This window comes from Notechis scutatus, chromosome 9 (assembly GCF_049901735.1).
Source record: "Notechis scutatus isolate UNSWTSFEM ecotype Mainland chromosome 9, rNotScu1.2, whole genome shotgun sequence".
Lineage (NCBI taxonomy): Eukaryota > Metazoa > Chordata > Lepidosauria > Squamata > Elapidae > Notechis > Notechis scutatus.
The window spans coordinates 20,253,857-20,471,127 of NC_142017.1; the positions used below are offsets into that span (position 1 = coordinate 20,253,857).

The window sequence follows — 217,271 nt, forward strand, 5'->3', positions numbered from 1 at the left end:
ACAGCTGTCATGTCCCCACTAATCCTTCTACAGTAGGAGAGAGTAGAGTAGAGCAGGGGTGGGATTCTACCGGTTCAGACCGGTTCTATAGAACCGGTTGTTATGATTCTGCGCAATTCGGAGAACTGGCAAATCGTGCCCCTGGCTGGCCCCGCCCCTCTCTGCCCACCCCTCCCCTCCCCGCCCAGTCAGTCCTTATCACACATGCGCAACTTCATGCACATCACTGACTGGGTTCTTCCCTGCCCAGTCACTCCTTAAGGAATTTCTTTCTTTTCCCCCTCCCAACGATCAGCTGATCCAAGATCAGCTGTGCCGGGATTCCCCTGGCTTACTTACTGCTTCTCCCAGGAAGGCAAAAAATGGAGGGGGGGCACAGCTCCCCCCTCCCCGCTCCCCTTCCATTTTTGCCTTCCTGGGAGCAAAAACACCCCCAGGAGGCTCCCCTGAGGCCCAGGAGGCCCCACAACGGCCGGACGGGGGTGCTGCATGCCCCCCTGTGCTCCATTTTTTCCCTTCCTGAGCCCCAGAGGAGCCTTCTGGGAGCAAAAACGCCCCCCCCAGGAGGCTTTCTTGAGGCCCAGAAAGAAGCCATGCCTAGCCAGTCACATGGCCACACCCACCTAGTCACGCCCACAGAACCAGTTGTTACAAAATTTGAATCCCTCCCCTGGAGTAGAGTAGAATTAGAATAGAATAGAATAGAATAGAATATACAGTAGAGTAGGATAGGGTAGGGTAGGGTAGGGTAGGGTAAAGTAGAGTAGAGAGAGCAGAGCAGAGAGTAGAGTAGAGTAGAGTAGAGTAGAGTAGATATAGGTAGAGGGTAGGGTAGGGTAGGGTAAGTAGAGTAGAGTAGAGTAGAGTAGAATAGAGTAGAGGGGGTAGGGTAGGGTAAGGTAGGGTAGGGAGTAGGTGGAGTAGAGTAGAGTAGAGTAGAGAAGTATAGTAGGGTAGGGTAGAGTAGAGTAGAGTAGAGTAGAATAGAAGGGTAGGGTAGGGTAGGGTAGGGTAGGGTAGGGTAGGGTAGGTAGGGTAGAGTAGAGTAGAGTAGAATAGAATAGAATAGAATAGAATAGAATAGAATAGAATAGAATAGAATAGAATAGAGTAGAGTAGAATAGAATAGAATAGCAGAGTTGAAGGTACCTTGTAGGTCATCTAGTCCAGGGGTCTCCAACCTTAGCAACTTTAAGACTTGTGGACTTCAACTCCCAGAGTTCTTCAGCTTGCTGGCTAAGGAACTGTGGAAGTTGAAGTCCACAAGTCTTAAAGTTGCCAAGGTTGGAGACCCCTGATCTAGTCCAACCCCCTGCCCAAGCAGACTCTACACCATTTATGACGGAGGGCCGTCCAGTCTCTTCTTGAAAGCCTCCTGTGATGAAGCTCCCACAACTTCCGAAGGCAACTTCTGTTCCATGGGTTGATTGTTCTCACTGTCAGAAAATTTCTCTTGATTTCTAGGTGGAATCTGTCCTTGATCTCTCCTTGATCCTTCATCAGATCCTTCTCTTCAATAGGGTAAACATATCTAGTTGCCTCAACCGTTTGCCCTAGTTCTGGGTTGAACTGTGCAATCCTTAGCGCAGCCTTGAAGCTCAGAGGCCACCAAGGACACCCAAATCCTATTCATTTCTTTAAATGAATGCAATTTAAACTAAATGCCAGTTTTGCTTCCCCGATTCCTCTGCCAAGTTTCAGGAACGAAGAGCTCTTTAAAGGCCAGGCTTGGCCCTTGGCTTCCTCCGTCTCAAAGATGCTACAGTCTTTTGCAACTCTTCCAGGCTCCAACTTCAGGATAATTAAGGGTAGTTAAAAACCACACGGTACAATATCAAAGAGAAAAGGAGCCGTAATTAAAAAGGAGAAGAGGAAAAAGCCAACTGAGTGGATGGAAAAGGGACCAATTCCACCTTGAGTTTCCCAGCAGTTCAGGAAATAGGTACCATTTAAGTCCAACAGTGGCATGTTTTCAAACAACTTATATTTTTGACTTCTCAAAAAAAAAAAAAAGGAATAAAAATAAAATCCAAACTGTTCTAACTACCCCAGGAATAAATAAACAAAAACAAAAACAAAACAAAGACAAAGTTGGATTTCTGGGATTGCAATTTATTTGGGACACCAGAGAAAAGTTGACTTCCACTAAAACGTAGCTTAAAAAGCACCTTAAGCAAACAAACCCAACATTACAACAAAGCAGGGAGGGGCCAGTTTGTAATTCTAGCCGCATGACGCATAACAGAGTTTAGCATGCACCCGGGGTGGGGGAGGGGGGAAGAGGGCTTAAATCCCCCAAATTAACCGATAACAGATAGTCAGAGTTGGAAGGGACCTTGTAGGTCATTTAGTCCAACCCCATGCCCAAGTGGGAGACCCTACACCATTTCTGACAGATGGTCCAGTCTCTTCTTGAAAATCTCAAGTGATGAAGCTCCCACAACTTCTGAAGGCAACTTCTGTTCCATGGGTTGATTATTCTCACTGTCAGAAAATTCCTCCTTATTTCCATGATGAATCTCTCCTTGTTCAGTTTCCATCCATGATTCCCTTTCTGGCCTTTAGGTGCCTTGGAAAACAGCTTGACCCCTTCTTCCTCTCTGGGGCAGCCCCTCAAATATTGGAAGACTGTTTTCATGTCTCCCCTGGTCCTTCTCATGCCCAGTTCCTGCAACCGTTCATCGTATGTTTCAGCCTCCAGTCCCCTAATCATCCTGGTTGCTCTTCTCTGCACTCTTTCTGGAGCCTTAACATCTTTTTTGTTGTGTGGGGACAAAAACTGGATGTGGTACTCTAATTTCTGCCCCCATGCATTGGCCTGCATCACACAACCACAACCCCACATTAATAGCATCATTGTTTCGCATAATGTGGTGGCCTAGACTGCAGAACAATTAAAACCTGGATAGGTTCCTGTTGGTTCCCTTCTATTCAAACCATGTTTGTTTGCTTGTATAAACATGTTAGAGCCACCCGTCTTATGACAACATCATCCAGTAAGTGATCAGTTTAGCTTAATGGTCTGGTCTAGTGCAGCATTTCTGAACCTTGGTACAGGTAGTCCTTGACTTACGACCACAATTGAGACCAACATTTTGGTTGCTAAGCGAGACATTTGTCACACAAGTTTTGCCCCCTTTTACAGCCTTTCTTGCCACCGTTGTTAAGTGAATCACAGGTCACCAAAAAGATCATGTGACCCCGGGATACTGCAACCCGTCGTAAATATGAACCGGTTGCCAAGCATCTGAATTCAGATCAGGTGGCCATTAGGGATGCTGGAAGGGCCGTTAGGGTGAAAAAACGGTCGTAAGTCACTTTTTTCAGCCCCGCTGTAACTTTGAACGCTCACTAAACAAAGCGTTGTAAGCCAAGGACTACTATAGCTATGCTAGCCAGAGAATTCTGGGGAATTGAAGTCTACCCGTTTTCCAGCTGCCAAGGTGGAGGAACACTGGTCTAGTGGGTTGTGGGAATGCAAAGAGAGATGTTCTGCCTCAGCCTGTCCTCCTCCACAGGGTTGTTGTTGTGATCAAATAATTCCTTAGAGAAAGACAGCCTAAAGCAAAAATCTACAAACTTATTATATCTCCCGTGTGAACTTAGTAAGGCCACCCCTAGAGTGCTGCATCCAGCATGTTCCAGATGTTGAGACTTTAAAAAAAGTGCAGAAAAGAGTAACCAGAATTAGGGGACTGGAGGCTGAAACATACGATGGACGGTTGCAGGAAGTGGGCCTGGCTAGTCTAGGGAAGAGAAGGACCAGGGGAGACAGGAGAGCATCTTCCAATATTGGACAGGCTGCCCCAGAGAGGAGGAAGGGGTCAAGCTATTTTCCAAGGCACCTGAATAATGCCAGACAAGGAATAATGGATGGAAACTGAACAAGGAGAAGAGATTCAACCTGAAAATAAGGAAGAATTTTCTGACAGGGAGAACGATCAACCCATGGAACAGAAGTTGCCTTTGGAAGTTGTGGGAGCTTCATCACTGGAGGCTTTCAAGAAGAGACTGAACTGCCATCTGTCAAAAATGGGGCAGGGTCTCCTGCTTGGGTGGGGGGTTGGACTGGATGACCTACAAGGTCCCTTCCGACTCTGTTAATCTGTTAAGATTAGGGGACTGGAGACTAAAACATACAATGAACCATGAAGGTTGCAGGAACTGGGCCTGGCTAGTCTAGTGGAGAGAAGGACCAGGGGAGACAGGAGACCAGTCTTCCAATATTTGAGGGGCTGCCACAGAGAGGAGGAAGAAGGGGTCAAGCTATTTTCCAAGGCACCCGAAGGCCAGACAATGGATGGAAACTGAACAAGGAGAGATTCAACCTGGAAATAAGGAGGAATTTTCTGACAGTGAGAACAATCAACCCATGGAACAGAAGTTGCCTTTGGAAGTTGTGGGAGCTTCATCACTGGAGGCTTTCAAGAAGAGACTGGACTGCCATCTGTCAGAAGTGGTGTAGGTCTCCTGCTTGGGCAGGGGGTTGGACTAGATGACCTCCAAGGCCCCTTCCGACTCTGTTAATCTGTTAAGGATGGAGTGAAGCAGGGGATCTTGCAAGAGAGTCAGAAAAGGCCCATTTCGGAGTCCAGTACCCTCTCACTCCAATCTCTCCAAATCCTGTTGGCTCCCTCTCCCCCCACACACACCCTGCTGTTTGGGAGGAGGGAGTTTGCTGCAGAAGACTTAAGTTTTTTTTTAAAAAAACTTACATGCTTATTTTAAATCTAAGCGAGGGGACCCTGTTTTGGGACGTGCAGTTGTTCAGCCATCAAAGGCTGAAAAATGCTACAGGAAATTAATTAAACGCTTATTTTCCCCACCTGTTTAGGGGGGGGGGAATGAAGCGGAGCCCCCCTCCCCCTTCTGCAGGCGTCCCTGCATCCCCGGTGGAGGGGGGGCTTCAGCTACAAAAAGGAACCCCCCCCCTTCCACACGTAAAGGGGTTGAATTCAAACCCCACCTGGAAATCGGAACGTGGCTGCTTCCCCTTCGGGCAAGGATTGCAGCAAAGCCGGGGGAGGGGGGGGGAGGTCGATGCGGGTCTCTCCAGCCCCCCCTCCAAATAAGGGGTCCCACCTCGCCTCTTCCTCACACTCCCTTCGTCCCCCAAAAGCTGGGTCCCTGCGGAGCGGGGTGTCGCTTGCCCCAGCCATGCTCCAAACACCAACAAGCCCCGCCCCCCGCAAACACTTCACGGGATGGGCCGGTTCACATGACTCTTCGGGAGCCTTAAAGGTCCACAATTCGTTCCCCCAAGCTGAATCCCTTGGGGGAGGGGCGGGCTGAACGCCCGGTCCGCTTCCCCACCTGTATCTGCGCCACCTGCGAATCTCGCTCACCTGGGCAGACCAGGTGTCTTGCCCTCCCCGCCCCTGGCCGGGAGAGGGAGACTGCGCTTCCTCCTTCTCCTTCTCTCTTCCTCTTCCTCCTCTTCTTCCTCTTCCACCTCCTCCTCTCCTCCTTCCCTCCTCCTCCTCCTCTCCTCCTCCTCCTCCTCCTCCTCTCCTCCACCTCTTCATCCTTCTCTCCACCTCTTCCTCCTTCTCCTCCTCTTCCTCCTCCACCTCTTCTTCCTCTCCTCTCTCCTCCTCTCTTCCTCTCCTCCTTCCCTCTTCCTCCTTTCTTCCTCCTCTTCTCCTCCTCCTCCTCTCCTCCTCCACCTCTTCATCCTCCTCTTCCTCCTCCACCTCTTCTTCCTCCACTTCTCCTCCTCCTCTCCTCCTCCACCTCTTCATCCTCCTCTTCCTCCTCCACCTCTTCTTCCTCCACCTCTCCTCCTCCTCCTCCTCCTCCTCTGCTCCTCCACCTCTTCATCCTTCTCTCCACCTCTTCCTCCTTCTCCTCCTCTCCTCCTCTTCCTCCCCCACCTCTTCTTCCTCCTCCTCTCTTCCTCCTCTTCCTCTCCCCTTCTCCTCCTCTCTTCCTCCTCCTCTCTTCCTCTCCTCCTTCTCCTCTCCTCCTCCCCTCCTCCTCCCCCTCCTCCTTTCTTCCTCCTCTTCCTCCTCCCACCTCTTCTTCCTCCTCCTCTCCTCCTCCACCTCTTCATCCTTCTCCTCTTCTTCCTCCTTTTCTTCTTCTTCCTCCTCCTCCTCCCTCCTCCACCTCTTCCTCCTCCCTCCTCCACCTCTTCCTCCTCCTCCTCCTCTTCTCTCCATCCTTGCCCAACCCCCCATTAGCAAAGGCCGCCGCAGCCCCGAGACGGGGCGAGGCCGGGCTGGCCCGCCCTCCGCTTGCAAGGGGCGGGTTCCGACGTGCCTGGGCTGGGGCAGCGAGCGAGCTAGCGAGCGAGCAGGGCGAGGAACAGCGAGCGCCGCCAACGCTGGGTCACTCGGCGCCCGCCCTGGCGCCAGGCTCGGCTGGCTGCAGCCCCGAAGCCAAGCAAGCAAACCCCCGGCGCCCGCTGGGCAGCAGCAGCCGGGCGGATCCTGAGCAGCCGGCGAGCCTCCCGGACGCAGGCAGGTAAGCCCGGGCGCTTGGCACGGGGCACAAGGAGGGCGCCCCTCTCTCCCTCCCCTTCCATGCAGCCCGGTCTTGCCCAAGATGGAGCCAACCCAGAAGGGGAGCTTGGCTGGCACAGCCGGGTCCCACCTCACTTGTTCCTCCTCCCCAAAAGCTGGGTGCCTGGGCAGGTGAGGCGACTTCGGCTGCCTGCAATTGGGCAGTTCAAATCCCACCAGGCTCCAGGTTGGCTCAGCCTTCCATCCTTCCGAGGTGGGGCAAATGAGGACCCAGATTGTTGGGGGGAAAGAGGCTGACTCTGTAAACTGCTTCGAGAGGACTGGGAAGCACTGGGAAGTGGTATATAAGTCTAAGGGCTGTTGCTATCTATCTCTATGCCTGCCTGACTGACTGCCTGCCTGACTCTCCATCCATCCAATCTATCTCGATATGTATAAGAGCCATGGTGGCGCAGTGGTTAGTAGTATTGCAGGCTAACTCTGCAACCACCAGCAGTTCGATCCTGACCGGTGGACTCAGCCCTCCATCCTCCGAGGCTGGTAAAATGAGGACCCAGATTGTTGTGGGCAAGAGGCTAACTCTGCAAACCGCTTAGAGAGGGCTGGAAAGCACTGTGAAGCGGTATATAAGTCTATGTGCCATTGCTCTCTCTCTCTCTCTCTCTCTCTTCTTTCTCTGTTTCCCTCCCTCCCCCCCCTCCCTTTCTCTCTCTCTTCATCCATCCATCCATCCAATCTATGTCTATATATATCTAAGAGCCATAGTGGCATAGTGGTTAAGAATGCAGTATTGCAGGCTAACTCTGCCCACTGCCAGGAGTTCAATCCTGACCAGCTCCAGGTTGACTCAGCCTTCCGTCCTTCCAAGGTGGGCAAAAGGAGGACCCAGATGGTTGGGGACAAGAGGCTGATTCTGTAATCCCCTTAGAGAGGGCTGTAAAAGCACTCTGAAGCAGTATATAAGTCTAAGGGCTACTGCTAGTGTCCTTTGCACAAGCAACATTTTTAAACACACACACACACACACACACACACACACACGTGTGAAGGTTCACACGTGTTGAACTTCAAGAGCCTTTAAAGGTCCATCATCAGAGGACAATTTCTCACAGAAGACTCGTCTCATTTGGGGGCCCAATTGGGGTTGTACGTTGCATTTGTGAGGGTTGCAGTGATCCCCTTTTGCAACTTTCTGACCAACAAAGTCAACGGGGGAAGAGCAGAGGAATAGAATTGGAATTGGAATTAGAATAGAGCTGGAAGGGATCTTGGAGATCCTGCTCAAACAGGAGACCCCTATACAATTTATTTATTTATTTTAATTTTTATTTATTTGTCAAGCCTGTATTAGATAACAGATATAATTAGAATAGGATTAGGATTACATGAAATGGATACAAATCAATGGGGACGGTAGGACAGGGACGGTAGGCACGCTGGTGCGCTTATGCATGCCCCCTTACCGACCTCTTAGGAATGGGGTGAGGTCCATGGAAGACAGTCTAAGGTTAAAGTTTTGGGGTTTGGGACAAGTGGCCGACCAGTCTTTTCTTGAAAAACTCCAGTGATGAATCACCCACAACTTCTGAAGTTAACTTCCCTTCCACTGGTTAATTGTCTTCCCTGTGAGGGAGTTTCTCTTTAATTCCAGGTTGCTTCTCTCCTTGATTAGTTTCCATCTGTTGTTTCTTGTCCTGCCCTCTGGGGCTTTGGAAAATAAGCTGACCCCCCTCCTCTCTGTGGCAGCCCCTCAAATACTCAAATACTGCTATTCTGTTCCCTCTAGTCCTTCTTTTCTCTAGACTAGCCAAACCCAAATCTTGCACGGTGGCAAGAAAGTTGTAAAATGAAGGGGGTAAATCTCATTTAACAACCGCCTTGCGTAGCAACAGAAATTTTGGGCTCCGTTGTGGTTGTAAGTCAAGGATCCCTTGTATCTTTGGGCTCTGAAATCTGCCTTCCTCCAGGAAGGAAGCAGAGCTGTAGCAAGTCAATGGCCGTGTGGCTGTAACCCATTATAGGAAAGTCCATAAAATACGCCCAATGCATAATAGAGCATTTACATCAAATGGTAAAGTTACATTGCTGATGAAGGGGAAAAAAGAAGTGGAGATGCAGGAAATTAGCCAGCAGGAGAGAGCAGTTTGTTTGCGTGACTTATTTTCCGACTGAGAAGTTGGGAGTTTTCCATCTTTAGTCTTGAAGGTCCATAATTGGAGGACAATTTCACCACTGAAGACTCATCCCAGATTAGTGTAATTTTTCTCTGGATTCAAGGGCCTGTTGTTGTCAGGGTAAGAATAGAGTGGAGTGGGGTGGGGTGGGGTGGAGAACAACAGAAAATATGGACTGGAATAGAATGGAATAGAATAGAACAGAACTGTAACAGAACAGAACAGAATAGAACAGAACAGAACAGAAAATATGGACTGGAATGGAAATGGGATGGAATAGAATAGATCTGTAACAGAATAGAACATATGCACTGGACTGGACTGGCTGGACTGGAATAGAATGGAATAGAGTGGAATGGAATGGAATGGAATAGGACAGAACTGTAACAGAACAGAACAGAAAATATGGACTGGAATGGAATAGAATAGAAAAGAACTGTAACAGAACAGAATAGAAAATCTGGACTGGACTGGACTGGACTGGACTGGACTAGACTAGACTAGACTAGACTAGACTAGACTAGACTAGAATAGAATAGAATAGAATAGAATAGAATAGAATAGAATAGAATAGAAAAGAAAATATGGAATGGAAGAGAAGGGAAGAGAAATAGAAATAAAAGCTGGAAAGGACCTTGGAGGTCTTCTAGTCCACTTTGACAGGAGTCCCTAAACCAGGGCTCTTCAAACTAGAATTCCTCAACTTTAAGACTTGTGGCCTTCAATTCCCAGAATTCCTCAACTTTAAGACTTGTGGCCTTCAACTCCCAGAATTCCTCAACTTTTTGACTTGTGGCCTTCAACTCCCAGAATTCCTCAACTTTAAAACTTGTGGCCTTCAGTTCCCAGAATTCCTCAACTTTAAGACTTGTGGCCTTCAATTCCCAGAATTCCTCAACTTTAAGACTTGTGGCCTTCAATTCCCAGAATTCCTCAACTTTTAGACTTGTGGACTTCAACTCCCAGAATTCCTCCTCCAGTAATGTTAACTCAGGAATTTTGGGAGTTGAAGTCTGCAAGTCTTAAACTTGCCAAGTTTGAAGACCCCTCCCCTAAACCATTTCAGACAAATGGCTGACCAATCGTCTTCTTCAGAACCTCTAGTGGTATGAAGCACCCACAACTTCTGGAGGCAAGCTGTTCCACCGGTTAATTGTCTTTGCTATCAGGAAGTTTCTCTTTAGTTCTAGGTTGAATCTCTCTTTGATGCGCTTCCATCCATTACTTTTTGTCTTGCCTTCTGTGCTTTGGAGTTTACCTCCCTCTTCCTTGTGGCAGCCCCTCAAATGCTAGACTACTGCTATCATGCCCCTCCCTAATTCTTCAAGAGGACCACTTAAAAGTCCCGTGTAAAGAGGAAACATAGGAGAAAATATTTTGATACAGGTGGTCCTCAATGTACGATCAGAATTGAGCCCACCATTTCTGTTGCTAGGTGGGATTGAGAGTTGCCTCGCTTTATGACTTTTCTTGCCACCGATGTTAAGTGAAGCACTGCAGTCGTTAAGTTGGTAACGTGGCTGCTCAGTGCGTCAGACTTCCCTGTTGACTTTGTTCATCAGAAGATTTCATAAGGGGATCATGTGATCCCGGGACATTGCAATCGTCATAAATATGCACCAGTTGCCAAGCATCCGAATTTTGATCAGGTGACCATGGGGAAATCTACAATGATTGTGACAATCCTAAGTCACTTTTTTTCAGGGCTGTTGTAAGTTTGAACGATCACTTAGCAAGCCATTTGTAAGTCTGCTCATATTCTCACTTCATTTTATGGGGTCTTGATCCCTGGAGAACTGATTCCCAGATCAGGTGTCAGGATTCCGGCGGTTACCCCCCCATTTAAACCATGAGTCTCGAGCCAAACTTCCAAAACTTCAAAAGGATTTATTGGGAGTTAAAATGTCCGGCACTGCCTGGGTGTAGCCGACTCTGAGACATATCATTCATTGTCACCCTTGACCCTGGTTTTTCCCCACCCCCTGGGTGTATCGTAATTCATATTCTCCAATGGGACACATCCATAGTCAAGAGTCATCAATCATGCTCTCCAGTTAGATGTTTGCAAGGCAGAAACTTCGGTTACCTAGTTACTATCTTTGAAAACATTTATGGAACGCACTTTCGGTTTTGCAAGCTTCTGCATTGCTCCCCTCTCACTTTCTGTTGGCAACTCTAAAAAGACCAGAGAAATATTTTATGAGTTGACATCAGGAGGTCTTTGAGAATGAAACAGCTCTTCAGAGCAGTCAAGTAATACGAATTGGGACCCCAGCATCCCAAGGTTGGAGGGTTGGCTAGAAGGAGATTTCTCCTCTTGGTGCTTTTCTCTTGTCTTGTCCAGCAGATTTGGGGTTTTGTTGTGAATTTCTCAGCCGCATCCAGCAACGATGACCTATAAGAGCTTAACATTTTCACCTCCCTCTCTGTCTTCTGTACAGATAGTCCTCAACTTAGGACCACAATTTGCCCCAAAATTTATGTGGTTAAGTGAGACGTTGGTTAAGTGAGTTTTGCCCCATTTTGTGAGTTTTGCCCCTTTCTTGCTTCCGTTGTTAAGTGAATCACTGCAGTGGATAAGTTAGCAACCCCGTTGTTAAGTGAATCTGGCTTCCCCATTGACTTTGCTTGTCAGACGGTCGCAAAAAGGGATCATGTGACTGTCATAAATATGAACCAGTTGCCAAGCATCTAAAAAAAATATTTTTTTTAGAAATACTTTATTGGATTTTTTTCTTACACATCTCAACCACTTAATAAACAGAACTATGAGATTTTTTTATACATTTACATATCATGTCCAATGCAATCTATATTTTCTATTTCTATACTTTCTACATTTATTGTATGCACTTTGTTTGATTGTTTCTATTATCTATCCAATGGTACCATTTCCCCCATATTGCATAGTATTCAGAGTCTACTTTTCCTTTTAATTCAATGGTCAATTTATCCATTTCCGCACACTCATAAATTTTTTTAATTACTAAGCCTTCGGATGGTACGCAATCTTTCTTCCAACACTGCAGCACTGGCTATCCTTGCTGCTGTTAATACATGTAACACCAAATACTTTATCTTTCTGCTGTATTTCCTTTTCATTATCCCTAAAAGATATAATTCCGGGATCTAAATTTTGATTGCGTTGGAATGCTGCAAAGGTCATAACTGTGAAAAAACGGTCATAAGTCACTTTTTTTCAGGGCCGTTGTAACATTTGAATGGTCCCTAAATGAACTGTTGTAAGTTGAGGACTTCCTTTCGAGGCTGTGCCCAATAGCGATGGGAGGGACAACAGACCTGGGTTGTATCTCAGAATAATGTTCGGGGAGTCCGAGCTTTGGACGTCTTGTCTTGCAAGTCTCCCAAATCTGCATCAGGATTTGTGCAACATGATGTATTATTGCAAACGACGTGGAGTTTAGTGTGAGCAGCGGAAGTGGCCCCGTTTGCCTGTGGCAGCACATTATTCAGGATGGTAAAATCAAAACAGGGTTGCGGAGAACTGGAGAATGATTTCTGCAAGCTAGGGAGATGGGCTTTTGAAGTGACAAATGTAGGTCAAGCCAGCATCGGAGGAAGCAATCGCCAGATACACGAATGGTGCCTGGGCTGGCAGTTGCTGGATGAACTTCTCACATCCGACAATGAATAACATGAATAAGCAGGGAACTGAACACATTTGACAACTCGGGTGGAGAGAAAAGATCTGCCCCATTGCTCAGGAGCTATGGAAAAAAAAAAACATTCCCTGCTAAGAAAATCAATAGGTAAAGGTAAAGGTAAAGATTCCCCTCCCACAGACATGCTAATCGTTTCCGGCTCTAGGGGGCGGTGCTCATCTCCGTTATAAAGCCGAAGAGCCAGCGCTGTCCAAAGACGTCTCCATGGTCACATGGCTGGCAGGACTAAATGCTGAAGGCGCACGGAACGCTGTTCCCTTCCCACCAAAGGGGTTCCTGTTTTTCTACTTGCATTTTTTACGTGCTTTCGAACTGCTAGGTTGGCAGAAGCTGGGACAAGGAACGGGAACTCACTCCATTACGCGGCGCTAGGGATTTGAACCGCCGAACTGCCGACATTTCTGATCAATAAGCTCAGCGTCTTAGCCACTGAGCCACCGCGTCCCCTAGGGAAATTGATAAAAAGGCTCAAAACATGAAACTCTTCAGAGAGAGAGGGGGAAGTTTTGATGTGTTGGGACCTGGGGACTTCCGGTTTGCAGGGCTTCGGCGGCAGGCAGGAATCCGCGATCGTGCATGGTTTCTGCCTGGGCTCGCCGCTGGAGTGCCCCGAGCCAGTTGGCTTCAGGGCTAAGCCACCCCGTAGAGGTGGTGAAGACAGGGGAGATCCGGCAGGGTTCGAGGGGAGCTGCACCTCTCCTCCTCAGCTGGCTAAACTCCCTTTTCCAAAGGCGGTAAGAGCGGCGGTCAGAAATGGCTGCCTCAAAGAAGCACTCATCCGGAAAAGAAAGTGCAGGAGGAAGTTAAGAAGTGAAAGTTTTGGCTGACCGGGATAAGAAGCAACAACTAAGATATCCTGGAATTTAAATTTTAAAAAAGATACATCGCTCCCAAAGAAGAATCGGAAGCAGCGAATGAAAGTGAAAAGGGAAAGGTTTTTTTTTCTTTCTTCACTCTCCTTCCTTACGTTGACAGCAGATGAATGAGAAATCGGGACCTGGAACACTGTCCATAATATTAAAAACTTAAAAACTATGCCAGGGAACAACCAAATAAGGGAAGGGATCCCCAACCCCTGGGGCCACAGCAGAACTGGGGCGCAGAAACAATGGGCACATTAAATAATCCCCCCCACCAGGGGTGGGATTCAAAAATCCCAGCAACTGGTTCATTGCCCGGTTGCTGGGTAGGCATGGCCACGGGGAGTGTGGCCTACCGGAACTTCCTGTTTCCAGCTTCCAGTGGGTCTCCAAAGCCTCGGGGAGGCCATTTTCGCCTTCCCAAGGATCCAGAGGCCTCTAGGAGGGTGAAAACAGCCTCCCCTGGGCTCTGGAGGTCCACCGGAAGCCGGAAACAGGCCCCTTTCCAGACTTCTGGTACTTTCAGGAGGGCTGTTTTTCATCCTCCCAAGGGTCTGGAGGTCGATCAGAAAGGCCGGCAGTTTGGCGGTTCGAATCCCTAGTGCCGCATAACGGAGTGAGTTCCTGTTACTTGTCCCAGCTTCTGCCAACCTAGCAGTTCGAAAGCATGTAAAAAATGCAAGTAGAAAAATAGGGACCCCTTTGGTGGGAAGGCAACAGTGCTCCGTGGGCCTTTGAAGGCATTTAGTCATGCCAGCCATATGACCACGGAGACGTCTTTGGACAGCGCTGGCTCTTCGGCTTTGTAACGGAGATGAGCAGCGCCCCCTAGAGCCGGAAACGACGAGCACGTATGTGCGAGGGGAACCTTTACCTTTACCTATCTATTTCTTTGGGAGTCAATTTCAGGTTGCCAAGGGCAAAGTTATCTAGGTAGCCTTGGCTGAGCTTGGCTGAGCTCAGCAAGATCACACCTGGGTTATGCTTGGAGGGGAGACTACCAGAATAACCCCAGGCTGGAGGCTGGATTGGAAAATTGGAAAACATCCCAGAATGTTTGACAATGTATTCCCTTTTCGTATTATTGTCCAGGAAACAGCATGCATGTGTCTGGAGAACGTCCAACAAGCAGGCTGCGCTTGCAGGAGAATTGATCTTTATTTTATTGTGTATTTATCATTTATTTACTTGTTAAACTTTTTCACCGCCCATCTCTCTGCCATCTGTTTCCATGTCTGTCTGTCCTCTATCTACAGTATCTATCATCCATCCATCATCTATTTATACCTATCTTCTATCTCTATCTATCTATCTATGCCTAGCTAGCTGTCTCTATCTCTATCTATCATCTATCATCTGTCTATCATCTATTTATATCTATCATCTATCTATATCTATCTATCATCCATATCTATCATCAATCTCTATCTATCTATCTATCTATCTATCTATCTATCTATCTATCTACCTACCTACCTACCTATCTACCTACCTACCTACCTACCTATCTATCTATCTATCTATCTATCTATCTATCTATCTATCTATCTATCTATCTATCTATCTATCTATCTATCTATCTATCTATCTTATCTATCATCTAATATACCCATCTCACAAGCAAGTGACTCCGGCCATACTAGGTTGCTTTCTTATTCTCTTAATGGTGTGTATCCACTTTTATCGGTGCCCAGGTCTTAGCCAGCCTTTGCCAAGTTGGTGTCTCTTCTGGTCTGTGCCACCTGAGAATTTATATAACTTATATTCCAGGCTCTCGAGGTAGCATCAGGTTGGTGAGGGCTACTTAGAGCGGAATTGGCTATAACCTCTGGAAATCCTAGCCAGAAGGTACATGTTTGTTTTAGCACTGTTTTTCCAGCGTGCTGAGATGCTACCTTTGTTCTGAAAAGCTCCATTTCCTGGAGGCGGAACGTGGCTTATGATTTCCCCTTTCTTATGTATCAGTTTGGGGGATGGAGAACAAGCCTGGAAGAGGTCTGTTTGCCCTACACACACAGCAGACAATTTGGCAACAAACACACACCCCTCCAGTGTCTCAAAAACTGGTCCTCCCTCCCTCCCTCTTGGAAATAGCTCCCAAATGGTGATGTGTCTGGTGCCAGCCGTGTTTGTACAGCAAAGACTTAATTACCATGGAGTGGCTCCGTAAAGCTAACTTTTCAGCGCCGGTTGTGATAGTAACTCTGGAGTTAGAGCCGGCAGTGACAGACTGTGGCTGAAATAGAAAAATTGCTGAGCGAGGATTGTGCAAAATTAACAGGGCGAGAGAAGCAGCAGTGAAGAATTGATTTTCTTGCATTTTAAATTGATAAGATTTCGCTGCTGGGAAAACGCATGTCTAGAGCTTGTGTGGTTTTTTTGGGGGGAGCCTTATGCAAATGTTTTATGAATATCAAAAAAAAAAAATAGCATTGGCATGGGTATGCATTTCTTTTTCAGCTAGGACTCTGGGTTGTTGAGAAATTGTCTTTTCAATTGGTCCTTGGAAGCTGCCGCTATAACCCTCATGATAGGAGATGGAAGAATTTTCTCCACGATTTTTATCTGCTTCCTTCTTCCTTCTCGGACTTGTGTTTGATTGCAAGGGAGGAGCGGGGAGTGTCGAATATAAAGGAGCAGGAAATCGTTTTTCAAGATAAGCTGCTGCTTTGGGGAGCACTGCCAAGATTCATTTATAATATTAGTGTAGAAAGCACAACCGCAGGAGCTGAAAAGACCAAACCATTAAGAATTTGGAGATAAAGTGGCCCTCGTTTTTAAAATCACTGATGAAGAGGCAGCTGCTCATGTGCTGATAGAAAGCAGGAGGGTGGTGGCTATTATTCCTGGTAATAATTTGATTTGTCTCCTGCTTTTTTGTTCATTCCATCCATCTTGCATTCTCCCATTATTTCCTCAAACAATTACTCTGTGACCTGTTGTAAGAGGAGAGCTGTGTTAGACTGGGATGGCAAAAAAAAAAATTATATCAAGAGATGGGTGGTACCTTTTCCAGTTATTGTAATTTTTCTTAAAAGGCAGAGCTTCTGTCTTCTAATAACATTTATTAGTCAGAAAAGGTGCTACTAGACACCTAATGGACTTTAATACCACCCTCCAATAGAAAATACAAATTAAAAGACGTCAAATAACAGACATTGGGTAGAGTGGCAGGTTCTAAAGCAAAGGAAATCTTTTCAGCAGGCACCTCGATAATAATACTGGCCTAACTTTATTCTCAAGAATGAACCCCAAACTCTTTGGCTTGGTGCCATGTGAATGGGAGCCAAGCAGCTGGGTTTCCAACCACAGATTTCAAGGCTCCAGCAGTTCTTACTGGATGGGATTCCAAAAAAAAAAATACTACCTATTTATTTCTTTGTTTGTTTGTTTGATTTGTCAATCGCTTACAAGATAATAGGTATAAGTATAAACATGAGTAAGAATACAGGAAATAGGTACGAATAAATGGAGACAATAGGACAGGAGCGGTAGGCACAATTGTGCACTTATGCACACCCCTTACTACGGTTCTGTGGGCGTGGCTTGGTGGGTGTGGCAGGGGAAGGATACTGTAAAATCCCCCTTCCCTTCCCATCCCCGTAACCTGCTTTCCAGCTCCGTTCTCCTGTCAAGGGCAACAAAAGAACCTGCTTTCCAGCTCCATTCTCCTGTGCAGGGCAACCAAAGAAGACCCAGCCAATCATCTGGGACTGAACAGGAGGCAGAGAAGAGATGGGGGAGGGGCCAGTTGGAGGTGGGATTTGCCGGTTCTCCGAACTACTCAAAATTTCCGCTACCAGTTCTCCAGAACCAGTCAAAACCGGCTGAATACCACCTCTGAATCAGACGTGGGTTCAAGTAGTCTTTGCCTTACAACCATTTGTCGAAGTTACAATGGCACTGAAAAAGTGACATGACCATTTTTCACACTTGCAACGTCCCCATGCTCATGTGATTAAAATTCAGATACTTGGTGACCGACTCATATTTACGATGGTTGCAGTGGGATTACCTTTAGGGACCTCCTGACCAAGCAAAGTCAGTGGGGAAACCAGATTGATTTAACAACCGCGTGACTAGCTGAACAACTGCAGTGGTTCACTTAACAACTGTGGCAAGAACGGTCATAAAAGGGAGCAAAAACTCACTTCACCACTGCCTTGCTTAGCAACAGAAATTGTGGGTTCAATTGGGGTGGTAAATGGAGGACTGCCTGTACGTATACAGTTTGTATCTACGTGCACAATAGGTGCACACGCACGTATTGCTTTGATCTCCTTCGTGTTGCTCAGCCCGGTGACAAATTGATTGGGGGCAGAGGTCTTTTGACGATAATGCCACGGAGCCACATTGTGAGCAGCCTTGTCGCTGCTGCATTTTGCAAGAGCAGCAAATTTTGTGCATAAACAGAGTGCGTTGCAGGAATTGTGTAGCCCAGGGGGCTCGCCACGGCAAAATCTTTTCCTGACCCTGAGCGGCCATCAGGGGTTTTCTTTGGCTGGGAAAATAACCCTTCCATCTGCCCACCTTCTAGATTTTGGCTTGCTGAGGATCCGATCTCGGTTTATTGGCCCTGCCTGTCTCCCACCCGGTGACAGGGCAGAATCTTTTCCGGATGAGACACCAAAACCTGTAAATGTTCGCTTTGCATAATTTATCTAACTGGAAGATAATTTCCAAGCTCTAGAGCCATGATGGCGAACTCAGGGGTGGGATTTTACCGGTTCGCACCTATTCGCTAGAACCGGTTGTTAACATTCTAAGCAGTCCGGAGAACCGGTTGTTAGAAGAAATTACTGGGCTAATCCTGTCAGGAAGGCAGGAAGGAAACATTCTGGTGTTGCTTACAGAAACTGCCTCTCCGTTAACCCTTATTACATTCTTGGCAGGACTAGACTTCCTGTCTCTGGAACTTCTCTGGAGTTTTTTCCCCCCTCCTTTGCTGGTACTTTGCTTGTGTGGAGTGACCATTCAAAGTTACAATGGCACTGAAAAAAGTGACTTATGACCATTTTTCCCACTTACGACTGTTGCAGCATCCCCACAGTCATGAGAGGCCAGGCGAGGAGATGCGTGCCTCGATGTGAGTGATATTGAGTTGGCCACGCCCAGCCAATAACATGAGCACCAAGCCATGTCCACCCAGTCACATGACCACCAAGCCACGCCCACCACCTAAGCCACGCCCACAGAACCAGTTGTTAAAAAAATTGAATCCCACCCCTGCCCGGAAGAGCCACACTGTGCATCTGTGCGCACTGCCTGCCCACCAGCTGATTGTCGGGTATCTGCCGCGCATGCGCAGCAGAAGACGTGCGCGTGGGAGATGTGTACGCATGCACAGAGGTGTGCAGTGCGCACGCAGGGGGTCGTGCGCTCATGTGCAGGGGGAGTCACACGCGCACTGCATCATGGGTGCCGGCATGCGAGCAGTGCCTGTGAGCGCGCTTTTGGCACGCAATGTGGAAGAAGTCAGCCATCCCTGCTCTAGAGGCTTCGACTTCAAACGTTCGGAAGGGGTGGGAGAAAACCCAGAATTCTGCTCAGATGTCAATCTCAGAAGGGATATATATCTTGGGATATATCCGCCTTTCCGTGTCTTCAGTTGATGTGTTTGTAGGTGGGGTGTGTTTGTGTATGTTTACAGAGAGGCTGAAACAAACCCACAAGAGGAAGAAGATTTCCGCCCAAGGGCACAGAATAAATTCCTTTCCATTTGGTGAGGTGAGGGCTGGCTGTAGGGTGGGGGGGTCTCCTTCCTCCACCCGGGAGCTGTCTCCCCCTTCCCACCCAAGAAATGCAGATAAGGTCGGCTATTGCCTTACAAGGGGGTATGCCTGCCCCACCAATAAGGACTTAGCTGGATGAGGATCCCGAGAAAGCTGTTTTTCCGACACCAAGAAAGTGGGACCAGATAAGATCATCAGAGAGAGAGAGAGAGACAAGGGGAATGTTTATGCTTTCTCTCAGGCCAGTGGTGGGGTGCAGATAAGATAGCCTTCATCTGTCTTTGCTTGGTCTGGCAGAGTTATTTCTTAACCCTGCGGGGCACTTTTGAAAGAGCTTGTCCTGCAAACAATGTAAGAATGTGAACCCACACACAAGCACACAAGCACACAGGCGCACAAACACACACACACACGGCTGCTTTAAGCTGCAGGTGAAAAGGCACTTACTGCTTCTAACAACACACCATGTCTATTTTGTTTTCCCTCTTCTTTTTTTAATACGCCGTTCATCATCGATTTGCAGCTAGTTGCTTGGGATGAAGGTTTTAATTTTTTTATTTTTTTTGCGGGCTGGCGAAACTTAATGAGTGGGGCTATAAAGCTACACCGGATTATGAATGTTGTAATTTTTGTAAGCTGGCGAAATGTAATGAGCTAGGCGGGAAAGCCAGACTCGAAGAGGAGCCGTGAGAAAATGGCAAAATAATATTTGGAGCGATGGTGGACAGTTGTAAAAGAGAAACAAATATAAGCTTGTGAAGAACCAGACCTGGCGGGGAGGGGATTGGAACTGTGGCTTTCCCGAATCGGTTGGAAAATGTTTTTTGGAGCCGTTCAAATGATTGGCCCTTCTCATGTCTTCCCTGCAGAATTTGCTGGGCAAGGCTTGAACTGAAGACCCTACAAAGAGAAGGGTTTTTAAAACCTTAACCCAAACCACGATGGGCAACCTGAAATCATCTGTATCCATTTTGGGATGGATTAAGTGTGCTACTCTTGATATGGTTTCTTGCCACTTGGAGACAGGAAGCACAAAACATAAAGTAAGCAAAGAAAACCCCATGGCACCAAACTCAAGGAGAAAAAAATTAAGAGAATGTGGCTTCTGGCATGATCTGTCATCCACTGCGGCCCTGGCCACCCACAGAATCGGAAGCCCAGCCCAGCAGCCTTCAGAAAGTTCCCTATCCCATCCTGAACCATTTATGTCAACGTTTCTGAAAAGCAGGACACCCTAAAACGGGTCTCCAACCTTGGCAACTTTAAGACTTGTGGCCTTCAACTCCCAGAATTCCTCAGGTAGCAAAGCTGGCTGAGGAATTCCTGGAGTTGAAGGCCACAAGTCTTAAAGTTGAGGAATTCCGGGAGTTGAAGGCCATAAGTCTTAAAGTTGAGGAATTCCAGGAGTTGAAGGCTACAAGTCTTAAAGTTGAGGAATTCGGGAGTTGAGGTCCACAAGTCTTAAAGTTGAGGAATTCTGGGAGTTGAAGGCCACAAGTCTTAAAGTTGAGGAATTCTGGGAGTTGAAGGCCACAAGTCTTAAAGTTGAGGAATTCTGGGAGTTGAAGGCCACAAGTCTTAAAGTTGAGGAATTCTGGGAGTTGAAGGCCACAAGTCTTAAAGTTGAGGAATTCCAGGAGTTGAAGGCCACAAGTCTTAAAGTTGCTAAGTTTGGAGACCCCTGCCCTAAAACATTCTTGTTTTCACTGTGATAAGAATGCTTTTGTGCAGGAAGGCTAACAGAGGTTTGTGTCTCCTGACTGGAGATTCAAAGGGAGACCTAGATGTCTTTTCTTAATGCTTTATCGCAATTCTCACTGTCAAAATTCAATAGGAAAGGGAGAAAAAAAACCTTGCAATTTCACCAAGATGTTTTATGCAGTAGACAGCTCTAATAAATCTAAATCACCACAATCATAATTCATCAACCCTTGGACTGTGCTATAAATTCTTTTTTCATTTAATATGAATCACCTCCAGCTTTTCAGTTGTTTTTTTTTTATTCATTTGCAAGAGACAGGGATGTGCAGTCAAAAAAGTGTTCAAAGGAAGTCCTACCTGTCATGTGAACCAAATAAAAAAGGGGGATGGGTTCAGATTAACAGAGTTGGAAGGGACCAGGGGTGGGATTCTACAGGTTCGCACCTATTCGCCCGAACTGGTTGTTAACATTCTAAGCAGTTCGGAGAACAGGTTGTTAGAAGAAATTACTGGCCTAATCCTGTAAGGAAGGCAGGAAGGAAACATTCTGGTGTTGCTTACAAAAACTTCCTCTCCGTTAACCCTTATTACATTCTTGGCAGGACTGGACTTCATGTCTCTGGAACGTCTCTGGAGTTTTTTTTCCCCTCCTTTGCTGGTACTTTGCTTGTGTGGAGGGACCATTCAAAGTTACAATGGCACTGAAAAAAGTGACTTATGACCATTTTTCACACTTACGACTGTTGCAGCATCCCCACAGTCGTGAGAGGCCAGGAGAGGAGATGCGTGCCTCGATGTGAGTGATGTTGAGTTGGCCACGCCCAGCCAGTCACATGACCACCAAGCCACGCCCACCACCTAAGCCACACCCACATAACCGGTTGTTTAAAAAAATTGAATCCCACCCCTGGAAGGGACCTTGTAGTTCATCTGATCCAACCCCATGCCCAAGCAGGAGACCTTGTACAATTTCTGACAAATGACAGTCCAGTGTCTTCTTGGAAGCCTCCAGGGATAAAGCTCCCACAACTTCCAAAGGCAACTTCTGTTGATCGTTCTCACTGTCAGAAAGTTTCTCCTTATTTCCAGGTTAAATCTCTCCTTGTTCAGTTTCCATCCATTGTTCCTTGTCCGGCCTTCAACCCTCCTCTCTGTGGCAGCCCCTCAAATATTGGAAGACCTCTATCATGTCTCCCCTGGTCCTTCTCTTCCCTAGACTAGCCAGGCCCAGTTCCTGCAACCGTATGTTTTAGCCTCCAGTCCGCTGTGGGTCAAATGATGGGAGAACAGAGAAGGAAGAGAACAGCTCCAATATGGACTTCCTTGCTCCAGTAGGTCCTCTAGATAAAGAATAGAAGCTCATTATTTTGCTGGATTTAATGGGGAGTCATATAATACATTGAACAGGTGTTACACTATAAGCAGGGGTGGGATTCTACCGGTTCGGGTGAACTGGATGTTAAAGTTACAGCTGGTTTGCCCAACCAGTATTTCAAACGACCAGCTGGCCCTCCTCCCTGCCCATCCCAGAAGTCTCCATGTGGCCCATTTTGGATGGAGGCCAGTGTGGGGTCTGCGTGGAGGCTCTGGGAGGGGGGAAAAAATGAGCCTTCCGGAAGTCTGAAAACAAGCCTGTTTCTCGCTTCCAGAGCATCTCCAGAGTCTGGGGGAGACTGTTTTCGCCCTCACAGAAGCCCGGGAGAGGCCTCTGGACACTTGGGAGGGTGAAAACGGCCTCCCCCAGCCCCCACAGCAGGGGTGGGATTCTACCAGTTCGCACCTATTCGCCCGAACTGGTTGTTAACATTCTAAGCAGTTTGGAGAACCGGTTGTTAGAAGAAATTACAGGGCTAATCCTGTAAGGAAGGCAGGAAGGAAACATTCTGGTGTTGCTTACAGAAACTGCCTCTCTGTTTACCCTTATTACCTTCTTGGCAGGACTAGACTTTCTGTCTCTGGAACTTCTCTGGAGTTTTTTTCCCTCCTTTGCTGGTACTTTGCTTGTGTGGAGTGACCATTTAAAGTTACAATGGCACTGAAAAAAGTGACTTATGACCATTTTTCATACTTACGACTGTTGCAGCATCCCCACAGTCATGAGAGGCCAGGCGAGGAGATGCGTGCCTTGATGTGAATGATGTTGAGTTGGCCACGCCCAGCCAGTCAAATGACCACCAAACCACGTCCACCCAGTCACATGACCACCAAGCCACTCCCACCAAGCCACGCCCACCAACTAAGCCACGCCCACAGAACTGGTTGTTTAAAAAATTGAATCCCACCCCTGCTCTGGAGGCCCACCGGAAGCCAGAAACAAGAAGTTCCAGTAGGCCACGCCCACCATGGCCACGCCTACCCAGCAACCAGACAGCAAGCGGGGTTTTTTTAATCCCACCCTTGACTATAAGTAGCATTTCTTAGGCTCAGCAACATTAAAATGGGTGGACTTCAACTCACAGAATTCCGAGCACTGGGACTATGAAAATATATGAAAGTATGTTTCTAGGATATTTCTGGTATTCCTATTTCTAGGATTTTTTTGCTTTTAATGTCACTTGCATGAAATTTCCAGTGCTGGCTTTGTGGAGACCATTAACCTTTCTTGCTTTAGTGTTGCTTGTTTAATTGTAAGCTGCTCCTGAGCATTTCTGGCTTTTAACATAATCTAGAAATAGTCCAGGTGGCCCTCGACTTACGGCCACAATTGAGCCACAAAATTTATGTTCTTAAGCGAGACATTTGTTACGCGAGATTTGCCCCATTTTACGATATTTCTTGCCACAGTTGTTAAGCGAGTCACTGCAATGCTTAACTTAGTGACCTGGTTGTTAAGTAAATCGGAGTTCCCCGTTGACTTTGCTTGTCAGAAGGTCGCAAAAGGGGATTGACGGACACTGCAACTGTCATAAATGTGAGTCAGTTGCCAAGTATCTCAATTTTGGTCACGTGACCCTAGGGATGCTGCAAAGGTCGTCACTGTGAAAAACGGTCCTGTCACTTTTTTCACTGCCATAGTAACTTTGAACAGTCCCTAAATGAACTGTTGTAAGTAGAGGACTACCTGTATAAATAAGTGAAACAAATAAATAAAAGTAACAGCCAGGGAGGTGGGTGGTTAATCTACCTCCTGTACATCAAACAGCGGCAACCGCAAGGCAAACATCAAGAAAAGAAACGCCAGAGGAATGGGGCTTGTGCAAGGCTTGTGTAAAGCATTTCACCAAAGCTTGTGTGTAAGGTGTGGCTCTGATGAATATTGTGCAGCTGGGTACCGAAGGGAGAGCTAGGATACGTTTGTGAGCATCCTGCTTCCTCATAGAGCAGTGATCCCCAACCTTTTTGGCCGCGGCCCGGTACCGGCATCAGCTGGGCGCCACGGCCCAGTACCGGCATCAACTGGGCGCCGCCATCTTTTTGACGAAAAAGTGCTTCCGGTGACCTCACGGAAGCACTTTTCGTCAAAAGATGGCGGCGCCAGCGCTCGGTGAGCTTTTGGGTAGAAATGGCTTTCTGCCGGAAAAGCTCACCAAGCTGCGCCGCCATCTTTTGATGAAAAAGTGCTTCCGGTGAGCTTTCTACCCAGAAAAGCTCACCGGAAGCACTTACAAAAAGATGGCGCCGCCACAACCAAGCGGCCGGTAAGACTTGTTCAGCGGACCGGTACCGGTCCGCGTGCAGCGTTGGGGACCCCTGTCATAGAGCATTAACGGACCTCGGTTAAACTGTGAGAAAGCTAACTAGAGTTGGACATGGATGGGACACCGTGAGGAGATCCCAGATCTAAAGGTCAGAATGGCTGTGGCCACGCCCAATTTGTTCTTCATCATCATCATTCCCCCTTCCTTCCTGTTCCTCTTCAGGGCAGGTTTTTAACCACAAGTGTCTTAGCCACGGTGTGGGCCTTGGCTATATACATACATACATACATACATACATACATACATACATACATACATACATACACACATATACATACATATACATATACATACATATACACATATATGTATGCATATACACACAAACACACACACACTAGCTGTCAGCTTTGGAAGCCGTATAAGCACCGGAAGCTTCCACGCTACCACATTCTTGAGCCTGAGAAGATGGGAGGGGGGAATTGCATGGAGCGTATGTGGTTAGACATAATAGCATTCTTCTTTAGAATCAAGGTCATGTTGTTCCTGCACCTGGCTGAGGAGGAGTAGAGGGGATGTCTCAAGTTGGGACAGATGGTGATCGGGGAATGTGACGGAATGATGGGGGCAGGGGTGGATTTGTCCTATTTTACTTATTGGAGGGAAACCCGGAACTTTCAGATTCGGGATTTCCCAGATGTGCCAGTTTACTACTCTAAGAACATGTCTGGTTCAGAGTTCTGGTTACTACTTGAGAACATGTCTGGTTCAGAGCTATTTGTTGGAGTCAAGTTTTTCTGGAATGCTGACACTAGCTGGATACCCGTGCTTCACAACAAAACTTTGTGATCGGGCTATGCAGGAGAAATCCGGTTCACAATCCGTTGGCTCAGTGGTGGTCGGTGATTGAAACACATAAGGGAATATCGCTCCTGCTGTCTTGAGTCCGAAAGCAGTCCCATAGGTGGAAAGCGTAGACATTTTGGTGAAGTACCGCCATTTAGTACTGTAAGGAGCTCCAGGCCGCTCCGGAGTGAGGGAGTGGAACATCTGCCGGTTTGAACTGAGGTAACGGAATGTGAGGCAAATGGCAGTTGGAAGAGATTTCTTTTCAGGTTGGAAGGGGGAGTAGAACTCCTTAGCATCAGAGCGTGTTAATTGCTGTATTAAGAAATAGTAATGCTCTGATGGTCATTTGGAAAAATCCTTTCTTAGTCAGCACCTAGAAGCCAAGAGAAACATACATGCCAAATTTCAGGTTTGTAGGCTTTACAGTTCTGGAGATTTTGTGATGATGCGTGAGGGGTACTTGGCTTTTTATACTGTACATACACACACACACACATACATACATACATACATACATACATACATACATACAACATATAGTTCAGCAGCTCTGCTCTGGAATCCTTATAAAAAGATGCTCCTTTCCCCATCTGAAGAACAATATCTGCAGCCCCTTCCTCCTCAGGGTTTTCCTGTCCTCTGATCAGCCCAGATGGATCTAGACAGTTGTGACATGACCCAGAGAATCCTGACGTAGAAGGCCCCGGGGGCCAACCTTTTACTTGGTGCCAAAATCCCAATTAGAGCATCCTCAACAGATGGCTGTTTAATCTCTGCTTCGACAGGAAAGAAGAAGAAGGCCGCATCGGCCCTGGTTTCACTAAGGAGCTGCTCTTCCTGTTAGGATGTTTTTCTTAAGATTCAGTTCCTGTAAACTGAAATCCATTCTTCCATGTCCTGAATTTTGGGACAATAGAAAACAGATCCGGACCTTGAAGAGCTACGGATCCTCCCACTGTCTTTTCTCCACACCCAGCTCAGTTTCTCCACATAAGGCTTTTTTTTTCATCCCTGGTCATCTTCATTCCTCCTTTTAATCTGTCTAAATACTGATTAAAATGCAGAGCTCTAAGTGGGTATTGATGGTGGGATCTGATCAACGGAGAATTGGTGGAATAATTATTTTCCATAGTTTGGGATCTACATTCCTTGTACAGCCCCAACTTTACCTTCTTAGCAATCTTGTCCTGCTATGGGTTCCTTATCTATTTGTGATCAGAGAAACTGAATACATAATACAGAATTATAGGGCCTTGGATATGTTTTAGTCCAACTCCCCACCTCTACCCCCCCGCCACTGCCACCACCCATGGCAACAGACCCTATAATATTCTGGACAAACCAATTAAATATGCAACAACAATGTGCAGCGGCAGCCAAAAAAGCCAACACAACTGTAAGTTGTATTAACGGAGACCTTCAAGATCAAGGGAGGTACTAATACCGTTCTATAAAGCCTTAGTAAGACCACACTTAGAATACTGCTTCCAGTTTTGGTCACCACACTATAAAAAAGATGTTGAGACTCTAGAAAGAGTGCAGAGAAGAGCAACCCGGATGATTAGTGGGCTGGAGGCTAAAACATATGAAGAATGGTTGCAGGAACTGGGCCTGGCTGGTCTAGGGAGGAGAAGGACCAGGGGGGACATGCAGTCTTCCAATATTTGAGGGGCTGCCACAGAGAGGAAGAAGGGGTCAAGCTATTTTCCAAGGCACCTGAAGGCCAGAGAAGGAATAATGGATGGAAACTGAACAAGGAGAGATTCAACCTAGAAATAAGGAGGAATTTTCTGTCAGTGAGAATAATCAACCAATGGAACAGAAGTTGCCTTCAGAAGTTGTGGGAGCTTCATCATCACTGGAGGCTTTCAAGAAGAGACTGGGCTGCCATCTGTCAGAAATGGTGTAGGGTCTCCCTCTTGGGTGGGGGATTGGGCTAGAATCAGGGGTCTCCAACCTTGGCAACTTTAAGCCTGGGGGACTTCAACTTGCTGGCTGGGGAATTCTGGGAGTTGAAGTCCCCCAGGCTTAAAGTTGCCAAGGTTGGAGACCCCTGCACTAGATGATCTACAAGGTCCCTTCCAACTCTGTTAATCTGTATATTTCTTCTTGAAAACCTCCAATGATGGACTGCCCACAAGTTCTGGCAGTCATTCATTCCACTGATTAATTGCTGTCACCCCAGAAAATTTCTCCCTACTCCTGGTTGCATCTCTCTTTAATGATCTTCCACCTGTTACTTCTTGTCCTGCCCTCAGATGCTTTGGAGAATAGCCTCTTCTTTGTGTCAGCCCCTTACATATTGGAAGGCTGCCATCATGTGACCCCCTAGGCCTTCTCTTCATTAAACCAGACATACCCAGTTCTCTCAGATGTTCATCGTATGGTTTAATCTCCAGACCCCTAATCATCTTCGTTGCTCTTCTCTGCACTCTTTCTGGGGACTAAGCATCTTTTTTTGTGTCATGGTGACCAGAACTGGACACATTATTCTTAGTGTGGTCCAGTGTTGAGATCACTAAACGAATGGTTGTAAGTCAAGGACTAACTGTACTGTTGTTCTCTCTTCTGCACTGAGCAGGCCACCTCTGGAATATTGTAGCTGTTTCTGGGATTGTGTTTGAATAAGACCTATCAAACAGGAACATGTCCAGAGAAGCACAACTCAAAAATAAGAGAAGAATGTGGGGAGAACCAGGGGTGGGCTGCTACCGGTTTGCACCGGTTCGAGGGAACGGGATGCTAATTTTACATCAGGTTCACCGAACCGGTAGTTGCAATGACTGTGTGACCATTCCCCTCCCAGGAATCTCCACGTGGCCCGTTTTGGATCCCAGAGAAGTGCAGGGCCAGCACGGAAGGTTGGAGAGGGTGAAAAATGAGCCTCTTGGAGACTCCAAAATGCCAGAAACGAGTCCGTTTCTGTCCTCCACAGAGCCTCCGGAGCCTGGAGGGGCCATTTTCGCCTTCCTGGAGGCTCGAGGAAAACCTCTAGAGCAGGGGTGTCCAACCTTGGCAACTTTAAGACTTGTGGACTTCAACTCCCAGAATTCCTCAGCCAGAAAAGCTGGCTGAGGAATTCTGGGAGTGAAGTCCACAAGTCTTAAAGTTGCCAAGGTTGGACACCCTGCTCTAGAGCCTGGAGACATTGAAAACAGCCCCCAACTGTGGTGCAGGAGGCCAAATAGGGCACGCCCACCATGGCCACGCCCACCCCTAGGGAAGACCTAGTAGCTCTTCAAGTTTGGCTGAAGAGTTGGCATGGAGAAGACCAGCCAGAACTATTTGACACACTTCCAGAGGAGAAGATCAGTAATGATGGTTTTAAACCAGGGCTCTCCAATCTTGTCCATTTTAAGACTTGTGGATTTCCACTTCCAGAATTCCTCAGCCAGCCATGCTGGGAGTTGAAGTCCACAAGTCTTAAGGTTGCCAAATTTGGAGGGCCCTGGTTCAAACATTTGGTGGGACATCCAGAAGAATATAATGGGGCAGACTTTCATGGATGCTCTATCTTCCCTTAAGTTGTTTTAAACGGAGTCCGCTTAAAACTGCCTTTTGGCAGATAGCAATCTCTGTAGTAGGAGATTTCTGCACGGATGAAAGGTTAGATTAAATGATTGAAAACTTTCCCTCCTCCAGTGATTCTCAGATTTACTGCTTTGGAGGTTTTGCCAAGTTAATTGAATCTTCTTTTTTAATTGGAGAGAAAGCAAGCAAATATCAGCTGATTGCAGGAGATACAGATGCTTCTGTTCAGATTCCTACTTTCCTAGGTAGAAAAACTGGTTTTACCTGCCCCTAAACAGCCAATCAGGATCATCGGGAATGACCTGGACCATTTAATGCTATCAGCACTTGTCAAATACGTGTGTGATCACCTTGAGTGACTGTCAGGAAGACCAAAGGAGCCTGTGAAATTGCTATCAGTATGGGACCAACCTGCCTTCATTTCTTCCCCATTTAGCTGTAAATTTACTTTTTATTGGAGACTAGCTGGATGCCCATGCTTCGCTACGAAACTATGTGGTCGGGCTTAGTTTTTGGGGAGGAAAATAAGGGGAGGGGAATTCTGCCTCTGCCTAGCAGTATCCATCGGTATTCATCTGGCTAGTGTCCTGTCAGTGTGTGAGAGAATGAGGGCTTTTTGGAAACTGAAAGAATATTTGCTGTGTGAGCAAGAAGGAGACAGCAAGGAGCCTGGGCGTGGCTTAGCTCAACGGTTCTGTACTAAAGCTGCTTGGTGCTGTGAAACTAAAACTGAAACTCCTCTCCTCTGCTTGTGTTTTGCATTTGGAACATATTTCTTTTCAGGTGGGTGGGGGGAGTAGAACTCCTTAGCATCAGAGTGTGTTAATAATAATATGGTCATTTTGATGATGATGTGTGAGTGGTATTTTGCTTATATATATATATCTTGGAAAGTGAGGATTGGGACTTGAAGTGCTGTGTTCGACATCTTCTTCCTCGCCTGGGGATGGTAGGTGCTGTGTCCAGAAAGGCTTTGGCATCAACTGAAATCCCCCAATGCATCCAACCTTTGGACTGAACATACCTTCCCCTTGCCATGACCGTACATGTAAGTCCTTGACTTACAACAGTTTGCTTAGTGACTGTTTGAAGTTAAAACGGCACTTGTGACCATTTCCCACACTGAAGCATCCCTGTCATCAAATGGTCAAAATTCAGCCGCTTGGCAACTGACTCGTACTTACAATGGTTGCAGTGTCCCAAAGTCACGTGGTCCCCTTTTTGCGACCTTCTGACAAACAAAGCCAATGGGGAAGCCAGATTCACTTAACAACCATAACCTATCAATTGCAGTGATTCACTTAACAACTCTGGCAAAAAAGGTCATAAAGTGGGGCAAAACCAGGGGTGGGATTCTACTGGTTTGGACTGGTTCAGGCAAACCGGATGTTAAATTTTCACCTGGTTCGCCGATCCGGTATTTCACCCGACTGTCTGGCCCCGCCCACCCTGCCCCTCCCCTCCCAGGAATCTCCACGTAGCACATTTTCGATGCAGGTAAGTGCAGTGTCCATGCGAAGGCTCTGGGAGGAGGGAAAACAGGCCTGTTTCCGGCTTCTGGAGGGGGCTCCAGAGCCCAGGGGAGGCCATTTTTACCCTCCCAGAGGCCCGAGGGAAGCCTCCGGACCCTTGGGAAGGCAAAAAAATGGCCCTCCCAGAAGTTCCGGTAGGCCACACCCACCATGGCCACGCCCACCCAGCAACCAGGCAGCAAACCGGTTGCTGGGATTTTTGAATCCCGCCCCTGGGCAAAACTCAACAAATATCTCACCTAGCGATAGAAACTTTGGGCTCAATTGAGGTCATAAGTTGAGGACTACCTGTATTTGAGTTTTCACTGACATGCCTCTGCTTGACAACTTTAACTTTTTATCATTTGGTTTTCACCTGAAAGAACTGTGCACAAACTAAGTTAGGAAAGCTTTTCTGAAATATGTTTTTAAGACCAGAGCGATTGAATAGAATTAATTGGCTATGAGTAGATAGAGATGGGAGAAAGAAATTGGAGTGTTTGGGTGGGATATAGAATCAAAAGCAGAGTACAGGTAGTCCTTAACTTGCAACCGTTCGTTTAGTGACTGTTTGAAATTAAAGTGGCACTGGAAAAAAAAAGTGAACGTTTTTGACACGTGCGGTGTCCCAATGGCCACATCTATTATATGCCTAAAGACGGAATCTTGCCAGACTAAAGCGGCTATTTGAATAACTATAAATACAAGTAGTCCCCAGCTTACAATCATCTGTTTAATGATTGTTCAAAGTTACAGCAGCATTGGAAAAAGTGATATATGACCGGGTTTCATGCTTATGTTGCAGCATCCCCAATGGTCACATGATCGAAACTCAGACACTTGCAACCAAGCCGACAATTTATTTGTAATTCAGCACACAGAGTTTTTTTTTTGCTGCAAGTTGTGAATAGCAAGAATCTTTTTCTATACAGATTTAGAGTCAATCGTTTCTCGGTAAAAAGAGACAATTTTAACCACTTGGATCCTTGTCGGAATGGACAACTCGCCACAGCCAACTAACCACGACCAACTCGCTGCAGGACAATTGAACAATTCAGTTTAATTATTGAAAATACATTTTCAAAATGATTTTAATTTTTGTCATTCTATCCCCCCCATGAAGTCAAACACAACCCTGATGCTGCTCTCAATGAAATCGAGTTGGACAGCCCTGTTGTAGAGTCCCCGGCACGGATTTTCTATTTCATTCTCCATGCTTGAAGCGCTAACTGTGGAGGGAATGCTGCCGCCGTATGATGCTGAGCGTTTGTGCAGAGTGTGAGGTGTGAAGAATTGCCAGGCGAGGTTGCAAATCTTTCTCACATTTTGGTGTGCCTTCCCAGGGTAAGGAAGCTTAGTGTGAACAAACGATGTTGACACCGATTGGGAGCGTTCTCGGGGGCGAAGTGAAGAAATTGTCTGTACAGGGAGGGAGTTCAAACATCGCCCTGGAGACTGGGGTTGCTGTGAAGGCTCTTCCCCAAGGGAATAAACTTCACTGTTTCATAATTTGCATTGTTTTCCGCTCAGCGATTCTGATGTTAAGAGTCCTTTATCTTCAGCCCTGCTGGCTTTTCTCTGCATCCCACTTTGTCAGCTGGAAAAGTCAAGATTGACCCAGTGAAAGCCAGCGCTGAACGCTCAGCCCTGAACGTAACAGATTCTGCAGGATCCAATCTGGGTCAGTCACCGGGATCAGAGGCCTAAATCAGTGGTGGGATTCAAAAAAATTTACTACCTGTTCTTTGGGCGTGGCTTGGTGGGCGTGGCAGGGGAAGGATACTATAAATCCCGGTTCCTTCCCCACCTCACTAACCTGCTTTCCAGCTCTGTTCTCCTGGACAGGGCAACCAAAGGAGACCCAGCCGATCAGCTGGGACTCAATGGGAGGCAGAGAAGAGATGGGGTTGGCGGGGCCAGTCAGAGGTGGGATTGGCCGGTTCTCTGAACAACTCAAAATTTCCACTATCGGTTCTCCAGAACTGGTCAGAATTGGCTGAATGCCACCTCTGGTTCCATTCCAATCCAATCAAGGAGAAAAGCAACCTGGAATTGAGGAGAAACTTCCTGAGGACAATTAACCAGTGGAACAGCTTGCCACCAGAAATCGTAGCCGCTCCATCACTGGAGGTTTTTTAAGAAGAGACCGGGCAGGCACTCGTCTTGAAATGGGATAGGTTCTCCTGCTCGAGCAGGGGGGGGGGGCTGGACTAGAAGACCTCTGAGGTCCCTTCCAGATCATTCTATTCTAAATTATAGAAAGAAAAAGTGGTCTCAAAGGCTTGGAAGGAACGGAGAGTGCTGTGATGCAAAGAGCATGAGGCCAGCGGTGGGAGGAACACATTTAATCTGCCCGCCAGTCAGCCTTCAGGATGAGGCCGGTCCAGAGTCAGCAGTAACATTCAGACAAACATCCCAGAGCTTAACAATGCAAAGCAGCTATTATGGGATGCCTTGCGCAAGGGCTTCCTTTTTGCAATGCTTTCGCTGACATCAGTGGGTTAGTGTGGCGCTCGGAGGGGGTGCAGACACAGCAAGGTGGGGAGGGGAGGGTGGCGGGTGCTTCCTGCCCCCCCCCCCCTCCCCAGGGGCAGCTCCTCATGTCAGGCTTAGCTGCCGATTCAGCTGCAACCCAGGCGGGGCCAAGCCGGAATCGTCCTTTCTTCCTTTCATGTCAAACTTACAACTGGGGTTTATTTTTAGTAGCAGGAAAAAAAGAAAAAAAGAGAGATAACAGGAGCCAGGGAACGGTTGTGACTAAAAATAGAAAAAGGCAGTCCCTGTTGGAGTTTGGGAAATATGAGCAGCGGGCTGGACTAGAAGACCTCCAAGGTCCCTTCCAGCTCATTCTGTTCTAAATTCTAAATTATGGATTGTGGAACAGTGGGGAGGCTGGCATTGCCACCCAGCTCGGTGGTCCCCCCTCCCTCCCTGAAAAGTCAGTACGGGTATTTGTGCACAATACTGGAAAAATGAAGATATACCGCGAGATGAAGAGATAGTCAGGAAGAGGAGTGGGCTGCTGGGGGTCCGCAAGGGTTCAGGAGAGCCCCTATCTAAGATTCTGTGCAGTTCAGAGAACCCCCAAATCCCACTCTTGGCTGGCCCACCTACCCCTCCCCTCCCAGGAGTCTCCACATGCCCGTTTTGGATGCAGGTAAGTGCAGGGTGCGAGCAGAGACTCAGGGAGGGCAAAAAAATGGGCCTCCCAGAAGTTCGGGAAGGCCAGAAATGGGCCCGTTTCTGGCCTCCAGAGATTCTCCAGAGCCCACGGAGGCCATTTTCGGCTTCCCGGGGGCTCGAGAAAAGCCTCCGGAGCCCGGGAAGGGCCAAAACGTCCCCCCTCCCACCATGGTGCAGGAGGCCGACTAGGCCACTCCCACCCTGGCCACGCCCACCCAGCATCCGGGCAGAGAACTCTTTGCGGAAATTTTTTGAAGCCCAACCCTGGTCAGGAAAGATATTAGATTGTGCAGAAATGGATAGATTGACCTTGAAAATTAAACTGAAAGAAGATGTAGACTATTATCAAACATGGGATTTATTTTACCAATGGTTTGGAAAAAGAGGTGGTGGAGATTAAGAATGCAAATTTGTATTGTTAAGCAAACTAAATACCCAGACAACACAATGTTTATGAAGCGCCAAGAAATGTATTTAATAGAAAATCATTTATGACGGTTGCAGGATCTCGGGATCATGCGATCCCCTTTTGCGACCTTCTGCCAAGGAAAGTCGAGGGGAGAGGCCGGATTCGCTTAACAACGGCGCTACTCAATGAAGCGCTGCAGTGATTCGCTGAACAATTTTCTTTTTATTAATAAAATTATTATTAATAAAATAATTTTTAATAAAAGATACAATGGTTTCTCTTATTTTTTCTTATATGTATCCATGTATTCATAACTATGTTTTTACTTATACCTATTATCTTGTAAGCAATTGACAAACCAAATAAATAAAAATAAAATAAACAATTGTGGCAGGGAAGGTTGTAACATGGGGCAAAACTCCCTTCATACTTGTCTCACTTAGCGACGTAAATTTTGGGTTCGATTGTAGTCGTACGTTGAGGACTACCTGTACAGCTGGAGATTATTTTTAGCAGCAAAAAAAGAGAGAGAAGGTAACAGGAGCCAGGAAACGGTTGTGGATAAAAAGGCAGTCGCCGCTGGAGTTTGGGAAATTGCAGCGGTTCCCTTGCTGAACTCCTCAGTTCGTTTGTCCCCACACATATGCTGATGCTCCCCTTGATAACATATGGTGTATTTTCTGTGCATTTGTATTTATATTCAATGTGTCCATAAACGTTTTGTACACTTGTATATGTTCATGTATGTGCAGCCACACTTATCTTTGTGTGTTCGTGTACGTACATTTTGTTGTGTTTTCCATTGACATATTCATAGATGCCTTGCATATTTGCATACATATATTTATATTTTATTGTTGTTATGCACTTCTGGTTGGATGCTAACTGCATTTCGTTGCCTGTATCCATGGCAATGACAATAAAGTTGAATCTAATCTAATCTAATCTAATCTAAATTACAGATTGTGAGACAGTGGGGAGGCTGGCATTGCAACCCTGCCCAGGCCCTCCATTGCCAGGTCAGAGATATGGTGGGAAGATATTTTGGCCAGCAGGAATGACCCACCTTCAGGGGTGGGATGCTACCAGTTCAGACCGGTTCTATAGAACCGGTAGCTCTGAGGAGCAGCAGATACCGGACCGGTTTGGTGCAACGACCTTTTGGTTTGTTTGTTTGGCCCAGCTTGCCTGCCCGGGCTCTTGGCTGTTTTTTTTTCCCCTATTTTTTACTACTTTTACTATTTTTACTATTTATTTTTAAATGCTGGAGGTTGGGTGGATATGATATGAAAAGCAGGTTGAGTAGCACGAGTGAGTCCCTCTAGATGTGGCAAAAATAGACTTAACTGGGCATCCAGCACCCTGTAAGCTTCCGCTTCCTCTATACTCTTGATGTGCCTGAATGCATTCCCAGTAATACTATTAGTAATAATACTATGGCTAAATTTGCAGATGATACAACAGTGGTGGGACTCATCTCCGAGTGGGATGAGTCTGCCTACTGAGATGAGGTGGATCAATGGTTGCTTTTGTGGTGTGGAGACAATAACTTGGTCCTCAACACCAATAAGACCAAGGAGCTTATAGTGGACTAGAGAAGGAACAGACCAAACATCCAGCCCTTGCTTATCAATGGAGACGGAGTGGAGCAAGTGGCCGGTTTTAAGTTTCTGGGTGTTACCCTAAAAGAGGACCTGACCTGGGGGGCCCACATTGCAGCCCTGGTCAAAAGGGCCCAGCAGAGATTATACGACCTGAGACTTCTCAGAAAACAACAACTGAATGAAAAACTGCTGGTGACCTTCTCCCGCTGCACCATAGAGAGTATCTTAACTTACTGCACCTCTGTAGGGTTTGCCACTTGCACAGGGGCAGATAGGACAGCACTCCAGAGAGTTAATGTCATTGCCCAGAAGATCATGGGTTGCCCTCTCCTCTCTTTGGAAGAGCTTTGTAGCTCCCGCTGCCTTAAGAAAGTTCAAAACAGCCTCAAAGATCCATCTCATCTTGGGCACCCTTTTTTTTTGAACTATTACCATCTGGCAGACGGTACAGGACAATAAAAACAAGGACAAATAGGCTGAAAAACAGCTTCTATCCCAGGACAGTAGCTCTGTTGAATTCTACTGTATATAGTGCAATATGAATGCAATATCAGGGGTTTTCAATTTAATGTATAAAATGTGAAGGATGTGTGTTTGTGTTTATTTTCATAGTCATGACGTGCGCTGAAGATGGTGTTTGATTTCGTTGTACGAGATGCAGTGACAATAAAGTAAACTAAACTAAACTCAGGGCAGGCACAGTAAAAAGATGCATGCTTTCATTTGTTCCATATACCGATATGTTGGGTAGGGGCAGGGAAATATATTCCCTCCCCTGCAGTACTGCATTCAGCAGCAAAAAAATTGTCTTTTCACATTTGACCTGTCTGCATTCTCTTTATTTGCACCGATTGCAATTCAAAAAAAAAAAAAAAAAATCCAGGATAATCAAACTGGAATGGCTGAACCAGGTAATTAGGCAGGGATGTCAACATGAGGAAACTTGTCGTTCGTGTAGGCTTCTGAGCATGCCAGCTCTTGGGGTTTAATTAACCAGCCGAGTCAAATTAGTAGGCATGTAAGTTCTCCTTCGTTCACCAAGGAGCCGAGATCCCCACTTCTTATTGGCAAGTGCCTAACTTTGATGCACAAACGTTTTGGGCTTCTCTGAGGTGGTGCGAGGAGAGAGAGCGAGGAGCTGGGAGAAGCCAACGGGGAGGAGAGAATTCAACAAAGTCTTTTAAAGCTTTGCTCCTCGGAACCGGTGTCTTCGGAGGCTCCTGAATTCCTGCTTTGCGTTGTTGGCAGAGCGAGGAAAAGAATCGAGAAGGTCCTTCTAAGTTATTCTGGTCAGGTAGAATAAGTTAGAGGCTGGCTTGAATGGTAGGTGTGCAAGTCTTTTTCTCTTCTTTCAAAAAGCAAAAAAAAAACCCCAACAACACCCTTCCGTCTTCTCTTTTGTTCTTGGATTTAGCCGTGGGAGCTTCTCTCTTATGAATTACAGGGCTGAGTTAAACGCTAGACTGTTCCATTCCTCCACACTCGTCCCCGCCACCAATGATTCTCCTGAATGGTTGAGTCGGGAGGGGAGCGCGGGAGGGGGGGGTGAGGGATGGAAGAGGAGGGAGGGGAGGAAGAGAGGGGAGGGGTGGAGGGTGTGTGTGTGGGGGGGCACCCAGACGAGCACGAGAGAGATGTCACCCTCTCTAATCTCTTATCTGTCCTTTTTATATTTCAGCGCCCAGGCAGAAAAAAAAGCCGCTTCTGACTAGAACAATGCTGGAGGGCAGGCGAGGTGGCATGGCAGCCCAAGTCTGAGAACAGGTGAACAGCGGCGAAGCGGAGGGCAGGGCAGAGAAGGTTGGCGCTGCCCTAGACGCTGCCCTAGAGGAAGCCAGCTTTGGGGAGGGAGAGAAGGAAAAGAAAAAAAAAAAGAGGCGTGGAAGAGGCGAACCCTTGGCAGCTTCGGGCGGCTGAGCCATGGCTACCAATTTCAGTGACATCGTCAAGCAAGGCTATGTGAAGATGAAGAGCAGGAAACTTGGGGTAAGTAGCAGCCGGTCTGGCAGCCGGTCTTCTCTCTCTCTCCAGGGGCAGGTCGGAGGGGGTCTCGGGGAGATGCTGGCGAAGGGCAAGGGGAGGGAGGGGGAGAGAGGGAGCCACTGCTTTTGTGCAGAAGAATTTGCACGGGGGGGAAGGAAGGGGGCTGGGAGCAGCCCTTGATTCTCAGAGCCTCCTTCCTAGACAGACCCTCATCTCCCCCGCCCAGTCTGCCAGATGTTGGGGTGGGGGGAGGTGGCTGGAATTGGAGGGGGGAGAGAATCCCTCCTGGCATTGCTGCATAAAAGGCTGAGCATCTCTCCAGGCACACTAGCATCTCTATGGGGGAGAGATGCAGACGGCTGATTGGCACAGCTCCGTTTTTCTTTTCTTTTTTTTCTTTTGTAACGCTTTTAAATGGAGGATCTCTCTGCGTGTGGTTGTATCTGTGTGTCCCTCTGTGTGTGTGTGTGTGTGTGTGTGTATTTTGCCTAGCCTGAATAAATCCACTTGGGCTCTAGGGAATGGTTTTGAATGGCCTGGCGTTGTAGCAATTGCTTTCCTCCCCCCCCCCCCCCCCAAAAATGCTTGACCAGAACAGCTGATGCCAGTGTAGGCAAATCTTTTCGATTGTGTGGCTCAGAGGAAATGGGTAGCAGGCTAATTATTTTATTATCTGTGGCTGTGGGAGGGGTGTCCGTCCCCTCCCCCCCAGATATTTTTGATAAAAGAAATGCCTTTGGGGGGGGGGGGTCTCCGGTTCTAAACTGCTTTCCTGTGCTTTTGAAAAGGGTGGAGCGAGGTTTGTGCAGAAATGCAAAAGATTTAAATAGAAATAGAATAGCGGCTTGTCTCCCTTCCCTGAAGGGAGCAGCATTCTTGAGTTACAGATGTTGCCTTTCTATAAAACCAGAAAAGGTGTCCCTTTGGGTTTGTGGCCACCATTGACTAACACCAGCTGTCCTCTTACAGCAGCTGCCTCTGGGCAAATCCTTCAGGATGCCTGTCCAAAAGCCCAGCAGGATTGCTTCCCCATCTGGGTTCTTGCTAAATGACTCTAGACCCGGACTTGGGAGCCCCTTAGCTGCCCCCGTTCTTAACCATTATTTTCTCCGCCATGAAAAAAAAAAAAAAAGCAATCCACATTTTTTTCCTTTGCAATAAATATTTCATACTGCCTTCAATCTGTTCCCCAGTGTTCAAAATGGTCCAAGGTTTCAAAAAGATAACAGAACCGATAAACCACCTTTGTAAAGGATGCCAAAAACCTGGAGGGTGCAGACGGATTGGGCAACAATAGTTGGGTCGATTAGCATCGTGGGAACTTCTCTTTTTCTGTCCTTGGTTGGGTGCTTTCGAAAGGATCCTTCAGCACTGACTCCAGATCCTGCAGGATTCCCATCCGTTGCATTCACGATCCTTAGCAAACCAGCTCTCTTCCACCTGATTCCTTACAATGCTTGGGATCGTAGGTCCGAGAAGTTCCAGTTGGCATGGTCAAAAGGAATTCTGGGAAATGTAGCCCCAAGCAGTTGGAGGGAACCAGTTTGGGGAAAGTTGACTTAAGTTTCTGGCTTTGATGAAAGGATCCAGAATGAAGGGCCATTTGGAACTGTTTTGTTGGTTGCAGGAAATCTCAAAGCCACAGAAGGCCATAATGGATGGCCTTTCTCTTCCCATCTTACCTCTCTGCTGCAAGACATCCCTGCTCCTGATCTGTATTAAGAAATATAAATTAAATAAATTGGGATTTGTACCTAGAGGCATTGAAGTATGGGATGGATGCGTGTCATTTTGACTGTTTGAAAAATATCTTTCCCAGTTAGAGGGAAGTAAGATTGGGTGTTGTTGGTGGATGGTCATCTTTGGATAGCAAGATGGGCAACATCTTGTGAGGCCCAGATGACGGTCTCAGTTGCTCTCCTGGTTGTTACCTCTTTTGTGGATGGTTGAAAGCCATTGAGATCTGTTCTTCAGGGAGATATCAATATGCTCAGGGTCTCTTTGATTAGGAAGACAGGAAGGTTGCCATCTTCTCAAGGTAGATGAAGGTTGCCATCATCGCAAGATAGATGGCAACCAAAGCTGCTTCCACCAAAGACCACACGTTGGACAAAATGTTTCCTGCATAGATGATGCCGTATCTCTCAAGATACTGAACTCTTGGTGTGTCACCAGAATCACTAAGGTCAGAGGCTCCACAACTCTTTGGAGCCAATTTGGGATTCTGAGAGTATCCTGTGAGCACTCTCACAAAATGGCTGTTTCGGCGAGTGTGACCAAACCCCAAACCTCCCATTTCCCTGAAGACAACCAAAATTATATTTTTACTTTCTAAGAATGCCTCCAAGGTCTGTGAGGAGTTTAGAGACAAGGTGGATATTCATGAAGCTTAGGAGTGCTCATTTTAATTAAAAGAATTGAAACAATCAAATTACATAAGTTACATAAGTTAGAGAGCTTGGTGAGTGTCAAGGACCATGCCAATAATCCCCAGGTACCCTGGTGAGGACCATACAGATGTACCCTTGTTACCCATAATAGCAATCAGTGATTACTTCTGTGCATACCAGGATGTGATCTTAAATTTGGTATCAGGCACTGGGGAAATCAGGAGATTCAGGCTGTTCCAAATGGGTATAAAGATTTATTGCAACTTTAAGGTCTCTACAAGAATCTGAACTCCCAACAGGCCCAAGCAAATTGGTGGGAGATCAGAGTCAATGGCAATTCAAGGTGGGCTGGACTAAGAACTTTTGTGGGTTTGAAGGGACTCGAGACTGATGACGTGTTTGAAGCCTCCCTCGGGCTCAGCTGGTCATTTCCTACAGTTTGTCTCCTATTGTGGGAAGATGGATAGATCTGCCTCTTTCCCTTTCTGCAAAATTTCAAACACAAAATTGTGGATTTTCTACAGCGGTTCATTTGTTCATTCATTCATTCAGCAAATGTATACGGCTGCCCAACTCACACCCAGTGCCATCAAATCGAGTCATTTGGGCAGAAATTTGAGTGGATGTTTGTAGGCATCAAAGCTTGCCTTTGTGAACAATTTTTTTTTTTTTTTTTTGCTGTTGTTGTGATGGTGGTTAAATGCCTTTTTGTATATAATGTATGTACGAATTGTGGTGATCACTTTCATCTGAGGCATGGTTTTTGATACATGCATTTTATCATTGGAAAATTCAGATCAGATATGTGTCATATGTCAGGGTTTTACAAGTTGACATCATGAATGAAAGATCCTTTAATCTAGTTTCTGATTAGTTCAAGTGCAAATATATACCGGTATATTTATTTAGGCTCATAGGCCACTTCCATCATGGATGATTCTAAGCGGCATACAGTAAACCAGAAAAATTAAATTAAGCTGAATTGTATAAATGTGTGCGTGTGTGTGTGTGGGGGGGGCATATGTATATGAATGTACATGTATGAGTATGGGTATATACATACACATGTATGTATGCATGCATGTATATATGTATGTGTCTGTGTGTTTTCTTTTGAGAGCGGGCATTAGAATTTCATTTTTTAACATGTGCTCGCTGTGTTCACACAAAAAAGGTGACAATAAAGGTTATCTTATCTCAAACAATCACTGATTACAGGCTACCCCAAAGAGGAATGTCAGTTTAAAAAAAAACCACAAGATGCCAACAACATCCTTTAAAAGGCTTTTTCACAGAGACAAAGCAGCTCTTCAGAGTGTTAATCTGAACGATGGAAATAGACCACCCTTATGTTGCTTAAAATTGGGATCCAAAGGGTAGGTGCCATGCTAGATTTTATCAAATGTGTAGAGTCTACTTGGAGAAGTTGGCCCTGAAGATAACCAGGTTCAGAGACATGTTAGGGTTTCAAAGAGGATAATCCACATCTTGAACTGTACATTGAAGTCAACTTGGAACAGGCCAGCCCTTAAGAGTGTGGAAAAACGGTCATAAGTCACTTTTTTCAGTGCCGTTGCAACTTTGAATGGTCACTAAATGAATTGTTGTAAGTGGAGGATCACCTGTACTTTCTCATTCTGGTAGATTATAGATACTTTGTAGTATATCCTTTTTTTTTACTTGGGCAACCTAGGTTGAGAACTAATGTGTGAACTGTGCTATTACCATCATCAAGGACCAAGGAATGACAAAATGTAGGCTGGGAACAAAGCAATACTGAAAAGAAGAGAAGGAATGGACCCTCCTTTATTGCTGAGGCCACAAGAAATCTTCTCCATCAGCCAACGTTTCTCCATCTTGAGAACTTCAGGATGTGTGGACTTCAACTCCTAGAATTCTCCAGCCAATAGAGCTTTTGAATTGAAGCCCAAACATTAACAGATTAACAAAGTTGAAAGAGATCTTGTAGGTCATCTAGTCCAATCCCCCGCCCAAGCAGGAGACCCTACACCATTTCTGACAGATGGCAGCCCAGTCTCTTCTTGAAAGCCTCCAGTGATGATGAAGCTCCCACAACTTCTGAAGGCAACTTCTGTTCCATGGGTTGATTCTTCTCACTGTCAGAAAATGTCTCCTTGTTTCCAGGTTAAATCTCTCCTTGATCAGTTTCCATCCATTATTCCTTGTCTGGCCTTCAGGTGCTTTAGAAAATAGATTGACCCCTTCTTCCTCTCTGGGGCAGCCCCTCAAATATTGGAAGACTGCATGTCCCCTCTGGTCCTTCTTTTCACTAGACTAGCCATGTCCAGTTCCTGCAACCGTTCATTGTATGTTTTTGCCTTTCTTCTTAAGGTTAATCTTAAAGTTCTCAAGGTTGAGTAACACTACAGTAAGCCATTGTTGAGGTAAAGCCATACACCTTAATAGCAATCGCACTTAGACTTATATACTACTTCACAGTGCTTTACAGCCCTCTCTAGGTGGTTTATAGAGTCAGCCTATCACCCCCAACAATCTGGGTCCTCATTTTACCAACCTCGGAAGGATGGAAGACTGAGTCAACCTGGAGCCACTCAGAATTGAACTCCTGAAGTGAGCAGTAAGTTAGCTTGTAATAACTGCATTCTAATCACAGTGCCACCATGGCTCTTCCGTGGTCTCCTTGCTGAGGCCAGAGACTGCTTAGATTCTGCAGGCAACCAGTTGATCAGACAGCAGTCCGGCTGGAAGCGCTCGGTCCCACGTGAAGTCAGCAACAATTTCTCCCGTTGTAAGAGTGTGTTGCTGTGGTTGCAAAAATTGCCACCAGCTGCTTTCACAATCTGCCAGTTCCTGCATTCGTGTTTCTGCTTGTGGCCATGGACTGGAAGACAACTGATGGAGAAGAGATTGTCTTACATCTGGTGTGTGCATATGGGGGGGAGGATGAAAATACAACGCAAAGTGGCCTTGAACCAGTTTAAAGATCCCATTTTCAGAAATTTTGGTTATATGCATCATTGTCAGGAGCAAAAAAGATCAGGAGCACATATTAAAGTTCCAGTCAAGCTAATTTATTACTCCTGCCTATACAAGAATCTAGTCAACTGGCGGTCCCCACTAAATTGGCACTAGATTAGAATTAATGGCACTCAAGAGGGTCTGGACTTGGAGCATTTGTGAACATGTGATGATTTTAGGCTGATTCCTCTCTTGACTCCACCTGCAACTATGCCTGTTCTTTTCCCCTAAGTCTCTCCCCAACCCACATCTTATCAAATTCAGGATATTGCTTTCATTATCCTGAATTGAGTCAATAATTTGAGTGGTTGGAAGAGATTTTCGGGACCAGACTTCTTCCTTCAAACAAAGCCAAGGACTCTCTCTCTATATATATATAAAAGCGAAATACCCCTCATGCATCATCACAAAATCTCCAGATTTCAAGCCTACAAGCTTGAAATTTGGCACGTATGTTCCTCTTGGCTTCTAGGGACTCACTAAGAAAGGATTTTTCAAAATGATCATCAGATCATGAGTATTTCCTATATTATTATTATTATTAACACGCTCTGATGCTAAGGAGTTCTACTCCCCCTCCCCACCTGGAAATAAATCTGTTCCAAATGCAAAACACAAGCAGAGGAGAGGAGTTTCAGTTTTAGTTTCAGAGCAGCAACCAGCTTTAATACAGAGCAGTTGAGCTAAGCCACGCCCAGGCTCCTTGCTGTCTCCTTGCTCACACAGCAAATACTGTTTCACTTTCCAAACAGCCCTCAACCCTCTCACATACTGACAGGATGCTAGCTAGATGAATATCGATGGATGCTGGTAGGCAGAGGAAGAATTTCCCCCCTTATTTTCCTCCCCAAAAACTAAGCCCAACCACATAATTTCGTACCGAAGCAGGGCTATAGAGCTAGTGGGTACATAATTTTCCTCTAATGCTTTAATGAAAGTGACTCATAATCCAATAAAACTGACCAGTGGGAGAAAATTTACTGCAAAGGAGAGGAACAGCGTCTTCAGACAGGAGACGGGGAATTCACTGCCACAAGATCACTCTTAGTTCATGATTTATGACCGTAACTGAGAATGCAAGTCATGACAGCCATAAAGCAGGACATCACATGACTGATCAGATTTTAAAAATCTTTTTTTGTTTTTGTTTTTGGCTGCTGAGTGAACCCATTGGCTGCTCTGAGCAGTTTTTGTCAGAAACTGGAAGTAACGGCAATTTTTCCGCCAAAATATAAATGGTACTCACATGACTGCAAGACACTGCAAATAACGGTAAATGCGAGCTGGTTGCCAAATGTCCAAAATGCAGTCATGTGACTAGGGGCACGATCATAAGTACCTTTGTAGGAGGGGGTTCATAGTAACTTTGGAGAGCCACTAAGGCACCAGTCATATAAGGACTACCTTACAGTTATTGGCTACTAGCTAAGATGGTTTTAAAGCAATCACGGAGCTGAAAACTTGATGTTTTCACTAATCATAAAAACAATGTGCTATCCACCAGGTAGGAGACAAACTACATGTTCTGGGAAATAGCAGTTACTGTGAGAGGAATCTTGGAGTCTTCGTGGACAACCAGCTAAATAGGAGCCAGCCGTGTGCAGCTGCAGCCAAAGAAGCCAATGCAATCCTAAGTTGCATTAACAGAGGGATACAATCGAGATCAAGTGAGGTACTATAAAGCCTTAGTAAGACCACACCTATAGTACTGCATCCAGTTTGGGTCACCACATTATAAAAAACAGGTTGAGACTCTAGAAAAAGTGCAGAGAAGAGCAACCAGGATGATGAGGGCACTGGAGGCTAAACCGTATGATGAACGGTTGCAGGAACTGGGCATGGCTAGTCCAGGGAAGAGAAGGACCAGGGGAGACATGATAGCTGTCTTCCAATATGCCACAGAGAGGAGGAGGGGGGTCAAGCTATTTTCCAAAGCACCCGAAGGCCAGACAAGGAACAATGGATGGAAACTGAACAAGGGGAGATTCAACCTAGAAATGAGGAGGAATTTTCTGACAGTGAGAGCAATCAACCGAAGGAACAGAAATTGCCTTCAGAAATTGTGGGAGCTTCATCACTTGAGACTTTCAAGAAGATATTGGACTCCCATCTGCAGAAATGGTGTAGGGCCTCCTGCTTGGGCAGGGTGGACTACATGACCTACAAAGACCCTTCCAAGTCTGATTATCTGTTATCTGCGGAGCAAGAGTGGGCCTTGTGTATGTGTGTCCTCGTCCACACAGTTGTTTGGTGTGGGAAATCAGAAATGAGACAATAGTTGTGCAGGTTAGCTTGGTGCCTCCGTTCTCTGGTGATGGCAGAGATAATTGGGTGACTCGAGAGAGGCTGCTTTGGAGGGACATCCTCTGTGTGCACCTGAATTAAACCAATTGCTGCAGGTCGGTTGATCCACCTGCTCCCCAATCTGCATCCAGCAAGCAAGTTTCCATTACAGCCTCGTTCATGTTCTCTCTCCGGAAACATCCGCTCAAGCACAGCCTAGGGTGCTTTTGTCAAAACACGCAATCCTCTGTGGCTCTAGCTTTAGATTAGAATAACAGAGTTGGAAGGGACCTTGTAGGTCATCTAGTGGTCCAACCTCCTGCCCAAGCAGGAGACCCATCTTCATTCAGGAGAAGGTTCAGACCACAAAGAGGTCTCTTCCAACTCTGGGGTTCTCTAGGTCACTTGATTACTGTACATATCATCTTTTAACAGATTAACAGAGTTGGAAGAGTTGAATTCAGTCCCTGTCATTTTTGTTTCTACGAACCACCAATATGACTTATGACCACATTTGAGCTCAAAATTTGTTAAGAGAGTTGTTAAGTGAATGTTGCCCCATTTTATGACCTTCTTGCCACAATTTCTGACAGATGGCAGTCCAGTCTCTTCTTGAAAGCCTCCAGTGATGAAGCTCCCACAACCTCTGAAGGCAACTTCTGTTCCATCGATCAGTTGTTCTCACTGTCAGAAAATTTCTCCTTATTTCCAGGTTGAATGTCTCCTTGATCAGTTTCCATCCATTATTCCTTGTCTGGCCTTTGGATACTTTGGAAAATAGCTGGACCCCTTCTTCCTCTCTGTGGCAGCCCCTCAAGTATTGGAAGACTGCTCTTCTGTCTCCCCTGGTCCTTCTCTTCCCTAGACTAGCCCTGCCCAGTTCCTGCAACCATTCATCATACGGTTTAGCCTCCAGTCCCCTAATCATGCTGCTTGCTCTTCTCTGCACTCTTTCTAGAGTCTCAGCATCTTTTTTGTAGTGTGGTGACCCAAACTGGATGCAGTACTCGAGGTGTGGCCTTACTAAGGCTTTATAGAGTGGTATTAGTACCTCCCTTGATCTTGATTGTATCCCTCTTTTAATGCAACATCTGCTCCATCAGCCTTTAGGCCCCCAGGGGTCCTTCTCCAGATCCAAGGCAGTGTTCCAGTTTCGGGAGGCTCGGCGTTTGGCTGCACAGTCAGGAAGGAAGGCCCATCTGTCTTCGTTGCAATGCTTCCTCTTACGTGCATTTTCTTGCTTTCCAACATGGAAAAAGGAAAGCGTGTGCAAAGCTCCATGCGCGTGGTTATTTTTCCAAAGGGCAGCCTTAGCCAGACCGGCATACAACTCTAGGATTCCCAGCCAGCTGCATCAGGGGTTACACTGAATGATGTTGCCCTAGGAAATGACTCGCTGATGCTTTTAAAACAAGGATGCAAAATTTATGGGAGGCCACGCTTGGCAATGTTCCTAAAACTCTATCTGTGATGTTACAAATAATGAGGAGGAGAACGTTTTAACCACAGGGGGAATGCCAGTACAGTTTAGAAGAGGCTTCTGTCCCTTCCCGAGTGGTTTTCAAAGAACGTGCAATTTCCAAAGCCAGCAAACGTGTATCTAGGTTTAACCCTGTCAGCAAAAACCACAGGATGAAAATATCAGAATATTTGCTACTGTCTGCCTTCTATGGGGAGCGGAGAGGATCAATGTGAAATGTTTGGCATTTTGCTGATTATTTCTTCTTGGGGGAAGGCCATGTTTAGAGCATTTCAAGGCTTAAATGGATGAAGGGGAAGTGTACCTTCCCTTGAATATGTTTCTCTCAGATATCATGAGTTAGATATCTAGAAAAAGGGCAGAGAAGAACAGCCAAGATGATTAGGGGACTGGAGGCTAAAACGTACAATGAACGGTTGCAGGAACTGGGCCTGGCTAGTCTAGGCAAGAGAAGGACCAGGGGAGACAGGAGAGCAGTGATCCAATATTTGAGGGGCTGCCCCAGAGAGGAGGAAGGGGTCAAGCTATTTTCTAAAGCACCTATAGACCAGACAAGGAATACTAACGGATGGAAACTGATCAAGGAGAGATTCAACCTAGAAATAAGGAGAAACTATCTGACAGGGAGAACAATCAACCCATGGAACAGAAGCTGCCTTCGGAAGTTGTGGGAGCTTCATCACTGGAGGCTTTCAAGAAGAGACTGGACTGCCATCTGTCAGAAATTGTGGCAAGAAGGCCATAAAATGGGGCAACATTCACTTAACAACTCTCTTAACTAATGTCGAGCTCAATTGTGGTCATAAGTCATATTGGTGGTTTGTAGAAACAAAAATGACAGGGACTGAATTCAACAATCATGGGAACCAGAAGCGAGAAACCCTCAAGGCTCCATGGAATCTCCAGAACCTTATCTGTGTCCCAAAGGTGCTTTTTTCAAGAGGCAACTGGACTTTCTGTCTTTTTCTTTGAAGACATTTCACTTCTCATCCAAGAAGCTTCTTCAACTCTGACGGGATGATGGTGGGGAATGGAAGGATTTAGATTCCTTGCAGATAGCTGGTCATTTGCATCCTTTTAGAGGGTTGTTGAGGCCACCTGGAAGTTTATCTGTGCCCTCAGGGTTACCTTCAATTCCATTATCCGTGGTTCACCTCACCACTCTTGAGATGCGGACAGTGGGATTTTGCCTGGTTTTTTGTGAGTTTAAAGGGTAGGAAAGGCACTGATTTTTGCCAGACTGATGCAAGACATGAAACTAAACCAAAGAAAAGTCCATTGTGGTTTAGCCCAAAGTGTCAGCCAAGTTGCTAGAATGCAGCTGCCCACAGTTGCTATTTGGATTTTGTTAGAGTAGAGAGTGACCTGTGCTGCAGAAATATGGTGTACGTTTATTAAGGTATGGTGGTGCCACATGTCCACTATAACAGTGTTTCTCAATCTTGGCAACTTTAAGGTGGATTTCAACTCTCAGAATTCCGCACCCCATCAAGTCTGATGTCAGAACATTACAAGCCCCTTTGGCTTGGCAAGCTGCAGTCAGTCAGTGTTTGTCAGTGAGTTCTATGATAGAGAGGCTATCTTTTGCGGCCCTTCTTTCCTTCCGGCTCTATACCTTACCGAAGTATAGAACGAAAGAATTGGATGGGACCTTGGAGGTCTTCTAGTCCAACCCCCCTGTCCAAGCAGGAGACCTTATATTACTCTGGACAAATGGTTGTCCGTTCTTTTCTTGAAAGCCTCCAAATGATGCAGCACCCACAACTTCCGGTGGCGAGCTGTTCCAATGATGAATTGTTCTCCCTGTCGGGAAATTTCTCCTTAATTCTAGACTGGATCTTTCTTTGATAAGCTTCCATCCATTACATCTTACCTTGCCTTCAAGATGCTTTGCAGAAGGTGGAGGGCTCAGTGGACAAATGAACCAGTTAAGGTGGGCTTCGATGCTCCTACTTAACTGGGTGTAGTTATTCTGTGCGAGATGGGGTTTGTTTAGGATTGCATCTAATCCACTTGTTTAGGATTGCATCTAATCCACTGTGATCGGTTGTCTCTGTTAACCGACTGCTTTTTAACCTTCCCACTGACCTAGTTAGGTGCCTTGAGGGGAACAAGGGCACTTAAAAAAATATTGATTTTTAACAGGAAAGCACAAAGCATAGGACCAACCTTTATTCTTTGTTGAATTGATTTCCTTGGCCAAAATGGTACCCTTAGATTTTTATCTGTTTTTCATCCAATGCAGCAAGTTCAGCATTTATCTCTTTTACAGACTTGCATAAAACACAGTTTAAAGCTGACATATATAGAAATTAACAAGATGTGCCAGTGGTAGAGGTTGAGTCATGCAATTGATGGCATTTTATTCCTCTTCATATCTTTATGGCGTGGATTCTGCTTAGATTAGGGTGTTGGGAAGGAACGGGGCAATTAACATTTCACCTCCGCTATGCTTAATGCCACTCTTTCCATATTTTAAGGGATTCTGAGAGGCACTTCAGTCTTGGGTAAAGGTATGCCCATGATTACAGTAAAAGAGTGGGATTGCAAAACCAACATAAAATAGGAAATCAGTGGCCCTCTTCTTCCCGGTATGGCAGATGCCCAGAGGAAAATATTGCTGGCATTAGTGAGATAGGTTAAAAAAAAAAAAAAGATTAGGGCAGATTCATTTGTGGCGTAGAATTGGTAACAGGTGTGGGAGCTTGGTTATTCACTTTTAATTCACATTGAATTCAGGTTCTCAAAAGTATTTTGCATTGTCCTGAGGAGGAATCAGTGGTGGGATTCAGCCAGTTCGCACCAGTTCGAGAGAACTGGTACTTAACTTTCTGAGCAGTTTGGTGAACTGGTTGTTGGAAGAAATTATTAGGGCAGAGTTGTTAAATTATTTGAATTGCATCACTGCCTGGAGGAATCCCAGCAACAGATGGATAGTGACTCACTTTTTTTTGTTTGCAAATTACAGGCTGGGAGACCTGAGTGGGTGGGAACTGCACAGTTGTAGAAAATCATGAGTAAATTCAGGATGAGTGAGAGTGGGACCTTGGGCAAACCAAGCCACTGTTTTTATTTTTGTATCCCACAATTGGGGGCACAGCAGCAGGGCTCCTCCTGGAGAGCCCCCTGCATCTGCCCCCCCCCCCCCTGCATTTTTGGCAATGCCATACGAAAATCACCAGATTGAGCCTCCAAAATCCAAGCTACGTTTTGATGGCAGTGTTGGGAGAAATATCCATCTGGTTCAGTTCCAAGCCGGGAGAAGAACACTGGAAACATGGAGGCTGGAAGCTAAAACATACAATGAACGGTTGCAGGAACTGGGCCTGGCTAGTCTAGGGAAGAGAAGGACCAGGGGAGACAGGAGAGCCGTCTTCCAATACTTGAGGGGCTGCCACAGAGAGGAGGAGGGAGTCAAGGTATTTTCTAAAGCACCTGAAGGCCAGACAAGGAATAATGAAAACTGAACAAGGAGAGATTCAACCTGGAAACAAGGAGAAATTCTCTGGCAGTCAGAACAATCAACCCATGGAACAGAATTTGCCTTCGGAAGTTGTGGGAGCTTTATCACTTGAGACCTTCAAGAAGAGATTAGACTGCCATTTGTCAGAAATGGTGTAGAGTCTCCTGCTTAGGCGGGGGGTTGGACTAGATGACCTACAAGGTCCGTTCCAACTCTATTAATCTTAATCTGTAAATCTGTTTAATGTTGAAGCAGAACCACATGTGGCTCTGGACAGCTGGCCACATGGAGTTGAGAGTGGTTTGTTTTTTTTATACCTTCTCTGAGATTTGTACTTGAACTGCCTGTTCCTGTGCAAGAACATGTATCCCATTGGCTGTTGTAGGAGTTATGTAGGGATCATAGCTGGCTCTATAGCTTGTCTAAGCTCCCAGGTTTGGCTGAAGTTTGCTGGGGTGGCGGTGCAACTGAGATGATGCAATGAAGGGGCTTGTGTTCTGAAAGGGTGTTGGGCAATTCCTATTATGGCTTAATGGCTTTGTCCTGGTTTGGATCTTGAGTGAGGGTATTTGCTTATGAATAGAGCTATCTATTTCTTAATCTCTTAAGTGCTGATATCTGCTGTGGGTTATTAAGGAAGGTGGGGGCTGCTTTCAGCCTCTTAAGAGCATGTTTCTCCATTTCTCATCCAGGGAAATATAATTTTCTGCCTTTTTAATATTTTTCAAAATATATCATTCTTCTAGGAGAGAGGAATGGATGCTAACGTTCTACAGCAGTGAAGCGAAACAGTTTGTTTCCACAAGTATTGCTTGAGCATACAAAAAAACAGGACAAAAGAAACCTCAGAGGGAAATGAAAGCAAAAACAAAACAAGAAGACTTCACCTTGGGGGAAAAGGCAGCTCTGTTTTTAAACACAGCTTTAGAACTTAGAGAGGGGCCGCAGTGGCTAAGACGCTGAGCTTGTCGATCAGAAAGGTCGGCAGTTCGGTGGTTCAAATCCCCAGTGCTGTGTAATGGAGTGAGCTCTCTCGTCCCAGCTTCTGCCAACCTAGCAGTTCAAAAGCACATAAAAAAATTCAAAGTAGAAAAATAGGGACCCCCTTTGGGGGAAAGGTAACAGCGTTCCTCTGTGTGCCTTCAGCGTTTAGTCCTGCCGGCCACATGAGCATGGAGACATCTTCGGACAAGCGCTCGTTCTTCGGCTTTGAAACGGAGGTGAGCACCACCCGCTAGAGCCGTAAATGACTAGCACGGATGTGTGAGGGGAACCTTTACCTTTTAGAACTTAGAATATTGATCAGTCTTTCCATTATGGTGATAGACAGTTCACGAGTAAAGATGGGGTGCAGATCATCCTTCTAAGATTACAGTGTTCCATCCAAACGGCATCTCCTTCCCTGATAAAATGAGATATTTTTTTTAATATGCGCTATGGTCCCTGTACTTTCTTAGATAAAGCAAGGATCCAACATTGTTGGCATAGAATTTAGAATTTCATCCTGAAATCATTTTATTCTTCTTGAATAAAACTATATGCAGGGGTCTTCAAACTTGACAGCTTTAAGACTTGTGGACTTCAGCTCCCAGAATTCCTCTTCCAGTCATGTTAGCTTAGGAATTCTGGGAATGGAAGTCCACAAGTCTTAAACTTGCCAAGTTTGAAGACCCTTGCTATAATAGTAACAAACTTCATGATAATAAACCCAAATGAGACGTACAGGGGCAAGCTCTACAGGGCCTGTTGTAAAACACAATCGCAACATCTTGATGCAAACCCAGGTCAATTGTGCAAGTAGTCCTGGACGTACACTCACAACAGGGAGCAGAATTTTTGTTGCTAAACAAGGAAATTGTTAAGTCAGTTGTGCCTGATTTTATGATATATATTTTTTTGCCATCGTCATTAAGCAAAGTCATTGCAGTTGTTAAGTGAATTGTGTTGTTGTTAAGCATATCCGGCATCTTCCATTGACTTTGTTTCTTGGAAGCCGGCTGGGAAAGGCTATAAATACCCATCATTCACTATGATTCTGCAACTGGTTGCAAAGCACCCGAATTTTGATCCCGTGACTTTGGGGTTGCTGCAACGATCATGTTCCAAGGACCAGTTGCAAGTCACTTTTTTCAGTGCCGTTATAATTTCAAACGATGGTTGTAAGTTGAGGAGTACCTGTATGAAGAAGGACCAGAACCATAGGTACCCCTGTGCTGTCCCCAGTGGTATCCTCCCAGAGGTCAGTATGCCTCTCATAATGTTCTGGAAAGCCTGCTTATTCTTTCCATGAAATAGGGTGATGGTTAGTCCTGCAAGCTTTTCTTTTTCTTTCCTTTTTCTCTCTCTTTTCTTTCTGGAGACATATCTCTTCCTTTGTTTTATTCTCCTAGCTTCTAATGTAAAGCTCCCTGCATTGCTGCAGTTGGGTATCTTTTAAATGTCTGTAAGACACAAGGATGACATTGCATTATGACAATGGTCAAGTGCCACTGAGGGTGGCCCTTTCACGACATCATTTGTCTTCTTTCGTGGTTCAGGCAACTAGTGGTCAGAATTATGAACCCCGGAAATCTTGGGGGGAAGCTGCTCAGTGGCTTAAACATATTGCTCTAGATAGCCCCATGAATTGACTTTAACAGAGTTGGAAGGGACCTTGGAGGTCATCTAGTCCAACCCCCCCCCCCCACCCAAGCAGGAGATCCTACACCATTTCCGACAGGTGGCAGTCCAATCTCATCTTGAAAGTCTCAAGGGATGAAGCTCCCACAACTTTTGAAGGCAAGCTGCTCTTGATATGATACGATACATTCCGAAGGCAAGAATGACTTGATATGCTACACTTTCTTGACCGCATTCCACAGAACGCAACGGGCAAAGATACTGAGTTGCAGCTTATCAGGATGGTCTTGGCTATTTAACAGGCTGTGACAACGATTTAGGGCCAGAAATATACTTTTGGCCTATCCAGCAATGATTGGGTCTGTTTACGGGAGTAAGGAAGCCCACAGCCGAGCACGATGGCTCAGATGCTTCCGAAGAGGCGTTGCAGACACCGGAGAGCTCCAGGAAGAAGATTTCGTGAAGCCAAATGTCAGCTACACAACATCAGTCGTCTCTGTTGACACCTCCATTTAAAAAAAAAAAGAGGGGGGCTAGAATCAAGATCATGTGAACTGTTAGTACTGCTTTATAAAGCTTTGGTCAGACCACACTTGGAATGATGTAAACCAGGGGTGTCCAACCTTGGCAACTTTAAGACTTGTGGACTTCAACTCCCAGAATTCCTCAGCCAGCTTTGCTGGCTGAGGAATTCTGGGAGTTGAAGTCCACAAGTCTTAAAGTTGCCAAGGTTGGACACCCCTGATGTAAACATTGAATGATGCTGAGTCTTTGGAAAGAGAGCCACAAAGATGGAGGCTAAACCATAGGAAGAATGGGAGCTGGAACTGGGTATGTCCAGTTTAATGAAAAGAAGGACAAGGGTGATACGATAGCCGTGTCCCAATGTATGAGGGGCTGCCAGAAAGAAGAGGGTGGGTCAACTTATTCTCCAAAGCACCCAAAGGCAGGGCAAGAAGCAATGGATGGAAACTAACCAAGGAGACAACCAATCTAAGAACTATGGAGAAACTTCCTGACAGTTAGAACTTAGAACAATTAATTAGTGGAAATGACTTGTGTTGCAGCTCTTCCATGACTGGAGGTTTGGACCAGTGGTGGGATTCCAAAAATTTTACTACCGGTTCTGTGGGTGTGGCTTGGGGGGGGTGTGGCTTAGTGGGCGTGGCAGGGGAAGGATATACTGCAAAATCCCCCTTCCCTCCCCACCCCACTAACCTGCTTTCCAGCTCCGTTCTCCTGGGCAGGGCAACCAAAGGAGACCCAGCCAATCAGCCCGGACGTGGGAGGCAGAAAATAGATGGGGTTGGTGGGGCCAGTCAGAGGTGGGATTGGCCAGTTCTCTGAATCACTCAAAATTTCCGCTACCGGTTCTCCAGAGCTGGTCAGAACCAGCTGAATACCACCTCTGGTTCTATGGCAGAATGAGTTACCTACCCATTTTTTACTACTGGTTCTGTGGGTGTGGCTTGGTGGGTGTGGTTTGGTGGCCGTGGCCATGGCAGGGGAAAGTTACTGCAAAATCCCATTCCCTCCCCCCACTAACCTGCTTTCCAGCTCCGTTCTCCTGGGCAGGGCAACCAAAGGAGACCTAGCCAATCAGCTGGGACTCAATGGGAGGCAGAGCATAGATGGGGTGGGTGGGGCAAGCCGGAGGTGGGATTTATGCTGGTTCTCCGAATCACTCACAATTTCCGCTACTGGTTCTCCAGAACTGGTCCGAACTGTCTGAATCCCACCTTTGGTTTGGACAACCATCTCTTTGAGATGGTATAGGGCCTCCTGCTTGAGCAGGGGATTGGACTAGAACAGGGGTCCCCAACCACTGGGCCCCGGACCGGTACTGGTCCGTGGATCATTTTGTACCGGGCCGCCTAGTTTGCTTGGGCGCCGCCATCTTGTTTCGACGGCGCTTGAGAAAGTGCTTCCGGGTGAGCTTGTCGGTCGTCGGTTGGAAAGCGGCGTTTGGGTGCTGAAGGAATCCTCGCGCCTTAGTTTCGTCGAGGGGGGGTGGCTTCGAACAAAGAGCCGTCCCGATGGCGGTGGAGTCTCACGTTACTCAGGAGGAGATTAAGAAAGAGCCCGAAAAGCCCATCGACCGCGAGAAGGTACAAAGGAGGAGTTGAAGGTGGCGGGGAGAAGCGGGGGACGGCTGGCTGGCCGGTCGCTCGGCTCGCCTTGCCTTGGTCGTGCGTGCTGATGCCGGTACCGGTCCGTGGATCATTTTGTACATTTTGTACCGGGCTTTGGGGTTCCTCCTGCCAAATCAGGGGACGGGACCCCTGCTTGAACAGGTTCCTGGGCCTTTCATGAAGGGAAATGAGATTCCTGAGAAGCAAGAGAGGCTCCCGAGGGAGTTGAGGGGGAGAGTGGAGCCACCCAGGGCAGCTTACCTAAGGCAAAAATGTCTCTCAGGTCCTCCCAGCTCACTCTTTATTCAGGCGGGGATGCAATATCCCGAGCCGGGAATGCTTTTTCCCAGACTCTGTTTGCTGAACCAGCACTCTCCGAAAGCTGAACCAGCCCCATGGCTAGCTCCTCGCGAGGGGGAAGGAAACCTCCTCCGTGGGGATGGACTGTGTTTGCTGCTTGATCCCACGGGAAGCATCTTCTGGGAAAGTTCCTCTGAGCCGGGCAAGTGACAGCTGGCCTGGCCTTTGAAGTCTCTGACTGAGGCTCGGCTTGCAGACGGACGGTTGAAGGGTGTTTCCTTTTAAGAAGGGGGGGTCCTTTCCAAGGACCGGAGGTGGCCAGGCCGGGGGAGGTGGATTTGCTGGAAACGGTGCTGCATGCAAGCGGATGTTGGTCTCCTCGGGGACTGGGTGGCTTCCTATTCAATCAGAATAGAGCTGGAAGGGACCTTGGAGGTCATCTAGTCCAGGGGTCGCCAATCTTTTGGACTTCAAGGACCACCAAACTCATAGTTTTAAATCCCATGGACCACTAATATGGATTTTGACTGATGGTGGCTTGCTGACGTTGATGGGAAAGTCGGTCCCGTATTCCAGAGCTGCAGTAGTCACTGGACTGGCCCTTTGGTCATCCTGGAGCAGCTGCTCCTCCACCTGGGTGCACTGGCCTGCCGTGGACTGGAGCAGCTGCTCCGGGATGACCAAAGGGCCAGTCCAGTGACTACTGCAGCTCTGGAATACAGGACCGACTTTCCCACCGTCAGCAACCCACCCCAGGGTGGATTTCCCTCCCCCACCAAGGTGGTCTTACATTCCAGTTCCACCTCACATGGTAAGGTAAGGTTTACTCAAGGTAAGGTTTGCACTCGGCTGAAGGGTAGGGGCCAGCAGGTGGGCGGGCCATGTGGGTGGCGCAGCCTTGTGTTCCTGCACAGCCTGGATTAATTGCTTTGGGGGGACATTTATCTGCGTACTACCAAAATTCTCTCGTGGACCACCAGTGGTCCCCGGCCCACCGGTTGGCGACCACTGCTCTAGTGCATCCCCTACTGAAGCAGGAGACCGTATACCATTTCAGACCAGTCACTGTCCAGTCTCCTCTTAAAAGCCTCCAGTGTTAGAGCATCTACAAATTCTGGAGGCAGGTTGTTCCACTGGTTAATTCTTCTAACTGCCAGGAAATTTCTCCTTAGTTCTAGGTTGCTTCTCTCCTTGATTAGTTTCCAACCGTTGTTTCTTGTCCTGCCCCCTGGTGCTTTTGGAAAATAGGTTGACCCCCCTCTTCTTCGTGGCAGCCCCTCAAATGTTAGCACACTTCTCTCATGTCCCCCCTAGTCCTACTTTTCACTAGACTGGCCATACCCAATTCTCTTGCAACTGTTCTTTGTATGTTTTAGTGTCCAGGCCTTTAATCATCTTAATTGCTCTTCTCTGCACTTTTTCCAAACACTCAAACATCTAATTCTGGGCAACCAACTCTAGTGTTTTATAGCCAGGCTTCCTTCTGCAGATATCTGCATGAAAATAGTAGTTTTCCCCCTCCCCAAGTGTGGTACCTTGAAGGTATGGAATCAGGCAGGGGTGGGATTCAACTGGTGTTACTACCGGTTTGGTGATTATGTTTTGCGCACCACTGCATGAAACGATCTGCTTTCTAGCTGACTATCTAGAGCAGAAGTGGCCAAGAGGTGGGACTTCAGTTGCAGTTTGCTGCCATCTTGATTTCTTTTTCCCCACGCCTCCTGTGGCAGCTGTGAGCCCAGCTGTGGAGTCTGAAGTCTCAGTTCCCTTAGAAAGAGGCAGTTCCTGCTGAGAAATCCAAGCAAGTAATGCAGGACCATCCGAGGGTTCTGTCAAAAACAAAGTAATAATTTATGTATGGAATTAATTGGCTTCGTATGTGGCTCCAGTCTCTAACTCAGGGTGGTTTCAGATATTAAAATTCTCAGGTCAGCGTTGCTGGAGAATCTCACAATTGTGTTCCTCTGTGGGTGAAGACATGTGCTTGCAGTAATGCTCACAAGGAATGCTATCAAGCTGGAACTTCCCTTCACTCTCCTAAGTCAGTGATGGCGAAGCTTTTTGTTGTGGTGCGCCGAAAGACATTGTTTAATGAACAGGACCTGCAGAATGACTCTTTGCCAGATGGTTAAAAAAAATCAAGGACAATCCTTGTATTCGGTGTCAAGCTCCCTCTGTGCAGAGGGAAGAGAGAATGGCTTTGGAGTACTGAAGGAAATGCAAGGATCGAGACAAGGATCAGATAAGAGGGGCTTGAGCTCGGGCCAAGAACGTAACAAGAAAATATTTGGTTCACAGGAAAATAAAGTAAAGTGTTGTGTTTGCTTGTGTGTGTTCAAGCACATTCAAACTTGCAAGATTCTTTTGCTGCACCCATGACACTAAAAGTAATCCTAATCCATACAGCCTTGTTTTTTTGTTTTATTTTTAGTCTGTCTATCATGTAGGGATGACATCAATCTTATTGGTCTCAGTGATTTTCTGCCTCTCTCACTTTATCTTGATGTGAACCAGAGGAGCTTTTAAAGATGTTTCCTCAAATTATCTTCTGAACCAAATGCTGGGCTTTTGCAGAACGAGGCCATGGAAAACAAGCCAGGGTTAAAATGAGCTTAACGTGTAGCCCAAATTCAATTTTAAGCATCTAACCAGGTTAAGTGTGCTGGTGTATTCCCCTGCTGGTGGGGAAGTGGGCTTAGCATATTTCTTTCTCTTGTGTATTGTTACTTCAGATAATGGATGATTTTCATTCAGTCCCATATTTGTCCAATCGGATCTATCAAGCTGGGTTTTTTTCCCCCTGCAAATAATTTATCTTCTTGGCTTGATATAAAGGGGAATATCTTGAATCTGCTTCGGTTATTTTGCAGAGCACTGTTTCTCAACCGTGGCAACTTTAAAGATAGGTGGACTTCAACTCCCAGAATGCATTTGGGGCAGGGGTGGGATTCAAAAATCCCAGCAACTGGTTCGCTGCCTGGTTGCTGGCTGGGTGTGGTTATGGTGGGTGTGGCCTACTGGAACTTCCGGGAGGGCCATTGTTCGTTTTCCCCGGGGTCCATAGGCTTCCCCTGGGCTTCTAGGGGGGCAAAAACGGCCTCCCCCGGGCTCTGGAGGCCCTCCGGAAGCCAGACTTCCAGAAGGCCCATTTTCTCCCCTCCCAGAAACTCCATGCGGACCCTGCACTTACCTGCATTGTGTGCAGATTCCTGGGAGGGGAGGGGCAGGGTGGGCGGGGCCAGCCGATTGGTTGAAATACCGGTTCGGCGAACCAGATGAAAACTTAACATCCAGTTTGCCCGAACCGGTCCGAACTGGTAGAATCCCACCCCTGATCTGGGGACGTCAGGATGGAGAAATCCAATGTAAGCCTAGTGGTTCAATGTTGCTGCCTTCTGACTGCAGCTAGTCCTCAACGTACCACCACAATGGAGCCCGACATTTCGGTTGTTAAGGGAGACATTTGTGAAGGGAGTTTTTCCCCGTTTTACGACCTTTCTGGCCACAGTTGTTAAGTGAATCGTTGCAGTTGAGAAGCTAGTAACCCGGTTGTTAAGGGAATCTGGCTTCCCCGTTGACTTGGCTTGTCAGTCCTGGGATCATGGGATCCTGGGACACAGCAACGGTCGTAAGTATGAACCGATTGCCAAGCGGCTGGATTTTGATCGCGTGATCATGGGGATGCTGCAACAGTTGGAACGCTGGAAAGTCACTTTTTTTCAGTGTCATTTTGAATGGTCCCTAAATGAACTGTTGTAAGTCGAGGACTACCTACGATGTGGGGATCAGGTGGCTTTCTGAACGCAGCCTGGATTTGCAATTTTGACTTTTCTTCTGGAAACCCCAAGCAGGTGAAAATCTTGAAGCTGCAGTCCCCACGTGCCCTGAAGCTTGGCAACCTCCACTTCTGCAGTACGCTAATTGCTTTCTTTCGTTAATGGGCTGAGCATCCTATGAATAAAACAGACTCAAGGCGATCTGCGAATGGAAAGCTTCAGCATCCGTGCAGCCCAAGTGGGTCTAGGACAGTGATGGCGAACCTCCTTACCTGCCCTGCACATGTGCAGGCCTCCTAGCTGATTTTCAGCCCATTTGAGGCCGTTTTCGCCTTCCCAGAGGCTCGAGGGAAGCCTCTGCAGCCCTGGCAGGCCGAAAAACAGGCCTTCCAGAAAGACCAGAATTGCCCGTTTTCAGCCTCCGGAGGGCCTCTGGAGCCTAGGGGAGGCCGTTTTCGCCCTCCCAGAGGCTCAAAGAAAGCCTCTGCCGCCTCGGGAGGTGGAAGTATTTCCGGAAGGCCCGTTTTTCAGCCTCCCGAGGCGGCAGAGGCTTCCTCGTGCCTCCGGGAGAGTGAAAACGGCCTCAAACAGGCCGAAAATCAGCTAGGAGGAGCACGCATGCACAGTGCAGGTACGTTTAGCTGGGGCTTGCATGCCCAGACAAATGGCTCTGCGTGCCACCTGTGGAACACATGCCATAGGTTCACCATCACAAGTCTAGGAAAAAAGAGAAGTCAACATAATGGAGGTTGGTGGCAGGTTTCTGGTTGGGTAAAAAAAATCACAACGCTGTATCTCACTCAGTTTGGCCCAGAGGTGGGTATTCAGCAGGGTCTGACCAGTTCTGGAGAACCGGTAGTGGAAATTTTGAGTAGTTCGGAGAACCAGCCAATGCCACCTCTGATTGGAGATTTTACAGCAGGGCTGTCCAACCTTGGCCCCTTGAAGCCTGGCGGACTTCCACTCCCAGAATTCCCCAGCCAGCTTTGCTGGCTGGGGAATTCTGGGAGTTGAAGTCCGCCAGGCTTCAAGGGGCCAAGGTTGGACAGCCCTGTTTTACAGTATCCTTCTCCAGCCACACCCACAGAACTGGTAGTAAAAAAAATTGAATCCCACCACTGGTTTGGAGAAAGCAGTTGTGCTTGGAAGAATTAGTGGTATAAGGAAACCAGGCCACCAAAGAACACAATGGCTTGGACACTATCAAAGCAGACACTGTAGAACAGGGGTCCCCAAACTTGGCAACTTTAAGACTTGTGAACTTCAACTCCCAGAATGCCTCCTCCAGTCATGTTAGCTCAGGAATTCTGGGAGTTGAAGTCCACAAGTCTTAAACTTGCCAAGTTTGGAGACCTATGCCTTAAACCATTCCAGACAAATGGCTGACCAATCTCTTCTTCGAAATCTCTAGCTGGTATGAAGCATCCACAGATTTCGAAAGGACAAATCTGGGCTCTGTTTAAAACAGAGGTCTCCAAACATGGCAACTTTAAGACTTCTGGACTTCAACTACCAGAATTCCAATTAAAGTTGGTCTTAAAGTTGCCACGGTTGGAGACCTCTGGTGTAGAAAAACTCAAAGAAGCAGTGCAAGATCAGAGAATTGGCAAGAGTCAGACACGACTGAATGGATAACAGCATCCTTCTGGTTGACAGTTGGCCAAAAACTTGAGTGGATGGTTGAGCCCACCCAAGACAACTTTGGCATTCCTCTGCCAAGGGCCTGCCACCAGCTGGGTAAAAGGGTTGGCTTTGGAGGTAGAAAACAAAGGCTCAATCCTGATTAATCTGTAACCTGCTGACGCAGCCGCTCGGTATTTGTTTCATGCCCTTTGGGGGTCTCTCCAAATCCCAATTATGCTCCCAGGACGCTGTCAGTCAGGAGATTCCTTCTGCTGCGCTCCAAGGAAAATGCCACAATTGCCTTCTGTGGTGGATCAATTCTCTACGAATGAAGGAAAACAAAGGCGGGCTACATGTTTCAGGCAGCATCTGCGCTGTGGTTGATGTTGGATCTGGGCCACAGGGGTCTTCACTCAAATCCCCAATTCAAACAGAGAGAGTGCTGGGGGGATTGGGGACAGCCGTGCTTTCTCACCAAGATGCTGCTGGAGAACAAAATTAGGAGACACCCTTCCCATAAAGGTGTCCATCAGCTCCTAGAGAAGGACAAGCAGAAGGTGGTCTTCAGCAAGTTCTGAGCAGTTTGGAGAACTGGGAGCGGAAATTTTGAGTAGTTTGGGGAACCGGCCAATCCCACCTCTGACTGCCCCCGCCCCCCTCTAGTCTCTGCCTCCCATTGAGTCCCAACTGATCGGCTGGGTCTCCTTTCGTGCCCTGCACAGGAGAACGGAGCTGGAAAGCAGGTTAGTGCGGTGGGGAGGGATTGGGGCTTTTGCAGTATCCTTCCCCTGCCATGCCCACCAAGCCACGCCCACCAAGCCACGCCCACAGAACCGGTAGTAAGAAAAATTGGAATCCCATCACTGAGGACAAAGGTATCAATGCAACATCCTTAAAAGCAAACGAAGAATCCACAAAGGGTGAACTTAGGACAACCACGAGGAGAAATTGTAACGGTAGAGCGGAGATTACCCTGGCACCATTTCCCAACATTTTGAGGTGAGCAACAAGTGCACGCCTTATACTGTTAACCGAACGGTAAACTATGTTTCATCTGAATTGATCTGGTGACTTAATGGATGCATCCCAATGGTTTTCTTGGGAGAGATACAGTTGTGGCACACCGTAACCTTTATCTGATGGAGCATTGTTGTTGTTAGTTGCAAAGTCATGTCCGACCCATCGTGACCCCATGGACAACGTTCCTCCAGGCAGTGGTGGGATTCAAATAATTTAACAACCAGTTCTCTGCCCTAATGATTTCTTCCAACAACCAGTTGGCCAAACTGCTCAGAAAGTTAGCAACCGGTTCTCCCGAAGTGGTGTGAACTGGCTGAATCCCACCACTGCCTCCAAGCTTTCCTGTCCTCTACCATCCCCAGGAGTCCATTTAAGCTCATGCCGACTGCTCCAGTGACTCCATCCATCCAGACACCTCATTCTCTGACGTCCCCTTCTTCTTCTTCTTTTACCCTCAGTCGTTCCCAGCATTAGGCTTTTATTCTCTAGCGAGTCCTTCCTTCTCATGAGGTGGCCAAATTAGGTGCAGCATTCATTCAGGGATTTTCTGGGAATCTCTCTTTCAAATACTAACCCAGGTCCAAACTCTGCTTACCTTCTGAGACCACCCAAGGTTGGAGAGATATTGCCCTCTACTGAAGTCAAACAGGCCTATGCATTTTTTTTTTTTAAAGTCACACAACCCATCCTCATGTGTGATGTGCTCGTACCCCCTAGGGTGGTTCTTCACTATCAAAAAGTTGCCCACTCCTGCTGTGGAACTTGATGTCCTTCACCTATTCTGGACTACAGGTAGACCTCGACTTACAACAGTTCACCTAAGTTACAACGGCATTGAAAAAAGTGACTTACGAAATGACCGTCGCAGCATCCTCAATGGCCATGTGATCAAAATTCAGACGCTTGGCAACTGGTTCATATTTATGATGGTTGCAGTGTCCTGGGGTCATGTGACCCCCCTGTTGCGACCTTCTGATTTGCAAAAACATCTTGCAGCAACTAGCTAGCAACCAGCAACTTGGTCCTCAACACCAATAAGACCAAGGAGCTGATAGTGGACTAGAGAAGGAATAGATCAGACCTCCAGCCCTTGCTTATCAAGGGAGACGGAGTGGAGCAGGTGGCCAGTTTTAAGTTTCTGGGTGTTACCCTAAAAGAGGACCTGACTTGGGGTGCCCACATTGCAGCCCTGGTCGAAAGGGCCCAGCAGAGATTATACAACCTGAGACTTCTCAGAAAACAACTGAATGAAAAACTGCTGGTGACCTTCTACCGCTGCACCATAGAGAGTATCTTAACTTACTGCACCTCTGTATGGTTTGCCAATTGCACAGGGGCAGATAGGACAGCACTCCAGAGGGTTAATGTCATTGCCCAGAGGATCATTGGTTGCCCTCTCCCCTCTTTGGAAGAGCTTTAGAGCTTCCGCTGCCTTAAGAAAGTTCAAAACATCCTCAAAGATCCATCTCATCTTGGGCACCCCTTTTTTTGAACTATTACCATCTGGCAGACGGTACAGGACAATAAAAACAAGGACAAATAGGCTGAAAAACAGCTTCTATCCCAGGGCAGGAGCTCTGTTGAATTCTACTGTATATAGTGCAATATGAATGCAATATCGGGTTTTCAATTCAATGCATAGAATGTGAAGGATGTGTGTTTGTGTTTGTTTTAATGGTCATGATGTGCACTGAAGATGGTGTTTGATTTTGTTGTACGAGGTGCAATGACAATAAAGTAAACTAAATCTAGGTGACAGGTTCTTTGCAGAGGTGGCATTTTGTGTCTGTTGCTATTTTCTCCATTCTAGTTTTGTTGTGTTTGTTCTTAAGACTTTGTTCTTAGTCTTTTGCAACCAGAATTAGTCCTTCTGTTTCTTTCCTCAATTCCCCCGCTGTTAGCCAGGCCATGTTATTATCTGCTTTGACTGGTTGTTTGTTTTTAATGTATTGACGCTGTATAGTTTGCCTTTCCATGTGTCTTTTCTATTCCTCATTTGATCTTTCTTGCAGGCCATTTTGGTCTCTCTAGTACTCAGTAAACCTTCATTACCTTCAATGCATCTTCTTCTTCACTGTCCTTCAGATATTCTTCAATGCCCTGTCTTTCTTCTTCAACAGTCTAGTGTACTTGCAAACATTCCACCCCCACTTATTTTCCTTGGTAGGTAGAGTCACCATGAGGATGTCACTGCGAGGATGAAGGATATGATTCACTGTCATTACTTTTCTGATCTTCCTATTCAGGGCCTTTAGTTCTACCTGAGTCCAACCCACTGTTCCAGCTGTGTATCTAATGTTTGGAATTGCCCAGGTTTTAATTGCCTTGATAGTTTCTCTGTTCCTGAGTTGGGACTTTAAGATCTTCTTCACTCTTCTGATGCATTTACTATTAACTTCCTTCTGGACTTCAGTATGCTACTGTAGATGTTGTCAGCTTGAAGGAGGCCCTTCAAACTGGGTATTTGTAGTGATCTTCAGACTTTTGGTGTTATTTCTATAGGGTATCTGATTCCTTTAATTTTCACTTATTTTCTCCTTGTTGTGGGTGAGGATGGCTTCTTTGTCCAATCCAAACTCCATTGCAATATCTTGCATGTGTGCGAGCACATGCACACACATATGGAAAATATACCATCTGAAATAGAATCACTGCTCAATGCTCGCTCTATCTATCTATCTATCTATCTATCTATCTATCTATCTATCTATCTATCTATCTATCTATCTATCTATCTATCATCTATCTATCTGTTGTCTGTCCATCCATCCATCCACCCATATCTATCTATCTATCTATCTATCTATCTATCTATCTATCTATCTATCTATCTATCTATCTATCTATCTATCTATCTATCCATCCATCCATCCATCCATCCATATCTATCTATCTATCTATCTATCTATCTATCTATCTATCTATCTATCTATCTATCTATCTATCTATCTATCTATCTATCTATCTATCTATGCATCCATCCATCCAACCAAGATATCTATATCTATCTATATATCATTTCTATTTCTTTTTTTCTTTCTTTCTTTCTATCTGTCTGTCTGTCTGTCCGTCCGTCCGTCCATCCATCCAAGATATCTATATCTACAGTCTGTCTATCTATCTATCTATCTGTCTGTCTGTCTGTCTGTCTGTCTGTCTGTCTGTAGTGGCTCAGCGGCTAAGACGCTGAGCTTGTCGATCAGAAAGGTTGGCAGTTCAGCAGTTCGAATCCTTAGCACCACGTAACGGAGTAAGCTCCCATTACTTGGTCCATCTTCTGCCAACCTAGCAGTTTGAAAGCACGTGAAAATGCAAGTAAAATATACCTTCCTTTGGTGAGAAGGTAACAGCATTCCATGTGCCTTCGGCGTTTAGTCCTGCTGGCCACATGACCACGGAGACGTCTTTGGACAGCGCTGGCTCTTCGGCTTTGTAACGGAGATGAGCACCGCCCCTTAGAGCCGGAAATGACTAGCACAGATGTGCGAGGGGAACCTTTACCTCTCTCTCTCTCTCTCTCTCTCTATCTATCTATCTATCTATCTATCTATCTCTATCTATCTATCTATCTATCTATCTATCTATCTATCTATCTATCGAGTGCATTGAGCAATAGTTCTATTTCAGGTGCTGTTTTTCCATATACCTTCAGATTATCCATGTAAAGGAGGGGGTAGTTTTGTATTTGATAGCCATGGCCTGACTTGCTCAGTATTGTTGACAGAGGATTCAGTGCAATGACAAACAGTAGCAATAGAGCGAGTCTCCTTGAAAGATTCCTCTCTTGATATTAACTTCCCTTAATCTATCACCATTCACCAGCAACCATGTCTTCTACTGCACCATTAATCTTTGCCCAAAGCTTCTGATGTTTCTACTGACTCCTGTTACTTCTAGGCACTTGATTATCCAACCATGTGGCAGGAATGGAATGCCTCCTTGTAATCAATCCAAGCTACGTTTAAGTTGGTCTTCCTTCTTTCCTTCTCTTGCAGTTTTTCAAAACTGTCTTGTCAACCAGGAGCTGATCTTTTGTTCCTCTGCTATTTGCAAGGTTTCCTTTCTGCTCAAGTGGAAAGAGCTTATTTTCAACTAGAAGCCGTTGCACTGCATCTTAGCCAGGTCATGTTGCAATTTGAAAGTTGTTGGTAAGCAAGTTAATTGACTTGCACTTTCTTAGAGATCTTCTAATCCAACCCTCTGCCCAAGGAAGGAGTCCTTATACCATCCCAGACAAATGGATGTCCCATCTTTTCTTGAAAACCTCCAGCGAGGTTCATTTTGTTCGATCTTTCATTATCAGGTATGTTTTGCCAGATGTTAATTGATCTTCAATTTCACCCCCCTTGCTGTATGTTGTTAATCTCACAGCCAATGAGGAGGTGCAAGACCAATCAGGTGTTCCAACCAAAAACCATGCAATCCATTTTACCAGGCATAGATTTTGGCCTTCCATGCCCTTTTCGCCACCTTTTCTGATGTTAACCACAAGTTCTTTCCGTTCAAGTTATTTTTTATTCTCATCCATCGCCTTTATCCAAGCTGCAGTCTTGGTGTATTTCTTTGGGCTGTTGCATAGCTGGGCCCAGGACTCTACTGTTTCTTCTTTGTCAGGGGTTGACTGGTTCACTGGAGATTCTGCCTGTAGCGTGCAGTTGGAATTTGTGATGGTTGTTACTGTTGTTGTTATTGGGTTAATTTTCAGTTCGATTCACAATCTCAGACTGGTAAAAACGTATCAGTTCAAGTCCTAACCAAGGACCTAAGAGCCGTCTAAATATATAGGCGGTTCTGAGCAGAGTGTTTTTTTGCAACCTCAGAATATTCTAATAAGTTCAAAATTTCCATCTATCTTGGCAACACTTTGGGAATTGCTCCAGGGCTTCCTATTACTATTGGTACAATCATTGATTTCTTCCTCCACAATCACCCAACTTCCATTTGCAAGCCACATTATTTCCTTATTTTTCCTAGCTGTTTTTCTTCATGGTTATTATTGTTATTGTTTAAGATTTAATCTTCAATTTGATTCACAGTCTGGGACTAGTAAAAGCTTAACAGTTCAAATCCTAACCAAGGACCTAAGAGCTGTTAAGGTAACTTCTGAGTATATAGGCGTTATTATTGTTGTTCTTGCTGTTCACAATCTGTAATTGTTAACGGTTACAAGTTGTAACCTTCAACCTCAAATAATAACCTTCAAGTTGTGTGTGTGTGTGTGTATCTTTAGACAGGCATCATTTTGCTGCTTCTCTATCTAGTAGTTTTCCATAAAGGTCACCTTTTTGCTGATTCATTTTATCTTGTATTCTGTTATCGTGAGAAATGTAATGAGCTCCAGTCCACCATACCATTCAGTTAGGTGGGGAGAAAAGAGGGATATCGGAATGGCAGGGGCCATTTCCTGGTGCACCTAACTCTCTGCCTCCAGAAAATATCCTTTCTGAGATGTAGAACTTCTGAGCTACATGACTCATACCATTGGCCTGCATATAATCCATCCTGTGTATCAACCTATAGGAGGAGGAGTGGCAGAATCTGGGATCAGTGTTAAAAGAGGGACCAGCCTACAATCCCTATGTAGCCACAAGCGTAGTATGTCCAAACTTCCTTTAGTGCTGTTGACCCTCATCTAATTCCAAGTAGATGCTAATCGTTAGTTGAGGAGATTCTTGTTTGTGCATAGACTTTTAGCAATAAATCAGTTTAATTGGGCCTTATAGTGTGGACCTGGTCTTTTGCGCCTGACACAACCTTAAGTGTCCATCATCTGATACTCTAGCTTGGAGGGAGGCATTTCTAAATATTAACCATGGAGCCATTGACATCCTCGGGTAGCCAGTCTCTTGTCCTCTAATGACTAGTCTACTATCTCATTTCATGCTATATCAAAATAAATAGCATTGGGATTTCTAAGTCTGGCCAAACTCATCATGAGGTTATTGCAACGGGCAATTTGCATCAGTTGGATAATGATATTTGATGCAAGTATGTAAGTTCCATTGATTGGAAGTTGATGCCATGAAGTGCATATCTGGCCTCATCTGTGCCATCCTTTAGCAGAAGCAATACCACTTAGGCTTATATACCGCTTCCCAGTGTTTTGCAGCCCTCTCTAAGCAGTTTACAGAGTCAACACATTGCCCCCAACAACCTGGGTCCTCATTTTACCCGCCTTGGAAGGATGGAAGGCTGAGTCAACCTTGAGCAGGTCAGGATCGAACTGCTGGCGGTCAGCAGAATTAGCCTGCAGTGCTGCATTCTAACCACTGGGCCACTAGGGTCCATCTTTCCTCCCTCCTTCCTTCCCTCTCTCCCTTCCTTTGCACTTAGACTTATATACTGCTTCACAGTGTTTGAACAGTCCTCTCTAAGTGGTTTACAGAGCCAGCCTCTTGCCCCCAACAATCTGAGTCCTCTTTTACTGACCTAGGAAGGATGGAAGGCTGAGTCAACCTTCAGCCTGGTGAGATTTGAACTGCCAAACTGCAGGCAGGCAGCAGAAGTCGCCTGCAGTATTGCACTGCACCACTAGGGCTCATTTAGGTTCCTTTGTGCTTTTGGAGACTCGGCCCTGACTTAGAGATCCCAATGCTGTTTATTCGGATGTACTTTGAAATGAGATAATGGGCTGGGCACTAGAGTGCAAGAGTCTGGTGGCCAAGGGCAGTTCAGTGAATTGGTTAGCATTTAGAAATGCCTTCCTTCCTCCGAGCTAGAGTATCAGATGATGGGCATCGTGATCCAACATTTCTGGGGTGACTACATTGCTAGAAAGTCTTTCTCAACCATGGCAACTTTAAGACGAGTGGGCTTCACTTCCCAGAATTCCCCAGGCAACAGTGTCTCCAGACTCTGTGAAAGTGAATTGGAAAATGAAAAAAGTGTAAAAAAAAATAATCTGTGAAATTAATGACTTTGGATTCTCAACTCTGGAGCTACGCATTCACGTGCATAAAAGCACATTTAATATTTAGGGCACGTGAAGACGTTGGAACACTCAACCTGTGGCAGCTTCAGAATCCCTGTGACTGTGAGTAATGCAAATATATTCCTGAAGGTGCATTTCATAAATGTCATTATGTCCAATTTTGCAAGATGGCGGGAGAGGTATTGCTTTCTTGAGTTTTACCTTGCTCATATAAACACATCTTTCTCCTCCTCCCTCCCCTTTCTCTCTTTGACTCAGATTTACCGGCGTTGCTGGCTGGTGTTTCGGAAATCTTCCAGCAAAGGTCCGCAGAGGTTGGAGAAATACCCAGATGAGAAGTCGGTGTGTTTACGAGGATGCCCAAAGGTGAGCAATCTCTCCAACTTGCTTGACTCCTCTTCAGAGCCAATTTGCAATTTGCCTGCTCCAATTCAGCATCATTGCTTCATTCGGTGACATTCTCATTACCATTCAATGCTTCCCTGGGGCACCATTGTGGTTCATGTGACGGTGCCGGCTGGAAAAACAGACTTGCCCAAGGGAAGCATTGTGGCAAAAATAACTTTGTTTATGTGTTACAAGGAGTGGTCCTTTCCTAATATCCCTTCTCCCTGCCAGTGTATTCTGGCTTCTTCCAAAGCTCTTGTTCCCTTGTCTTGACCACCTGCCTTTGACCCAAACTCCCTTCTGGTGTCCTCAGCCTCCTAGAAAACAGAGACAAGTCCCTAGTCCTTGCCCCATGAGCTTGAAGGTTTGTCTCCAGACTAACCTAGGGTCCTTCTGGCCAAATTGGCACCAGGTTCATTTGACTTAAAAGAGATCCTATAAGGGGTAAGGTTATAAGGGAGAAATATCAATAACCTCAGATACGCAGATGATACCACTCTCGTGGCAGAAAGTGAAGAGGAACTAAAGAGCCTCTTGATGCAGGTGAAGAAGGAGAGTGCAAATGTTGGCTTGAAACTCAACATTAAGAAACCTAAGATCATGGCATCCGGCTCTCTCAATTCCTGGCAAATAGATGGGGAAGAAATTGAGGTAGTGGCAGCTTTTATTTTCCTGGGCTCCAAGATCACCGCAGATGGGGACTGTAGCCAAGAAATTAAAAGACGCTTGCTCCTTGGGAGGAAAGCTATGGCAAATCTAGACAGCATACCAAAAAGCAGAGGCATCTCCCTGCCAACAAAAGGGCGGAGAGCCAGGGCTATGGATTTCCCAGTTGCAACGTACGGCTGTGGAAATTGGACCATAAAGAAGGCTGAGTGCCAAAGAATGGCGGCCATAAAACTCTGGTGCTGGAAAAGATTCCTGCGAGTCCCTTGGACTGCAAGGCAATCCAACCGGTCAGTCCTAGAGGAGATCAACTCTGACTGCTCTTGAGAAGGCCAGATCCTGAAGAGGAAACTCAAAGACTTTGGCCACCCCATGAGAAGGAAGGACTCCCTGGAGAAGAGCCTAATGCTGGGAACAATTGAGGGCAATTGAAGAAGAAGGGGACAGCAGAGAAGGAGGAGGCTGGATGGAGTCGCTGAAGCCGTCGGCCTGAGCTTAAATGGACTCTGGAGGATGGTAGAGGACAGGAAGGCCTGGAGGAACGTTGTCCATGGGGTTGCAATGGGTCGGACACGACTTCGCAACTAACAACAACAACAACAACAAAGTGGTAAAGTAAAATTGCTGCTGGTGGCTTTGAGAGCACAATACCAGGAAGTGAATTGGCACTGCTTTCTGGAACCCAGCCTGATTTCCCATCCAAGTATTAAGTGGATCCATCCATTGCCTGGCTTTTGAAAATCATCCAAGTTCAACTAGATATTCACTCCAAGCTGAGCCATGGCTGGTAACTCTGAAATAATTGATTGTTTTCAAACTCATTCAAATTCTAAAGCTGGAATAGCTGAAAAGGAGGACATCTGGTTCCAGTGGCTTATCCCAGCAAAGCTGTCTATTTCGTTCTGCATCTGTCATCCCTTCTACCCATGCCTTTTGGATGTCCTTGGACAATGGTCCAAGAAGCTAAGCAGAACTCAGGTGCTTATTCTTATCTTTGTGTTGGAACTGGACTAGATCAGGGGCCACCAACCTTTTGGACTTCAGGGACCACTAAATTCATAATTTTAAAGACCACTAATATGACCTGCCTGATGACCGGCTGGGTGGGTGTGGCTAAGTGGTCATGTGACTGGGTGGGCATGTGGCCAACTCGATGTCACTCATGTTGAGGGGTGCCTTGCTGGTCTCTACTCTCCCCTCCCCTCCCAGCCACTCCTCGCCTGCTCGCCCGGGCTCCTTAGGGCCTCAACAGGAAGCAGTTGTTGGAGCTAAGCAGCCCCCACGAGAGAGAAAGAGTTGGCAAAACAATTGGCTCGGTTCAAATTGGATCTGATCAAAAAGGAGATGCTCAGCAAAAGCATCTCACTGAGGACTAGGAGCAGAGGCTTTCCAAGCAGAGGGAAGACCTGTTTGGAGTGCAAGGCCAGGTACCGGCACCTGGAGGCTCAGCGGGCTGATATGGTCAAGCGCTCTGGCGCTTCGCCACCAGCGGCCCTTCCCTCCAGCCTTCGTCCAAAACCCCGGCCCAGGAGGCTGAAGCAGACCCCAATGTCAGAATTTCTGCCCCCCTCCAACCTAGCACAAAAGGACCCCGAAGGGGGAGGCTCTCTGTAGCAACACAAACGTTCATTGCACATATCTGGCCCAGGGGCCCGTAGGTTGAGGACCTCTGATTGAGTGCAAGATTAAAAAATGCAAATAATTTTGCTGCGGCCCACCAACATTTTCTCACAGACCACCAGTGGTCCACGGGCCACCAGTTGGTGACTGCTGGACTAGATGACCTACAAGGTCCCTTCCAACTCTATTAATCTGTAAATCTGAAGTCACGATGGCAGCCAGTCCTAATACATCTGGGGGGGCACCAAGTTAGGGCTGGCTGTGGTAGACTATGCTAGGGAAGGTACGGTACCTCAAAAAAAAAAAAAAAAAGAAGGAGCTTTCATACAGAATCTGGTTTCTCTTCCAGGTCACAGAGATCAGCAATGTGAAATGTATCACGAGGCTGCCCAAGGAGACCAAACGCCAAGCGGTGGCAATTATATTTATGGACGATTCAGCTCGGACGTTCACCTGTGAATCAGGTAGGAGGCTGCTGCTGGAGGGGCGGAATTTCTAGTGGCTTTGGAGCGACGGCTGACAATGCTGGACGGGATTGGGTGGGGTTGCGTTTGAATAACCATGAGCCTGGATGCTGCTTGTTTGCCTTGGCAGAACTGGAAGCCGAGGAATGGTACAAAACGCTGTCCGTGGAATGCCTGGGGGCCCGGCTCAACGACATCAGCCTCGGCGAGCCAGATCTGCTGGCGCCCGGAGTTCAGTGTGAGCAAACAGGTAAGGCAGGTGTCCTTCCCTTGGCCAGTCCACACCTGGGAATCAAGCCCCGAGGATTCGGGGCCAAGTGTACTTTTTGGCTTTCAATGCAGCCTTCAGGCCTTTTTTATCACCAAAGTGTAATTTTCAACCTGCTGTCTAGAAGGGGAAGGTTACAGAAGGAGTGGAGCCATCCTGTTCATTGCATTTAATATCATTGGGGTTGAAGTAAAACGAAATGTGAAGTTTGCTTTTGCCCACCTAAGAGTTTCTTGGGTGCCAGTCTTCCCTCCCCTCTCTCTTACCTGCCTACCTACTTTTGAAGGCCATCCATGGTGTTGCTTCCAGGAAGACCCAGGGTAGTTATTCATCCTAAAAGATTTCTGTCTCCCTGTCTTGGAAGGAGGAAGAGGAGTGGGGATGGAGGGATGGGCTTTGGAAATGACGGAGCTGACTGAAAATTGACAACTCTGGTAGAAGACAATAACAAATAAATTGCTCGTAACTTGGAGACCAATGTTAGGCTTCTTATGAGATAAAGAGAAAAATCAGATTTTGTTTTTGGAATTTGGAGATTAAATCTGATTTCATTAGAGAAATATTGGGGTTAGGGTTAAGGTCAGACTTTTTCAAATCTATCTCTATATAAAAGCGAAATACCCCTCACATATCATCACAAAATCTCCAGAACCGTAAAGCCTACACACATGCAATTTGGCACGTATGTTCCTCTTGGCTTCTAGGGGCTCAGTAAGAAAAGATTTTTCGAAATGACCATCGGAGCTATTAGTATTTCCTATATTATTATTAACTCGCTCTAATGCTAAGGAGTTCTACTCCCCCTCCCCACCTGAAAAGAAATCTCTTCCAAATGCAAAACACCAGCAGAGGAGAAGAGTTTCAGTTTCAGTTTCACAGCAGCAACCAGATTTAGTACTGAACAGTTGAGCTAAGCCACGCCCAGGCTCCTTGCTGTCTCCTTGCTCACACAGCAAATATTGTTTCACTTTCCAAACAGCCCTCAATTCTCTCACACGCTGACAGGACGCTAGCCAAATGAATACCGATGGATGCTGGTAGGCAGAGGCAGAATTTTTTCCCCTTATTTTCCTCCCCCAAAACTAAACCCGACCACATAGTTTCGTAGCAGAGCACGGGTATAGAGCTAGTAAATCAGGGGTGGGCAAACTTTTTGGCTCGGGGGCCTCATTGACTTTTAAAATTTGACAGACGGGCCGCCACCTGGTGTCGAAATGCCTGTCATTACAAGTCAAAATCAAATAAATGCAATCATTCAATCATTCACATCAAACCTTAATTCTGTACCAATCTTCGGCGGGCCGGATTAAAAAGACCAACGGGCCGGATGTGGCCCGCGGGCCGTAGTTTGCCCACCCCTGTAGTAAATGATACTTCATATTATATATTAGATTAAAATTGGGAAAAGAAATACAATTACTGGGTTTTTTTTAGTGTTGACTATTAGTTCTTTATGTTAATTTAACTATTAACTGTTCATTTAAACCAGAAAGAGGTTGTTGTACTGAAAAAAATCTGGAAGTCACATTTGTTTATTTGCTCAGTGTATTTTTTGGACATTTTTAAATCTGTCCTGTTATTTCCCCCTTTTCCCTTTTATGATAATTTGTATTTAAATTTTTGTTTATGAAATATAATAAAGATACTTGTTTAAAAAAGTAGAAAAGAGAAAAGGGGCAGGCAAACAGTAGAACCTACAAACTGCTTTTTAAAAGGTTGTTAGAAGAATTTTGGAAACTGTCCTGGGCAGCGAAGATTGACAAGTCATGGGCATAAATCAAGATATGGGCCTTAACTAAGATTTCCATTGTAGACAAACAAAAAACAAAAAAACCAGACAAAGTGAAAGGGATCAAAATTAAGGCACAACTAATAATGCTTTGGTAAGGCCACACCTGGAATACTGCATCCAGGTTTGGTCCCCATGATGGGAAAAAAGATGTTTAGGCTCTAGAAAGAGTGCAGAGAAGAACAGCAAAGATGATTAGGGGGCTGGAGGCTAAAACATATGAAGAACGGTTGCAGGAACTGGGTTTGTCTAGTTCAATGAAAAAAAGGACTAGAGGTGACATGATAGCACTGGTCCAATATTTGAGGGGCTGCCCCAAAGACGAAGGGGTCAAGCTATTCTCCAAAGCACCTGAAGGCAGGACAAGAAGCAAAGAATGGAAACTAACCAAGGAGAGAAGCAACTTAGAACTAAGGAGAAATTTTCTGGCAGTGAGAACAATTTAACCGGTGGAACATCTTGCCTCCAGAAGCTGTGAATGCTCCAACACTGGAAGTTTTTAAGAAGAGATTCGACAACCATTTGTCTGAAATGGTATAGGGTTTCCTGCTTAGGTGGTGGGTTGGACTAGAAGACCTCCAAGGTCCCTCCTAATTCTGTTATTCTGTTCTGTTCTGTTCTATATTTTCTTTTTTATTTTATTTTCTTTTATTCTATTCCTTATTATATCCCATCCCTATTCTATTCCTATTCTATTCTATTCTATTCTATTCTATTCTATTCTATTCTATTCCATTCCATTCCATTCCATTCCATCCCATCCCCTCCCCTCCCCTCCCCTCCCCTCCTCCCAGTCCAGTCCAGTCCAGTCCAGTCCAGTCTAGTCTAGTCTAGTCCAGTCTAGTCTAGTCTAGCAAGGGCTCCCTGATTGTGTGACTGTTTCTTAGTATGATTTGATTGCTTATTGTACCCTATGACTATTATTAAGTGTTGGACCTGATGATTCTTGACTCTTGATGAATGTACCTTATCTTTAATGTACACTGAGAGCATTTGCACCAAGACAAATTCCTTGTGTGTCTAATCACACTTGGCCAATAAAGAATTCTATTCTATTCTATTCTATTCTATTCTATTCTGTTCTATTCTGTTCTGTTCTATTCTATTCTATTCTATTCTATTTCTTCTGTATTCTATTCTATTTTCTATTCTATTCCTATTCTATTCTATTCTATTCTATTCTATTCTATTCCTATTCCTATTCCTATTCCTATTCCTATTCCTATTCCTATTCCTGTCCTGTCCTGTCCTGTCCTGTCCTGTTCTGTTCTGTTCTGTCCTGTTCTGTTCTGTTCCGTTCCGTTCCCTTCTGCTCTGCTCTGCTCTGCTCTGCTCTGTTCATTTGGGCCCCACACTTGGAACCTGGGAAACGAAAGGAGGGAGGATTTCGCTGTTGCCTAGGCCAAGTGTTGGGTGGAAGACAGATTGAGGAGCCTTGGAGGTCCTGAGTCATTTTTGCCTCTCCTTCTGCAGACCGGTTCAACGTCTTCCTCCTGCCCTGCCCCAACCTGGACATCTATGGCGAATGCAAGTTGCAGATCACCCATGAAAACATTTACCTCTGGGACATGCACAATCCCCGGATCAAGCTCGTTTCCTGGCCTTTGTGTTCCCTGCGCCGCTACGGACGAGATGCCACGCGGTTCACCTTTGAAGCTGGCCGGTATGTCTGCAGATGGATCCTCTGAGGATGGGGGAGGGGGATTGGCCCCTGTGTGGCAGTTCTTCCTTTGGCCCAGAAGGCAGGTCGTCTTGAGGGTGTTGGCATGCAGGGTGAAGTAAAGTACTTCCAGGGTGTATGAAAGTATGGATTTCCAAGTCCTACACAGAAGATCTGTAGATGATTTTGAAGCAATCCCTCTTGTGGCTCAAGCCTATTTTACAAGGCTATAAACCAGGGGTCTTCAAACTTGACAGCCTTAAGACTTGTGGACTTCAACTTCCAGAATTCCTCCTCCAGTCATGCTAGCTCAGGAGTTTTGGGAGTTGAAGTCCACAAGTCTGAAACGTGCCAAGTTTGAAGACCCTTGCTATAAAGGAACTGTGGAAAATCCCATGCCTAGGTTGGGACTAGAATTCACAGCCTCCTGGTGATTGGTCCAAAGTCACCTAGGCAGCTTTCCTGGCTAAGGCGGGACTAGACTAGAACTCACTGTCTCCTGGTGATTGGCCAAAAGTCACCCAGCCAGCTTTCATGGCTAAGGCAGGACTAGAATTCACTGTCTCCTGGTGATTGGCCTAAAGTCACTTAGCCAGCTTGTTGAAGTAATTCCCCGTTAGCAGAATGAGCGCATACAGGGAGACGTATTTGAGAGTAGTGTTTGAATAATACACATACAGCGCACAGATACACTGTACAGTAAATGTAGGTTTTTACTTCCAGACAGTTTAAGCAAAGTTCAAGATAAGCAGTCCAAAAGTCATTCACAGGTAAATCAGTCAGTTTTTCAATCCAGGGATAATTCAATAACAAAGTCCAGTGTCAAAAAACAGTTCAGTATCAGACTTACATTAAATCCAGAAATAGCAGTCAATTAGGAAAAATGGAGGAACGGCAACACTTTCCAACAGAAGGAAACAGAGATACTCACTCAGACCCACTCTCTTCTGAGACTAAGACTGAAACAACCCAGGTTTCTGGCTCCATCTTATGGCCGTTTGAGAAAACACACCTAATTACAGTTTTGCATTTTCTTAAAGATACAGTTTTAAAATGTTTATCCTGGTTTATATATTTCTAACCCAAATACCTGTTAGGTGACTTATATTCCTAACACAGCTTTCATTCCTAAAGCAGGACTAGAATTCACTGTCTCCTGCTGATTGGTCCAAAGTCACCAAGCTGCCTTCCATAGCTAAGGTGGACTTGAGCTCACCGTCTCTTGCCTTCTAACCTGGTGCCTTAACCACTAGGCCAAATTCTTCACAGTGTGTTGTAAAGCACATTTCATTTTTTGCCCTCTGCATTCTCCCTTGCTCTCTACCGATATCCATGGACTGGGGGCAGGATGGAACCCTGGATACAGCAGAAACCATGGCCAGGATAGGTTGCTTGTGGTTACGGGCAACCTACCTTTGAGCAAAAGTTAGATACGAAAACATCTCGCTACGCAAAAGAGAGAATGTACAGGCAATCCTCAGCTTGCATCAGAGCCCAAAATTTCTGTTGCTAAGTGAGACATTTGTTAAGTGAGTTTTGCTCCCATTTTACAACCTTTCTTGCCATTGTTGTCAAGTGAATCGCTGCAGTTGTTAAAGTAGTCAAACCGTTGTTAAGTGAATCCAGCTTCCCCATAGATTTGATTGTCAAGTCATAAAAGGTGTGTCAGGATTCCAGCAATCGCCCTAATGAAATCGTGATTCTTGAGCCAAACTTCAACCAACTTCAAAGGATTTATTAGAGGCAACATACTGGCACTGCCCTCTGTGAAGCCAACTCTGGCATACGTAATTTACAGTCCCCTGTGACCCTGTTTCCCCCCTCCCCCCTGGGTGTCTCATAAACCGGATTCTCCAATTGAGCACATTCACGGGCTGGATGTCATCAATCACGTTCTCCAATTAAGGATTTTCCTGGGCAGAAGATTCAGTAGCTTAGTTACAATCTTTGTAAGATAAGTGCGGAATGTACTTTTGCTTCCAAACTGCTGCACTGCTCTTCCAGATTTCCTTCCTCTCCCCACCTTTTCTTTTAGGGCAACTACTAAAACAGGCATAGGAATGTTTTATGAGTCGACAAGGGGAATCATGTGACCCCATGACACTGCAACCATCATAAATACGAGTCAATGGCCCAGTGGCTGAATTTTGATCACGTGACCATGGCGCTATACTACAACAGTCAGTGTGAAAAACTGGCCGTTTTTTTTTTTTCAGTGCTGTTGTCATTTTGAATGGTCTCTAAATGAAATTTTGTAACATTGGGTTTAATTTTTAAGGCTTTCAGTCTCATCCCTGTGAAGCCAGAACCCAGTTTCCAGGACCTTTCAGCTTCCTCCTTTTATAGGCCACTCGTGTTATTATTATTATTTTTTGCAAGTTTTTGGACCAGTATTTCTCAACCTTGGCAACTTTAAGATGTGTGGATTTCAACTCCCAGGATTCTGGGAGTTGAAACCTGGGAGTTGAGGTCCCCATATCTTAAAATTTACAAGGTTAAGAAACACCAGTTTAGACTTCCCCTCTCTGCACCTAGGAGGTAATTACCATCTACAAAGGCAAGAAATAGGATCTTCCCCTTTTATTCCAGACCTTCCCTGACTGCCTGGCTTTTTTAATACCATGATTAGAGGGTTTTTCCAGCGTCACCACGCCCTGCTCTGAGGCAGTGGGACTCTGTTCTAACAATAAAACTGTTTTGCTGGCAGAGAAAGCAAAGGAATAATCCCACCCCCACCCCACCCACCCCTGCCAGAGGCAAAAAGAAAAACCCTCCAAGAAAAGGCAGGTTCCATTCCTCTCCTCTTTTGCTCTTGTGGGAGGGTTTCAGATTTGGAAAGGATGCATCTGGGCTCTGTTTAACACAGAGGTCTCCAAATGGCAACTTTAAGACTTGTGGACTTCAGCTCCCAGAATTCTAATTCTGGGAGTTGAAGCCCACAAGTCTTAAAGTTGCCAAGTTTGGGGACAGACGAACACTGTACAGCCTGATGATGGCAGATGAGATTCTGCCGAAACATTGCTACAACTTTCTGTCTGTCTGTCTGTCTGTCTTTCTGTCTGTCTGTCTGTCTGTCTGTCTGTCTGTCTATCTATCTATCTATCTATCTATCTATCTATCTATCTATCTATCTATCTATCTATCTATCTATCTATCTATCTATCTATCTATCTATCTATCTATCCTCTTATCTATCCATCCATCCATCTCTCTCTGTCTCTCTCCGTTTCTTATCTGTCTATATCTCTATCTACCTACCTACCTACCTATCTATCTATCTATCTATCTATTTATCACACCTTGGGACCAATTAATGATGTTAGATCAGTTTCTTGAGTATCTCAAACTTGGGAGCTTTAAACTATGCGGGATTCAACATCCAGAATTCCCCAGCCAGCAATTCTGGGAGTTGAGGTCCACCACGGTGGTGGGAATCACCAAAATCACCAATCAGCCAATCAGCTAAGAGGATCCTGCACTTTTCTCTTCTTTCTTCATTCAGCTGATCGTCAGAACTTATAGATTTCTTATATGTATCCATGTATTCATAACTATGTTTTTACTTATGCCTATTATCTTGTAAGCAATTGACAAATAAAAAATAAAATAAAAAAATAAGTAAAAACATAGTTATGAATACATGGATACATATAAAAAAAATAAAAGAAAATAAAAGAAACAATAGGACAGGGACGGTAGGCACGTTGGTGCGCTTATGCACGCCCCCTACAGACCTCTTAGGAAAGGGGTGAGGTCAATAGTAGAAAGTCTAAGATCTAACAGAGCTGCAGAGCTTAATATAGAGCTACGCCTAGGCTACTTCTAGTTTCAGTTTCTAAACTGTCCTCATTGGCTGATTTAGTTGCTATGCCTATTCATTGGCTGACCTTGTTACCATGCTCTGTTCCAGTTCATGAATATACCCTGACAAGCTGCACATGAGTCCATGTCTCCAGAGGGAGAAGAACGGGCCCCTTTTGCTGCAATCTCCGTCTTGACCTCTGGATATTTCTTGTTGCTTAGCAGGATGTGTGATGCAGGGGAAGGGCTGTACACCTTCCAGACCCAGGAGGGCGAAGAGATCTATCAGAGAGTGCACAGCGCCACCTTAGCCATTGCCGAGCAGCACAAGCGCGTCCTGATGGAGATGGAGAAGAACGTGAGAGTGAGTGTCCATTCCTGCCGGTGGAGGGGAAGGCTGATATTTTTGGGCTTCTGAGCCATCTGTTTGTTGGGCATCTTCCAAAAACACCTTGGGATCAATTAATGATGTTTAGATCAGTTTCTTGAGTTTCTCAAACTTGGGAGCTTTAAACTATGTGGACTTCAGCTCCCTAGCAATTTTAAACTATGTGGGATTCAACATCCAGAATTCCCCAGCCAGCAATTCTGGGAGTTGAGGTCCACCACGGTGGTGGGATTCTACCAGTTTCCCTACCGGTTTGGTGATCATGCGCTTCGCGTGTATGCGCACCTAACGCAGGCCCATGCAGCTTTCCAAACACTAGCTGAGGCTCTGCCAATCAGCTAAGAGGATCCTGCACTTTTCTTTCTTCATTCAGCTGATCGTTGGAGCTTTATTTTTTACTACCGGTTCAGGTGAACCAGGCCAAACCGGTAGCATTTCACCACCAGCTTAAGAAACACTGAGTTTTTTCTCTTCCCTGCTGGTTTTGGGAATTCGGAAAGTGGTAGAAGGTTGTTCTTTAGAGATGGGAAGTCATCCATCTCTTGCAAAACCGAGCTGTATAAATCCTGCCTACAGCTCACAGGAGGAGTGGAAAAGGGAGGTAGGGAGTCTGAGCCGGCAGGAAGTTGATTCTTGAGACCTCACGCAAAAAGGTATTTAAAGGCCAGTGTCTCTGACAGACGAACACAACTCAGAACACACTGACGATGTCTCCTCGAATGGTGACAAAACATTTTGCAACCAAATTGCCAAACTCAGCCCAACAGCCCAGCTACCAACCCAAGCTACTACTATTCAAACATATTTCAACCTCTTTAAAGCATCGGAGAGACGCGAAGGGTCATTTGTCTCACTCTATTATTTTGTAACCTTAGAAAATTTAAACTGGTGGACTTCAACTTCCAGAACTCCCCAGCCAGCCATGCTGAAGAGTTGAAGTCCACACATCTTAAAATTGCCAAGGTTGAAAAACTGGTCTAACATCATTAATTGATATAACTATCTTAACTCACCTGTCGTGCCAAACATCAGCAATTAGAATCAATGGTGGGATTCAAAAATTTTTACTACCAGTTATGTGGGCGTGGCTTGGTGGGCGTGACAGGGGAAGGATACTGTAAAATCCCCCTTCCCTCCCCACCCCGCTAACCTGCTTTCCAGCTCTGTTCTCCTGTGCGGGGCAACCAAAGGAGACCCAGCCGTTCAGCTGGGACTCGATGGGAGGCAGAGAAGAGATGGGGTTGGCGGGGCCAGTCAGAGGTGGGATTTGCCGGTTCTCCAAACTACTCAAAATTTCCGCTACCGGTTCTCCAGAACCGGTCAGAACCTGCTGAATACCACCTCTGAATTAGATGGTCATATGGAATGGAGAAATTGAGTAACTACATTAGATTGACTTTGTTTAGGGTTTATTTTTTTATCAAGTGGTTTTGGACCCTGTTTGTGGACTCCAAGGAGTGAGGTTGTGGTTATGATGTCACTACAGTGGGTAAAGGACGTGTTTGGCCTTGAGTGTTACGGGGAGTTAAAGGGGGAGGTAAGTGTCTCAGCTCCACCCCAGAGCAAAAAAAAAAAAAAAAAAAAACAGAATTATTTTGGAGTTGTACACAGCCCTTGAGCCTAGATTAAGGCACTATAAAAACCAAACACTGCCATTATCTGAAACCCTGCCTTTTATCAGGATTGTCCACATTAGTGGTGCCTTTATCTCTTTATAGCCACACTGTTTGGGGGTAACATTCCTTGAAAAGGTTTCCAAAACACCGATTGTAGCAAGCAAGAAGACCATCAAAGAAGGATTTTGTCAATGAAGATTGTTCTGGCTCTTTGGGTGGATTGCCAACCTACTGTCCACCAACCTGGTCTGATCTCCCCTTGTCTCTCACAGCTTGGGGGGGTTGTTGATCCAAAGTGAGATGGTATTATGCTTGCTTTTGTTTTTTAGACCGATGCTTTCCCAAGGGGAATATGAAAACCAAAAACCCATGCAGTTATTGAGAAAGGGGGACGTTTCATGAGATTACATGGGATGGCATCAATGCAGCTTCTGTAGACTTTTTTTTTTTAAATACATTTTATTAAGTTTTCAAATGTTAAAAACATAAAACTTTTGTTGTTCAGCAACTTTAAGATGAGCTCCTACCTTGCTAGGGGATTCTGGGAGTTGGCGTCCATCCATCTCAAAGGTGCCAACAGAGCATGCAGGAGAGCAATGCCTTTTGGCTGCTGGTTGGGGAATGAAGGAAAAACAGCTGTTTTGACCACTTTTTAATTCAATTAAATTAGTTTTCTAAAGGAAAAACCTCCTGCGACGTGCCAGCTTCCCAAAGCCAGCAGGGACCAGAAGAAACTGAATGTTTCTTAACCATAACAGCTTTAAACAATGTGGACTTCAACTCCCAGAACTCTCCAGCCAATTCTGGGAGTTGAACTCCACGTAGTTTGAAGTTTCCAAATTTGAGAAGCTTGAGAAACTGGACTCATGTCATTAAGGTTGACTCAGTCTTCCATCCTTTGGTAAAACGAGGACCCAGATTGTTGGGGGCAATAATGCTGACTCTGTAAACCACTTAGAGATGGCTCTAAAGCACTGTGAAATGGTATATAAGTCTAGGTGCTATTACGATTGCTACTAATAAAGTGGCCCCTTTGTGGCAGACCAACAGAAATAGGCAAGACTCCTTCAAGAGAACTCTGAAGTATTTTAACATGGATTCTTTGCCCCATTGTACAGAGCCCTTTTGTTGAATGCTGCAGATTCATTCATTCATTCATTTTCATTCATTCATTCATTTTCATTCATCCATCCATCCATCCATTCATTCATTCATTCAATTTCTATGGCCGTCCATCTCAGTCAATGACTCAGGGCATCTTACAGCTCAGAAAATCTATTCCAATAAAAAATTTAAAGACCCATTTAAAAAAATAAAACCAGTTTAAAAAAACAACAACCCTTAAAACAATTCAGATTTTGGAAGCTCACCTCCTGCTCTTTCTACTTTTCCAGTTGTTGAACAAGGGGACAGAGCATTATTCCTATCCTTGCACACCTACCACCATGCTGCCACGCAGTGCTTACTGGCATCATATCACCGGCTCACAGAACATCGCCGAGTCTTCCAGCTATGGGGGTGAGTGCGCATCTTCTTCCATTCAACGGGGATAGTTTCAAGATCATGTGAAGTGATAGTAATACTTTGTGATGACCCAGGGTGGGATACAAAAGCAACAAAGTCACAAAAACAGGTGAAGTCCCTTTAATTCCTTCAACTTGGCTTCAAAGGTCCAATTATCATTGACTGGAGAAAAAACTCCCCCACAAACAGTTGCGAAAAGGAAGAAATGCCATTCAAACTCAAAATACATATAAATTATAAATAGAAAAAACAACACAAACCACACTGAAGCAATTACTGAGACAAGGCAGGATAAGAGCTTGAATATGTCCACAGATATCAAAATACACACACTGGGAAGGACACCAAACTCAGATAAGAACTGAAAGACTAGAATTATTTCATGCTTTGTTTCCAGCACTGGGCCATGCGCAGTTTGTCCTTTTAAACAGTCCTCACAGCTGCAGCCCATGAAGGGGATCAGGTCCCTTTCCTCCCCCATAGACCACACCATTCACGTTTCTCCCTTATCCACTCCTCCTCTCATGCCCTAGGATAAAGAAGGGATGGGTTTGGGTCTTCCTCTGAATGCCCAGCCGGCCTGTGCCCTTCCCCAGTTTCCTCCACAACCTCTGGAGCCACACTTCCAGTGGTTGGATTCTACCGGTTCTGTCCGGCTCTGTAGAACCGGTAGCTCTGAAGAGCAGGAGACATAGAACCAGTTCTATGTATGCTGCTGTTTCGGCCCACACACCCACCCGGGCTCTTACTTGACCTTTATTTCCTGCGTTTTCAACCTCAGCTGCTTTGCGCGGCACAGCTGCGGTTGAAAAAGCAGGGAAAAAGTGCTTTTACAACCGCTGTTCACCCGCGCACAGTGCTGCTCAGCTCTCCAGGCAGCAAGCTGATGATGATTCACACGCATGCACAGCGCGCGTCAGGTGCACATGCGCATGCAAATTGTAAATCACCGAACCAGTAGTTAAACCAGTCGGATCCCACCCCTGCACACTTCCACTCCCTGTCGGCTGTTCCTCCTCTCCCTCGGAGTCAGACTCCCACAGTGGCATGACACACTTTCTACTGCACTGGTGAGGCCCCACTTGGAGTATTGGATTCAGTTCTGGTCACTGCGATACAAAATAGGTATTGAGAATCTACAGAAAGAGTGCAGAGAAGAGCAACAAAGATGATTAGGGTCCTGGAGGCTAAAACATATGAAGAACCGTTGCAGGAATTGGGTATGTCTAGTCTAGTGAAAAGAAGGACTAGGGGTAACATGTGAGCAGTCTTCCAATATTTGAGGGGCTGCCACAAAGGAGGGGGTCAAATTATGCTCCAAAACACAAGAAGGCAAGAAAAGAAACAATGGATGGAAACTAATCAAGGAGAGAAGCAACCTAGAACTAAGGAGAAACTGCCTAACAGTGAGGACAATTAACCAGTGGAACAGCTTGCCACCAGAAATCATGGGCGCTTCATTGCTGGAGGTTTATAAGAAGAGACTGGACAGCCACTTGACTGAAAATGTATAGAGCCTCCTGCTCATGTAGCGTGTTGGACTAGAAGATCTCCAAAATCCCTTCCATCTCTGGTGTTCTGTTCTTTGACTGCTCTTGCATCCTTTTGAACGTGAAACGCTTTTTCTGGATTGTACACTGCTAAATATAAGCAAGCTGACAGGACAGCTCTAATTTAAAGCAACATTGAGATGATATTCTGAAGTCAATCATTCAGCAGGCTGTGTTCCATCCGCATATTGATGTACCGGGGCTCAGTCCAAATAGAGTTAGGCACTTTTAAACACTATTGATTTCCAGAGAGCATCTTTCCATTTTGTCTCTGGAGCTAGGAAAGCAAAGCTCCATTGTGTCTGGATCCTGTCCAGTGAATTCATTTATTTGAAATGCTCCTTCATTCAGAGTCGTTCTCTATCTTGGCGATCGATTCCTCTGTTGTAAGAATTTGTGAAGTTCTTTCTGATGGCTTCACTAAAGCTCCCAAGGGGAATGATGTAGATATTTATAATATTCAAATGTAAGAGCAAAGAATCCAAGGTTGCCGATATAGGACAATAGTTAATAGTGGCCATAATAAAGCAGTTATAAAAGAATTCGCAACAGCAGTAGGAACAATCAGTTTTACGTATAATTTAAACTATTAAATTGGATTATTCAATTACATTAAATTAGGGGGCGTAAGCTGCCTTGAGTTGCCACGGGTGAGGAGATGGCAATATAAATTTTCCAAAATAAATGAACAAATAACCTTAAACTTAAGGAGAGAAGTTCAAAAGTAATGATAGAAAGTATTACTTCACAGAAAGAGGTAGCTTGGAACCAACTTCCAACAGAGGCAGTGGGTCAGTCATCAATCACCAAGTTTAAAGTTGCTTGGGTTACATGTCCTGCCCTCTGACAGAAATGAAAAGTGAAATAAAATAAAAAAAATCAATAAAATATAAAACTAATAATTAAAAATAATAAATTAAGTAATTAAAAAAAACAAGTAAACTCAAAGGGCAGACTTAATGGACTACTGGTTTTTTTCCTCCCCTGCTATTAGTTTTCTATGTTTCTATATTTCTAAACTCTGAAGCTTCCTTGAATTTGAGCTGCTTGGTGACTTCATGGACATCCAGATATTCTTCTTGGCTACAGTGCAGAAGCCATTTGCCTTTAGCCTCTTCTGGGACTTCTTTCAAGTCTCCAGTCTCACTTCCACTTCTGAGATGTCCCATGTTCACCTTGAGTAGGACTAATCCTACCTAGCTTTCCAATTCAGGGAAAGCTGAGCAGGTGTTTTCATCTGCTGAGACCTAATATAAACGCCTAATTTATTTCTACTTAAAAGAGTTCTGAAAGGTGGGATATATTCTTATGCATATTTAGATCCGGGAGAGATAGGTTTGCCTAGAAACTTCCAAAGGATTTCATGGTGCTTCATTAACCTCACTGCCCTAGTTAAACCTGCCTTTTAACCTTTCAACCTGGATCTAGTCAAACCTGCCCATTAATCTTTGAACCTGAACCGGTCGCCGCAAACATGTCAAAACAATCCACAAGAGGAAGATCTGGAGAACTTGGCACATTCTGCTTGTTGAGCCTTGTTTGCCACAGGGATCGAAAGGTGATCTTCCAAAGACTTTAAAAAAAAAATTGTAAAGCAAAGCTGCAGCTTCTGAATCTGAAAAGGAAACCAGTACAGTATTGTAGAAGTCCATAGTCTAACAACAGCTCGCCAGAATCGGAGTGAGGAACCAAAAGGCTCACTAATGTTAAACAGCATTGTTTAAGCAGTGGTCTGATGCAAACCAAAGGCTTAGTTAGGTGCTCTATCCAGAATGGTTCCATCCAGGATCGGCTCCAATTCTAAAACAGAAGTAGACAATCCATTTCTTTTAAGAACTGGAATAACCTTTTGGAGATTTCTTGGCAGGGGTGAGGCTGAAGCCACTGGCCTCATGGCAGAAGCAGATAACTCTTATCAAGACCCGAAGAGCTTCCTTGCAAGGGGCATTTGAGATTCTCTTGGAGAAGAGAGGTAGCTGTGTGTTTGTGAGCTCTGAAAAAAATTAACAAAACAGGAAAAAATGCAAGGACACTTTTGAGTTGAGTTTCCAGTCTTGTTGACGTGATCCTTCTCCGTATTATTTTCCTGATGGCTCTACATAGTTGGCATCTTCTTGGTGGATGTTTTTTCTACTTCTCCACCAGCTGTGGGGCTATTTATTTGCCATTCTAACTGGTCCCAATCCTGCTTCGGAGCTCAAATAAAGTCAATCAAGTACTGGAATTGCTAACGTGGCAGTTCAGAAGACCTGCTTTTAAGCAGATGTCATGAACAGACAAAGTTCTTTTGGGTTCTTCCTTGGAATCTCTCTTCTCTCTATTTAGTTCCATGCCACTCCACTCCATTCTATTTTATGCTATGCTATTCTGTTCTTTCTGCATTTCAGCTCTCTCCTTTTGCATCATTAAGCCTTTGTGCTTCTGGAGGCTGAGTGATGTTGGAGTTCTCTGCTCACCCCCACATTCTTCAAGAATTATTTGAGTCCCCTTCCCTTGCTAGAGATGGACTGATGGTCCCTGGAGTTCTTGATTCCTCTGCAGGGGACAGCTTATCCCTAGGACTCAATTTCCTCTCTTCCAATATTGGCAGAGTGGGATAAATCTGCTTGCAAGAGAGCCACCGGTGACATCCTTCCCGCGCCTTCAAGAACAGAAGCGATTGCTGAAATCTGTTCAATGATTTGTCTATTCCAGCATTCAACTTTCCAGAAACAGATAGGCAGATGAATAATGGGAAGCTTCTAAACAGCACCTGGAGAGAAAAATCTTCTCCCCATCTTCAGTTTCCCAAACCTGATTGTAAGCAGTAGAACATTCTGGATTTGGGTCAAATGTGTCTGCAGGGTTTAATAAAAAAAACCTCAAGATGGCAGCCACATTCATGCAATCAGAATCCCACCCTTTTTAATGTGTGCCGCACGTGCAATTCACACACCCAAAAGGCAATATATCTTAACTTTCTAGCTTCTTTATAGACTCATATTGATTACATCATCACGGCCGCCATTTGTTATGACCTCACACTGGACACCTGGGTTGGAGACTCCATTTAGTTCTCATTGCTATCAGCCGCTTTGGGTGCAATCTTTTTTTTTTCTTTCAGAAAGAGGTACAGATAGTCTTCACCTTGTGGCCACAATTGGAACCAGAATTTCTGCTGCTAAGCAAGGCAGCTGCTAAGTGAATCATGCCCAAATTTTATAACTTGTTTTTGTCACAGGGAAGTGAATTGTGCTGCTGAATCTGGCTTTCCCCATTGACTATCCTGGAAGCCTGTCTCAAAAGGTCACAAATGGCAATCCCATGACCCTGGCACGCTACAGCAATCATCCATACGCAGAGCACAGAATCATGGGGTTGGAAGGGACCTCGAAGGTCTTCTAGTCCCACTCCTTGCCCAAAACAAAAGGCCTTATTCCATCCCAGACAAATGGCTGCCCAGTCTCTTCTTGAAGACCTCCGGGGATGGAGGGCCCTCACAACTTCTATTTTTCAAATTTTATTCCTTTTATTATATAAAATACAAAGAACAGAAAATAAAATAGGAAATGAAGGGAAGGAAAAGCAGTGGGGAAAAGGGGGTGCGAGCTACAAGCACCCACAACTTCTGAAGGAACTCATTCCACTGATTAATAGTTCTCACTGTGAGGAAATTTCTCCTTCGTTTCCTCCAAGAAGGACTTCTTTTTAACAACGTATCCAAGTGCCCAAATTTTCATCACTTGACTATGGGGATTCTGCAATGGTCATAAGTGTGAGAACCAGTCATAAGTCATTTTTCAGTCCTGATATAACTATGAATGGTCATTAAACAAATGGTTTTAAGTCGAGGACTGTATAGACTGGGAGCAACTTCTTCGTAGTTACTTTAAGATCAAAGGACCATCTAAGAAAAGGCGACTTCCCTATAGAAGATTCTCGGAGTGGATGTGGAGAACAATCCATCTCACGTATACTGCAGTGCATACGATGTCAGAATGTTAGAACAGAATAGACCTGGATGGGACTTTAGAGGTCTTCTAGTCCAGCCCCCTGCTCAAGCAGAAGAACCTCTACCATCTCAGACAAGTGACCGTCCAGTCTCTTCTTAAAAACCTCCAGGGATGGAGTGCCCACAGAAGGTCCTTCAATATGCATGGAGGCAGACCTCATGGTGGCCAGGGGAAATGAGCTGACATGGCCAAATCCTGGGCAAATGTCATATGCAGGTCGTCCTTGACAACCTTACAACCACAATTGAACCTAACATTTCTGCTCTTAAGTGAGACATTTGTTAAGTGAATTTTTCCCCATTTTATGACCTTTCTTGCCTCAGTTGTTAAGCGAATCACTGCAGGGATAAGTTAGTAACCCAGTTATTAAGTGAACCTGGCTTTCGCCATTGACTTTGCTTGTCAGAAGGTCACGAGACCCCAGGACACTGCAACGGTCATAAATATGAGCCACTTGCCAAGCATCTGAATTTTGACCATGTGACCATGGGGATGTTACAGAGGTCGTAAATGTAAAAAATGGACATAAGTCACTTTGTTTAGTGCCATTGTAACTTTGAACGGTCACTACATGAACTGTGGTAAGCCAAAGACTTCCTGTCATTTTAATGATCCTATTTTATCTGCATCCTTTTTACCCTTGCTGTATTTTTATGAGCTGTTTTATACCTACTTTGTTTGCTCAGTGTTGAATGTTATAGGTCCATAATTGGTAGGTGCCTCTGATACGAAAGAACTCGGCTCTTGAACCAGACAAAATCTCTAGTCTAATGAAAAAGTTTAGTGAAGAGAAGGACCAGGGTGAGACATGATAGCATCTTCCAGTATTTGAGGGGCTGCCCCAGAGAGGAGGAAGGGGGTCAAGCTATTTTCCAAGTCACCCAAAGGCCAGACAATGGATGGAAACTGAACAAGGAGAGATTCAACCTGGAAATAAGGAGGAATTTTCTGACAGTGAGAACAATCAACCCATGGAACAGAAGTTGCCTTTGGAAGTTGTGGGAGCTTCATCACTGGAGGCTTTCAAGAAGAGACTGGACTGCCATCTGTCAGAAATGGTGTAGGGTGTCCTGCTTGGGTGGGGGGTTGGACTGGATGACCTACAAGGTCCCTTCAAATTCTGTTAATTTGTTAAAAATATGTTGTGGGAAAGTGTCCCCAAAGCAAGTTTATTTCCCCCCCTTTGAGCTGGGAGCTGACTCAAAACCTACCCAGAGAAGAAACCAACCTTTGTAAATAGATGTTGGGGTTATAGAGGCAACATTTCTATATAACTTAAGTCACAGTCATCCGTAGGGCCCCTATATTATTTTTTCATCATAAGATTGCAACTTCAGCTTTCAAACAGGAACCATTCCAGTGACAGAGGCTTGACTTTTCAACCAAAGCGAAAAACAAAAAGTAGAATAGGGTCAACACACCTCAAGGACGTAAGCAATTGGATACAGTCCTTAGTATATTCCATATTAGTATATTTAGCTTGCCTTCAGAAGTTGTGGGAGCTTCATCCCTGGAAGCTTTCAAGAAGAGAGTGGACTACCCTCTGTCAGAAATGGCGTAGGGTCTCCGGCTTGGGCAGGGGGTTGGACTAGATGACCTACAAGATCCCTTCCAACTCTGATTACCTGTAATCTCTTCTTTCTGCCCACAGGTGACACCTACTCTGGTCCCCAGGCCAGCTCAGAGACTGACCTCCTGAACCGCCTAATCTTACTGAAGCCAAACTCTTCCAAGAGTGGGAAAAGCGACGGCAAAGACCCCACCTCGGCTACCCAATGAGGCCACTCAATACCGAGCGAGGAAAACTGTTGGGGTGCCAAGAAACCGAGGAAATTTTTTTTTTCCCCACCTGCTCCTGCTCTTCCACGAAAGGCCCAAGGGATGACATTTTGCTGCAGGGAAAGAGTTCGAGGCCCAGGAGCTGTGGACAATGAGCCTGGCTTGGCCCCGGATTGTCAGCAGGCATCCAGATCTTCTGCAAAGGACGAGCTATATATTATTACAACTATTTTCAATATATCGTATTGTTTATGCATATCCTATATATCCAAGAGAGAGTTGAGGGGGGGTGGTCTCCCCTGAAGGCACATCTCTTGGCCATCAAGGCCAGAATATTTTAGACCGTCGGAGGGAGGGCTCGGCCCCAGGGAGGGGGTGTGTGTGTGTTTGTCTTCCTTTCTCACGTGGGGGGGGACAGCACCTTGGACAGGGCCTGGGCTGACGTCTTCTTCCCACGTCACTTGGGAGCCGAAGGAGGTCCCCCCCCGAAGGGTTATGGGGCTGGAAGAGGGGCGGCCAGCCCAGGTTTTCCTAAACAGCCTCATTCCTTCTGCCGATCCATGCTGCAGACCCCAACCAGGTCTTTGGGAGGCCCCCCAAAGAAACCTGTTTTTTTTTTCGGCACAGCGACCCTGCAGGGGAGAGCGGAGCAACAAAAGACACCTCCAATCCTTGGGGACTTCTGCCTGCCCTCCTCGGAAACGCAGCTTGCTCCCCAGTGCTTCCCCAACACCGAGGCTTCGGCCTTGCCTGGAGAAGCCAGCTTTCTCTCCCCCTCAGTAACAGTAGCACAAGTTCCTTTCTGGCTGTGCTCTCTCCGTGGGGCTGCCAGCTCAGGACAAGAGTGGGATGCGGGGGGGGGCTTGAGGCCTTGGTTCTGTTTGCTGTGCCCAGAAGCTGGCTCTACTTGGGGCTATTTGGGGACAGATCGTGAGCTGCGAGGGGTGGGCTGGATGGCCTTCCTTTTCGAACACGGGTGCTCTATTGGAGGTCTGTTCGCACAAGGGCACAGACCCCGGCTGTTCCCGAAGGGAAGAGATATTGACTGGGTTTCGCCACAGGCCTCCTTTGATTGGGGCTCGGCGTGTGGGGCGAACCCAGCCACTGTGGTTTGCCAAGCGGGGTTTATAGCTTAGCAGGTACACTCAGTCCCATGTGGCTTACTCAACCAACTGTGGCTCATGCCAACCATTGCCTCAGCACAATGCAGACGCCGGTGATGGCAAAAGGGGAAGCAGCTTGAGGTGGCTTCATTGGGTTGTTGGAAGATTTCTTTTACATTCCAGTTGGAAAGTTTTGCCCCTCCTCAAGTCTATCTCCTACCTCTACTCCCCCCCAACAAACAACCCCAAGGCCTGGCCAAGCTTCTGGCAGGGGTCAGTGGCTGACCACTTCCTCCTTTCTCTGTCCTCGAAGCCGAACAAGCTGTGGGACCACTGGTCAGTCCCAACCTTCTTTTGATTGGCAGGAGACAATCAGTTGCTTGCTTCCAGAAGGTTCCCCCCTATTCCAATTCCCAGCTTCTTCTCCTCTTCTTGGACAGTTGAAAAGGTTGTCCACTTTTAGCCTGGCACCTTGACCATGGCTTGGCCTTCAGGCAGAAGCACAGTGGAGGAAGGGTCTTCCGGGGCTCTGAGGGACTCTGTTGAAGGAACCTCTCGACTTTCCTTCTTCAAAAAGGCTCTCCTGAGAATGCAGCCCCATCTTCTCCCCACCTCCCACCTCCCTCCCTCCTTTCCCAGTAGTTAGTCAAGGCAGTCTTCTTCAAGCTGGTGACCTCTGGATGTACCACTCCAAATCCCATAATCGCTGCCCCGTACTGCCAAGGGATCATGGAACAGAAGTTGCCCTCGGAAGTTGTGGGAGCGCCATCACTTGAGACTTAGAAGAGATTGGACTGCCATCTGTCAGGAATGTGGTGTAGGGTCTCTTGCTTGGGCAGCGGGTTGGACTAGATGACCTATAAGGTCCCTTCCAACTCTGATGATCTGTTATCTGATGTGATTGGATGCCCTGGGAGATTCGGAGGCTACCAGCTTAGGAAGGGCCATCTTGGGGGGAAAAATGCTTCCATGGAGCACCTGGATTTCCTATGCTGAACTTTTTTTAAACAAAAAGCAATTGGTTTTTCTAGTTTTACTATTTATTGAATAACTTTTAGAAGGGCTATCTTTTTATAGTCGTACAATTGGTAGTGTTTGTTTTTGTGTTCTTTCCTTTGTTCCTTATTTTTTTCCTCTCAATCATTGCTGGAGATATTTGTTCCCTCTCTTGTGCTCTCTGTATGTGTAAATAACCATGTTTTGGATCCTGTGTGTTGAGAGAAGGGAGACGTTTCCAAGCCAGGAGAGAGAAAACAGTGGGAATGAACCGAGAGGATCAGCTGATGTTCTAGCTCAGCTCCCAAGTCCAGTTGAAGTCTATTTTAACGCCAGTGTATTGGGGGGGTGGGGGGAGGAAGGGAAACGAGACCACGGACTGCGAAAAGCACCCAAATGTTTTGTAACTGATGATTTCCCCCAGAATCCCTTTGCTCTTCTTCCCAAGGCCATCTGCAAAAAACAGAAACACAATTCTGAGCCTGAGATTAAATTAGCCACAGCCTCACCACTGCTTCAGAGTTGCCTCTTACAATTTCTTTCGTGAAGGGGGGGCACGGAAGGGGTCTCAAAACACAGCAGAATTGTGGGTGCAAATTTGGAGCCTGGGGTTCAAGGCTGGAGGTGGGCAGGGATTGATCTTTGCAATGCTCCTGGTTTCAAATGTTTTCTGCTCTGAACCTTAGCCAATTTTTAAGGGGTGCAGACTTCAACTCCCAGAATTCCCCAGCCAGCATGGGGTTGACCCGTGTTTGAATCTACACACCTGAAAACTGCTAAGATTGACAAATACTGGACTAGCAAGGGAGGGGGAACAAATGACCATCCAGATGTTGCCAAGGTACACACTACAGCATCCCTCCTGTCAGGTCTCAAGAACAAGAAAACACACATGGGAGTTACTTAAAAGTGGCTTCCTTTATTGTTCCTCACCTATAGACAGGATCTTGCCAGAGAGCAGCAACTATTTGCAGAATTACATATCTACTCTGGGAAAAGCTAGAGGAGCTACTTTAACCCTCTTCCTCCTAAGCAAATTATCTAACCTTCACTGCCTCATTGCCCTCTAGAAAGCAGCCCCTCCCTCCTGGGAATCCAGACTACATTCCACCACAGTGCCCCACTGGCCATTCCATCAAGGCTATGGAGACTTGATGTGAAGGGCCATGTCTCTTGGCTTTTCTCCATTGAAGAGCGGTGGCCAGTCGTCTTTCCAGCAGAAGAGAACATCTGGTGATGGGGAAGATCAGCCTCCAGCGTCTATTTTACGCCCCGCCAGTGAGGAGGGCAAGGCACCTAATCCAGATTAGCAATTTGTTAGTGCTTAAGAAAGAGGAAACATTTTTCAGCCAGGGAGTGCTAAGTGTGCAATGCAGCCATCAAGTTGGCACAAAAGGTGAAACAGATGCTTAAGAGAAAAACTGAGGTAGACGAAGCTGAGCTGGGGTTAGTTGAGGCACAGGTTGGCTTTGCCAAAAAACAATGTTTTGGTTGCTTTTGGTGTTTTGTTTTTTTTAATGGAATTGCTCAATCAATAGTCATGAGCTACGGTGGCACAGTGGTTAAAATGCAGCATTGCAGGCTAATTCTGCTGACTGCCAAGAATTCAATCTTCACCAGCTCAAGGTTGACTCAGCCCTCCATCCTTCCAAGATCAGTAAAATGAGGACCCAGATTGTTGGCGTCAATATGCTGATTCTGCAAACCATTTAAGAGGAGCTGTAAAGCACTGTGAAGATCTAAGTGAAATTGCTATTGCTGTTATGGCTGTTCCCATCTGACTATTTCTTGATCAAAATAATAAGTTGCTGAAACTCTAGAAAGAGTGCAGAGAAGAGCAACCAAGATGGTTAGGAGACTGGAGGCTAAAACATATGAAGAACAGTTGCTGGAACTGGGTATGTCTACTTTAATGAAATGAAGGACTAGGGGTGATGTGATATCAGTCTTCCAGTATCTCAGGGTCTGCCCCAGAGAAGAGGGAGTCAAGCTATTCTCCAAAGCACCTGGGGAAAGGACAAGAAGCAATGGGTGGAAACTAATCCAGGAGAGAAGCAACCTAGAACTTAAGGATAAATTTCCTGGCAGTTAGAACAATTCACCAGTGGAATGGCTTGCCTTCAGAAGTTTTGATTTCTAAGAAGAGACTGGACACACTTATCTGAAATGTTACAAGGTTTCCTGCTTGAGCAGGGGGTTGGACTAGAAGACCTCCAAGGTCCCTTCCAACTCTTAATTCTGTTCTGTACAGACTGAAAACCCAACCAGTCAAAACAAAAACTCACAAAATCGCCCTCAATTTATGATACGGGTAAAGGAACTTGGAAAATCCGTTTTTGAAGCTAACAACGTTGCCAATACAGCAACTCACATTCTTCAAAATATTCCCCAAAGTAAAATGAGCCATAAATCATCCTATTAAACACTAGCATATTTACCTTTATCCACTTAATATTGTAAGGTTGAATTCTTCGTGTAAAAAAGCAATCACCTTAGGGCCCAAACAACCTTTTGAATAATTATGGACACAGGCATTTTTCATCTGTTCTAAAATTCTTCACCATGTAAGCAAACTGAAGCTTATTTGAATTACAGACCAGAACCAGAAATGCTTGGCAATTTTTAAACAAGCTTGGGGTTCCTTTATCCTGGCTCAAATCCATTTAGTAAAAAGAGCAGAAATGCAGAGCTGAATTTTATGTAGTACTTATTGAGAAACCCTATTGTGGAGTAAGATTAATTACATTTATTCTGGAGTAAGCTTAATTACATTTCTAATGGACAGAAGCCCAGGAATAATTGTGAGGATTTTTCTAGAGGAAAATCAAAGATTTATCAGCCTTCCCACATTCCCAGTGATTCCCATGGAAGATTCTTCCATATCCAGGATTTAACATTTTCAGTCCCACAAAAACCCCTCCCAATATTTAAAGACTTGGTCTGAACAATAACTGTTCTGTTGCAAGCTGAGATCCAACACCCAAGAAACGCAGGAATTCAATTGAAAGGGTACATTTGGGCTGAAATTGAACAGAATCCAGGAAATTACTCTGATTAACCAATTCTGTGTAAACTACCTTCTCTAAATGTCTATGGAGATTTTTCAATCATCCAGGTCATTGTTGTCCCAAAGATGCTTTTTCCAAAAGACGACTGACTTTCTAGGTATTTTGTCTGAAAACGTTTCACTTTTCATCCAAGCAGATCCACAATGTTTTCAAAGAAAATACCACTGAAAGTCAAGTTGCCTTTTGGAAAAAGCACCTCTGGGACAACCACGACTGATTGAGAATCTCCATAGGATCTCTCTCCATAGACAAATACTTTCATTAAACAGAACTGAAGGGGAACTGTTCATTTTTCCAGGAAGCCATTTAATCAAAGATCTGTGAATCAACCTAACCAGAAATGGCCACTGGTGGAAATGTTTGTATTTCCAGAATTCAGGAAGCCCTCAAGTTACCACCACAATTGAACCCAAAAGTTATGTTGCTATGTGAAACATTTAAGGGAGTTTTGCCCCATTTTATGACCCTTCTTGCCACAGTTGTTAAGTGAATCACTGCAGTTGATAAGTTACTAACAGAGTTATTAAGTGAACCCCGGATTCCCCACGGTCTTTGCTTGTCAGAAGGTTGCAAAAGCGCATCCCTTCATCCCAGGATTCTGCTACCATCATAAATATGAGCCAGTGGCCAAGCGTGAGGATTTTGACCAAGTGACCATAGGAATGCTGGAATGGTCGTAAGTGTGAAAAACGGTCATAAGTCACTTTTTTCTGTGCCGTAACTTTGAACGGACAATAAATGAACTGTTGTAAGTCGAGGACTACTTCACTTCTCTGCAAGGACCTATATATTCCTGCACACCTCTTGTGGTGTTGCTCTACAGGAACAGTAAACAGTAACACAGAAAAATGCTCACTATTTTTAATGAACATACAGACGTGTCCAAACGTACAGGAAAATATATATTCACAAGAGTGCCATAAATACACTGTCAACAAACAGGTTTTAAACTGAGAAATGCTGCCATTGGTGCTGGTAGATAATTTAGACAATTCCACAAATACAACGTAAGTCTGTTTATGGCTAAGACTCACCAAGATGTCCAGGTGGAGAAAATGAAAAGAGGGGTGTTCTAAAAGAATTTTGAACCCCAAATACTTCTATCACCCTTCTGTCATTTTTTTTTTCAAACTAAACCCGTTTTTGGTTAAAAACAGAATTTAATTTTTTTAGGTTGCTGTTGGTCAAATTGAGCTTCAGGGTGGTCAGCGATTCCATATGCTCCCCACACCCAAAAAGCCAAGATGGTTTACATCAGACATGATGTAAAAATGAACTGGTGTGTTCGTTTTAACGGTGGTACAGAATAAGCGACAGTTTCACAATCTTGTGACGAGATTTTCAGGACACCGTTTCTTCGCTAGTCTCAGAAGAGATGCTCAAATGCTCCTAACTAATGGCTAATTGCTTCATCGACGCTGGTTGAGGCCGCTGAGATTCTTGAACTGTCAGATACAAAAACAATAAAACGTTTTTTTTAAAAAATATATAGTGGGGGAGACCATGAGAAAGTTAGAAGCTGCAAGCATGCAAAATAGGATACTGCTAAGTCATTTCGTGACAGGGATCTTCCCAAGCAGTGATTTTTAAACAGGGCTTATTGAATGTTGATCCAAGCAACACTGCTTAAAACCATCTATTTGTCAAAACTAGGTCTGGAATCCCAGTTCAAAGGGGATGCTAAGGGAGCTGCCAAACACCTGATAGTTGCTTTGGGACTGATAGTTGCTTTGGAAAACAGGAATACAATATTGGATGTCAAATATGTGCCAGTTTTCGTGCCTAAGGCGGGACTAGAACTCACCGTCTCCTGGTGACTGACCCAAAGTCACCCAGTCAGCTTTTATGCCTAAAACGGGACTATAACTCACTGTCTCCTGGTGATTAGCTCAAAATCACCCAACTGGCTTTCATCCTTAAGGTGAGACTAGAATTCACCGTCTCCTGGTGATTGACCCAGTCACCCAGCCAGCTTTCATGCCTAAGGCAGGACTAGAACTCAGTCTACTGGTTTCCAGTGATGCCTTAACCATTAGAACAAAATGCCATGCCAAGAATAAACTGCAAATAGCAAACTCCTGGACTACTTGAGCGAACTGGCTAAAGGATTTAATAAAACATTAGGATGGAATTAAAGGCCCTTCCTGCATTCTGCTATTAAGTAACCTAATCCCATTAAAGGAAGTGAACGTTTCTTCCTTTAAATCAACTGGGAAATTAATTGAGGGAAAGGGGCTTGCTTTGTATCTGTTTCTGCAAAGTTTATTCTGAGATGAAGTACATTCTGCCCAAACTACTCAGCCCTAGGAATTATGTCGGGAAAAGCCATCATTTAGGGCAGCTCACCTATCCCACCCATACCCCCTTTTAAAGTAAACCATGATACTTTGCTGCATTTTCCCATTCTGTAACAGCAGAAATATTCTTGAGGGGAAAACTGTTTCTGAGCAAAGGCTGTGGAAAATCCTGGGCCTGGAATTACTCACAGTAACAGCAGCGCCCATAAGTCCCTGAAGAAGGGCCTCTCCGGTTGCCTTAACCTAGAAGAATAAGACCACAGAGATGGAAACGACTACAACTACACGCCGGCTTTTACATTACGCCTGCCCGGTCATAAAGCAGGCCATCATGTGACCCAATGGTAGGGCCTTTATTTGCAGCGGTCATTAAGCGAATGCAGTGAGTGGTGTGGTGGCCTAGAGGTGGAGCTCTCGCCTCACAGTCAGGAGGATTTGAGTTCGATCCTAGGTAGAGGCAGATTTCTCTCTCTCGGCACACTGAGATTATATCTGCTGGAAAAAACCTCCGCATTGGTGACAGGAAGGGCATCCGGCCAGTAAACACTCAGCTCCACTCAGTTGCCCAAACTCCACCCCGCAAGGGATTATGGGGTCATTAAATGATGATTAAGCGAATGCAGTCATCGTAAAGCAAACACCATGGTCATTAAGCGAACACATCATTTGCTATTTTTGCAGAAAACCAAAAGCAGATGCTCTGCAGTCACATGACCACGAGGCACTGCAAATGGCCATCAATGCAGACCAGTTGCGGAGACCCCAAAATGTCGCCATCAGAACTTCAGAACCAAGTCGTTAAATACCTTTTGAGTCCACTGTAACTTTGAACAGTCCCTAAGCATTAGTTGTTAAGTTGAGGACTACCCATATGAAATCGATCTTAAAGGCACGGTGGGATGTGGGCAGGAAGAGGCTGTTCCAGAGAAGCAACCAAGCACCTTATCTGGTTGGAGGTATTTGAGGAAGCTTCAAGCTCTTAGCAGGATCCCCCCCACAAAATAAACATACACATACAGACACAAGTGGAGGTGAAATATAAGAGATTAATTCCGGGTCTGCTACTCTGACTTAAAAGAAGACTTGCCAGAAATCACCAAAGGACGAGTGCCATGCGAATTAGCTTGATTTAATTCAGAGGCTCAATAAAGCGTTGTGAATAGGGTGCCCCCACCTTTTTTTTTTTTTTTTTAAATGGAGTAAGACGCACATATCTTGCAATTCAAGGTGTTGGTAATCCCCTTTAAAGCCCTTCATGGCATGGGTCCAGGTTACCTAAGGAACTGGCTCATCCCACTGGGATTGGTCTGCCCCACCCACGCTGGCAGAGGTATGTTGAGGGCCCTATTGGCCAGGGAATTCCAGCTGGTGGGGTCTGTCGTCGTCCCCCCCCGGAGTGAGGTCCTCTTCAACCCTCCTGACCTTTTGGAGGAACCTAAAGACCTGGCTCTTCTAGATGGCTGGGGCTCCAAAGAAGGGTCTTCACATTGGAGGTGGCTGATAAGATTAGTAGCAGATCCCACCTCCTCCCCCTGGTCATCCTTACTCCTTCCCTCTCCATCTTTTAGCTATGACTGTGTATTGTATTTTGTATTACTGTAGCAATTTACTTATATCGTTTTATCTTTTTAATATTATAAGACAGTGGTCCCCAACCTTTTTTATGCCGCGGCCCGGTACCGGCATCAGCTGGGCGCCGCGGCCCGGTACTGGCATCAGCTGGGTCGCCATCTTGTTTGATGAAAAAGTGCTTCCGGTGAGCTCACCGGAAGCACTTTTTCATCAAAACAAGATGGCGGCGCCAGCGCTTAGTGAGCTTTTCCGGGTAGAAATGGCTTTCTACCCGGAAAAGCTCACGAAGTGCTGGCGCTCCATCTTGTTTTGATGAAAAGTGCTTCCGGTGAGCTTTCTACCCGGAAAAGCTCACCGGAAGCACTTTTTCATCAAAACAAGATGGCGGCGCCCAGCAAACCAGCAGCCCGGTAGGACTTGTTCCACGGACCGGCACCGGTCCGCGGACCAGTGGTTGGGGACCCCTGTTATAAGATGCCCGGTTACCCTGCGGTAAGATAGGAGGCCAATAAATGTGATAAGATAGATTAGACCAGGCTGTCCACTTGGCCTTGAGCCTGGCGGATCAACTCCCAGATTCCCAGCCAGCTTTGCTGGCTGGGGAATTCTGGGAGTTGAAGTCCGCCAGGCTTCAAGGGGCCAAGGTTGGACAGCCCTGGATTAGACAGACAGACAAAAGTCCTCCACGCAGCCTACACAAAAACATGTACTGCCAAAGGATGAGAGCACGGACAATGAGCCACACAAGCACGGGGAGTCCTAAAGAAGCCTCACCCTGACAGGGGGCCCCTTTCAGGCAAGGCTGAGCATGTGCCATCTTTCTGAATGGGCTGTGAATGCCAGAGGATCAAGCCACGTTTTTATAACTGACTTGCTTTTCTGTCACACACGGGCATGGAGATGTCCCTGCCCCCCACTTGATCTGGGGGACCGAAAATTTCAATCTTTTAAAAAGACCATGGCAGACCTGGGACCAAAGAGAAGCTGCAGAGTTAAGGTTGAAAAATGTCCGCAGGTAAACAGGAAATAGCACAGTTCAAGGGAGTGTGCTGCTTCTGCAGAAGGAGATGTATGTCTTAGCTTGAATTAACATTAGATAAGATTCTTTTTTTCTGTGTGCTGTTGAGTCAAGTCCAATGTCCATCGGCTACTCCACACTTGTGGCTACTCCACACTTCAGGCAGGGCAAGAAAAAAATATTAATTTTATCCACAAACTTCTAGGAGGAGGTTAAATTGCATCTGCCATGGGCAAAGAGGTGGCAATATAAATTTCATTTAATAAATAAAATAAAATAAATTACATCATCCCCTTGAAAGGAGAAAATATTCATTTCTAGCAGACCAGCAATATCCTGCACATTAGTCAAGCTGGATAATTTATTTTCCAATATCTTCTGGATTTTCTGTTTAATAGCTAATCCTGATCAGAACAACTCTGTAAGTCCTTGTCTGCAGCACTGAACGTTATCCATGTTAACTTTAAAATTGAAAAGTTGTGGGGGAAAGATACTTTATGTCTTTTTTAAAAAAGGAAATTTCTTTTTATTTATCTCTGATGAGATTAGTCTACCCCTCAAGGAAGGAAGGAAAATCTGAAACTTCTAGTAACACAGCTAAGAAGTAACATTATTGAAATTACTTCAATGTTCGATTGTTTTTTTGAGCTTATCATCTCCATAAAGGCAGCCCAAACTGTGAATGCTTTTTTCAGCCCTTTGAGATAGAACAGATCGGGAAACAGGCACAAGAACGATTAAAGCCAGAACCTTCATGGACTATAGTAACAGAATCTTGAGAGTCTGACAGTGTTTCTCTTTCCTTCCCTCTTTTAAGAGAGAGTAAATAGAAGGTGAGGCCATCTTGATTTTCTTCCTAGCTCTTTCCTGTTTTCCTGGGCTACCTTCATGTTTTCCTAATGGCTGTTGCATATTTTCATGAAGGCCACCTGCGTAATCCTTCATACACACTGAGGTTGGGGAAGGTAGACAAAACACTTCCTGGGAAGACAGGTGGAAAGCAGCAGGAACCAGCAAGCCAAAATGGAACAACTCGCCGCAGCCAGCTCGCTATGGACAACTCACCTTGGGGGCAACTTGCTGCAGGACAATTCAATCATTCAATTTAATTATTTCAAATAATTTAACAAATATTCTAACTTTTTTGTCATTCACATTTCATTTTGTCCCTCCTTTGGCATCTTTTCTTTAATAGCAGTAGCATTTGGACTTATCTATCACTTTACAGCGCTTTACAGCCCCCTCTAAGAGTCTTTCCTCCAACAATCTGGGTCCTCATTTTATTGACCTTGGAAGGGGGAAAGGCTGAGTCAACCTTGAGCTGGTGAGATTCGATCTGCCAAACTTCTGGCAACCAGCAGTCAGCAGAAGTAGCCTGCAGTAGTGCACTTGAAGCACTGCACCACCACGACGCTCATCTTAATGATTCTATTCCACTATTACTTCTATATTAATGTAACTCTCGTCCCGCAGAAGTTGTCCCGTGGCAGGTTGTTGTAGACCCCTACCAAGCTGCTAACTCAAAGCAGGAGGTGGGGACAGGGTGTGAAGTCCCAGGGGATATTTGGGAAAAGAGGTCTGAACCACACAGCACTCCGCTCTCTGATTTCAGCACGTCTATCACAATATATACTGGTCAGAGGGAGAGAAATGGTAGCTCTACATAGCAGATGCTACACAATTATTGTATGCCTTTGCATAACCCCTGCTCCGTTATGGGATCGTGCCCCCCAAGCCATGTGTTGTAATGACCCAAAGGAGGACAGGGTTCAACCTCCCCTCACCCCCATGTTACGAGCAGGAAGTCTTTTGGGAATATACAGGGATTTTCATATGAGAGCTCCAAACCGGAGGGAAATGTGCTCTTTAATAGGCACCAGAAAATGGAAACTTGAAGAAAACTGCTTCAAAGATGTGCAGTAATAAGAGGAATGTGATATTTTTTAAGTGCTTGTGCCAGAAACCTTTGGGTAAAAAGAATACTAAAAATAAACTATGTGCTTGATTAAAAATTACCTGGTTTATTGCAGCTTTTCCCTACAAATAGGCTGGAATTTCAGCTCCCAAAATTTCCAGCCAGCCTTTGGAGGACACCAAGTCGGAAAACAAAATGACATTAGGTTACTTTTGTGACTTTGGAGGATGGAGGGGTGGGGGGGAAGAGAGCTTGATCATCTCATTGGAAAACCTGCATGGCACAAGGGTCAGCTGGTCATAAATTCATAATTACGACTCACCTGCTTAGCTGTGTGGCCCACGTTCATTGCGTCACCAACTCTGTTGTATAGGAAGGACCAAGTATCCTCAAAATCCGGGGAGGAATCCTGAATCATCACCAGTTCTGTGGTGTTATAAATTCCAGCTAGTATTACTCGGCGAGTGTACCAATTTATCTGCAAGGCCGAGAATTAAGAGACTTAGAAAATTTATTCCAATAACAAGGTTTTTGCAAACTGCATTGATATGAAACTCCTACCCATGTTTTTAATCACAATTGGAATGTCATATGTCTATTCTATAAAAACATCCTGAATCATGAAAATTGAGTTCTACAAACCTGGGGAGGAAAAAAAAAATCTAAAAAAAACCCCCCAATTAATATGGAAATGTTATTTTTATGTTGCATGGTGTAATGTTGCTCCTGTTAAGTCATTGAAAGAAACAAATCTACAGAAGCACTGAAATACTATCCTGAAATGGAGCTTGCTGAATTTCCAAATAAAAAACATTTAGTTCAGGGGTGTCCAACCTTGGCAACTTTAAGACTTGTGGACTTCTGGGAGTTGAAGTCCGCCAGGCTTCAAGGGGCCAAGGTTGGACAGCCCTGGATTAGACAGACAGACAAAAGTCCTCCACGCAGCCTCCACGCAGCAAAGCTGGCTGAGGAATTCTGGGAGTTGAAGTCCACAAGTCTTAAAGTTGCCAAGGTTGGACACCCCTGATTTAGTTCCTGGATGTGTCCCAGATGATTTTGACTGGTCTGGAGAAAAGACCAGACGGTGGCTTTCATTTGAGCTGAACAACAAGCTGGCCCTAATCTTTGTATCTAGCAACGAACACATCATTGCAAGGTCTGGTCAGATAATTTTGGTTCTCATCAGTTAAGAAATACAGTCTAGAAAATCTTATGGAAAAATACAAGCCTGAAAGAATGCACAGGAGGGTAAGACTTTACTGTTAAGAGGCTATAACTCTATAATCACTTATATATGAAATGCAACACAATTAACCCAATACTCTCAATACAATACAAATAATGGTTCAAAACTAACAAAAGAGAGAAGCAACCTGTAATCAAGAAGAAACTTCTTAACAGGGAGGACAATTAACCTGTGGAATAGCTTGCCTTCAGACCCACTAGAAAAAGCATCAAAATTGATAGAAAAGATAGAGACATATGGAAAGGTGGCTGGTTTGAAAATAAATAAAGATAAGACAAAGATCTTGACAAAGAATATGCTATCAAGACAAAAGGAAGAACTGGCAGACCTATTGAAAATTCAGGTTACGAATAAGATCAAGTACTTGGGGATATACTTGACAGCAAGATGCAGTACACTAAAAGAGAATAACTATATCAAACTTAAGCAGCAGATAGCGCTAGATTTGGCGAAAAGGGAAAATTTACAACTGTCACTAATAGGGAGAATATCAACAATCAAGATGAATATATTACCCAGAATTTTATATTTGTTTCAAACAATTCCAATTTGGCTTGGAAAAGACTACTTTGAAGATTTAAATAAAATTGTGTTGAAATATATATGGCAAGGTAAGAAAGCGAGAATAAAGTTAAAACTTTTGCAAGATGCTAGAATAAGAGGAGGATTTGGTTTGCCTAATTGGGAGTTGTATTACCAAGCTACAAATTTGATGTGGGTTAAGGAATGGATAACATTAAGAAATACTAGATTGTTGACAAAAAGAGAAAAGAAATTGTGGGCACTCCATCACTGGAGGCTTTGAAGAAGAGACTGGACAGTCACTTGTCTGAAATAGTATAGTTTCTCCTGCTCGAGCAGGGGGCTGGACTAGAAGACCTCCAAAGTCCCTTCCAGATCTATTCCATTCTGTCACAGCGCTTACAACCACATTAGTGCACTGCCCCTATATTATAGCACTGAACATAAAAATGTTCCCTGAAGCGGAATAGAAGCTTTGCCAGAAAAGCTACTGCAAAGTTATCTGTGGCAAATAGACATAATGAGCCATATCCAGAATTTCCTTCAAGTCAACAGAAACTTAACCATAACTAAGAAAAATCTACATATACATATAAAGACTCACAATAAGGAATAGGTGGCTTCAGTGATGCCAGATGCATTTGTGGCCGTGGCTATGCACGTTGTGGTTGCATTACTTCAAAGCACAGATCTAATGGTATTATATTCATGCTATCACTGTAGATTCTCTACCCTGGAGACCTTTGAATTGCATCTTTGGGAGAAAGGCTACAAGCTACATTCATTGAAGCAGAAGGGAGAGGATGGCTAAAGCTTTTAACGCTTCTTATTTTTACTGTTTTAACATTTAAATTCTTTTTTGTTATTGTTTTACCGTGATGTCAGCTACCCAGAGTCGCTCAACAGTTGAGATGGGCACTGGGCAGCATATAAATTTAATAAATAAAGGAAATAAAAGCAGGCATCCTATCAGCAATTTCTTCCTGCTTGGGAGGCAGTGTTATTTTACAAGTCACCCAGTTTCCTCAGCCACCACAGAATTAAGAACAGCTCTCTTTAAAGCTTGAGTTCAAAGAAAGCTGTTAACTTTTGACTTGGAAAAAGTGCAGAGAAGAGCAACTAAGATGGTTAAGGGCCTGGAGACTAAAACTTATGAAGAACGGTTGCAGGATTTGGGTTTGGCTAGTCTAGAGGAAAGAAGGACTGAGGGGGACATGATAGCGGTATTCCAGTATTTGAGGGGCTGCTACAAAGAGGAGGGGGTTAAGTTGTTTACCAAAACACCAGAAGACAAGACAAGAAACAATGGATGAAAACCAATCACGGATTGAAGTAACTTGGAATTAAGGAGAAACTTCCTAACAATGAGAACCATTAACCAATGGAACAGCTTGCCTTCATCAATGGAGGTTTTTAAGAAGAGACTGGACAGCCACTTGTCCAAAATGGTATAGGGTCTCCTGCTTGAGCAGAGGGTTGGACTAGAAGACCTCCAAGGTCCCTTCCAGCTCTATTCTGAATTGAATTGAACTGACAGAGACAGGTAACTTGGAAGAAAGTCTGTAGTTTCCAAGCAGACTTTCACTTTCCATTCCATGCTATCCAGTGTGGAAAAGGGCATTCATTTTCAGTTCTATAAATGTTGCATCTTGTGCTGCCCCAAAGCACTGCACTGATAAATTAGAAACAGCAAAAAAAAAGTCCGTCTGTCCTCAATTTCCAAGATAGCAGAAGGGGAAAAAACGTAAGGCAGACTCTCTTGTGGAAGCTAAATTTCTTAAAAGCTTCACTACAACTGGCATACTCTCAGAAAAAAAACTTTAGTTTCCTGGTGTGATCTCTATCTTTTATTTGGCTTTCTGGTTTATTCCTTTAATTTGCCCGTGTGCCATTTATTTGTTACTGCAGTAGCTGCTGTTTTATTCTTGCACAGGTTTATTAAAACCATTTATTAAAAGGACATGCTAAGCTCTTCTTATCTCTTTCTTCTCTTCATAATAGGTCAAGTAGTTCATTAATTGCTTTAATTAAGAAGTAATTTACTTTGTTTTCATTTCCAGCCCCAAAAAATTCCAATGGCTCTCATCATTAAGAACGGAATATTTTAGGTAACTGCTTTAAAAAGTTTTCAAACAGAATCTTTTCTTTTCTTCCACCTTGGATGGAGGGAACCAGAAGAGCAAAATGATGTTTCAACGGGGCAAATGTACCCCTAAGATCTGGGTACCCCTAAGATAAAGACCCCACCCCACCCCTTATTGGCTGACTTCTACCAAAAGAGACCAATTCCAAGATGAAAATTTGAATGTGGCACGGATTTATTCATTGGCAGAATTAAACCAGTTCTAAAAGTGTTATCTGTTTCAATCGGATGATTTAAAGTTTGGCAGCCTTCATGGTTTTTGTAAGGTTGCATTACATCACACTTTAGATGTCTTCAAGAAAGAAATGGTGATTCATAAATATTAGAAAGACAGGCAAAAAAAAGGAACGTGGCCATATCCGGTATACCGTTACGGTACTGCCTGTTCTGTAGTACAGAACAGAAAATGGCTGATTTCAATTTATAAAACAAAATTCATCGTCTAATCCAGAACCAGGGCAGCCTTGATATAGGCTTACAACCACAATTGAGCCCAAAATTTATGTTCTGAAGCAAGGCAGTTGTTAAGTGAGTTTCGCCCCATTTTACGACCTTTCTTGCCACCGTTAAGTGAATCAGGCTTCCAACTGACTGTGCTGGTCAGAGGGGACCAGCAATTGTTGTTAAGTGTGAAAAACAATCATGTCACTTTTTCCAGTGCTGTTGTAACTTTGAATGGTCACTTAATGAATTGTCTTAAATCAAGGACTATCTGTACAAGTGATCCCCAAGCCACTCTTAACGGATTAACAGATGTCCCTTTGCTCTCGCCTTTTGCTCATGAACCCAACCCTTTTCTCTTTAGAAACGAAGCACGAGTGTGGCATACAACATCTCACTTAATTACGTGTTTCCTGGAGAACAGGTTTGGCAGGGCAATTAGAAACACTGACTACTCTGACCCACATGAAGCCTGAACGTGTTTTCTCCCTGCAGTCCACAGCAGCTTGAACCCAGCAGAGGGGAGAGGAAACTTTTCTGCAGCCCTGAATGAAGTCACACCACTCCCGCTAATCTCCCACACTGCTTCCGTTTCTGCTGGGCATAATTTTAAGGCGCCGTGCGCCAGGAGCTCAGCAACTGCACCTGGAACAGGTGGACAGGTTTATCTTTTTTAAACCAGTGTGTCTCAAAACTTAACAACTTCAAGATTTGTGGACTTCAACTTCCAGAATCCCCAGAAATCTACAGATATTAAAAGTTGCAAAAATTGAGAAACGCCACTGTAAGCCAGGGGTGGGCAATTATGGTGACTTTGTGACCTGTGGACTTCAACTCCCAGAATTCCTTAGCCTGGGGAATTCTGGAAGGAAGTCCACAAGTCTTAAAGTTGCCAAGTTTGGAGATCCCTGCCCTAAGCCATGGTGTCAGGCCCCTGTCAGAGTCTGAATCCGAATTGGCTCAGTTGGCTGTGGAAGAAACTGGGGAAGGGCAAAGTCCAGCTGGGCAGAGCAGGGAAGAGATAGAACAAGGGAGAGGGAGTTCAGAGGAAGACCCAGGCCCACCCCTCCTTCATCCTAGGGCACACAGGGAGGAATGGAGAAGGGAGCAACCTGGGTTGCATGGCTTACTGGGAGAAAAGGGCCCTGATTCCCTTCATTAGCCACACCTGGGAATGAGAGTTTAAAAGAAATGCATGCTGAGTGCAGCACCTGCTGGGAGCAAATGTGAGTTTATCTTGTGTTGATTTTGGTTATCTGTGTTCCTGGCATCCTTCCAACCGTGTTGACTTACGGCCGTTCCTTCACATCTGGAATTCCTGCTCCTGGCCTGCCGGACTAATTACCTCATTTTGCTTTGATTGGACTTATAGTTACAGTTTTTGTTGACCATGTTTTGGACTTGATTCTCTGCAGCCAAAGGCTGTTCCTGGGAGTTTTTTTCTCCAGCCAGAAAATAACCAGGACATTGGGGGCAAAGTTAGACTCCTACTGATTATCTGTGTTGCCTTTGTGCCACGCCCCAGGTCATCACTCATGGTTTATGTCACAATGTATCGATATACATATTATATTAAGCCAAAGCTATGGGGCTGTAGCCCAACATGTGAATTTCAGCGAATGTATGTCCTTATGCCCACCTCCTTTGAATCTTGAACTTCACATATTTTTCTCAAAGGTAGCCCCAAACGCTTGCCCTGAAAAGCAGCGTATTTCAAACCTCCCCAGGCCCTTTCTAAATCCCAAATCCCAACCCCCTCCTCAGACTTACATCGGTGGACTGATCTCCCGCATAGTGCCAGATGTCATCCACCATGGTAGTAAGCAGGTTGAAGCTGGATGGAATATTGTGCGGCAACAGCAACACGCTCATGGCCTGAGGGAAACCAGAGAAAGGGGTTAAGCAAAGAGGACCATTTTTACCCTCCAATGCTCCAGGTGTTTTAATCTTCTAAGTATTATGGGAGACTTTGTGGGAAAGGAATGAACAAAGATACCAAAAATGATATCCAAATAAGATAAATTAGGACAGGGAGAGGGAAGGTCTTCCTTTATTCTACAGCAGGGGTCTCCAAACTTCTCAATTTTCAGCTTTGTAGACTCCAACTCCCAGAATTCCCCAGCCAGCATTCTGGGAATTGAAATCCACCAGCCTTAAAGTTGCCAAGTTTGGAGACTCCTGTTTCTGGAGCTTGAATGCTGAGGGTCTTTTACTCTCAGCCCAACGAGCTTAAGCAGAAAAAGTCAGTGGGCCTTTTCCTAGGTTCAAATTGGGTTAGGGTCTAAGTGAAAAGAAGGACTAGGAGTGACATGAGAGCAATCTTCTGATATTTGAGGGGCTGCCACAAAAAACAGTGGGGTCAACCTATTTTCCAAGGCACCAGAAGGCAAATTTCCTGTCAGTGAGAAAAGTTAACCTGTAGAAGGGCTTGCCTGCAGAAGTGGTGGATGCTCTACACTGGAGATTTTTAAGAAGAGATTGGACAGCTATTTGTGTGGAATATTATAGGGGTTTTCTGCTTGAGCAGGGAGTTGGACTAGACCTCCAAGGCCCCTTCCAACCCTGTGTTTCCATTATTCTGATTCCTGGGGCCATCTAATAAATTTGATCTGATGGCAAGTGAATGTTTTTTTTATGATTCATGAATGAGATCCTAGCCCCTTGTACAGAAATGTAAGACCTCAGATATAGTTATCCATTTTCCTATCCTTCACTACAACAAAGAGTCTCCTCCCTTGAGGAGATGGGCAGTCCCAAAATGTGAAAAATTAATTAGTAAAATTTTGTTTCCTTGAATTTATAAACCACCCAACTCCAAAGACTTCCAGCTGGAGGCTCTCGGACTAGCCTCTCTCTGTAAAGCAGGGCTGGGCTGAGAGAATGATTGGCCTAAGGGCCCCAAAATGCTTCTTGATCTAAAGGGGGACTGAAACCAGGGTCTCCCTATTCCCAGGGCAACCCCTTCACTGCTACCCTGCCCTGGTTCTGGCATCCAGGGAGCTTCCGTGGTTGAGGGGAGACTAGAACCTGGATCTTTCTGCTCCTAGTTCAGCACTGTTGCTACCATATTCTGTGAGAAAAGGGACAGGACCAAACTCCCCCAGATAACTCCTATGGCTGAGGGTAGATTTGATTTCAGTTTCCCAGCTCCTGTTTTAGCAACTGCCATTACACCATTATACCGTTTTCCTACCTGTCTATCTATCTATCATCTCTATCTATCATCTCTATCTATCTATCTATCTATCTATCTATCTATCTATCTATCTATCTATCTATCTATCTATCTATCTTACAATCCTTGGTTGTATAATCAGAAGCATAGAATCAAAATCATGTGAAGTATTAGCACTGCTTTATATAGGCTTAGTAAAACCACACCTAGAATACTGCATCCAGTTTTGGTCACCAAATTACAAAAAAGATGTTGAGACTTTGGAAAAAGTGCAGAGAAAAGCAACTAGGATGATTAAAGGCCTAGAGCAGTGATGGCTAACCTATGACACGCGTGTCACTCGTGACACGCCGAGGCACTTTGACTGACACGCCTGTTGGTGTGGGGAAAACCTGCACATTTAGAGGCTGCCTGTGCTCTGCTCCAATCCCTGCTCCCTGCTTGTTGCGTGGAGGCGTGGTGTCACCGCTGCCGCAAGATCTTTGCAGCAGAGAACCAGTTTTAACCGCCATAAACTGAGGTTTGTCAGTTTCATTACCTCAGGAACGCTACAGGAGGAAAGGAGATCCACGAGGTTCACAGTCCTGTAAGGTGGCCTTCCGATCCCCACATCCTGCACCTGCAGCCCTGAGACCAGGGAGACGAGTTTCACAGCCCTGTGTGATCACCCCAGCCCAGTCCGTCATAAACCAAATTATTGATATTTCTTGAAGTGACACACGACCCGAGGAAGGCTACACTTTTTCCTGATTTTCAACACACTAGGCTGAAAAGGTTAGCCATCACTGGCCTAGAGACTAAAACATATAAAAAACAATTGAAGAATTTGGGTTTGACTAGTCTAGAGAAAAGGACTGGGGGAACATGATAGCAGTATTCTAGTATTTGAGAGGCTAGTACAAAGAGGAGGGGGTCAATTTATTTTCCAAAGCATCCGAAGGAAAGACAAGAAAGAATGGGTGGAAACTAATCAAGGAGAGAAGCAACCTGAAATTAAGGAGAAACTTCCTAACAGGGAGGACAATTAACCAGTGGAACAACTTGTCTCCAGAAATTGTGGCTGCTCCATCACTGGAGGTTTTTAACAAGAGACTGGAAAAGTAACTTGTCTGAAATGGTAGAAGTTCTCCTGCTTGAGCAGGGGGCTGGACTAGAAGACCTCCAAGGTCCCTTTCAGCTCTATTCTTATTCTGATTCCTATCTATCTATCTATCTATCTATCTATCTATCTATCTATCTATCTATCATCTATCTATTTATCATCTATCTATCTATCTACCTACCTACCTACCTACCTACCTATCTCCATCCATCCATCCATCCATCATCTGTCTACATCTATCATTTACATCTTACCTATCTATTCAGCCATCTACATACACAAACCATATGAGTGTGGCATGTATCAACACACAAACACAATCTTTTTTTAACTTGATGAATGTCACTACATTCCTCAGGGCCCAAAAGTCTTTTAAAATTTGTTTCAGAAAGTCATAAAGATCCAATCACAAAAAAAAAAAAGAGCCAGCAAGGAACAAAACTGGGGCACTGCTGACTGTCTTCCCTCTCCACACAAAAGCACCACTTCAGGAATCCATCCAAGCAAGAAAAGAAGATCAGTTCGGACTTGGGGTTGGGAGTTCATTCGCACATGAGGGGAGACAAAAGAAACAATTTCTCTCTGCTGCACCTCCCAAGTAGATCGCTAAACAGAGAAGCATTCAACCATCAACATGCTCTGCTCTAAATGCACTGAGATAAGCTAGGAACATTGCAAGAAACACCAAGAAAAGCAGTTTAGTTTTATACCTGAGGCCATTTTTCAATATATGGAATGAGCATTCTCAGCCTCGCTTCTAAAGCATCCTTTATAAACTGGTCTGTCTTCTTCTTCCTTTCAAAAGAGAATAATTATTTAGTGCAATTCGCTCTTGCCTCTCTCTCTCTTGCTCAAGGTCTGTACTCAAGATGCCAAGGCAGGTTACCTGCCGAAGCACAATTCTGGAATAACCTTCCTGTGCTCAGTGCAGCGACCATCCCACACACTGCTGGTTTAGCAGGCTAACGCAGCACCGCCCCATCCCTTGCTCTGCCTGGGACTTACTCCAGCTGGCCAAGTTGTACCAGCTTGTGCTGTTCCTCAAGAAGTTCGGTGAGTTTGGAGTTACTCTGGGACACAAAGTGGAGAATCAGTTCGCTGCCGTCATTGTGAAAGAGCCCTGCTGCAGCAACAGAGAGACCTACGGACTGAAGAGAAGAGAAAAGTCGAGCTGAACAATTCCCACCCAGAAATAAATTTCTGCGACTTTAAACAGGCAGGGATCACAAATGAAGCAGCACTGATTTGGCATGTTATCTTTGGGGGAGCTTATTTATTTTAGCACAGGGCATTTCATACATGGACTAGAAATATATACGGTCATTTCATTTAGATTAGTAGAACCCAATAAAACCAATGTTAAAAAGATCTATGTTTAAATATCAACGTTTAGGGTAGGGGTCTCCAACCTTGGCAACTTTAAGATTTGTGGACATCAACTCCCAGAATTCCTCAACTTTAAGACTGGTGGACTTTAACTCCCAGAATTCCTCAACTTTAAGACTGGTGGACTTTAACTCCCAGAATTCCTCAACTTTAAGATTTGTGGACATCAACTCCCAGAATTCCTCAACTTTAAGACTGCTGGACTTTAACTCCCAGAATTCCTCAACTTTAAGATTTGTGGACTTCAGCTCTCAGAATTCCTCAACTTTAAGACTGGTGGACTTCAGCTCCCAGAATCTGGGAATTGAAGTTCACAAGTCTTAAAAGTTGCCAAGGCTGGAGACCCCTGGCCTAGGCCATCTAATAATTGAAGCACAGCATCACTTATATTTTTTTAAAAAATCAGATAAATGGTCTCCACTTACAACTGGTCATGATGTGATCTACAGTTTGGTGTGGGACCCAGCAGTCCCACTGAGGGGAGGACACTATTCTCCATTTATACACTAGAAAGTCCCAGTAGGCACCCTGTGAGGTGCAAATCCTATTTAGGAACATCCATGGCTGATGTGGTACACTGGTACAGGTAATCCTCAACTTATAACCACAACTGAGCCCCGAATTTATAGTTCTAAGTGAGGAATTTGTCAAGTGAGTTTTGCCCCATTTTACAACTTTTCTCACTACATTTGTTAAGTGAATCACTGCAGTTGTTAAGTTAGTAACCCGGTTTTTAAGTGAATCTGAATTCCCCGTTGACTTTGCTTTCCAGAAGGTCGCAAAAGGAGATCAGATGAGCTTGGGACACATCAACGGTCATAAACATGAACCAGTTGCCAAGCATCTGAATTTTGATCACATGATTATGGGGATGCTGCAAAGATTGCAACTATGAAAACTGGTCCCAAGTCACATTTTTCACTGCCGCTGTAACTTTGAACAGTCACTAAACAAACTGTTTTAAGTCAAGGACTACCTATCCTTGCAATGATCAAGTTGACAGGGTTCTCTCAGAAGGATTAAAATAATGTACGCGGAGCCTTCAGGACAGAATGGATAAAGCTTTGTGGGGATGCGCCCTCCCTTTCCAGCTGCATTAGTGTCTCTCTTGACCCACCGAGCAACTTTAACCCAGGTCCTCGGTAATCTTCATGTTATAAAAATAGGAAATTCTGTTTTGTATTGTAAAACTACAAGGAAATACAAATAGTTGACTTACAACAGTTCATTTAGTGACTTGTGACCATTTTTCACTTACAACTGTTTGCAGCATCCTCATGGCCACGAGATCAAAATTCAGACGCTTGGCTACTGGCTCATATTTATGACCGTTGCTGTATCCCAAGGTCAGGCGATCTCCTTTTGCGACCTTCTGACAAGCAAAGTCAATCTGACCAGCCAGATTCACTTAACAAGCAGGTTACTTACTACCTTATCAACTGCAGCAATTCACTTAACTGTGGCTAGAAATGATGTAAAATGGGGCAAAACTCACTTAACTGTCTCACTTAGCAACATACCTTTTGGGCTCAATTATGGTTGTAAATTGAGAACTACCTGTAGAACCTATTTTGCAAAAAAACAGCAAGCAAAATGTCCTAAAATGGGGGGCATACTGAGAGGCGAGTCTCAGAAATTTCCTGCACATCAATCCTCTTAACAAGGAGTTAAAATTTTTAATTCTGAATAGAATTCAAAGTTCTTCAGCAGAAAATTCTCAAAGAACCGCAACAGTAATAACGTGAATTTGGAACTCAGTTAAGCTAAAACATCAGTCCCTCTGGGTCTCAACATGCTGCTTCCCTTGATACAAACCTTAGCTCCTTCTGCAATTGCATCCATTGTCCAGCCATAAATGGGCACAAATTTCAGAGCTGCTGTCAGGATCCGATTCTGTATCTGCTCCTCGCTCTCATAGCCCTCCGATTCTTCACCCCCCTGATCTGTGTAACTAGGGGTAAAAACATAGGAAGGCATGTCTTACAAGCACTTTCAAACTCTAGAAGTCCAAAGCTTTTATTATTTTTGCTAATTATAACTGATGCCATCATGAAACCGGGCATGCCTTCGTTTGATAAATGGTTAAGACATAGTTTGTTTAGACATGGTATTTTTGGCTACAACATTATTGGCAGCTTTGATTAAAAAAATAGTTAAGACATATATCAAATAAGCTACATTATGACTTAGCATTTCTGTAAATCTAGTAAGCATTTATCTATCCATGTTTACAAGCACATGAATATGACACCCAATCATTCTAGAGGTGCCTGCCTGGTTCACAAAATCGCTCAGTTGTCAATTTGAATGCTGCTTTGCCACATCCTCAGAGTAAGAGAAGCATGCCAGCTACTAAATTACTCACTAAAATGTGTTTATTCCAAAAGCAAAGAATTGCTACTTTGAGGAAAGAAGAAAGCTCAAAGAAGAGAATGGTAGTGGCACAGGGTTAGAACGCAGTACTGCAGGCTACTTCTGCTGACTGCTGGCTGACTGCAATTTGGCGGTTTGAATCTCACCAGGCTCAAGGTTGACTCAGCCTTCCGTCCTTCCAAGGTTGGAAAAACGAGGACCCAGATTGTTGGGGGGGGTGTAATAGGTTGACCCTGTAAACTGCTTAGAGAGGGCTGTAAAGCACTGTGAAGTGGTATATAAGTCTAAGTGGTATTGCTATTGCTACCATATACTCCAGAGGAAGGGAGGGAGGGAGGGAGGGAGGGAGGGAAGGAAGGAAGGAAGGAAGGAAGGAAGGAAGGAAGGAAGGAAGGAAGGAAGGAAGGAAGGAAGGAAGGAAGGAAGGAAGGAAGGAAGGAAGGAAGGATGAGAATCCATGGTGGTGCAGTAGTTAGAATACTGTATTGCAGACTAATTCTGCCCACTGTTAGGAGTTCGATCCTGACTGGCTCAAGATTGACTCAGCCTTCCGTCCTTCCGAGGTGGGTAAAATGAGGACCCAGATTGTTGGGGGCAAGAGGCTGACCCTGTAAACCACTTAGAGAGGGCTGTAAAGCACTGTGAAGCTATATATAAGTCGAAGTGGTATTGCTATTGCTCAGTCATTTTGGCCAGACATTATGCAAATTACCTGGGGTGTGAGCCTGGATGCTTTTCATCCACAGGTGAAGATGCTGAATACTGTTGACTGGGAGGTGGGAAGGGTGGTTGTTTCTGTTCTTCTGAAGCTCTCTGCAGTGCCACTGCAGGATGGAAGGCCCGCTGAGATTTATATAACTGGCTTCGAAAAACTGAAAACAGAAATTAGTTGAGTAACGCACAAACGTAATGACTCTTTTTTACAATGTGAAGGCCCCCTTTCAGAATTCCAAAGCCAAAGCCTACAACAGGCCTATGCACAAAATCACACTGCCTAAGGGTAAGACATATATATACCCTTAACGAAATATGTCACTGGTACACCAGACAAATATTGCCTAAAAATCCAAGTCTTCGTTCATAACATGCCAAAGAAAATTATCTAATAAAGGCTACTTCCAGTAATGACTTACAAATGAGGCCAGCAATCGTCTACAAAGCCCTAGTCCCATTAAAATATTTTCTCCTTGACTCTTGATTATGTGCCATCAAGTCACCATCACCTCCTCATGAGCAATCTCCAAGGTGATCAGTCTCCAACCCAATCTTTCAACAGTGCACATACTGTTCCTATAATTGAATCCATCTACCTTGTTTCTCCTCTCCCTTGTCCCTCATCCCGCCTTTCTCCATATTATATACTTTTTCAAGTATAATGTGTTTGAAAAATTTGAGCCTGGTCATGTGTGCCTCAATGCTTGTTTAATTATCCATTTAATTGTTTGCTTTCTTGGCTGTTCATTGAATTCTGTTTTCTCCAACATCGAAGTTCAAATACATCAATATTCTTCCTCTCCTTCTTCCTCTAAGTCCAACTTACTTTATAGTCTCACCAGGCGACACACTTCTGATCTCAAGCATCCTGCCACCTGAATATCTTTTGCAAGATATTCTTGGCTGGTCTACCAAATGCTGTTTTTCCCCTCTTCCATTCAATGATGTCTGGTTCTTGAAGACTGCCTAAACAGATCCCCACAGGTTTCTTGGCAAGATTTCAGAAGTGGTTGGCCAGAAATTGGGAGTCTGTGAGTTCTAGTCTTGCCTTAGGCACAAAGCCAGCTGGGTGCCTTTGGACCAGTCACACACACACACACACTCTCTCTCTCTCTCTCTCTCTCTGCTCTAGGAAAGAGACAATGGCACTGAAAACCTTGCCAACAAAACTACAGACTTGTCCAGGAGTCACAAATGAACTTGGAAATGAGAGAGACAGAGAGAGGAGAGAGAGAGAGAGAGATCACTAATCTTTTGAAGCTATTTGGATTGTCTTCAGGGGTATTTTGTTCGTTTGGGTTTTTTTTTGCACCTGTAATGTTATTTATGACCATGTTGTTTTATTGAATGGTTATGCTTATTAGCTTTAACCCCGTGGCCATTCTGAAAATCTGTAAGCTTCTTTAGAGACGAGGCGACCGAAGCCTAATAGGATCAATGAATGAATGGATGGATGGAAAAAGAAAGCCTTGGTCACAGGCTGCCATTTTACATTTTCTCAACTGCTTCCAAATTCAGGAGCGAAAAAGTGCAAGAAAATCGGGCCACCCAACCCAGACTTTGCTCCAGGCAGAGAAGCTCCTTCCGTAGGCAAGAAAACTGCAGGATTTGAAGAGAAGATCTGGAAACAGAGCACGACTTCTAAATCCAGCATCTCTTAACAGGCTGCTGGCTGGGACTTATGGGTATTGTAGTCCAGGCTGTCAAAGAGGAGCAGGGTTCGAGAGCGCCTTGATTACAATGGGGACGGCTCAGTCCAGCCTAACGCGCAGGCGCAGTGAGGGGGGAGTGCACCGGGGAACTATGGGGATAATGGGCCCTGCAGTCGCCTCGGCCGTGGAAGATAGAGGGGTGTAGTCCCTCTCGCCCCGCCCCTGATTCTTTCAAGAGAGCATCCTAGGTTGATGTATGCAAATAAGCCGGGCTGAAGGGCCTCCCTCGCCCTTCACCTCACCTTCCCTTCCTCCCGCCTGAATGGCGGGGCGCTCGGTCCCGCCTATCCCGGAGCGGGGGAAGCCGAGGGCCTCCTTCTCCCCCCCACAATCCCGGCCCGAGCTCCGCTTTCCCCCCCCCGCCACCCCCCCAGCACCTCACCCGCCGGGCAGCGCAGCAGCCCCCGGGCCGACCGCCTCAGCCCCGCCGCAGCCGCCGCCATCTTTGAGTCGGGCGACGAGTGTGCGGGCCAAGGAGGCGGGGCGAACCGCCGCGAGCGCCATCTATGAAGCGGGGCGGGGCCGACTGGCGCAGGGGAGGGATGAGGGAGCGCGGCGCCACTGACGTAAAGCCCTCCCGGCTTCCCCCGCGTGCGGACTCCACCCAATCAGAAATTCCCCTCAGTCTTTTTTGAACTCCTGGGCCCAGCGGTGCCGGAAGCGCCATCTTTGAAGCGGGTCGGGGGGGCGGGAACAGCTCATCCCACCGGCGCCATCTTTGAAAAGGGCAGGCCCAGCTGAGGAAAAAAGCAGGACGGCAGCCGGGCCGAGAAGCGCGAGTGGCGACCGGTAGGTAGCGAGGACGGAGCGGTGAGGCTTTCCTAGCCGAAAGAGGCCTTTTCCTTCTCGCCTTTTCCGCGGGAGCTCCAGGGACCGTCCGAGACCCTCCGCACAACAACCCTGAGAGGTGGGCCCGGCTACGCTCGCCCTCAGCGAAGGTTAGGCCCTCTTAATCCCCCAAGCGGCCTTGTTTTCCTCAGGATTTCCAACCTGTTCTTAATAACGGCTCTCTGGGCTGGAGGGGAAGGATGAGGTCTTGTCTATGGAGCTGGGGAGGATCTTGAATCTCCCTGGGAAACCGTCAATTTTGACTTTTAGAAACATTAACATAAAAAAAAAAAGTCGAAAAGCCCCAATCCGATGAGAAGAGTGGCCTTTTTTAAAATTTTAGGGAGAATATCTGGTAAATAATTTTGATTGCACAGACCTCTCGGGGAGGGATTTGGGGGTCGGTTTAAACATAAACTCGGCTGGGCTTTCCCTGCTCGATGAGCCTGGTGAGAGAATTTAAAGGTTTATTTAGTTTAAAGAAGGCTAAGGCGGGGCTTGAACTCACTGAGGGGGATTCTGGGATTTGGAGTCCGCAGGCCTGGCTGGGAGGGATTCTGGGATTTGGAGTCCGCAGGCCTGGCTGGGGGATTCTGGGAGCTGGAGTCCGCAGGCCTGGCGGGGGGATTCTGGGAGCTGGAGTCCGCAGGCCTGGCGGGGGGATTCTGGGAGCTGGAGTCCGCAGGCCTGGCGGGGGGGATTCTGGGAGCTGGAGTCCGCAGGCCTGGCTGGGGGATTCTGGGAGCTGGAGTCCGCAGGCCTGGCGGGGGGATTCTGGGAGCTGGAGTCCGCAGGCCTGGCGGGGGGGATTCTGGGAGCTGGAGTCCGCAGGCCTGGCTGGGGGGCATTCTGGGAGCTGGAGTCCGCAGGCCTGGCTGGGGGGCATTCTGGGAGCTGGAGTCCGCAGGCCTGGCTGGGGGGATTCTGGGAGCTGGAGTCCGCAGGCCTGGCGGGGGATTCTGGGAGCTGGAGTCCGCAGGCCTGGCGGGGGGATTCTGGGAGCTGGAGTCCGCAGGCCTGGCTGGGGGGATTCTGGGAGCTGGAGTCCGCAGGCCTGGCTGGGGGATTCTGGGAGCTGGAGTCCGCAGGTCTGGCGGGGGGATTCTGGGAGCTGGAGTCCGCAGGCCTGGCGGGGGGATTCTGGGAGCTGGAGTCCGCAGGCCTGGCGGGGGGATTCTGGGAGCTGGAGTCCGCAGGCCTGGCGGGGGATTCTGGGAGCTGGAGTCCGCAGGCCTGGCGGGGGATTCTGGGAGCTGGAGTCCGCAGGCCTGGCGGGGGGATTCTGGGAGCTGGAGTCCGCAGGCCTGGCTGGGGGCATTCTGGGAGCTGGAGTCCGCAGGCCTGGCTGGGGGGATTCTGGGAGCTGGAGTCCGCAGGCCTGGCTGGGGGATTCTGGGAGCTGGAGTCCGCAGGCCTGGCGGGGGATTCTGGGAGCTGGAGTCCGCAGGCCTGGCGGGGGATTCTGGGAGCTGGAGTCCGCAGGCCTGGCTGGGGGATTCTGGGAGCTGGAGTCCGCAGGCCTGGCTGGGGGGATTCTGGGAGCTGGAGTCCGCAGGCCTGGCTGGGGGGATTCTGGGAGCTGGAGTCCGCAGGCCTGGCTGGGGGATTCTGGGAGCTGGAGTCCGCAGGCCTGGCTGGGGGGATTCTGGGAGCTGGAGTCCGCAGGCCTGGCTGGGGGATTCTGGGAGCTGGAGTCCGCAGGCCTGGCTGGGGGGATTCTGGGAGCTGGAGTCCGCAGGCCTGGCTGGGGGGATTCTGGGAGCTGGAGTCCGCAGGCCTGGCTGGGGGATTCTGGGAGCTGGAGTCCGCAGGCCTGGCTGGGGGATTCTGGGAGCTGGAGTCCGCAGGCCTGGCTGGGGGGATTCTGGGAGCTGGAGTCCGCAGGCCTGGCTGGGGGGAATTCTGGGAGCTGGAGTCCGCAGGCCTGGCTGGGGGGATTCTGGGAGCTGGAGTCCGCAGGCCTGGCTGGGGGATTCTGGGAGCTGGAGTCCGCAGGCCTGGCTGGGGGGATTCTGGGAGCTGGAGTCCGCAGGCCTGGCTGGGGGGGATTCTGGGAGCTGGAGTCCGCAGGTCTTAAAAATCACCAAGTTTGGAGACCCCTGCACCAGACCAAAGTGGCTGTTTCCTTTTTTATTTCCCTACATTTATGCATGTTCCTGGAACTAGGCTTGACTGAAGGAAAAGGAGGGCACAAGGAGTTAGGAGGAACCTGAGAGGAGGATTTATAGTCCTATTTCTCTGTTGCTGTTGTATATAAGTCAACCCCCACCCCTTAGTTGGTGCCCATAGGTACCGTTCATTAATGATGATGCCTTGCCTACTACTGCTGGAAAGGAAAATTCAAAAATAATTGCTTATTACAATCGATTATGCCATTGCAAGTCAAATGTAATGGAATCCTTAAGTCATGTTTTATTATAGTGCCTCTGTTGTAGAACTAATATCTATAATAAAACATGTACTGCACTGCTGTTAGCTGACTTCCCAGAATGCAGAGATTGTCTTTATATTAAAATATTGCTGGCTAGTCACTACGATTTTGCATCCTTGGCAGTGACCAAATTCTGCTCTCAAGGTCGGGTCAAATTCTGACCCGACAACATAAATACTTTATTCTTGAATTGCAGAGCCTTTTCTTTCTATCTGGCTTTTGTGCTGTGCTCTGTAAAGCTTATCTTCCTTTTTACTGTTGTAATATTTGGGCTATGATTGTACATTGAATAAACATACTTATCACACCACTCTCTTATTATGGAATGCACAAGAAATAATAACTAAAGACAGGACAGAAAAGGAAAAGCAGCTAAAACTATTTCACACTGGCATTTATAATGCACATAATGGCAAAAATGCCATTTTGGGGGGACTGAAAAAGAATTGACCATATATCCTTGTTCTCATCTCCTTGCAGTTACTGTTAACACGGGTATAGCTCTATCCCCTTAAACCTCCGTTTGCATATAAAACAGGCTCTCTGTGTTAAACAGCACAGCTTTAGAGGAATATTTAAGGATACTTATTGTAGCTGACAGTAACAGGAGGCAGAAAAGGAAGAAAAGATTTTGAAATAGATTTTAGTTTAAAAGAGGAGAAATGAAAATTTAGGTCTGAATTATCATATCTTGCCTTTAGCAAAATAACTGTTGAGAGTGGAAGGTCCTTTCCCCATATCAGCTGATGTGAACCAAGGATAGTAGATTTCCTCTTACTCATTTTTTATTGGCTATTCAAAAACGTATTTCTCATGCCTTGCTTTAAGACATTAAACATTTCTTACCTACACTTTAAGAAAGAACTTCTTCAGATATACATTTTTTCAGTATGAGTACTCAAGCAAAATATAGGCAATCCTCAACTAACAACTAATTGAGCCTGGATTTATGGTCATAAGCGGTGATGAGCAGAGCATTAAGTGGGTCACCATTTGACTGGGCCCGATTGTATGACTTTTTTGGGGGAAGTTGTTAAGCAAATGCTGTGGTCATTAAGCAAACCCATTTTATGAATAAAGGGAAATGTACCTGTCCCAGGACAATATTGCAAGATCCAATCTGGGTTGGTCACAGGGACCAGAGGTTTACTCTTCCTATAAACAGTAAATTGCTGGTCCCGAGGACTGACCCAGATTAGATCTTGCAAACCCATTTTATTTATTTATATTTCATATTTCTTAATAGCCCATCTCCCTTGGATTTTCTCATTTCCGTCTTCCCATTTTCCTCAATGGGCATTTTTTAAAAAAAAAAAAACAAGTTTTATTGATTTTTCAAAAACACACAAATCATCATTAACCATTACATGCTTAAACCTTTTTCCATTATAAATTTAACAAGTCAGATAAAACCTTATTTTATACACTATAATTCTGTTTTAAACCATTTCCATATAAACATACAAAAACCTCTTATCCAATTTCTCTTTACTTCTCTTTACTCTTATTCAATTTCATTATTATTATTTCATCTATTTCCTTCTGACTTAGTTACCATTATTCTCATTCTATATTTCTGCAAGGTTTTATTAATTCTCCCAAAAAAAACATATACACACAACACACAAAACATAAAAAAAATCTTTTTGGAAAGTAACTTAGCCCCAGGTATCTCTCTCTTCATGGACTTCAGTTATATTCATGCTCATCTTACATGTCATTACTTATTTTATTTACCATTCTGAATCTTCTATATTAACTTCTCCACACATTTCACTCTTCTTAATTCTATCTTAATTAATCATCTTAATTTGAGTCATTATATTTGTATCTTTTGTCCATTCTTTATTGTCCCTTTGTCTCGTTCCTTATAAAAAAAAAAGAGTTTCTCCTGAAATCACTAATCAGAGTATGATGCCTTTCTATCTCCCCCCTAAATTAATCAAATTAACATTTAAAATAACACCCAATACCCAATCCGATTCTGCTTGGTACTTTCTATCTAAATAGTACATCCAAAATAATTAAATACATAGTTAAACAATAGATCTAAATATTGCATCTTATAACATTCCCATTGCCTTTTCCAAAAAACAAATACTATAATAAAAATTTTATAATAACATCAATACCATAATCTTATTAAACTCTTTAATTAAAACTCAATATTCTAAGCCTACCCTCATATTATTAAATTTTAAAACCAATCATTATTAAACATTTCAACATTTTAATCTCTTATCAACTCTTAAACCATTTAAGTTTTCTATTTCTAATACAATGCTACAATATCATCTTATGTACCTTGCAAAATCTTTTTTGAAGAAATTATACTTTACCCTTTATCCCTAAAAAAGATTCCTTTTTTCCCATCTAGTTCCAAAACTTTGTAGCTTTTCTCCACCTTTTCCCTTCCTTTCTTCTCCCAACAAACCTTTCTACCCCCGCTTCTTCTAGCCTCTGCCTTACTGGCTTCCCTTCTCTGTCGTGTTCCTTTTCCCTTTTGTTTTCTATCATTATATTGATTTTGCACCTTATTTTCCCCTTTCTTAAGTGTTGTTTTAAATCTTAAGTCCTTTATTTCTCTTCCTTTCCCTCTTCCTTCTTTCTTGGTCGAATTCTGAGATTCATTAAAAATGGCTTCCTCTCCTTCTTCTTCTTCTGCTGTCTTCATCTGTTGTAATGTTTGTTGATAGTTAATAAGCACCATTTCTAAAAAAAGGAAGGCTTCTTTCAAACCATCTTTACCATTTTTTTTTGCTTGCTCATATTCTTTTCTCAGTTCCTCAACAGAAAAAGCCATTATAAATCTTTTCTTTTCCCCTTCTTTCTTCTTACAACAACCAGAATATTCCAAAAAAATAAAATAAAACAGTCCCAAAGTTATCAATCAGTCCACACCAAGGCAGAGTTCTCACTTTCTCCTCCTGGGGTAGTATCAATCAAGAAAAAAGAAAGTCCAAATCTGTTTCTTAAAGTCTTATTACAATATATTTCAGTCTTCAAATCCTTAAGGCATCTCCTCCAACAAAGTCTTAGCATACGAATATTTTTTTTTAGTCCTCTCCCTTCCCACTCATCACTTAAATCCAGTTTTTACCTAAAAAAAAAATAGGTTTCTTAATATCAGCTTATTAATTCCGTAGGGAAGGAGAGTAAACTTTCCTTTCAGCACCACCAAATTGCCACTTTTTTTCTCTTCAAGAAGGTATCATTCAGAAAGTCATAATTTTCAGGAATTTTGTTAAATATGTCTTAGAGTCCTGGGAACCAAGAAAAACTTTCTCTTTTCAAAAACTTTCTCCACTTCCTCCTGCGCATTCTTACCCGGCTGCCAGCTTCTTTGTGGCGGCCATTACGGACCGCCGCTGCACCGTCTTGGGAAAAGGGGGTTCTGCCGGCTGGGGAGGGGGTCTGCAACACCCCCAAACCCCTCTCCGGATCCCCCCTATCTTCAGCTGCCCCTGCAGGGCAGCCTAGCTCCGGACCCGTCCGGATCGGAGCACCAAAAGCGGCTAGCGCAGCAGGGATCGCGCAGCTTCGCGAATCCCTGCCACTCGCGAAGCCGACAAACCGGAAGCCCTCAATGGGCTTTTTTTTTTTTTTTTTGTTGCCAGAAAGAAAGGTGAGAAACTAGCAAAAGCCACTAAAAATTGTGGTCATATGACTGCGGGACACTGCACACGGCTGTAAATGTGAACCAGATGCCAATCTCCCAAAATGGGATCACGTGACCAGGGAGTGGTGGCTTTTAGAACTTGGAAATCGGATGAGGTCGTAAGCAGCTCTGCAGAGGTCCATTTGTAACTTCAACCATTTAACCGGTTGTTAAATGAGGACTACTTGTAAAATATTTCACCCAGTCTTTTCTAGTTCTCTCTATAATTGGAAAGTATGCAATTCTTCAACATGATGCCTTCTAAATTTAAGTTTTTTTGGATGCACGTCACAAAGTATCTCAAAAATATCCTGTTAATTTGGACCTATATTTGCTACATTTTGTGTCTTTTTTATTTTAGGGAGCAATGTCTGCTTTCTTTCAGATCTTGAATTAATTCCAGCATGGCAGAGTATGGGATCTCTCTCGGTGAACAAGTGGCTGTGGTTTGCGATAGTTACGCCTCTCCCGAGGCACTTCAGAAATTTGTCCAGGACGTTCAAGCAATTATTGGAGCTGAAAATCAGGTTTCTGTAGAAAACGTCAATCAACTGCTTTATTGTGAGTGTTCAAAAGTACTCATTATTGTGGTAAATACATTTGAATTAAAGATAACATGTGCCATTTATAAAGGAGAATTCTTCATTGTTGTTAATACCTTAGAAAATTTATGCTAAGTCTTATGCTCTATGCAGGATGGTCCTTGGTTAACGATTGCCCTATTTAATGAGCATTTGAAATTATGATTGGTCCCTAATGAGGAGACTTATAGCAGGTCTTTGAACTTGTGACTGTCAAAGTATCCCTGCTGTCACATGATTGAGATTTGAGCACTTGGCAACCAGTGCGCATTCATGACTGTCACCGCATCCTCCGGTCACGTGATTGACATTTTTGCCCCTCGCAGCTGGCTTCCAACAAGCAAAGTCTAGAGAAGCCGGCAGTCAAACTGTAATTTGCAGTCACATGATGTCCCACTTAATGACTGTGAGTGACTTGCTTAACAATGCCAAAAAATGGTGTAAGTTGGCACGGTCACATGGTGTTTTACTTACAGCCATGTTGCTTAGCAACACAATTAGCAATTATTAAGTGTGGACTTCCTGTAGTTACAGGTAATAACTGCTCAGACACTGTGTGTTGAGATTATTCCTTTAGTCTAGGACAACAAAGAGTATCGGAAGGGTGCTTTTTTATTCAACAATAATTAAAATAGTCTATCCAAAATACATCCCCCTGACAGCACACGGCCAAAATAAGTTTACTGATAAGGAATACTCCAGCTCACCTCCTTTCTGTTGCCTCTTACCGTATTACCAAATGGCAATATTCACGATCAGGTCAAAGTTAACGACAATTAACTTCTCAAGAAAATAAATTCTTTTTTCCATCTGAACATCTGATTGATCTGAAGACATTTTAGGTAGCTATCCACACAACAGAAGGACAAAGGAAATGTATAAATGCAGATAGATACTGAAAGTTACCAAAGAAATAACATGAACTGAAAAAAGAACCTCATAAAATGTAGGTTAAAGCTCATTGTGATAACCTCTATATGAAACCCGAAGGAGGTGGAAAGGCAGTGGCACTCTGGATAGGAGGGCACAAAACTCATCAAAGATTACATCAAAGATCTACCAGAGAAACCTCTTATGTTGTTCCTCATAAATTTTATGAGAAACATAATTTTATATAGGGTTCAAGGAACTGAATGTGGTCCATAACAATATAAAATAAGAGGCCTAGTAAATGAGTCAAACTCAAAGTAAGCTGTATCCAACTGATGGGTAAAAGGTTCACCTGAAGACGGAGGCTCAGCCGTCTCATCCAGAAAGACCAGAATCAAGGCAGGCAAAGCACATTCATAACAACCTCCACAGCAATATTTGGCACAGAATAAGACAACCTTCTTTGTGCAACTCAGGGTCCTTGGTTGGGAATCTGGATCTTTCCTCAATTTGTAAAAAGCTGGAAATAATCCTCTCCACAACAGTTTTCTAAGCTTGGAAGCAGTTTACCAAGTCATTCTCACTCTACAAACAGCTATTTATTGCATGGAAGTCATCAGTGACAAAAGCAGTGTTTTTTGAACTTGGTAACGTTAAGCTATGTAAACTTCAACTCCCAGAATTCTGCAGCTAGCATGTTGCATACATGCATATACGGGTAGGTATAATTGGTATATGTATGTGCTTCCCATTTTATTTTCTCAGCCTCCCACAAAGAGTCCAGCTTTGATGTGGTTCTTTCAGGACTGGTTCCTGGCAGCCTAACACAGCACAGTGCAGAGCTTCTTGCTGAAATAGCTCGGATTGTCAAGCCTGGAGGCCGTGTCCTTTTGAAAGAAGCAGTGACCACCGAAACAGGTACCGTATTTGCCGGCGTATAAGACGACTTTTTTGCCCTGAAAAAGATGCCTCCAATTGGGGGGGTCGTCTTATATGCCGGGTCGTCTTATACGCCGGCAAATAATAATTGGGAAGCACTGCGGCTGCCGCGGCTGAGGCACTTTGCGCACCGTGGAAGCGAATCCCGTGAAGCTGAAAGGAGCAGCCAGCCTTCTCCCAGCTCCCAAGGAAGCGAGGCTCGCACCGCCCGGGCTCCGCTGAGGTATCTGGCTGGGGCTGTCAGGAGTTGTTACCGCTGGCGCGGCTCGCGCGGCTCCAGTCCAGCGTTGCCTCGGGAAGGGAAAGGCAAAACCAGGAGCCGCTGCTGCCATTGCAAAGTGCCACCGCGGCTCTTCCTTTTTGCCTTTCCCTTCCCGAGGCAACGCGGGACTGGAGCCGCGCGGAGCCGCGCCAGCGGTAACAACTCCTGACAGCCCCAGCCAGATACCTCAGCGGAGCCCGGGCGGTGCGAGCCTCGTTTCCTTGGGAGCTGGGAGAAGGCTGGCTGCTCCTTTCAGCTTCACGGGATTCGTTTCCACGGTAGACAAAAGTGCCTCCAAAAAAAAAAAAAGTGCAAAAGTGGGAGGCGTGCGGAAGAGGGGGCGAGTATATAACAAACTATATTTTGAGTGGAAATGTTGGGGGGTCGTCTTATACGCCGGGTCGTCTTATACGCCGGCATATACGGTAAGTCTTTAGTCCTTCGCTTACTTCCAGCCATTAATTGGAGCTCCATCACCTAAGCCACCCTCACTTTTGCACTTGGGGAGAATAAAAGGCCAGTGCAAACTTGGTTGATTTAAACACACTTGCACAGGTAGTCTTCAACTTACCACAGTTCATTTAGTGACCATTCAAAGTTATAACAGCACCCCAAAAAAGGGACCTACGACCGCTTTTCACATTTACAACTATTGCAGGATCTCCATAGTCACGTGACCAAAATTCAGACACTTGGCAACTGACTCATATTTAGAACGGTTGCAGTGTCCCAGAATCATGCAATCACCTTTTCTGACCTGACAAGCAAAATGGTGGCTCAGTGATTAGAATGCGGTACTGCACGCTGCTTCTGCTGACTGTTCGATTCTGAACAGCTCATGGTTGAACCGCTCAAGGTTGACTCAACCCTCCATCCTTCCGAGGTCAGTAAAATAAGGGCCCAGATTGTTGGGGGCAAGAGGCTGACTCTGTAAACCGAAGAAGTCAGTTTCACTTAACAACTGTGTCACTAATTTAACAACTACAGAGATTCACTTAACAGTTGTGACTGGAATGGTTGTAAAATGGGGCAGATTTTACTTAACAAATGTCACTTAGCAATAAAAATTTGGGGCTGTATTGTGATCATAAGTTTAAAACATGGTATATGGGGAAATCCTTTGAGAGGAAAGATATATACTTCAAAATGTCATTTATTTTTGAGTTTGGCCAGCGTTTGATGGTTACATAGACAGTGTACATCTATGGAGTTTTCTTAACAATAGCCTCCAAATGGGCTACAACTTCTCTTCCAAGAGGTGTTTTTGGCTTTCCAGATCAGCCTCAGTAACCTTGAGATCTACTGGAAAACCTCCCTTCCAAGGAACAGCCTAGTGTGACTCTACTTAGTCTCTGGGCGAGACAGAATTAATCTGAAGCTATCACTTGCTGAAACCATGTGCAGCCCAGGTTGCACCTGTTTGAACAGGAATCCTGTTTAATTTTACCCTGTCACAAGTCTCCATTCTGGACAGGGAGAAACGGCTTCTAAAATCTAAGACATCAGCCAGCCATGGTTAGAACTGGCCCATCATAATAGCCATAGCCCTTAGACTTATATCCCACTTTAAAGCTTTCTCTAAGCGCTTTACAGAGTCAGCCTCTGGACCCCAACAATCCCATCCTTTGCATTTCCCCCTGGTTCCTCTTGTTACTACCTGGCCCCAAAGCTGCACCCCTACTGATTTCACCTCTCCTAAGTACCATCTCCTGTGTCTCATATCTAGATTGCAGTATACTGTGGCTATTTTTTTATTCCTTTTTTCTGTTTTAAGAAAGTAGTTCCTGAACATTTGGATTCGGATACAATACAAAACAAAGCAGTCTCATTTAAACAGCGAAAATAGAAAGACAGCAGATTAAGATACAATATCTTATAGCAGCGTATTAACACACATCTGAAAATGGGTCTGTGTGGGCTCCATAGTGCTTGGTGTTACAATTGAAAATGCTTTCTCTTTTGTCTATCAGAAAATTGCACGCGAGGTAATGATATATAACAAACAAATGACAATTTGACTCCAGACAAGCTGAGAGGGGACTAGAGATGAACTCCAAGCTATTTAGCGCTTTAGTATTAAAACCAGTTGAGACAAGAAAGTAACGTAATGCAGTTATGTGAGATTTCTGAGGGCTGGTAAGAATCCATGAAGCTCCTTCATGTTCCCTCTAATTTCCTGGCACAACTGTAAGTTTTTTTCCCCTGTGAAACATGGTGAAGGAAATGAAATACAATTAATTAAAACCATATCTGAGAACCCAGATTGTTGGAGGCAAGAGGCTGACTCTGTAAACCGCTTAGAGAGGGCTGTAAAGCACTGTGAAACGGTATATAAGTCTAAGTGCTATTGCTATATCATGGCTAGCTGAATAAATCAGTTTGCCTGTAAGAATTATACATCAAGAACAGGAGCAACGTGTCTCACGTGGTTAGGACGTTGAGTTGACAATCAGCAAGCCCGCATTTGAGACCTGAGTGCTTCTGTATGATGGGTGAGCTCCCGTCATTCATTCTAGCTGCTGCTGATGTAGCAATTCAAAAGCATGCAATTGCAAGTAGATAAGTACCAATTTGGTTGACACATTAACAGGGACATGGAAGGAGCTTCCAGTTAGGCAACAGTGATAGCAATGGCTGATCCTTTCACCCTGAAAACGACACGAACGTGAACTACCTTTGCAGCTCTCTGAAAATTGTGGAAGTACATAAGAGAAGCCTGATCCTATTGCATTCTTTTATTAAACCAGTCTCTTTTATCTGGAGTGATTTGGAAAACCTGTCAGAAGTTGTTTTTTTCATCCTCATAACTTCTATTTATGGATATTTGTTATCTGCTCTATTTCTCAGGTAACGATGACAAACTCAAGACAGTAAGCAAACTACAAACAATTGCAACACTCTCTGGTTTGGTTGAGGTAAAGGAGGTAAGCATTTTGATGTTGAGTTGTCAAGAGGTCGTTTTAGAAAACTCTGCACTTTAAAAAGGCCTTTATGCTGCTGTTCAAAATTACAGCTTTATAAAGCTGGTTGCTAGAAGTATATATAAAATATGCAATACAGCAACCTTATAATCTCAGTTCATACTTTAAAGGAGAGAGAAAATATATCTGAGAAGCAAAAGATTGGGTTTATACAGTGAGTAAGCAAAAATGCCTCTGGAAAAATCTTCCTTTAGTAGGAGAAAATGTTATTTTGTCTGTAATAAGCCATCATTGGTTAATATAAGCACTTTGTTCAGGTCTTCCCTGCCTGAATGGATTAACTGGTAAAGTAACTTGTCCCCCCCATCCCCCCCGGCTTTCCAGCTGCAGAAGGATGCTTTAACCTCCGAACAAATTCAAGCTGTCCAGAAGCATCTGGATCTGCAATGCCATGAAATTCTCGCAGTTCAGTTAGAAGGCAAAAAGCCCAATTTTGAGGTTGGATCTTCAAGTCAGCTCAAGCTTTCTACTATCAAGAAACCAACAACTGGTAAGAAAGCCATAGGCAGGGACTTTTATCTTCTCAGATCTTGCTCCTAGTTTCACTTAAGCACATCTGTAGAAACCATCCTAAGTATGGGTAAGGTATGACTTAATGTATACCTCACCATTATGTTGTCCAGTTCAAGGCAGTTTTCCCCACAACAACAACCTTTTGAGGTGGGTTAGCTGAAGAGAATGGACTAGCCCAAAGTCACCCAACTGACTTAATGCCTAAGGGAGGACTACAACTCAGTCTCTCAGTCCAGCACCTTCACTTCCACACCAAACTAGTTCTGAAAAGCCTGGCCCTTTGGCTGTTGATTAACAGGCCCTGCCTCAATTACAGACCTCATTTGAGCCTTTTCAGGGGAAAAGAATAATACTTGATCAGATTTTCCATGATTATAATTTTTGTTTAAATTGATTATTAAATAATACACTCAGCTGAGAGGTATCAATAGTCCCCGGGATGGTTTTATATCATAGGACTAAGACGTTTTGAGGCTTGTCACATCATCTTTACAATTGTGTTCTCTGGGGTCAATTGGTTGTTTCAGAAAAACCACGGGTGGATCCCACGGCTGCAAAACTCTGGACTCTTTCTGCCAATGACATGGATGATGAGGACGTGGTAGGTGCAGAAGGGCCCCCCCAAAGGCTGCCAGACAACCTAACCCCAAGGGATGCCCTGCCTTGATTTGTAAGGTTATGTTTTCTGTATTCCACATTATTGCTGAGCCATCTCCTAAGCCAGGAAAAAGAGGCAAATAAGGTTGGGCAGCTCCACCCAAGAGGAATTTTGAACTATTTTATATGTATTTTCTCCCCCCCAAATCTGGATTTTATACAGTTCCCCTATTTTGATAGTAGCAGCACTCCGTTTTATTACTGTTGCTTATCTTTTAAAAAAAAAAGTCTTCAGAGCTGTTCAGCAGCTCTAAGCTTTTAGTAACAAACTTCGCCCAGGGATCTTTGCTTCCTGTGGATCTGGGATTTGTTTGGGATTTGTTTTCTCTGGGTTCTTATTGTCTCCAGGATCTCCTGGATTCAGATGAGCTTCTGGATCCTGAGGATTTGAAAAAGCCAGATCCCGCATCTCTCAAAGCACCTTCTTGTAAGGAATCTGGAAAGAGGAAAGCCTGTAAGAATTGGTGAGTGTCAAAATAAGTCAAGGACTTACCAGTACGCAGACACCTGAAGCACGATAACAAAAATGCCGCAGAGAAAATAGAGACTATAGATTGCAGTCCTGTTGAAACCTTCTAAATCAGTGTTTCTCAAATTGGCAATTTTAAGATGTGGGGACTTCAAGCCCCAGAATTTCCCAGACAGAAATTGGGAGTTGAAGCCCACTTGCCAAGTTTGAGAAACCCTGATTTAAAATCATTGTTCTTGTGATGGAGCAAACACATTTATTTGGGGTTAAATGAGGAGTTGGAGTTATTTAAATACTAGCTGACCCTTAATCCGTTGGATTACCTTTTCCAAGATGCTTACTTAAAGCGATAACAGAATGACTACAGGTGAACAAAGCAATGGGAATGACTTCTGACTTCCTACTAGCTTTCCCTATCAGCTTTGCAAGTGGGAACCTTGCTGGAATGTCAGAAATCACAATCATGTAGCCACAGGGATGCTTACTTACAATAGTTCATTTAGTGACCATTCAAAGTTACAATGGCACTGAAAAAAGTGACTTATGAACGTTTTTCACATGTACAACCATTGCGGCATCTCCACAGTCACCTGATCAAAGTTCAGCCGCTTGGCAATTGACTCATATTTATGACAGTTGCAGTGTCCCAGGGCAATGTGACCATCCCCTTTTGCAACCTTCTGACCAAGTCAACGGGGGAAGCCAGATTCACTTAACAACCATGTTCCTAACAACTGCAGCGATTCACTTAACAATTGTGGCAAAACTCACTTAACACATGTCTCATTTAGCAACATATCTTTTGGGCTCAATTGTGGTCATATGTTGAGGATTACTTGTACAACTGGCCTGAAGGCATGGAAATTTCAGTCCCCTGGGAGCAACGAGTCCTTGATTTTGGGTGCATTCTTTAAGTTAGCCCCTTTGAGCTACCTTGATTCAAAAATGGTTGCCCTACGATGCTCCATTTCACACAACGGAAGGTTGCAAACAGAGGCAGAAGAGTTTTAATAGTATATACATTGACAACATTAAATTCTTGGCAATTCTTGCAGTTTTCCCCTTTTGAGAACAAATGAGCAAAAAAGAAGGAAGGACAGACAGATATACATAGATGTTTCCTCCGTCGAAGATTCACAAGGAGAAGGCAATCTTCATGGTCTCTTTATGTCTATTAAACATATTTAAATATTTACAGACCCCTCACATCCCAGATATAAACTGTTTCAACTCCTACCCTCAAAACGACGCTGTAGAGCACTGCACCCCAGAACAACTAGACACAAGGACAGTTTTCCCCCGAACGCCATCACTCTGCTAAACAAATAATTCCCTCAACACTGTCCAACTATTTACAAAGGCTGCACTACTATTACTATTAATCTTCTCATCACTCCTTATCACCCATCCCCTCCCACTTGTGGCTGTATGACTGTAACTTTGTCACTTGTATCCTTAGGATTTATATTGACTGTTTCCTAGTATGATTTGATTGCTTATTGTACCCTATGACTATGATTCTTGACTCTTGACGAATGCATCTTTTCTTTTATGTATACTGAGAGTATTTGCACCAAGACAAATTCCTTGTGTGTCCAATCTCACTTGGCCAATACAAGAATTTTATTCTATTAAACTTACTGCATCTTTTTCCTCTACAGCACCTGCGGCCTTGCTGAAGAACTAGAGCAAGAGAAGAAAAATGCACAGCCAAAATCTGCTTGCGGCAATGTAATTATTATTTTTTCACTCTCAATCCAGACATTGTTTAGTCTAACATTAGAATATAATGCCAACTATGTGTCCCACAGTGATAATTTATAGAATAAGGATTTTTATTCATGAACAAATAGGCCATTGCTAATTTTAGTTGATGCTTTTGTATATTTTTAGTAAGTAGAGAGACAAGGAGGAAATGCCTTTCCCGTCAGAATGTTTCCAGTTTAATATTTGTTTTTAACAGAGATGGTGGGTTTGATTCATGCGCACATTTAATTGATGGCATTTCAAGCAATTAACTAGATTTTTTAAAAGGGATCATTCTTTTGATATGAGGAATTGGCAGCCAACATCCACGTTCAGCATCTGCATATGTGACATGCATTTTGGAGCATGATGGATTTTGGATCTTGGTGCCGTAAGACAATATAGATCCAGGAGAGCAGGTTCTGGATGACACCCTTCTCTGTGGAGAGGGGTCTGGAGGCATTGATCACCTGAGACAGCAGCTATGTGACAGTCTTCCTCCTGTTCCTTATCTAGCTGGATTAGTCATTTAGTTACCAAATTTAATAGAGGTGCCTACCCCAGTGGGCTCTGGGTGGCTTACAGAGTATGACACAGGTAGTTTTTGACTTAGAGGTTACAACAGACTTCTCCAGAGCTACTTACAACTTGGCTTCAAAGTTCCAACAACCCTCCCCCATCACGTGATCACATTTTGGATGCTTAGGAACTGGCCTGCATTTATGGCCATTGCAGCATCCCGGAGACACATGATTGAAATTTATTTATATTTATATATATAGGGGGGAGGGGCTTTCCAGAATGTCAGTAGAGTGGGCGCTGGCCATGTCTCTGGGGAGGGGCAATTCCAGAGGGTTGTGACAGAGAAGGCCCCCTTCCTTGCTCCCACAGGAAGACAGCCTTTTAATGGAAGAGGCCTGGAGCACATCCACTCCGCCCAACTGTAATAGGATGCTGTTTCATTTATGGATTTGTTTATTAATTTTTATGCCGCCCATCTTCACTGCAAGGTGACTCTGGGTGGCATAAAATCAGGACTCTGATGACACCTTGGAGGGAATAAGAGCAGCACAAGCAGCCCTTGGGCTCTTCAACAAGTCTGTATCTGGCTCCTAGAGACAACTGGCCCCTTTTATTTCCCCGGGTGTAAGGACTCAGGGGGCAGGATGGGGTTCAAAGGTCCTAGTTTATTCCATGTGACCTATACACCAGAATCTGAACTACTGAGGGTCCAGGTGAATTGGCACCAGAAAAGAGTCGAGAGACTTTAAGGGTGGCTGGACTTAGGTCTCTTATGGGAGCATAGAGACTCCAGACTGATGAAGTGCTTGACCCACCCCCACCCTCAGGCTCAGCCTGGTTGTCTCCTACAATTAAGGGCACAAGTCACCCTGAAGGCTGGCTGCTCTTTGGTCTGGTGGTTTCGCCTTCTTCAGATGCCACTTTTGTTCCTCTCTAGTGCTACCTGGGGGATGCCTTCCGCTGCGCCAGCTGCCCTTACCGTGGCATGCCAGCCTTTAAGCCTGGCGAGAAAATCCTCTTGAGCGAAACCAACCTTCAGGACTCCTGAGAGAGGAGCAGCAACTCGCAGCTTCCTTGGCGGTGCTTCATGGTTTGGACACAGCCGGCAGTTTCTCTAGTAAAGAGGGAGGAAGTCTGGACTTGGTGGGGGATCAGCAAACAAATAGGTGGACCAATGCAGGCCGTGTCCGCTTTCAGGATTCCCTGACTGACATTCTTTTTGAAAGGTTTGCACCTAGATTTCGGCTGTTACCCCACGTCCTGCAGATCAGAAGATCTCGCTAGTCATCTTTCCATTTACTTTGCCTGCAGAATGTGGCTCTGCCAAACCCCAACAGGGGCGGGTGGCGTTGGCTTGTACTCAAAAGTGCATCGTACGTCTCCATCCCCAGTGTTATGCCAAGGGGAGGATTCAAAATTAAACCTGTGAAACTCTCGACCTTACTTTTGTTTTACTTTGGCGCACAAAGGTCTCGACCATTATTTTCCTGAGGAGTTTTACGCAGATGTCACTATTCCAGCTGGTTGTTGTTTTTTTAAAGAAAGTTTGAGAGTCCAGATTGCTGGAAATACTGTCTCAGAAGTGAGTGTAATAAAAAGTTTGATCTGAAACTGTTTCATGGCTCTTATACAATCTGGAGCTTGACGCCTATTGACCGGGGATTATACAGCATTAGAGCAGCAAGTTGGCTGGCTGGCTGGCTGATTGATTATGGCAGATTGTAAGGGATCAGTCTACATACCAAAGGAGGTTAATTTATTAGAGGGTTCAAATGATTGCAGAACGTCCTTCATTTCCATTGCTAGCAAAATAATGCTCAGCTTAGAGCCCCACATGGGAGGAGGGCAGGGGCAGATATTCAGGTTGAAAAGGCCAGGAAACAAAAACATTATTTCTGATAGTCACTAAATAATTGAAAAAGCCAACAAATACCAAAAAAAACCCCACTATCTTTGAATATAGAAAGGCCTTCCAGTGTGTTGGCCATCACAAGTGTGGAAGAGTTAAGAAAACGGAGAACCCCACATTTCGTTGTCCTCGCATGAAACCCATATATAGGTCAGGAAATCACATTCCAGATGAAAGAAGGTGGACAAGGCTTCCAAAGAGTGAGGCCAGGTCGTTGCCAACATCGGTCGCCACAGGTCCATACATTCCCATCTTCCAAGGTGAAGTCAACAGAATTTCACTAATTCAACCAGTTCTTGTCTATCTTGCTTAGGGTCCTTAGACCCTAAGAATGATTCGGTGTGCATCCAAAAAAAAAAAAAAATGTGTTTCCTGGCCTTTTCTAAAGCCAACTTGAATATCTGCCTTCCCTCCCATGTGAGGCTCAAGTCTAAGCATGATTTTGCTAGCAATGGGAATGAAGGGCGTTCTGCAATAATTTGAACTGTCTAATAAATTATAAGGGGGCGAAAATTATTTTGGACTCCAAAAGACGGGCTGCAAGCTTGGAGGCCCACTGCTGTGACTTTAGGTATACAGAGTCCTTAATTTAAAACCAGTTGCTTAGGAACCTTTTAAAGTTACGGGGAATCCCGAAAAAGGGACTTTATGACCCAGATTTGAAGTCCTAGTGTCTACCTGTGGCGTTCCCCCATAACTGCATCTTGGCCATTTGTAGCATCTGACTGCTGTGTGAGTGCAATTTTTGATGTGTTTACATCTGGTTTTCCAAAAATAAAATAAAATCCACCCCATAACCCCTTTTTTTAACCACAAAAAAGTCATAAAATTGGGTACACTCATGTGTTTGACCCCCTTTATGACTGTCACACAACCAAAAGTGTAGACTCAGCCATAAAATTGAGGACTTTGGAATTTTGCTTACTGTTTCAGCGCCCTTTTTATTTTATTCCAACAATAAGTTTTATACTGGCCACCAGACTAGTAAGAGTGAAGAGATTTCCATCCAGTGATGTCAAGAGAAACCTGATCTTTGGTGGTGCTTTTTTAAAGTAAACTTCTCCCATTGCAGTGCAAGTTGATCTCTTGAAATGATTCTTTAATGTTCCTCAAAAAGCTCCCTTTGTATGTATATATCATAAGTCTCCCAGCTGCATAAAATGCATTATTAATAAGCAGCATGTTAACACATGGTTACAAAGAGCAAATCTAAACAGCAACCAATTAGCAGATTAAATAATGCAGGCTCCAGTCTCTAACCATGAATTATTGACTTGTCACTTCCGCTTCTTTTTTCCTCGTAATTTCCTTCTTGACATATTTTTGTTTCTATACTTCTAAGTATCTCTGAAGTTAAATCTTTAATGTAGCCTTAATTGCAACATGGTTAACAAGTGTATAAGAAAAATCAAAGTGTCAGAATCCTTGGTTGTTGTTTTTTCTTTATATGCCTGCCTGGGGAAAAACTAGATCATTTCAGAGCAGCAAAGAGATGCAATATTTGCACTTCCCTTTGGAATCAGACTTACAACCACTTGTCACAAGCATTTCAGCATCCCCATGGTTATATGATCAGAATGCAGACGCTTGGCAACAGGCTCATATTTATGACGGTTGCAGTGTCCTGGAGTCACATGATCACCTTTTGCGACCTTCTGACAAATTCAAGGGTGGAAGCCAGATTCACTTAACACATGTGACCAATTTAACCCCTGCAGTGATTCACTTAACTGTCAAAAAAGGTCGTAAAATGGGTCAAAACTCACTTCACAAATGTCTCCCTTCAGAACAGAAATGTTGGGCTCAATTGTGGTAAGTCAAGGACTACCTGTAATCTGCTTTACATTTACAGTATAGCAATAGCAATAAGACTTATACACTGCTTTATAGTGCTTTACAGCCTAGGCAGTTTACAGAGTCAGCCTCTGGCCCCCAACAATCTGGGTCCTCATTTTACCCACCTCAATAAGATGGAAGGAAGAGGGAGGGAGGAAAGAAGGAATGGAGGGAAGGAGAGAGGGAGGAAAGAAAAGGGAGGGAGGAAAGGAGAGAGGGAGGAAAGAAGGAATGAAAAGGGAGGGAGGGAGGGAGGGAAGGAAGGAAGGAATAGCAATAGCATTTAGACTTCTATACTGCTTTACAGTGCTTTTATAGCCCTCTCTAAGCGGTTTACAGAGTCAGCCTGTTGCCCCCAACAATCTGGCTCCTCATTTTACCCTCCTCAGAAGGATGGAAGGCTGAGCCAACCTGGAGTCTGGTGGGATTTGAACTGCCAAATTGTAGGCAGCAGGCTCCAGCAGAAGTAGCTTGCAGAACTGCACTCTAACCACTGCACCACAGAAGCTCCTTACCATATAAATACACTTATAAATAGCTCCAAGCATATATTAACCCAACAATGGAAAAAGCAGGCACTACAGTAATTATTTAAAATTACCCCCCGCAAATATTACTATTGCTGTATTGGCCAGCACCGAGCAAGTAACCCCTGCTAGATATCCGGAGCAGGACAAAAACAAATATTCCATCTATTCTTGGAGAAAACTCCTTCCCAACCGCCAAAGGGCCAATCAGTGTCACCTCGGATAAGCTGGCAAGTGCCATAAGTGAAGAGTTCACCATGGAGTATTTGGGGGATCCTGAACTTTAATCAAACCATTGGCAGCTCTCCTCTGATCTTGGCTGGACTCCCAAGTTAAGTTTAAAAAAAGATAAATCCCTAAAGGCAGCAGACAATTTTGGAAATATTGCCAAGGAAACCGGAGTTATCCGAGGTGAGCTTGGCTTAAAAAGCATGCACTTATTTTTTTTCCCAAGCACTCATTAGATACTCGTGCTACATTTATCTTTTTAATCTTCTAATCCTTTTGTAATTCCCCTTTTTGAAATAAATTGCATTTGTGATGGTACAAGTGCTGGCCAACGCTGTCAATCAGAGGGTGTCCAATTTTAAGACTTGGAGATTTCAACTCCCAGAAGTCCCCAGCCAGCAGGAAAGCAAACACTCTTCCAAATCAACCCCTACCCCAAATCCCACAGCCCCAAAATCATGAGATACAAAAGCACTCCTTGTTCACAAGACTTAGCTGGGATTTTATTAGCTAAAATACCAATGCTAGAATCAGAAATGTCAATAGAAAAATAAAAACCGGTATTGGGAGGCTTAAGTCTCCCTCTGTACAAAATTGGTTTGCATTTGCTGCAGGGGTCAGGGGCATGCAAACCCAGTGGGCATTTGCTGACAAGAAGACAGGTGCACTCTGGCAGGTTTGCAAAGGAAGAATTTGCAGCAAGGGAGGAGTCCATCAGCCCCTCCTTTCAACCCAGTTTGTGGGGGGGCTCCTAACAAACCCCTGCACGAAGGTGGGGTGACCCTCCTCCTCTTCCCGTTGCAAGTCAACGTGTTCATGTTTGCGAATGTACATATTTGGTAAAGGCAGCGAACAAAACAGCCAGTCCTGTTCTTAAATTCGGACGAGTAAGAAATTCGGTTGTCTTTTTTTCAAGTTTCACCAAGCTCCCTGCTGCTGGGTAATAAGGAGATTGCGGATTTAATTCTTTCTGACTTGGTTGATCCTTTTGTGCTCGCTAAACCCGCCGAGTGCAAACAAACAAGTGAATTCAGGAGGCTGGGGGGAAAAGGACATTTTAACCTCCTCAAGCCTCAGTTAGAAAGGCCAGGCAAAACTAATGTGAAAGTATAAAGTACGAGAGCTGAGAGAGCAATTTGCCAGAGGAAAGAAGATCGTCCTGGAGGGATCCCATTCAAACCAGTTCCAGAACGCCTCGAAAAGCGACAGGTGTTCGAAATGATCACCATGTTTTCTGAGATTCTGGCCACTTAATCATGATCAATACATTAAAAATGAGAACAATCACACATTTGAAGCCTTTTACCTCTTAAAACGTAGTGATGGGCAACCTTTCGAGAGCCGTAAGATGCACTTAAATTAGGGGGGGGGGGACACAATAAATGGGAATATAGCAAAGCAGGAAGAGCCCCACCACCTGTGGGCAGAGGCAACCTTCCCCGGGGTGTGTGTGCTTTTCAGGTGGGTTAAGCCTGTGTTAAGATACAAACCACATTTTTGGCAGGTGCGTCTTTCGTAAAGCGGGAAAAAAAGCACACACCTCATTTTTGACCAGGGCAATTGAGGGAATCCTTCACAGTGATAAAAATGGAGGGTGGGGGAACCTGCTTACAGGTGGCCTGCTTGTGACCCAGAGCACTTATTTCTTTAAAAAAAGGATTAATCCAGCTGAGAGGAAAATGGGTTTCAGAAGACACCCTGATAATCAGTGGGAAGGAGTGGGGTGCAGAGACAGGACCTTACGGGGAGGGAGAGAGAGAGAGAGGGATGGGGTCAAATTCCTGATAAATGAGGAAGTCTAATTGAGTGCTAAAGGCCATGTCCTCCCGCCCTCCCTGCAAATGAATCCTGTCAGGGGAAAATACACTGGGATCTGCCTCCATGAGGCAGACTGGTGAGCTCCTGGGCAGCCGTGCACGGCTGCCACTGAGAAAGGGCACTGATGGGTTGCAAGATTGTTCCCAGGAGGGAGGGCAAGGTTGCCCAGGCACTTGTGAGGGTCCCAAAACAGTCTGAGCCTCTTGCCTGCAGGGAACGGAGCATTTCCTAGGCAAGCATGTCCAAAAGTGCAGCCCACTTCTTCCTTCCTTCCTTCGAACCCACCCGGCAATAAAGGGTGATGCTCTTGTACGTTTGCAATGCTTTCTCTGTGAGTCCATCGGATGCGAATTAAGAGAGAGCATCCCAGGTTTCCAACTGCATTTCCATTTCCTTGCCTCCACTCCTCTGTCCCCTGCAGTAAACCACCTGCCAGCAAAATTACAATTTAAATACATCCTGCGCGCTTGAGGTAGCAGTAAAGAGTTTTCCTTCTTGGACTCGACCGAACGCTTCCCATCGGGGGTCAGGTTGTTGCAGCTGCCTCCCCTTCCCAATCTTCCCTAGGAAAGGCTTCAAGCCATCAGGGTGAAGCCTCTTGACCCATCCCCAGCGGGGTTACCAGAGTTACCCCACTCAGGTAACACCGAGAACAGTTTGCCCATTCTTTTGTTCTCTGGGATTCCAATCGCCGTCACTCCCCCAACCTAAACCAGATATCAATTACTTTTAAAAACAAAAAAACCAGAAACACTCAAGTTGGCACTTCAGGTTACAAAAATGTCACCAATCATAAACACAGAATCGCTTTTCCTTTCAGACCCGGCGCCCGAACAGCAGCGGGGAGTGCGAACATTTTCACATTTCCTTGTGGGTCATCTTAGCCCCAGGCAATAATATCACAGTGCGGACATTGAAAGCAGCCAAGTCAGTGCTGGGGTGAGGATGATGCATAGAAGGACCCACCACTCTCTTGACTTTGGCTGAGGGGAGTTCAGATGAGGGGAGGTCCTTCGGGGAGACCCCCTTGCCCCTCAATCCAGCGCAAGGCTTCTTCTCAACAAGTCGGCCTCAAGCGAAGCGAAGCTGTGGCAAAGCTCTCTTTTCTTTCCAAAGGTATTGCACAAAACTATTTTGGTGGTGATTTCTCACGCTTCTGAACCTCCGTGATTCCCAAGCGACGCTCCTCCGGTGGCCTTCTGGGACCGAGCGGGTAAAGGGGGCTAAAGAGTAGCCAAAACCCGTAAGAAGGAAATGATCACCACACAGAAGGTCTGTCCCACTCCCCAAGTCAGAGCCTCAAAGGGGATCATCTTCTTCCCGGCAGCTCGGTAGACTCCAGCAATCGCAGCACCTATACAGGAAGGGGGGGGGGAGGGAAAATAACACTTTCACTGGGCTGCCACACACCTCTGGGGGGATTTCTCCCTGTTCCCAAAGACAGGCCGTTCTTGGCCTAGGATCCTAACGGGTGATGTGTACACCAGGCCTTTCCCCTGCCAGGATCCAGAACTCTAACCCAACAAATTCTGCCAGAATCAACCTACTTGTTAGGGTCCCGGCAGCTAACGGCCCAACGAGGCCCATCAGGAAGATGCTGACTGGCATGAACCGGCCGTATCGGTGCCTCCGGAGAGTGAAGAGAGCCAGTAGTCCTGCAGGAATGTGGAAGAAGAGAGACGATACCAGTGCCCACAGGAAGATTCCATACCACATCTCTGCAGCGGGAGAGGAGGGAAGAGCAGCTCAGAACAACAACCTTGGAATGGCTTCCACCAATAACCCCTCCAGAGGTTGCTCTCCCCATAGCAAAGGTCAAGGCATTTCTCCAGAGTGGCGACCTAATTAAGGCTTTCTTAGGTGGGGCCTCCAGAAACTGACAGCTTCTTCCAGAAGAGCCGGGAATTCCAGAAGGTGCAGCTTTTCCCAGATGGAAGAGATTCACTCGGGGGGCATTCCACATTTTAGTCAGGTTAGACCAGTGTCTCCCAACCTTGGCAACTTCAAGATGGGTGAACTTCAACTCCCAGAATTCCCCAGCCAGCATGTACAGGCCCTTTGCGGCATCCTTGTGGTCACGTTATTACATTTTATGCCCGTTTTTCTGAAAACTGGCTCTTTTGATTTTCGGTAAAAGCAGACCCATAGGAAACCACGGGGTCATTTAACTGTGCTTGGCTAGTCTAATGAAGAGAAGGACCAGGGGAGACAGGAGAACATTCGTCCAATATTTGAGGGGCTGCCACAGAGAGGAGGAAGGGGTCAAGCTATTTTCCAAAACACCTGAAGGCCAGACAAGGAACAACGGATGGGAACTGAATAAGGAGAGATTCAACCTGGAAATAAGGAGAAACTTTCTGACAATGAGAACAATCAACCCATGGAACAGAAGTTGCCCTCAGAAGTTGTGGGAGCTTCATCCCTGGAGGCTTTCAAGAAGAGACCAGACTGCCATCTGTCAGAAATGGTATAGGGTCTCCCGCTTGGGCGGGGGGTTGGACTAGATGACCTATAAGGTCCCTTCCAACTCTGATTATCTGTTAACCATTGCTGCATTTGCTTAATGACCGCTGTAAAAAAGCTGTAAAATCGGGTCAGTAACAGATCTATTTTATGACTGTCACGACTTACAGCCGTAATGGGCAGAGGCTCCATTAAGCTCATATGTTGAAAACTACCTGTACATCTTTCCTGGTACCTCACCTTTAGTGAGCCACTTCAGGGTACAGGTATTCCTCAGTTTGACAAGGGTCATCGGGGCTGAAATTTCCATCACTTAAGTAACGTGGTTACTGAGCTCTGCTCAGCGATGGCAAACCTGGCAGGCCCAGGTACCATCATTAAGCAAAGCTTGTGGGTCATTAAGTGAGGAGCGGCTGACTTCCGGCTGGCTTTCCACAAAGTCAATGGGGAAGTCGGCAGGAAGCAGCAAGTCCTCCGCGGACAGGTAAGCGACTGCTACGGCCCAACCTGAAGGTTGCTGGGGTGAGGAGTGGAAGGATGTCAGGACTGCCATTCAGCTATGCTATGCATTGTTTGCTGTCAGCCTGCCATATTGTGGTGGCGGTGGAGGGGAATGTCACACGAAGGAATGCAGAACCATCCAGCCTATGAAGACAGGGACTGTTACCCAAACAATTTGTTAGCACCTTATTCAGAGGTCTCCAAACTTGGCAACTTTAAGACTTGTGGACTTCAACTCCCAGAATTCTCCAGCCAGCAGAGCTGGCTGGAGAATTCTGGGAGTTGAAGTCCACAAGTCTTAAAGTTGCCAAGTTTGGGGACCCCTGACCTAATTGGACACTCATGGGGAAGGACAGAACAAGGGAAAAGTTAACCAGATGCTTTGGGCGCAAAAACCCCAGATCCAGCTTTGCTTCTTCTGAAACCTCTTGACTTTAGGAGACTTAGACTAACTTTATAGTCACTTTGAATGTCCACTAATCGGCATACATTAAAATAAAATTCCGTTCCATACAGCTCTCAAAGGGTCACCACCTCCAATATACACCACGTAAACATGACAAAATAAATACAAAAATTATGCACATGCCCACATATATGACGGAGAGAAACAACACAGTCTAATCTGGATGTAGGGATGTACATGGTGAGAACAATGAATCTTTTGAGTTTACCAGAGGGATGAATGGCCTAGGCGGAACAAAGCTGTTCCAGAATCTGGTAGTCCTGCTAATAGATACTTCTAGTAAATAGTAAAGGGTACTTTTACCTAACCATCCCTAACCATGGGCCTGGGCAGGGCTGTCTTAACGCGTGGGCCTGTGGACCCCATACTACAGTAATCTGTGTCAGAGGTGGGATTCAGCCGGTTCTGACCAGTTCTGGAGAACCAGTAGCAGAAATTTTGCGTAGTTTGGAGAACCGACAAATACCGCCTCTGACTGGCCCCGCCAACCCCATCCCTTCTCTGCCTCCCATTGAGTCCCAGCTGATCGGCTGGGCTTTCTTTGGTTGCCCTGCACAGGTGAACGGAGCTGGAAAGCAGGTTAGTGGGGTGGGGAAGGAACGAGGATTTTGCAGTATATCCTTCCCCTGCCACGCCCACCAAGCCATGCCACGCCCACCAAGCCACACCCACAGAACCGGTAGTAAAAAAAATTTGAATCCCACCACTGATCTGTGTATGTTAACCTTTCAATGCACCTTGCATCATAGAAATACAGCAACATGTTTATTACATTTTACTGCATTTTTTTAATTAGTTGGTGTTATTTTATTAAATAACACCAATTTTGTTGGAAGAGCCAATAAAATAAATATAGGTTTAAGTTTATCGACCATTTACATTTTTATTCCGGTGAGTAGACCGAGTTGGGACGGTGGACAAGACAAGGCTGGCAGGGCTCCAGGAAGGTTGGGCAGGTGGCAGCTACCTCTCTAGGTGAGGCCAGGAAGAGGGCTAAGTCTAGCTGGGGGGCGGGGGCGAAGACCAGGTGGGGGCAGGGCAGTGCGTGGGGGCGGGGCCAAAAGGGCAGAAATGGGGGGAATTGAAGCAGCTGTTACTTTTGAAAACTGCCCCACCCCCAAAAAAACCCAAGAGACACTGAAAGCCCCGGGTAAGATCTGATATTGAGGTTCCCGTGATGGGTCGCCTGGAACACCCCCCCCCTCGCTTCCCCACCCCACAGAACTCCAACACCCATGATTCCCCGCTGACAGGGGGTGGGTGGACGGGTTCCCCCCACCCTCCCAGCGGGAAAGACCTCCCCACCCCCGGTGAAGGTCTCAGGTTCCCCCCTTCTGATACGAGCCGAGGAGCAGGTGCCTCTCCAGGGCTCCCCTCCGGGAGGGGATGGTGGGCGTTGTAGTCCCAGTCTCTCGACGGCTCCTCCTCACCTGTGAAGTGGCAGAGCGCGGCGACGCAGGCCGGGCTGGTGGCGTTGCCCACCCGCGGGATCAAGCGGAGGCTCAAGATCTGCTGCAAGAGGCCGCCGGAGTCCGGCGGAGACGCCCCGCCGCCTTCCGCCATCCCGCCGCCTCAGCCGCGGCATCCCGTTGCCGGATCCAGAGAGGAGCGGCGCCCAGAGCGGCGCCAGGCGCACTTCCAGCAGGGCCGCTTTCCGGCCGCTCTAGATCGTGGCGTTCTATGGTTTTTTGTTTTTAAACTTTCTCTCCGCCCCGCCCCCCCTTGGAAAACTACACTTCCCAGAAGGCCCTTCTTGCTCTTGGAGACGGGCGCCGGGAGCGGCTAATTCACCGACGGCTGGAAGGTCGCTCGCAATAACGTTCGTTAACCCGCAAAGGCCCGCGCGGCTCTCGTAGCCTTTGCCATCCGAATCATTCCAGGCTTTCTGGGCCTCAAGAAGCCCAATCTCACTCTCTTTTTTTTTCCAGCGCCTCTTTTCCCACCCCCGGGAGGTTTGACCGATCTATGGCGCGTATTTATCCCAGTCTCGAATATTGACGCCTGGATCGGTCAAATATTCAACTCTTCCACTTCACCAAAGACGCAGGACGGTCTTCCACAGGCTTGTTCTGTAGCTCCAGGGGTACTTCCGGCAAAGACGACATTCCCCCCCCCCAGGGGAGGCGTGTGCTTCCGGGTTGTCGCCTCAAGACGGGGGTCTTGATATGTGAGGTCGGAGTCGCGCCGAAAGAGCCATGTCGGATTCGGAGGATTTTTCGTCGGGGGAAGACGAGGATTACCTGCCCTCAGGTGAGGACATACACCCCGGCCTCGGAGAGAGCGCGCGGCGAGCCGCGGGCGGGCGGTTTGGGCAGGCGGGACCAGGCGGCGAGGCCTTCGGGTCAAGGCCTCTGTCCGGCGGCTCCCAACATCCGGGCTACGCGCTGAGGGCGTCACGTGACAGTAGCCCGGCACCGTTTCGGGTGGGCGAGTCCAACGCGGGTTGTTGGATGGGGGGGGAGGACGGGATGGCGCGGGTTGTACCACCCTAAAAAGGGAAGGCGTTGGGTTGCAGACCCGTTTCTGCTCGCAGGTAGCGGAAATTTTGAGTAGCTTGGAGAACCGGCAAATCCCGGATCGGCCGCGTGGAATAATAATAGATCCGCGAACTTCAACTCCCAGAATTCCCCGGCCAGCCCAGAGCAAAGCCTTGACAGGCTTTGCTGAGCTGGGAATTCTGGGAGTTGAAGTCCCCTGCCTTAAAGCAGCCAAGTTTGAGAAACTCTGGAGTAGACTTTGCAAGGACCGCTGGCTCCTTTCCCTCCTAACTGCCCTGGAAAGGTAAAAGCTCCTTGCAGCCAAACCTCTGGTGAGGCTGCTTGCTTTGGGATGGAGATTTCCCAGTCCTTTTTTCTGATCTTTTCTTTGGGGGTTTCCTGGGGGTCTCCCATCCAAGATAAATGGCTTACTCTCACAGGATCAACCCTACCTTTGCGCCCAACGTGAATCCTAAAAGCGGGAGATGGAGCCTTCCTTGGATTTTCCTTCCTCAAACTTTATGGCAGCCTTTTATTAGCGCTGTCATGAACTGGGACTCCTGAATGGAAAGTCTCTCCCTTCAGCCTTCTTTACTTATTTTATTTGTAGTTCCATTTTTTTTTCCATCCAGGATGCCTCTGGCATTTGTACAGTCCTCCCATTTCAGTCCTATCCTAAATTGTAATCTTAGGACAAAGGTCTCCAAACGTCGCAACCTTAAGACTTGTGGACTTCAACTCCCAGAATTCTCCAGCCAGCTCCAGTTGAAGTCCACAAGTCTTAAAGTTGCCAAGTTTGGAGACCTCTGTCTTAGGAGGTACGTTGCATTTCTTGGGGAATTGAATTAAGATTTCTGCTATCTTAAACTGAGTCTGATGAGGCAGGAGTGTTGGTGCAATCTGTCTAGCGCAGTTTTTCTTGCTGGCTGGGGAATTCTGGGAGATCAAGTCCACACATCTTCAAGGACCCAAGGCTAAGAAACTCTGCTCTGTAATTAGTATAATGGAAAGAACTTTTTTCAACTCTATCTTTATTTATTTTTTTGTAAATAATTCAAGGCAGCAAACACACCTAATATTCATTGCTCCCCTTATTTTCCCCAGCAACAGCTTTGTAAAATGGGTTGGACTGAAAGTCCTTTCATGCTTAAGACGGGACTAGAACTCACCTTCTCCTGGTGATTAACCCAAAGTCACCCAAGCAGCTCTCATGCCTAAGGCGCAACTAGAACTCACAGTCTCCTGGTTTCTAGGTATATTCACCACTAAATCTATGAAACCCATGGTTCTTTTGAGGATGACATGGAGTCCCAAGCAGCTACTTCTGTTGCAAGTCGGCAACAAACCTTATTGCTGCTGTTTTCGTATTTTTAGATGACCAGGATGGAGAACGAAACCAAGAAACAGCTTCTCCCCACACACACACATTTTGCAGCACCCCAGCTGACCCACCGTATCTCCGGTCTGCCCAAGGGCAGATGAAGGATAAAAGCTTCCTTGGTGGATTCTCTTTCGGCTTTCCCTGTGATGACAATGCTTCCTTTTTGCTCAGGCCTTGTTGTGGTTAGCCAGCAGGAGGTGCAGATGGCTGAGGAGAGCGAGGACTCAAATGAGGGGCCAGGACCATTAGGGACTGGACTGCTGCCTTTCAGAGATTGTGGGGGCTGGCAGCAGCGATGAGGAGGTTCCCGAGGAGCCTGTGCCAAGTGTGCATGCATGGAGGGCTGCTCGCAGGGAAGAGCAGCTACAACAGCACGGGCGACTCGGGAGTGAGGCTACAAGGTAATGGCCCCTCCTTCAAGAAGATAAAAGCCAGCTGTGAATCGGACGTTCTTTGCAGGAAGCAAAGACGTTTTGAAACTCGAGCCTCGTGGGCATTGCAGTATCTTAAGTTGGTATTTGAAGACTCTTGTGTTGTAAAATATCTCTAGGTAACCTTATCTGTGATTCTTGGCAGCCTTGCACAGTTTTGGCGAGGCTCGTGTTTATCAAAGTTTGCAGCAGCCTTTTAACCGGGGATTCATAAGAATCATTAAAAGGTTTCCGTTCCCTTTGGTTCGTGTTTGTTTTACTGGACAAGGGTTTAGGTCAGAACAGGCCTGGCTGCTTGGATGACACACAGTCTAGTCCGTCCGTCCCCTGTTCCTAGTGACAACCTGTTCCTTTTGGGTAACTGAGGCTGTGTTGATGCAGGGGAAGAATACAGTGAAGATGATGTCAGCGAGCTGGTCAAGGAAGAGGAAGTGGAGGAGCCGAAGCAGCAGCCAGACTGGAAGAAATGCAAAAAGGACACTAAAGGAATCGCACCTCGGTAAGCAGTCATTTGCATAAGAGGGAAAGAAAGAAAAGAAAGTGTTGTTTTGCTCCCTTTTCGAGACGATGCCTGAAACTGCATTTTTTTCGATAAGGTGTTTTATTTGTGGAAAGTGATGAGTGAGGAGAGCAGTTCCATTGAAAGCTGAAGAGCTGTATGAAAACTCACAAAACTCCCACGCTTGGGATTAGATTTGAGATAGGCCTGCTATCTCTGTGGGATTAGCATAAACCAGGGTTTCCCAATCTTGGCTACTTTAAGACATGCAGACTTCAACTCCCTGAATTCCCCAACCAGCATGACTAGCACTATATTCAGCATGGTTGGCTGGGGAATTCTGGGAGCTGAAATCTGCATGTCTTAAAGTAGCCAAGGTTAGCCAATATACAGATAGTCCTTGACTTAACAACACTTCACTTAGTGACTTTAGAAGGTCGTTGAGGCCACTTGGAGGTTTATCTGTGTCCTCAGGGCCACCTGAGTGGTGCAAATGGTTCCTGTAGTCTCACCCCACCCCCCACCCCGGAAATCCATTCCCTATTCCCATACTATTCAAAGAGTGTTCATCCCAAATTGTATAGCTAAAAGTCTGTAGAGATTCTCAGCCATTCCAGGTCATGGTTGCCCCAAAGGTGCTTTCTCAGGAGGCAACTGGACTTTCTGGTTTTTCTTGGAAGAAGTTTCGCTTCTCATCCAAGAAGCTTCTTCAGCTCTGACTGGATGGTGAGGAAGGGAAGGATTTCTATTCCTTGCAGACAGCTAGTCATTTGCATTCTTTTAGAAAATCATTGAGATCACTTGGAGGTTTGTCTGGGTGCAAATGGTTCCTGTAGTCTGGAAATCCATCCCTTATTCCCACACGATTCCAAGGGTGTTCATCCCAAATTGTATAGCTAAAAGTCTGTAGAGACTCTCAGTCCTCCAGGTCATGGCTGCCCCAAAAGGTGCTTTTTCAAGAGGCAACGGGACTTCCTTGTTTTTTCTTTGAAGACGTTATGTTGCCCTTTTACTTAACACAAGATTGCTCAGCAGCATCCACAGGATGTTTTTTTTTTTTGGGGGGAAGAATCAACACGACAACCACCACAGGTGGCCTTTCAGTCGCGCTGTTCCGGCAGCCATCTTCACTTTATTTTTTTATCCCAACCCTGCAGACGCTCCTGGTTGTTTCCAAGCACCCCCAAAATAACCTTGGCCGCCATTTTAGGTTCTTGAATGGTAATTTATTTGCTGATAACAACAGACGTTTTCTCCCTAGGAAAAGAAAGAAACAACACGGGCTTTTCTTAGATGTGGGGGAAGGAGAATCTTCGAAAGACAACAAAAGCGACCAGGAGGACAGCGAACTGGGCGAAAGTCACAACACACACATAAACGAAAACGAGGAAAGGAAAAAGGAGGAGGCGTTGTGGGCCAGCTTTCTCAGTGATGTTGGCCAGAAGCCCAAAGCTGTTTCCGCAGAGCAAACTCCCCACAACCAGAAACACACGGTAAGGAGAAAACTGCCATTCAGACACCAGTTGCTGAATTTTCATCACATGACCATGGGAATGCTGCAGTGGGCGTTAAGTGTGAAAAACGGCCATAAGTTGTAACTTCAAACAGTCACTAAAACAAATGGCTGTAAGTCAAGGACTACCTATATTGTGCTAAACCGACAACGGATCATAAAGCCCAGATAAGCCAAACCAAAGCAAACCACATTATAGATGAGTGGAAGGTTATAAACCAGTTGTCAGTTCGTAAAACTTTCCTATGCCTGTTTTCGAGTTGCCATAAACAAGGTGGGGGGTGAGAAGGAAATCCACACTTACCTTACAAAGATTGTAGCCTAGGTTACCAGATTTTCTGCCCAGGAAAATCCTTAATTGGAGAACGTGATTGATGACACCCAGCTTGTGAACGTGTTTCATTGGAGAATCTAATTTATGACACACCCAGGAGGGAGAGGGGAAACAGGGCCAAGGTAACCATGAATTATTCATGCCAGAGTTGGCTTCGTATGGCTCAATGCCAACATGTTGCTCCTAATAAATCTCTTGGGTTCTTTTGAAGCTTGGCTCGAGGCTCATGATTTCATTAGGGCAATCGCCGGAACTCTGACACCAGTGGTGGCTTAACCTTTTTGGCACCGAAGAATAGTTCCCTGATGCAGGAGCACCGGAAACCGGAAGCTTAGCTTCCCAGCGCACCCTTGCGAGCTGGCCCTCTGGTCTCCCGGTTTTTAATGCGCATGCGCGCACTAAGACCAGCTGGCTGGCGTGCACATGTGCTCCAGGGAGCTGCTGTTCTGGTTTCTGGTGCTCCCGTCCAGACAAAAGACCAGCTGCTCAGCGGAACCCAAAAGAGCAACAGGTGACGGCTGGCGTGCCCGGAGAGATGGCGCTGCGTGCCACTTCCAACGCGTGCCATAGGTTTGCTGTCACGGTTATAAACGCATTTAATACTGTATGTTGCGTGCATTGAAAGCGCCTGAGGTGTCTCCAGTGCTGAAACAAATGTGGTTTTTTTTGTTTTCTGTTTTCTTTCCGGTTTTGGTTAGTCAGCCGATGAGAAGAATGTGTGCGAGTCTCAGGGGGAACTGAAGGAAACCGAGAGCAGCAAAATCACCGTCACCAAAGTGTTTGATTTTGCTGGCGAAGAGGTGAGGTAAGTTGGGCCTGTTTCCTCTGCATTCAGCCGCCTCATTCAAACAGCAGCTCACAAGCAGCGGACAAGGGCCACGTTATAAACTGCTTTTCGCTGCAAAACAGGGACCTTAAAAACATTTCACTGGGCTGTAAAACAGCAGAGTTGTATTAAAATACACGTACAATAGGCAAATAGGAGTGGTACGGTGGCCTAGAGGCAGAGTTCTCACCTCACCATGAGTTCGATCTAAGATAAATGTAACGGTAAAGGTTCCCCTCGCACATACCTGCTAGTCATTTCTGGCTCTAGGGGGCGATGCTCATCTCCGTTACACAGCTGAAGAGCCAGCGCTGTCCAAAGACGTCTCCATGGTCATGTGGCCAACCGAAGGCGCACGGAACGCTGTAACCTTCCCATCAAAGTGGGTCCCTACTTTTCTACTTGCATTTTTTTTTACATGCTTTCAAACTGCTAGGTTGGCAGAAGCTCTGACAGTAATGGGAGTGCTAGGGATTCGAACCGCTGACCTTTCTGATCGACAAGCTCAGTGTCTTAGCCACTGAGCCACCGTGTCCTATTCGATCCTAGGTAGAAGCAGATCTTTCTCTCTCTGGGCACACTGAGAGCATATCTGCTGAACAAAACTCCTCATTGGTGACAGGAAGGGCATTCGGCCACTGAAACGCTCTGCTAGCTCCATTCAGTTGCGCAGACTCCACCCCGCAAGGGATTATGGGGTCGTTCTGAGTTTCCTCAAAGCTGGTGTCCCCAGTGTACTTTTTCAAAAGGCAACTGGACTTTCTCAGCATTTTTTTGAAGATGCTTTTCCTTGAAGATGTTTCACTTCTCATCCAAGAAGCTCCTTTCGATCGAACTGATCACCTTACATTCTGTTTTAAGTCCCAAAGGTGCTTTTTCCAAAAAGGCAGCTGGACTTTCTCGACATTTTCTTTGAAAACTTTGCAGAGCTTCTTGAATGAGAAGCAAAACGTCTTCTAGGAAAAAAAACAGTGTAGTTGCCTTTTGAAAAAAAACATCTTTTGGACTTAAAACAGAATTTAAGGTGATCAGTTCAAAGAAAGTCTTTGAAATCCCAAAGAGAAATTGGGGGACAACCCCAGTCATTTTTCAGAAATGCTGAAAAGTAATTCAGACTGATGGGCTGGTGTTCAGGGCAAGGGCTGCATTGTCCTTTAATGTCCACGGGTTTCAGTTCCAAGGCCTGGGAAGGAAATGGCTGCACTCAAGGTTTGAGGAGCTGAAAGTCCAGAAAACTGCCCAAACCTCTGAGAAATATTTAGAGCAGCCTCGGTGAGGCAGTGACCACTTGGAGAAGCTGGAAGATCTGGGACTAAAAAGAGGGTGGCGTGTTGCTCTTCCTTAGAGGTTTGGGAAGGAAACCGGGCCAACTGCATTGGGAAGTGAAGGTTTTGCACAAGAAGGTGGAATCGGGTTTTGCATTAAGCAGAGTTCCCTAAGTAAAAGATTTGGATTGGGATAAAGTCATCTTTCTAGAGCAAGGGTGGGGAAGCATGGCCCCTTTATGACTTTATGGACTTCAACTCCCAGAATTCCTAAGCCAGGGCTGGCTCAGGAATTCTGGGAGTTGAAGTCCACAAGTCATAAACCCGCCATGCTTTCTCACATTTGCCGTATAGAGGGACGCTGTGTTTCCTCCCTTGATTGCTACAATAGAATAGAAAATAGCATAGAATAGAATAGCATAGAATATACCATAGAATAGAGGAGAGGAGGATAGGATAGGATAGGATAGGATAGGATAGGATAGGATAAGATAGAATAGAATAACTTTATTGTCACTTTGAATGTGCATTAATCACCATACATTAAAATGAAATTTTGTTGCATGCAGCAATATCGTTGCATTTCAGGGAGAAATGAAAGCAGGAATCTGTTAAGGTTGCTGAAAACGGAGGGGTGAGGCAAATACCTTACAAGGTCACGCAGAAAGGAAAAACAGATGGGATTAAAACAACATGAGAAAGATCGATTTACACAGATGGTTTATTTAGTCTTTTATCTCATATGTGGTTATTAAACTCAAGAATTACTTTTCAAACAAATTCCCCATGATAGTGCGAGGTAGAATTCTGGCATTCAGAAGCCAGTATCTGACTTGTAACCGGAAAAAGATTATGTTTTTGAGATTAACCCGTTGCTTTTTGTTTTGTCTTGACCTTTTTACCATGTGCTCTGTGTGTCTGCAAACCCGTTCCTTGGCGGCTATCCGTTCCTTCGCAGAGAGGAAATGCTAATTTGCTTCTTCAACCACAACCGTTTGATAAGCCCCCAAACTTGCTGCTGCTTTTTGGTTTCCTGGAGGAAAAATACATTCATTCTGCCTTTTTGGAATTCAAGCCAGGGGTACAGATTTGTTCAGTCAAACCTTTCTGCCTGCCACTTTTGGCAGCTATTCCTCATTCTGTAAATTGGGAAAAACTTTAATGCCTAGAGCAACTTTGTAATTTGTGTGTGTGTGTATGTGTGTGTTGATTGGGGGTGGTTGTCGTGCATTTTAATCTGCTCAGAGAGCATGTGCTCTTGGGCAGATTAAAACAAAAGTCCAATCGTATTTTGGCTACATAGCGTAGGGCCATGTTGGATCAAACAAATATACTAGTCGTCATTATGTTTCCCCACAGCTGTCTGGAAGCTCACTAATAATTAGGGTGTGTACTTCGGATTCAGAGATAGGCTGTTTCTGCTCTGACGGTGACCTTAGCAGGCATTCATGGCTGGACGTTTGGTTTATTTCCTACACACACAGAGAGAGAGGGAGAGAGACCACTTCTGGGTTATTTCAGTTGGCAGCTGTTCCATTTTCTGAATAGCAAAATTCCAGAAATTCCCGAATGCACGTATGTCCTAGGTGATTTTCCTTTTTATTATTCTTCAGAATTTCCCATCGTCCAGTTTAACTGGGTGTCCTTGGGTTCTCTTGGTGTAGAAGACGTTGTGTATTCCCTGCACAAATGCAATATAGAATATATCTCTATCATGTTTCTGTTACTTTTTAACCGCCTGCAGTCCAAATGCTTTTGACTTTCCTGGGAAAGATTCCGTCAGATTTTCTGTGTCTCCATTCTTTTCATCGGTAGCCTGTGTTTGTCTGTTTATCCCAAAGTAGCCTGTTTTGTTGAGAATTTTCAGCGCAGTGAATACATTTCAGAGAATGTCAAACATTAAGCTGGGATTGGAAACCCGTTTGAAGTTAAAAGTAGGCAGTGTGGATGAGATTTTTTTTTCTTTTTTTCCCACTTTTGAGTCATTATTGACTCCTGGCAACCGCCTGGACAAGTCCCTGCATTTTTCTTGGCAAGATTTTGGAAATTGTTTGCCATTGTCTTCTTCCCAGGGCTGAGAGAGAGTGACTGGCCCAAAGTCACCCAGCTGGCTTTGTGCCTAAGCTAGAACTCATAACTTCCTATTTCTTTCTAGCCTGGTGCTTTAACCCAGAGGTCCCCAAACTTGGCAACTTTAAGACTTGTGGACTTCAACTCCCAGAATTCTCTGGCTGGAGTATTCTGGGAGTTGAAGTCCACAAGTCTTACAGTTGCCAAATTTGGAGACCTCTGCTTTAACCACTAAACAAACTGGCTCTTAAAATGGAATTAGCCCAGTGAAAAGTCCAAATCACTACAAATAAATGTATTATCTACTTTTAGAAGAGGTATTGTAATTGTTTCTCAATACGATGATTGTAGAAACACGAGAATTCTGCTGTACGGAATTTATGAATTTCAGACTGATGTACTGAGAAACTCAATAGCACTAGCAAAGGGCAGAGTCACAGAGATTTTTAGCACTAGATATTATAACTCTCCCAACATGCCTCTGTATGTAAGCATTTGGGATTTGAATTCATGAAATTGAGAAGCACATTTGTGATGATTGTATGTGTGAATAAAGGAGAATATTTGTAGCTCAGGGTTGAAATGAGGTGTCCTTGGTGCTCCCTGAGCGTCGTTATTTTCTTGCAGATGTTTCATGACTCAACTAGGTTACCCATCAGTGCTCGAAGGGAGTAGGGTGGAGTGGAGGAGGAAGAGGAGAAGCTCTGTGAGATCCTTGATGCTCTCTGAGCTTGGTTGTTTTCTTGCAGACGTTTCATGACCCAAATTAGGTAATGCGTATCTTATGGGGCCTTTCAGGAGTTGATTGAATAGGCTTTTCCACTGGCCACTTTCTTCGGCTGGTTCCACATCTTCTTGGCTGGAGCTTTATGGGAATCGTGCAGGAAGTTCCCACTTCCAGAGATCCTTCAGAATTTCAAAATGGGGCACCAAATCGAAAGGATGGAAGGAATGGCTTCTGTTTTAATGTCCTTTTTTCCCTTTTCTGTCTTTCATCCCTCTGGCAGAGTCACCAAGGAAGTCGACGCCGCTTCGAAGGAAGCCCAGCTGTTTCGGAAACAGCAGGAGCCGAAAGCGTCAACCCAGACACCTCATCCAACTGTTTCAGGGTAAGATCCTGAGAAAGTGCTGTGCATCCAGCGCAGGAATGCCGGGAGGGAATTGCAATGGCATCTTTAGAACCAGAGGGAATTGCCCGACTCGCTTAGAGCCTCCTGGATGTCACTCAACCAGGGAGATTCCTTCTGGAGATCACTCAACCTAGAAAGGAAATGGATATGGATGCACTGGAGCAGTTTTATTTGGCAGGGGAGGGAAGATTCGCACACTGGTATTGTCAGCCATCCCAACTTGGCGAGTTAGACAAGAAAGACTCTCGACTCCATCAGTAGTACATTTTCCTAAAGCCAAACGGTTACAGAAGAAGCAACGCCAGATCTGGCTTTTCGCACCACTTAACTCTTCCCTTCTCCCCACCTTCTTCCACTTCCACTGCCAGGAAAATCCTCCTTATTTCCAGGTTGCATCTCTCCTTGATTAATTTTCATCCATTGCTTCTTCTCTTGCCTTGTGGTGGAGAATAGGTTGACCCCCTTCTCTCTGTGGCAGCCCCTCAAATATTGGAACGCTGCTATCATGTCGCCCCTCTAGTCCTTCTTTTCATTAAACTAGACATACCTAATGTTTTAACCTCCAGTGCCCTAATCATTAATGTTTCCGAGGCCGGATAAAGGCTTCACCATTTGTTTTTATTTCCACATATTCCACGCATCTTTCTACAGCAGGCCCCGTTGCTGTAATAGGCAGGACCTTCCATACTAATGAGTTTGCAATTTGGAAAAGAGTTCAGTCATGTTCCATCTAATCCTGCTCAGTTTGGATAATCCCAGTTAGCCTGAGTGCATTTATCTTACATTTGCCAGTATCCTTATCCCAAATGGCTGCTTGTGATTGATGGGACTTGTAGCCAGATATTTGTAGGGTGTGGGGCTGAGAATTTATCTGTCTGTTTGTATCCTGCTTTTTATTATTTTTTTACAAATAATTCAAAGTGGGGAACACAGATCTTCCTCCTATTTTTCCCCACAACAACCCCTGTGGGTTGGGCTGAGAGAAAACCACTGGCCCAGTCACCCTGGTGGTTTTCATGACTAAGGTGGGACACGAACTCGCAGCTTCCCAGTTTCTAATCCGGTGCTTTAAACACTAGACCAAATATGGTTTTCAAATGTCCTGATGCACCTTAAACAGTCACAGTCTTCTGCACGTGCAAATAATTTAAGTAGTTAGCTAATATAATCTAAGGCTGGAGTCACACAGCATGCTAAATACTAGGTTTTTCTTCTTCTTCTTCTTTCCGTTCCCTTGTATCCAATGCTCAGATACTGCTGGGAGAAGCCCTTGCAGTTTTCTTGCCAAGTGGTTAGAAGTGGTTTGCCATTGCTTCTTTCTTAGGACTTAGAGAGAGTGACCGGCCCAAGATCATCCAGCTGGCTTTGTGCGTAATGCAAGATTAGAACTCAGAATCTCCTGGTTTCCAGCCTGAGGCCTTAACCACAATGCCAGACTGGCTCTCAAAAACTAGTGAACAGAACGTAATTGCTACGTTCAGAGAACATGCTTCATCTAAAAGCAAATTATCTCATACTCCAGCATGTTTTCCACAGTGCAGTGAGTCAGTGCCTGGCTTCCCACAACTGGCCAGATCTTGTATTGGAGTACGGATAGTCCTGGACCCACGACCACCATTGAGCCCAACATTTATTTTGTTAAATAAGACATTTGTAAAGTGAGTTTTGGCCCATTTTACGATCTTTCTAGCCACCTTTATTAAGTCAATCATTGCAATTAAGTTAGTAGCACGGTTGTTAAGTGAATCTGGCTTCCCCATTCGCTTTGCTTGTCAGAAGGTCCCAAAAGGGAATCCCATGGCCCCAGGACACTGCAGCCGTTATAAATATGAACCAGTTGCCAAGTATCCAAATTTTGATCATGTGGCCATGGGGATGCTGCACCTGTCATAAGTGTGAAACATGATCAAGAGTCCCTTCTTTTTCAGTGTAACTTTGATCAGCCACTGTTGTAAGTCGAGGGCCGCCTGTAGTCTTATCAGGAACCCACCCCACATGTTTGCGGAAATCCTCACTCTGCACATGGAGCGTGGAGTCTATGCAACAAATAAATTCCTGCTCTACAGAGCAAAGAGTTGGTCTCAGACAGACAGCCACTTGAAGAGATTGGAAGCATTTGAAATGTGGATTTACTGGTGGCTGTTACCTATAAGCTGGGTGTCATGCCCTTGTCCGAATCTGATTTGGAGGGGGAGGCCGAGCAGCTGACAGGGAGTGGGAGTGTGGCTCCGTTGGCTTTGGAAGAAACTGGGGAAGGGTAAAGTCCAGCTGGGTAGAGAAGGGGAGAGGTAGAGCAAGGGAAAGGGAATTCGGAGGAAGACCAATGCCTTCATCCTAGGGCATGCAGGGAGGAACGGAGAAGGGAGGAACGTGAGTTGTGTGGCTTACGAGGGAGGAAAGGGCCCTGATTCCCTTCATTAGCTGCAGCTGGGAACACAGTGTTTAAAAAGGGAGGTTGCACACAGTAACTAGTTGAAAACAAATTGTGAGTTATCTTTTATTGTCGAGGCTTATCTGGGTTCCTGGTGTTTTCCCAACTGCGTGTGTTTTGTTGGCCTTTGAAGTCTGCAATTCCTTCTCCTGCCCTGTCCAGTTAATTGCTGCAGCGTGGTTTCTGTGGATTTTTATTTACAGTTTGTATGTACTCTGTTTTCGGACTGAATTTCCTCCACTTAAAGACTGTTCTTGGGAGATTTTTTTCTCCAGCTGAAGGTAACCTGGACATTGGGAGCAAAGTTGGCGGTATTAAAGGGACTTTTCTTACTTATGTGACTTTGTTGCCTTTGTGCCAAGCCCCTTTGGGTCATCACACTGGGTTGACAAAATCAGAAATGAGGAGGTGATAAGCCACCTGAGAAAGCAAAGGGAAATCAAAACCAGTGGTGGTATTTTACCGGTTCGGCCCGGTTTTGCCGAGCCAGTAGCGCCGATGAGCAGCGGAGACCAAACCAGTTTTCTCTGCTCTTGGGGCCGCCCGCCCGCCTGGGCTCTCATGCTCTCCTTTATCCTCTGCTTTTGAAGCACAGCTGCTCTGCGCGGCACAGCAGAGTGCCGTGCGTCAGCTGCTGAAGCGACCGGGAGATCGCAGGCTGGCAGGAGGTGAGTTGGAACGCAAAGCACACCCACCAAACTGGTGGTAAAACTTTTGGAATTTCACCACTGATCAAAACCATAAAAAAGCGAAGGTTAGACTATTTCCGACATCGGATGCGATACCCGGAAAATACAGCCTCCTTCACTTAACCCTTCAGGCAAAGACTGAAGGCAAACGAGGTCCAGGCAAAAGAAGAACATCGTGGCTTCAAAATGTAAGGGGCCGGTTTGGACAAAACTCAGCAGCCCTTTTTTGTGTGGCTGTTGATAAAAATAGGATCGCCAACATCTGATGGATATGGAAGAAGAAGGAGGAGGAGAAGAAGCACCAGCCACCAGGGGTCGCAAAACCTCACCTGGTCATCTTGAGCCTTTAAGGCAGCTATTGTCCCGGTGATGTCACAACTCACAAGCCGGCCAGATTTAATCACCACTGGAAATCTCCTTTGTCAAGCTAGAGTGGACCTCGGTGTCCCTCAGCTGCACAATCGGAGCCATTCTGCAAAGGAATGGAATCGATGAAATAAATAGGTTGCTCTAGATGAGAAATGCAACACTTTGTTAGTTGAAGGAAAGGGCAGAGCCTTGAAGTCTAAACCCAGGGATCCAGTGGCAGGATTTCTGAGACAGCCCCCTGCTTCATTCTGAGCTCGTTTTTGAGGAATCTATTTTGGAACTTGGGTTTTGTTTTTGTTTTTTTATCCTTTTGGCTGTCCCGGCTGGTTGCCATCTGTGGAATTCATTTCCTGTGGGTTTAACAAACCATGGCTCCGTCTGTACACTGCTTTGGATTTAGCTCAGTGTTTTTGCTGGATTTGAGTGCAGAATTTAGAATAAACTAGAGCTGGAAGGTCGTCTAGTCCAGCCCCCTGCTCGAGCGGGAGAGAACCTGTGCCATTTCAGACAAGGGGCTGTCCAGTCTCTTCTTAAAAACGTGCAGGGATGGATCACCCACGATTTCTGGAGACGAGTTGGTCCACCTGTCCTTTCATGGATTTAGAGCAGAGGTATCCAACCTTGGCAGCTTTAAGACTTCTGGATTTCAATTCCCAGAAGGAATTTTGGGAGTTGATGTCCACAAATCTTAATCCCCAAATCTTGGACATCCTTGATTTAGTGCCAGGGTGACAAAAGACGAAAGGGTTGGATCCGGTCCCTGGGGCCATGCTGGACAATGTAAGAGGCCAGCCCGCACGCAGGGGTGGGATTCTACCGGTTTGGTCCAGTTCAGGCAAACCACTACGAGGATCAGCTGGGAGCGGACCAGTTTGGTTTGCTCTGATGATCAGCTGTTGGGGCCCACCTGGGCTCTAGGCTGTTCTTTATATCCTGTTTTTCAAGCTCAACTGATTGGTGTGGCACAGCAGATTTGCCGCACATCAGCTGTTTAACCCACAGGGATTGCTGGAGAAGGTCAGTAGCAAAAGCTCCACGCGCACCCTCACCGAACCGGTTGTTACACCGGTTGAATCGCACCCCTGCCCACATGCCTTTGGCCCGGTCTGAAGAGGAAACATGCCGGCAGTTTGGGGAGTGGCCTCAAGCTGGCCACGCCCGCCGAGACAGCCACACCCACCTGCCCCAGGTCAACCCCAGCCCTGAAGAGGCCTTCAACGAAATTGAGTTTGACACCCCTACGTGGATTTGGCTTGGGGCTGCAACTTCTTGACCCCTTTCCAACCTGGACAAGGAGTAGCAATTAGCAAAGGAAGGCAGACTCATTCAAGTAAGCAGCCACGGAGGAGGAGGAGGAGGAGGAGGAGGAGGAAGAGGAGAATAGCGTCGTGGAGCATCTGTCTTTCATTAAAGTGCTCGGCACTTTGTGGAAACCGGGAGCACAGCTGCAAAGCACCAGCCAAAAGGGGGAGCTGTGCCAGAAAATGCGCCTGGGAACCAAATCCAGCTTCTGCACTTAAGAGGCATTTTTCTCGAAGACACGGTGTGCTAGACTCCAAGGAGCAGCCCCAGAGCAGGGATCTTGCAAAAGCTTTTGGGCAACCCTGACTTGGAGCAGCTCTAAAAAGGTAGCGCCGGCGCTCGGTTCAGCAGTGCCCTGGCAGAAGCAATACAGATCTTCCTCGATTTAGATCCATTCGTTTAGTGAATGTTCAAAGTTACGACGGCACTGAAGAAAAGTGATTGCAGACGGTTCTCACACCGTTACAACATCCCTGTGGTCGTGTGATCAAAATTCAGACGCTTGGCACCTGGCATGAGAGTCAAACTCTCCCGAGATCATGTGATCATCATTTGCAACCTTCCCAGCTGGCTTCCAGCAAGCAAAGTCAATGGACGAAGCCAGATTCGCTTAACGATGGTCTGAGTCACATAACAACTGCAGTGGTTTAAATAATAATATAATAATGGTAAATAACAACAGCAGCCATGTCCAAGAATTTTACAAAACACATCAAATCAATTGCAGCTTCCTGCAATAACACCAGCGGAACTGCAAAACTACTCGGAACATAGTACATTTTAAGAAGATACTTGGTTGATGTCTAGGATGCTGGCAGCAACTCATATCAACCATCAGAGCCAGTCAGTGATATTTGTGATGGATTTTTAAATGTCCAGTCAACTGAGTTTCATATTTAATGAATCAAAGAGATAATTAATAGCTTTGGAAGGCACCTTGTAGGTCATCTAGTCCAACCCCCACCCACCCAAGCAGGAGACCCTACACCATTCCTGGCAGATGGCAGTCCAGTCTCTTCTTGAAAGCCTCCAGGGATGAAACTCCCACAACTTCCGAAGGCAACTTCTGTTCCATGGGTAGATTGTCCTCACAGTCAGAAATGTCCTCCTTATTTCCGTGTTGAATCTCTCCTGGTTCAATTTCCATCCATTCTTCCTTCTCTGGCCTTCGGGTGCCTTGGAGAATAGCTTGACCCCCTTCCTCCTCTCTGGGGCAGCCCCTCAAATACAGGAAGAATGCTATTAACAGAGATTGGAAGGCACCTTGTAGGTCATCTAGTCCAACCCTCACCCACCCAAGCAGGAGACCCTACACCAATTTCTGACCAATGGTAGCCCAGTCTCTTCTTGAAAGCCTCCAGGGATGAAACTCCCACAACTTCCGAAGGCAGCTTCTGTTCCATGGGTTGATTGCTCTCACTGTCAGAAATTTCCTCCTTATTTCCGTGTTGAATCTCTCCTTGTTTCAGTTTCCATCCATTATTCTTTATCTGGCCTTCAGGTGCTTTGGAAAATAGCTGGACCCCTTCCTCCTCCCTGTGGCAGCCCCTCAAATATTGAAACCCTGCTATCATGATTTGCTTAGCAGCGGTGGGGGGGGGGGGAAATGTTATAAAATGGGGTAAAACTCACTTAACCAGGGATCCTCAGACTTTCCGGCTTTGCAGACCGGCCAGGGGAGAGGAGAGGGTATGGTTGAACACATGAGAGGTGGCCGAGTGTGCACGTGCGCGCAGCTCCATTTGCACAAGCAGCAGGCACACACGTTTGCCACTCACACCAATGGATCTGCATGCGCTCGCCCACGCAGGCGGAGCTGTGCACACGCATGCCTTCATCTGCTGCTTCCACGAGCCGCGGCCCTGGGGTTGGGGACCCCTGAACTTAACTGCCGTGCTTAGCAGTGTGGACATGGGGAGCTCCATTTCGGTCGTAAGTCGAGTTCCCCTTCCCTTACATGGCTTTATAAGGGAAGGGGTGGGGGAAAACGGGTTCTCCTCCAACTGCCAGATCTTTTGAGAGCAAACCGGATGTTGAGTGCTAAATTCCTCACCGGGGGCGTTGTAAGCCCAGTGAGCCTGTCAGTCTGGGGTGAGAAAGTTCTCTGGGAAAGGTCGCTGGTCTGTCCTTCACCCCCCACCCTCCCAGGGTGGTCACCAGATTCCTCGTCTAAACAAGCCCCCTTTCCCATCTGGGAGGACAGGCCTGTTTTCCAAAGCCTCTGTTCTTCCTTCTTGTTGCTAATAATGACCGCAAGAAGTGGTGTCCAACACCCCACTTGGTCAGTTAGAAAAGAAAGGCTCTCAGGCCCATGGTTAGCCCAAGGTCCCCTTAACTAAAGCCAAGTGGCCACAGAAAAAGCAAAGCCGGATCTGGGGTTTTCACGCCCAAAGCATCATCTGGTTAACTTTTCCCTTGTTCCCACCACGCCCTAAGCACTGACAAATCTTGGTGCCGTCCTGTAACATCCTGTACAAACAAAGCCAAGCTTAGAATAGAATAGAACAAAATAGAATAGAAATAGAAATAAGGGATGAAGAATAGAACAGAACAGAACAAAATAAAATATAGGGATGAAGAGTAGAAGTAGAAGTAGAAGTAGAAGTAGAAGTGGAATGGAATGGAATGGAATAGAATAGAATAGAATAGAATAGAATAGAATAGAATAGAATAGAATAGAATAGAATAATAGAATAGAATAGAATAATAGAATAGAATAGAATAGAATAGAATAGAATAGAATAGAATAGAATAGAATAGAATAGAATAGAAGAATAGAATAGAATAGAATAGAATAGAATAGAAATAGAAATAATAGAATAGAAATAATAGAAATAGAAATAATAGAAATAGAAATAATAGAATAGAAATAGAAATAGAAAAAAGGGATGAAGAATAGAACAGAACAGAACAAAATAGAATAGAGGGGTGAAGAGAAGAGTAGAGTAGAGTAGAGTAGAAATAGAAATAGAATAGAATATAGAATTGAATTGAATTGAATTGAATTGAATTCTTTATCGGCCAAGTGATTAGACACACAAGGAATTTGTCGGTGCAAATGCTCTCAGTATACATAAAAGAAAAAATAAATTCTTCAGGAGTCGAGAATCATAAGGTATGATACTTAATGATAATCATAGTGTACAATAAGCAATCAAGTAATAGTAGGAAGCAGTCAATATAAATTGTAAGGATACAATCGACGAAGTTACAGTCATACAGTCACAAGTGGGAGGGGATGGGTGATAAGGAGTGATGAGAAGATTAATAGTAATAGTAGTGCAGACTTTGTAAAGAGTTGGACTGTGTTGAGGGAATTATTTGTTTAGCAGACTGATGGCATTCGGGGAAGAACTCTCATTGTGAGTAGTTGTTCTGGTGTGCAGTGCTCTATAGTGTCGTTTTGAGGGTAGGAGTTTAAACAGTTTATGTCCAGGATCTGAGGGGTCTGTAAGTGTTTTCACAGCCCTCTTTTTGACTCGTGCAGTATACAGGCTACATAAAAAGTGTTTTGGTGCCTCCTTTGGGCTTGGTGCCCTAAGCATGTGCTTAGTCTGCTTAATGGTTAATACACCACTGGTTCCCGCCACCTCCCCCGCCTCTGGTTATTGGTGATCGTCCAATGAGATGCTAACAAGTTGTTTTGGGTATCGGTTCCTTGCTTTGTGGGGTGGATGGTTCTGCATTCCATAATGTAACCTTGGAACAGCCAGCGGCTGTCATAGGACGACATTTCGTTTCCTCTGATGCTAACACACACACACACACACACACACACACTTGATCCAACCCCCCTGCTCTCCCTTCAAGCATAGCAGGCTGACAACAGGCAATAGCCATAGCCCTTAGACTTATATACCGCTTCACAGTGCTTTATAGCAGGGGTCCCCAACCGCCGGTCCGCGGACCGTACCGTCCGCGGAACAAGTCTTACCGGGCCGCTGGTTGCTGGCGCCGCCATCTTTTGATAAAAAGTGCTTCCGGTGAGCTTTTCCGGTAGAAAGCTCACCGGAAGCACTTTTTCATCAAAAAGATGGCGGCGCCAGTTGATGCCGGTACCGGGCCGCGGTGCCCAGCTGATGCCGGTACCGGGCCGCGGCATAAAAAAGGTTGGGGATCACTGCTTTATAGGCCTCTCTGAGCGGTTTACAGAGTCAGCCTCTTGCCCCCAACAATCTGGGTCCTCATTTGACCCACCTCGGAAGGACAGAAGGCTGAGTCAACCTCTGGAGCCTGTTGAGTTTCGAACTGGCGAATTGCAGGCAGCCGGCAGGCAGCAGAAGTAGCCTGCAGTACTGCACTCTCACCACTGCGCCACCGCTATGCATGGCGTAGCGAGATGGAGGTCCTGACAGGCGGCTTCATTCCTGGAGAGAGCCGTGCACAGGAGCCTCGACTGAGGCATACCAATTTTTAATTACTTGATTCCGCAAGGAATTTCCCCTCGAGGGAGCATCCCATGGGATCACTTGATACACTGTGAGAGTCCTCACACTTTGCAGTCATTACGTGATCAGTTTCCGTATACCAAAACAGACCATTTTATCCCGGGAGCAGGGGGTTTTTTGTGTGTGTGTGTGTGTGTGTGTGATTGGCATGACACATCCTATTGAACCCTCTTGTCATTGGTTATCGTGGCCTGAACTCCTCCTTTTGTGGCTTCCTGTGACAAGCCATGGTTAAAACAAGCCGCGGCTTATTGTGGTCTGCCTGCGGCATGTCTTCCAAATTTCAGACCATACTGGGGGGTTTCTTAAAACCCAGATATTTGGTTAGGCGGGGCCTGGAGCGTTTTCCAGGAGAAGCAGAATGGTGTTCCCAGGAATCTCATTAAAGTAACCGTACATATTTCTGTACGGAGGAGCTGAGGTTGAGAGAGCCTGCTTTGCCCCAAGAGCGATTTTAAGGTTTCAATCTGCGGTTTGTGGGTTTGCACAATTTGCTTCTTTTGTGACTACGCTCAGTTGAATTGTCACTTTTGTTCTGCTTTGTGGCAAAGGTGAAGCAGCCGCTCCTTTTAAACTGGCCCAAGGGAACTTAGTCTCTAGTAGAAATAATGACAAAAGTTAGAAATTTGGATATGTAAACATAGATGCCTTCCTCCCTCCATTCCTTCTTTCCTCCCTCCCTCCCTCATCCTTCCGTCTTTCCAAGGTGCGTAAAATGAGGACCCAGATTGTTGAAGGCAATACGCTGAATCTGTAATCCGCTTAGAGAGGGCTGTGAAAGCACTGTGAAGCAGTATATAAGTTTTAAGTGCTGTTGCTACGGCTATTTGGCACTCGAAGGAAGCGAGGAAATAAATGTTTTTATCAGCATTTAGCCAGTCTGCTCATCTGAACGCAGACCTCATTCCTTTAAACTTTGGTTCTTGAGAAAGCTGCAGATTGGAGAAAGAGCTTCTAACTGAACACTGAAGAAACTAGGCTTTTGGAAAAGTCTCTCTTTTTTTTTCCTGGAAAGGTTCATTAAAATATCCTGAACTTTGGGGGGGGTGGGGCGTGTGTGCTTGTTGCTGTTTCATCGGGCTTAAGAATGCCAGTCATTTCCTTTCCAGATTTTCAGAATGGCCCGAGGTCGAAAGAAAGGAAGTTCTCCCGGGAATGCAAAACAAAATCTACTGTACAGATGTAAAGCCTCTGCTGCTAATGGATGACACGACTCTGCGCTCCACAGATTTTGTGATTGATCTGCAGTGGGCCCTGTACGATTGTGCGGTGCTTTCTGTCTGCCCTCAGGGCTACCCCGCTGTCACTTAGAGGGGGTGGCATTTCTGACTAGCGGAGAGCCAAACTCCTCTGTAGTTACCCTTCGTTGTGCCAGTTGTGCTGAAGAATTGGTGACGGTGACATTTGGCAAGCGGGGGGGGGGGGGAGCCAGTTTTCGTGCAGGGGCCTGCAGAAATGGCATTTTGGGCCTGTTTATCCTGCATTTCAAGTGCTTTGCATTTTATATTAAGCATCTCTCCGATGGGATTAGGAATCCACTTGTTGAATGCAATTGGATACCGCAATTTGGGTCATTTAAAATCTTGCTGCTGTTTCACAAGCAGGCTTAAAACAGGACGCTGTGGAGGGGCAGGAAGACTTTTGACATTAAGTACAGAAAGTTAGAAAAACAGAGTTGGAAGGGATCTTGGAGGTCTTCTAGTCCAACCCCCTGCTCAAGCAGGAGACCCTCTACCATTTCAGATAGGCGGCTGTCCAGTCTCTTCTTAAAAGCCCCCAGTAATGGAGCAGCTCTTCCACTGGTTCCTTGTTCTCCCTGTCAGGAAGTTCCTCCTTGGTTCCAGGTTGCTTCTCTCCTTGGATGAGTTTTCATCCGTTGCTTCTTGTCCTGCCCTGAGGTGCTTTCGTGTCTGTGTCCTTGATGTATGACCACAGCTGAGTCCAAAATTTTCATTGCTAAGCAAGGCAGTTGTTAAGTGAGTCGTGCCCCCATTTTATGACCTTTTCCGCCCCTATTAAGCGAATCGCTGCAGTTGCTAAATGAATCACGCAGTCGTTAAACCTGGGGTCTGCAACCTTAAACACTCAAGGGGTTACTTGGACCCGTTTCCCCTCAGAAAAGAAAACACCGGGAGCCAATAATTTAACAACCAGTGTGACCGGGTGGACATGTGGCCAACTCCACGTCACTCACTCCTACCCAGCTCCCTCCTGCTCTGGAATATGGAGCGAGTATCCATCCCCTGCCGTCACCCTTGCCTTCTCAGGCCAGGTGAGGAGTGACGGGGAGGGGAGGGGCCAGCCAATGGCGGGGTCAGCTGACAGGGAGTTGCAGCAGGGGGCCAAAAGAGCCTTGGGTTGCAGACCCCTGCGTTAAGCAAATCCAGCTTCCCCCATTGATTCTGCCTGTCAGAATCCATACGGGAAGACACTACAGAGTGTGGTGAGGACAGCACAAATATCGTGGGCTGTCCCCGGATACCACTAGATGATCTCGCTAGGGCTCGCTGCCTTGGAAGAGTGAGGAAAATTCTCAGGGACGACTCACACCCCGGTCAGCACTTCTTCACTCTCCTGCCATCAGGTAGGAGATAGAGAAGCATAGTTGTCATGGCCCTGTTGGAGTCTGACTCCGAGGGAGAGGAGGAACAGCCAACAGGGAGTGGAAGTGTGGCTCCGGAGGGTGTGGAGGAAACTGGGGAAGGGCACAGGCCGGCTGGGCATTCATTGGAAGACCTAGACCCATCCCCTCTTCATCCTAGGGCACGCAGGGAGGAGCGGATCAGGGAGAAATGTGAATGGCATGGTCTATGGGGGAGGAAAGGGCCTTGATCCCCTTCATGGGCTGCAGCTGTGAGGAGTGTTTAAAAGGATAAACTGCGCACGGGCCAGTGCTGGAAGCAAAGCGTGAAAATATTTCTAGTCTGTCCGTTCTTATCTGAGTTTGGTGTCCTTCCCAGTGTGTGTATTTTGATATCTGTGGACGTCTGTGGAAGCCCTTATCCTGCCTTGTCTCAGTAATTGCTTCAGTGTGGTTTGTGTTGTTGTTTTTCTATTTATAATTTATATGTATTTTGAGTTTGAATGGTATTTCTTCCTTTTCGCAGCTGTTTGTGGGGGAGTTTTTTGTCTCCAGTCAATGATAATTGGAGCTTTAAAGCCAAGTTGAAGGAATTAAAGAGACTTCACCTGTTTTTGTGACTGTGTTGCTTTTGTAACTCACCCTGGGTCATCACAATAGCCGGCACCAACAGGCTGAAGAACAGTTTCTACCCGTGGGCTGTCAGACTCCTGAATGGAAAATAACTTCATGTCAACATAGTATGACAGACTTGCGGGGCTGGCACGTTGGGCAATAAGCTCAGATAGTGTAATAAGACTGGGACTCACCCTCACTGTGAGTTGTGTTCGGGGGTGTGGGGTGCACGAAGGGAGGCTCAGCCAATCTCATTGTACGCAGATTGTACTCTGACAATAAAAGTAATAATAATTACAAATGGCGATCACAGGGACCATGCAGTTGTCATAAATGGGAGCCAATTGGCAAGCACCCAAATTTTGATCATGTGACCGTGAGAATTAACAATGAGATAACATTTAGAACAATCAAAATTTCTTGCGTTAACCCTCTGATTTGCAGTGAGGATTAAGATACGAAAATACAGTGTATTCTATATACGGTAGCCATAAAATTGATAACTAAAATGGGAACCCCAGTTCCCATTTTAGAATCGGTCAGAACCTGATCTCATCTCTGTCTTGGTTCATCATCCAGAGGTGTGGATAAACCTGGTTTGAAAACCAGGCAGAGGTTGAGCCTGGCTTGCCTGTAACACAGGACGCCCTAGGCATTTTCGGCTCGAGCTGAATCACTGTCAGTTGTAGAGCTAAGGTAGTTAGAGCCGCAGTGCAGGATTGGATCTAAAGACGACCTCATTATTGAAGTTACAGATATAGATATAATTAACAGAGTTAGAAGGGACCTTGTAGGTCATCTAGTCCAACCCGCTGCCCAAGCAGCAGATCCTACACCATTTCTGACAAATGGCAGTGCAGTCCCTTCCTGAAAGCCTCCAGGGATGAAGCTCCCACAACTTCTGAAGGCAAACTTCTGTTCCATGGGTTGATTGTCCTCATGTTAGAAAGTTTCTCCTTATTTCCAGGTTGAATCTCTCCTGGATCAGTTTCCATCCATTATTCCTTGTCTGGCCTTCAAAAGTGCTTTGGAAAATAGCTTGACTCCTTCCTCCTCTCTGTGGCAGCCCCTCAGATATTGGAAGACTGCTCTCATGTCTCCCCTGGACTGGGTATTCCCCAAAACATCATATAGATTTAAAACCAGAGATATTTTTAATTGGGAATTTTACTTGAAGGTTTCAACAGAATTGACATATTTGATTATTAATGTTTAACTGCAGCTGGAATTGTATTTGCTCAAAATTGGAAAAAATGGGAAAATTCTGATAGAGGAGGTGGAGGTGATTAAAAAATAATGGAATGTGCAGAAATGAGTAGATTAACTTTAGCAATTAGAGAGCAAGAAGAAAAAGAGTATTATAAGATTTGGGATTTATTTTATCAATGGCTAGATGGAAGAGTAAGAAATTGAAGTATATTGTAATAGTAATGATATGCTATAATTGATTATTATGGAATGAATTATAATATGAATTAAAATTAGTAAGAACTGAGATTTGCTCTAAAGGATAATGCGGATTTGACATTAAAGTCTAATGATGATGTGATAATATAATACAACATGGAAAGTTGATTAATGTAACATGAATGTAAACTTAAATCTAAGAGGAAAAGACTATAGATGTTGTACACAAGAAATATGTACCAACCGACACACTATATAGGTTTTATTTGTTGTTTTATGTTTATGTTTGTCTATGTTGTTAAAAATAAAAAAACTTTTTAGAAAAAAAAAAGACTGCCTATTCCCAACCTCCCCTCTGGAAACAGGGGTGGTGGTGAACAAACCGGGATGACGTTCTGCAGAAGCACCCGCAGGGTGGCATCTTGTCCAACAGTTGGAGAAATGGGCCAGTCCATCCCCTCTTGTCTTTATCTTCCGCTTTACCTTGGCAGAGTGAAGCGGCCTAGCAGTATTAACAGCCTTCTGGGGAAGATGGGCTCCAAAAAGCAGAAAATGAGCACGCTGGAGAAGTCCAAGCTTGATTGGGAGAACTTCAAAGAAGAAGAAGGCATCGGCGATGAGCTGGCCATCCACAACAGAGGGAAAGATGGGTAAGAAAAAAAGATGTTCTGTTCCCTTGGCAACTACTCGATGAGTAACTCTTGCTGCTCATGCTCTCAGAAACAGTATTATTTTTCCCCCCATTTTTTTTTTATTAATGTTGGTGAGATTCCTCAAGAACCTTGATGCTCCACTCACTGTTCCCACCAATTTCTTAGGTTCCTGGGACCAAAATGCAGGCATTCCACTTAGGTTTGGCTTTAGCAAGCAGAAGTAGAATTTGGGACAAATCATGGCTCTTTTAACACAACCTATATATGGGGAAACCCACTTGCCTTGGAATCAATTCAGTGTAATATACCCATAACAAACAGAACTCCAAGGCAGGTAGGTTCCTCAAAGAACAGGTTTATTGAATATATCATTTATTATGTAATGTATCATACTGGAGACCTGTGCTTCACGACAAAACTTTGTGATCGGGCTATGCAGGAGAAATCCAGTTCACAATCCGTGGGCTCATGGTGGTTGGTGATTGAAACACATAAGGGAATATCTCTCCCGTCGCCTTGAGTCCGGAAGCGATTCCATAGGTGGAAGGCGTAGACATTTTGGTGAGGTACCGATGTGAGGTACTGTAAGGAGCTCCAGGCCGCTCCGGAGTGAGGGAGTGGAACGTCTGCTGGTTTGAACTGAGGTAACGGAATGTGAGGCAGCTGGCAGTTGGAACAGATTTCTTTTCAGGTGGGAAGGGGGAGTAGAACTCTTTAGCATTAGAGCGTGTTAATAATAATAATATAGGAAATATTCTAAATGCTCTGATGGTCATTTTGAAAAATCCTTTCTTAGTGAGCACTTAGAAGCCAAGAGGAACACACGTGCCAAATTTCAAATTTGTAGGCTTTATGGTTCTGGAGATTTCGTGATGAGTGAGTGGTACTTGGCTTTTATATACCGTATTTGCCGGCGTATAAGACGACTTTTTTGCCCTGAAAAACATGCCTCCAAGTGGGGGGGTCGTCTTATACGCCGGGAGGACTCCGACTCCCACTTCGAGCTTGAGTTGCAGCCGGGAGGGAGGCTGGGGGGGGAGCGGTGTGTGTGTGTGTGTGGCGGGTGTCACTCGCCACGCGCTGCGCAACCTTTCCCCCTCTTCCTTCCTTAGCGGTGTGGGGAGGAGAGGATTCGAAGATCCTCACGTGCGGCGTACTTTTCTTTTTCTTTTTTTCTTTTTGCACGCAGGTTTTGCATGCGGGCGGCTGTAGGTTAAGGATGGGGGAGCCCCCGGGTGGGTTATCAGGTTTTACTGTGCTTCCAACATGTGCGAACGGTGGGAGAGCGGAGAAGAGAGCGAGCGAGCGCCCCACTGTGTGAAATCCTGCCGTCAAAGCAACACTGGGGGAGGCAGGGTATAAATTTACCAGGTTAATGTAGCAATGGTGATTAATGCCCAGAACATTGTTTGCGGGTATTGGGGTGTGTGTGTGTGTGTGGTGGTGGTGAGGAGAGGTTGTCCTTTGAATGCGGAAAAGTAGGTGTGACCTTGTGTAGGAAAATAAAGAGATCCTTTTTAGCGTGTTTGGCTTCTTTGCCTCCCCTCGTTCGTTTTGACGTGGAGATAATGGCCTTCGGGCGGGAGGGGAAGAAAACGGTAGCTGGATCATTTCAAATTTCACTTACTCTCCTGCCTCACTTCAATATGTCTGAGCGACTCCAGATACTGGAAGACTTTTTGAATGAAAGTGTTACCTCCATTTTTTTTTTTAAAGAGGGCCACTTGGGGAAAAAAAAAGATTCTAAGGAATTCCTTGTTTCTTGATTAAAGAGAAGGCATTGAATATACTGTTCCTTGGCAGCCTTTTCAGTGTCCGGGTTTTTGGTGTGTGTGTGTGTGTGAGAGAGAGAGAGAGAGAGAGAGAGAGAGAGAGAGAGAGATCAGCTGTATTGAGAAGAGAACGTTTCCTGTGTTCTCATTTTATTTACAACATATTTTACGCTTAATGGTAAGCAATGAAAAATATTTTTAAAACTCATTTCTAAACTCCATAGCTATTTGCATATTCTTGGTTCAAAATTGGATTAGCTCATTTCAAAATTGTCCAAAGCAGAAAAGTGCGTCAAAAAAAAAAAAAAAGTGCAAAAGTGGAAGGTGTGTGGAAGAGGGGGTAGTCTTATACAGCGAGTATATAACAAACTCTATATTTTGAGTGGAAATGTTGGGGGGTCGTCTTATACGCCCAGTCGTCTTATACGCCGGCAAATACGGTATATAAAAGAATTGGCACAGACTGGTGAAAACCGACTCTAAAGGTTCCCGTGGTTTTCACCTAATTAAAAGTAAAAGTTTTCCCCTCTTTCCCAAACAAACAGTTACATGGTCCAATCAAAGTGCTGTCTGGCTGCTTGGCAAATTCACTCCTCTCTTCAGCCACCTGTGGGAATGACCTTGGTTCTCAGGGGAAACTATTTTGCTTTGGCTACAAAACCCCAGCTATTGCTATTCCTCCCCCTCCCTAACCCTCAGCACCATTGTAGCAACACTGAAGCTTCCGAGGTGGCCTCAGTCAGGCCAGCTTCAGAGTTGACACTTATAGGTAACAACACATACAAAAATCCCTACACAATAGTTTGGCCATTCTCAGTGAATCAAGGCTGACCTTGCTGGGGCCTGATTTGGATGTTTCAGAAGGCAAAGAGGAACATGAATCCCAGGATTTATCATGGTGGCATGTACGATAATATTCTTGTCAGGTGCAGGAAATTGGGAAGCAGGGTGGTTCAAATGAGTACAAGTTTATTCCAGGCTAGCTCTCCACAAGAATCTGAACTACTAACGGTCAAAGCAAATTGGCGGCAGATCAGAATCAACAGATTTCAGGGTGGGCTGGACTTAGATCTCTTGTGGGCCCGAAAGAACTCCAGACTGATGGCATGTGTGACCCCTCCCTCGGGCTCAGCCTGGTCAACTCCTACACTTCTGGCCTTATATGGGACAAATCTCTGGAACGCCTCCAGCTTTGGGGTGCAGGGAGCCTTGCAAAGCTCTTCCCCAAGACCATAAAGCAGGGGTGTCAAACTCGTGTCGTCACAGCATTGTCACGTGACACATCGTGACTTTTTTTCCCCCTTCTCTTAACTGGATGTGGGCATGGCTAGCACATGACGCACCTGGTCCACAGGCTGCGAGTTTGACAGCCCTGCCATAAAGCAATAGCACTTCGATTTATACAACACCACTCCACAGTGTTTTACAGCACTCTCTGGATGATTTATAATGTTAGCATATTGTCCTCAACAATCTGGCTCCTCATTTTAACAACCTCAGAAGGATGGAAGGCTGAGTCAGCCATGGTCAGGATCAAACTCCCGGCAGTGGGCAGAATCAGTCTGCAATACTGCATTCTAGCCACTGCTCATCATGCATGGATGGATGGATGGATGAATGAATGGATAGAAGGGCAATAGCACTTAGACTTATATACCACTTCACAGTGCTTAATAGCCCTCTCTAAGCGGTTTACAGAGTCAGCCTCTTGCCCCCAAGAATCTGGGTCCTCATTTTACCCACCTCAGAAAGATAGAAGGCTAAATCAACCATGGTCAGGATCAAACCCCTGGCAGTGAACAGACTCAGCCTGTAATACTGCATTCTAACCATCAATGGATGGATGGATAGAAAGGCAATAGCACAGGCTTATATGCGCTTCACAGTGCTTCACAGCCCTCTCTAAGCGTTTTACAGGATCAGCCTTATTACCCCCAACAATCTGGGCCCTCATTTTACCCACCTCAGAAGGCTGAGTCAGCCATGGTCAGGATCAAGCTCCTGGCAGTGGGCAGAGTCAGCCTGCAATACTGCATTGTGTTCACTGCGCCACCATGGCTCAGTGCCTGCATTGACTTTCATGGCATTTGCTCTCACCGCCGTTACTGAGAAAGTGATTTGTATGGGATAACCACCTGGGCAACCCAGGTTTATTTTCTGGAAAGTTGGAGTGGAAGGAAAGAAGCATCCCGCTGTCTTTTCTAGCCATATATAAAGACGCCTGTTGCTCTTTGGGGGTAAGTGAGGCTGTTCTGGCCATGGGCGACCCAAAAGGTGAAAGGCATTGTTGTCGAGCTTAATTCAGAGACGTGGCAAGGAATTCTATAACTGTCATCTCTATAACTGCCTGGTTTGGCTCTGCAGCCCAACAAGACAGACAGACTCCAGGTAGTAATAAGGACTGCATAAAAAACAGTTGCTACCAACCTGCCTTCCATGGAGGACCTGTATACTGCACGAGTCTGTCTGTCTGTCTGTCTATCTATCTATCTCTATTTAGCTATCTGTCTCTATATCTATCTCTTTGTATGTATCTATATCTATCTGTCGATCTATCTGTAGCTAGCTAGCTATCGATCTATATCTCTATTTAGCTATATCTATCTAGCTATCTGTCTCTATCTATATATCTATCTATATCTATCGATCTATCTATAGCTATGGATCTATCGATCTAGCTATCTCATATCTATTTAACTATCTCTATCTATCTATCTGTATCTATCTATCTATCTATCTATCTATCTATCTATCTATCTATCTATCTATCTCTATTTAGCTATCTGTCTCTATATCTATCTCTTTGTATGTATCTATATCTATCTGTCGATCTATCTATAGCTAGCTAGCTATCGATCTATATCTCTATCTATTTAGCTATATCTATCTAGCTATCTGTCTCTATCTATATATCTATCTATATCTATCGATCTATCTATAGCTATCGATCTATCGATCTAGCTATCTCATATCTATTTAACTATATCTATCTATCTGTATCTATCTATCTATCTATCTATCTCTATTTAGCTATCTGTCTCTATATCTATCTCTTTGTATGTATCTATATCTATCTGTCGATCTATCTGTAGCTAGCTAGCTATCGATCTATATCTCTATCTATTTAGCTATATCTATCTAGCTATCTGTCTCTATCTATATATCTATCTATATCTATCGATCTATCTATAGCTATCGATCTATCGATCTAGCTATCTCATATCTATTTAACTATCTCTATCTATCTATCTGTATCTATCTATCTATCTATATTTAGCTATCTGTCTCTATATCTATCTCTTTGTATGTATCTATATCTATCTGTCGATCTATCTATAGCTAGCTAGCTATCGATCTATATTATCTATTTAGCTATATCTATCTAGCTATCCGTCTCTATCTCTATCTCAATCTATCTATATCGATCTATCTATAGCTATCGATCTATCAATCTAGCTATCTCGTATCTATTTAGCTACCTCGTATCTATCTAGCTATCTCTTTCTATCTCTCTCTGTCTATATCTATCTATCTCTATCTATCTACCTACCTACCTGCCTACCTTCCTGGTGCAAGGAACTCCAGGAGGAAGGCAGGCAAATAGAACCAGGAGGGGGCAGTGTCCTCTTTTCTAGCTATCCTGCCTCCCAGCCCATCCGAAATCTGCCCCTCTTCCCTCTCTGGGGAGCTGACTCTGTGCTCCCTCCCCGCAGGTACCTGGAGAGACGAGCCTTCCTGGAAAGAGTGGACTACCGTCAGTTCGAGCACGAGCGAGATATCCGCCTGAGCAACATGAAACCCTGAAGCGGTCGGGCTGAGACCAACTCCTCCAAACCCAGCCGTCCCCAGCGTGGCCTCTCCGGGGGCCTTTCTCTCCCACTGCAGTAGTCGATAGGTGACCTGAGGTCCCGGGCAGCTCCGGGCAGCAGGCGGTTTAACTCGGGCATGTTCCCGTTGCCCGTTTCTCGGCGGGTGCGGGGGGGGGAGGGGCTGCAAGGCCGCTTCCCAAGCTGTCCACGTTTTTGGGTGGTTTGGAAGAACGCGGCAAGTCTCGGATTGTGGAGTTGCTGCCATTCCCCCCCCCCTCCCCTCCTGCTTTGTGCATGACACCAGCCCTCGGGATCCCCACGTTGCTGGCACCAGTGGCCTCCTTGTGCCACTGAAAAGCTCCCCACGCACAACACACACACACACACACACACACACCCCGCAGTCCTGCATTGGACCAGTCTTGGGTTCTGGGGAATAAGGTAGCCATACTCGCCCCTCCCCCAGCCTGCTTTCCTAAGAAACTTTCCCATTCAGGCTCTTCTTTTTTTTTCTTCTAATGCCTTTTTCCCCCAAGTTTTTTGTGTTTTTAAAGCAGCCCCTCTGGGCACTCATACCCTGCAGAAAACTCGTAAGAGCAGCAGCCCTATGTGTGAGGGAGGGAGGGAGGCCAGCCTCTCCTTCCTTCCCTTGAATAAAGGGGTTAAATCAGTCCTGGCCAGTCTTTCTTCCCCTCTTGGCCAAGGAGGTGAGCCAGAGCACAGGGGGGCTCCGTTTCCCCCCCACCCCTCAAAAGGCCCCTTGCAAGCTCTTTCCCTGCGTCCCGATCTCGTCCCATCCTGGCACGGACAGCGTTGAAAGCCGTCATAAGGTAGTCTTCGATTTATGGCCTGTGCATGAGCCCCAAAATTCCCACGGCTAAGCAAAGACACTGACCATTGAGGATGTGTCCTGACCCAAACCTTGGTCCAAGGAAACAAACACGAAACAGAGGTAACAGCAAAACCTTTTAATGATTCTTTACGAATTCCGTTCCTTCCCGGTTAAAAGGCTGTTTCAAATTAATTGTCTCTGATGAGAACGAACCTTGCCAAGGTGGTGCAAGGCTGCCAAGAACACCAGATAAAGTTGCCAAGAAATATCTCAAACACAAAGAGTCCCCAAACACAAACTAAGATATTCCGAACATCCACAAGGCTTGAGTGCAAAAATGTCTTTGCTTCCTGCAAAGAACTCCGGTTTCTCAGCTGGCTTTTATCTCCTCAGAGAGGGGCCATTACCTTGCAGCCTTACTCCTGAGTCGCCCGTGCTGCTGCAGCTGTTCTTTCCTTCAAGCAGCCCTGCGCGCGCACGTGCTTGGCACAGGCTCCTCGGGGGCCTCTTCCTCACTGCTGCCACAATCTACGAAAGCAGCACTCCACTCCCTGATGGTCCTGGCCCCATCCCTGCATCACACACAGGCCCCTCATCGGAGTCCTGCTGCCGGCGAACCACAACACGCTTGTTCGGTGAGCTTATGCCCCATTTTTTACGACCTTTCCTCCCAGAGTTCTTCAGTGCAAGTTATTAAGTGAGTGAGACAGTCGTTAGGAGGTGGAATCCAGCTTCCCCGATGACTTTGCTGGCCGGAAGATCTCAAAAGGGGATCACCTTGATCCCAGGACACCGACCGTGATAAATGTGAGCCAGGCATCCGAGCTTCTGGATTTTGATTATATGACCCCCAATGGGACACTGCAAAGTTTGCCAAGCGTCCAGATTTTGATTTTATGACTGCTGCAAAGGTCATAAGTGTGGGAAATGGTCATAAGTTGCCTTTTTCACTGCCATGGCAACTCCAAACCGTCACTGAATGGTTGTAAGTCAAGGACTACCTGTGGTTGAATCCCTAAAGCAGAGGTCTCCAAACTTGGCAACTTTAAGACTTGTGGACATAGCTGGCTGAAGAATTCTGGGAGTTGAAATCCACCAGTCTTAAAGTTGCCAAGTTTAGAGATCTCTAAACTCTAAATCCCTAAAGAGTTTTTTTGAACAGGTTTTTTTCCCTTCACTTAATGCTCTGGGGAAATTCCCTTATAAACATGTTACTGAAAACTTGGCTGTGTGTTTTTAGTATCTGATTTATCTGTCATGTTGGTCTCCCCCCCAACTGTCTTTTGTACTGTATCCTAACCTGTATCCTAACCATCCCAGCCCCCATTTCATCCTGTCCATCGAGTAATCGAATGTCTCTGTGCAGCACGTGGGATCAAGAAGAGATCTTGGCAGGGCAGTTGATGGCGGGAGATCTCACACCAGTCTAAAAGTGGGGGAAGAGCCTCGCTGTACACTTTTTAATAAAAAATAAAGTGACTTCAGTAAACATTAAAATTTTTAAAACAAAACTGGATCGAGTGGTCTCTTAAATCTTGGAGGATGCATTTCTTTGCAAGTTGTAAAATGAAGTCAAAATTTATTCACATTTCTGCCTGGGAAAAATGAAAAGGATTCTCCTATTTTCCAGGCTCTGTGGAAGTTCCCTTTAGGAAGAAAAGAGTTCATCAACTCCTATACTTTTTTTATTTTTAGGGTTATTTTTTAGCCTCGGGATGTCCTTGGGCTGCTTAAAATGTTTACTTTCAGGTCCCCACCGATTTAAATCATCCATGACCTGATAAATGATCTCTAGTGATTCCTCTAGCTTTAGCCATGCAGCTCAGCTTTAGGACGGTCAATCACATGATAGCAATCAATTAATATGAAGTAATAGAAAATGCTGAGAAAAAGGGGCACTTGGGAAATAATATATTTCACATTTTATCGCCTTGGAGGAGCAGAGAATTCAAGGAGGTTTTGGCAGGATTCCCTTTTGGGCTTAATGTGACTTCGCTATAGGATTGTTGGAAGAAACATCCTTCTGGGTTCAGTTCCAAGAGGGGGAAAAGACACTGGAAACATGGAGGCTGTTTGGAAAGATGGTTTAATGGTAGACAGGACCACACGGCTTGGAGCTCCAAAGTGGAAAGGACGATCACATGCTTCAAGATGTTGGGTGAAGGAAAAGAAGGGAAGGGAAGAGATGCTAAGAATCCCTGGGTTTTATGCCCTCTGTTGGGATTTGAATTTGAGCTTGTATTCTGATTGGTTGTCAGACTCCCATGGGGCCATGCAGGGGCAACTCCGTAGGCTAACCTTTTAGGGCTCCTGTGCCAAAAATTGTGTGCACGCTCGCACTCACGTGCCAGCATCCAGAAGGCAATGCGCCGCCCCTCGTGCCCCCTACGCATGCGCGCTTAATCCCCACCCACCCACCCCCATCGCCTCCTTACCTGCACTGCCCCTCACAGCTAATCTTTGGCCAGTTTGAGGCCTTTTTTGGCCTCCCAAAGGCTTGAGGAAGGCTCCTGCAGGCTTTGCAGGCCGAAAACTAGCCCCGTTTCGTCACTTCCGGTATTTTCGGAAAAACAGGAAGTGATGAAACGGGGCTAGTTTTCGGCCTGCAGAAGCCTTCCTCAAGCATTTGGGAGGCCGAAAAAAGGCCTCAAACTGGTCGAAAATCAGCTGTGAGGCGCGCGCATGCCCAGTGAGGTACGTTTGCCTGCAGCTCGCGTGCTGGCACAAATGGCTCCGCGCGCCACCTATGGCATGCGTGTCATAGGTTCGCCATCACAGCTGTAGACTGTCCTGAGTCCCAGGCTTGGTTGAACCTTGCTGGATGATGATGTAAGGAAAGAGCTTTGGGCAATTCCTATTATAGCTCTACCTGGGGTAGATCTTTGTTATGTAAACTAGACTAGCCCAGGCCTTAATGGTCCATTAGCAAAGGTGGGAGGGGCTGAGTTTCTGCCTCAGTTTCTACTTTTTAGGGGAAACATTCTGCCTTTTTAGTATATCCTAAAATATTTCATTTTCCTAGGAGAGGGGTGGGATTTAACTTCCAACAGGATATTAAAGGATGGCTTGCCTTAACACAGGTAATCCTTGACTTTTGGGCCACAACTGAGCCCAAAATTTCTGTTGCTAAGTGAAACATCTGTTAACTGAGTTTTGCCCCATTTTTCTTGCCGTGGTTATTAAGTGAATCAGCACACTTAACGGCACTGAAAAAAAGTGGCTCGTGGCCGTTTTTCACACGTATGACCATTGCAGCATCCCCACAGGATCGTCATTCAGGCCTCTGGCAACTGATTCATAGTTATGACGGTTGCAGAGTCCTCTTGGGGTCCCACGATCCCCTTTTGCGACCTGACAAGCAAAGTCAGTGGGGAAGCCAGATTCACTTAATAACCGGGTGAATCACTTATCCACTGAAGTGATTCACTTAACAACCATGGCAAGGAAGGTCGTAAAAATGGGGCAAAACTCACTTAACAAATGTCTCGCTCGGCAAACAGAAATTTTGGGTTCCGTTGTCCCAAAGGTGCTATTTTTTCAGGAGGCAACTGGACTTTCTTGTTTTTTTCTTTTGAAGACGTTTCGCTTCTCATCCAAGAAGCTTCTTCAGCTCATACTGGACGGTGGGGAATGGAAGGATTTATACTCCTTGCTGATAGCTGGTCTTTGAAGCAGATCACAGATAAACCTCGAGGTACTTCAACAACCCTCGACAAGGAGGCAAATGACCAGCTGTCTGCAAGGAATATAAATCCTTCCCTTCCCCACCATCCAGTCAGAGCTGAAGAAGCTTCTTGGAGGAGAAGCGAAAGGTCTTCAAAGAAAAACCAGAAAGTCCAGTTGAAAAAACAATTACTACCAACCTGCCTTCCATCGAGGACCTGTATACCACACGAGTCAAAAAGCGGGCTGTGAAAATATCTACAGACCCCTCACATCCCGGTCATAAACTGTTTCAACTCCTTCCCTCAAAACGACGCTATAGAGCACTGCACCCCAGAACAACTAGACACAAAAACAGTTTTTTCCCGAAAGCCATCACTCTGCTAAACAAATAATTCCCTCAACACTGTCAAATTAACTACGAAGACTGTATTACTATTCTTCTCATCCTTCCTATTATGTATCTCTTCCTACTTATGACTATAACCGTGTTGCTTGTATAATTTATATTGTTTTTATTGTTTCCTAGTATGATTTGATTGCTTATTAGTATCCTATGACTATCACTAAGTGTTGTACCTTATGATTCTTTACCAAATGTATCTTTTCTTTTTATGTACACTGAGAGCACCATGCACCAAGACAAATTCCTTGTGTGTCTAATCACATTTGGCCAATAAAGCATTCATTCATTCATTCATTCATTCATTCAAAAAAAGCACCTTTGGGACAACCATGATTTGGAGGACTGAGAATCTCTACAAACTCTGGGTTCCATTGAAGTCGTAAGCCCAAAGACTGCCTGTACCCGTTTGATCCCTGGTTTCTGTACATCCCTTTCCTTCCTTCGCCTGACTCTGGACGAGATTGCTGACTGCAATTTTCTTTGCCACTACGCTTGCTCAGTGTCCGACGTTTTTTATGATTTCTACGCTTGCTTTCTGAGTCTGTTTGTGGGAAACTATTGGAGGAAATTGGGACAGAGGTGTTTAGTGTTCTCCCACCCAACCTAGGACACACTTGCGTGCAAGAGGGCATGTGGGAATTTGCACTGCCTTCAAAAGTGAAAGCCAAAGTCATGTACAGAGACCTATTGTGGGAGAGACCTGGAAGCCTTTTGATTGGTACATCCTCATTTTAGAACAGGGGTGGGCCACAATGGCCCCTTTACAACCTGTGGACTTCAGCTCCCAGAATTCCTGTCCCAGCCATGCCCAGGAATTGCCATGATTATGCCGTCTCAGGAATTCTGGGAGTTGAAGTCCACAAGTTGTAAAGGGGCCATAATTGCCCACCTCTGCTCTAGAGCAAGGGTCTTCGAACTTGGCAAGTTTAAGACTTGTGGACTTCAACTCCCAGAATTCCTGAGTTAACATGACCGGAAGGAGAATTCTGGGAGTTGAAGCCCACAAGTCTTAAAGCTCTAAAGAGTCATTAAAACCCACAAGCAGAAAACTTCCCATAATTTGATAGCAGCCTGTTATTTTGGGGGACTGGCTTAACATCAGGCAAGATTTAAACCAGAATGATGTCATTTTAATACCTTATCCAAGGTTTTCCATGGCTTTGCTCCCTGTGCTTATTTGGGAACTATTGTCTCAAAGACCAGGGGTGGGATTCTACCAGTTCGCACCTATTCGTTAGAACCGGTTGTTAACATTCTAAGCAGTCCGGAGAACCGGTTGTTAGAAGAAATTACTGGGCTAATCCTGTAAGGAAGGCAGGAAGGAAACATTCTGGTGTTGCTTACAGAAACTGCCTCTCCGTTAACCCTTATTACATTCTTGGCAGGACTAGACTTCCTGTCTCAGGAACTTCTCTGGAGTTTTTTTCCCCTCCTTTGCTGGTACTTTGCTTGTGTGGAGTGACCATTTAAAGTTATAATGGCACTGAAAAAAGTGACTTGTGACCATTTTTTTAGGAATGCAGCATCCACACAGTCATGAGAGGCCAGGCGAGGAGATGCATGCCTCGATGTGAGTGATATTGAGTTGGCCACACCCAGCCAATAACATGACCACCAAGCCATGTCCACCCAGTCACATGACCACCAAGCCATGCCCACCACCTAAGCCACGGCCACAGAACCGGTTGTTAAAAAATTTGAATCCCACCCCTGCCAAAGACCAGCAAGTCACATTTAATTCTAGCATGTTACGGAAACATAACCAATGTGGTGGCTCAGTGTGGAGTAGATGCTCAGAACATTTAGTTGCTTCGGTCATCCATGGTTTAGTTAAACATGGGTGAGTCATACCAAGAGCCACTCTCTCACAAACATGACTGCACCCTCAACCAAACCACATGCCAATGTGTGAACCAGGATGGGAAAGAATGAAACATGGCAATTACTCCATAAACCATGACTCTTCCCTGCAGAGGGGGAACATGGTGGTTCTGAAGGCTTCTTCTAAATAAACTGTCTTGGATGTAATAAAGCCTAAGAATCTAGCAACGTAAATGCTAGTCTATCCTTAGAGGCCAGCTCTTGTGATCCTCGGATGGCTTCCAAATAGCAATATTTCATGCAACCAGGAAAAAATAAAATACCATACGATACAATATTAATATTTGAATAATCAGCGGGATAGAATCAAGATCACATGGAGTAGTACTGCTTTATAAAACTTTAGTAAGAGCACGCCTGGAATACTACATCCAGTTTTGGTCACCACATTGTAAAAAGATATAGAAAAAGAGTACAGAGAAGAGCAACAAAGATGATTAAGGGCCTGGAGATTATAACATAAAACGGTTGCAGGATCTGGGTATGACTATCTAATGAAAAGAAGGACTAGAGGTGACATAGTAGTAGTGTTCCAATATTTGAGGGGCTGCCACAAAGAAGAGGGGGGGTTAACTTATTTTCCAAAGCACCAGAAGGCAAGACAAGAAGCAATGGATGGAAACTAATCAAGGAGAGAAGGAACCTGGACTAGATGACCTTAAAAATCCTTTCCAACTCTATTATTCTGTTCTGTTCTAATATTAGTTTTAAATATACATTAATCTAAGTTTTCCTAGAATCAGAGATTCCTAAAACAAGATGTGGAGTCCAACGCTAGTCCGGAACTAGGATCACGAAAGCATCTCTGACAGTGTGATGACCCAGGACGTGGCACAAAGGCAACACAGTCAGATAATCAATAAGAGTCCCTTTATTAGCTCCAACTTTGCCCCCAGTGTCCTGGTTGTCTTCTGGGCTGGAGAAAAGCTCTCCCAGGAACAGCCTTTGACTATAACAAATCAAGTACAAAACATGGTCAACACAAACTGTAATTATAAGTCCACTCAAGCCAAACTGAGGTAATTAGTTTAGCAGGGCAGGAGCAAGAATTCCAGGTGTGCAGGCATGGCAAAACTCACATGGTTGGGAAGACACCAGGAACACAGATAAGCAAAGACAACACAGGATAAAGTCACATTTGCTCCCAGCAGCTGCCGCAGTCAGCATTCAGTTCTTTTAAACTTTCATTCCCAGCTGTGGCTAATGAAAGGAATCAGGGCCCTTTCCTCCCCTGTAAGCCATGCAACCCATGTTGCTCCCTCCTCCATTCCTCCCTGCATGTCCTAGGATAAAGAGGGGGTGGGCCTTGGTCTTCCTCTGAATTCCCTCTCCCTTCTTCTACCTCTTTCCTGCTCTGCCCAGCCGGACTTTGCCCTTCCCCAGTTTCCTCCACAGTCAACAGAGCCACCCTCCCACTCCCTGTCAGCTGTTCGTCTTCCTCCTCAGATTCAGACTCTGACAGGGGCATGACAGACAGGTGGCCACCTAACCCTCCACTTGAATACATTTGGTTCACCCTTGGATTGCTCTCACTGTGTAGGAAATAATTGGTAGGATTCAAGAAGGATCTGCTTTCCAATTTTAAGAGCCACATTTCTGGCTCAGCTTCGCATGTTGTTCTCTCTGCTCAAGGGAAGCTTCAATTGATCAGGAAATTCCAGGGAGATGCTAAGCGTATCAGTGAACCTCAAAAACCATCGTGCTGAAATACGTGTTGATAACCAGTCTGGTTTCTAGAAACTGCAGGGCAGGCGGAAGAGAGAAATCTACTCGAGCCATCTCTTTTTATAAAAGGGAAGAAGATAAAGCAAGAACAGTCATGGCATGTTAGCCTGACTTCCGGATCTACAAAGATACAATAAGAAAACAATTAATTGCCGAGCGCCCAGAGGGAAATTAGGTGATTACAGGCTGCCAGCATGCTTTTATTAGAAACTAATTATGTTAGGCCAGTTTAGTTTCCCTTCTTTGATAAAATAATTGGTTCAGTGGAAAAAAAAACATGGGAGATAAAGAGCAAAGTCTTCACAAACGCTTAGTCCCACATGAAGCTCTCCTTAGAGGCACACTTTAAGTAGGCCAGGAGTGGTGAGGCAATAGTTGGAAAACAGAGGCAACTTCAATGGAAAGCACTACTTAGCCATAAAAAGAACAGGTAAATATTCTCAAGATTAAGAGGCTAAAATAATCGCACCTTGCGCTGTTATAGCTGATAGAGTTCGTGATTTGTGGAAGACACCACAGTTGGCCAACCTTCTACTTACTCTTTGTGAAGTTTACAAGCCAATGGAGAAAATTCCTGTGGCATTGCAGGTACTAATGGATAGTTTACAACCCTGACTACTTCCAAACCACTTAATCTCTCTACTGACTTGTAAATAAAAATAAATGCTAGCTAGCCTTTAATACGAACATAAACATGTTGAGAGGGCTGTGAGCTCCACAGGTGAGCAGCCTCAGGTAAGGGGCTGTGTTTGACGGACTCAGCAGGTTCTTCTATTCTTCAGTCAGGAGCGCTGAACAGGTGCAAAAATGTGCTTGATCTGTTATCTGAACAACCAGCTGCGTGTTTTAGATTATCAGTAAAAAGGCTGCTCGCTTCCTGGATTCTAGAGAGGCCGCTAGAAGGAAAATCAGAAAGTTACAATTTTCATGAAATATATTGGTTCTAAATGGGAAGTAGGTCAGTTGCTAGATTTCTTGGAACTCTATTCTTCTCATCTCATGCCACAAAGAACGGGGTCAAGATATTTTCTCAGGCACCTGAAGGCCAAACAAGGAATAATGGGTGGAAAGTGAACAAGGACAGATTCAACCTAGAAACAAGGAATTTTCTGACTGTGAGGACAATCCACTCATGGAACAGAAGTTGCCTTCAGAAGTTGTGGGAGCTTCATCACTGGAGGCTTTCAAGAAGAGATTGGGCTGCCATCTGTCAGAAATGGTGTAGGGTCTCCTGCTTGGGCAGGGGTTGGACTAGATGACCTACAAGGTCCCTTCCAACTCTGTTACTCTGTCAATCTCAACATCTCTCAACGATGCTGAGGCCCAGCCTAGAAAGAACGTGGAGAAGAGCAACAAAGATGATTAAGGGGGCCTGGAGGCTACATTGCAGAAATGATGGCTAAGGGAACTAAATACGTTTCGCCTAACGAAGAGAAGGTTCAGGAGTGACATGAGAGCCACCTTCCAGAATTTAAAGGGCTGTCCCAGGGAACAGGAGGTTGACTTATTCTCCAAAGCAGTTGAGGACAGGACAAGAAGCAATATGTGGAAGTTCATCAGAGAGAGAGAGAGCCAACCTGGAAATAAGGAGGAATTTCCTGACAGTGATAACAATTAACCAATGGAACAGCTTTTGCCTCCTAGAATTGAGGATGCTCCGTCACTGGAGGTTTTCAAGAAAAGATTGGACAAACATTTGTCCTGGATGGTATAAGGACACCTGCCCTGAGCTGAAGGCTGGACTAGAAGATCTCCAGGGTCCCTTCCAGCTTTGTGATTCTATGAAATTTCACTAAAGAAAACTCAGTGAGAATCTTGTCAGGCAAAGAATAACTTTGGATTTTAGGTAAGGAAGTCAAACAACACAGAGATGGTTACCGCAACAGCAAATTGTTAGAAGACCAATTTGAGGGCTTCCTGTGCCCCACCCACCCACCCAGAAGATTGCCTGGAATCTTTCAAGATCTCTGAAGTGAGGAGGGAGCAACTCTGGAGAAGATGGTGGAGCCACAATTCTGCCTCTTAGCCTGGAAGGCTGTGGGAATTTTGCTGGAGGAGTTTGAGAAGGAAAAGATGTGGATGGAATTTTTCATCTCATTTAGTTGGAGGGCGGGGAGAGGCATACACCCCCAAAAAAATCTTGAAATCATCAAAATTTGGTTGATTTTGGAGCCCTGATCTTGGGGAGCCAGAGTGTCATGCCCCTGTTGGAGCCTAACTCCGAGGGAAAGGAGGAGCAGCCAACAGGGAGTGGGAGTGTGGCTCTGGAGGTTGTGGAGGAAACTGGGGAAGGGCAGAGGCCAGCTGGGCATTCAGAGGCAGACCCAGGCCCATCCTCTCTTCATCCTAGGGCAGGCAGGGAGGAGCTGATAAAGGAGAAATGTGAATGGTGTGGTCTACGGGGGAGGAAAGGGCCCTGATCCCTTTCATGGGCTGCAGCGGGAGGACTGTTTAAAAGGACAAACTGTGCATGGGCCAGTGCTGGAAGCAAAGCGTGAAAATATTTCTAGTCTATCCGTTCTTATCGGAGTTTGGTGTCCTTCCCAGTGTGTGTATTTTGATATCTGTGGACATCTTCAAGCCCCTATCCTGCCTTGTCTCAGTAATTGCTTCAGTGTGGCTTGTGTTATTTTTCTATTTACAATTTATATGTATTTTGAGTTTGAATGGTATTTCTTCCTTTTCGCAACTGTTTGTGGGGGAGTTTTTTCTCCAGTCAATGATAATTGGAACTTTGAAGCCAAGTTGAAGGAATTAAAGGGACTTCACCTGTTTTTGTGACTTGCTTTTGTATCCCACCCTGGATCATCACACAAAGGCTGCATGTCTATGGCTACAAAAAAAACCTTCTGCTCAAGATGGTAGCCACTAAACTAAGAAAAGAGGACAATTATTGGATTTATGGGCCATCATGGTGTTGTTGCATTTGAGTGGTGCAGTGGCTTAGAGGTGGAGCTCTCACCTCACAATCAGGAGGCTGTGAGTTCGATCCTAGGTAGCAGCAGATATTTCTCTCTCCGGGCACAATGAGTAAATATCAGCTGCAAAATTTGCATTGGTGACAGGAAGGGCATCTGGCCAGTAAACACTCCGCTCCATTCACCCTGACTCTGCTCCGATGTACGGGATTATGGGGCCATTAAAAGACCCCCCAAAATGGTGGTGTGGCATTTAATTCCCTCACCTGAATGGTAATGTCATTTTGATCTGGAGGGCTGGTTTCTCAACCTTGGTAACTTTAAGATAGGTGGACTTCAACTCCCAGAAAGCTGGGTGGGAATTCTGGGACTTGAAGTCCACCTATCTTAAAATTGACAAAATTGAGAAATTCTGCCCTAGCGTTTAGTGCTCAGGTACTTTTCCAATGCTTTCACCCACTTATTTTTTTCAGAAACTTCCCCCTCCTTGGCCTTCCACTGAAACAGAGGTGGGATTCAGCAGGTTCTGACCGGTTCTTGAGAACCGGTAGCGGAAATTTTGACTAGTTGGGAGAACCAGCCAATCCCACCTCTGACTGGCCCCGCCAACCCCATCTCTTCTCTGCCTCCTGAGTCCCAGCTGATTAGCCGAGTCTTCTTTGGTTGCCCACCCAGGAGAACGGAGCTGGAAAGCAGGTTAGTGGGGGTGGGGAGGGAAGGGAGATTTTGCAGTATCCTTCCCCTGCCACGCCCATCTAGCCACGCCCACGGAACCGGTAGTAAAAAAAAAATGAATTCCACCACTGCACTGAAAGTCCTGCTCAGCCTGTTGTGGGTGGAAGTCCAAGGTCCCTACCATACAGGTAGGTAGAGGTTGCTGCATCCTAGCTGCCATACTCTTGCCTGTCACTAGATGGCAGTAAAGAGATTAAGAAAACCCTACCTAGCTCCTGGCTGCCTTCTTGCATCCACTGGTTTTTTTTTGCAGCTCTGATCATCCCCAGCTGTAGCCATTTGGGCAGTAAAATGCAGGAAGAATAGGGAGAATGGCTGGACTTGTGCCCCTAATGAACACATCAAATGCAGGAACGGGAGACGCCACAAACCGGGGTGCCCTTTTGACTCCAGCTGCAGAGGGAGCTTCTCTCCATTGTCCCCTCCATTGCAAACAGATTCATTGCTCCAGTCCACTGCATCTGTTCAAGCCCCACAGGAAGAGGTCCCTGGAGGGGGGGGGAGAGAAGAGGGTTGCCGTGACAACGCCCAGCAACCCTTTCAGCTGCATGCCACTGCTGCAAATGGGGGGGGGGTGCAGAGCAAGGAGCCTCCCCCCGGCCTCCCTGGGCCCATTGGTTGGGTGATGGGATGAGCTTACAGAAGCAAAGGGCTGCTCATTGCAAGACCAAATGCTTCCTTGGGCAATTGATGTGTTTCATCTTAGTTCCCTAACTGTGTAGCTCCTCTCTCCCCCCAGGAGCACAGGGCAGCTTACTTGGAAGCTGCCCTATCAGCCCTGCTGTCGGATCTGACAAAACTCCAACCTCTAAATGGACACAATCCTTGGCTCCATTTGTTGAGGAAGGTATATAGTTTTATGAGAAGTCAAGTGGAATGTAGTTAATGCAAAGCCAGAACTGAGAATCGCCCACCAAAATCCGTAGGAGCCGTGGTGGCCCAGTGGTTAAAAGGCATTACTGCAGATTAAGTCACTGCTCCCTGCCAGCAATTCGATCCTGACCGGCTCAAGGCTGACTCAGCCTTCCATCCTTCTGAGGTGGGTAAAATGAGGAGCCAGATTGGGCAATAGGCTGACTCTGTAATTCGCTTAGTAAAGGTAAAGGCTCCCCTCACACATACGTGCTCATCGTTTCCGGCTCTAGCGGGGTGGTGTTCATCTCCGTTTCAAAGCCGAAGAGCCAGCGCTGTCCGAAGACGTCTCCGTGGTCATGTGGCCGGCCTGACTAAACACCAAAGGCGCACGGAACGCTGTTCCCTTCCCACCCAAGGGGTCCCTATTTTTCTACTTGCATTTTTACCTGCTTTCGAACTGCTAGGTTGGCAGAAGCTGGGACAAGTAACGGGAGCTCACTCCATTACACGGCGCTAGGGATTCGAACCGCTGAACTGCTGACCTTTCTGAACGACAAGCTCAGCGTCCTAGCCACGGAGCCACCGCATCCCAATGAAACCACTTCGAGAGGGCGGTAAAAGCAGGATGAAGCAGTATATAAGTCTAAGTGCTCTTGCTGTTATGGGGCATAGACTCACAGGGCTGGAAGGGATCTTGGAGGTCTTCTAGTCCAACCACTGGTCAAGGCAGGAGAACTTATACCATCTTGGTCAAATGGTTGTTCAGATTGTTGGAGACAATATGCCGACATTTGTAAACCTCTCAGTGTGGGCTGGAAAGCGCTATGAAGCGATGTATATAAATCTATGTGCTTATCTATTGCTAAGTTCAAATTTTCCTTCCCTTAACTACCCTGCATTTCCCACCCCTGTGCAACCAGTCAGGGTTTAGGCACAATGTTTTCATAACTGTCCTTAACATATGACCGTAACTGGAATGATGCTTGTAAGTTGTTGCGGGTGTTAAGTAAATTATCAACCACCATTTTATCACCATTTTTGTGATGATTGTCAAGCAGCTGGGTTCAATAAGCAAATCTGTCCTATCAAATGGCCGTTTTTGGCCGAAAACTGGAAGTGGATGTTGGAAACCAAAAATAAAAAAATTAAAGAAAAAATTGAAAATCATGGTCATGTGATTGCTGGTTGTGCTAAGGTCCCAAAATGTGATCACATGACCAGGGGGCAGAGGAGTGCAGTCATTGGAACTGCTACATCATCTTTTTGGGTGTTCGTCATAATTTTGAACCATTGCTAAATGCCCAGTTGTTAAGCAAGGACTACCTGTATGAATAGAATAGAATAGAATAGAATAGAATAGAATAGAATAGAATAGAACAGAGAAGGAATAGAGAAGGAATAGAATAGAATAGAATAGAATAAGAATAAGAATAAGAATAAGAATAGAATAGAATAGAATAGAATAGAATAGAATAGAATAGAATAGAATAGAACAGAGAAGGAATAGAGAAGGAATAGAGAAGGAATAGAATAGAATAGAATAAGAATAAGAATAAGAATAAGAATAAGAATAAGAATAGAATAGAATAGAATAGAATAGAATAGAATAGAATAGAATATGGAAGGGAAGGGAAGGGAAGGGAAGGGAATGTTGGGATGAAGAATAGAATAGAATGCGGAATGGAATGGAATGGAATGGATCGGACCGGACCAGAACAGAACAGAACAGAACAGAACAGAATAGAATAGAATAGAATAGAATAGAATAGAATTCTTTATTGGCCAAGTGTGATTGGACACATAAGGAATTTGTCTTTGGTGCATATGCTCTCAGTGTACATAAAGAAAAATAAAATACATTTATCAAGAACCATAAGATACAACACTTAGTGATAGCCATAGGTTACTAATAAGCAATCAAATCATACTAGGAAACAAATAAAACAATATAAATTATAAAGATGGTTAGAGTCATATAGTGGGTAGAGGTAGGTAATAGGAAGGATGAGAAGAATAATAGTAATACGGTCTATTAAATAGTTTCACAGTGTGGAGGGAATTATTTCTTTAGCAGAGCGATGGCATTCAGGAAAAAACTGTCCTTGTGTCTAGTTGTTCTGGTGTGCAGTGCCCTATAGCGTCGTTTTGAGAGTAGAAGTTGAAACAATTTATGTCCAGGATGTGAGGGGTCTGTAGATATCTGTATGAAGTTACTAGGTGTCAACCTTGGCTTTCAGGACATACTCAATCCATCCGTCGTGGGAAAGACCCAGGCCTCTGAGTAGTTTGTGGTGCTGGGAAAGGGAAGTGGGGGGAGGGAAGAGAACAAGAATGCAATCAGAGCCGAGTGGAGGGACTCAGCTGCAGTGAGGGGGCATCATCGGAAGACCAGTTTAGGGACAGATCAACGGGGCAGAAAATCAATCCATATGGTTGCTAAGAGCTGACACTGACTAATGGCAGATAATCAATAACACCCCAGTGAGATGAGTAGCAGGTAATTGGCTTAAACAGGGTTTGGGGTTTGGCTAGTCTAGAGAAAAAAAAGAGTAGGGGTGACATGATAACAGCCTTCCAGTATTTGAGGGACTGCCACAAAGAAAAGGGAGTCAAGCTATTCTCCAAAGCAGGGGTCTCCAACCTTGGCAACTTTAAGCCTGGAGGACTTCAACTCCCAGAATTCCCCAGCCAGCTTTGCTGGCTGGGGAATTCTGGGAGTTGAAGTCCTCCAGGCTTAAAGTTGCTAAGGTTGGAGACCCCTGCTCCTAAGCACCTGAGGGCAGGACAAGAAGCAATGGATGGAAGCTGATCAAGGAGAGAAGCAACCTAGAACTAAGGAGAAACTTCCTAACAGGGAGGACAATTAACCAGTGGAACAGAAGTTGCCTTCAGAAGTTTTGCATACTCCATCACTGGAGGTTTTGAAGAAGAGACTGGGCAGCCACTTGTCTAAAATGGTATAGGGGCTGGACTAGAAGACCTCCAAGGTCCCTTCCAGCTCTATTCTGATTGAACTAAGCTTAGACACAACATCTTTTGATGTTTTAAATGGGAGGCATAAGGGAAGCTCTATGCCCGCTATGACACCCATTTGTTCTCCAAAAAGGTCCCACTAACTCCGCCTTGGAAGGATGAAGCAAATAAGTATTCTGGACCCAGAACAGTGGTGGGATTCCAATTTTCTTACTACCGGTTCTGTGGGCGTGGCTTGGTGGGCGTGGCAGGGGAAGGATACTGTAAAATCTCCACTCAGAGGTGGGATTTGCCTGTTCTCCAAACGACTCAAAATTTCCACTACCGGTTCTCCAGAACTAGTCAGAACCTGCTGAAGACCACCTCTGGGGTGTGTGCATTTACATTGGCGTTGTTTTATTCTCTTCACAATCTCCCTGGGAATGCAACCTAACAGTGGTAAAAAATCAACCAATCAAATAATTCATTCACTCAACCTGTCCGTTTTTAATAGAAAAAGCATAATTCCTTCTCTTCTTTTCCCTTTCTCCTTCCTTCCTTTCTTTTTTCCTTCCTTCCTTCTCCTTTCTTTTCCTCTCCTCTCCTCTCCCCTCCCTTCACCTCCCCTCTCTTCAAGCCTGGGATTATATTTGGACCAGTGGTGGGATTCAACTTTTTTTACTACCGGTTCTGTGGGCGTGGCTTGGTGGGTGTGGCAGGGGAAGGATACCGTAAAATCTCCAGTCAGAGGTGGGATTTGCCGGTTCTCCGAACCGCTCAAAATTTCCACTACCGGTTCTCCAGAACTGGTCAGAACCTGCTGAAGGCCACCTCTGACCCAGAAGCTCAATTTCTTTACCCATAAAACCAGTCCTTGCAACAGCCTCCTTGAGCCGGGAGCCCCAATGACACCTGCACTGCCCTCTCTTCGAAACCAAAAAGAGACTTTCCAATATTTATTTTGTTTTTATTTTATTTATCTGTCAAACCTGTACAAGATAACAAGTATAGGTATGAACATCAACAAGAACGAAGGAAGTAAATACAGATAAATGGGGACAGTAAGTGAATGCACTATTAAAAGCAACATGGGGCATTGTAAGCAAAGCAATTATAAGAAAAGGTCTAATAGCAGTAACTGAGAGAGGAATCTCGGAGTCTTAGTGGACAACCAGTTAAATTGGAGCCAGCAGTGTGTGGCGGCAGCAAAAAAAAGCCAACGCAATCCTAAATTGTATTAACAGAGGGATACAATCAAGATCAAGGGAGGTACTAGTACCACTCTATAAAGCCTTAGTAAGACTACACTAGAGTACTGCATCCAGTTTTGGTCACCACACTATAAAAAAGACGTTGAGACTCTAGAAAGAGTGCAGAGAAGAGCAACCAGGATGATGAGGGGACTGGAGGCTAAAACAAATGAAGATTGGTTGCAGGAACTGGGTTTGGCTAGTCTAGTGAAGAGAAGGACCAGGGGAGACAGGAGAGCATCTTCCAATATTTGAGGGGCTGCCCCAGAGAGGAGGAAGGGGTCAAGCTATTCTCCAAGGCACCCAAAGGCCAGGCAAAGAACAATGGATGGAAACTGAACAAGGAGAGATTCAACCTGGAAATGAGGAGGAATTTTCTGACAGTGAGAACAATCATTTTTTTTAAACTACTGGTTCTGTGAGCGTGGCTTGGTGAGCGTGGCAGGGGAAGGATACTGCAAAATCTCTAGTCAGAGGTGGTATTTTCTGCTTCTCCGAACTACTCAAAATTTCCACTACTGGTCCTCTAGAACTGGCCAGAACCTGCTGAATACCACCTCTGAATCAACCCATGGAACAGAAGTTGCCTTCAAAAGTTGTGGGAGCTTCATCACTGGAGATTGGACTGCCATTTGTCAGAAATGGCATAGGGTCTCCTGCTTGGGTAGGGGGTTGGACTGGATGACCTACAAGGTCCCTTCGAACTCTGTTAATCTAATCTAATAATTTTCACGAGGAAAATAAGAATATTAGGATTAGAATCTGGGCACCTAATGAATCAAGTGCTATTTAAAAGAAAACTTTCCTTTCTCACCAAGCTAAGTGCAATTGGAGAAAAAAATGGACAGGCGTGTATTTCCATGCTCTTACAAAAAAGTTCATTCTTTACTCAATCTCTTTTGAAAGGGGAATTTAAGAATACCACCAGCAAGCACAGGGTTTGTGTGGTCAAATGTTGAAAGATGCTGTTATTTTCCGCTTGAATACAGCATCCGTCACAGTCTTAGATGAAATTATATTTCTGTGGATTCAGCAACAGAAAAAGTTGTATTTTGAACACTTGTTATGATCTGACAATAATTTTATAATATTTGGAATAAGCATTTTTCTTGTGTTAGCATACTTTGTGTTGAAGACGGGGAAATAAATACAAGGATGCTTTCTTTCCTACTTTTCTATAGAGTTTAATGGATCAATCAATCAGAATAGAGCTGGAAGGGACCTTGGAGGTCTTCTAGTCCAGCCCCCTGATCAAGCAGGAGAACCTATACCAGTGGTGACTAACCTTTTTGGGCTCCTGTGCCGAAAATTGCATATGTGCTCATGTGCCAGCACCCAGAAGGCAATGCGTGTGCCCCCCATGCCCCCTGCACATGTGCGTGCAATCCTCCCCCCCCCGCCGCCCCCTTACCTGCACTGCGTATGCGCGAGCCTCCCAGCTGATTTTTGGACCTTTTCGGCCTCCCAGAGGCTCAAGGGAAGCCTCTGCAACCTTACAGGCCGAAAAATGGGCCCGTTTCGTCACTTCCAGTATTTCCAGAAATACAGGAAGTGATGAAACGGGCCTGTTTTTCGGCCTACAAAAGCTGCAGAGGCTTCCCTCGAGCCTCTGGGAGGCCGAAAAAGGCCCGAAAATCAGCCTGGAGGCGCGCGCATACGCAGTGAGGTAAGTTTGCCCACACAAATGGCTCTGCATGTCACCTGTGGCACAGGTGCCATAGGTACCATTTCAGACAAGTGACTGTCCAGTCTCTTCTTTAAAACTTCCAGTTATAAGTTTCTGTGGAGATTCTCGGGCATCTAGGTCATAATTGTCTGAAAGGTGCTTTTTTGAAGGGTAACTGGACAAAAAACGCTTCACTTCTCATCCAAGAAGCTTCATCAGTTGTGATGGTGGGGGATTGGATGGATAGGTACTGACAGTCAAGACTAAATGATGGAGGGATGGAAAGATAGGTTTTGATAAGATGGGATGGATGGAAGGATTGTATTTCTTGGCAGTCATCTGGTCGTTAGCACTCTCCCTGAGAGCTCTTCCGATCACTTGGGGGCTTATATTTGCCCTCAAGGTCACCTGAATCAGGGTGCAATTGGTCGTGCAATCTTCTTTGAACTGCTGAAAGGGCTGCATTGTACACAGGAGATTGGTAATCTCTTGCACCTCCTTCTCTGTTGAGGGAGGGCTGTTCAGTTCTAATATAGACGGGCTCTTTTACCCCTCTTTCAAACCAATGGTCCCCTCTATCGATAATGTGGATTTTGAGTTGCAAGCTGAACTTTAGTTCAACTAAAACTAACTGGTAAGAATAAGGACATGTTTTGTATGATATATGGAGACTAGCTCGATACCTGTGCTTCGCTACGAAACTATGTGGTCGGGTTTAGTTTTGGGGGAGGAAAATAAGGGGGAAAAATTCTGCCTCTGCCTACCAGCATCCATCGGTATTCATCTGGCTAGTGTCCTGTCAGTGTGTAAGAGAGGGCTGTTTGGAAAGTGAAACAGTATTTGCTGTGTGATCAAGAAGGAGCAGTAAGGAGTCTGGGCGTGGCTTAGCTCAACTGTTTTGTACTAAAGCTGCTTGGTGCTGTGAAACTAAAACTCCTCTCCTCTGCTTGTTTTTTGCATTTGGAATAGATTGCTTTTCAGGTGGGGAGGGGGAGTAGAAGTCCTCAGCATCAGAGCATGTTAATAATAACAATATAGGAAATACTAATGCTCTGATGGTCATTTCAAAAAATCGTTTCTAGAAGCCAAGAGGAACATACGTGCCAAATTTCAAGTTTGTAGGCTTTACGGTTCTGGAGATTTTGTGTTGATGCCTGAGTGGCATTTCGCTTTTTTATATATAGATTATTTCGACATCCAATTGATAATTGATTATAGAAAAGTGAAAAGTAGAAAAGCTAGGTTTATTCATTAAGTAACACCTTGATCACGCCAAAATGTGGGGTTCAGAACCACCTATATCTGGATCTCCTCTCCGTCCTTCCTAAACAATTGTTCTCTGAAACAGAACCTTCATTTCTGAAATTCTGCTTTTTGCCGATATTTTAACCCAGGAACTGTGTGAATGAATTTATTTTGACAAGGAAGTGGGCATCTTGCTTCGCTCTTTTTTAATCCTTTCCAAATTTTGCTTTCAGATTTTCCTTTTGGTTCATTTCGGTGAAAATGGAATGCCAGTTGGCTGCTCGCCTTGATGGAAGTCCACAAGGCATGGTCAAAAAAGTCAAAATGGCATCCATCAGTGTGCAATTGCAGTTCTCCCCATTTTTTATGTGCAACACACACACACACACACACACACACACACACCAGATGCATTCTTGATTGCATTGTTATTGCCATTTTGATTTTTCTTTAAAAAAAAATCACTCCTTGTGGATCTGCCTGTTTTTTCTTGATTGTTTTTATATCCTCATTATTCAAAATTGTTCCTATCCTTGTCCAATTCAGGGGGTTGGATATGAGGGCTTCAGTGTTCTATTCTCTTCCCTGATTCTTGGCATATTTTCCTAATATAGAATAAGCTAACATGAGAATCACAAAGTACACTTTGCTGTTATGCTCCAGAGTGATGTGTGCGTGCTTGCTGTCTCCTGCCTGCATTGTTAATGCAGCTTTAAATTAGGACACAAATCCCGGTCTCTGAACTTATTTCAGCATTTAAACTCAACTGGTGACCTGGTTTTTGGTATCCGGCAGATGCAGAACCTCATCAAAGCCACCAGTTGGCACACATTCATAATTGCCCGTGACTGCAACCAGATTGTGGATGTGAATTTTCTCCTTTCAATTAATGTCTGGAAATATCTGACTTTCAAATATTTATGGATGGATGAACGTTACCGTTTGCAAGTTGAAACCAAAACAAATCAAAAAGTTTATATCCTAAACAGGCAGCTGGAATGGATTTATCTTAGTACCGCTTTATAAAGCCTTAGTAAGACCATACTTAGAATATTGCATCCAGTTTGGATACCATATTATTAAAAAAAAAAAAAGACATTGAGACTTTGGAAAGAGTGCAGAGAAGAGCAACAAAGAGGATTAGGGGACTGGAGGCTAAAACATATGAAGAACAGTTGCAGGAATTGGGTTTATCTAGTCTTGTGAAAAGAAGGACTAGGGGTGACCTGGTAGCAGTCTTCCGATATCTCAGGGGCTGCCACAAAGAAGAAGGGGTCAAGCTATTTTCTAAACCTCCAGAAGACAGGACAAGAAGCAATGGATGGAAATTAATCAAGGAGAGATCTAACCTAGAACTAAGTCAAATTTTCCTAATGATGAGAACAATTAACCAGTGGAACAGCTTGCCTTCAGAAATTGTGGGATCTTCATCACTGTGTCAGGATTCCAGCAATCGCTCTAATTAAATCATGATTCTCGAGCCAAACTTCAAAAAACTTCAAAGGATTTATTAGAGGCACTGGCATTATTACTGGTACTGCCCTGTTATAAAGCCAACTCTGGCATATGTAATTTACAGTCCCCTGTGACCCTGTTTCCCCCCCTGGGTGTGTCATAAATCAGATTCTCCAACTGAGCACGTTCACAGGCTGGGTATCATCATTAGTGTTCTCTGAATAAATATATTCGCGGGGGAAAAGCCCTGGTATTTTAGTTACAATCTTTTAAAGAGAAGAGTTGGAATGTACTTTCGCTTCCAAATGGCTGCACTGCTCTTCCAGATTTCCTTCCTCCCCCCCTTTTTAATGGCAACTACTAAAACAGGCATAGGAATCTTTTCTGAGTTGACACACTGCAGGTATTTTAAGAAGAGCACAACTCCCTGAAGCATTTCAAACACAAAATCCAAGAAACCTACAAAGACCCATCCACTCATTCAGCCATTTTGTCAGCTGTCCCAGCACTACATGCTGTGTGTTGGTTCTGTTCATCAATGAACAGAGTCCTTCTTTCCAATCAGCCTCCATTTTATTTGCAGCGTCTTTCTCCCGGATTGGAACCAGACCGGATTTTTCTTCCAACATCCTGTCCAGTCTTGTCTGACTTTGGGGGACATTGCTACCATCTCCATTTCTTAGCCGAGGAAGCCAGCATTCTCTGAAGACATTTCTATGGTCATTTGGCCAGCAGGACTATACGTTAGGTGTACAGAATACTGTTACCTTTCCACCAAAGTGATACCTATTTATCTACTTGCATTTGCATGCTTTCAAACTGCTTGGTGGGCAGGAGCAGGAGCAGAAAGGGGAACTCATCCCATCCTACAACATTTGGGTCTCAAACCCAGGCTGACAGCATACAAGCTTAGTGTCTTTAACCGCTGAGCCACTGCATCCCCTTAACCGAGATAGCAGCCGACAAAAAAACCAGCCATGTTATTTGGGCTCCTGATCAATAATTTTCAGACGCACCTCAATAGATTTTTCAGCTGGCATTTGAGGGGCACCAAGCATCTCCTGAGGCCCAGGAGACAGATGCTTTAATAGGGGGTTGGACTAGAAGACCTCCAAGGTCCTTTCCAACTCTGTTATTCTGTTTCCCAGAATTTACACAGATTGGCATTTGAGAGTTTCCCAGATCAGATGTTTTCCATCCTGGCTTTCGGCAGGAAACATTTAACGTGCTGGACAATATTTTGGAAGCAACAGCAGAGAACATGGGCACTCTCTGCTCCTCTCTTGCACTTTGATGCATGAGCATCTTTGCCAGATAGGGAGGCTCTGTTGGTGCTCCATTTTGATGCTTCTGGCTTTTCTCTGGGAGTAGGTTTTTTTTTTTCCCCTGCTGATGCCAGCAGAGCCGAACGAACTCATCTGAGCAACAGCCAACTGGCATAAACCAAAGCCCTCAACTCAAGTTGCTTGCACCGGTGAGAAAACTCCAAAAAACAGAGGGAAGATTGCTCCTGAATGAATTGGAATCAGTATCTCCCTTGGATACAGCCAGCCAACCAACAGAGTCTTCCAAGGCATCCCAGAATATTTCCAACAGCTGAAGCAAACAACCTTTTCTCTAGAAAATGAAGATGGTAGAGGATAAATGTGTGCGTGATCTTTTAAAATGTTTTAAAAGGGCTGTCTTAGTAATGCCCTTAAGGCAGTCTCCACTTCAAGAAGACTCAAAACCTTCTCATCGACTCCAAAACTCAGAGTGGAATTTCAGGGTGATGAGGCTGGACTAGAAGACCTCCCGGGTCCCTTCTAGCCCTATGTTTCCAAGATAGCAGGCAGCAACTCTGGTGTATGTGCCCAATTTCCAAATTTCCAATTCCCCCCTCCCCTTGACTAAAGATTTTGATTCACTCTTCCTGAGGCTGCATCCTTAAAAAAAAGACGAAAGGGAATAAGCATAGCTGGCTGGGGAATTCTGGAAGTTGAAGTCCAGACATCTTCAAAACTGACAATATTGAGAAATGCATTTGAATATAAGTTGAATATAAGAAGTAGTTGAACAAACAACACCCACAGTAATTTGCATTGCATAAAGATGGTATTTAAAGACCAGTGCTTTGACAGACAAGCCAAAAGTGGGTATTCAGCAGGTTCTGACCAGTTCTGGAGAACCGGTAGCGGAAATTTTGAGTAGTCCGAAGAACTGGCAAATCCCACCTCTGACTGGCCCCACCCCCATCTCTTCTCTGCCTCCCATTGAGTCCCAGCTGATCGAATGGGTCTCATTTGGTTGACCTGCGCAGGAGAAGGGAGCTGGAAAGCAGGTTAGTGGGGTGGGGAGGGAATGGGGATTTTGCAGTAACTTTCCCCTGCCACGCCCACCAAGCCACGCCCACAGAACCAATAGTAAAACGTTTTTGAATCCCACCCCTGATGACAAACACAATTCAAAACACACTGACGAGGTCGCCTTGAATGGGGACGAAACGTTTGCAATCCAATTGCCAAACTCAATTGCTCAGACCAGCAGCCCAATATTAATACTAAACATCGGTTTAGGAGACTTTGTCAACCCATCGATGCTGATCAGGCCATCCGCAGAACTTAGAAAGGGACTTTAACCATCTACCACGCTACCCAGGGCTTCCCAAAGCTGCCATGGCTTCACCACCATGGTGTTCTCGGAGTGGATTTGGAAATCCGGTTCTCCAAAGTTCCCGATTCAAGATGACTGTTTGGGGAAAGTTGGCACACCATTTTCCAGGGGTGCCTGCAAGGCAAAAAAAACGCTCAAAACTTCTCTCTTGGAAGCTGATTGTTAGAGGAATCCAATGTCCCTGCCAAGGACTAGATTCCCCGTGGGAGCTGGCTTCATTGGCAGCTTTTCCAACCCTTCAAAACTCATTACTGTTTTAATTTCTCAAGTTTGTAGTTACGCTCCGTGTAGTCCACATTTCTCTAATTATATCCTTTCCCTTCTTTTCCTGAGAATCTGCAGTGCTCTAAAGCAGGGGTCTCCAACCTTGGCAACTTTAAGCCTGGCATATTTCAGCTCCCAGAATTCCCCAGCCAGCTTTGCTCTGCCTCCCATTGAGTCCCAGCTGATCGGCTGGGTCTTCTTTGGTTGCCCTGCACAGGAGAACGGAGCTGGAAAGCAGGTTAGTGGGGTGGGGAGGGAAGGGGGATTTTACAGCATCCTTCCCCTGCCACGCCCACCAAGCCGTGCCACACCCACCAAACAACACCCACAGAACCAGTAGTAAAAAAATGTTGAATCCCACCACTGGTAGGGTCTCTCCTGCTTGGGTGGGTTGGGGGAGAGTTGGACTAAATGGCCTACAAGGTCCCTTCCAACTCTGTTAATCTGTTAAGGGCTGAAGAATTCTGGACAAACTAACCCAATCATTAAAAAATAAAGAATCCTCAACCTATTATAACAATTGGAATCCTTGGTACAATTGGCTAAATCAAAGGTAGACTATTTCGAGAAAAATTGTAGCCAAGGGCTACCTAAGCAGAGTTAATGAAAAGTCCCGCTGACGATATATTTGAAGAAGAAAGGATCTTACAGACAGTCACAAAAATATGGTTTTATTTTAACTGTTTTTCCCATTCTATCCCCCCTTTCCCTTACCCTTCCCTCTCCTCCCTCCTTTGCCCTTCTCTCTTTCCCTCTCGGCCTCTGCCAAGGCCTGTTTGCTTTCTCTTCTGTATACAATTTGTAGATGTGTTGTTTTTAATGGTAAAATTAATAAAGTTTTTCTAAAAAAAAAAAAAAAAAAGAATTCTGGAAGTTGAAGTCCACAAGTCTTATTAAAGTTGCCAAGGTTGGTGACCCCCGTGCTAATTCAATAGGGTGAAACCCAGCGGCTTCCCTTCGATCCAATTTTTGTACAGTCACCAAACCAAGCTCCAGCTGGCTCGAAGGACTGCTTTAATCTTGCAAAAATAAAAATAAAAACTCCAGAAATTTCCTGGCTGAGAAAAGGCTTAGGTAGCCTTGCCACATTGCTTAATATGCGCTGGGAACCAGCCCTTGTGACTGTTTAAGAAAGAACAGATTAACTCTACGGCTGAGAGACCAGGCACTCCAACCTGCTGCTTCCGAGGTCGGCTAGGTTCAGCTTCCAGAATGGTAGCTGGCTTTCTGCCCCAGAGGGTGGTTTGAATCCAGCCAAGACAAAGATAGCAGGTGCTATCCAGCTTCTGGCTCCCGAATGGTTTCCAGGTGCTGGCTGGCAGGGGCATTTTTTATTTTTTTAAATTTTTTAAAATATATTTTTTATTTTTAAAATTTACATCCATATCGTGTGTGAACAGAGTTGGTTCCTGTTTTGACCCAAACCTGGTTCCAAGGAAGCAAACACGAGACAAAGGAAACAGCACAAGCCGTTTAATGTTTCTTTACGAATCCCGTTCCTTCACGGGTAAAAAGCTGCTTCAAACCAATTCGCTCCAATAAGAAAGAGCCTTGCCAAGGTTTTGCAAGGCTGCCAAAAACAGCAGATAAAGTTACTAAGCAATAATTCCAACACAAACAGTCTCCAAACACAAACTCAGATATTTCTAACGTCAACCGGGCTTGAGTGTAAAACTTCTTTGCCTTCTGCAAAGAACTCCGGTTTCTCAGCTGGCTTTTATCTCCTCAGGGAGGGCCCATCACCTTGCAGCCTTACTCCCAAGTCGCCCGTGTTGCTGCAGCTGCTCTTTCCTTCGAGCAGCCCTGCACGCACACGCACTGGGCACAGGCTCCTCAGGGACCTCTTCATCATTGCTGCCAGCCCCCACAATCCCCAAAGGCAGCGCTCCACTCCCTGATGGTCCTGGCCCCATCCCTGCATCACACACAGGCGCCTCATCTGAGTCCTCGCTCTCCGAGACCTCAGCCATCTGCACGTAAGGCCAGTGAATCACAACAGTTCCGGGTATCATTCAATTCAAAATAACAGTATTAATAGCCTCTATCACATTTATCCATTTTAGATAATCCTCATTATATTATTCACACATACATAGGAAAAAATATCCAACTCCTCATCTTTATCTCTATCTTCTTGTTCAATCTAAACATTTCTCTATCACACTTCTCTATCGTACCTGAGCAAAGTTGACTAGGTATCATTCATATTGATCCAATTCATGCTAACATCATTAATAATCTCTATCGCACTTATCAAATTTATGTAATCCTTATTTGAATATTTAAACATACATAAACAAAAAAAATGCCTAACACCTCATCTTTATCTCTTTCATCTCTATCTTTCTTGTTCAATCTAAACATTTCTCTGTTATATATGAACAAATTTAACTAGGTATCATTTATATTAATCCAGTTCACGATAACATGGTAGATAATCTCTATCTCATTAATCAAATTAATATAATCCTCATTGTATTATTTAAATGTTACATAAAAAATGCCTAACATCTGTAAACTTCTAATCTTTCCATTGTTTTTATTCATTCCATAAACAGGGGCATTTTTTATACTTTCTTCAGAAAAAAGACCCCATAGAAGCCTCTCTTGGGTCCAGATGTTGGCAACCCCCAACTACAGGTGTTCCTCCAAATGACAGCAAGGTGCGGTAGTGGTGAGGGTGCTGGACCAGGACTGGGAGAACTGGGATTCTTGTCCCCCTTCAGCCCTGGGTGGTCCCTGGGTGTCCTGACCAAAGCTTCCTGAGACACCAACAAACACATATAAAATCAAAAACTCTTTTATTTTAGTTCAATGGCTGTGAATTATCATCATTCACAGCCCGGAATGAGTCTTAACTGGTTATAATTAGTTCCACGGAAGTCTGCCAAAGTTCTGCCTAAGATCGTAAGCATAAGCGCACCAACGTGCCTACCGTCCCTGTCCTATTGTTTCTTTTATAAATATATATATTTATTTTTTCTTATATGTATCCATGTATTCATAACTATGTTTTTACTTATACCGATTATCTTGTAAGCAATTGACAAATAAAAATAAATAAAATAAATAAAAAATAAAAAGATCTCTGATATGAATGCACCTTATCTTATTTGAATTGCTGCCAACAACTAAAGTGCCAAGGTTTAATCTGAACAGAGCGAACGTTGCTTCCTGCAAAGGTTCCTGTCCCTTTGCTCCTCCTTTATGTCTTATGGGAGGGCGAATCACCTCCAAGCCTTACTCCCGAGTCATCCCTTTTGTCTTAACTGCTCTTGCCTTCAGGCAGCTCTGTGCAGACACGCACTGGGAACAGGCTCCCCTTGCTACTGCCAGACTCCGGAGGCTCCAGAGTCAGCACATAACTCCAGTTTGGTCCTGGTCCCATCTCTGTATCGGATGCAGGACCCTCATCTGAGTCCTCTGCAGACTCCCGGACTGGTCCCTGTTCTTCCCCACTGTCCAATTCTGCTGCCGTCTCCGCAGGCTGCCGGCAAACCACAACACGGGGGACCTTAAGGCAGTAACTTCCTTTCTCAGCCTAATGAACCTCGCAGGGTTTGTTGTGGTAGGGAAAACAAGAATGCTAGTTATGCTGTCCTGAAAAATGTGATATATAAATGGATAGATAAGCGGATAAACAGATAGATGGATAGATGGATAGATGAGTAGGTGAATGGATGGAAGGATGGAGGTAGTTTTCATTTAACGGCTGCCTTGTTTAGAGGCCATTTACAGTTATTTTTTTCTCAGTGGGGAGGGAAAAAAGGAACTTGGCCCCCAATCTTCTCATCGATGATCTTCACAGGCCTGTGAAGTAAGGGAAGTGAGATCATATATGCAACTGCAGTTTCACTTAGCGACTGCTTCAGCGAATGAACTGCCATCCTCCACTGTGGTTGCTAAACAAGACAGAGGGCCTAGTTCCTTTCTCAGCAGTCTCCTTTTCAGGTGACTGAATAAAATTGGCTGGGTCCAAGAACAAGGTGGACATTGTGCATCCCAACAGAAGCCAACCAGCAGGCCTTGGTGAGCAACAGGTGGTCCGTGAAAGCATCCCTAACTCCTGGAGAATACCGATAGCCAAGGTGGGGTGCCAGAAAGAGTGAGCAGGTGGCCTTGCTTTTCAGCCTCCTCCTCAATTCCATAACACAAAGGACGAAGGCTTGGGGGCCAATGGGTAGAAAGAGAGACAGCATCCCCCACCCCAGTTAAACAAAGATGTGAAATTATTCAGAAATTTACTTCCAAGCTGGATTGGAAGTAATTCCGCCTTCCCCCAGCCAGGCAGGCAGCTGGCCCACAGGGTGAGACCCATTGAGGTCCTTGTACTGTGACAGACGGTGCTGTAGCTCGCTCTGGAATGATGTGGCTCTGATCAGAGCCACGTTTGGTGGTGTAGCTCACAGGGGTAGGGGAGTGTCATAGAAGGGGGCCTTCACAAATCTTACGTAATCTACCTTGGTTTGGTCGAAAGAATAGAATATAGAATATAGAATACACAACACACAACACAGAATAATACAGAATACAGAATAGAATAGAATATAGAATTCTTTATTCTTTATTGGCCAAGTGTGATTGGACACCCAAGGAATTTGGTCTGGTGCAAATTCTATATTCTATATAGAATATAGAATATAGGGAAGGGAAGGGAAGAGGAGAAGAGAAAGGAAGAGAAGAGGAGAGAAGAGGAGAGAAGATAGACTGGAATATGGAATGGAGTGGAATAGAGTAGAGTAGAGTAGAGTAGAGTAGAGTAGAGTAGAGTAGAGTAGAGTAGAGTAGAGTAGTAGAGTAGAGTAGAGTAGAGTAGAGTAGAGTAGAGTAGAATAGAATAGAATAGAATAGAATAGAATAGAAACATTAGAAGAGAAGAGAAGAGAAGAGAAGAGGGGAGGGGAGGGGAGGGGAGGGGAGAAGAGAAGAGAAGAAGAAGAGAAGAGAAGAGAAGAGAAGAGAAGAGAAGAGAAGAGAAGAGAAGAGAAGAGAAGAGAAGATAGAATGGAGTGCAATAGAATAGAATAGAATAGAATAGAATAGAATAGAATAGAATCGAATAGAATAGAAACATTAGAAGAGAAGAGAAGAGAAGAGAAGAGAAGAGGGGAGGGGAGGGGAGGGGAGGGAGAAGAGAAGAGAAGAGAAGAGAAGAGAAGAGAAGAGAAGAGAAGAGAAGAGAAGAGAAGATAGAATGGAGTGCAATAGAATAGAATAGAATAGAATAGAATAGAATAGAATAGAATAGAATAGAATAGAATAGAATAGAATAGAATAGAATAGAATAGAATAGAAGAGAAGAGGGGAGGGGAGGGGAGGGGAGGGGAAGAAGAGAAGAGAAGAGAAGAGAAGAGAAGAGAAGAGAAGAGAAGAGAAGATAGAATGGAGTGCAATAGAATAGAATAGAATAGAATAGAATAGAATAGAATAGAATAGAATAGAATAGAAACATTAGAAGAGAAGAGAAGAGAAGAGAAGAGGGGAGGGAGGGGAGGGGAGGGGAGAAGAGAAGAGAAGAGAAGAGAAGAGAAGAGAAGAGAAGAGAAGATAGAATGGAGTGCAATAGAATAGAATAGAATAGAATAGAATAGAATAGAATAGAATAGAATAGAATAGAATAGAATAGAATAGAATAGAAACATTAGAAAGAGAAGAGAAGAGAAGAGAAGAGGGAGGGGAGGGGAGGGGGGGAGAAGAGAAGAGAAGAGAAGAGAAGAGAAGAGAAGAGAAGATAGAATGGAGTGCAATAGAATAGAATAGAATAGAATAGAATAGAATAGAATAGAATAGAATAGAATAGAATAGAATAGAATAGAATAGAATAGAATAGAATAGAAACATTAGAAGAGAAGAGAAGAGAAGAGAAGAGGGGAGGGGAGGGGAGGGGAGGGGAGAAGAGAAGAGAAGAGAAGAGAAGAGAAGAGAAGAGAAGAGAAGAGAAGAGAAGATAGAATGGAGTGCAATAGAATAGAATAGAATAGAATAGAATAGAATAGAATAGAATAGAATAGAATAGAATAGAATGGAATGGAATGGAATGGGATGGGATGGGATGGGATGGGATGGGATGGGATGGGATGGGATGGGATGGGATAGAATAGAATAGAATAGAATAGAATAGAATAGGAACACGAGAAGAGAAGAGAAGAGAAGAGAAGAGAAGAGAAGAGAAGAGAAGAGAAGAGAAGAGAAGAGAAGAGAAGCTGGAAGGGACCTTGGAGATCTTCTAGTCCAGGTGCAAGATGTCCCCAAATTCAATGAGTTTTTGCCTCATTTTACGAGCTTTCTTGCCACCGTTGTTAAGTGAAGCTCTTGTTAAATTAGTCACACGGCTGTTAGACGAAGGTGGCTCCCCCGTTGACTCAGCTTGTTAGAAGGTTGTGAAAGGGGATCACCTGATCCCAGGACCCTGCAACCATCGTAAATATGAGCCAGTGGCCAAGCATCCGAATTTAGATCATGGTGTGTGAGTGTGTGCTACAGTGGTCATAAGTGTGAAAAATGGTCCTGTCACTTTTTTCAGTGCTGTTGTAACCTTGAATGGTCACTAAATGAGTGTTGTATGTTGAGGATTACTTGTACTTCTATGCCTGCCTGCAGGAGCTTTTGGGGATTGGTTGACACCCCCCCTCCCAATGATCTAACTTTAAGACTTGGGGCCTTCAACTCCCGGAATTCCTCAACTTTAAGACTTGTGGCCTTCAACTCCCAGAATTCCTCAAATTTAAGACTTGTGGACTTCAACTCCCGAATTCCTCAACTTTAAGACTTGTAGCCTTCAACTCCCGGAATTCCTCAACTTTAAGACTTGTGGTTTTCAACTCCTAGAATTCTTCAACTTTAAGAGTTGTGGATTCAACTCCCGAATTCCTCAACTTTAAGACTTGTAGCCTTCAACTCCTGGAATTCCTCAACTGTAAGACTTGTGGACTTCAACTCCCGGAATTCCTCAAATTTAAGACTTGTGGCCTTCAACTCCCAGAATTCCTCAAATTTAAGACTTGTGGACCTCAACTCCCGAATTCCTCAACTTTAAGACTTGTAGCCTTCAACTCCTGGAATTCCTCAACTTTAAGACTTATGGCCTTCAACTCCTGGAATTCCTCAACTTTAAGCGTTGTGGATTCAACTCCCGGAATTCCTCAACTTTAAGACTTGTGGCCTTCAACTTCCAGAATTCCTCAAATTTAAGACTTGTGGACTTCAACTCCCAGAATTCCTCAACTTTAAGACTTGTGGCCTTCAACTCCCAAATTCCTCAACTTTAAGACTTGTGGCCTTCAACTCCCAGAATTCCTCAAATTTAAGACTTGTGGACTTCAGCTCCTAAATTCCTCAACTTTAAGACTTGTGGACTTCAACTCCCGAATTCCTCAAATTTAAGACTTGTAGCCTTCAACTCCCAGAATTCCTCAAATTTAAGACTTGTGGCCTTCAACTCCTGGAATTCCTCAACTTTAAGAGTTGTGGATTCAACTCCCGGAATTCCTCAACTTTAAGAGTTGTGGACTTCAACTCCCAGAATTCCTCATCCAGGCAAAACTGGCTGAGAATTCTGGGAATTGAAGTCCACAAGTCTTAATTAAAGTTGCCAAGGTTGGAGACCCCTGATCTGGAGCCAAGCTCCCTTATGGTGGGGGATGGAAATCAATGAAACAATTGTTCCAGTCGTGCTCTTTCACCATCTCCCTCCCTCCCACCCACCCTGCCTGGGACGGGCCTCCTGCAATTTAGCAGCTGCTTCCTGCCCTCTGCAGACAAGGGCCAGTGGTGATGGGGGAGCTCTGAAGAGCAGCCCCCGCCCTCATTTACCCAGCCCATTGTCTTGCAGGGTAAAAATCTTCTCCTTCCGGCTTTGTATTGTGATTGTGTCTTCCTGTTGGCATACTGGAATGAGGCCCGGCATTGCCAAGTTGTAAAACAATGCGCTATTCTGAAACTTGGGTTCATGTGCACACGCGTGCACATGTGTGGCCTTTCACAGAAAATCAGGAATCTTGTTAGCACCTTCGCCAAGAATACAGGCGGTCCACAACTTACGGCCACAACTGAGCCCGAAATTTATGTTGCTAAATGAGAAAGTTGTTCAGTGAGCTTTTGCCCCAGCCTACGATTTTTCTTGCCACAGCTGTTATGTGAATCACTGCAATGGTGACATTAGTAACACAGTTGTTAAGTGAATCTGGATTCCCCATTGACTCAGAAGGGGATCGTGTGAGCTTGGGACACAGCAATGGTCGTAAGTACGAACCAGTTGCCGAGCATCTGAGTTTCGGTCATATGATCCTGGGGATGTGGCGAAGTTTGTAAGTGTGAAAAACATGGCATAAGTCGCTTTTTTTTCCAGTGATGTTGCAACTTTGAACGGTCACTAAATGAACTGCTGTAAGTTGAGAACTACCTGTAACAGGTTTTATGAACGGGTGCATGGAGGGAGCTTTTGTGATGTGTGAGCTGTGGTTTGTGGCAAAGCTCCTGCCTTCTCATAAAAAAAAAGGAATGGGAAAGGTGCTAAGGCATTCCTAATTCCTTGCCAGACCTCTAGTTTAATCTACACCAAACTTGGAAATGTTAAGACTTGTGGGCTTCAACTCCCAGAATTCCCCAGCCAGCTTTGCTGGCTGGGGAATTCTGGGAATTGAAGTCCACAGGTGTTTAAAATTGCCAGAGTTGGAGGCAGGGGTGGGATTTTTGAATCGGTTCATTGTCCGGTTGCTGGGTGGGCATGGCCATAGTGAGCGTGGCCTACCAGAACTTCCGGGAGGGCCGTTTTTTGCCTTCCCCAGAGTCCGGAGGCTTCCCTCGGGCCTCTGGGAAGATGAAAACATCCTCCCCTGGGCTCCCTCCGGAAGCCAAAAACAGGGCCGTTTCCGGACTTCTGGAACTTCTGTCAGGGCCGTTTTTCCCCTCCATGCAGATCCTGCACTTAACTGCATCCAAAACATGCCGTGTGGAGACTCCTGGGAGGAGCGGGGTGGGGTGGGCGGAGCCAGCCATTCAGTTGAAATACCGGTTTGGCGAACCAGATGAAAACTTAACATCCGGTTCGCTCCAACCGGTCCAAACCGATAGAATCCCACTCTTGGTTGGAGGCGCACCAATCGTGCCTACCGTCCCTGTCCTATTGTTTCTTTTTATTTTTCTTATATGTATCCATCTCATGTATTCATAACTATGTTTATACTTATACCTGTTATCTTGTAAGGGATTGACAAATAAAATAAATAAAATAAATAGATTAACTAAACTCCTCCTGCACCGTCTGTTCAGTCAACCTTAAAATGGTTTGAGCTACTTTGTCACATGTGTGACTCATGTCACAAGCCCTAAAAAATCCCCCAAGGAATGTTCCTGGATATTACAAATTTCCACCTCTGCTGAAGCATTTTGCAACAGTTGAAGGTTGTCGTTGCCTTATTTTTTTCCCCATCACCAGGGAATTTAATTTTGATTTTGAAACTTCAGGAGATACCACTTCTGTCCTGTTACCTTCTTTCTAAAGAGCAGGAGGTGGTTTCCATTTTTTTTTTTTACTATTTTTCCCACTGTGGTTACTTTTTGCTCTCTCTCTCCTCTTTTAAAATTTCCAATGTTGATATTTTAAAATTATCGGCACATTACAATCTCTTTTCCCCTCCAGTCAGAGTTTAATCTTTATTCTAAATGGATCACTTAAAATGCTAATGTTTCATTTAAGCTCTGTGGCTTGTTAAGATTTATAAGATACTAAAGGCTGAACAATCTTGATTAATGCAGTGGTTGGAACAAGGGTTGCAGCCTCTTGATTTTGCCACCTCTCTGAGAAAGGCAGTGAATCAGGGATCGAGGGAAGAAAATGCTTGGAAATACTTGTATAATAGGAGCATGATAGATTGTACTGTTTTGTTAATTTAGGTTTAATACATAAGCCACAATTGGAGGTGTTCACAAATCACGATTTCCAAGGCACGGGGGTTAAGCTTTCCTAACATGTTATGTGAGAAACAAACTAAGAAACCTCATTATCACTTAAATAAATACTCTGTCTTACATATTGGCAAAAAAAAATCAGAAAAAAAATACAAGCTGAATAGTCAAGATCTTGTTGATGACCCAAGCTCTGTAATCAACCTTGGAATACTCACCTCTAATGATCTAAGTGCTAGAGCCCACTGCAACTACATAGCCAAAAAGGCATTAAGAGTTGTTAACCTAATCCTACGTAGCTTTTTCTCTGGTAATATCACACTACTAACCAGAGCATACAAAACATTTGCTAGACCAATACTCGAATACAGTTCATCAGTCTGGAACCCTCATTACGTATCTGATATTAGCACAATTGAGAAAGTCCAGAAATATTTCACAAGAAGAGTTCTCCACTCCTCTACTCGTTGTAGAATACCTTATGCCACCAGACTTGAAATTCTAGAACTAGAAAACCTTGAATTACGCCGTCTTCGGTCTGATTTAAGCATGGTATATAAAATCATACATTGCAATGTCCTACCTGTCAATGAATACTTCAGCTTCAACCATAACAACACAAGAGCACACAATAGATACAAACTCAAAGTTAACCACACCAAACTTGATTGCAGGAAATACGACTTCAGCAATAGAGTGGTCAATGTCTGGAATACTCTACCCGACTCTATAGTCTCTTCCCCAAACCCCAAAAACTTTAACCTCAGACTGTCTATTATTGACCTCACCCCTTTCCTAAGAGGTCTGTAGGGGGCGTGCATAAGCGCACCAACGTGCCTACCGTCCCTGTCCTATTGTTTCTCTTATTCTTCTTTTATTTTTCTTATATGTACCCATTTCATGTATTCACAACTATGTATACACTTATACTTATTATCTTGTAAACAATTGGCAAATCAAATAAATAAATAAATAAAATAAAATAAAATAAATATGGATGATCATTTATATATGAGCCAGCCATATGTGGCAGCAACCAAAAAAGCTAATACAATCCTTGTTTGCATGAACAGAGGCATAGAATCAAGATCACGTGAAGTATTAGTGCCGCTTTATAAAGCCTTAGTAAGGCCACACCTGGAATCCTGCATCCACTTTTGGTCACCACATTACAAAAAAGATGTCGAGACTTTGGAAAAAGTGCAGAGAAGAGGAACTAAGATGGTCAAAGGCCTGGAGACTAAAACATATAAAAATGGCTGCAGGATTTGGGCTTGGCTAGTCTAGAGAAAAGGACTGGGGATGACATGATAGCAGTATTCCAATATTTGAGGGGCTGCCACAGAGAGGAGGAGGTCAACTTATTTTCCAAAGCACCAGAGGGCAGGACAAGAAACAATGGATGGAAACTGAACAAGGAGAGATTCAACCTGGAATTAAGGAGAAATTTCCTACCAGTGAGGACCAGTGGAACGGAAGTTGCCTTCAGAAGTTGTGGGTGCTTCATCACTGAAGGTTTTTAACAAGAGACTGGACAGTCACTTGTCTGAAATGGTGTAGGTTCTCCTGCTTGAGCAGGGGGCTGGACTAGAAGACCTCCAGGGTCCCTTCCAGCAATATTCTGATTTCATGATGATGGGTTAACTCACTGTGAGAACTCACCCAAGATGCTGGTGCGCTCTTTCAAAAGGGTTTGTTGCTGTCCTAAGCTGGAATCCTCTCCTCTGTCTGGAGCTGAACGCTCTGTGTGTGTTTGTGTGTATGTGTGTTGCACAATGGGCTAGGCGAGACCACAATTGGCTTGGGCAGCCAGTGGTCCATGTTGTAGGGACTCCAACATTGCCTTTTGCACGTTGAGTGAACCAGATTGCCAAGGCAGGACAAAATAAACTTGGTTTGGCCGCTATATTTGAAACCAACCTAGCACTTCTATTTTGTCGAAAGGAGTTTAGCGCAGGGAAAGTCACATAATTTTTGGCACTCTGTCTTTTTCTGTGCGGAGACAAGGTCGCTCTAGATTTTTTTCTTCCGTGCCTTCTCCCTTTTCCTTGTTGGCTTCTTAATGTCATTGGGCCATGCCAGTGAATTATTGCAAATTGCTTTGGCAGTCAAGTTCAGTTAAAATATCTTCTCTCCCACAAGCACGATCCAAGATGCGGTAACCCTTCTATGGGGTTCATGCAGCAAGTTTTACCTGGTAACTCGGGAAATAGAGATGGAACAGTGGGGATGGAGCAGGGAAAAGGGTGGGTACCTGTCTCAAGGTGACATCATGCAGGTGACATTCTGCAGATGGTCTGACACCTATGGCTTGCTGCTGATTCAGTTTGGTTTCTGGATTTGCCCAGTGCATGGAATCATAAACTCATGAAATGGGCTGGATTTATACAGCCTGCTCTAAACCACAATAAAACTTAACCCAGGTTAGAACCGATCCAGCTTCATACACTGGGTGAAAGCACTCAATAGATTTTTACAGACTTGGAAGGGACCTTGGAGGTCATCTAGTCCAACTCCCTGCTCAAGAAGGAGAGTCTAAACCACTTCAGACAGATGGCAGTCCAGTCTCTTCTTTAAAACCTCCAGTGACGGTGCTCCCACAACTTCCAAAGGAAAGGAAAGTTTTTTTTATTTCTTCTTAGTTCTATGGTACGTTGCTTCTCTCCTTGTTTGGTTTCCTTCCATTGGTTCTTGTTTTGCTTTCTGGTGCTTTGGAGAATAGTTTACGCCTCTCAACTTTGTGGCAGCCCCTTAGAGATTGGAAGACTGCTATCATGTCACCCAGGGGTGGGATTCAAATTTTTTAACAACCGGTTCTGTGGGCGTGGCTTAGTTGGTGGGCATGGCTTGGTGGTCATGTGACTGGGTGGACACGGCTTGGTGGTCATGTTATTGGCTGGATGTGGCCAACTCAACGTCACTCACATCGAGGCACGCATCTCCTCGCCTGGCCTCTCATGACTGTGGGGACGCTGCAACAGTCGTAAGTGTGAAAAATGGTCATAAGTCACTTTTTTCAGTGCCATTGTAACTTTGAATGGTCACTCCACACAAGTAAAGTACCAGCAAAGGAGGGGGAAAAAACTCCAGAGAAGTTCCAGAGACAGGAAGTCTAGTCCTGCCAAGAATGTAATAAGGGTTAACGGAGAGGCAGTTTCTGTAAGCAACACCAGAATGTTTCCTTCCTGCTTTCCTTACAGGATTAGGGCAGTAATTTCTTCTAACAACCGGTTCTCCGAACTGCTTAGAATGGTAACAACAGGTTCCAGCGAATAGGTGCGAACCGGTAGAATCCCCCCCTGATGTCACCCCTAATCCTTCTTTTCATTAAACTAGACAGAGCCAATTCCAGCAACCGTTCTTTATATGTGCCCTAATCACCTTTGTTGCTCTTCTCTGCACTCTTGCCAGAGTCATGACATCTTTTTTTTTAATTAACAGAACAGAGTTGGAAAGGGACCTTGAAGGTCTTCTAGTCCAACTCCCTGCTCAAGTACGAAATCCTATATTTTTAGTCAAGGGCTTGCTTATTTATTTGTTGTTGTTAGTTGCGAAGTCGTGTCCGACCCATTGCAACCCCCTGGACAAAATTCCTCCAGGCCTTCCTGTTCTCTATGTATTATTTATTATATTTAAATATATTTATTATTTATAATATGTAATATAAAATATAATAAATAAATATTTTTGTTATTTTTACATAATTTACATGTGTTGATCATTCTGCTTACCAACTCTTCTCAGGATGGAAAACTGAAATGCTGCATTAAAACCACTTCAAAATATGGCTCTTTAATTCTCTTCCTACATCTTCCCCAATGAATCTTTCATTGGTTCAAAGGCATGTATGCCCATTGCAAAATTGTGACCAGTTCTACCTCCATTGGTTCCTCTCTTTGATTTTCTGCTCAAAGGATGGACTCAGATTAGAGATGATGTTATCGGGCAGAAGCCGTAGGGGTATTCCAATCCCTTCCTTGGAATTCACCGCTTTATTACCGATGGATGCCAAGATTTATGGAAATCTAAGTGGAGACACCTAGGCTGCCCAATTATTTCCTGGGAAGGAAATTAAAATTCCACCACCTTTTGATGGCTGAAGAGTGCGGAGATAATAGGTGAATGGCAAAACTTTGAGAAATAGGCTCTTTAAAAAAAAAAGCTAAAACATCCAGGAAATTTCAGTGTTGGTTTTTTTATCTCCTGACTACAGCTGGTCCTCAACTTACAACTGCAATTGAGCCCAAAATTTCTGTTGTTAAGGGAGACATTGGTTAAGTGAGTTTTGCCCATTTTTACTAAGTTTCTTGCCACTGTTGTTAAGTGAATCAGTGCAGTTGAGAAGTTAGTAACCTGGTTGTTAAGTGAATCTGGCTTCCAATTGACTTTGCTGGTTATACAAGTTTACAAAAGGAGATCATGTGACCCTGGGACACAGCAGTGGTCATAAGTATGAACCAGTTGCCAAACTTCTGACTTTTGATCTCATGACTTGGGCATGCTGCAAAGGTTATGTGAAAAATAGTCATAAGTCAGTTTTTTTTCAGTGCCTTTGTAACTTTGAACGGTTACTAAATGAACTGTTGTAAGTCAAGGACTACCTGCATTTAATTCTCAGAGCATCAGTAACAGAATAATAGAGTTGGAATGGACTTTGGAGATCATCTAGTCCAACCCCCTGCTTAAGCAGGAGGCCCTATACTAATTCTCTTCCAGACAAGTGTGACTGTCCACTGGACTGGGTCCAGTCTCTTCATACAAGCCTCCAGTGATGGGACACCTACAACTTCTGAAGGCAAAGCCCTTTCATTGGTTAAATGTTCTTACTGTTACGAAATTTCTCCTTCATTCTAGGTTGCTTCTCTCCTTGATTAGTTTCCATCCATCGTTCCATCCAGGAGTACTTGGTTTTTGGCAGCTCTGTGACTTTAAAGGGATGTTCCCCAGCATATTCCTCCTGGTGTCCCAAAAAGTAATTTTCTCTATGGATGTGTACTCCCTGAACTAATCCTGTGGATTATGATGAGCTTCATCTTCCAAATATTTTCTTCCCACTGAACAAAAACAACGACTGATTGAGTGTCGAACGACTTGCCAGTTAATTCTAAGTAAGTTAAATCTAAGAAAGTCCGATCTAAGTATAGTATATAAAATCATACATTGCAATGTCCTATCTGCAAATGAATACTTCAGCTTCAATCATAACAACACAAAAGCAAACAACAGATACAAACTCAAGGTTAATTGCACCAAACTTGATTGCAGGAAATACGACTTCAGCAACAGAGTGGTCAATGTCTGGAATACTCTGACTCTGTGGTTTCTTCCCCAAACCCCAAAAACTTTAACCTTAGACTTTCTACTATTGACCTCACCCCTTGCCTAAGAGGTCTGTAGGGGGTGTGCATAAGCGCACCAACGTGCCTACCGTCCCTGTCCTATTGTTTCTTTTATTTTTTATTTTTCTTATATGCATCCATGTATTCATAACTATGTTTTTACTTACACCTATTATCTTGTAAGCAATTGACAAATAAAAAATAAATAAAATAAAAGCTTTAAGTTTCAAACTTTGATTGCACATGAGCAAGCATGGTTTGCTGGTTTACACACACACAATCTGGGAGAAGCGCATTCAACATCTGATTATTTAAAAAACAAATCCTCCTCAGGTTGTGCCAAATGGATTGCATTTGGTTCTAGCTCTGCTATCTATCAAGGCTTCTGAAATTGGCAATTAGCTACAATTTGCAAATCACCCTTGTCAGCTGGAGCTTAAAAGCTGGGTAGTATTTTTCCATAACCTCATTTCACAATCTTGATCCCGGTTGAGAGAGAACAAAAATGCAGAAATGTGTATTTCGGTGGTAAAATTAAAGCAGGAGGTTTCTGTTAACTCTCCTGGCACAAGGCTGAGACAATTTTGCCTGCCAAAGATTTTGTGTTGCAGCTATTCTTGGTTTGTTTCGTTTGAACGCCTTATGGCAAACCACCTTTCAATCAACAAGGCCAACTCACGCCAAACTAATAAAGGAGAATGTTTGTAGCTCAGGGTTGACATGAGGGGTCCTTGGTGCTCTCTGAGCTGATTTGTTTTCTTTCAGACTTTTCATTACCTAACTGGGTAACGTCATCAGGAGTGCTGTTTGCTGTCAGTTTTATTCTGGTGACTTGCCTGCCTGTGTGGGTGGGGGGCGTCTTAGATTCTTTGGTTGGGCTGTTTCCTGATGGCTCTTTGGCTGTTCCTTGATTAAGGTGTTGTTTACTTCATTGTTGGTCTAAAGTTGGTCACCCCAAACTGCTCTCACCTCGCAAAAGTCTGGCCTGGAACTGCAACTGTAACCCGGCTGCTCCAACTTGTAAGCATAGAATAGTATAGGTCTGGAAGGGGCTTTGGAGGTCTTCTAGTCCAGCCCCCTGTTCAAGCAAGAGAACCCATACCATTTCAGAGAAGTGGCTGTCTAGTCTTTTCTTAAAAACCTCCAGTGATGGAGCGGCTACGATTTCTGGTGGCAAGCTGTTCCACTGGTTAATTGTCCTCCCTGTTAGAAAGTTTCTCCTCAGTTCCAGGTTGCTTCTCTCCTTAATTAGTTTCTACCCATTGCTTCTTGTTTTGCCTTTTGGTGCTTTGGAAAATAAGTTGTTTCCCTCTTCTTTGTGGCAGCCCCTCAAATACCAGAATACTGCTTATCATGTCACCCCTAGTCCTTCTTTTCTCTAGATTTAGCCATACCCAATTCCTGCAGCTGTTCTTCATATGTTTTGGTCTCCAGGCCTTTGATCAACTTAGCAGGTCTTCTCTGCACTTTTTCCAAGGTCTCAACAGCTTTTTTGTAACGTGCTGACATTATTAAAAAAAAAAAAAAGGCCAGACAATATTTAATCCCTGATATTTGATGGAAACAATGAAACCCTGAAGAATCGTAGACTGTTCCATGTGCTTTTTCTTGGGAATGAAAAAAAATTATCTGCAGCCCAGGAGTCAGACTAAAATACCTCTGATTAACTCAAACCATGGATTCAAAGTCGGGTTTGATCCAGGAAAAAAGTTAGATCCCTTTGCAGAAAGTATATATGATAGAAAGATTTTCAGTCCTTCAGGTCATGGTGCTTTTTCAGGAAGCAACTGGACTTTCTTGTTTTTTCTTTGAAGACATTTCGCTTCTCATCCAAGAAGCTTCTTCAGCCCTGACAGGACGGTGGGGAATTGAAGGGTTTATACTCCTTGCAGACAGCTGGTCATTTGCATCCTTTTAGAGGGTCATTGAGGCCACTTGGAGGTTTATCTGTGTCTTCAAGGTCACCTGACACAGATAAACCTCCAAGGGCTTCAAGGATCCTCTAAAAGGATGCAAATGACCAGCTGTCTGCAAGGAGTATAAATCTTTCCATTCCCCACCATCGTTCAGTCAGAGCTAAAGAAGCTTCTTGGATGAGAAGCGAAACGTCTTCAAAAGAAAAAACAAGAAAGTCCTGACAAAAGCACCTTTGGAATCCCTTTGCAGACTATCTAGAACAGAGGTCCCCAACCCCTGGGCCGCAGCCCATGGTGGGCCACGAGCTGTTTGCAACCAGGCCATAAAAGCAGTGGGCGAGCATGCACATATCCCCACTTGCTTGAGCAGCTGATGAGCACATGCCACATGCTCTCCATCCCCTCTCCGGTCTGCAAAGCCAGAAAGGTTGGGGAATTCTAGTCTAGAAGCCCTCAAACCTCGAAGGGAAGTGTAAGAGTTGGGCAACATACCAGCTAGAAACCTCATCATTTTTTTTCTTGCACAGAGGGACTCCAGAGACCATAAAAGCCCCCCCTCCTCCATGGTCCCTGTTTCCAGTCGCCAATTCCAGCCCTGAAGTGGAGTAGCTTGCAAGAGAATCTGCTTTCCTGGGAGAAAACAATCCTCGTTTGTTGGAGGCCAGCAGCTTTCGCTGGAATGCCTCTCCCCAAACAAGGATCAGTGCTGCCTGACTGAGGTAGCATTGTGCTCCTTCAGAGGTCAGCTGAGGGCTGGGAACCCACATGGCAGGAGGCT

The 217,271-nt window shown here is 45.2% G+C and overlaps 5 protein-coding genes across 13 annotated transcripts; 3 read left to right on the forward strand and 2 right to left on the reverse strand.

Moving 5' to 3' along the window:
• The first annotated feature begins 6,257 nt into the window (after nucleotides 1–6,257).
• On the forward strand, nucleotides 6,258–92,456 carry DOK4 (docking protein 4). Of its 2 annotated transcripts, XM_087971752.1 has the most exons (9): nucleotides 6,258–6,465; nucleotides 37,018–37,325; nucleotides 68,598–68,705; nucleotides 71,362–71,476; nucleotides 71,607–71,726; nucleotides 75,007–75,196; nucleotides 79,217–79,358; nucleotides 82,393–82,516; nucleotides 89,716–92,456. In XM_087971752.1, the coding sequence occupies exons 2-9, from the start codon at nucleotides 37,260–37,262 to the stop codon at nucleotides 89,841–89,843; spliced, it is 993 nt and encodes a 330-aa protein (XP_087827878.1). In that variant the 5' UTR covers nucleotides 6,258–6,465; nucleotides 37,018–37,259; the 3' UTR covers nucleotides 89,844–92,456. The 2 variants fall into 2 exon arrangements, with proteins under 2 accessions (XP_087827878.1, XP_026535917.1); XM_026680132.2 differs by lacking the exon at nucleotides 6,258–6,465 and having other exon boundaries at nucleotides 79,220–79,358.
• A 3,401-nt stretch (nucleotides 92,457–95,857) lies between these two features.
• Nucleotides 95,858–117,089, reverse strand: COQ9 (coenzyme Q9). 3 transcript variants are annotated; one of them, XR_015750654.1, is made up of 10 exons: nucleotides 117,009–117,089; nucleotides 114,913–115,072; nucleotides 113,643–113,778; nucleotides 111,447–111,589; nucleotides 111,152–111,236; nucleotides 107,935–108,039; nucleotides 102,135–102,290; nucleotides 101,914–101,978; nucleotides 97,497–97,550; nucleotides 95,858–96,455 (listed from the first exon to the last, which is right to left on the reverse strand). XR_015750654.1 is itself a non-coding variant. In XM_026680133.2 (9 exons), exons 1-9 carry the CDS (start codon nucleotides 117,067–117,069, stop codon nucleotides 96,420–96,422), a joined length of 936 nt encoding a protein of 311 aa, XP_026535918.1. In that variant the 5' UTR covers nucleotides 117,070–117,089; the 3' UTR covers nucleotides 95,858–96,419. The 3 variants fall into 3 exon arrangements, 2 of the variants coding, with proteins under 2 accessions (XP_026535918.1, XP_087827879.1); XM_026680133.2 differs by lacking the exon at nucleotides 101,914–101,978; XM_087971753.1 differs by lacking the exons at nucleotides 97,497–97,550; nucleotides 101,914–101,978.
• Nucleotides 117,090–117,340: 251 nt separating this feature from the next.
• CIAPIN1 (cytokine induced apoptosis inhibitor 1) lies at nucleotides 117,341–134,518 on the forward strand. Of its 5 annotated transcripts, none has more exons than XM_087971756.1 (9): nucleotides 117,341–117,564; nucleotides 123,905–124,104; nucleotides 125,760–125,912; nucleotides 129,043–129,119; nucleotides 129,501–129,666; nucleotides 130,217–130,290; nucleotides 130,695–130,810; nucleotides 132,477–132,546; nucleotides 134,021–134,518. In XM_087971756.1, the coding sequence occupies exons 2-9, from the start codon at nucleotides 123,948–123,950 to the stop codon at nucleotides 134,129–134,131; spliced, it is 924 nt and encodes a 307-aa protein (XP_087827882.1). In that variant the 5' UTR covers nucleotides 117,341–117,564; nucleotides 123,905–123,947; the 3' UTR covers nucleotides 134,132–134,518. The 5 variants fall into 5 exon arrangements, with proteins under 5 accessions (XP_087827882.1, XP_087827881.1, XP_087827883.1 ...); XM_087971755.1 differs by having other exon boundaries at nucleotides 123,929–124,104; XM_087971757.1 differs by having other exon boundaries at nucleotides 117,341–117,533; nucleotides 123,929–124,104.
• A 3,543-nt stretch (nucleotides 134,519–138,061) lies between these two features.
• TMEM170A (transmembrane protein 170A) lies at nucleotides 138,062–144,584 on the reverse strand. 2 transcript variants are annotated; one of them, XM_026680136.2, is made up of 3 exons: nucleotides 144,262–144,584; nucleotides 140,949–141,056; nucleotides 138,062–140,755 (listed from the first exon to the last, which is right to left on the reverse strand). In XM_026680136.2, exons 1-3 carry the CDS (start codon nucleotides 144,392–144,394, stop codon nucleotides 140,625–140,627), a joined length of 372 nt encoding a protein of 123 aa, XP_026535921.1. In that variant the 5' UTR covers nucleotides 144,395–144,584; the 3' UTR covers nucleotides 138,062–140,624. The 2 variants fall into 2 exon arrangements, with proteins under 2 accessions (XP_026535921.1, XP_026535920.1); XM_026680135.2 differs by having other exon boundaries at nucleotides 140,949–141,119.
• Nucleotides 144,585–144,965: 381 nt separating this feature from the next.
• CFDP1 (chromatin remodeling protein CFDP1) lies at nucleotides 144,966–177,176 on the forward strand. The gene is made up of 7 exons (XM_026680134.2): nucleotides 144,966–145,081; nucleotides 147,502–147,619; nucleotides 148,881–149,112; nucleotides 150,165–150,271; nucleotides 154,635–154,736; nucleotides 169,091–169,249; nucleotides 174,738–177,176. Exons 1-7 carry the CDS (start codon nucleotides 145,027–145,029, stop codon nucleotides 174,826–174,828), a joined length of 864 nt encoding a protein of 287 aa, XP_026535919.1. The 5' UTR covers nucleotides 144,966–145,026; the 3' UTR covers nucleotides 174,829–177,176.
• The last annotated feature ends 40,095 nt before the right edge of the window (nucleotides 177,177–217,271 follow it).

What these genes read in the sequence shown, in the direction of transcription:
- DOK4 (XM_087971752.1), top strand. Translation starts at nt 37,260, where the DNA reads ATGGCTACCAATTTCAGTGACATCGTCAAGCAAGGCTATGTGAAGATG. An exon ending in GTTTACGAGGATGCCCAAAG is followed by an intron (nt 68,706 to 71,361) that starts GTGAGCAATCTC and finishes TTTCTCTTCCAG; the next exon opens with GTCACAGAGATCAGCAATGT. An exon ending in AGTTCAGTGTGAGCAAACAG is followed by an intron (nt 71,727 to 75,006) that starts GTAAGGCAGGTG and finishes CTCCTTCTGCAG; the next exon opens with ACCGGTTCAACGTCTTCCTC.
- CIAPIN1 (XM_087971756.1), top strand. Translation starts at nt 123,948, where the DNA reads ATGGCAGAGTATGGGATCTCTCTCGGTGAACAAGTGGCTGTGGTTTGC. An exon ending in AGGAAAGCCTGTAAGAATTG is followed by an intron (nt 130,811 to 132,476) that starts GTGAGTGTCAAA and finishes TTTCCTCTACAG; the next exon opens with CACCTGCGGCCTTGCTGAAG. An exon ending in CAAAATCTGCTTGCGGCAAT is followed by an intron (nt 132,547 to 134,020) that starts GTAATTATTATT and finishes GTTCCTCTCTAG; the next exon opens with TGCTACCTGGGGGATGCCTT.
- COQ9 (XM_026680133.2), bottom strand. Translation starts at nt 117,069, where the DNA reads ATGGCGGCGGCTGCGGCGGGGCTGAGGCGGTCGGCCCGGGGGCTGCTG. An exon ending in CGGGAGATCAGTCCACCGAT is followed by an intron (nt 102,291 to 107,934) that starts GTAAGTCTGAGG and finishes TCGGCCTTGCAG; the next exon opens with ATAAATTGGTACACTCGCCG. An exon ending in TGGGCCACACAGCTAAGCAG is followed by an intron (nt 97,551 to 102,134) that starts GTGAGTCGTAAT and finishes TTATTCTTCTAG; the next exon opens with GTTAAGGCAACCGGAGAGGC.
- TMEM170A (XM_026680135.2), bottom strand. Translation starts at nt 144,394, where the DNA reads ATGGCGGAAGGCGGCGGGGCGTCTCCGCCGGACTCCGGCGGCCTCTTG. An exon ending in CGCGCTCTGCCACTTCACAG is followed by an intron (nt 141,120 to 144,261) that starts GTGAGGAGGAGC and finishes CTCCCGCTGCAG; the next exon opens with AGATGTGGTATGGAATCTTC. An exon ending in AGCTGCCGGGACCCTAACAA is followed by an intron (nt 140,756 to 140,948) that starts GTAGGTTGATTC and finishes CTTCCTGTATAG; the next exon opens with GTGCTGCGATTGCTGGAGTC.
- CFDP1 (XM_026680134.2), top strand. Translation starts at nt 145,027, where the DNA reads ATGTCGGATTCGGAGGATTTTTCGTCGGGGGAAGACGAGGATTACCTG. An exon ending in CCCACAACCAGAAACACACG is followed by an intron (nt 149,113 to 150,164) that starts GTAAGGAGAAAA and finishes GGTTTTGGTTAG; the next exon opens with TCAGCCGATGAGAAGAATGT. An exon ending in CCTCATCCAACTGTTTCAGG is followed by an intron (nt 154,737 to 169,090) that starts GTAAGATCCTGA and finishes TTACCTTGGCAG; the next exon opens with AGTGAAGCGGCCTAGCAGTA.